General features: G+C 46.7%; 3 protein-coding genes across 3 annotated transcripts; all 3 read right to left on the bottom strand.

Annotated features, from left to right (window-relative positions):
* Nucleotides 1-35,392: 35,392 nt before the first annotated feature.
* On the bottom strand, nt 35,393-56,992 carry LOC136633426 (ETS translocation variant 3-like). The gene is made up of 5 exons (XM_066609152.1): nt 56,841-56,992; nt 49,061-49,124; nt 46,298-46,535; nt 41,482-41,597; nt 35,393-36,987 (listed from the first exon to the last, which is right to left on the bottom strand). The coding sequence occupies exons 2-5, from the start codon at nt 49,104-49,106 to the stop codon at nt 35,807-35,809; spliced, it is 1,581 nt and encodes a 526-aa protein (XP_066465249.1). The 5' UTR covers nt 49,107-49,124; nt 56,841-56,992; the 3' UTR covers nt 35,393-35,806.
* Nucleotides 56,993-67,123: 10,131 nt separating this feature from the next.
* Nucleotides 67,124-88,113, bottom strand: LRRC71 (leucine rich repeat containing 71). Its single transcript, XM_066609150.1, is given in 17 exon segments — nt 67,124-67,415; nt 70,192-70,313; nt 70,655-70,763; nt 72,450-72,532; nt 72,648-72,762; nt 73,411-73,542; nt 73,617-73,706; nt 73,787-73,870; nt 75,043-75,202; nt 75,282-75,350; nt 77,308-77,382; nt 77,485-77,560; nt 79,439-79,582; nt 82,278-82,412; nt 84,041-84,076; nt 87,927-87,960; nt 87,962-88,113. Coding segments are annotated over 17 exon segments (1,611 nt in total). The 5' UTR covers nt 87,995-88,113; the 3' UTR covers nt 67,124-67,301.
* A 55,504-nt stretch (nt 88,114-143,617) lies between these two features.
* Nucleotides 143,618-262,506, bottom strand: PEAR1 (platelet endothelial aggregation receptor 1). Its single transcript, XM_066609149.1, has 25 exons — nt 262,348-262,506; nt 201,135-201,248; nt 199,757-199,861; nt 197,268-197,368; nt 188,140-188,232; nt 185,270-185,516; nt 185,025-185,148; nt 182,893-183,029; nt 166,521-166,733; nt 166,100-166,274; nt 164,763-164,883; nt 161,070-161,233; nt 159,080-159,182; nt 158,339-158,485; nt 158,133-158,261; nt 155,464-155,592; nt 154,311-154,439; nt 152,907-153,035; nt 152,011-152,139; nt 149,812-150,021; nt 149,615-149,730; nt 148,924-149,038; nt 146,732-146,785; nt 146,333-146,545; nt 143,618-145,181 (listed from the first exon to the last, which is right to left on the bottom strand). The coding sequence occupies exons 2-25, from the start codon at nt 201,245-201,247 to the stop codon at nt 145,015-145,017; spliced, it is 3,363 nt and encodes a 1,120-aa protein (XP_066465246.1). The 5' UTR covers nt 201,248; nt 262,348-262,506; the 3' UTR covers nt 143,618-145,014.
* Nucleotides 262,507-288,358: the final 25,852 nt, after the last annotated feature.

Here is a 288,358-nt window from a genome sequence, read left to right as displayed (position 1 = left end):
CTGCCCCCTATGTAGAAGACTATAACCACTATAATACTGCTCCCTATGTACAAGAATATAACTACTATAATACTGCCCCCTATGTACAAGAATATAACGACTATAATACTGCCCCTATGTACAAGAATATAACTACTATAATACTGCCCCTATGTACAAGAATATAACTACTATAATACTGCCCCTATGTACAAGAATATAACTACTATAATACTGCTCCCTATGTACAAGAATATAACTACTATAATACTGCCCCCTATGTACAAGAATATAACTACTATGATACTGCCTCCTATGTACAAGAATATAACCACTATAATACTGCCCCCTATGTACAAGAATATAACTACTATAATACTGCTCCCTATGTACAAGAATATAACGACTATAATACTGCCCCTATGTACAAGAATATAACTACTATAATACTGCCTCCTATGTACAAGAATATAACTACTATAATACTGCTCCCTATGTACAAGAATATAACGACTATAATACTGCCCCTATGTACAAGAATATAACTACTATAATACTGCCTCCTATGTACAAGAATATAACTACTATAATACTGCCCCTATGTACAAGAATATAACTACTATAATACTGCCCCTATGTACAAGAATATAACTACTATAATACTGCTCCCTATGTACAAGAATATAACTACTATAATACTGCCCCCTATGTACAAGAATATAACTACTATGATACTGCCTCCTATGTACAAGAATATAACTACTATAATACTGCCCCCTATGTACAAGAATATAACCACTATAATACTGCCCCCTATGTACAAGAATATAACCACTATAATACTGCCCCCTATGTACAAGAATATAACCACTATAATACTGCCCCCTATGTACAAGAATATAACTACTATAATACTGCCCCCTTATGTACAAGAATATAACTACTATAATAGTGCCTCCTATGTACAAGAATATAACTACTATAATACTGCCCCCTATGTAGAAGAATATAACTGCTATAATACTGCCCCTATGTACAAGAATATAACTACTATAATACTGCCCCCTATGTACAAGAATATAACTACTATAATACTGCCTCCTATGTACAAGAATATAACTGCTATAATACTGCCCCTATGTACAAGAATATAACTACTATAATACTGCCCCCTATGTACAAGAATATAACTACTATAATACTGCCTCCTATGTACAAGAATATAACTACTATAATACTGCCCCCTATGTACAAGAATATAACTACTATAATACTGCCCCCTATGTACAAGAATATAACTACTATAATACTGCCCCCTATGTACAAGAATATAACTACTATAATACTGCCCCTATGTACAAGAATATAACTACTATAATACTGCCCCCTATGTACAAGAATATAACTACTATAATACTACCCCCTATGTACAAGAATATAACTACTATAATACTGCCCCCGTATGTACAAGAATATAACTACTATAATACTGCCCCCTATGTACAAGAATATAACTACTATAATACTGCCCCAATACTATGAGAATATAACTACTCTTTTCTTGTGCCAACTAATCACACTACATCCTACGGGGAAGAAGACACTATTGTTGTTGGTGATTAGGGTTGGTTATGATTAGCTGGTGCATTCTTGTATTTTGTAGCTTCAGGAAAACACTGGTGACCCGGTAAGAAAGACATCATCCTGGGATATAAATAACCCTGAACTTCTATTCTTGTTGGCTGACGTCAGAGAATTAACGCTGTAATGTAGATATAAATAACCTCAGTTCGGAGCCAGGGCTGCACTTCAACACATACTGTACGTTATGCCGGGAATTACCAGGGCAGCCATGCCTCTGTGCTCTTGGCATGGCTCCTACTGCCCAACATCAGCAATTAACACATAGCTCCTGACTGCTTCCAGCAGGCCTGTGCTCCTTACCACCGACTCCCCTCCGCTTCCTTTCTTTGTATCACTAGGGGAAATAGGATTTTAATAAGCTTTTGTATTCCAGTCAAACAAGAAATCCTAAATGAGGTAAGAAAATATCAGGAAGGTTTTCTAAAGAAGGCCAAGACAGTGGCAATGCATGGGAGGACTAAATATAAAGTAGCAATAGTCTCCTGGGATGAGGACACCAAATGTGAGCTCTTGTGGTTAACACAGTGGACTCTATATCATTTATGGAAACACTTTACTGGCTGACCAAAGGATAAGCCACACCCACATGGCAATTGGCTTGCTTGTCACCATAAAGATAAATGATAACATTTTGTCTGGCTGCAGCCACCACTTGAAGAAGCTTATAGCTGCAGATGCCCTCAATGTCCCGTAGATAGGGTACCTATATCTAAGTCGATAATGGGAGTCTTCCAACTACCAACTCATATGAGGTGGCTGCGTTGTAGGCTGTTTCTATAACTCCCACAGAAGTGAATAAAGAGCCCTGCACATGCGTCACTACCATACCATTCATTGTGTGGCTGTTTGGAGTAGATGTCTCATCAGGCAGGTCAAGGGTTCAATTCCCCAGTTCTTAAAAGTGGGTTGTCCCATTAAATAGATTTAACCTGACTCTACGGACCCCAAACCTATCCCAGAAAGGGGATCCTGAGAGTTCCAAATGAGTGGAGTAGTGGTCAAGACGAGCACTGCTGGTCCATTGTATGTCCAACTACAGCTCCATTCATTTGGGAACTTTCGTGAGCCTCATTTCCTGGACCCCCTCGATCAGATAGTTAACAACCATCTTGTCAATAGGTGATAACTTTATTCCGCAGGACAATTCCTTTAAATTCAGGTTCCAGAAGTGGGACCTACATCTATCCGAAGTTTGGACGACTAGAAGCTGTCTGTCCAGGAAGGTGCCATTTTTCTATGCTGATCACATGCTGGAAGAACTTTCAAATATTATTTGCAGATGAAAACCAGACTAGACATTAGTTTCCATGCCACGCTTTGATGGGAGGGGACTGGTTTACTAGGCCATTATCATTTAGTGAATAGTTGATTATGGTACTGTATTACCAGAACAAGTCCCTATATACAGTAGCAATCAAAATTATTCAACCTCCACTGCAAATGAGGCTTTTTGCCAAATTTTGAAAGATTCAGCTGTATTACGGTAAAATAAAAAAGGAACAATTCAAACAGCTCAAGACAACTAATATATCAAGTGGTTTCTCCAAATTCACTATAATATGCCACTTTTACTGACTACTACAGTCTCAGAATTATGCAATCCCCTGAATAGTGCACACATTTGTAAATTAGGTGTTTTCTCAAGCACACCTGATGCAACTAATCTAGGGCTTCATTAGCTACATCAGGTGTGCTTGAGATAAAACACATCAAATATCTGGACTGGCTAGGGGTTAGTTAACCGTACAGTGATCCCTCGTCTATCGCGGGGATTACGTTCCAGAGACCCCCGCGATACGTGAAAATCAGCGAAGTAGCTGCATTATATTTACACAAATGAATCTGTCAGGTGAACTGCCAAACAATTGCAAAAGTGAACAAACAGACCGATGCAGTTGATAAATTCAAAGTTTGAGAAACCTGGAATGACAAAGTTGAAGCCATCGCTGGCTGCCACCAGATTCCTGAGGAGGCAGGGGGTCAAAAATTCTCTGGTGCCTTCAAAAGACTTGCAGCAAGATCTAAAGGCAGCAATCATTAAAGTTTCTGTATGCACAGTAGGGCGTGTACTAAATGCTGAAGGTCTTCATGCTGGAACTCCAAAACGTTCATCTCTACTAACCCAAAAGCACAAGAGAAGTTGCCTCCAGTATTCTTAAAACCACAAATAGAAGACAAAGAAATTTTGAGGTTCTGTTCTGTGGAGCGATGAAACAAAACATGGATTTTTTGAGGCTTCTGGATCACCAGTATGTCTGCAGGAGGAAGAATGAAGCAGACACTGTGAAGAACCCCTTGCCTTCAGTGAAGCATGGCAGGACCTCGGTAATGCTCTGGGGCTGCTTTGCTTCCTCTGGCGATGGAAACCTGCAGCGTGTGGAGGGCAAGATGGATTCAGTCATGAGTAAATGTCATGCCTTCTATGAGTCAGTTGAAGCTTAGGCTCCATTGGACTTTTCAATAGGACAATAATCCCAAGCAGACCTCAAAGTCCACCAAGTCTTAGTTTCAGAAGAAGTCCTGGAAGATTCCAGAGTGGTCATCCTAGTCATCTGACTTGAACCTCAATGAAAATCTTTGGTGGGATGTGAAGCACATAAACCCAAGAATATTAGTGACCTGTAGATCATTGCCCATGAGGAGTGGGATAGGACTCCTCAGGAACGCTCTCAGAAGCTGCTGTCTAGATATACATCATGTCTACAGTTGGGCATAACCGCAAAAGGTTCTCTACTAAGTACTGAAGACGCTCATCATGAAGGGGGTGAATAATTCTGAGAACGCAGCCGTCTGTAAAAGTGGCAGTTTGTGGTGTATTTGGAGAAACTGCTGTAGTCGAGTTGCGCTATTGAAATAGTTTTTTGTTTAGCTGTTTTTTTGAAATAGTCAATTTGTCAATTTGGCAAATAAGCATAATTTGAGATTCGATTGTTGGTAAGCCCCGCCCCCACTTAGCTGGGTATATCTTCCAAACTGACAGAAATGTTCATTTTTTTTCTTTTCAATGATTTTTACTGGTCTTTTCAATAATATAACATACAGGTGTAATTGTGGACATCAGCATTAATTACAAAGGCTAGATTATACATTGTTATGTAGCATATGGGCCGATTGTGCAGATCTTTACAGAAATCTAACTGTAGCCTGTAATATTCGGATTAATTTATTAATAACATTAACATATTCATGTTCATTTTTTAAGCAAAATTTGCATAATCCCGCCCTATTTGAGGACTCGGACTATGTGCAGGTATGATTCCAGTAGACCCCAGCATGCAAGAGGAAGTCAAGAGAAAACTAGATAAATGATGACTAACAGGTTAATATGAATGTGAGGGGTCTGCTGCTTCCCAATAATGTCTCTGATTGAGGTCTTGTCAGGGATTTGTCTTAAAGCAGGAATCCTACCTACATTTATGGTCTACCATAGCCAACTGCAGTATCTTCTAGTATTGCACAACCGTCACTACGCTAACTTACACCAAGTATGGACTTTAAAAAAAAAATAATAATAAAATTACCTTTTTCTATCATTTTGGTCAAAAATTGTAATAGATAACTATATATTATGTGCGTCAATGCAGAAAGTACAACTACAGGATTTCAAGACCAGAGTTAGGATTTCCAGATTTTATTGATGCACGTATAAATATATTAATTTTGCTGTTTTCTAATGTTTTTCCATTTTTCATTGCAGTTAAATTTAATAGTTTATACCTTGGTGATTTTAAATAAATTATAGAAAAACTTTCAGACATACCTGTGTTATATTATATGAGCACCACTGACCTAATAAAGTACATTCAATATAAAAACGTGGATATCAGATGGTAAAATCTATGCACAGGGATGTAATAACAACGTTATGGCTTATATATATTCTAATATTTTACGGGCATGTTATGAGCCAGTATATGTTACATCCTGTTTAATTTTGTTAATAAGCAAAAAAAAAAATACAAAAAAGAAAAAAAAAAGTTAACAGAACGTCTATTTCCTTTTTTTTGCAATTACAAAAACAGATTTTTCATTCTCAACCTTTAAGAAGGTTTATGAAATATTAAGAAAACCAGAAGAGAGAAGTAAGACAACCGTGAGCTAAATACCAATATACAAGGAGCAAACAAAGAAAGCTATAGAATCTATGCCATAATATCTATCTATCTATCTATCTATCTAGAGAGAGAGAGAGAGAGAAAGAAAGAGAGAGAGCGCGAGAGAGAGAGAGAGAGAGAGAGAGAGAGAGATATTATCTATATATAGATATATATCTATATATATATATAGATATATATCTATATATATATATATATATATATAGATATATATCTATATATATATATAGATATATATCTACCCTGTTTCCCTGAAAATAAGACATGCCCTGAAAATAAGACATAGCATGATTTTCCAGAATTTTTGAGGATGCATAATGATTTTTCAGGCTTTTTGAGGATGCTTGAAATATAAGCCCTACTCCAAAATTAAGCCCTGCTAACAGTTAATTAAAAAAGTCAATTTAAATAGTGTCCAGGCAGCTATACATGTAAAAAAGTTAAACCTTTTTGAACAAAAATTAATATAAGACACTGTCTTATTTTCGGGGAAACACGGTATATATAGTTATATATTCAATTAACGGTCTATGACCCTACACATGTACATGCAGCTAGTAACCAATAGCCTTAGCTTATGTCTGTCCTTTAAAAACAAAATAATGTCAAGAATGAATACAAAAATAGATTTGTAGTAGAATGAAGAAAAAGTATAGAATTATTGTAAAAGTAAAAAAAATCCCAAAATAGAAAAATACTAAAATTTAACTAAAATGTTTTACGAATTGGGTAGATGCAGGTAAAAAGAAGGTATGATTTCTTTATGTTGGTAACCAATCTCTGATATTATATGCTCTTTGGGTGTAGGCGGCGGTGCAGAGTCTTACCTTAGGAGGTGAGCGGTCCTGTCTCTCTCCTGGTCTGCGAGGATCTGTCTGTCACCAGCGAGTGGCACTTTCCATCACACGCCGCATTAGAGTTACTTAAAATGATAACCCAGTGTGCGGCCCCGGGGGACTGGCGGTGAGGTTCGGCGGCAGATACTTTAACCCTTTAGGTAAGGCAGCGGTGATACTGAGTTAATAAAGGATATAACGCCTGCATTATCAGATGGCCCTTTTGCCCTGAATCAGTATTGATCGGCGGCCTCATCATACTCTGCCGCTGTAATTCGTATTTCTTTGATTGTCATACTGCCTTCTCTCTGGGGGTGGGGGGGGGGGGGGGGGCTACATTTTAATTCTTCTTGACATTAAGTGCATTGAACTCTAAACTCGTTTCACTCTAAGGCGGCCAAATTGTTTTGGAGTGTTGCAGCTCTGGAAATTAGTTAGATGTCACCTGTGTGCTATACGACACTAATGCAGAGTGCCCAGAAATGAAATCCAGCTTGGGCCCATATTTGCTAAACATGATGACATTTGTTTTAACTACAGATACAGCAAAATTTAGACGGTTATTTCATACAATTAAGTACAGTATCTGTGGTTTTACATAGGACTGCAGAAGTAAAGTCAAAATCCCTCCCCTAGAAGAAGTTGTCATAATTGGTTCAAGCTTTCTCTGAGTGATTGTAGCATGGATATAAGTGATTAAAGTATCAGAGCAAAAGGAGAATTTATTGTGGAGAACCGACCCCTTGTAGGGAGGCTCTAGTACCCTGTTGTACCGCCTCTAGCTTGGATACAAGATGTGATACGGAGGGGCATGGAGGCTCAAGTACCCTGTTGTACCACTTCTAGCTTGGATACAAGATGTGATACGGGGGGCATGGAGGCTCTAGTACCCTGTTGTACCACCTATAGACCTTGGATACAAGATGTGATATGGGTGGGCATGGAGGCTCTAGTACCCTGGTGGGCCGCTAAGATCTTGGACACAAGATGTGATTTGGGTGGGCATGGAGGCTCCAGTAACCTGTTGTACCACCTCTAGTTTGGATACAAGATGTGATACAAGTGGGCATAGAGGCTCTAATACCCTTTTGGGGAACCTCCAGCTTGAATACAAGATGTGATACAGGGGTGGGGGTGGGGTGCATGGAGGCTCTAGTACCCTGTTGTACCACTTCTAGCTTAGATACAAGATGTGATACGGGTGGGCATGGAGACATACAATTTCCATATGGTATCCTGCAGCATATCACTACACATTTGCTGTAACTGAGCTTTTAGACTGTGCAAACTCACACACTGTTGGCATCCCAGATGGACCTATATATGATCTATAGGTGATAAATCTGGTGACCAGGCAGGACATGGAAGTGTGACATTGCTGTGGGGACATTCCTGTGATACCCTTGTGTGCGGCTGGGCATTATCCTGCCAGAAAATGTTTCTTTAAGGCCCCCTGTCCACGAGTGAGACGGAATATTGCTAGCGATATTCCTCCATCGAGGAGCATGGGGAAGAACTGCAAGTTCTCTGTGGTGAGCCTATCTGACAGATAGGCTCACCGCGAAGAATCTCGGCAAATCGCAGCATGCCGCGATTTGAGTCCTACGAGCGGAGAATCGCTATGATTCTCTGCTCGTGGACAGGGGCTGCATTTTCCATAGCAACACTATGGAAAGCGTGCACTGCGTTTATCGCGGCCGGATTATCCCCGCGAGTAATGCAATGACCCATGGACAGGAGCCCTTAGAGAGATGATAATGTGGCTGCAGGATGTCCTGAACATATCGATGAGCTGTGATTGTCCCTCCTACTACTACTACAAGGTGGCCCCCCAGACCCTCACACCAGCAGGGGGCAGTGTGCCACTCCCCAGCAAAGGCAGGATTGGGGTGCTCACCCCGAGGTCTCCAGACACAAACACAGCCATCATTAGCGCCCAAACTAAACCTGGATTCATCATTGAAGACAACCCGGTTTCCCTCCGTAGCGTTCAGTTTCATTGTTAATGACACCCACTGCAGGAGACGGTGGGTGTCAAAGACCATATATGTAATGAGCGCCATGAAACCAAATGTCCTTCAGCCAAGCGCCTAGAAATGATTCCAACAGCCACAGGGGTGTAACGATGGTGCCACCTGTCTCTGGATGAAGGATAACAAAACAGTTGGAGCTGCTGGTGCTTGTCAGATGACCAGATGCTCCTCCCTACTGGTGGTCTGTCAGGGGCGTCCTGAGCCCGGTCACCTTGTGTGCCCTCACACATCCACTGGTCCCAACACCCCCTAACAGTCTGGTCAGACGCTCCTCCCTACTGGTGGTCTGTCAGGGGCGTCCTGAGCCCGGTCACCTTGTGTGCCCTCACACATCCACTGGTCCCAACACCCCCTAACAGTCTGGTCAGACGCTCCTCCCTACTGGTGGTCTGTCAGGGGCGTCCTGAGCCCAGTCACCTTGTGTGCCCCCACCCACTGGTTCCAACACCTCCTAACAGTCTGGTCAGAACGGTCTCGGTGGCGGACAATTCATCAATACAACAATCCAGCATCTCGCATCCCAATAATGTGCCCCCTTCTGAAACTCTCTTTGATTGCGTCGTAGAGGCGTCTAGTGGTCAATAAGTTCTACACAAGTGGAAAAAGAGGTCACTACACACAAGTAACCTCTCAGAGCCTTTTTATAGGCCAATGGTGGAACCCCTTTTAGGATCTCAAGTGGCATGACACAACTCTAATAGTTTGCGTATCAACCTGAGATGTAACTGCATGCCACATTTAGCAGCTAAACAACAACACCTGCTGGCACTGGATTTTTTTTACAAGTGAATTGGTTACCAGACAACAAATAAGAAAAGGAGTCGTACCTACTTGTCCCTCTCTGCTGGGTACTCCCGTTGCTTGTTGTGGCAGATGATGCCACCAGAAGTCAGAAAACGACTGCAGCCTGCAGTTTCTATGCCCATTCTCCTGGCATCAGTGCTCACATCCTGGATATCATGATGCCAGGAGTTCGGATGGGTGACTCTGCAGCCTGTTGTCTGTAGTGGTCACCTGACATCATCTGCCACAGCAAACACTGGGACTACTGATTTCCGTTGACAGAGGATGGGTAAGTACTGCTCCTTTTCCTATTTTAGCAGAATGTGGGCACTCTAGGGGGCCTGTTGTTTGGTATCCAGACAACCCCTTTAAATATACATGTGTACAAATTAAGTAGAATGATTTTTCCTTTTCCTATATTATAATTAAACCAGATTTACAGCTTGCCTTTAAAGTGACCCCCCCCCCTCCCCTCCCAATTTCAGGACAAAATTTTGTCCCGGGACTGGAAGCAAAAAGGGGTATATGACATGCAGTTTTCTTCTGCCATATCTCTGTTCTCTCAGCTCCAAATCCTATTTTCAGCTGTCCAAGATGGCCAATGCAATCTTCAGACCAACTAATCCCCATATTACATTGATAGCATTAGACTAATGATGCACTATTCCTGCTCTACGATTGGCCACAGCTGCTCAAATGATCAGCACTGATCAGAAAGTTTTGAAACGTCTTATAAATATTTGTTCTTTTCATCTAAGCCCCCATTTATAAAAAAACTGATAATTAGGATGTAGAATATAGGATGTAGCTAGATTATTTTACCATAATGGGGATAAAAAGCCTGATATCACTATTTTAATAGAGTAAATTTATCACTTAAAAAACACTTGTCATATATGAAGGAGTCAGAGTCTAGGGAAATTGAGGAGTCGGAGTTAGAAGTTTGGCTTATTGACTCCACAGCCCTGCAGTAGAGAGCACATTCACTAACCCAGATGCACTAGGGGTTGGTCTTCAAGCTCCAAGATCTCCATCTTCCATGGTATGCCTGAGTGGCATTTAGTCTCCGCATTCAGACCCCAAGATTTATTCAGATTAAAGAGCATATCCCAAAAAAAGAAAGAGCTTCAGACTGTAGGTCAAACCCCTATGTACCTACTACTTCCAGGCCCAACCTCATGCTCCTGCCGGTCAGCACATTGAGAGCAAAGGCTTTGGAGAAAGGAATGAACATTATGATGTTCGATAAAACTGATCCATGAATAACGAGAAGGAGAAGCAACTGCTTCCACCAATCAGCTCTGTACAGTACCAAACCTAGCCACCAACACAGAGTAGGCTCTAGCTGAGAACGGGCAAATGCCTAACCCAGTCAACAGCTTCAGGGAGACTACAATGACCAATAGTTCAAAAATAAGCTGTAGAAAAAAAACACACTCACCCAAAAAGTCAGAATTTTAAGACTACGGTAACCATTTCTCACGCCATAAGTCAAGATACTTCTACAATGGCTGACAGAACATCTAAAATGATACTAAGAGGCCACCAACTGCGATTCGTTCCTTCATTTGGCAGATACAGGGAAGCCCGGAACTGATAGCAGATACACAACAAGACTTGGCATTATGGCTTTGGCACCTGTCAGCCATTGAATCAGCGCCCACAAGGACACCAACAAAACGGAGTTTTGATTGAACCAACTTGTAGAATATTATGCCAAGATTAGAAATGGGGAGCTGGTGGAAGGAGAAGACCAATCTTGCTAAAATCCTAAACTGGCCCACAGTCTTGTTTACATGGCTTTTTTGTTGTGTTTTGTGTTCCCTCCCTTTAAATATAGGAATAAAAGGAACTTTAAATTGCAAATTACATGCAGAAGGAACCGGAACTGGAAATATTTTGTAAACAAGACATTATAGGATTATGGTCTGGAGGCCATGGGTTCAATGCCCACAGGGGCACCATGAAATCTATCGGTGGGCTATACCAAGGGCCAAACATATACAAGCTGTAGTTCACTAGGATTAGGGATATTGTTGATGAAATGTTGTAATAGGTCTGCATCACATCCCAATAAGGTGATTGGGCTTAACGAAGTAGACTTGCATTCTGAAGACCACGATGCCAAGTCTTTGAGTCTGCCTGTAAATAGGCCAACGTTATCTCATCTCTATTCCGTGCTAGGCAGGCAGTTGCTTTTTGAAGCCATTATGGTGCTATAATTGCCATTAAGAAATGAGAGCAGTCAGGAGCAGCATCCAAAAATGACATCTCCAGCATAAAAATGAAGCAGAGGCGAGAGATTATATTGCAGGAGAGGGACGCGGCCGCTCTGGTTACTGAAGGCTTTTCATATCCCATTAGCACCAATGAAAAGTGACAGCTTAGGATCAATAACAATCCAGGCAAACAGACTTCGTAATGAACTCATTCCAGGCAGATTTAGGTGTTGGCTCTATGACTGCCCCCCCCCCCCCAACCAACCCCTCCTGAGTTGAGCAGGAAAAGACACTAAACTGAGTTTTCTAGGGAACTTTGAAAACTTTTTACACAGAATCAAACCCTCTGTGAGGACATATTACTGCGCCCTCCAAGGTACAGATTTTTCGAGCGCTGTCTCTTCTATTTTGCTACCTTTTCGTGCTTTTCAAACGCACCTCATCACCCATCACAATGATGGGGTGCGTTAAAAACCCCTGTCGAACGCACTAACCTCGGGGTTTGTACAGAGGGATGCCGGATGTTTTTTCACAGCTGATCGCGATTGTTAACCCTGTAAATGCTGTTGTCAGTTCTAACAGTGGCATTTAAACTCCCTGATCGGTTTTGCAGGGTCCCAAACAGTCCCCTGGCGATGCCTGGCAGATCGCTGTATAATACTATCATATTACATCATACTGCAGAAGCAAGTACAAGTCCTCTATGGGGACTACAAAAACATGTAAATAACGTTTTATTGATTATTAGAAAAATAAAAGTTATTAAAAGTTTAACTTTCCCTTTTTCAGTATTGATAAGAAAAAAAAAACATTTTTGGTATCGCTGCGTCCGTAAAAGTCTAATCTATCATAGTAACGCATTATTTATCCCACAGGGTGAACGTTATCCGGAAGAAAAGACACACAATGTCAGAATTGCCGTGCTTTGGTCACCCCGTCTCCAATAAAAAATGTTATAAAAAGCGATCAAAAAGTTGTATGCACTCCAAAAATGGTACCGATAGAAACTGCAGGAGGTCCCGCAAAAAAAAGACCCCGCACAACTATGTTGATGGAAAGATAAAATAGTTCTGTCAGTAGATGGCGGCAGATATAATTGAATGATTTTTTTTTAAGATACTGCAAATATATACATATATATATATATATATATATATATATATATATATATATATATATATATATATATATATATATACACACACACACACACACAGATACATACATACATATATACACACACACACACACAGATACATACATATATATATTGTAGTAATCATACTGGCCCATAGAATAAAGTTATCCTATCATTTCTGTCTCCATGCGTATGCAATAAAAACAAGACCCCTTCAAAGTTGGAAGAATTTCGTTTTTTTTCCCCCCATTTCACGCCACTTAGAAATTAGCTCTGCTAACCACCCACTGATTTGTATTGAGCCAGTCACACCGGCGAATAAAACATCGCTGCATGCTTTATCTTGGTGCATATTACACACACATACATGCCAAGATACTGCATGGGGATTGGTGGTACGCAGCAAGTATTTGCTGCATGTCGGCGCACAAGAGATTCGGGCTTTCGCAATGAGGTCGGTTTGTATATACTGTAGCTTCTATGCAGACTTGTGTGTTTCCATGGTTACAGACTACACACACAAATCCCTGTGTAGTCTGATCTTACAGTCCTCTCTTACTTTAACCCCTCTGCCCCTTTTTCTTTCTAACTTCGCGTTTTGAGTGGAATGAAACAAGTTGCGCCAGAATTTTGGCATTAAATAGATGCTTTTCTTTGCCCAAGTTGCACTTGTGCAAATTTTTGTGGCTTTTTTACATTGTTGCTCCTTTAGATAGCATTGTTCTTAAGGGGATAGGGTTTAACAAAGGAGGGTTTGGTCTGCTGCCCATTACATTGTCCATAATTTACACCAGAAACTGGCCTAGTGGAAAGCCATTGAAGTGAATGGGAGAAAAGCAGTAATACCAGCCACCACGCATGGACAAGTGTGGCGCTGTGTTTAGAAAAAAGCATTTATGTTTTTTTTAACCCTCGACAACCCCTTTAAGTACAGGATCAACGTGCGAAATTAAAAAAATTGATGTGAGTCCATCTAGTTCAGACTAAAGTCCAATGTCCATGGGAAAATTAGATTTATTAAATCCGTGCGGGTCTCCCACGCGTGTGATCCATGCCCATGGGGAATCATTGGGCACCCGTAGGTAATTAAATACCTGCGGATGTCATTTTCCCCCGGCGTGGGGATCACACGCGCGGGAAAACATCCGCAGCATGCTCCATTTTTGTGTGGTTTTCCCGCATGGACGGCTCCCACGGCTTCCAGTGAAGCCAATGAAAGCCATCCAGATCCACGGCACATCCACAGCGATCACTGTGTCCATGCTGCGGACCGCGGGAAAGCAGGAGTTTAAAAAAAAAAAAACGGCACATGTGCCCGGCACGCCGCCAGCATCCTCAACGCGTCTGCCGTGTAGAAGAAAGAAGATCCGGCCCCGACAGAGGAGAGCCCTGCTGCGTCCGGACAGGTGAGTATTTTATGTATTTTTTGGCCTCATGTCTGCGGGCCGATTGGAATCCGCTACAGAATTCTGCACGGGAAAACGGTACGCGCCCGTGGACACGAGGCCTGAAGGTGCTTTTAGACAAAACGATTATCGTTAAAAAAAATAGTTCAAACGAACAAAAGTGAATAATAATCGTTTGGTCTAAACCCGAGCCAACGGCTGAACGACAAACGAGCAATGTTAAATTTTCGTTCATCGTTAATTTTATGCTGTTGGTTAGTTCACTTATCGTTCAGTTTAATCCCTTCCTGCTATATATACGGTCTGCAGCGTCTGGGTATGTATGAAGAGAGATCGCAGGGCAACCTCTCTTCATACAGCGCGGGCGTCAGCTGTTAATTACAGCTGACGACCACGTGGAAAATAGCTGCAATTGGCCGCGCAGCCGATCGCGGGTATTAAGCCTTTAAATGCCACCGTCAGTTCTGACAGCAGCATTTAAATCCCCCGAATGATGTTCGGGGATCCCGTACGCCCTCCCCACGTGAGATCGCAGGGAGCCGTACAGGTGTCGTGGCAGCCGGGGTCCTTCTGAAAGGCCCCAGGGCTGCCTTAGTAGACTGCCTATCAAGCCATCCCTGTGGGGTGGCTTGATAGATTGCCTGTCAGATTGCAGTATGATGTAATGCTGCAGCATTACATCATACTGCAGGAGCGATCATATCTATATCTATAATTTAAAAAATCTAAATCATAAAAAAAAAAACATATTTGGTACCGCCGTGTCCGTAAAAGTCGGATCTATCAAAGATCTGCATTGTTTACACCGCACGGTGAACGTCATCCAAAAAAAAAAAAGAATACCAGAAATGCACTTTTTCAGTCACCTTGCCTCCCAGATAAAATGCAATAAAAATGCAATAAAAAGTCATGTGTATTCTGAAATGGTACCACTGTAAACTACATGAGCCCTCGCACAACCACGTTGATGGAGAAATAAAAAAGTTATTGCGCGCAGAAAATGGCGGCAGAAATGATTTTAAAAAAATGTAATATCTTTGAAAAGGAATAAAAGTAGTACAACAAAAACAAAACTATACAAGTTTGGTATCGTAGTAATCGCACTGACCCATAGAATAAAGTTATCAGGTCATTCTTGTTGCAGTGTGTGCACCGTAGAAACAAGATGCACTGAAAAATGGCGGATTGTCGTTTTTTTTTTTCATTTTACTCCACTTTAAAAGTTTTTCAGTACATTATATGGTACATTAAATAGCACCATTGAAAAATACAACTCGTTCCGCAAAAAACAACAAGCGCTCATACAGCGACGTCGATGGATAAATAAAGGAGTTACGATTTTTAAGGGGAGGGGGGGGGCAAAAACTGCAAATGGAAAAATAAAAAGAGGGGCCGCATCATTAAGGGTCTCGTTCAGTTGCTCAGTCACTTATACAGCGAATGCGAAAGACCGAACGATTCTAAACAATTTTCGCTTTAGTGAGCCAACAATGGATTTGCCTGTCTAAACAGGCTGCACGAGAGTGAACTAACTTACGGTGACGTCACTCGCTCATTCACTTGTTCAAACCGATAATTGGCTCGTCTAAAAGGACCTTTAGGTCCTGCAAGGTTAAAGGAGTTGTCCAGGTTTAGAAAAACATGGCTGCTTTCTTCCAAATCCAGCACCACCCTTCTCTACAGGGTTCTTTGTGGTCCTGCAGCTCAGCTCCGAGTCACTTTAATGGATCTGAACTGCAATACCACACACAACCCTATAGACAAGGGTGGCGCTGTGCTTGGAAGAAAGCAGCCATATTTTTCAAATCCCGGGCAACTCTTTTTTAATCAATGCTTTTATTAAAGTTTTGCAAAAACAACAAGAACGTCCCTCAAAGAGAACAGTACTAAACATAGGGAAAGCCGGAGAGAAAAAGGGAACAAAAAAGTGAAGGGTGGGGGTGCGGGGATGGTAAGGAGATCTAATTGGTAATAAATGGACAACCTCTTTAATCAATAAGGCATCAAAAGTCAAATTCTCTTCAACTCAGGGGGAGGGAATCACTTCCTGACTCCAAAAACAACAATCACCCCCATCTCCAGTAATCGAGTACCCAAATTTTTTAGATTTAGACCAAAAAAGGAATCCCACCCTCTTTTGAACTCTTGTTAAAGTCACCATGATATCTTGCCCTTACAGGGAGGTCCACAGCCTTGCGGCTCTTCCCATCTATTATTCTTCCCCTTGGATGTGGAGGATGCCCCCTCGTTATCGTTACTGTCCTGGGTATAAATAGATCAGACAATCCAAATAGAACGCGGTTAAAAACAAACACTATTTACGTTTCAGGGAACAAATCCTGTTTTAAGCTTCTACAAGATGCCTTCAGTTGTCCTTAATGTGGTTCCATTATACCGAAGGCAAGCTTAGTCACTTACCCAGCATGCCCAGAATAGTAACACGCCATCACAGAATAAATATTACTCATGGATTGGGGGCGAGGAGGCAAATCTTTAAATACATATTTGTTAGACCTGTGATGCCAACCTCGTAGAATCCACTAAAATAAATAAAAGGTCACTTGGTGGTGACTCAAAAGGAGGATTCCAAGAGGATTGAAAGAATTATCCAATTTCTTACTAAATCAGCCAGTCGACAAACAAATGTTCTAGATCAGTTCCACCTCCCGGCTAGAATCTGTCGTCTTATCCATTTAGATAGTAATGGGATGACTCAAGAGTTGGCCAGTGTTCTAGGATCAAGTATAAAAATAGCTGCAGTGTCGTCATGGATAGAGAAGGTTACATGTTCCATGTTTACAGACCTTAAGAATGTTGAACTGAACAAGAGGAAGGAAGATGTAACCAAGAAGGTATTACATTTTCTTTAAGTATAAACATCAGATTGTAGAAACATAGAATGGTAGAGTTGGAGGGACCTCCAGGGTCTCCGGGTCCAATCCCCTACTCAATGCAGGTTTCACTAAATCACCCCAGACAGATGTCTGTCCAGTCTGTGTTTGAACACTTCCATTAAAGTAGAACCCACCACCTCCTGTGGCAAGCTGTTTCACTCACTGATCCCCCACCTCACTGTCTAATATCTAATCTGTGTCTCCTGTCTTTCAGTTTCATCCCATTGCTTCTAGTCTTTCCTTGTGCAAATGAGAATTAAGTCTCCTCACAGGACACGGTCTGCAGACTGCTCACCATCCTGGTAGCTCTACTCTGAACTTGCTTGTTTGTCGATGTCTTTTTTTTTTTTAAATTGGGGTGCCCAGAGCTGGATACAGTATTCTAGATGAGGGCCGACCAAGGAAGAGTAAAGAGGATAATTACCTCACGTGATCTAGACCTGCTTTTCTTAATACATCCTAGAATTGTGTTGCTGCATCACATTGTTGACCCATGTTCAGTCTATGATCTATTAGTATACCCAAGTCTTTTTCACATGTGCTGCTGCTTACCCCAATTCCTCCCATTCTGTATGTGCTTTTTTTCATTTTTCTGACGCAGGACTTTGCATTTCTCCCTGTTTAATACCATTCTGTAAGTCACTGCCCACTGTGCAAGATTTTCTAGATCTTTTAGAATCTCCTCTCTTTGTCTTCTCTAGCATTAGATATACCTCCTAGCTTTGTGTTGTTAGCAAATTTGATCAATTCCCTCATCTAGATTGGAGGCAATTTGCTTCCATTTTGGATTCCAGTTCGAGCAAATAGCATGAGTCTATATTACCAAAAACATTTGTCAAAATGTTGGCCTAAAATGTTTGATTTTGGCTACTTGCCCTCTAGGCCAAGGAGGAGAACCAGAGTCATGTGAGTGATCCAATCTCCACTTACCTTAAAGGGGTTGTCCCGCGGCAGCAAGTGGGTCTATACACTTCTGTATGGCCATATTAATGCACTTTGTAATGTACATTGTGCATTAATTATGAGCCATACAGAAGTTATAAAAAGTTTTATACTTACCTGCTCCGTTGCTAGCGTCCTCGTTCCCATGGAGCCGACTAATTTTCGCCCTCCGATGGCCAAATTAGCCGCGCTTGCGCAGTCCGGGTCTTCTGCAGTCTTCTATGGGGCCGCTCGTGTAGAATGCCGGCTCTGTGTAGCTCCGCCCCGTCACGTGCCGATTCCAGCCAATCAGGAGGCTGGAATCGGCAATGGACCGCACAGAAGCCCTGCGGTCCACGGAGACAGAGGATCCCGGCGGCCATCTTCAGCAGGTAAGTATGAAGACGCCGGACCGCCGGGATTCAGGTAAGCGCTGTGCGGGTTGTTTTTTTAACCCCTGCATCGGGGTTGTCTCGCGCCGAACGGGGGGGGGGGGGGGGGTTAAAAAAAAAAAAAAACCGTTTCGGCGCGGGACAACCCCTTTAATATCTGACTGTTTGAGGAGACATGAGAGATGTATAATCAAGAAGGCACAATTGTAGACATGAATGATCTGGTTAAGCCAAGGATACATAGTACAGTTAGTCAAGTCATGTCCTATGTAACTTGAGTTACATGCTGCAACTATGTATATTTCATGATGCAAGACCATCACCCAACTGAGGTGCTCAATAATATTTAAACCTCAGGCATCAGGAACATCCTCTTTGGTTACATCCAGTAAACAAGTAACTTACTCCTGACAGAAAGCAAACATGTTCATAAGGAGTCAACCTGGAAAATTACATATTTTTTGTGACAGGTCTTTAAAAAGTTACTAGAATAGCAATAGTATTGACCTACTATATAGTCAACGACTGCAGGGATCGTCAGCAATGAAAAGGCCGTGGATCTAATAGGCAAGTACAGTCCCTTATTATTTTATTGGGTTGTCCACCGTTGCCCCATTTTTGTTGATACGAGACAACCCCTTTAATGCTTTCTGCCATTTGGGCTACAGTAGCACTTCTGTAGGACTGGACAAAACTAACTAGCCTTCGCTGCACAAGGACATCAGTGAGCCTTGGGTAATCTTGACCCTGTCACTGGTTGTCCTTCCTTAGACCACCTTTGGTAACTACTACATACTGGGAGCACCTGACAATACCTGCCATTTTGGATATGCTCTGACCCAGTCATCTTCTGATCACAATTTGGCCCTTATACTTGCCCATTTCCTGCTTTCAACACATCAACCTCAAGAACTTACTGGTCACTTACTGCCTAATACTCTGGTGGTAATTGAAAAGTGTTACACCCAGACAGAGTTGCAGGAAATTTAAGAAACTTGGATCAAAGTTCCTCCGTCCCTTGGATGCAAATTGTGCCCTTTGTTATTCAAAATGCTACATTGTTTTGGTTTATAAAAGGCCCATTTACATGGAGCGATGATCGCTAAAAAAAAAAACGCTAAAAAGCGCTCATTTGAGTGATCATCGTTGCGTCTAAACGCAGGGCCATCGTGCACTTTTCGTGCACTGCTAGCTGATCGTTAAATTCAGGCCAAACTAAAAATCATCCTTCAGCCTTATCAGCAGTTCTCCACGGGTAGTGTTGATAGCATTGTTTCTCGTCGGAGAACAAAGGAACTGAAAACAGATAAGAGCCCTCGGCTATTAACTGCTTTCAGCTGAAGGCTTCATTTGCACACTTAATTGCTATTAAGTAGCTGAGTAGCTACTTAATAGTTTATGCAAAATGATCGCTCAAAGCTGTCACTCAAACTGTCGTTTGAGCGATCATTGCTTCGTGTAAATGGCCCTTTAGTCGTAGTGCGTGTTATACAAGAAGGTCTTACATGGTCCACAACTATGTATGCCAAATCAGAGTTCGAACTCCCTACCCCCAAACGTCTTACAAAGAGATTGGATAATTGGCATGTTGGAAATGGGAGCATCATAGCGCGATATCCCCTGAAGGACTGGCCGTAATGCAGCGTTAGTATAGAGAGCGGTTACCCAGTGGACACAGGAGGGCTTCAGTACTTGTTGACCTGGCACAGGTCCACGCAGAAGGACAGTGCCCCCGTGAAGACCACCAAACTGTGTGGATGGCAGTTGCTGATGGACGGGTGACTGCAGCTCAGATCTGTGCAGAGGTTGGAGAGTCACCCTACTAATTGTATAGGATTGCTTGAAGTTGGGTTGCATTCTCAGACCCCCAGTGAGTTCCATTAACCTGATTTCATTATAAACGATGACTAACCTGGTGTACTGCCTGACACCTGAATGGAGAACATGTTGTGTTTAGTGAGGAGTCCCAATTCAGTCTGGGGCAAAATGATAATCACCACATCCATCAGTGTTTTGGAGAAAGCACCCTCCCCGCTGTGGTTTCAGAGCGCCACACCCATCCAACCCCTGGGGTCATGGTATGGGGGGATAATAAGTTATGAGAGCAGGATGGAATTGGTGGTTGTTGAAGGCACAATGACTGACCACCCTGTTATACCATTTTGGATGGTGGTCATGAGGGGTATCTTCCAACAGGATCATGCCCCTCCGTGTACTGCAGCCATCACAAGACACGCCTTACAAGGTGTCACAATTATGGATTGGCCCACATGATTTATCCCCAGTAGAGCATGTCTATGATGCCATAGGTAGATGCATTGTGTCATGTAGCCACCCACCACAAACTGCAACAACTGACTGCATAAGTTATGCCGGCATGGAGAGACCCCCAACAAGATAGCCCAACACATTGATTCAATGCCTGCAAGGATCCAAGAGTGTATAGGTGCTCATGGTGGGCACACTTATTACTGACACCTAGACTGAGGCTCATGGTGGGCACACTTGTTACTGACATCTCTACCAGCGCTAAGGGTGGGCACACTTATTGATTCAATGCCTGCAAGGATCCAAGAGTGTATAGGTGCTCATGGTGGGCACACTTATTACTGACCTCTCTACCGGGGCTCATGGTGGGCACACTTATTACTGACACCTAGACTGAGGCTCGTGGTGGGCACACTTGTTACTGACATCTCTACCAGCGTTCATGGTGGGCACACTTGTTACTGACACCTGGACCCGACAGTGATTAACAGTGACTGATCAATTCCAATATGCTATCTCTGGATATGACTCTAAACACAGCTACAATGTTTCATTAAATGTCACCAACTCCTTCTTGGTGTAACACTTTCAAAATTCCAGCAGTGTATACCCCACCCCGACAGGTGCCATTCGCACCGGATATTATGCATTTCACGTGGAAGGGTTTTTAATGTTATGGCTGGTCGGTATATATATATTCTATATAGAAATACAACCAAACCAGGCAGCAGTTAAAAAATAGCCAATTTCTTAAAACAGCACAATCTTAAACTTTGTAATGAATACACCTGAAAGGATACCAAGGCACGCCGCCAGGACCTCCCCTCCCCCGCCACATTATTGAATGGGTTACAACGTTGGTGCAGCAAAAGTAACAGAGAAAATGAAAAGCAATAGGGAAGGAACGCAACATCTAAATGAGATTTGAGATCAAGCAATTACATGATCAATACGGATGAAATAGAGTAATCCTGCAGATCAATAGCCAGGCACGTGCAGAGCTTCTGATGGGGTCCCTGACCAAACTGAGAATGAAAGATGGGAGCTCTCAGAAGCCATTACCACGGCTCTGGATCAGGTGGAGGAAAAAAGCAGAGCATTACAGATTTCAAGCATTCCCGTTATGCAATTAAAAATCCTAACCTAGCCCCTTGTGAGGTGCAGAGGAATCGGTGAGCGTATTTATACCAAACCCACGCACTTCAATAACTAATGCAGAACTATCGCTCTCCAACACAATGGACCCGAGACCACCTAGGCTATCTTGAAGATGTAACATGTTATATCAAGAGGTATCATAATCACTTGGATGGATTGCTCTGTTGGGTCAGTTGTGCAAGAACAATACCAAGTTAGAACAGCTACAGGGTCATTCCATGCCAACACCCCTCCCGACCCACGCCATAGACCTCTCACTAGCCAAGTCAGAAGCCTACTGTACACTGATGAGGGACAAGAACCCCCAAACAGCTGTCTGTGGATGGATTCTGGCTTGGTTTTCAATTCCCAATCATGGTTATAAAGACCTGTATAAAAGCGTCTGACATAGATTTGCCGAAATGCTGCCCTCCAATAGGTGGCGCTGCAGAGGTATTGTTCCATCTTCCTTATTTGTACGTAAGTCATCACAAAAAAAAAAAAAAAAATTTTCAACCAAACGTTCTCAGATTTTCATGACATTTGGTAGGCTGGTAGAGGGCCTTAAAGGGGTTGTCCCGCGAAAGCAAGTGGGTCTATACACTTCTGTATGGCCATATTAATGCACTTTGTAATGTACATTGTGCATTAATTATGAGCCATACAGAAGTTATTCACTTACCTGCTCCGTTGCTGGCGTCCCCGTCTCCATGGTGCCGTCTAATTTTCAGCGTCTAATCGCCAGATTAGACGCGCTTGCGCAGTCCGGTCTTCTCCCTTCCGAACGGGGCCGCTCGTGCCGGAGAGCTGCTCCTTGTAGCTCCGCCCCGTCACGTGTGCCGATTCCAGCCAATCGGGAGGCTGGAATCGGCAATGGAACGCACAGAGCCCATGGTGCACCATGGGAGAAGACCTGCGGTCCACCGTGGGTGAAGATCCTGGCGGCCATATTAGCAAGGTAAGTAAGAAGTGGCGGGAGCGCGGGGATTCGGGTAAGTACTGGACGTTTTTGGTTTTTTTAACACATGCATCGGGTTTGTCTCGCGCCGAACGGGGGGGCTATTGAATTAAAAAAAAAAACCTGTTTCGGCGCGGGACAACCCCTTTAAGTAACGTTTAGCCCTCAGCAATAAGCGGTATTCATACAGTAGAGTTGCAAACAAGAGAAGAAAATAAAAAAGTGAGATTTATGCTAACCAGGTAAAAATAAAAATTAATAACTTTGCTTCTAATTAGGTTAGAATTTTTATATCTTGGGCTCGGTTTGAAGCTAACGGAGCACACTTTTAGAATTAAAAGTTTAATAAAGTTACATTCATTTCAAGGTCAAATGATGTAATCTTTGACCTTGAATATCTAAATAAGCATGTGTTCATTTTTTAGTTTTAGAATAAGGTATGTACTACTCCTCTACGAGGAGATAAAACCGAGCAGAGACACAGGAGCCCAATAGCCAATCATCCAGTTTCCACTGCTAGCCATTAAGCCCACGTCTTCATAAAGAGGGAGATTTTCTCGACATCTCAATAGAAGGAAAACTAGGGGGTGGGGAGGAGGAGGACGATGAATGAGTAGACCCAAATCGGAAGTTCATCAATCTTGTAACGGAAGTTCTAGGGTGGTCGAATAGTTCCAAGTCTAGATTAACAGGGATAATGTGAAGACGCAATGGGTACACAGGGTGCTGGAGTCCAGCGGGTCCCATACTTCAATCCAATAAAACCATATTTTCAGATATTTGTCATGTGTTCCCTTAAGTGAAGCTGTGAGGGTCTTCCAGCTCCATGATCTCCTGTATTGTATTAACCCCTAAAGGGGTTGTCCTGTGAAATCAAGTGAGGTTATACACTTCTGTATGGCCATATTAATGCACTTTGTAATATACATACACTTACCCACTCCGTTGCTGGCGTCCCCGTCTCCATGGCTCCGACTAATTTCTGCATCTTTTGGCTTCTTTAGACGCGCTTGCGCTGTCCGGTCTTCTGCTCTGTTGAATGGGGCCACTCCGGCGTGCTCGCGCCGGAGAGTTGGTCTTCTCCGCGTCATCGTAGCTCCGCCTCCGTCACGTGGTGCCGATCAGCCAATTAGGTGGCTGTAATCGGCAGTGGAACGCAAGACATCCACGGTGCACCATGGGAAAAAGACCCGCGGTGCATCATTGGGAAAGGACCGGCGGCCATCTTTAAAAGAAGAAACTCCCCAAACGGGGATGCAGGTAAGCGATTTTTAAAAAACAAACAAAAAAACAAAGGGATTGTTTTTAACGGGGCACAATGTGGGGGTAGGTAGAAAAAATTTTTTGATTTCGCTGCGGGACAACCCCTTTAAGGACCAGGCGGTTTTGTAACAAAAGGACCAGACACATTTTAGGGATTTTACCCATGTGGTAGTTTTACGGCCCTATTTTTTTTCCCTTCAACTACCAAAATTATTTTTGCTGCATTTTCCCCCAACCCATATAGGGCTATTTTTTGTATCTTTTTTTTCCTGGACTTCGTGTTTTTTTGGGTAAAAGGCTTAAAAAAAAAAAAAAAAAAAAATTATATTAGAGTTGCGCGAACATACTCTGTCGAGCTTGATACTCGTTCGAGTATTAGCATACCCATTGGTGCTTGCTACTCGAGCGAGCATCATGCCGCGTTTGACCCCTCCCCGCTGCGCACGTCGAGAGAGACAGAGAGACTCGGCAACCGGCGGGTCACATACAAAAATGCTCGAGTCTACCATTAAAGTCAATAGAGTTCGTTACTCAAATAGAGCTCTGGAATTTTACGAAAAGCTCGACTCGTATAACGAGGACCCGAGCACTTTGGTGCTCGCTCATCTCTAATATATATATATATATATATTTATTTATTTTATTTTTTTAATTACATTCACACTAAAACAAAGTATGGAAAAAGGTTCCTCATTTTGTTTGAGGTTTTGATATATAATATGTATGGTTTTGGATTATAGGGGAGCATACAGCGATGGTTTTGGTTGGCGTCGGCTTTTGGTCATTTTGTTTGTATGTACATTTTTATTTTATTTTTTACTCTTTTTTAAAACTTTTTTTTTTAACTTCTATGACCCCCATGACTTGATATAATACCTATGGGGGTCATTCACATTCAAATAAAAAGAAAAAAGGGCACACTTTTCCACTGTAGCTGGGGCATCCATAGAAGCCCCAATTACAGGGAAAAACATCCCTCTGTAGTGACAATAGTCACTGGCAGAGCTGATCAGGATCTGCTAGGACCCTGCAGCTCTGCTGTAACAGGGGGCACACGGCGGTCACGTGATCACCAGGTCGCATAGTGGAAGAAACTTCCAGTTTAGTACATAGCGCTCATTGGGAAAGGAGAAGCGGTAAAAAAAAAAACGCCTCTTCCTTCTCCAGGTTCTCAGCTGTGACTAACAACTGATGACCTGACCTTCTTAATTGCAGCAGCAGAGGCTTTAATCGCGCTCCATATTTTTTTTTTGCTATTGGCGGGGTTTAAAGCCCAAGACTATGGAGAAAACAAGTGAACAAATATTCTATATGGAGCCTGGTCTTTAGGTGATAAAGGGTTTGTGACTTTCATGCATAATGATGTTAGGCGGTCAGATTGCTTCATGAATGTGACTCCAGATACAACGGCATCTACTCCAACCCAACCGACAGAGGAACATTTATACAATCTCAAAATGACATTTTTAAATCAGGGCTACCAGCCCACCTGAATTGATGACCAAATCACCAAAACCACCAGGATGCCCAGGAATCAACTACTCCAACACACAGAGAAGGAAGAAAACAATTGTGTACCTCCAGTAGTGACCTACAGTTCACAGCTAGAGGTACTAAGGAAGACTGCAAAGAAACTCCAGCATACCCTACACAAGGATGACCGTCTGAGAACCATATTCCCAGACCCTCCCCTCCTATGTTACAGGTAACCTCCAAATTTGAAGAACTTTATAATCAGGAGTGCATTACCATCTGACATACAAAAAGTAACTTCTCCCTGTAAGGTAAGGCGTTGTGGACAGGATACAACTCCCCAACACACAGCAGGACTAGAAGATCCCGGGGACATTCACGTGTTCCAGGTCTGGTGTTGTGTACCTGATCAGATGCAGTGAATGTCCTGTTGGGGGCTTTTTATCAGGGAAATAGGACAAAAATGGAGAGCCAGGATGAACTCTCATCGCCAGTCAATTGGAGAGAAGACAACAGAATTACCCGTTGCGAAACATTTTTGTGGTCACGGACACAACATAGAGCAGATAGGAGTTATCATACTTAAGGGCAACTTCAAATCGCAGCGTTACAGAAGAATTTATGAGTATACACTTATGGCCATGTTTGATTCTCTCAAGAATGGAATGAACCTCAGCCCGGGAATCTTGGCTAAGTGGAGAATATGAAAGGTCTGAAGGAGGTCAAGACAGGTGTCCTCTTCCCAACCATTGTTTTGCTCATAAAAATTGATTGTAAGAATGTTGCCATCCAATAGGTGTTACTGCAAAGGGAGGGTTTCCATCTCCTTCCACTGCAGTTCAAGTAGACATAACAGACATCATAAAACTGTCATTCCTCAGCTCAGTGGACGGATTAAGCATCTCCTTGCTCAGATTGTCTGGTGTTAAGTCTCAAATTTCTGTGTGTGAACATTTATTTAGATCAAGAGGAGAGTTCCCCTTCCCCTCTGCAGCTGTATGATATAATCGTGTGCCATCCAAACCAGTTTAATTTTAGCCTGATGAAGGGTTGATAAGAAAGAACCTGAAAGCTTGCTGTAACATCATGTATTTTTTGTTAACCATTAAAAAGGTATATAACCTACAACATTACCTGTTTTTTCGTACCGAGAACAATCACACTTTACTGTCATATGACTGACTGAAACATTACAGGAGGCTTTAATCGGTTTTCTACACCCCAGTGGTCCATCTCCATCGTATGTGTATCCTCAGCCGCCAAACATATGGCACATTCCAAGAAAACAAGTTCTTACTAAAGGTTGATCGATGTACAGCAACTGGCAAACCTATATACCACGACTGATACAGAGATAAAGCACGGCTGAGAACATAGGATGAAGGGAGGCAATGTCCATCTAGTTCAGCCTGTTTCCACCCCCACCTTCTTGATCCAGAGGAAGGCAAAAAAAATCCCCAATAAGGCAGAAGCCAATTCAGCATATTTGGGGGAAGAAAAGTCCTTCCTAACTCCATAATGGCAGTCAGAATAATCCCTGGATCAACATTTGAAAGTTCCTACCTGACTTCAAGACCCGGATCGACAACCCCACTGGTTAGTAATGTCTATATCCTGTAATATAGCTCCCATCTATTTTGTCATCACCACATCCTCAGGCAGCGTGTTTCACAGCCTCACTGCTCTTACAGTAAAGAACCCCTTCTGTATTGGTGATGAAACCTTTCTTCTATACATAGGGGATACCCTTTTTATACCCAGGACGGCAACGGTAACAGATCACGGGAGAAATCCATGTTTTATACCTCAATGTATTTATACAGTTATTTGATCGCCCCTTAATTGTCTTTTTTCCAGGGTGAATGCCAATTTTGATGCCTCTCTGGGTATTCCAGGCCTCCCATTTCCACTTTTTTTTAAAAATTGCCCTTTTTTGAACCCCCTCAAGCACTAACATCTTTCCTGAGTGACCAGAACTGTGCGCAGTATTCCATGTGGGGCCTGACTAGTGCCTTATATAGTGGGAGGATAAATGTTCTCGTCCCTCGCCCCTATACCTCTTAATGCACCTCCAAGACTTTGTTTCTGCAGCCGCTGACTGGCATGATTTGCTCTAGAAATATGCTATAAAAGTAACTTCCTGAATAGTTTTTTTTTTTTTAAAAAAACACTGTTCCCAAAGCCATCTCACTTTACACCAGTTTTATTATACACTTTATTCCCCAAAAAACGGAACACACTTTCTAGATATCCAAGCTCCACGTTTACATCATGTAACCTTGAAATAAAAAAAACTACTAAAAAACCCGACTTGTTTTACAATACATTATTCTTTATGAAGCGTGCTCCATTAGCTTCAAAACGAGCACTAGATGAAAGTTCTACCACATGTAGAAAATGAAAGTTTTTTGTTGACCTGGTAAGCATAGACATCACATTTTTTTCCTGTTCGACCCCCTGCTGTACGAGTTCCATGTATCACGTAAGGCCACAGTCTTACAACTGTTAGGTTACTTTACGCTCTCCAGCATCCTACCAAGTTTCACGAAGGCCTGAGATGGTCAGGTTAGAGCTGCGATAATTTGGCATGGAATGACGCCTACAGGCTTTTCTGATGTCGAGGACCTCACGTGGGACGGCCTACAAATCTTCAAGTATTCAGGAGGAATAGTGGCCATGAGTCACCCAAGAATCATATGGGTAGCCAAAATCTTAAAGTCCGATTCAATTAAATATTTTGAGAACTGACCCAGAGTTTGTGAACCATTCATGTGATTTAAGGGTCATTGCGTCATGCAAGAAGAAGTTTGGCTCATCAGCGCTCAATACTTTTCCCTTGTAAAATAGAGGTCCTTAGCCCCCAAAATGTAAAGTATAGAAAAAAGAAATGACCCTCCAGAGCCAAAATTGAATGGGCAAAAGAAATAAAACCCAACTTCTCTTTATTCGTATGAAAACTTGCAAGAACACGTTTCAGAGTACAAGACCCCTTCTTAAAGGGAATGTCAAGTTTTTACAATGCAAATCAACAATCAGGAAGTCTCATTAGCAGCAGGTAAAAGGTTTGTGGATTGCATTGCAAAAACGTGACAGTTTGCCTTTACGTCTGAGAGACTTCCACCTCTCCATGCGACCACTTGGCGCTCCACACCATGCTGATCCTTCGTGTACAGCCAAGCCTGATCACAACTCTATCCCAGCACAACTGAAGGGGCCTTGTGCTCAAAAACAGGGTTTACTGCTGGCGTGTATATAAAAGAGTTGGATCGTATTCCTTTTGTCAATATAACTCCAGCTCTGGAAGGTCAGGCCCTTGTACCAGTATGTGTTACACAATCCTGGTCTCTCCACGCCTATATCTGTGTGGGGTATAACGGGTAGGTCGCACCTCCAACATCATAGTGCACCTTCAGTCCCTGACACCATTTTCAGCCTTTGACCTCAGCGTTGTTCCACCAGTTTTTTGCACCGCGTCCACCCAAATCGTAAGTGGACCATTTGAGCCTGTTAATGAACACCTCAAAAAGGGGGCCAAACAAAAAAAACAAAAAAGCACAAAAAAAAATAAAATAAATATCAAGACCAGAAGGAAAACCAAACAGTTTCAACATTTTAATGAAAAGGGAAATTTTTATTTAACTTTTCCAAAATCTTAAAATTTGAGGTAAAATACTTTTACTTTCAAATTTTATACAAAATACAGAGCTATCACATACCCCTGGGAAAATATGTATATTATACATATATTTCTATATAACATTACATCATATATATAATATATATGCCAAAAAAGTTGTGTTTTTAAAGAGAAATTGGAACGTCTAAAGGCACTGCACAGATTAGCTAGTATACATTTATGTACAGAAACTCCCCCACTTCAGTCTAAGGGGGCGCATACATTAATTGCCACCTCAGCATAAAATGCTAAATATCTAGGAGGATGGGGGAGGGGCATATTATAAAATACCTATAAAAAGTCCAAAGGGAAAAAAAATAATCCAACACTGTAATCAAAAGCAATGCTGGAATTAAGAAACCAGACAATCAACCAAGTGTTAAGAGGCTTCAGTGAGGAGTGGTGCCTCCAGATGGCGCTATGACAAAACAGTGAGGCTGGTTATTATGTTGTAAACCAAAGAGGCAGACATTTTGTCTTCAAAGGCAGATGATCAAAAATTAATCATTCAAAAATCATTCAAAACTCCCCTCGTCCCCCCGTCAATGCAAGTCAACTGTTTATAACCCTACGTTCCATCCCAATAGTCACAGACACCAATGAGACCTTTTGAAGAATAAAAAGGGAACCAATTTACCAAGGTCTAAGGTTTCATAAATTCTGTGGCATGTCACCATAAAATAGTGCCTTCTATTAACCTTCCACAGAAGTAACCTTGAAGAGGTTCCAGTACGTATTTGAGCACATAATGGGAGAGTCCAGCCTTCTAATGTGTCAGATGACTGCATTGGTCGAGTCCTAGGGCTTAAACCCATTAATTGGTTAGTGAAAGTATTGGATACTGCTTAGAATCTTCCACAACTGAAGCTCTGAGCGATGTCAAAAGGGATCAGGCATTAAACAGAGCACCACAGTACATCGTACAGAAAATCAGTGATGGCCCAATCCAATGATCTGTTGAGGTGGTCATCTGACTTGCGGAAACCCAAGACATAGAATCTTAGAATGGTTGGAAAGGACCTCCAGGGCTATCGGGGCCAACCCCCTGCTCAGTGCAGGATTCACCAAGTCATCCCAGACAGATGTCTGTCCAGCCTCTGAAGACTTCCATTGAAGGAGAACTCACCCACCTCCAATGGTAACCTGTTCCACTCATTGATCACCCTCACTGTCTAATATCTAATCTGTGACTCATCCGTTTGTTTCATCCCATTGCTTCTAGTTCTTCCTAATCCCTCTGCACTGTGACAGCCCTTCAGATATTTGCAGACCACTATTAAGTCTCCTCTCAGCCTTCTCTTCTGCAAGCTAAACATTCCCAGATCCTTTAACCGTTCCTCATAGGACATGATTTACAGACCGCTCACCACCTTGGTAACTCTTCTCTGCACTTGCTTCAGTTTGTAGAGGTCTTTTTTTCGAGTGTGGTGCCCAGAATTGGACCCAGTATTCCAGATGAGGTCTGACTAAGGAAGAGTAGAGGGGGATAATGACCTCACGTGACCTAGACTCTATGCTTCTCTTAATACATGCCAGAATTGGGTTTGCCTTTTTGGCTGCTGCATCACATTTTTGACTCATGTTCAGTCTATGACTTAATATACCAAAGTCTTATACACATGTGCTTTGAACACAGTTTAATGCTTTGTACACCATTACTCCATACTACTTGGTTGATTGTCCATTTAGTGTTCATATATACAACACACCAATGTGCATTGCATCACTCTTACTTAAATATTTGGCACTTATCAAAAAGTTTGGAAAAAAAAATTTACATCCAACCCCAACTTTTAAATGGACTGTCAGATCCTTATAGGACAGGGAGCATCCTATAAGCACCATAACTTAGTTTAGGATGTGTCTAGGATGTGACAGGTTCCCTTTAATAAGGGGTTAAGAGGATATTGTTCACCCGCTTTTTTTTTTTAAACCTGTTGCAATTGCAACTTAACACTAGAGGGGGCTCTTTGTTCTAGACAATGTTTAAGTTCAGAGCCTTTGCATGCATGCATTTAGAAAACAAAATGCAACCTGGCCGCTACCGGCAGGTCCAGTGTCAGAGGCCCTGAGAAATCCCTGAAATAGGAGGAAGTTTTCATTGGGAGGATGTGCAAATCCCACTGCGAAAAAGGCTACTTTTCTTAATTCTCACCCATTTTTTTTTACAAAGTAAAATGATAACTTATTAATATCAACTAACACACTGTATAATACAATATAGCAAGCCTACATCGGTCATAAAAAGCAGCATCTAGATTAACCTGGCACTTGGGATAGGGTTGGGGGGGGGGGGGGGGGGTAAATATTGTGTGTAATTCAGTTTACAAGTAGGTGGATACTATCTTGCCGTGAACTTTTCAAGAGAAAGTGGAAGTCACTTCCTAGCAGATATAAAGTGATGGTTTTCCCCTGTCCTGGCAGAACCAGTCACCTTGTAATACTGAGAAAATAACCAAACCCACCATTTTTTCCTGCTTATAGACAAAAACAAGGTGGACCTGTGAAGATTAAGGCAGCAGTACTACTAATGCATTGGTAGAAGTGTACAAATGTATAAGCCCAGCATTCCATTAAACCTATAAGCAGATTGTTAAACGATAGTCATGTAGGATCAAATGGGTTTTCCGATTCAGCACCCAGCTACAAACAAGCATCTGACTCTGCACACACACGTGAATTAGATGGACAGTTAATTCTACAATTTTTTTTTTGAATTGTGTGCACTTTGCATATTATCCAAAAATTGTACAGCACGCATCGTAGAGTTAAAATATTAACAGTGTAATACCTAGTTTCTCCTGTGGGGGCAGAGCAGGGAAATTGAACACTTGCCGCTTTCGATTCCTCACAGATCACAGCTGATCACTGGGAACCCTTCGCTCTTTACAATGCCTTTTTTTTTTTTTATAGAACTGGCCCTTATTTTGTACAGCCGGTACACTTGCAGGGGTGCAGTTCTCATTGGGGAGGGGCAAAGGATGAATGCCATTTAGGTGGGAAATAAAAAAAAAAAATGCAGTCTAAGAATGAATGGAATATGATGGATGCAATTACCATCCAGGAGGCACTGTGATTTTTTTTGTTTCATTTTTTGGAAAAATGGAAACAGAAAAGGGAAGCGTAAAGGAGAACAAGCTTAAACAGGAGAAAACCGCAAGTCATGCAGCATTCTGAGAAGTCCTAGAGGAAAGAATCGATTGCAGGCAATCAGTCGACACAGAAGAGACGGTGGGGCACATTCTTACCAGGACAGGTTAGACTACATTCTTGGATGTGGCAGTGGAAACTAATGCTTTGTAGAGTTGCGCACAACAAAAGAAATAAACACGCACCCGGAAGGTAATCCATTTCTCTAGGTCTAATTAGCGGCGGAAATCACACAAATAGAGATCAGATTTATAGCCGCATTGGTTGAGGAAAGTCTTAAATGAATCACAAGCGCACACGCCTTTAAGTAGGAACAAGAACATTAACCCTTTCCAATCCACTGTCTGACGTCTAAAGACATTCTGATTGAAGGCTGTACAGCTCCGATGTATACCACAGTACTGGCTCTAGCCAGCAGATGGCGCCATTGTATAATGGCAGAAAGACAAAGCCCCCTAGGAAACCCTGAATCTAGAATTGGAGTGCAAAGGGTTAATATAGACGCAAGTAGATCCTTTGGTGAACTAGCCTGACCAGTAAAGGCAGTCCCCGTACTGCAAGCTCTGGAGATGGAGGGGCACCAAGTTGTCAAGCTCAGGTCTACAAACTTTACGCAGAAAGATTGGAAAGCGTTCGTTACATACGAACCAAGGTGGGCAGAAACCTAAAGAAATGCCCAAGTGTGGCAGAAGTGCGCTGGGACAAAGTGCATGTTCAGTGAAGTATAACCCATCATTCGAGGGGAAACCTATGAAGGACAAAATACTCTCAGAAGTTCTCCAACAAGCGTCTACTATAAAATAAGGCTGGGACATCGAAAACAGATACATCGAAATATCGCTAATGCTTTGGCGATCTCTTTCATCGATATTACGTCCAATATATCGGTAACCGATAGTTTAAGGCAATATATCGATTTTTGTAAAGGAACGTGTCTTGTGATCTAGTGACCAGATTTCCTTTGTGTTGGGTCAGGATGTAGTTTTGCTCGAGGCACTAATGAACTTATTAACAAGTTCTAGATACTTTTGGAAAGTGTGAGGTGACCCTTTGTCACCAATATGGTTTGCTCCAGGCAAAACGACTCAGAAAAAGTGCGGTCTTCGGCCCCTTTTCCACATGTGTTTGTTCATCGCATTAGACGAGGCTCTGAGCGCTTGCATCCAACGCGATGGCTGTGGGCAATGCTTTCTAAATGGCAGAAACGCTTAAAATCGAATATATTATATATATATATATATATATATATATATATATATATATATATATATATAAAGAAATGGCGAAACGTTTTGGGAAACTAGAGTATGCATCAATATTGGCGTTGGGTACTATTCTTGACCCAAGGTTCAAAGATGCATACTTCAGGGATTCTGCTGCGAAGACTAGCACTGTCGGAATATTAAACATGTTAGCTGTGGACCTCAGTGATCTTCGGATTCTGAGGAGCGCTCAGAGGATGTAGAGGAGACCTGGCACTTCAAAAAAACGAAGAACGTTAGATGAAACACCATCAGAACTTTCTTTGTACTTAAAAATGACCCCCAGGTCGTTTAGGAGACAATCCTTTTAAGATATGGAGGGAAACATGTCCACCCCACTCCAATCTGTACCAGCTTGGTAGAAGATATCTTTCTGTAGTTGCTAATGTTTTCAAAAGTTGGTGAAATTATGCCTGCTCGAAGGGAGAGCGTGCAAGCGAATTAATATTTCTTGGCTCATTAGATGGGGGCCAATGATAAAAAAAAAAACAAAAAAAAAAACTTTTCATATACCTCATTTTAATTGTGTCATCTGTCATTTTTTATTTTCATTTGTAACTTTAATATATTTTCATTATATTAATAGTTAAGAAATTCAACAGTTTAAAGTTTTAAAACAAAAGCTATTTTTTTTCTTGATTGTGTTGCTTAATTAACCCTAGACCAGTTTTTATTTTTATACAGCATTTAAAAAAGTCGATATATCGATAGTTTTCCACTGATATTTTACAATAATCAATAGTATCAACTATCGCTGAACGATATTTGTGTCAATGTCCCAACGTTACTGTAAAAACAGCCTCAACCCCTGAGGTTGCGGATCACACAATAGGCTGGGGTGGAGAATCCCTTTAAATGGAGGGAGGGGAGTTTCTAGTATGTTCTTTTGGGGGGGAATGGAAGAGCCAGGAGCAGGAACTGAGCTCCCGCCCCCTCTCTGCCTCCTCTCCACCCCTCTGCACTATTTGCAATGAGAGGCGGGGCTAAGTTTTGAGAATTAGCCCCACCCCTGTCCCGCCTCTCCCCATTACAAATAGTGCAGAGGGGTGGAGAGGAGGCAGAGAGGGGGCGGGAGCTCAGTTCCTGCTCCTGGCTCTTCCATCCCCCCCTCCCCCTGCACACGAGGACAACGTATATCGGCTCGGCGTGAATACGTGAGCTGGGCGATCAGGTGATCGCCAGGGACCCATCTTCTGGGTGACCGCATTGAAATAGGATTCCTGAGATGGGAAATACCCCTTGAAATGCCAAGTCTTCTAATTGTCAGGAATGCACGAACGTCACAAAAAGGAAATTAAGGAAATGCTATCAGACGACAAAGTGAGAAGAGCTGAAGCTGCTGAACATGTGCAGATTGTGTGTTTTAATTTCCCCAAACTTCCTGCGTTCTCAAGTCTGCTTCCTGTAGGTCATGAAACCACAAGTTCCACATCCTGCTGTTACTATGCAGGGATAGATTTGTCTATTCCTGATTGTTTGACCATGCATATAATGTTTACGGAACGGGGATTGCTGGTGCAGAAGCCATACAGACCATCATTAACCTTCTATAGCAAGAGCTACTCGTCCGCGAGAAACAGTACTGCCGCTTTAAGCTTCGCCCTGTAAAATAGTGACTTTCCGTGTATAAAAATAAGTCTTCTTACCCATGACATCACAAGAGGGTCGGGGGCGAAAATATAGTCTGAAGACAACTTCATTCACTCCCACTCGTAATCTCACACCGTGCTCTAGTCCCTACAACCTATGTTGTAGCGTCAGGTTTTCCAATTTAAAAAAAAAACAAAAAAAAAAACAAACACCTGCCCTTGTTTAATCCCCCCCCCCGCCCCCCCACTTTATGAAAAAACAAAAAACACTTTGTTAGGAGTGCAGAAACCCTGAATACAATAGCGACCCGTATGCCAAACCTTTGGGGCAATTTCATAGAATGCAACACCTCTCCTCTCTTTAGTGGGTGTTGGGTGGAGGTCAAAAATTAGCTATGGATGTCACCATATAGGGGGGGCAAAAATTAATATATAAAAAAAAAACCAGGAAGATAAAGCACCCCTTTGACATATAAGAGGTAATGTTTTCCCTGAAACCTCACAAGCAATAAAAAAGTATATATATATTTTTTTTAGTAAATCACCTGCAATGTAAAAAGGAAGTCTGGGAATTGATGAAACAAAACTTACTACCTCTCCCCTTTCTGCAGCAATGCCACATAAATAGGATAATACATAAAAAAAAAAATTGCAGTATCGCGTTCCAGTACTAGGAGTCGGCTGCCGCGGCGACAGCGTTTGTTTCTACCGTCAGCTCGGAGGAGCGGCAGCCGTTGATGATGCAGCTAACTTTTCTGCACTCTCTATCCTCAACCATTTCCGCCTGCCGATCCCCGTTCCAGAGACGCTTAAGACGCAGCTTTGGTGGCAGAGAGTCCTCCTTCTTTTCGACCACAGCGGTTTCGATTGGAGAGTCTTTCACCGCTTTCTCACCGGCGTTGGCCGGACCTTCTGTACACTCTTTAGGGAAATTAAACTTAGCTGAGGAGGTGGAGAACTGTGGCCAGGAAGGAGCTGCGGGTCTGACAAAAGTGTGGCCCTTCTCGGTGTCCAGATTTGGAGAAAGGGTTTCTGGCTCAGATTCGGAGGTGACTTTTTCGGTGTTTGGGCAATCTAGCTCCTCGTCAGAAAGGAGGTCATCTTCATCAGACACCGGTTCAACTTTCACAGGCGGGAGAGGAAGTTGGAGGGGAGCTGGGCGCTTCTCCTCAGAGCTCTGCGGACGATCTTTATTCTTGCGTCCCATCGGAGGTGGCTGCAGCTTAATGGCGAAAGATTGCTGCTCTTCAGGTGGGTAGGGACGATGAGGTGGCGGCATCATGAAATTGGGAAATCTTGGTACAGTCCGTGGACTTAGGTGGTAGTTAAAGACGGAGCAGGCTTGGGCCTGCAGGTAGTGTTTCATTTCTTCTGGGTTGAAGTTAAAGCAGCTGCCGCTTTGGAAAGCTGGGCTGAGTCCAGGTGAAGGACTGTAAGAGAAGACTGTTGGAGTCAGGGACAAGGCAGGTGAGATGGGCATGCTCATTAGTCCTCCACGCCCAGGGAGCGGAGAGACAGCAAAGGGACTGTGGGCATCTGGGTACATGCCAGGCATTGAAAAAACTGGAAGCATGAGATCAGATTTATGCTTTTGGAGGCCATGAGGAGCTGAGCCGACAGTATTTCGGGAAGACATGTGGTCTGCGCCCCGACGCCACTCTGTGTGAAGATCTTCAGGCTCTGAAGGAATTGGTTTCCGCTCATTGATGTCATTTAAGGATTCCCTGCTGGACTGTGCAGAGGAGCTTCCAGTAAAAGGATTCCCGTGCCCATCTTCATTGGGGGAATCTAATGAGAAGTGGAAGTGCGATGAGGCTGAAGGGACCGGCGGGGCACTCTGAGGAACGGCACCTGTAAGAAAGATGGAGAGGATGTAAACCAGAACTTCAGAAGAAGGTAAGGAAAGTCCTAGAGCCAAGGAGGAATTCACACAGGTCATATATATAAGAAAAGCCATTCAGTTTCATCCCATTCTAGTCCCAGTCAATGATACAAGGCTTGTTAACAAGTCCGACATTGGCTTGCAGGAATGCTGCCTTCCAGCATGGTTTCATCTTCCTAGTCGAACCTGGGACAGGTAAGCACATTGCTGCCATGTAGGTTTTTCGCTGCAGCAGATCATAAAACCCTTTGAAGATCTACTTGAAGCAGAGCTTGGAATCATCTGGGTGGTGCGGCTGCGGCCTCTTCCTGCCCGGATTATCAGGAATGACCGCTTGGCTTGCATATTGGGAGATGACGGTCAGGCTAGATGATGCAGGCGGGACAAGGCTGGCGCAACTCCAGCCCATGACTGAGATTTGTCTGGAGTGGATCTTCAAAGTAGGTTTATTCTGTAACACTGCGGTACAAGACCCAGCAATGTACATACATGCCCCCGGTTCATGTAGCCCGCAATTCGCACAGTGGGAACCTGGTGACATGCTCCCTTTAAAATTTGACTACGAAAACCTACAAAAATGCCAAAAGAGAACCTTCAAAATATATAGCCTTTAATAAGGCAACCAAAGCCTCTAGTCTACAGCACATAATAGGACGTCCGCCTCCAATGACTCTCCTATGTAAATATTGAACTGCACCTTGAACCCCGTTGGCACCACAGAGTCCAAGATGAAGAAAGCTAGCAGCAGATATAAAATAATGCAATGCATCAAAACTGGTCCAAGGAGCTATAAAAGTTTGTGCAGGGAGGTATACCAATAGAAACAGAACCAAGAGCGTTATATACCACCTGTGAGCTAGGGTCCGGCATACTTAACAGGTTTCGGCAAAGCTTTTTTCTGAGCTGGACTGCAGGTAAACTGTTGACGCCGTTATATTGGTATACCTTACTACATGTAGTTCTAGGCCAATAGAACCTATTTTTTATGCAATTTATTAGTTTCTATGAGTCGCTTTATGGAGAGGTATATACTCCCAACCTATACCCCTATACAGATATACAGAAATGCATTACCCGTAGGATCTCCATCACAAAAACACAAAGGGTGGAGAACCCCAAAACACAGGATTCGAATGCATGCAGCTCAATGAGGCCCATAGGCCACTCTGCCCATGTTGGGTGAATGCAGCCCTCTGGACACTAACATATACACAGTCCGCTATACATATATTAAAGGCAGGAGACTTTTCTGTGGATTTTCACACTTCTGTAATGCCGGTGTCGTCTGCTCATTCTTCTGCAGAATTGAAGTCTATGTGTTTTCCTGCAAACCCTGTATTGCAGACCACCAGCGATCCCCCACATCTCAACACTAACCCCCCCGCTCGGAGCCTAAATTTGCTACCGCACTAAATGAAACCTGACACAGGAATCTGGGTGCTTCTCTAAGCCCTGTTAATAGAACCATTTTCCAGGGGAAGCCACTTGTAGCCAGACGAATGTCTGTCTGTGGAGAGGGGGTGGTATGGGACAGATCTGCTAAATTCCCTGTCCAATCATGTAATAGAGAATCCCGAGGACAGACCTGCAATTTTTAAAGTCTTTGTATCCCCTTTAACATTCTAATGCTCAATTGTTACCCCCCTTAGGCTACCTACACATGGGCAAGCGCAGCTGTGAAACTCTGCCCGATATCAGCTTATGTGATTTTCCCACAGATACAAGGTGGTTTTCAGGCAAAACCAAAACCGCATTTGTGAAGCTCCAATCCTTTTGCGCGAGTTCTGAATGCAATAGCTGATCAGAAGGGTTGCCCATTGATTTCAAAGGGAAACCTTGCATCACACTTGTATGGCATGCGAGGCAGTAAAAGGTCCCATTGAAATCATTGGGCAATGTGCTTCAAGGAACGCGAAGAGAGAGGACATGTATAGAACTCCATTGAAGAGAATGGGACACGTAATCGTCGCCTCGTAACGCACAAATCTCACACGATTTTCTCGGCCGTGTGAAAGCGGCTCGAGCCTTGAAAAGTTCAGTAAAGATCACCAACAAGAAAAATTGTGATCCTGCTTTGAGAGCGTTGGTGACCTTTAAGCTGAAATACCCAAGTATGAACTTTCTTTTAAAGAGAATCCGTTGGCTCCTATGAGCCCATTTATTATAGGAGTATAATGGTTGGGGCACCAAGTCAACAGGTCCGATTTTTATGCACACTTGCCTCTGTTACCCTGCAAGGCTACTGCTTGCTGCACGCAGCAGACGCCTTGAAAACACGCACATAATGGCCTCTCATAACGTGCGTGCGCTCAAGGAGTTTGATGCACGCAACAAGCGGCGACATTGTGAAGGAACAGGAAGGATGGCAAAAAAAAATAAAAAAATTTATATATATATATATATATACACATACATACACATTTTGAACATTTCCTTCTTTAACAAAATTAAAGGGCTCATAGAAATTGACAGATTCCCTTTGGGCCACATTCAGACAGAGGTATGCAAGTTGCGTCCAAGTATACAGCATACGGACATCGACCCTGCACTTTGTATGTCCCATGTTAGCCTGTTAAGAGACAAGGATCACAAGGATCATTGGTTCACAAGTCATTATGGCTTTTATCAGTTGACTGCCTGGATGAGCCCTTAAAAATAAGTTCTGCGCACATAAAACACTTTTCTAACACTTGCAAAGCAGCATCAGGTTTTAGAACTTGCCTCAGGCCAATGGGACCACCAGTTTGACTGCTGCTGCAGTTGCATTACTTCCTACAGTTGGGGGCGCTGTGTAGTGGATAACGGGCCTATAAATATTTAACAGACCTCAATAAAAAAGGGCAAAAAGATGTAAAATAGGTAAAAGTACAGGGTTCAGATTACATTCTGTTCAGCAGCTGTTGCAGAGAGCAGAATTGAAACCGGAATTTTCGCTCCTTCCTTAAGGTTGTGTTTCCTGCGCGTTCTGCCCATGGCAGGAAAGCAGAAAGACCCACAAGAACATCTATATAAACCCTGGAGCTGCAGATCTACCCCAGTTAGAGAATTCATCTGATGATCACCGGAATAAAGCGATAGAATGCATTAAAAACCCCCTCTTGTCATCTGTAACCCCGCAGGCAGGTTTGCTGGTAACATTCACAATACTTAGAATCTGATCACAGGGAAATTCCGTCGTGATTCACGGAATTACAAAAGGAGAAGTCAATGGCTACCGGCACGCCAATAAGGAACGCGGTGTTTGATTTATGTAGCAAGAGGAGGATTGCACAATACCAGCAAAAAGTTTTGCTTTCACAAAAGCAGGCCGAGGCAGCGACAGTTCAGGACCCGTCCGACCTCGTCTGATGTCACGTCACCCGCGCTAGAAGCCACTTTCTTGCAGGAAATAAGATTGATTCAGTTTCTAGGAGCGGTGGGTGACAACGTACCTTGCGCAGCGCCGCATACATGTGGTAACAATGCCGCCTGCTACTACAAGTGCAACTCATTTCAAGTGAGCAAAACTCAGCTGCAGTAACAGGCATAGCCACTACCGGATGTATGGTGCTGTGCCCGGTATCCAATGAAAAGTCCGCAGCCTTCAGTCACCTAATTAGCAGTGGTGCCAAGACATATTCAAGGGGCTGTCCAGTTCTAAAATAGTGAAGGCCTATCCTTAGGACAAGCCATCGAATGTAGATTGGCAGGACTCCTAGGCAGTGGACCCCTGCCACTTGCCAGGTCAATGTCTGCAGGAAGCCCGGTTCTCACTGCCTGCAATACCAAGCCTTACCACTGTAAGTTCCTATTCACTTCAATGGGGTCTTTGCCTGCAATATCAGACCTGGCCACTGCTGTGTGAACGGAGACATATGCTTCCTGCAGAAAATAGCTTAGCACACAACTGGGGGGGCCGGTCTCACCACTGACAGCCCCATTGATCGAAAGAACAGTAGTCCGGTGTTCCCCTCGTCATTGCAAAGGAACTTCTCCCACCACCCACAGTGACGTCAGATTAAAAGGGACAGCCGCTCAAGGAGGTTGACAGAAATAACCGAGAACAAAGCGCTCAGCCATCTCAGTCAGCCCCATTGAAAGGAAGGCAATGGCAACACTTGTGCGTGGCCATAGCGTCATTCAAGTCTCCTCCTCACTGTGGGGTGCAGCAAGCCTGCATGGTGAAAGACTGGGTAACGGGATAGAGGACACAAGTCTATCTTGGTACAACCCCTATAATATGATAATGGGGGCGAACTATCAGCAGTACATCCCATTTACACGAGGAGATGTGCAGCTCTCAAACTATTTTTAAGCCTCCATAAAAGACGCGATGAATAAGTAAGGGGCGTTTGCTGGCGGCTCGCAGGGCAGGTTTACACAGGACAACGATCGGGAACCAGTGTTCGGGCCATGTAAATGGGACAACAGCAAAAAAGTTCTAAAAATCCCTTTTACTGCTAGCAGCTCTGCCATGATCTTACCGTTGGGCCTGATATTGATGAATGGGTAGTTGGGCATGACCAGCTTGTTGAAGTTAAACTTGTAGGTAAACCTCTTCCCCTTCGTTTTATGCAAGATCCTTTTGTTGTAGTAATATCTGTAATGGAGAACACACGTTAGTAAGACCTCCGCCGGCCCGTCTACACATTGGGCTGAAATATATTTTGCATATATTAAAGTTTATCACGTTTTCTAAACCCCCGCAGGTTCACCCTACCCTCTTCTCATTTGCTGCTGTTTGCACCCACTTTATGTCCAAGTTCTGATTGTCAGGTGGTCCTCTGCATGTTTCTGTTGCAATCCACTTTCATGCAGGGAGCAAGCCAATCATTCTGCCAGTAGTTCACTGTCCTGTACTCCTTTCCCCAACGTCCCATGCTGCATTGCTCTGTGTTTGGTCCTATTAGTGAGGCAGTATCAGAATGACCGCCCCTCTGATTTTTTAGGCTGACCAGGCATTTAGAGACATTCTGGTCAAATGGTGGGTAAGCCCAATATAATTTATACAGACACAAACAGCAGGGGTGGAAGAAATTGTGGAGACTGTAGACACTGTCTGCAGTTCTGTCAGTATCTGAGTGCAAGATACCTGGACCTGTCAAGATAAAAATCCCACACCACCTCCCCCCAGAGTACTAGCATCCAAGTAACTAGAGAATCTCAATACCTACTGTGTTTTCACTGAAAATAAGACTGTCTTATATTAATTTTTACCCCAAAATAGGCACGGGGGGGGGGCTCTGATGGGGTAGGGCTTATTTTCAGGGAAACACGGTAACATGCAGCGGATTGCGGGATTTGCTGGAAAGGAGGCCCCTAGAGGCAGCCACTTTAAAAATTGGTTTACTACTGCAACTACATTTTGATGAAAGAATACTGCAAGACTGATGAGTAACACAGGCTATTCGATGAGCATACATTGTCTAGGAAGTTAGTGCTCCAAGTGTCAAGTCTATTATACAATAGCCCCTCCCCCTTTTTTAATTATCTGAAAGAGGTATATAAGGAGCCATTTCTGCTGCATTCATTGCTTATAAACAGCGCCCAATGAACTCTGCCTCCACAAATCAGCTGTATGGGGCTGACAAAGTCCACACGCCCTGTGTGCGCAGGGCAGATACCAGGACGGGCCGGCCTGCACGGCAAGGAAGAACGAGAGGAAGCGGCTTGTCTGCACAGCAAGGACCCTGGATGCTATCAGCAGAAAACATGTGCGATTAGAAGAGCCCGGAGGGGTCTCAGACAACGCTCTGCACACAACTAAATCCGGTTTACGGCTCAGCTTCACTCTGGGAAAGGAGGAAGGGGGAGGCGCCCGCAGCAACATCACACTCTTAGTTAGAAGTTCTGTTAGTTCAGCAAACAGGCACATGAGAGCCGATACATTGTCCACGGGGCGAGTAAGAAACGGTGCAAGAGGAAAGCAGATTTCTGTATACATGAATTGACCTACAATAAGCCAAAATGTTAGATGTTCAATGTGGGCGGCAATGGTGACACCAGATCTCCGCTGCAGTGGAATGGATAACAGGATATGGTGGGAAGTCTCTGGCCACAACTGGACTACCGCTGGGTCACAACGGCACCCAAACTGAATATCTGTAAAGGGCAGAATAAGGTGGTGACAGTCTCACCGATTCCAGTGATGTCGTCTGATGTGGGAGAAATCTGCATTTTGTCCGTTGCAGCAGATGCTTAGGGGACTACTTAAAGTAGTCCGGGATATCCATACGCTGCAGGCTAGCAACCTCCAGCCTCTGATTGGCAGCTGCCTATTACTGTGCATAGAGAGCTATCATTGGCTTGAGGTTGGGATGGGCGTGGCCAGCCTGCAGATGCACTGATGGCAGTCATAGGTCTGCTGTGTGACAAGTACTACCTTATGGCGCAAGTATTTAAAGGGAATCTTCTCGCATCATTCTGGCTGTTGTACATCAACTGACGTATTAGTAAAAAGGTACCTTTATTGTTTATTAGCAGTTTTTCTGGAAATCGCTCTAAAATCAGCTTAACTTTTGCACCATCCTTTCTGAATCCTCCTGCATCAGATATTATGGATGGTTATAGGGGGGGGGGGGGGAAACAAAAAACTCACTGGTAGCGTAAAAAAAAAAAAAAAAAGAGTCAGGACAGGTTTTCTTAATATCCCTTATTCCAGTGCAGCTCTGGGCAGATTATCCAGACTGTTTGGATTATACCTAGTAATAAAACTAACCCCTAATGAATAGAACCCCTTAGGTGGCCAGTAGTGACTGCTTTTTGGCTTCTTTGGAACTGCTTATATTCTGCGGCCTCCTGAGGGTGCATTCACACAGGCGAGTGCAATATCTGCACAAGACACTCAGACCGATATCACTCAAGAACCTTTACGTTTGTGAAGGAAACGAACACAATTGTTCCTGTGAAGGATTTAAATGAATGTGTTTTCATGTGCAAGTTTGTCGATATTGCAATCTGGCAGAACTTGGAGAATGAAAACTCACCTGAGTGAATAAGCCCTATGTGGCAGTAGGATGCCAATAGGCTGGAGTCACATCGCTGTATGCATGCTGCACCTGAGCTCTGGCACAACATGCAGCGTGCAGAGACCGGCCTGTGCGCTGTCAGAGCTGCTTGGAGCCCACACATTGCAGCGGCTCCTAGCCATCAGTCTGCATGGATGGGAATAGGAAACACTACAATTTCTTTTTAGTTCAGTCTGTGGAAAAGCGTATTCGCCTCAATAGCTCCCATAGGCTACAGTGGCTCCCTGTGCCATTCGTGAAACACACAGCACATGGACCAATTACATGTGATCTGATTAACTCCTTAGTTTCCCACTCGTCACTTACTATTGGAGGCACTAAGGTGAGGGGAAAGCCAACACTACTGGGGCAACTGATACTTCTGCAGCCACTATTGAGGGTGTCTCTCATTATTAATATATACACTCTTAAAATTAGCCTTTTGAAGGCTACCATAAGGCTGATATGACCCTCTGTGAAACTGTCCAGCTGTAAAACTTGTGATTGCCTGTCAGAATCCTGTTGATCTACCATTGATGACCTAGCCTTCTGTTACCAGGGACTGCTGCCAATCAGCTGTTTGTTAGGGTTGTCTGCACTGATCAGATTTTCGCAGGAAGCAGACAACTCCATTCCCACTGCAGTGGCCAGGCTTGGTATTGCAGGCCCAGAACACATTAAAGTGAATGGGAACTTGGCCTGTAATACCAAGCCTGGCCACTACAGTGGGAATGGAGCCGTCTGCTGCTTGCAAAATTCAGCTTGTTTGAATACCTCGAACAAACAGCTGATGGGTGGAGTCCTAGGTGGCAGGCCCCCACAGATCTATTATTAATGGCCTATCCTGCTAATATTGGTTTAAAGGGGGCTTCCACTTGTAAATGACTGATGGCCTTTTTCTATAGCTACTTAAATGAAGGTTAAAGGATTTTAGTTAGAAAAAAAAAAAAATACACAAAAGTGCTTGTGTGTTAAACTTTGGATCGCATCATCATAGCGGCACGTCCCAAGTTGCCTGGAAGCATCAAACGTTTTTCCTCTGTTTTGTGCCAGACTTTCATACAATGTGCGGCTGTCACCATCTGTGGGAACCTGAACACCAGGAGGAAAAACAAAACAAAGACGATCTGAGCGGATTAACCGGTATCTGCAGTTTTATGGCCCCTGAAATACCAGGAAGTTACAGGATGCAGAACAACTTCTGGGATCTGATTAGGAAGAGGTGGATGTGCCGCATGAAAGTGCTGAGAAATCGGGTGGTTTACAGGAAGCGAAGCACCAACACCTGAGGCACAGAGCCCGTTCCTGTGTCTGCCAGCACCGACTAGTTTAGCACCAAGCACACAGAGAACAGCTGGGATCAGCCTACATCTCTTCAGGATCCACGAAGACTGTGGGAGGCGATGCATCAGGGAGTATTGGAAGACGGATTTGGATATTAGACATTAGCTGTGAATGCAAAGCAAACAACCCATTTTGTGCTCAAGTGGAGGTATGGAGAAAAAAAAACAAAAAACAGTATTCTATAGCATGCATCCCAGATGTTCCCAAACGTCTGGAATGGCAGATACAGATGGACAGGAATTCTCCTACTGGAAGGGCCTCTTTAATCTTTAAGGCCAAATTAATTTACAGCTGCAATTTTGAAGAAAGAGCGAGAAGAAGAAAAAAAAAGGTTTTGCCGTAATTTTGTGCTAATTGCAGATGATTTCCCCCGCATTATTCAGGGACTGTATGAACTCGGACACACATTTCTCTCGTGAGCAAGTATGCTAATCCTGAAGAAGTCACACCCAATGTCATTATGTGTAGTGTGACTAATAGCAAGCCATGTGATTTCCCAATCAGGTCGACTGTTCTGGTAATGACACTGGAAATGTCAGGCATCAATTAACGCTACATGTTCCTGGCCAGCAAGAGAACCAGAGCAGTCCGGCTGCAGCTTACAGTCCTTTTACACAGCGCCCGACAGTCACCTGAGAGTTAATTGCTCCTGTGAATGAAAATGTAGCGGGCTGGAGATCGCTCCGGTCGCCCGCCTCCATTCACAGTAAACAGGCTGATCGATTGATTTTTATCTTAGTAGAAACTGAACTAACGAATTATCGTTCCGTCACCGTTGGCATTTATACGGAACAATTATCGTTCAGATTCTAGCGAGAATCCGAATCATCATCGTTCAGTATAAAAGGGGCTCTAACTCCCTAAACACACATACGTGGTGGGAAATAATTGGCCGAACGATCATTCAACAGTTGCCGGTGTATGTGCATCTCCCAGCCGGGTCTTTTACCTGAGTGCCCGGCTCAGCTTGTCATAGTTCATCTGTGGTTTACATTTCCGGCGGCCCCACAGCCGGGCCACTTCATCTGGATCCTTGATGACAAACTCCCCGTATTCTCCCTGCTGCCAGGCAATGACGTGACGGAACTCCTCCTTCTGCAGCAGCTCCAGGATGAAGTGCCATAGCTGGATCTGCCGCGAGCCGGGGCTAGACTCTGCCTTGTAGGCCCAGTCCGGGAAGTGATAACCTGCAGATTGTTAAAGAAATCAAATAAATGATAAAAAAAAAAAAAAAAAGAAAAAAAAAGGGACAAGTGATCGCAAAAGAAAAGATCAGACGAAAACCATGGAAGAAACTAAAAAAAGACATTTAAGCAGAAGACGTACACAAAAATAGAGAAGAGCAGAGAGAGATTAGATTTGCCAGCATTAGACGGAAGCACAAACAGCAACCTAAACATACAAAAGGAATAAATGAAATAAGACACTGCAGGTTCTAGAGAGCACAGTAACAGCGAGAGCGATGACGAGTGCCAGAAATACACCGACAATTATGCAAGTCGATGGGTGGAATATATAAATACATCAGAGCGGGATGGACAGACAAGTAGGTGGCACAGCAAAGAGGTCCTGAATCATGTCCTGTAGTCATAGAACTGCACTCAACATTTGGGTCATTGTTTAGTAATGGAAGACATTGCCCCTGGGTTCACCCCCAAGACCCCATTTACACTTAAAGATAATCACTCAAAACTCACTAAACGATACTTTGAGTGACAGTTTTGAGCGATCATCTTTGCATACTTTATAGTATCCAATTAGCTACTATAGAGCTATGTAGCCTGAGCGGACACAGCAGCGGCCGCTAATAGAACAATACAGCTGTTTTGCATAAGCAAGCAGCTGTATTCTTCTCAGGGCTGACTGCTAGTGTCCCCGCTGTGAGTTTACAGCAGGACATAGGCACAGAGAATCTTATCAGCGAAGTCGGCTGATAACAGCCTGCTTCGCTGATCGCTCGATTCTAGCAAGCTAGAATTCAGCGATTAGCGACTTGTGCACAAAAACTGCACGATGTCAGTGCATTTAGACCCCACAGTCTAGACCCTAGCTGATTGACTCAAAGAAGCTGTTGGCAGCCAGGAAGCTCATAATGCTGCTTGTTCGGCGATGTCCCAGTATGGTCCTGAACTGAATGGGAGAGCTGCAATACTCAATTAGGCCACCACCAGTCAGCCGATCAGCAGCGGTCTGAACCGGCAGACCCTTTGTTAAATCTGATATTGCAGCTCTATCCTATGGATAGCTCATCGGTGGTATTCGCCCAGAAGACTCCTTCACCCAGAATTAAGGCGCTTGTACACATATGAACACGCCAAATTGTCACCCATGGGAGACATCTGTTGAAAACAATCGGTTTTCTTCCAAAAAAAAAAAAAAACTTCCTAAAATCCAGTTAGTTGCTACGGGTCCGACTCCTAGAACCACAGTCAATCAGCCACTATCAGAATGAAGGGAAACATTCACCCACCACTCGTGTACGACGACTTCGCTTCAGGGAATGGAGGCGCAGACTGCCGGCCATCATCCCTGCCAGTGCACCTCCATTCTCAGTAAAGAGGCAGTCGTTCATAGATTAAAAACCCATTTGCACAGGCTGATTGACGTTTGATTTTTCTGCCTGCCTAATCTGAATGATGAATGAATCATCAGTCGTCCAGATTAGGACATGGACCGGGGTGGTTTTCATGATACTACCCATTTACGGCTCTCATGGTGCCCGACTAACAAACAGAACAAAGGAGAAAAACGTAGTACAAGAAGGGAAAGCCAATTTAATAGAAGCAAAAGGAGACATGCAGAGATATCCAACAAGACAGTAGAGCAACGTACACAGACACCAACGATGTGTAATGTCCTGAACACTAACAGGAGTCTGAAGTCATTACAGTATGTGCAGGTCAGCCCGCATCAGATATCCGCTTGAGCCCAGGAAGAAGCCGCAGCCACTTCTGCAAGCCTGGGAGCCATCACTTAAAAGCCATTTACACGGCACGATTATTGCTCAAAATTAGTTCAAACGAACGAAAAATGAGCACTAGTAGTCCTGTGTAAATGAAAAAAATATCAATTTACTATTCATTCACTTCTCATTAGCGCTGACTTTCAGTCAGCATAAACAGCGGGCTTCTCGCTGCGTGTAAATGTTCCCTGCTCAGTACTTCACATAGAATGTAAAGCTCTGAGTGAGAAGCCTGTAAACAACCCAACGGTCGTCCCGTGTAAATGGGACATTAGTCAGAGTCACCAGGATTCATAGAAGTGTCTCGTCGCTGCTATTCACTCGTCAAGTACACATATGCCGTATATTATATCCCTCTAAACCAGCACTCGTCTGAGTTAAAGGGGCATTTCAGGGCTCAACACGGATGACAGATTCTCAGGTCATCAATTAAGGATCAGTGGGGATCTAGCGCTCTAGACTCCCATCGATCAGCTGTCTGAAGAGGCTGCAGTCTCTCTATTGCACACAAGGAACAACGCCTTGTATTTGACAGTGATGGCGCCTGGTATAGCAGCTCAATCCTATTCACCTAAATGGGACTGAGTTGCTCTTAGGCCATGTGATGCCAATGACCTCTTCAAACAGCTAACCCCCACCAATCGGGTATTGATGCCCTAACCTGGAGGATAAAGCATCAATATTTTAGTCCCAGAAACTCTACTTGTCCATTTCAGGTGACTCTGCACGATATGATGGTGGATGCCTTACCTCCCCCTCCTTTTGGCTTTTCTCCTATACTGCAACCAGTCTTCATCTTTCTTCTTCCTGCTGACTGTGAAAGACAAGAGATTAGCACAAGAGTCAGTAGCGTCCCAGCAAAGACTTCACATATCACAGAATCATCTACTACAGATCACCCAGTAAATGGGACATTACAATCAGCCCGTGTGCAGGCGTTACACGTGTCCTGCAGCAGAAAGTCCGCTCCGGTGACAAGAGTCCGATCAGTGGGGGGGGGGGGGGGGGGGTCCTCACTGCTTAGCCCACCACTGATCCCGAGAACAGAAGTCCCGTGACCACCACCACCGTGGGACCTCGCATCAATCACACCTTTATCATCCCATGGATAAGTGGGGATAAAACCAGCTGTAGTAGAACCCCCTTAAAAACAAGGAGAATTGGACAGGTTAAAATCCTCCTTTGCCTCACCCTGCACAAACAGGGGCGAGTGGGTCAGCCCCATTCACATCAGATGGGTGACTGGTCCTACAAAAATTGAGAAGTGAACAATCAGTCCACAGTGGGGGGAGGTGGGGGCTCTCATCTGAATACACCAATGCAAGTCAATGCCATTGTATATACTGTCCGTAAAACAATTACTAGGGCCGTAATAAGGCCAGAAGATCCAGCGGTGCGGCTGGACTCGTCCATCGACAACCCTCCACATTGTGCGGGGACCTAGAAGTGGTGTGCAGCAACAGGCACCATCTGTATACACACTAACAAAGTGTTCATGTTGCCCCAAACTGGATGCTTCTAACCCGATGACAGGATGTATGCAACGTCACCTGTTCTCCACACGAGGCGCTGCTGAAGCCTCCTGACAGGTGAGCAGCGATGACACTGCTCCGTGTGTGACCCCGTTTGTCTTACAAACAAAAGGAAACAACGGCTTACGCATTTCCTTCCTTGTGGTCAGAGCTGCCAAGAGTATTGTATGGTCCACCCTCGCAGCCCCACTTGTGGTGACACATCCAGCTGTGAGGTGACAGCCCTCGCTGGCTACAAGAGGGCCGGCGCCTGGAAGATGGCTCATCAGTCCGATCCATCAATGGGGGCGGCTCATTAGAAGCCTCATCACCAGCTCTGCTTACGGTGCCTTCATCCACCATGAATGCCGGCGCCCATAATGTAACCTCACATCAGAAAGCTTTAAAAGGGCTGCCAGGTTTTTTTTTTCCCCTACCAAAAACAAGTTCCCCGTGCAGAACATAACAGACAATGTATTTATCTGTCTATAAAGTGGCAGTTTTTAACAAGATAAATCATCCAAAAAGTGTCTGTGCCTTATCATCCAGAGTCAGGGTGGGGGAGGGGGTGTCTGACAGACGCAGACACCCCTGACAGATCATAAGGAAAACTCTGCAGCCACAGTGTCCACCCTCTCCTGCCCGATACCCTCCAGTTAATGACGTCACCCCTCCAGTTAATGACGTCACCCCTCCAGTTAATGACGTCACCCCTCCAATTTACGAGATCCCCGGAGAAGTTTAAAATTAGCATGAAACGTTTATCCCCGTTGTCTAAACCCAGGGGCATCTTATAGTCCGAAAGATACTGTAGTCCCCAGTCGCTTCAAAATTACACAGCTTTTTTTTCTTCACACCATTTTTATCCCCTGATCGAGGCTTGAAGATGTGATTGTCGATCACTTGGATAGTACACTGCATTACCCATGTAGTGCATTCTACTAAGCCCATTACTCTACCAGAGGTGGGGTCTAATTAGCAGTGTTACATGGTCAGGCTTTCCAGCTACCATGGGAACCTATTGGTACCTTGCAATTACAGTGTGGTATGCAGATGGATGGCAGAAAAAGCCCCCCCTGTCATCTGGTCACATGCTGCAGTTACGATTGTGACATGTAAGGGGTTAAACTGCCAAAATCGGAGGGTTCTCTGCTCTTGGCCGTTACAGCAGGAACCTGGCTGTTAGTACGCAGCCAAACGACCGCCTTAGAAGATGCATGCGCGGGTATAAAGCTAAATAGGGAGGTAAAAAAAAAAAAAGTAGTTAAAAAAGCCAATGCCATCTATGTAATTAGCACCAGTATCTGCTGGAGCAGTCATATAGGCAATGGATCTGCAGCAGAGTACAGGCTAGTTTCAGGTACACACGCAGAACGATTCATTGAATTCAGTCTGCAATTTTGCCAAGGCAGGACTGACTCCTCAGAGTCCCTGAAGCTGACATTAGGGTGTGTTTACACGGGCGAGTGAGACATCGGCCCGAGTTTCTTGGACTGAGACTCAAACCTGCGATTTTACCCACAATTGTAATGCATTTTGCTAGAAACATGTATTGTTGTACATACATTGTTAATGCATCTAGATCAGAGGTTCCTAAAGAGGTCTATGTGGACCCCCAGGGGGCCGATTTTAACTTGATCCATGTCAGTAAGAAAAAAAAAAAAAAAAGGGGGTACAGGAGATGTAAATAGGGGTCCACGTGAGCGGCAGGTCAGCAACACTTAGGCGTTCTGTAAATGACATAATAGACAGAAATTACTTACCTCTGTGATATTACATAAAATGGTTTATGCAGAGTTCACACAAAAACTTGTCCACTCTACAAAAAACCCATCTAAGTGAGCAGCGCCGCGTCAGCTGGGAAAACCAGTTTGATTTTAAGTAAGGAAAATTCAATATTAGGCTGGCAGGGGGTCTACGGGGCAAAAAAGTTTGGGAACATCTGATCTAGAGAACACAACATAGAAGGGGGTTCTTTACTGTAAGAGCAGTGAGACTGTGGAACTCTGAGGACGTGGTGATTGGCAACTTATCAGTGCATTATTCCAAATGCCAGATTTGAGTCAGGAAGGAATTTTTCCCTAAAATGAGGAAAGTTAGCTCCTACCTCTACTTCATTGGGGTATTTTTTTGCCTTCTTCTGGATCAACATTGGAGAGGAAGGGGTGGGGAGCAACCAATAGCCTGAACTGGATGTAGGGCTTAAAAAAAACAAAACCACCACAACACTATGTTCCCTGTATGAAAATCCTCCCCGTGACCCCAGATGCAGCATAAAATCACGTGACAAGTTTTCCGTGGATCAGTTTCAGTGTGAATCCACATTAGATGGGAAATCCAGCAATCTGAGTGACTTCCAGCGAGGCCGGGTCATCTTCGCGGGGATCGTGGGAGGTTCTCTTGTACAACAGTATATACCCTCCAGTGAAAAGGAGCCCGCGGCAGCATATACCGGTAGGTGCAGTAAAAGATTTCAAACCTTTGTTCCCATACGGATGGTTGCTACATGTCCACCTTTCAGTCAGGGCTTTTTCAAGCATTAAAATGATGTGGGTTCCCCTTTAATTTGCTGCTGTTTTGAGCTCCTATCTTTCCGTAGCTCTGCACACCTATGGAGGTCCTGCCCTAGGGGAGGATTGGGAGTGCTACTTGTAGGGAGCCCTGCGGACAGAAACAACTCATCACCTAAAGGGGTCAAAGGAGGATGTCAGGAATCGTTCTGACCATCAGGCACCGAATACAGCACTGTTGCTCCAATGTGTCCAAAACACACAACCTGCTATTCGTTGCCCATCTGTTATTACAGCAGCAGATGACCAGTGCCATTGTGTCTAACAGAAAGCCGAGACTCCGGGGGCAGGAGCATAACCAAAAAAAAAAAAAAAGGGATCACTGATCAGTGGAACATCACCTGGTCAGATAAACCCAGATTTGTGTTGCACCGTGTTGATAGGTGGTCAGAATTTGGGGCAAGCAGCATGACCCCTTCCCATGGTGTGGGGAGGGTTCCCTCTGGACACACTACAGTACATAAAACAACGACAACGCCAGCTCCCATCTAGCGGCACATCGATCAGCCCAAAAGTCAATAATGGTTCACTGGCAAGTACGGCTATATCGCATCAGAAAGCGCAAACTTGCGTTTGTGCGAAGTGAGGCGTTAACATCAAGAACGGCAAATTTGTGAAGAAAAAAAAAAAAAACAAGAAAATTGCGAATGGCAGAGATGTTTTTGCGAGAAACTGAAACATCTCATGAACAAAACTGCCACATTTCTGGGGCGACCCTTGTAATATCTCATAGGTGAAACCGTAACATTTCCTCTGATCCCAAAGTCAGTTGCACTGTCACATTTGCTTTGTGCAACAGCATTGACTGTCGTGTCAGTGTTTACTGCCACTTGACATTTCATTCATCTAAGTAAACTGTAGTTCAGTCAGACAAAAAAATAAATAAATAAAAATACACCCCCCCCCCCCCCCCAGCGGGAGACACTCGTATTATAATAAATCAGTTAGCAAACCACAGCGGCTGCAGGGGTCAATTACTTATCAAAGGGCACAAAACAATCATAAGAAGGCAAGACAGGAGGAAGTTGGCACAGACTGGCAGAGGAAGATTATGTAGTAAACGAGGGAGAAGACTCCTTCCGGAACAGAGCCTGCTGGCTGGTATCTGCCATGTCCGATATCTGGCTTATTACATATTCTGTATAAGAGTTTATTGTCCCCTAGGTAAACATGAATCCCATCTGTCCAACAGAAAAAAAAACAATGCAGATATAAGAGAGGAGGACAAGATCTGCATGGCAGATACATGGATCACACTGTTCCCCTGAAGAGGGATGAAGCCCTCCGTCCATCCTGAACACTTGCTGGTATTTAAGCCAACGGCCCCTTTCCAATATCCCTGTAAAGTGTTTGGCATTCAGGAGTGTGGGAAAGCAGGATGACCTCTACAGGACTATAACAGCCCATATGCCCAGATAGTCTGTGGGGTCGTGTTCTGTAACCCCAGCGATCTAGTAACTGGTATTCTATCAGTGACGATAGATGTGAGATTGGCCCATTGGCCGCCAATGCTGCAGTCTTCTCCAGCTGCACAATCTGACTATTCTAGTGCCAACCTGCTCGTTGAGGTGCCCGATCAGGAAGCTGCCAAGACCAGCGGCACCCACTTGGGAGCGAGCCGTGGAGATGTGCTCACATGGTGTAAGTATCGTACTCCCACTGCAAGTCTAGTGTGTTGTGAGCGCACCGCATCCCACCTCTGTAACATGTAATCACATTACAATAGGAAAACTGGCATCGCAGCGGCATAAAGGCCACATTACATACGGGTGCAATGAGGGTTTTTTTTGCTGCCATAGGAAATAGGCGATTCTGAAACTATCGCCCAAGAATAGGACATTTTTCTATTTCGGACTGCGGTCAGACACATCGCTCATGAGAGCGCACACTGAAAGCAATGGGCGATTTTCACGCACAATATCCGACCACCCCACAAGTGGTCAGGAGTCTCACGCGACAACCACCCATGTAAATGGACCCTCATCTAGGAGCCGGGCAAAGGGCAATGAAAACCATATAGAAACTTGGAAGGATGCAGCGCTTGTCCGCTTCTTGGGGTCTTCCCTATGACATCACAATTCCAGTTTTCTGTGTACACAGTTTGAAGGGGTCTACAAACTAATATACAAATAAGTCCTTCTGTAATAGGGTCTAGCTACTCTTATCTTCTATGTCACATGACCCGCCGCCTGAAAAACATCTCCACTTTCTCATATTTGCCACTTCCTCCCCTGTCTGTAGCCTCCAACATCCTGTGAGCAGTGCATGATGGGAGAGCAGGAGTAGCAGTACTGCGGTGTAATGCTCATCTGCAGTTCAGTGATTGGTGCTAGTAAGTTGTAGGACCTGTGAGCGGGGGGCGGAGCTACAGTGCTGCCCGGGATGAAGAAGAGGGTCCATAGTGGCAGATAAAGCTGCAGGCTGACGCTCCTTAGCCGGACCTCCTAGATTTCAGCGCCTTCACAAGTATTTTGTGCCTGGAAAACCCCTTTAATTGCTGTATGACGCCAGTTTCAGAGGAGTGTAATGCCGTCTCACCACTTCCTATAGCTCTGCTGGGGTCAGTGAATGGAAACACCGCTCACCAGCAGAGGGCAGTAAGACCTGCGTCACATCTGCATTTATATCACGGACGACAAAGCCAAACATCCCAGAAGGGCCGATACGATCGTCCCCATCAACCCTAATTGGGCCACTGAGATGTGAACAAGACATCCAGTCTAAGTCCTGTACAAGTCCCCCTCCTGTCAGTTCGTTACAGTGTATCAGTGCAGGTAAATAAGGGTGCTTTAAATCTGCACTGGGACCTTCATTCAGAGACCCCGACGCAGATCCGGCGCAAAATACCCGAAGAAAATGCAGAATGACGGATCTTTCCGGCCAGTAAAATGCCGGTCGGCTGAACGGACATTCTTAGTCGACGGGGCTCATCTGACGCCGGCACAAGACCGATCCGTTCGGCCAGAAGATTCCCCTTTCCTCCTCCCATAATGGAGCAGAAAAACGGAACCCCAACGCAGATATGGGAGCCGCCTCGGGCCGGGCCGACACGAATGGATTTGAATTGCGTATTCGCCGTCCATGTGGGAGATCCGCGGTAAAGAGCGGGCATTGAAAGGCATGTATTACCGAATTTACATTCACTTGTGAATCGCGTATTCTGTAGTCGCAACAAAATGCGCGACCTGCACCGTTTTAGCACAGAGGGCCGTGGATGCGAGCGACCCGCAGCCCATACGGGGTTAACAGGAGTATGAGCGGCCGCAACACTCGCAACGTCAGGTAGAAAAGCCGGCTGTGGGGGCCAAGACGCGCAAAAGCTGTTCGCATCCGCAATTACTCTCCACTAATAGTAGCAGGTCTTCGGCTGCAGGAATCCGACCCGCTGGGGTGATACAGAGTGCAGGAAGTTGGATACAATGTAACAAACCCTCAGCTGTGAGGCTACGTTTTTTAATGGATGTAAACAATGTTTCTATTCAGTGACAGCAAGATGACGCGGAACGTGAAAGAGGGCGATTTACCAACAAATGGCGTCACGTTATTCGGCGCGCTCGCACGTCGCGGCATCGGCACTAGTCTCCCCCCTGCAGACTTCACTCCTTCATATAAATGCGTGCGATCTGCTGCGGACGAAACAACGGACGCGCACCGAAATCCGCTGTGTGAGAACGCACCCCGACGCCTTTACACAAACAGATCCTTCACGCAACTCGCGAATACCCACGCAGAACCGCAAACATTGGCGCAAAGTATTCAGGTAACGCAAGGCAGGACGGAGCGCGGTGGGGGGGGGAAAGGTCGCCAACACGAGAAACCTCCCATCCGGCTCGCTTCCACAATATTCGAAGATCTATTAAAGTCGCAGAGGATACATTTCTGATTGGTCGCCGTACAGGCGCGTCACTAAATAGCCGCCTCCATTACCAGCAATCGCAGCCCGCCGACCACACGTGCGGATAAACGCATCCGCCATTGTAGGACGCCGCTACATGCCGCCATGGAAACCTGCGCCGCCAGCTGACATTTCTATCCGCGCGTTAAGTCACATGACCGGCTCGCCGATGAATACCGGTCCGCCCGTAATAACAGACGCCAAAACATCGCCGTCCCGTTTCTTACAACATGGCGGTTGCGCAAAAGCAGCATCCACTGAGATAAACACAGCAGAAACCGTAAACCGAGCAGCGGTGACGACCGTATACACCGCCGGGGTCAGCACGAGCCTGCTGGGACTTGTAGTTCTACACGGGGGTATAAACACTTGTGGTCCAGCACCCAAACCAGAAGGCTGGCAGGGATTTCCTGAAAGGAACAAGAGCCCAATAAGCGGCGGACCAGTGCGCTGAGCGGGGAGGGCCGGGCGGTGGACGGAGGTAAACATCGACGCTCCGTACTGAGGTAAACCCAAACAGTTCGCAGCGATACGGTAAGAGGCGGAGGACTCACCAGTGGCAGCCGCTCAGTCTAAGCTCCGCCGCTTCGTCTCCGTTCTCCTCCGCTCCCAGTCTCCTCATACAGCGAACAGGAAGTGCCAGCCGCCTTATTAATCCCACTTCCGGTTTACGTTTCCTCCCCCCTCCTCCTCCTCGGGCGGCTACGTGCGACGTCGAAGCGTGGTTCCGCAACGTCAGCGCGAAGCCCCGCCCAAACGCAGACTTTGAAAAGGGCAGCGCAACCCCGCCCACTCAGTGGCAGTTAGACACGCCCACCTACACCGTCTGCGGCTTTCCCGCCCAATTCTAGTCAGACCTGAACCGTTCGCGGTTCCCGCCCTTTTAGCGTCACCTGAGAATCCCCTCCTATGTGTGATGGTGTTTGACGGCGCCCACTTCTCCTCAGGAGGAGCTTTGGACGTCAGTCATACTCCCCCGCACACCATGTCTGCCCCACCGACGACGTAGTACTACGAGGAGGGATTATGAGGGGACGAAAACAACACGTGACTAAAAGGCGGGGTGACCCTTCTCCCTGCTGGCATGGGACTACAAGTCCCAGCATGGCTTAGGGCCGTCCACAGTGGCGCCTTCATGTACTTTTTACGAACGTGAGAAATGAACATGAAAATACGTGTAAAAGTGTTTTAAAATCTGCGTCCTTCACTGTACTCTTTTTTTTTTTTTTTAAATAAAGTTTTCTGCTTCAACACTTTTTTTTTTTTATCCCTGATCACAAAATCGCAACGTTCGCGTCCGTTTTTGGACAAGAAACGTATGAGCGTCACGCATGAACATATAGCGCTGTGGGTGCGGCTTACACGGGCGCCCCCATCAGGGCGGCTTTGAATCAGACAACTATCGTCCTAAGGCTGGGTTCACACGGGGCGGACGAGATTTGCAAAAATCGCGACATATCAATTATATCGCCGTATCTGCTCTGGGCTCTCTTCTCTCGTGAGAGAAATGGCTGCAGCGGAATAAAGGCGGACCAGCCGCTGCCTTCCTCCTGCGGGAATATTTTGGAGTTTCCATGTACCGTGGCGGAAATATTTTGCACGATTTCCGCCCCCCGTTTAAACCCAGCCTAATAGTTCAAAAACACCAGCGCCAACAGCAGGCCTGTGTAAACATGGCCGCCAACCGTGTGAAGCGTGATAATGCGCTCAGTAGTCTCTGGTCGTTTTGTTTCAGCTCACCTAAAAATAGTTGCGATACGATAATTGCTCGGTGTCTACAGAAGGCCCCGACACGACCGACCTCCGCGGTCACCCATGGGGTTAAAACCGCTGTTAAACATTTAAAAATGGCGTTCTAAAATGCTGCGTTTAAAAGAAACGCAACTTTTTTTACGTCTTTGTGCGACACCTCACCTCAGTCAGTAAGTGAGCCGTCCGTTCTTCAAACTGAGGTGTTGAAAACAGGAAGAATGGAGAAGTGTGAGGCTGGGTGCGCACAGGGCGGCATTGTCGCGGAAAAACCACTGCCGAGAGTCCGCTGCGGAAAGTGACATGCGGCGCAGAATTCAAATCTGCCACACGTCAACAGTATCGGCGTCTGCGCTGCGGACTCTCTTATCTCTATGGGCAGAGATGCAGGCTAAAAAGTCGCTTCAAAACCCGCGCCAAATGATCTCAGCGGGGCTTCGCAGACCAGCACTCGAACGCAGCGTCTGTAACGACGAGCAGCGGCGCTGTCTGCTCTATTTTCATGCGTTTTAACGCACCTCATCACCCGTCACAATGATGGGGGGTGTTCAAAAACACTGCGTGAAATTGCGGCAACACGCCGAGGTTTTGGACACGGCAATTTGTGAATTGCGGCTTCACATTGCAAAATATGCTCGATCCCGCACAACTTTTTGTGTGCGGTGAACGAGGATACTTTGCAATCGTTTCTGCGCGCAATACTGTGCTTATTTGCGCAGGTGCCGTTCGTTCGCATTTCAATGGCTGATTAAGCCTATTTAAATTAAGACAAATTTAGGCGCCAGTGAGCCTGCGGTGCGAAGAGTTGCGCATGTATCAGCGCCTTTTAATGTACGTTTTGTGCACGCTGAGCATGTTCATTTGCGCACAGGATACTACCAACGCCATTTAAAAGGCTATTAGGTTTAGTGAGACGAGCGCATGTGTATATATATGTTCGCCCGTACGGAACGTATATTCGCATGAATGCATTTTTAACGAGCTTGAGTCCCGCTTGTAATTGGCGTTTTTAAAGCCGTTCACACGAATATTTTGCGCAGAAAAGCCACGTTCGTCTGAATGGACCTATTGAAATCACGTACATAGCTCGGTCGCGTTATACGTGCGACTTTTAAGACGCGTCAATGCTTCTGCAGATAGGGGCCTCCGGGTGTATTTACACAGGTAATATTTCCATATAAGTCCCGTCTGACGGCGATATGGACGGAACTCGCGTGAGTAAATAACCCACCGGTTTTACGTACACTCGCTCTCGGACCCATAGAAATATTGCCACATGCCGTCGTTTTTGGTGATTCTTCTTCTTGATTTTTTTTTTTTTGATGCCATAGGAAATAAACACATTGCATTTGCGTAGTAGGTGATTTGCATGTGAGCGTGATCCGTTTTTTACCATTCCACCATACTGGTTGTCACCCAGCTTTCCCAGAGGCAGATACTCCTGCAGTTCTACATGGCGCCGACTCCATGCTGCATCGTCCTCTCCTGTGATACGGCTCCGAGGGGAAATCTTATCAGAGGCGTCTCCGGAGAGATCTGTGGGGACTCGTGCACAACGTCACTCACGCTGCCACCTACTGTCCCCAGCCTCACACGCAGGCAGGGGGAGCAGTGACATCACAGGCCAGCTGGCCAATCGCCTGGGGGCACAGCCGTGATGTGGAGGCAGCCAGCATTGTGCCCGCTGACAGCACCGCTGACTCACTTCTCTTACAGCTCACGGCATATTTTGGTTTTGCATTTTTTTGGAAGTTTCTAAAAAATGAAGAAATGGGAGGAATTTTTAAAACAACACAGTATTATACGAAGTGAAAGGGGTGAGAGGAGGGAGAGCAAAAGCTCCAGGCGGGCGGACAGATATAGGTGGAGGGGTGACATAGATGAGGGGGAGAAGCCACCATGCAAAAGTTCTCATTTAACTTTGAACCACCACAAGTGCCCGTCTCACCGCTGCAGCTTCCCGTTTATACCTGTGCAAACAGTTATGGGACTGGCAATATTGTGGGGGCATTTATAGGCTACTGCCATTATTATATAGGCCAGTGATGGCAAATCTTTTAGAGACCAAGTGCCCAAATTGCAACCCAAAGCCCACTTATTTATCACAAAGTGCCAACACTTCAGGGGGCGGGGCTTATCACGACGTATGATTTTTACCTCCGTCGTTCCTAAAAGGACAGGGCCGCTTTAACATAGACAGTTTGCAGAGTTTGACTGCTTTTTGAATGCGGAAATACTGTGGAATTTGCCACGGAAATTTCCGCTGAGGACATTCTGCAGCATTTTCACCACGTATAAACATACCCCAGCAGTAATAGTGACCCCCCCCCCCCCCAACCAAAGCAGCCCCAGTGGTAATAGGGATATCCCACAGTTGCCCCAGTAGCAACAGTAACATCCCACCGAAGCCCCAGTAGTAATAGTGACATCCCACAGAAGCCCCAGTAGTAATAGTGACATCCCGCAGAAGCCCCAGTAGTAATAGTGACATCCCACAGAGCAGCCTCAGTAGTAATAGTGACATCCCGCAGAAGCCCCAGTAGTAATAGTGACATCCCGCAGAAGCCCCAGTAGTAATAGTGACATCCCGCAGAAGCCCCAGTAGTAATAGTGACATCCCGCAGAGGCCCCAGTAGTAATAGTGACATCCCGCAGAGGCCCCAGTAGTAATAGTGACATCCCGCAGAGGCCCCAGTAGTAATAGTGACATCCCGCAGAGGCCCCAGTAGTAATAGTGACATCCCGCAGAGGCCCCAGTAGTAATAGTGACATCCCGCAGAGGCCCCAGTAGTAATAGTGACATCCCGCAGAGGCCCCAGTAGTAATAGTGACATCCCGCAGAGGCCCCAGTAGTAATAGTGACATCCCACAGAGGCCCCAGTAGTAATAGTGACATCCCACAGCGGCCTCTGTAGTAATAGTGACATCCCACAGCGGCCTCTGTAGTAATAGTGACATCCCACAGCGGTCCCAGTAGTAATAGTGACATCCCGCAGCGGTCCCAGTAGTAATAGTGACATCCCGCAGAGGCCCCAGTAGTAATAGTGACATCCCGCAGAGGCCCCAGTAGTAATAGTGACATCCCGCAGAGGCCCCAGTAGTAATAGTGACATCCCGCAGAGGCCCCAGTAGTAATAGTGACATCCCGCAGAGGCCCCAGTAGTAATAGTGACATCCCGCAGAGGCCCCAGTAGTAATAGTGACATCCCGCAGAGGCCCCAGTAGTAATAGTGACATCCCGCAGAGGCCCCAGTAGTAATAGTGACATCCCGCAGCGGCCCCAGTAGTAATAGTGACATCCCGCAGCGGCCCCAGTAGTAATAGTGACATCCCGCAGCGGCCCCAGTAGTAATAGTGACATCCCGCAGAGGCCCCAGTAGTAATAGTGACATCCCGCAGAGGCCCCAGTAGTAATAGTGACATCCCACAGAGGCCCCAGTAGTAATAGTGACATCCCACAGCAGCCTCAGTAGTAATAGTGACATCCCACAGAGGCCCCAGTAGTAATAGTGACATCCCGCAGAGGCCCCAGTAGTAATAGTGACATCCCGCAGCGGTCCCAGTAGTAATAGTGACATCCCGCAGAGGCCCCAGTAGTAATAGTGACATCCCGCAGAGGCCCCAGTAGTAATAGTGACATCCCGCAGAGGCCCCAGTAGTAATAGTGACATCCCACCGAGGCCCCAGTAGTAATAGTGACATCCCACCGAGGCCCCAGTAGTAATAGTGACATCCCACCGAGGCCCCAGTAGTAATAGTGACATCCCACCGAGGCCCCAGTAGTAATAGTGACATCCCACAGAGGCCCCAGTAGTAATAGTGACATCCCACAGCAGCCTCAGTAGTAATAGTGACATCCCACAGAGGCCCCAGTAGTAATAGTGACATCCCACAGCGGCCCCAGTAGTAATAGTGACATCCCGCAGCGGTCCCAGTAGTAATAGTGACATCCCGCAGAGGCCCCAGTAGTAATAGTGACATCCCGCAGAGGCCCCAGTAGTAATAGTGACATCCCGCAGAGGCCCCAGTAGTAATAGTGACATCCCACAGCAGCCTCAGTAGTAATAGTGACATCCCACCGAGGCCCCAGTAGTAATAGTGACATCCCACAGCAGCCTCAGTAGTAATAGTGACATCCCACAGAGGCCCCAGTAGTAATAGTGACATCCCACAGAGGCCCCAGTAGTAATAGTGACATCCCACAGAGGCCCCAGTAGTAATAGTGACATCCCACAGCGGTCCCAGTAGTAATAGTGACATCCCACAGCGGTCCCAGTAGTAATAGTGACATCCCACAGCAGCCTCAGTAGTAATAGTGACATCCCGCAGAGGCCCCAGTAGTAATAGTGACATCCCACAGAGGCCCCAGTAGTAATAGTGACATCCCACAGAGGCCCCAGTAGTAATAGTGACATCCCGCAGAGGCCCCAGTAGTAATAGTGACATCCCACCGAGGCCCCAGTAGTAATAGTGATATCCCACCGAGGCCCCAGTAGTAATAGTGACATCCCACAGAGGCCCCAGTAGTAATAGTGACATCCCACCGAGGCTCCAGTAGTAATAGTGACATCCCACCGAGGCCCCAGTAGTAATAGTGACATCCCACAGAGGCCCCAGTAGTAATAGTGACATCCCACAGCAGCCTCAGTAGTAATAGTGACATCCCGCAGAGGCCCCAGTAGTAATAGTGACATCCCACAGCAGCCTCAGTAGTAATAGTGACATCCCACAGCGGCCCCAGTAGTAATAGTGACATCCCACAGAGGCCCCAGTAGTAATAGTGACATCCCACAGAGGCCCCAGTAGTAATAGTGACATCCCACAGCAGCCTCAGTAGTAATAGTGACATCCCGCAGAGGCCCCAGTAGTAATAGTGACATCCCACAGCAGCCTCAGTAGTAATAGTGACATCCCACAGCGGCCCCAGTAGTAATAGTGACATCCCACAGAGGCCCCAGTAGTAATAGTGACATCCCACAGCGGGCCCCAGTAGTAATAGTGACATCCCACAGAAGCCCCAGTAGTAATAGTGACATCCCACCGAGGCCCCAGTAGTAACAGTGACATCCCAGAGTGACCTCCAGTAGTAATAGTGACATCCCACAGAGGCCCCAGTAGTAACAGTGACATCCCAGAGTGACCTCCAGTAGTAATAGTGACATCCCACAGAGGCCCCAGTAGTAATAGTGACATCGCGCAGTGACCTCCAGTAGTAACAGTGACATCCCACAGCGGCCCCAATAGTAGTAGTGACACTCCGCAGTGGCCTCTCTGCAGGATTATTTGACCCTCACTGCTATTTTCCCTTTAAAGAGTTAATGTTTATTACCGCATAGCAGTAGTGGGGGCGCTCCTGAAGGAGACCTGTTATCCTATATAGATTGTATGTTTAGTGTGTGGTCATTTGCTTTCATTGCTTGTTGCTGACCCAATAGAATATGTTGGTGCAATGGATACATTGTGGCCACGCTACACTGACTGATCCTTATGATATACTGCCACCATGTGGTGATTGTAGGAATCACTGCGCTTACTATGGAGCATTGCACGCAGCAGCCCAGGTAGAGTTGTCTCACCTATGTGACCCGACAGAAATGTAACGGGGCGTTGTAGTTTCATTACTACCCCACTGTAGGGAAATCACTGATGCTGCATCACCTACCCCACCAGAAATATCACATCATACAGAAACTTCCTTTTCCACCTGCATCAAAGTATAGCAAGAATAGTGGGATATAACCATTTCTATTGGAATTCCGCTTTTACCTTTTAAGGACGCAACCCTTTTTTAAAATTTTTGTTTTTTTTATCCCCACTTTCAAAAAAATCCGAACTCTTTTATGTATCCATCCACAGAGCTATCTGAGGGTTATTTTTTAGGGGTAGAGTTGTATTTTTGAGTGATTCTATGTAATCTACCATATAATGTACTGAAAAACTGAAAAAAAAAAAAGTTCCAAGTGGAGTAAATTAAAAAAAGAAATGCAATTCTGCCATCTTTGGGTCGGGAAGGGCGGGTGGGGGGGGTGGGGTTTATGGCACGCACAATGCAGCAAGAGTGACGTAATAACTTTCCTTTGTGGGTTGGTACGACTAATAATATCAAATTTATATAGTTCTTTGATATACTTCTTTAAAAAAAAAAAAAAAATCTTTTATATTTTCCCAAATCATTTTCTGCCGCCATCTTCTGACAGCAATCGCTTTTTTAATTTTTCCGTTAATGTAGTTGTGTGAGGGCCCTTTTCTGTTGGTTGTCCTGGAGTTTCTCTTTGTACTATTTTGGAGTTCATATGACTTTTTGATCACTTTTTATTAAACTTATTCTTGGAGACGGCAGGGGGGGGGGGGGGGGGGGGGACTAAAAAAAATGCGCAACTCTGGAGTTGTGTATTTTTTTTCCTGACAAACGTTCACTGCGCTGGATATATATATTTTCATTATTAATATGAGAAAAAGAGAATTTAAAAAATGGTTTAATACCTTATAAGGAATATAACTTTTATCACTCATTTTTATTTTTAGCCCCCATAGAGGACTCGAACCTGTAATCCTTTGATCGCTCATACAGTATAATACAATACCATTGTATACCATACTTTAGCATTGCATTACACTGCATTCTGACAAGTCTATCAAGGCGTGCTCCGGGCAATCGATCATGGCAGCTCTGGGAGCTCCAGGTTGCCATGGCAACCAAACAGCACCTCACAATCTCATTGCAGGGGGGGGCGTTCTGGATCCCCAAACACCGATCAGTACATTTTAAACCTTTGCAATCCAATTTTGGATTCAGGGTTACCTGGGGGTTTCTCTATTTATGACATTATCCAATGGCGCCATCTGCTGGCTAGAGCAGTATGTGACATGCCAGAGAGGTCCCTGACAACAGACTGACCCTGACGGACGTCTTCGAACATCGCAGCTGTACAGCCTTCAATCAGAATGTCTAAAGATGTCAGACAGTGGATTGGAAAAGGTTAATTGACATTGACATATAAAGGGTTAACAACTGCAATCAGCATTCATGCTTCTGTGTCTCAGGCTATCATCATCACGTACATGTATGGGACTGTGTGTTCAGTGGGGGTTCGGCTCAGTAACGCTTAGGGTTTCTGCTGGGATCTGTGGTACTACAGGGGTTTCCAGCCCCTCAGCCTCACAGGTGGGGGTTAATTGAGCAGACTGGGGATGGATTTCTCCAGCCAGTCCCCCGGGTCTTAGACACCTGTGTGTTGGGTGGCTGCAGCTCCGGAGGCCCTTCTTTAAGGGGAGGTACTGTTAGGGTTCACTGCTGGGATCTATTGTACTACATAGGCTTTCAGCAGCATAGCTTTACAGGTGGTGTTGATTAAGCTGGCTGGGTGTGGATCACTCCAGCCAGCCAATCCCCAGGGTCTGTTGCTCATCTATACCAGCTCCTCTGCTAGAGGCTCCTGGCCTTTTCTGTGGTTGTTCAGTGTAGGCAGTGTCATGCTCCTGCATGTCTGTGCATGTGGCTGGACATGAGGCGTCTGTGCAGCATTCAGGATGTTCAGTGTGAACAGTGTCATGCTCCTGCGTGTCTCTTGGTATGTGTGGTTTGAACTGTGTCTTGCTGTGGGTCCTTGATCATCTAGAACAAGGTAGGTACCTAGGTTCTAGCGCAGGGTCATCCCTAAAGGGGCTATTGCCCCACATTGCAGGAAGATTTCCTGGGGTTAGTTGTCTTGTTAGTGGAGGGACCAGCGAGACGAGGACCCGTGAAGTGGGCTCGCAGGCTTAAGTATCTTGGCCAAAATACAAACTAATACCTCGTATTGTATCTATTCCATCTGTTTATACATGCGGTGTATGCTTGGTGCGTGTTTTGAGCGTTTACCAGCCATTGGCTTATGTCTGTCCACAAGTATGAAGTCCATTCATGCTGGTCGGTCTGGTTTCACCAATTCAGAAGTGTGAATGGCGTAATGTTTATGTCCGTTTCTCAGTCAGGTCTGTAAGTTTCGTGTCCAGTCCGCAGTTCTGCGGGTAAGTCTGATTCGCCTGTGAGCGAGTTTTGTGTCCATTTCTCAGTTCAGGTGCCGGTAAGACTCTGCAGAGTGTTTATATCCCAGAATGACGTTACAGAATACAGAAAGACAATTACCTGTGGTCAAGCATAGAACACATGAAAAGTTATTACATACTTAAAGGCAATTTCAAATCACAAAGACAACTTTTGACACTTTCAACAGAGGATTAAATTCTTCAAGAGGATTCATGCGAAACTGGGAAGTATTAGAACTCTACAGCACAGATAACACTCTGGCCTGGTGACCCCCTAACACTAATTCAGGGATCATAAAACCTTCACTTCTTCACTAGTGGACTAAAGTATGATTTTATTCCTCTACCCATCCTGTTGTGGTATTCTTTTAAGTGCAAAGTAATCGCATCCATGACTGTGCCTTGTTATATGTATGTATCATACACACATACATACATACATACATACATACATACATACATAATAGACATATTCCATAAACCTGAGGAAAAACTCTGCATAGGTTGGAGAGCTCACTAGAACATCATGTATTTTTGTTAGCCATTAACAGGTATCATATCCACAAGATTACTTGGTTTCTCTTGCTGGGAACAATCACAGAATACACATACACACAGATAAGGAGATATTTGTTTAGGTCCCTGTTTGCCACTTTACAATAACACGGATCCACAAAATGGGCCAATGTCACAGCACTACCCAACAGAGCCATCATTATATATGTGGTTGTGTCTGGTACTGCAACACAGCTCCGTTCATGTAAATGGGGCTGAGCTGTACTACTAGAAACAGCCACATGGACTAGAGCAGCAAAGCAGTGCTAGACAAAACCACATCAGTGGGGATTCAGGGGTTGGACCCCCAAAGAGTTCACACCTGAAGAAGACACCTGACATTGGGGCAGACAACGCAGTGAACCAATCTCAGCCAGAGTGTAGTGCTTAGCAGGAACTATACAATTACCCTACGCTGAGCTACTGTGAGGTAGGAGTTGGAGGACGGTTCCCCAGTAAAGCACGTTAGGACTTCCCCATGGTGACAGTGAAGGAATCCCCACAGTACGGTGACAAAATTTATACATTTATTAATTTGCTTTAAAAAAAGCAAAATGGAAGAAAATACAATTTCAGTTTTTATCTCTACAGCCGGCAGTGACTGCGTCAACACAATCACATGATGATGTCACTTCCTCCGAGCGATGATGTCATCCATAGAAAACCGAAGTCCTCCAGACCGGTCACATCACCTGCTCATCTACAGAAGACCTGGGGGACTTGTAGATGGGGTCCCGCGAGACCATAATCTCCTGGATCTGCACAAAGGTGGAACATTCTGCCGGAAACTTGTTCTTCTAGAGATGCGGAGGAGAAATCCAGTATTATATAAACCAGACTGTAGACACTATTGGGGGACACATAAGCCTTCCTATCCCCTCAGAGTACCAGTTATATGCGATGGTGACCTATCCTCCGGATCATTAGTTCATTGTTGGGGGTCCACCACTTGGGACCCTGGTCGATCAGCTTTCTTCTGACGGCTGTCAGTGTGTACAGAGCAGGAAGCCGATCAACAGGGGTCCGACATGGCAGATTCCCAACGATCAACTATTGATGACCAATCTAGAGGATAGGTCAGCAATAGTATAGAGGTGCGTTTGATTGGAATGGCAGCCTTGGGCCTTTTGAAGGCCCCCAGTGCTGCCATGGATGATTGTCTATCAAGCCATGCATGTGGTGTGGCTTGATAGAATGTCTGTCACATCATGGTACAATCATGGCAAGTTAGAGTTCCCTAAGAGGACTAAACAAAAATGAGAAAACGAGTTCAAGGGGACTAAAAAAAATGTGAAAAGGAGAAAAAAAACAACGTCGTAGTTATTAGAAAAAAAACAAAAAAAACCTTTTTCCATAGGCATAATAAAAAAAAAAATTAAGCAATAAAAAGCAAAAAGATATTTGGTATAGCTGCATCCGCAAAAGTCTGATTTAGGAAAGTAATGCATTATGTGTCCCGCACGGTAAACGTCAGAACAAAAAAACATGCACAACACCAAAATTGCGCCTTTTCGGTCACGGCCATCTCCCCAAAAAACTTTTTAAAGTCAATAAGATCAAAAAATTGTTTGTACTCCAAAATGGTACCAATAGAAACAGGACATTCGGCAAAAAATGAGCCCTCGCACAACTATGCCGATGGAAAAATAAAAAAGTTGTGGCGGTCAGAAGAGGGTGGCAGAAAATAATTTTATTTTTTCCAAAATTCTGTTTTTTTAAAGTGACACATCAAAAAAAGAACAAAACATGAATTTGGTATCATCGGACTGACCCGTAGGTTAAAGTTATAATGTCATTTAAATAGCACCATTGAAAAATACAACTCGTCCCGCAAAAAATAATCCCTCAGACATCTACGTCGATGGATAAATAAAAGAGTTAGGATTTTTTGAAAGTGGGAAGAAAAAAACTGAAAATGAAAGATAAGGGGCGGTCCTTAAGGGGTTAATAAAAGGGGAAAGGGGTCTTCTGCTCAGGATTCTTAGCTCTTGGCCAGAGTGGGGAGCGGTTATAAATGGCGTCCAGTCAGCATTACACAGACAATCTATGCTATGTGCACAACTGCAATTCCCAAAAAGTTGGGCTGCAGTGTAAAATGTAAATAAATGCAAAGAAAGAGAATACAACGATTTGGAAATCTCATCTAGCCATATTTTATCCACAATAGAACATATATCAGAAGGGAAACTAATAGAACATATCAGAGGGGGAGGGGAAACATTGTTCTACTTCATTAAAAAAAAATTAACTGATTTAGAAATTGATGGCAGCAACACATCTCACAAAAGTGGGGGCGGGGCCATATCCACAATTATGTAGCTTCCCTTTTTTTTTTACAACACTCTGTAAACATCTGGGAAGTGGGGAGAACAATTACTGGAGATTTGGGAGAGGAATGTTGTCCCATTCTTGTGTGATGGAGGATTCCAGCTGCTCCGCAGTCCTCGGTCGTCTTTGATGGACTTTTCTTTTCACAATACACCAAATGTTTTCTGCTGGTGGACGGACTTGACCTCAGGCGGCCGGTTCAGCCCCGGACTCTACTTCTGTGAAGCCATGTTGTTGTGATGGATACAGTATGTGGTTAGTCATTGTCTTGCTGAAATATGCAAGGTCTTCCCTGTAAGAGACGTTGTCTGGATGGAGCATATGTTGTTCTAACACCTCTATATACTGCTCAGCATTAATAGTGCCTTTCAGGATGTGTAAGCTGCCCATGCCATAGGCACTAATGCCACCCCATACCATCAGAGCAGTTTCCCATTTTGCCTCAGCCCATTTAAAAAGAGCTTTGGCCCAGAGAAGACGCCAGCGTTTCTGGGTTGAGTTGATATATGGCTTCTTCTTTGAAGGACACAGCTATAACTTGTATTTGTGGATTGCACGGGGAACTGTGTTCAAAGACAATGAAGTATTTCTGGAAGTACCCCTGAGCCCGTGCAGTGATCTGCATTACAGAATCATGCCTGTTTGTAATGTAGTGCCGCCTGAGGGCTGCAGCTCTCGAGCATCAAATATTGACTGTCGGCTTTGTACCTTATTATCATGAAGTTCTCCAGATTCTCTGAACCTTCTGATGATATCATGTATTGTAGATGGTGGGATATTCAAAGTCTTTGCGATTTTACTTTGAGGAACATTTTACTGAAATTGTGCCACAATTTTTAGATGCAGTTTTGGTGACCTCTGACCACAAAATGACCTGGAAAAATGCCCCCCTTTCCCCTTCTGACATGTTCTGTATTCTGCTGTGAATAACATAAGGTTAGATGATTTTCAAATCATTGCATTCTTTTTTTCTTTAGATTTATTTACATTTTACACAGTGGCTCAACTGTTTTGGAATTGGGGTTGTAATAACCAGTTTCCCCTGTGGGGGTGCTGCCAGAAAACTAAACACTTACTGCCATGTTTTCTCATAGATTACAGGTGATCCCTGGAAGTACCAGCAAGGGGACACTTTGTGATCAGCTTATTGTCAAGAGACCCTTAAAAATTACAGAGTGTACAAAGTGGAGAACCCCTTTAATTTGGATGGACTTTGGACCCCTGGATTCCAAAAGTAATTCTCACCCCCAAAGACAGCCTCAGTAATCCTGTGTGAGTCCTGGCCCCAGATGTCACTTTAGTCTCCCGCACTTGAGTCTCCATAGCTGCCAGAAAACTTCTCAGTCCCTCCTCAGTGACCCTGTTTCCTGTGAATTGGAAATGGAACGTTGCCAAATAATACACCAAGCTATGAGATATTAGTATTTCAAGCAGGACATACTGCCTGCAGGGGCGCACTAGATCTCCCAGCATTATCTACTGGTGCTCTCGGTATGTATCCTGTTTTTATACAGTAGTCAGTATACAGCTCTGATGCTGCAATCAGTCATTATACAAGAGACTGGTCACAAATCGCTCTCTGACAATAGTGTAGTGGGGTTCGGTAGCACAAGGAATACCAGAAGGTTGTGTAGCTGAAGGTATACTTCTCCCCTGTGTATACCGTAATAGTCTGCGCCTCATACATAGCGCAGGATATTCTACTTACGGGAAAGATTTAAGTTGATCAGGACTTTGTTTCCAGGGAGAAAAACTTTCCCATCTCGGAATTCAGCTTGTTCCAGCAAAGGGTTGGAGACTTCAGGTGCCTCGGCCTGCTGAAGACGATAGAAAAGAATTCAGAATATAACACAAGGAAATACATTGTACTGCATTATGCAGCAATACAAGGCAGACAGAAAAACTACCGTCATGTGATCAAGTCCATTTTCATCCATCAGAGGCAGTATTATAGTAGTTATATTCTTGTACATAGGGGGCAGTATTATAGTAGTTATATTCTTGTACATAGGAGCAGTATTATAGTAGTTATATTCTTGTACATAGGAGCAGTATTATAGTAGTTATATTCTTGTACATAGGGGGCAGTATTATAGTAGTTATATTCTTGTACATAGGGGGCAGTATTATAGTAGTTATATTCTTGTACATAGGGGGCAGTATTATAGTAGTTATATTCTTGTACATAGGGGGCAGTATTATAGTAGTTATATTCTTGTACATAGGGGGCAGTATTATAGTAGTTATATTCTTGTACATAGGAGCAGTATTATAGTAGTTATATTCTTGTACATAGGGGCAGTACTATAGTAGTTATATTCTTGTACATAGTAGGCAGTATTATAGTAGTTATATTCTTGTACATAGGGGGCAGTATTATAGTAGTTATATTCTTCTACATAGGGGGCAGTATTATAGTAGTTATATTCTTGTACATAGGGGGCAGTATTATAGCAGTTATATTCTTGTACATAAGGGGCAGTATTATAGTAGTTATATTCTTGTACATAGGAGCAGTATTATAGCAGTTATATTCTTGTACATAGGGAGCAGTATTATAGCAGTTATATTCTTGTACATAGGAGCAGTATTATAGTAGTTATATTCTTGTATATAGGGGCAGTATTATAGTAGTTATATTCTTGTACATAGGGGGCAGTATTATAGTAGGTATATTCTTGTACATAGGGGGCAGTATTATAGTAGTTATATTCTTGTACATAGGGAGCAGTATTATAGTAGTTATATTCTTGTACATAGGAGCAGTATTATAGTAGTTATATTCTTGTACATAGGGGGCAGTATTATAGTAGTTATATTCTTGTACATAGGGGGCAGTATTATAGTAGTTATATTCTTGTACATAGGGGGCAGTATTATAGTAGTTATATTCTTGTACATAGGGAGCAGTATTATAGTAGTTATATTCTTGTACATAGGGAGCAGTATTATAGCAGTTATATTCTTGTACATAGGGGCAGTATTATAGTAGTTCTATTCTTGTACATAGGGGGCAGTATTATAGTAGTTATATTCTTGTACATAGGGGGCAGTATTATAGTAGTTATATTCTTGTACATAGGGGGCAGTATTATAGTAGTTCTATTCTTGTACATAAGAGCAGTATTATAGTAGTTATGTTCTTGTACATAGAGGGCAGTATTATAGTAGTTATATTCTTGGACATAGGAGGCAGTATTATAGTAGTTATATTCTTGGACATAGGAGGCAGTATTATAGTAGTTATATTCTTGGACATAGGAGGCAGTATTATAGTAGTTATATTCTTGTACATAGGAGGCAGTATTATAGTAGTTATATTCTTGTACATAGGAGGCAGTGTTATAGTATTCTCTTGTAGATAGAGCACGGTGTTCTTGTGCTGTTAAAATGAAATTATGTTCATTCTTCCCAGTCTTTGAAGACCTGGTGTCTGGAGATTTGCATTGACCATGTTTACATAACTTGGACGGGGCTGCAGGGCGGGCCATCTTGTCTCTTACCTCTTGCTCAGGTAATGGCACTCTCTTGGTAGCAGACTTAACTGTCTTTACCCGTGTGATTTTGTGATCAGAGTTGGACGTTTCTGTAAGATACAATAGTCACCATTACTACAGTTCCTGTTCACTTTTTGTATCACAAGTTATGAGCACATGCAAAGCCCAGTCTCTGATACTGCATTCCTAGACCACGAGACTTACGTTTTTTGGCTGTTTTAGGGTCTTCTTTCTTAGTTGGTCCGGTTTGTATTGTCACTGTAGAAGCTCCACTTGCCACATTGGTGATAGTAGTTTTGTCTTCCTTTTTGGGTGTTTCCTGAAAGTACATAACAATACAGAATTCAAACTAAAATTGGATTAAAAAAACAACAAGTGACAGAGCTCAATTTGTGACAGAGACAATTGCAGAGCTCAATTTGTTGAGTCAGTTCAGAGGAGTAAAGCTCAGGGATCGAACCGTGGACCTCCTGCACTCCAGTCAGTAGCTCCCACGACTGAGCTATCCAACCTGTGGACAGCTCCCTTACATGACTCTCAGCTGTGTTTCCTGATTCTAGTTACCTAGTTCCTGCCTCTCGGTCCTGACCCCGCCTCTGTCTTAATTACACTTTCTATAAAAGCCTGGCTCTGCCACTCCTTCAGTGCATGATTATTCTGCTCCACACCACCATTTAATCAAGTGCCACTTGCTTGTTGCTCTGTTGTTTCTGCAAGATCTCCCGTTACTGACTTCTAGCTTCCCTTCCGACTACGCTACTCGCCTCATCCATCTATACTGCAAACTGAGATCTTCTATTGCCGACTCCTAGCTCTTCCTTGACTACTTTCCAGACCTGCGGATATTATACCTGAGGCTCCAACCCAGTGTCTGAAATCGCTACACTGATGGGATTTGTGGTGGGATCTTCTATATATGAGTAACCGGATAGCTTCAATGTGTCAGTCTCAGGACCATCCAGCTCACCTTTTCCTTCTTCTTTGATAGGCTCGATTTAGACTTCTGCGCTTGTAATTTCTCTGCTTTCTCCGTAGCAGAGTTGCTGTGGTGGCTGAGAGGTCGTTCGCTCTTGACATCAGTGTGACGAGATGTGGCCTGCTTTAAAGCAAATGCAACCATTAACGGCAGGCGGCACACACAGACCCTTACCTGTAGGACACACAACTCCTCACCGATCTTGGCTGCTCCTGAGCTTCTTTGTCCAGTAATAGTAGTCTCCTCTGCACAATTTCTATATGCTTTAATGCAAAATGTCCCAGCACCTAGGTCAGAGCATGGCACAATGTCAAACTACATACGCATGATAGCATTGTACTATAGGGAAAGCAGATTCTTTACCAACCTCGGACAAAGCCAGCGCCCCTTGATCTCCGATCTGGTTACTAGATAGATTGAGGGAGAGCAGCGACCGGTTGAATCTTAAGGCCTAGAATAAAATCTGATTTACATTACTGTTTAAAAGTTTTATGACACCTCGAATTTTTGCAGTTATTTTTAGCATTAACGCAGTTCAAGTCCAGCAAATAGCATGAAATGGTTAAAAGGTTCAAAAGTTAACCCTTTCCAGTCCACTGTCTGACGTCTGAAGACATTCTGACTGAAGGCTGTGTAGCTCTGATGTCAGAAGACGTCCGGCAGGGTATTCTTACTGTATATTAATGGCCGCTCTGTTGTCGGGGGGCTCTTCAGCATGTCCCATATCGCAGTACTGGCTCAAGCCAGCAGATGGCGCCATTGTATAATGGCAGAAAGAGAAAGCCTCCTAGAAAACGTGGAAGGATCGTTCCTGAGTGTGTGACACCTACTGTCAAACATGGAGGAGGAAGCGTGAGGGTCTGGGGCTCTTTTGCTGGTTCCAGACTCGGCAGCTTGCACAGGTTAACTGACATACTGGACAAAAAGAGCTACCAAAGCATTTTGATACACCATGCAATACCCTCTGGTGTACACCTAGTTGGTCAGGGGGTCATATTACAGCACAATGAGCCAAAACATACTTCCAGGTTATGTCAGAACTACTTAAGAAGACAAGAAGTCAGTAGGCTTCAAAGAATGGACTGCATAGTTTCAAGGCTTAAACTCCACTGAGCTTCTTTGGGATGATCTGGACAGAAGGCTGAAAGCAAAGCAACCTACAAGTGCAGCACATTTGTGGGAACTTCTGCAACAATGGTGGAAAGAAATTTCTGAACAATAACTTGTTTATTTGTTCTTTGCTTTCACCTCAAAGTACATCTGAGACATTAAACTGTGTAAATAGCAATAAAAACTGGGAAAATTGAGAACTTTTAAAACTTTTGACCAGTAGTGTATATTGTATATAATGACCATTACACGGTTAAGGCTCATTTATACTGTACAAACGTCGGGCAAATGATGCCAGACACTCATCCCCGCACATACTCGCTCCTGTGCCGTTACACAGGAGTGAGTATATGCAAGGACGAGTGTCTGGCATCATTTGCCCAACATTCATCCAGTGTAAATGGACCTTAAGGTGCAACTCTAATTGCACATCTGGCTCTCTCTTTCATCATGCAAATCTGATAACACTGATTGAGCAAGAAGAAGATAAAGCAACAAAGGATCGTTTCTGACCTGGGCAATATACCCCGCTCCCAGGTCTGTGATGTGATTGTAGCTGAGGACAAGTGTGGCCAGGTGTTTGTTGGTTATCTTCAGGCTTTGCAGAGCTTGGCTGATGAGTCTAGCACCTTCGTCATTGATTTGGTTATTTCTGAGTGATATATGGACCAGCCTGTATAGATGGACAGAAGGATGTGAATTATTCAGTAGGATTGTAGCAGAAGGGGATATGTAATCATCCCTTTACTTACCCCAAATCATCTGAAATTAACTTGTGATATGATTGGTCAGGCAGCGGGTTTCCTTCTAGTGAAATAACTCTACAGAGAACAGAAAAGTATGCGTTTATATATGTATATTATTATGTACACTGAATGGACACTTTATCAGAGCCCCAGGCCCTTTCACAATTGGAGCTTCCCTGTATGAATATTGTCCCTGTGACCCCCGAGTGCAGCATATAATCATGTGACAAGTTTTCCGTGGATCAGTTTCAGTTTGAGTCCACATTAAATGGGAAAATCCAGCGATCGGAGTGACTTCCCACGAGGCTGAGTCATCGGTGCTAGACTAGCTGGGGCCGGGATGTCACTGCCAACCACGTGTGGTGTTTTCATACACTGGTGCGGAGAGTATACAGAGAATGGCGTGATCGAGGAAAAATATCCAGTGAAACGGGATCTTGTGGACGAAAGCAACTCATCACCAAAAGTGGTCAGAAGAGAATCGTTCTGATGAACCAGTACTGCACAGTCAAGAACAACTAAATAAAATGCTGGTGCCCCACCTAATTTGTCTGAATGCACGACTAGCCATTCCTTAGCACGGATGGGCTGTAAGAACAGATGACCAGCTCCAGCGCCGTTGTGTCTAAGAGAAGCAGAAGGACGAGACTCCAGCAGGCAAAAGAGTGCAAAAATTGTATCACCGAGCAGCGGAAAAACATGTCCTGGTCGAATGGATCCAGATTTCTGTTGCACCGTGCTGATGGGAGGAGAGAATTTGGCACAAATAGCATGAATCGATGACCCCTGCATCCTGCAGAATGATTTAATCGCCTAGTGGAATCTGCACCATAACGAATTGCTGCAGTTCTAAAGACCAAAGGAGTCCAACGCGTTTCTAGAAGGAAGGGGATCTAATAAAGGGGCCATTCAGGGTATAGCATATTATATACATGAACTAAAGCATAGACAGCTTTAAGTCATCCAGGCATTCTTTCTACAATTACATTCAGATATAGTTCAAAAAATTTCTTCCCAACATTGTTGCAGGAGTTCCCACAAATGTGCCGCACTTGTAGGTTGCTTTGCTTTGACCCTTCTGTCCAGATCAGCCCAAACAAGCTCAATGGGGTTTAAGTCTGAAGATTGTGCAGGCCACCCAATCTTTGAAGCTTACCAGTTTCCTCTTGTTTTCTTAAGTAGCTTCAGACTAGGTCTTAAACTTTCAGGTTAAAAGTCCATAATATTTTTAGGTTTGTAACTTAAGTCTTGAACCATCTCACGTTATTTGCTGGACTTGAACAGCGTTAATGTAAAAAACTGGAAAAATTGAGGTGTTCTGAAACCTTTGACCGGTAGTGTACATCTTGGTGAGGACCATGTACTTTCCCTGCAGCTTGTGGTTTTCCATAACATGTAGATGAGATGATTTAGTTATTGTGGCTTTGACAGCTTTACGTACAACAGCGAAAGAGAATGTGGTAAAATACCGGTGGGGAAGGCGCAACAAAGCTAATTAAAAAGCTAAAAGGTCTAAGATGCGATAGTGAAAGTACTTCTTTCCTTTCTCTCTCCCTGCCACATACAGGGCTCCTTGCACATCCAAAAACCTTTTAAATTGTGTCCCCTCTCCCCTCCCCCCCCAGACATCCTGTCGTGTTTAATCCAGCCGAACTGCCGAAGGGGCTCGACCCCGAAACGCGTATTCACTTGCTGGTTCTCTATGTTGTTAAATTTTTAAAAAGTGCTTTCACTATCGCATCTTAGACCTTTAGCCTTCAACTAGCTTAGTATTGTGCCTTCACCACCAGTATTTTACCACATTCTCTTTCTCTTTACTCATGCCCACCATCGTGGAGCGTTATCTGGTTGGCAGCACCTCCATCATTCGAAACACTTTTTACTCTAGAATCATTTCCCCACTCACTGGGTCTTGCTCCACCCATTTTTAAAAAAAAAATCTTTGTTACTTACGTATAAGAGGACCATCTAAAAGCATGTAAAGAAGCACCCGACCCACCATAATACCATTGTTGAGGTCCCCCTTCCTTACTTGACACTTGGACAATGCTGTAGAACGTTCATGAATGAGGAGAAGGTTCCATCCGTGAGGCCGACATTCCACAAACTGCCAGAAGACAAACAGGTCTCAGCATGACGACACAATCCCTACCGGGCAGTACAATAGTGCAGGCGGGGAGAGCGTCACTAATACTTATGGTTTCCTCACGTGATCTTCTGGAGGTTGGGGAGAGCTGGCAGACACTTAGCAAAGATTCCCATCATTTTCTCATCGATCTTCCAACCTGTCACATACGAGATGAAACATCAGATCTATAGGGTCAAATGATTTACCCCCAAAATTGGAAAAAAAAAATCCCAAAAATGTCACTTTTTTTACTGTAGATTTTGAGATGAGGTCTCATGTATTTAATGTGGAACTCAGTTGCCTTAGAGAGCTTTTACATGCAACAATTATCTTCACCCGAGGGATGATGAAAAAATGCTATTTCACCGTTGTTTTTTTAGGTTTATGGCGTTCACAGTGAGGCATAAATATTATGTTGCCTTCAGGCCTCTTTCACATGGACGCTGTCCGCCCGCAGTGTAGCGCGTTCATAGCTCACGGCTACACTGCTCTAAATATTGCATGAACGGGCCATTTCCAGCTCTGAGGAATAGCCCGTTCACACGAGCCGAGGTGCGAGCTGTGCGCTTTCTAGCTTTCACGTTGACGGCGGCAGCTGCATAGATCCCTATGGGAGCCTATGGTAGCTGCCAGGAAAGGGTGACTGCTAAACTCCCTCCCCATTCTCTTCTCCTCTCTGCCCCTTGCCTCTGTTTGCAATGGAAGGGGGGGGGACTGGGGAGAGGAAGCCGGAGGGGCCGGAGGAGGTGAGCTGGTGAGGTGGAGGGAAGGGGGAATGTCTCCCCAGGCCCCACAGCATTGCGGCCTCGGCATATATGCGCCGGGCCCTTTGCTGTTCAGGCATTTTTACGGCATGGGTGGGCGCACGTAAAATACCTACGGCCGTGTAAATGGATGCTTAGGGAAAGCAAGTTGATTAGAAACAGCTATTTTGGATTTTTAAAATTTTTTAGTTTTTTTTAAATGGAATTTTCTGCGCTTGGTAAATAATGTAATATTTTATAGTACGGAGTGCTATAATCTGTACTATAAGTAATGACTGCTGCATCTACAGGGTTAAACCGTGTAGGGGAGTTATTAGGATAAGCTAATCATTTCATTCCTTTTGTTGGAAAAGCCCCATATGTGACAATCAGAGAGCAAATAAGCTCTGTGATTAATGGGGGAGGGGTGGGTAATATGAACAAAAATACATGTCAGCCCTCCCTGGGACAGGAAGATATACAGAAGACTCACAGATCTCTGGTGCTGATGCCCCCCCCCCCCCCCCTAAACAATGACAGTTGTAAATTGTTGTATCTAAGGTGTACAGTGCAGCAAAAATGAAATAACTTTATTGTGGGGGTCGGTACGATTACAGAGATACCAAATTTATAGAGATTTTTTTTTTTTTGCTGTACTACTTTTAAAATATCTTTGGAAGAAAATAACATTATTTTTTGCCGCCACCGTCTAACCCCAGAACTACTTTACTTTCCCGCCAACATAGATGTGCGAGGGCTCGTTTTTTCGCGGAACGTCCTGTAGTTCCTACTGGAACTGTATTGGAGTACATACGTCTTTTTGATAGCTTTTTATTACATATTTTCTTGAAGACAGGTTGACCAAAAAAGCGTTTTGTTTTTTTTCTGATGACGTTCACCATGTGGGATAAATAATGCGTTACTTTGATAGATCGGACTTTGATGGACACAGCCAAATATTGACCCGTCTCTACCACACCGGACGGGTCGATATTTTGGTTTTTGCTTCAAGGCCCCATCTGACCTTGGTCAGTCGCTATCTAGATCCCTCAACAGACAGGTCCATCTATGCATCACATCTTCAGGCTGCTTCAGTCATCTACTTGGCGGCTCCTATATCTCGTGTCTCTCCCAAGCAGATAATACCTTACACGGATCAGTATACCGATGTGTTGGTTGCACAATGCGGGGAGTCTCAGGTGGTCTTCACAAAAAGAGCAAAAGCAAGCAAGGGCCAAGACATGGGGATCAGACGACCCAACGGGAGGAGGACTAAGGATCGTATCCATCACCTCTGATGGAGATTTCTCGGACGGATCGTCCATCTTCACTCTCCAGCTCCACCCGGATACTTGGTCTGAAGTAGGAGTAGCGGTCTTTGGTTGGGCCCGCACCGTTCTGGCTATCCTTATCAGATGTGAAGTCGGCTTCATCTGCTGGAAATCAAAGCAGGAACATTGTGCAATAATTGAAAAACCTGTAATGCAGAGCTCCGCCCATAACTAGAATGTATGGTGTTAGGAGTAGGTCGTATCCCGAGGAGAGGGATTTATGCCGCATCCGTAGCCCTGGTATCACACATTTATGGCGCATCCCTTATCTTTTGTGAAAATACCGCTAACCTGTCTAAGTCCAGAGTTTTTTCATTTTTTTGTTTTTGTTTCTTCCTCCCCGCCTTCCAAGAGCCACAACTTTTTTAACTTTCTATCAACACAGCTGTATAAATGACATATGACGTTTGTTCTGCGGGTCGGTCCGATTACCAGATTTATTTGCTCTTTTATCTCTTACTGCCTTTAAAACAAATATACGCCCGTAACCAGCTGCCCGCCGTGCACGAACACGTAGGAAGTACTCAATGACACGTGTACTCGCTGCGTGCCACCAATGCCCATACACTATCTTGGCTTGTGTCATAATAGGCGCTAAGATAGGACATGCCACAATCACAGGTGGCCCAACAGAAAATCAGCGGACTATAGGTGACGCGCAATAACGGTATCCGAATGTGAGACCGGTCTTTTTCTGAGACCCAGTACTTTTCTGTTTTTTCCATGGACCAGGCTGTGTGAGGGCTTGTGTTCTGCGGGGTGAGATGTAGTTTTTAGTGGTACCATTTCAGGATATACACATCTTTTTGATTACTTTATTTACTTTTTTGTGAGCTGGGGTAACGAGAGAAAGGTAATTCTGTCATCCTGCACTTTTACGGTGTTCATTGTACAGCATACATACCCTGTTTCCCCGAAAATAAGACGCGTCTTATATTACTTTTTTCTCCCAAATATGCGCTACGTCTTATTTTCAGGGGGTGTCTTATTTCACCGCGGCAAATCCGTCTGTGGCCGCTAGTCCCTCAATTGGCCAGCTTTGTGGACGAAATTTCTCAGAAATCTCGTCCCCATGAGACAGCAAATCTGTCACGGCAAAGCTGGGAGAAGCCGGTGTTGTGGTGCGGATTCACTGGCCACAGAAACGGAAAAGCGTGCAGCCAGGTCGCTTCAAAACAAGCGGCTGAGTGCCGTGGGTTTTGAAGCAGCGCTTTCCCGGCGGAAATCTCGCTGTTAATCGCTGTGGCCAAATTGCGAGATTTCCGCTGGAAATACGCTCTGTGAGAACCCAGGCTTAAGAATCACACAGGGTGCCTGACTCACACACAGAGCCATAAAAAATAAGGGCTGTAAAGTAACGTACCTGTCTGCAGACAGAAGTTCCTGTACCACTTGTAAGCAGGGATGGTATTGCAGTTCCGGCCACCAGTGGGAGCTCATCACAGCAGACGTATACAGCAGGAACAGAACGTACAGTATGGACTTTTCCACCCAGCAAGGGGAGCTCACAACAGCACACTCGTACAGCACAGCAGGGACAGGATAACAGCAGACTGTCTGCAGATCTACTTATACATCTGGAGATAGGAGACAACGGGGATGGCAGCAGGGACAGGCCTCTTGACTTGCCTGCACACTTTACTATGCCTTACTATCGGGGGGTGCCTTATATTTGGGACCTCTGCAAATTTCAGGGGGTGCCTTATTTTCGGGGAAACGCGGTATTATGGTATTTTAATAGTTTGGACTTTATGAACACAACGATACCAAATGTGTGGTTTTTTTTTATAGTAAAAATGGGAAATTGATTTTTTTTTCACATTTGAGGCTATATTCACATGAGCACGAATATTGCGCTTTTTGTGCATTGCGAGATGCACAAAACTCACGCAAATATGAACTCCATAGAGTAGAGTCATACATATGAGCGTATGAGGTTTCCCATTGAAATCAATGGGAAACACTTGCCGATCCTCCGATGTACGTGAAACAAGCGCAGAAGGATAGTAATTTCCAAGAAGTGATGCGAGGCGGTTTGCATTAAAAAGACCTCGTATCAGCGGGTAAACGTATGTTGACAGGCGCGATATCGGAATGGGTTTCTCAACCAGATATCGCACTCGCCCCGGTGAATTTAGCCTAAACCTTTCCAATCCGTTATCAGAAGTATTTCGACATTCTGATTGAAGCCCGCGCAGCTCCGATGTCGGAGTCTTCCTGTAGATTCCCGGCCGCGCTGCTGTCGGCATCTCTCATGCACGTCACATACTGCAGTACTGGCACTAGCCATTAACTATTCCCACCAGTCCCATGAAATGAACGGAGTACTAGCGTGCATGCCTGGCCAGCTGTCCATTCGCAGTGATGTCCAGTGACCCAAGCAATGACAGACAGAGAAGGACACAGGAGTCCCCTACTCGAGATCGACAGGGGCGTCAGTGGTGAGACCCCCACGGATCAGCAAGTTATCTCATATCCTGTGGATAGCTGATAACGTGTAATTGCAGTACAACCCATTTAAAGTCCCCGTGTGGCAAGGCTTAATAGGCACCCATGCCTGGCTGTAGGCTCTGGGCTGCCATGCTACTCCATCGGCAACCCTGCCATCGCATCGCAGGGAGGAGAGTAGATGGAGTGCCAGAGGACCCCCACCCCCCCAACCCCGTATGCTGACTACATGTTGTTACATGGTCTGGAAGGAGTTAAAGTAGACAGATTTCTGTAAGAAATTGCCCATCATGCAATGCACTGATTGTTTTTGTGAACATACCTTCAAAAGTTAGAAAAGAATGGCGCTTACCGAAGACATTTTTCTCGGAGGCGGGCGTGCTCGGAGGCCGCGGTCTTGGCATTACTTTCGGTATCTCCGTGTAGCCCAGGCGGGTGCAGAGCTCGGTGAAGTCCTGCTCCAGGTTCCCCGTGCAATGGTAGTCCTCTGTGGGGTGGAGACGGGTGTTATATCACTACGCAGTACTAGGCCCGTGCACACAGCTGTATATGCAGGCCGTGTGCTGTCCGTGTACTCCCCAGCAGCATGCCTGAGGTGAAACACATGTATGGCCTTAAATGGACTGTCCAGTTGTAGACTACTGATGGCCAGATACATCAACAATAGTAGATCAGTGGGGGTCTGCCTCACAGGACTCCTACCGATCAGCTGTTTCCAGGCCAGTGTGCTCACCACTGAGCTGATGTGTGCAGGTGGCAGACAGCTCCGTTCTCACTGCAGTGGTCATGCTTGGTAGTACAGGCAAAGTTCCCATTGAAATGAATGGCCTGCAGTACTGATCTGGGCCACAGTAGTGAGAATGGAGCAGTTTGCTTATTGCACACATGTATATTACCTGCAATTGTTAATCTCTGCTGCCTTTTCGACCCACCAGTTCTCGGTCCCATTTTTGGCCATTCAATTTTCAGCAATTTGCTAACTACCTAATGCACATTGCGCCCTGTTCTCTCATTGGCCAGTGCTGATCATGTGAGCAGGTCTGGCCAATCAGAGGGCAAGTATAATGCACTGGTAGTCTAAGGGCCCATTTACACACAAAGATGATTGCTCAAAAGATGGCTTTTGAGTGATCATTTTGCATAAACTACTACTTGGTACTAATGCCAATTAATGTGTGTGACCCGCTGGGAGCTGTATTCAGAGGACAGCGGGTGGTCTGTTCTCTGAATACCTTCTTTGTTCTGCCATGGGGCTAACAGCTGAGGCAATGTTATCAGCGCTCCCCACAGAGAACACAACGGGAAGTCCCTGCTATCAGCTCTTCTGCAGAACAATGGATTTTATGCCGAACACGAAACATGGGTACATTTACACGCAACGATTATCGGCAAAAGGTGGCTTTTGAGTGAATTTTGAGTGATAATCGTTGTGTGGGAAAGGGCCTTAACACCATCGATGCACTGTGGTTATTAGGTGGTCTGAAGATTGCGTCGGCCATCTTGGATGACTGAAAACCGGGCCTGGAGTCAGCAGATTTGAGGGACGGCGGGAATAAGAGCCGATAATATGCCCCTCCACCTCCTCGGCTCGCTTTAGGCCGCCTGCACACAGCAGAGCTGGATTCCGCATGTGGGAGCCCGCAGCGAAATCCGAACCCGGCAGCAGCGGCATCCGCCCGCACATGTACTTTTTCTTTTTTTCTGCAGATGGTCCGCACGACTCGCCGTCAGACATGCGCAGTACAGAATTTTTTTTTTTAACTGCCTGTTTTTCCTGCCGCGTCATCGCCCAGCGTGGAATCAGAGATCTTTCTGCGGGTCGGACGGCTTCCATTGATGGTAATAGAAGCCGTCTGCGTGGAATCCGCGCAAAAATGGAGCATACTGTGATTTTTTTTCCCACTTTCAGTTGCTTTCCTGCTTGTGTGAGCGGACATGCGGATGCTCCATTGGTTCGAATCAGTGTGGAATGCCACGCGAAAACTGATCGTGGATTTCGCGATTCAAATCCTCCGGTGTGCAGGTGGCCTTAGGGTGGCGACTTTTGATATTCCGATATCATTTCCGTATGGGTTTCCAATAACTGGAGCCTGTCTGGTAAATAAGACGACTTACCGGCCGTCAGCGGTGGCTTGTCCTGGCTACCAAAACCTACAGGTAGAAGAAGAACACAGAAAGGTAAAACAGCCGGGACGCGGGCAAGTATACCAGGGTAACGGGGTCCACGGGGCCGACAGTCACGGTGCTCAGGGGTAAGACCGCAGGGGCGGCTGATACTGTGATAGACATGATGATTAGTCAGTGTAAAATGTCTATCGATTTGTACTAAACTAGACGTATTATGTGTGTTTTGTGACTTCAGCCTAATGTGGAACTCTGCTGCATAAGGAAAGAGTTAAATCACAGTGTTATGTTATTGCTTGAGTTCATCTTGAGTGTTCTCCCAGTCCTCCCCATCCCCCACACAGAATCTTCTTCAACAAAGAGATATCTACTTTGAGTTTCAGGTTTGAGCACATGTTTGTAAGACAAAGACTTGCTTATACATTGGAGTTGAGAGAAGGTGGGCAGGAAGGAGGGGGGATTCTATATGATCCGACAAATGAGAATCCTATATGTTACTGATGTAATCTGTTGCACGCCCATAAAAGGGCAGGTGTTATGCTTTACAATAAAAGGGGCCGTCTGGGTGTTCCTCTCCAGAGCCATTTTGGATATGAGACTGATAGCTTGTGTCTGATCTGCTTGATGATGTGTGCACACTATACAATTTGGAAGCTACAAAATACCCCGAAACCTGCTGGAGAAAACCATAATCCAGATCAATACCAGCTTCTGCAAGGGTGCAAGATGGAGCCCAGATCGCACCTCGCTGCCACCGCTGACAGGTTACGATGTGCTCAGATGGTGGATTTTGGCGTGAAATCTGCACCCATATCCACGTTCAATAGTAATATGTAATTTCGTAATGTGCATTTGCGCCAAACATTCCACACACGGATTTTGCTGATTGACAAGGGCTGGATCCGCAGCAGGAATCCACCACGCAGCCGCGGTTCTGGAGGCGGAGTCTGCCGTGTGACCATAGCTTTAGGTCGCAGTCACTCGGGCGGATTTAGTGCCTGTATTATGTCCATATTTTTGCAGACATTATATGGACCGCGCCCGTCACCGCCGGTGTATTCAGACAAACGCTTTTTATGCGGATTGCTTGTTTGTGTTAAAAAAAAAAAAAAAAAAAAGAGAAGAATGCAGCTCGGACTTTTTTGGTCCGCATTTACGGACCGAAATCGCTCATTAAAGTCTATGGGATCATGTAAGAAGTGCGCTGTTTCAGGAGACAGTGGAAAAATCAGTCACATCGATTGGGCCGTCTTCATTTTTATTTTTTTTACGCGCATAACACAGTGAATACGTACAAAACACGGACAAAAAAACCCCAAAAACATACATGCTCATGCAGGTTGAGGGCGTATACAGACGGGCGCATGTGCAAATACACTCACGCCTACGGAAGGTATGTGCGCATAAACCAGTGAAAAGTCTTTTGTTTATCGCTTATATTTTGCGCTGCTGTGCGTGGTAAAAAAAGAAAGCGGATGCCCACAGTATCGCACACGGTAGGCTCGGATACACCAACATCCTCCCCGCAGAATCACAGAAGGTAGGCTCGGATACACCCCCCCCCCCCCACACAGTATCACACAATAGACTCGGACACACCAAACCCCACCCCAAAAACAGTATCGCACACGGCAGGCTCGAACACAACCCCCCCCCCCACACACACACACACAGGCCAGATACATCCCCCCCCCCCCTACAGTATCGCGCACGGTAGGCTCGGATACACCAAACACCCCACACAGTAATGGCACACAATAGGCTTGGATACACCATCACCCCCAAAGTATCGCACATGGTAGGCTCGGATACACCAACCTTCCCCCCCATCACAGTATCACAAACGGCTCAGATACAGCAACCGCCCACCCACAGTATCACACACACAAGAGGCTTGGATACACCAACCCCTCCCCCCTTATATCGCACAGGGTAGGCTCAGATACACAAACACCCCTCACCCACAGTATTGCACACAGTGGGCTCAGATGCACCACTGCCCCCACCCACAGTATCGTACACGGTAGGCTTGGATACACTAACCCAAGTATCGCATATGCTAGTCTCGGATACACCACCCCCCCCCCTCACAGTATCGCATACAATAGGCTTGGATACACCAACCTCAACCAAAGTATCGCACACGGTAGGCTCGGATACACCAACTCACTGGGGGGGGGGGGGGGGGGGTAATCGCACACAGTAGGCTCGGATACACCAATCCCCCCACCCACAGTATCGCACACGGTAGGCTCGAATACACCATCACCTCTCTCAGTATCGCACATGGTAGGCTCAGATACACCAACCCTCCCCTAAAGTATCGCACACGGTAGGCTCAGATACCCCCCCCCCCATATCGCGCATGATAGGATTGGATACACAAAACCCCACAATATCACACAAGGTAGGCTCGAATACACCCTCCCTACAGTATCATGCACGGTAGGCTCGGATACACCAACACCCCCCCCCCCCTATAGTATCACAGACAGTAGGCTTGAATACACTACCACCCCCCACAGTATCGCACACTGTAGGCTCAGATACACCAACCCCCTCCCCCATCACCACCACAGCATCGCACAAGGTAGGCTCAAATACACCCCCCCCCATCGCACACTGTAGGCTCGGATTCACAAACCTTCCCCCCACCCACAGTATCGCACACGGTAGGCTTGGATACACCATCACCACTCACAGTATCGCACACAGTAGGCTCAGATACACCAACCCCAACCAAAGTATCGCATACGGTAGGTTCGGATACACCAACCACCCCTTACAGTATCGCACACAGTAGGCTCAGATACACCAACCTTCTGCCCTCCCCCCCCATAGTATCGCGCACAATAAGCTTGGATACATCAACCCCCTCCCTCCCCCAAAGTATCGCACACGGTAGGCTCGGATACACCAACCCTCCCCCAAAGTATCGCACAAGGTAGGCTCAGATACACCAACCCCCCCCCCCCCCCCCCCAGTATCGCACACGGTAGGCTCGGATACACCAACCCTCCCCCAAAGTATCGCACAAGGTAGGCTCAGATACACCAACCCCCCCCCAGTATCGCACACGGTAGGTTCAGATACACTCCCCCACACACACAGTATCGCACACTGTAGGCTCGGATACACCAACACCCCTCACCCACAGTATCGCACACGGTAGGCTCGGATACACCAACACCCCTCACCCACAGTATCGCACATGGCAGGCTTGGATACACCAACACCCCTCACCCACAGCATCGCACATGGTAGGCTCGGATACACCAATCCCCACCCACACCCAGTAGACTCGGATACACCAATCCCCCCAGTATCGCACACGGTAGACTTAGATACCCCCTCCACAATATCGCACATGGTAGGCGTGGATACACCAACATCCTCCCTGCAGTTTCACAGACGGTAGGCTTGAATACACCATCACCCCTCACAGTATCGCACATGGTAGGCTCGGATACACCAACCCCAACCAAAGTATCGCATACGGTAGGCTCGGATACACCAACCACCCCTCACAGTATCGCACATTATAGGCTCGGATACACCAACCGCCCCAGTATCGCACACAGTAGGCTTGGATACACCAACATCTTCCCCGCAGTATCACAGACGGTAGGCTTGAATACACCATCACCCCTCACAGTATCGCACAGTAGGCTTAGATACACCAACCTTCTTCCCCCCCAATCGCGCACGGTAGGCTCGACTACACCAACCTCCCCCCCAAAGTATCGCACTCAGTAGGCTCGGATACACCAACTCCCCCCTGTAGTATACATGAAGCAGTTACCCCCCACTACACCCTCTGGTGACCCCCGGGAGTAACTACAGGCCGCCATGTACATCAGGCGGTTCGCTGCGTTACCTGCCGTCTTGGCATCATCTTCGTTGTCTTTCCCCCGTCTTCTCCTTCCTCTCCGCCTTCTTCCCCATAGTGACAACCTGCAAGGAAGTGAAGAAGCGTCTTATGTCTGCGTGAAAGGCTTATGTCCCCGCTGGGACTTGTAGTTCCCCGAGATTACAGTCTATAGTAAGTGCTGCAGAATGCACTATACGCATATGTACCTGCCTGCAGTCCCTCAGCGTCCCGTCACCATGGTAACCACGGGAGGCCAGACTCTTTCCTGAGGCGCCATCACAATCAGCCAATCAGCTGCTAAAGGCGGGACTAGTTACCGGAAGTAGCGTGGAGAAAGAAATATGGCGGCGGCGGCTTCATGATGGCAGCTTATATAGTGCCGGAAATGATAATGCAGCGGTGAGCGCCCGGCTGGACGTTGTATGCGGGCTGCTGATGTGCCTGACCCTGACTGAGGAGGGAAGCAGAATGGCGCCTTCTATACTGTACACTGACGGCTGTAGGGGCGCTGACTCCATTACAGGGGGCCGTTATGGATGTTCTTTCTCATTTTTCATGGCGCGCAGCAGGTTTTGGCGCCTATATACCTGAGATAGAGACCATTGTTTTCTGTGCGCTTGGCACCGGCGCAGGAGATATAAACAAAACAATCCGCGTGTACCGCGTGACAGCGTGCGCGAGATACACGTCACGACCAGTACATACCGCGTGACAGCGTGCGCGAGATACACGTCACGACCAGTACATACCGCGTGACAGCGTGCGCGAGATACACGCCACGACCAGTACATACCGCATGACAGCGTGCGTGAGATACACGCCACGACCAGTACATACCGCGTGACAGCGTGCGCGAGATACACGCCACGACCAGTACATACCGCATGACAACGTGCGTGAGATACACGTCACGACCAGTACATACCGCATGACAGCGTGCGCGAAATACACGCCACGACCAGTACATACCGCGTGACAGCGTGCGCGAGATACACGTCACGACCAGTACATACCGCGTGACAGCGTGCGCGAGATACACGCCACGACCAGTACATACCGCATGACAGCGTGCGTGAGATACACGCCACGACCAGTACATACCGCGTGACAGCGTGCGCGAGATACACGCCACGACCAGTACATACCGCATGACAGCGTGCGTGAGATACACGCCACGACCAGTACATACCGCATGACAGCGTGCGTGAGATACACGTCACGACCAGTACATACCGCATGACAGCGTGCGCGAAATACACGCCACGACCAGTACATACCGCGTGACAGCGTGCGCGAGATACACGTCACGACCAGTACATACCGCGTGACAGCGTGCGCGAGATACACGCCACGACCAGTACATACCGCATGACAGCGTGCGTGAGATACACGTCACGACCAGTACATACCGCATGACAGCGTGCGCGAGATACACGTCACGACCAGTACAATCCGCGTGTACCGCGCATGACAGCGTGCGTGAGATACACGTCACGACCAGTACAATCCGCGTGTACCGCGCATGACAGCGTGCGTGAGATACATGTCAGGACCAGTACAATCCGCGTGTACCGCGCATGACAGCATGCGCGAGATACACGTCACGACCAGTACAATCCGCGTGTACCGCATGACAGCGTGCGCGAGATACACGTCACGACCAGTACAATCCGCGTGTACCGCATGACAGCGTGCGTGAGATACACGTCACGACCAGTACAATCCGCGTGTACCGCGCATGACAGCGTGCGCGAGATACACGTCACGACCAGTACAATCCGCGTGTACCGCGCATGACAGCGTGCGCGAGATACACGTCACGACCAGTACAATCCGCGTGTACCGCGCATGACAGCGTGCGTGAGATACACGTCAGGACCAGTACAATCCGCGTGTACCGCGCATGACAGCGTGCGCGAGATACACGCCACGACCAGTACAATCCGCGTGTACCGCGCATGACAGCGTGCGCGAGATACACGTCACGACCAGTACAATCCGCGTGTACCGCATGACAGCGTGCGCGAGATACACGTCACGACCGGTACAATCCGCGTGTACCGCATGACAGCGTGAGCGAGATACACGTCACGACCAGTACAATCCGCGTGTACCGCGCATGACAGCGTGCGCGAGATACACGTCACGACCAGTACAATCCGCGTGTACCGCATGACAGCGTGCGCGAGATACACGCCACGACCAGTACAATCCGCGTGTACCGCATGACAGCGTGCGCGAGATACACGCCACGACCAGTACAATCCGCGTGTACGGCGCATGACAGCGTGCGCGAGATACACGTCACGACCAGTACAATCCGCGTGTACCGTGCATGACAGCGTGCGTGAGATACACGCCACGACCAGTACAATCCGCGCGTACCGCGCATGACAGCGTGCGCGAGATACACGTCACGACCAGTACAATCCGCGTGTACCGCATGACAGCGTGCGCGAGATACACGCCACGACCAGTACAATCCGCGTGTACCGCGCATGACAGCGTGTGAGATACACGTCACGACCAGTACAATCCGCGTGTACCGTGCATGACAGCGTGCGTGAGATACACGTCACGACCAGTACAATCCGCGTGTACAGCGCATGACAGCGTGCGCGAGATACACGTCACGACCAGTACAATCCGCGTGTACCGCATGACAGCGTGCGTGAGATACACGTCACGACCAGTACAATCCGCGTGTACCGTGCATGACAGCGTGCGTGAGATACACGTCACGACCAGTACAATCCGCGTGTACCGCATGACAGCGTGCGTGAGATACACGCCACGACCAGTACAATCCGCGTGTACGGCGCATGACAGCGTGCGCGAGATACACGTCACGACCAGTACAATCCGCGTGTACCGCGCGCGAGATACACGTCACGACCAGTACAATCCGCGCGTACCGCGCATGACAGCGTGCGCGAGATACACGTCACGACCAGTACAATCCGCGTGTACCGCATGACAGCGTGCGTGAGATACACGCCACGACCAGTACAATCCGCGTGTACCGCGCATGACAGCGTGCGTGAGATACACGTCACGACCAGTATAATCCGCGTATACACGTCACGACCAGTACAATCCGCGTGTACCGCATGACAGCGTGCGCGAGATACACGTCACGACCAGTACAATCCGCGTGTACCGCATGACAGCGTGCGTGAGATACACGTCACGACCGGTACAATCAGCGTGTACCGCGCATGACAGCGTGCGCGAGATACACGCCACGACCAGTACAATCCGCGTGTACCGCGCATGACAGCGTGCGCGAGATACACGTCACGACCAGTACAATCCGCGTGTACCGCGCATGACAGCGAGCGCGGGATACACGTCATGACCAGTACAATCCGCGTGTACCCCGCATGACAGCGTGCGCGAGATACACGTCACGACCAGCACAATCCGCGTGTACCACGCATGACAGAGTGCGCGAGATACACGTCACGACCAGCACAATCCGCGTGTACCACGCATGACAGCGTGCGCGAGATACACGTCACGACCAGTACAATCCGCGTGTACCGCGCGTGACAGCGTGCGCGAGATACACGTCACGACCAGTACAATCCGCGTGTACCGCGCGTGACAGCGTGCGCGAGATACACGTCACGCCCGGTACAATCCGCGTGTACCGCGCGTGACAGCGTGCGCGAGATACACGTCACGACCGGTACAATCCGCGTGTACCACGCATGACAGCGTGCGCGAGATACACGTCACGACCAGTACAATCCGCGTGTACCGCGCATGACAGCGAGCGCGGGATACACGTCACGACCAGTACAATCCGCGTGTACCCCGCATGACAGCGTGCGCGAGATACACGTCACGACCAGCACAATCCGCGTGTACCACGCATGACAGAGTGCGCGAGATACACGTCACGACCAGCACAATCCGCGTGTACCACGCATGACAGCGTGCGCGAGATACACGTCACGACCAGTACAATCCGCGTGTACCGCGCGTGACAGCGTGCGCGAGATACACGTCACGACCAGTACAATCCGCGTGTACCGCGCGTGACAGCGTGCGCGAGATACACGTCACGACCGGTACAATCCGCGTGTACCGCGCATGACAGCGTGCGCGAGATACACGTCACGACCAGTACAATCCGCGTGTACCGCGCATGACAGCGTGCGCGAGATACACGTCACGACCAGTACAATCCGCGTGTACCGCGCATGACAGCGTGCGCGAGATACACGTCACGACCAGTACAATCCGCGTGTACCGCGCATGACAGCGTGCGCGAGATACACGTCACGACCAGTACAATCCGCGTGTACCGCGCATGACAGCGTGCGTGAGATACACGCCACGACCGGTACAATCCGCGTGTACCGCGCATGACAGCGTGCGCGAGATACACGTCACGACCAGTACAATCCGCGTGTACCGCGCATGACAGCGTGCGCGAGATACACGTCACGACCAGTACAATCCGCGTGTACCGCGCATGACAGCGTGCGCGAGATACACGTCACGACCAGCACAATCCGCGTGTACCGCGCATGACAGCGTGCGCGAGATACACGCCACGACCAGTACAATCCGCGTGTACCGCGCATGACAGCGTGTGAGATACACGTCACGACCAGCACAATCCGCGTGTACCGCGCATGACAGCGTGCGCGAGATACACGTCACGACCAGTACAATCCGCGTGTACCGCATGACAGCGTGCGCGAGATACACGCCACGACCAGTACAATCCGCGTGTACCGTGCATGACAGCGTGCGCGAGATACACGTCACGACCAGTACAATCCGCGTGTACCGCGCATGACAGCGTGCGCGAGATACACGTCACGACCAGTACAATCCGCGTGTACCGCGCATGACAGCGAGCGCGGGATACACGTCACGACCAGTACAATCCGCGTGTACCCCGCATGACAGCGTGCGCGAGATACACGTCACGACCAGCACAATCCGCGTGTACCACGCATGACAGAGTGCGCGAGATACACGTCACGACCAGCACAATCCGCGTGTACCACGCATGACAGCGTGCGCGAGATACACGTCACGACCAGTACAATCCGCGTGTACCGCGCGTGACAGCGTGCGCGAGATACACGTCACGACCAGTACAATCCGCGTGTACCGCGCGTGACAGCGTGCGCGAGATACACGTCACGACCGGTACAATCCGCGTGTACCGCGCATGACAGCGTGCGCGAGATACACGTCACGACCAGTACAATCCGCGTGTACCGCGCATGACAGCGTGCGCGAGATACACGTCACGACCAGTACAATCCGCGTGTACCGCGCATGACAGCGTGCGTGAGATACACGCCACGACCGGTACAATCCGCGTGTACCGCGCATGACAGCGTGCGCGAGATACACGTCACGACCAGTACAATCCGCGTGTACCGCGCATGACAGCGTGCGCGAGATACACGTCACGACCAGTACAATCCGCGTGTACCGCGCATGACAGCGTGCGCGAGATACACGTCACGACCAGTACAATCCGCGTGTACCGCGCATGACAGCGTGCGCGAGATACACGTCACGACCAGCACAATCCGCGTGTACCGCGCATGACAGCGTGCGCGAGATACACGCCACGACCAGTACAATCCGCGTGTACCGCGCATGACAGCGTGTGAGATACACGTCACGACCAGCACAATCCGCGTGTACCGCGCATGACAGCGTGCGCGAGATACACGTCACGACCAGTACAATCCGCGTGTACCGCATGACAGCGTGCGCGAGATACACGCCACGACCAGTACAATCCGCGTGTACCGTGCATGACAGCGTGCGCGAGATACACGTCACGACCAGTACAATCCGCGTGTACCCCGCATGACAGCGTGCGCGAGATACACGTCACGACCAGTACAATCCGCGTGTACCGTGCATGACAGCGTGCGCGAGATACACGCCACGACCAGTACAATCCGCGTGTACCGTGCATGACAGCGTGCGCGAGATACACGTCACGACCAGTACAATCCGCGTGTACCGTGCATGACAGCGTGCGCGAGATACACGTCACGACCAGTACAATCCGCGTGTACCGCGCATGACAGCGTGCGCGAGATACACGTCACGACCGGTACAATCCGCGTGTACCGCGCATGACAGCGTGTGAGATACACGTCACGACCAGTACAATCCGCGTGTACCGTGCATGACAGCGTGTGAGATACACGTCACGACCAGTACAATCCGCGTGTACCGCATGACAGCGTGCGCGAGATACACGTCACGACCAGTACAATCCGCGTGTACCGCGCATGACAGCGTGCGCGAGATACACGTCACGACCAGTACAATCCGCGTGTACCGCATGACAGCGTGCGCGAGATACACGTCACGACCAGTACAATCCGCGTGTACCGTGCATGACAGCGTGCGTGAGATACACGTCAGGACCAGTACAATCCGCGTGTACCGCATGACAGCGTGCGCGAGATACACGTCACGACCAGTACAATCCACGTGTACCGCGCATGACAGCGTGTGAGATACACGTCACGACCAGTACAATCCGCGTGTACCGCATGACAGCGTGCGCGAGATACACGTCACGACCAGTACAATCCGCGTGTACCGTGCATGACAGCGTGCGTGAGATACACGTCAGGACCAGTACAATCCGCGTGTACCGCATGACAGCGTGCGCGAGATACACGCCACGACCAGTACAATCCGCGTGTACCGCATTACAGCGTGCGCGAGATACACGTCACGACCAGTACAATCCGCGTGTACCGCATGACAGCGTGCGCGAGATACACGTCACGACCAGTACAATCCGCGTGTACCGCGCATGACAGCGTGCGTGAGATACACGTCACGACCAGTACAATCCGCGTGTACCCCGCATGACAGCGTGCGTGAGATACACGCCACGACCAGTACAATCCGCGTGTGCCGCGCATGACAGCGTGCGTGAGATACACGCCACGACCAGTACAATCCGCGTGTACCGCATGACAGCGTGCGTGAGATACACGCCACGACCAGTACAATCCGCGTGTACCGCGCATGACAGCGTGTGCGAGATACACGTCACGACCAGTACAATCCGCGTGTACCCCGCATGACAGCGTGCGTGAGATACACGTCACGACCAGTACAATCCGCGTGTACCGCATGACAGCGTGCGTGAGATACACGCCACGACCAGTACAATCCGCGTGTACCGCGCATGACAGCGTGCGTGAGATACACGTCACGACCAGTATAATCCGCGTATACACGCCACGACCAGTACAATCCGCGTGTACGGCGCATGACAGCGTGCGCGAGATACACGTCACGACCAGTACAATCCGCGTGTACGGCGCATGACAGCGTGCGTGAGATACACGTCACGACCAGTACAATCCGCGTGTACCGCATGACAGCGTGCGTGAGATACACGTCACGACCGGTACAATCCGCGTGTACCGCGCATGACAGCGTGCGTGAGATACACGCCACGACCGGTACAATCCGCGTGTACCGCGCATGACAGCGTGCGCGAGATACACGCCACGACCAGTACAATCCGCGTGTACCGCGCATGACAGCGTGCGCGAGATACACGTCACGACCAGTACAATCCGCGTGTACCGCGCATGACAGCGTGCGCGAGATACACGTCAAGACCAGTACAATCCGCGTGTACCCCGCATGACAGCGTGCGCGAGATACACGTCACGACCAGCACAATCCGCGTGTACCACGCATGACAGCGTGCGCGAGATACACGTCACGACCAGCACAATCCGCGTGTACCACGCATGACAGCGTGCGCGAGATACACGTCACGACCAGTACAATCCGCGTGTACCGCGCATGACAGCGTGCGCGAGATACACGTCACGACCAGTACAATCCGCGTGTACCGCGCATGACAGCGTGCGCGAGATACACGTCACGACCAGTACAATCCGCGTGTACCCCGCATGCCAGCGTGCGCGAGATACACGTCACGACCAGTACAATCCGCGTGTACCGCGCATGACAGCGTGCGCGAGATACACGTCACGACCAGTACAATCCGCGTGTACCGCGCATGACAGCGTGCGTGAGATACACGCCACGACCGGTACAATCCGCGTGTACCGCGCATGACAGCGTGCGCGAGATACACGTCACGACCAGTACAATCCGCGTGTACCGCGCATGACAGCGTGTGCGAGATACACGTCACGACCAGCACAATCCGCGTGTACCACGCATGACAGCGTGCGCGAGATACACGCCACGACCAGTACAATCCGCGTGTACCGTGCATGACAGCGTGCGCGAGATACACGTCACGACCAGTACAATCCGCGTGTACCGCATGACAGCGTGCGCGAGATACACGTCACGACCAGTACAATCCGCGTGTACGGCGCATGACAGCGTGCGCGAGATACACGCCACGACCAGTACAATCCGCGTGTACCGTGCATGACAGCGTGCGCGAGATACACGTCACGACCAGTACAATCCGCGTGTACCCCGCATGACAGCGTGCGCGAGATACACGTCACGACCAGTACAATCCGCGTGTACCGTGCATGACAGCGTGCGCGAGATACACGCCACGACCAGTACAATCCGCGTGTACCGTGCATGACAGCGTGCGCGAGATACACGTCACGACCAGTACAATCCGCGTGTACCGTGCATGACAGCGTGCGCGAGATACACGTCACGACCGGTACAATCCGCGTGTACCGCGCATGACAGCGTGCGCGAGATACACGTCACGACCGGTACAATCCGCGTGTACCGCGCATGACAGCGTGTGAGATACACGTCACGACCAGTACAATCCGCGTGTACCGTGCATGACAGCGTGTGAGATACACGTCACGACCAGTACAATCCGCGTGTACCGCATGACAGCGTGCGCGAGATACACGTCACGACCAGTACAATCCGCGTGTACCGCGCATGACAGCGTGTGAGATACACGTCACGACCAGTACAATCCGCGTGTACCGCATGACAGCGTGCGCGAGATACACGTCACGACCAGTACAATCCGCGTGTACCGTGCATGACAGCGTGCGTGAGATACACGTCAGGACCAGTACAATCCGCGTGTACCGCATGACAGCGTGCGCGAGATACACGTCACGACCAGTACAATCCGCGTGTACCCCGCATGACAGCGTGCGCGAGATACACGTCACGACCAGTACAATCAGCGTGTACCGCGCATGACAGCGTGCGCGAGATACACGTCACGACCAGTACAATCCGCGTGTACCGCATGACAGCGTGCGCGAGATACACGTCACGACCAGTACAATCCGCGTGTACCGCATATGACAGCGTGCGCGAGATACACGTCACGACCAGTACAATCCGCGTGTACCGCGCATGACAGCGTGCGCGAGATACACGTCACGACTAGAACAATCCGCGTGTACCGCGCATGACAGCGTGCGCGAGATACACGTCACGACCAGTACAATCCGCGTGTACCGCGCATGACAGCGTGCGCGAGATACACGTCACGACCGGTACAATCCGCGTGTACCACGCATGACAGCGTGCGCGAGATACACGTCACGACCAGTACAATCCGCGTGTACCGCGCATGACAGCGTGCGCGAGATACACGTCACGACCAGTACAATCCGCGTGTACCGCGCATGACAGCGTGCGCGAGATACACGTCACGACCAGTACAATCCGCGTGTACCCCGCATGCCAGCGTGCGCGAGATACACGTCACGACCAGTACAATCCGCGTGTACCGCGCATGACAGCGTGCGCGAGATACACGTCACGACCAGTACAATCCGCGTGTACCGCGCATGACAGCGTGCGTGAGATACACGCCACGACCGGTACAATCCGCGTGTACCGCGCATGACAGCGTGCGCGAGATACACGTCACGACCAGTACAATCCGCGTGTACCGCGCATGACAGCGTGTGCGAGATACACGTCACGACCAGCACAATCCGCGTGTACCACGCATGACAGCGTGCGCGAGATACACGCCACGACCAGTACAATCCGCGTGTACCGTGCATGACAGCGTGCGCGAGATACACGTCACGACCAGTACAATCCGCGTGTACCGCATGACAGCGTGCGCGAGATACACGTCACGACCAGTACAATCCGCGTGTACGGCGCATGACAGCGTGCGCGAGATACACGCCACGACCAGTACAATCCGCGTGTACCGTGCATGACAGCGTGCGCGAGATACACGTCACGACCAGTACAATCCGCGTGTACCCCGCATGACAGCGTGCGCGAGATACACGTCACGACCAGTACAATCCGCGTGTACCGTGCATGACAGCGTGCGCGAGATACACGCCACGACCAGTACAATCCGCGTGTACCGTGCATGACAGCGTGCGCGAGATACACATCACGACCAGTACAATCCGCGTGTACCGTGCATGACAGCGTGCGCGAGATACACGTCACGACCGGTACAATCCGCGTGTACCGCGCATGACAGCGTGCGCGAGATACACGTCACGACCGGTACAATCCGCGTGTACCGCGCATGACAGCGTGTGAGATACACGTCACGACCAGTACAATCCGCGTGTACCGTGCATGACAGCGTGTGAGATACACGTCACGACCAGTACAATCCGCGTGTACCGCATGACAGCGTGCGCGAGATACACGTCACGACCAGTACAATCCGCGTGTACCGCGCATGACAGCGTGTGAGATACACGTCACGACCAGTACAATCCGCGTGTACCGCATGACAGCGTGCGCGAGATACACGTCACGACCAGTACAATCCGCGTGTACCGTGCATGACAGCGTGCGTGAGATACACGTCAGGACCAGTACAATCCGCGTGTACCGCATGACAGCGTGCGCGAGATACACGTCACGACCAGTACAATCCGCGTGTACCCCGCATGACAGCGTGCGCGAGATACACGTCACGACCAGTACAATCAGCGTGTACCGCGCATGACAGCGTGCGCGAGATACACGTCACGACCAGTACAATCCGCGTGTACCGCATGACAGCGTGCGCGAGATACACGTCACGACCAGTACAATCCGCGTGTACCGCATATGACAGCGTGCGCGAGATACACGTCACGACCAGTACAATCCGCGTGTACCGCGCATGACAGCGTGCGCGAGATACACGTCACGACTAGAACAATCCGCGTGTACCGCGCATGACAGCGTGCGCGAGATACACGTCACGACCAGTACAATCCGCGTGTACCGCGCATGACAGCGTGCGCGAGATACACGTCACGACCGGTACAATCCGCGTGTACGGCGCATGACCGTGCGCGAGATACACGTCACGACCAGTACAATCCGCGTGTACCGCGCATGACAGCGTGCGTGAGATACACGTCACGACCAGTACAATCCGCGTGTACCGCGCATGACAGCGTGCGTGAGATACATGTCAGGACCAGTACAATCCGCGTGTACCGCGCATGACAGCATGCGCGAGATACACGTCACGACCAGTACAATCCGCGTGTACCGCATGACAGCGTGCGCGAGATACACGTCACGACCAGTACAATCCGCGTGTACCGCATGACAGCGTGCGTGAGATACACGTCACGACCAGTACAATCCGCGTGTACCGCGCATGACAGCGTGCGCGAGATACACGTCACGACCAGTACAATCCGCGTGTACCGCATGACAGCGTGCGCGAGATACACGCCACGACCAGTACAATCCGCGTGTACCGTGCATGACAGCGTGCGCGAGATACACGTCACGACCAGTACAATCCGCGTGTACCCCGCATGACAGCGTGCGCGAGATACACGTCACGACCAGTACAATCCGCGTGTACCGTGCATGACAGCGTGCGCGAGATACACGCCACGACCAGTACAATCCGCGTGTACCGTGCATGACAGCGTGCGCGAGATACACGTCACGACCAGTACAATCCGCGTGTACCGTGCATGACAGCGTGCGCGAGATACACGTCACGACCAGTACAATCCGCGTGTACCGCGCATGACAGCGTGCGCGAGATACACGTCACGACCGGTACAATCCGCGTGTACCGCGCATGACAGCGTGTGAGATACACGTCACGACCAGTACAATCCGCGTGTACCGTGCATGACAGCGTGTGAGATACACGTCACGACCAGTACAATCCGCGTGTACCGCATGACAGCGTGCGCGAGATACACGTCACGACCAGTACAATCCGCGTGTACCGCGCATGACAGCGTGCGCGAGATACACGTCACGACCAGTACAATCCGCGTATACCGCATGACAGCGTGCGCGAGATACACGTCACGACCAGTACAATCCGCGTGTACCGTGCATGACAGCGTGCGTGAGATACACGTCAGGACCAGTACAATCCGCGTGTACCGCATGACAGCGTGCGCGAGATACACGTCACGACCAGTACAATCCACGTGTACCGCGCATGACAGCGTGTGAGATACACGTCACGACCAGTACAATCCGCGTGTACCGCATGACAGCGTGCGCGAGATACACGTCACGACCAGTACAATCCGCGTGTACCGTGCATGACAGCGTGCGTGAGATACACGTCAGGACCAGTACAATCCGCGTGTACCGCATGACAGCGTGCGCGAGATACACGCCACGACCAGTACAATCCGCGTGTACCGCATTACAGCGTGCGCGAGATACACGTCACGACCAGTACAATCCGCGTGTACCGCATGACAGCGTGCGCGAGATACACGTCACGACCAGTACAATCCGCGTGTACCGCGCATGACAGCGTGCGTGAGATACACGTCACGACCAGTACAATCCGCGTGTACCCCGCATGACAGCGTGCGTGAGATACACGCCACGACCAGTACAATCCGCGTGTGCCGCGCATGACAGCGTGCGTGAGATACACGCCACGACCAGTACAATCCGCGTGTACCGCATGACAGCGTGCGTGAGATACACGCCACGACCAGTACAATCCGCGTGTACCGCGCATGACAGCGTGTGCGAGATACACGCCACGACCAGTACAATCCGCGTGTACCGCGCATGACAGCGTGTGCGAGATACACGTCACGACCAGTACAATCCGCGTGTACCCCGCATGATAGCGTGCGCGAGATACACGTCACGACCAGTACAATCCGCGTGTACCGCGCATGACAGCGTGCGTGAGATACACGTCACGACCAGTACAATCCGCGTGTACCGCATGACAGCGTGCGTGAGATACACGCCACGACCAGTACAATCCGCGTGTACCGCGCATGACAGCGTGCGTGAGATACACGTCACGACCAGTATAATCCGCGTATACACGCCACGACCAGTACAATCCGCGTGTACGGCGCATGACACCGTGCGCGAGATACACGTCACGACCAGTACAATCCGCGTGTACGGCGCATGACAGCGTGCGTGAGATACACGTCACGACCAGTACAATCCGCGTGTACCGCATGACAGCGTGCGTGAGATACACGTCACGACCGGTACAATCCGCGTGTACCGCGCATGACAGCGTGCGTGAGATACACGCCACGACCGGTACAATCCGCGTGTACCGCGCATGACAGCGTGCGCGAGATACACGCCACGACCAGTACAATCCGCGTGTACCGCGCATGACAGCGTGCGCGAGATACACGTCACGACCAGTACAATCCGCGTGTACCGCGCATGACAGCGTGCGCGAGATACACGTCAAGACCAGTACAATCCGCGTGTACCCCGCATGACAGCGTGCGCGAGATACACGTCACGACCAGCACAATCCGCGTGTACCACGCATGACAGCGTGCGCGAGATACACGTCACGACCAGCACAATCCGCGTGTACCACGCATGACAGCGTGCGCGAGATACACGTCACGACCAGTACAATCCGCGTGTACCGCGCATGACAGCGTGCGCGAGATACACGTCACGACCAGTACAATCCGCGTGTACCGCGCATGACAGCGTGCGCGAGATACACGTCACGACCAGTACAATCCGCGTGTACCCCGCATGCCAGCGTGCGCGAGATACACGTCACGACCAGTACAATCCGCGTGTACCGCGCATGACAGCGTGCGCGAGATACACGTCACGACCAGTACAATCCGCGTGTACCGCGCATGACAGCGTGCGTGAGATACACGCCACGACCGGTACAATCCGCGTGTACCGCGCATGACAGCGTGCGCGAGATACACGTCACGACCAGTACAATCCGCGTGTACCGCGCATGACAGCGTGTGCGAGATACACGTCACGACCAGCACAATCCGCGTGTACCACGCATGACAGCGTGCGCGAGATACACGCCACGACCAGTACAATCCGCGTGTACCGTGCATGACAGCGTGCGCGAGATACACGTCACGACCAGTACAATCCGCGTGTACCGCATGACAGCGTGCGCGAGATACACGTCACGACCAGTACAATCCGCGTGTACGGCGCATGACAGCGTGCGCGAGATACACGCCACGACCAGTACAATCCGCGTGTACCGTGCATGACAGCGTGCGCGAGATACACGTCACGACCAGTACAATCCGCGTGTACCCCGCATGACAGCGTGCGCGAGATACACGTCACGACCAGTACAATCCGCGTGTACCGTGCATGACAGCGTGCGCGAGATACACGCCACGACCAGTACAATCCGCGTGTACCGTGCATGACAGCGTGCGCGAGATACACGTCACGACCAGTACAATCCGCGTGTACCGTGCATGACAGCGTGCGCGAGATACACGTCACGACCGGTACAATCCGCGTGTACCGCGCATGACAGCGTGCGCGAGATACACGTCACGACCGGTACAATCCGCGTGTACCGCGCATGACAGCGTGTGAGATACACGTCACGACCAGTACAATCCGCGTGTACCGTGCATGACAGCGTGTGAGATACACGTCACGACCAGTACAATCCGCGTGTACCGCATGACAGCGTGCGCGAGATACACGTCACGACCAGTACAATCCGCGTGTACCGCGCATGACAGCGTGTGAGATACACGTCACGACCAGTACAATCCGCGTGTACCGCATGACAGCGTGCGCGAGATACACGTCACGACCAGTACAATCCGCGTGTACCGTGCATGACAGCGTGCGTGAGATACACGTCAGGACCAGTACAATCCGCGTGTACCGCATGACAGCGTGCGCGAGATACACGTCACGACCAGTACAATCCGCGTGTACCCCGCATGACAGCGTGCGCGAGATACACGTCACGACCAGTACAATCAGCGTGTACCGCGCATGACAGCGTGCGCGAGATACACGTCACGACCAGTACAATCCGCGTGTACCGCATGACAGCGTGCGCGAGATACACGTCACGACCAGTACAATCCGCGTGTACCGCATATGACAGCGTGCGCGAGATACACGTCACGACCAGTACAATCCGCGTGTACCGCGCATGACAGCGTGCGCGAGATACACGTCACGACTAGAACAATCCGCGTGTACCGCGCATGACAGCGTGCGCGAGATACACGTCACGACCAGTACAATCCGCGTGTACCGCGCATGACAGCGTGCGCGAGATACACGTCACGACCGGTACAATCCGCGTGTACGGCGCATGACCGTGCGCGAGATACACGTCACGACCAGTACAATCCGCGTGTACCGCGCATGACAGCGTGCGTGAGATACACGTCACGACCAGTACAATCCGCGTGTACCGCGCATGACAGCGTGCGTGAGATACATGTCAGGACCAGTACAATCCGCGTGTACCGCGCATGACAGCATGCGCGAGATACACGTCACGACCAGTACAATCCGCGTGTACCGCATGACAGCGTGCGCGAGATACACGTCACGACCAGTACAATCCGCGTGTACCGCATGACAGCGTGCGTGAGATACACGTCACGACCAGTACAATCCGCGTGTACCGCGCATGACAGCGTGCGCGAGATACACGTCACGACCAGTACAATCCGCGTGTACCGCGCATGACAGCGTGCGCGAGATACACGTCACGACCAGTACAATCCGCGTGTACCGCGCATGACAGCGTGCGTGAGATACACGCCACGACCAGTACAATCCGCGTGTACGGCGCATGACAGCGTGCGCGAGATACACGTCACGACCAGTACAATCCGCGTGTACCGTGCATGACAGCGTGCGTGAGATACACGCCACGACCAGTACAATCCGCGTGTACCGCATGACAGCGTGCGCGAGATACACGTCACGACCAGTACAATCCGCGTGTACCGCGCGTGACAGCGTGCGCGAGATACACGTCACGACCAGTACAATCCGCGTGTACCGTGCATGACAGCGTGCGTGAGATACACGCCACGACCAGTACAATCCGCGTGTACCGCATGACAGCGTGCGCGAGATACACGTCACGACCAGTACAATCCGCGTGTACCGCGCGTGACAGCGTGCGCGAGATACACGTCACGACCAGTACAATCCGCGCGTACCGCGCATGACAGCGTGCGCGAGATACACGTCACGACCAGTACAATCCGCGTGTACCGCATGACAGCGTGCGCGAGATACACGCCACGACCAGTACAATCCGCGTGTACCGTGCATGACAGCGTGCGTGAGATACACGTCACGACCAGTACAATCCGCGTGTACAGCGCATGACAGCGTGCGCGAGATACACGTCACGACCAGTACAATCCGCGTGTACCGCATGACAGCGTGCGTGAGATACACGCCACAACCAGTACAATCCGCGTGTACGGCGCATGACAGCGTGCGCGAGATACACGTCACGACCAGTACAATCCGCGTGTACCGCGCGCGAGATACACGTCACGACCAGTACAATCCGCGCGTACCGCGCATGACAGCGTGCGCGAGATACACGTCACGACCAGTACAATCCGCGTGTACCGCATGACAGCGTGCGTGAGATACACGCCACGACCAGTACAATCCGCGTGTACCGCGCATGACAGCGTGCGTGAGATACACTTCACGACCAGTATAATCCGCGTATACACGTCACGACCAGTACAATCCGCGTGTACCGCATGACAGCGTGCGCGAGATACACGTCACGACCAGTACAATCCGCGTGTACCGCATGACAGCGTGCGTGAGATACACGTCACGACCGGTACAATCAGCGTGTACCGCGCATGACAGCGTGCGCGAGATACACGCCACGACCAGTACAATCCGCGTGTACCGCGCATGACAGCGTGCGCGAGATACACGTCACGACCAGTACAATCCGCGTGTACCGCGCGTGACAGCGTGCGCGAGATACACGTCACGACCGGTACAATCCGCGTGTACGGCGCATGACAGCGTGCGCGAGATACACGTCACGACCAGTACAATCCGCGTGTACCGCGCATGACAGCGTGCGCGAGATACACGTCACGACCAGTACAATCCGCGTGTACCGCGCATGACAGCGTGCGCGAGATACACGTCACGACCAGTACAATCCGCGTGTACCGCGCATGACAGCGTGCGTGAGATACACGCCACGACCGGTACAATCCGCGTGTACCGCGCATGACAGCGTGCGCGAGATACACGTCACGACCAGTACAATCCGCGTGTACCGCGCATGACAGCGTGCGCGAGATACACGTCACGACCAGTACAATCCGCGTGTACCGCGCATGACAGCGTGCGCGAGATACACGTCACGACCAGCACAATCCGCGTGTACCGCGCATGACAGCGTGCGCGAGATACACGCCACGACCAGTACAATCCGCGTGTACCGCGCATGACAGCGTGTGAGATACACGTCACGACCAGCACAATCCGCGTGTACCGCGCATGACAGCGTGCGCGAGATACACGTCACGACCAGTACAATCCGCGTGTACCGCATGACAGCGTGCGCGAGATACACGCCACGACCAGTACAATCCGCGTGTACCGTGCATGACAGCGTGCGCGAGATACACGTCACGACCAGTACAATCCGCGTGTACCCCGCATGACAGCGTGCGCGAGATACACGTCACGACCAGTACAATCCGCGTGTACCGTGCATGACAGCGTGCGCGAGATACACGCCACGACCAGTACAATCCGCGTGTACCGTGCATGACAGCGTGCGCGAGATACACGTCACGACCAGTACAATCCGCGTGTACCGTGCATGACAGCGTGCGCGAGATACACGTCACGACCAGTACAATCCGCGTGTACCGCGCATGACAGCGTGCGCGAGATACACGTCACGACCAGTACAATCCGCGTGTACCGCGCATGACAGCGTGTGAGATACACGTCACGACCAGTACAATCCGCGTGTACCGTGCATGACAGCGTGTGAGATACACGTCACGACCAGTACAATCCGCGTGTACCGCATGACAGCGTGCGCGAGATACACGTCACGACCAGTACAATCCGCGTGTACCGCGCATGACAGCGTGCGCGAGATACACGTCACGACCAGTACAATCCGCGTGTACCGCATGACAGCGTGCGCGAGATACACGTCACGACCAGTACAATCCGCGTGTACCGTGCATGACAGCGTGCGTGAGATACACGTCAGGACCAGTACAATCCGCGTGTACCGCATGACAGCGTGCGCGAGATACACGTCACGACCAGTACAATCCGCGTGTACCGCGCATGACAGCGTGTGAGATACACGTCACGACCAGTACAATCCGCGTGTACCGCATGACAGCGTGCGCGAGATACACGTCACGACCAGTACAATCCGCGTGTACCGTGCATGACAGCGTGCGTGAGATACACGTCAGGACCAGTACAATCCGCGTGTACCGCATGACAGCGTGCGCGAGATACACGCCACGACCAGTACAATCCGCGTGTACCGCATTACAGCGTGCGCGAGATACACGTCACGACCAGTACAATCCGCGTGTACCGCATGACAGCGTGCGCGAGATACACGTCACGACCAGTACAATCCGCGTGTACCGCGCATGACAGCGTGCGTGAGATACACGTCACGACCAGTACAATCCGCGTGTACCCCGCATGACAGCGTGCGTGAGATACACGCCACGACCAGTACAATCCGCGTGTGCCGCGCATGACAGCGTGCGTGAGATACACGCCACGACCAGTACAATCCGCGTGTACCGCATGACAGCGTGCGTGAGATACACGCCACGACCAGTACAATCCGCGTGTACCGCGCATGACAGCGTGTGCGAGATACACGTCACGACCAGTACAATCCGCGTGTACCCCGCATGACAGCGTGCGCGAGATACACGTCACGACCAGTACAATCCGCGTGTACCGCGCATGACAGCGTGCGTGAGATACACGTCACGACCAGTACAATCCGCGTGTACCGCATGACAGCGTGCGTGAGATACACGCCACGACCAGTGTACCGCGCATGACAGCGTGCGTGAGATACACGTCACGACCAGTATAATCCGCGTATACACGCCACGACCAGTACAATCCGCGTGTACGGCGCATGACAGCGTGCGCGAGATACACGTCACGACCAGTACAATCCGCGTGTACCACGCATGACAGCGTGCGCGAGATACACGCCACGATAAGTACAATCCGCGTGTACCGTGCATGACAGCGTGCGCGAGATACACGTCACGACCAGTACAATCCGCGTGTACCGCATGACAGCGTGCGCGAGATACACGCCACGACCAGTACAATCCGCGTGTACCGTGCATGACAGCGTGCGCGAGATACACGTCACGACCAGTACAATCCGCGTGTACCCCGCATGACAGCGTGCGCGAGATACACGTCACGACCAGTACAATCCGCGTGTACCGTGCATGACAGCGTGCGCGAGATACACGCCACGACCAGTACAATCCGCGTGTACCGTGCATGACAGCGTGCGCGAGATACACGTCACGACCAGTACAATCCGCGTGTACCGTGCATGACAGCGTGCGCGAGATACACGTCACGACCGGTACAATCCGCGTGTACCGCGCATGACAGCGTGCGCGAGATACACGTCACGACCGGTACAATCCGCGTGTACCGCGCATGACAGCGTGTGAGATACACGTCACGACCAGTACAATCCGCGTGTACCGTGCATGACAGCGTGTGAGATACACGTCACGACCAGTACAATCCGCGTGTACCGCATGACAGCGTGCGCGAGATACACGTCACGACCAGTACAATCCGCGTGTACCGCGCATGACAGCGTGTGAGATACACGTCACGACCAGTACAATCCGCGTGTACCGCATGACAGCGTGCGCGAGATACACGTCACGACCAGTACAATCCGCGTGTACCGTGCATGACAGCGTGCGTGAGATACACGTCAGGACCAGTACAATCCGCGTGTACCGCATGACAGCGTGCGCGAGATACACGTCACGACCAGTACAATCCGCGTGTACCCCGCATGACAGCGTGCGCGAGATACACGTCACGACCAGTACAATCAGCGTGTACCGCGCATGACAGCGTGCGCGAGATACACGTCACGACCAGTACAATCCGCGTGTACCGCATGACAGCGTGCGCGAGATACACGTCAAGACCAGTACAATCCGCGTGTACCGCACATGACAGCGTGCGCGAGATACACGTCACGACCAGTACAATCCGCGTGTACCGCGCATGACAGCGTGCGCGAGATACACGTCACGACTAGAACAATCCGCGTGTACCGCGCATGACAGCGTGCGCGAGATACACGTCACGACCAGTACAATCCGCGTGTACCGCGCATGACAGCGTGCGCGAGATACACGTCACGACCGGTACAATCCGCGTGTACGGCGCATGACCGTGCGCGAGATACACGTCACGACCAGTACAATCCGCGTGTACCGCGCATGACAGCGTGCGTGAGATACACGTCACGACCAGTACAATCCGCGTGTACCGCGCATGACAGCGTGCGTGAGATACATGTCAGGACCAGTACAATCCGCGTGTACCGCGCATGACAGCATGCGCGAGATACACGTCACGACCAGTACAATCCGCGTGTACCGCATGACAGCGTGCGCGAGATACACGTCACGACCAGTACAATCCGCGTGTACCGCATGACAGCGTGCGTGAGATACACGTCACGACCAGTACAATCCGCGTGTACCGCGCATGACAGCGTGCGCGAGATACACGTCACGACCAGTACAATCCGCGTGTACCGCGCATGACAGCGTGCGCGAGATACACGTCACGACCAGTACAATCCGCGTGTACCGCGCATGACAGCGTGCGTGAGATACACGCCACGACCAGTACAATCCGCGTGTACGGCGCATGACAGCGTGCGCGAGATACACGTCACGACCAGTACAATCCGCGTGTACTGTGCATGACAGCGTGCGTGAGATACACGCCACGACCAGTACAATCCGCGTGTACCGCGCGTGACAGCGTGCGCGAGATACACGTCACGACCAGTACAATCCGCGCGTACCGCGCATGACAGCGTGCGCGAGATACACGTCACGACCAGTACAATCCGCGTGTACCGCATGACAGCGTGCGCGAGATACACGCCACGACCAGTACAATCCGCGTGTACCGTGCATGACAGCGTGCGTGAGATACACGTCACGACCAGTACAATCCGCGTGTACAGCGCATGACAGCGTGCGCGAGATACACGTCACGACCAGTACAATCCGCGTGTACCGCATGACAGCGTGCGTGAGATACACGCCACGACCAGTACAATCCGCGTGTACGGCGCATGACAGCGTGCGCGAGATACACGTCACGACCAGTACAATCCGCGTGTACCGCGCGCGAGATACACGTCACGACCAGTACAATCCGCGCGTACCGCGCATGACAGCGTGCGCGAGATACACGTCACGACCAGTACAATCCGCGTGTACCGCATGACAGCGTGCGTGAGATACACGCCACGACCAGTACAATCCGCGTGTACCGCGCATGACAGCGTGCGTGAGATACACGTCACGACCAGTATAATCCGCGTATACACGTCACGACCAGTACAATCCGCGTGTACCGCATGACAGCGTGCGCGAGATACACGTCACGACCAGTACAATCCGCGTGTACCGCATGACAGCGTGCGTGAGATACACGTCACGACGGGTACAATCAGCGTGTACCGCGCATGACAGCGTGCGCGAGATACACGCCACGACCAGTACAATCCGCGTGTACCGCGCATGACAGCGTGCGCGAGATACACGTCACGACCAGTACAATCCGCGTGTACCGCGCATGACAGCGAGCGCGGGATACACGTCACGACCAGTACAATCCGCGTGTACCCCGCATGACAGCGTGCGCGAGATACACGTCACGACCAGCACAATCCGCGTGTACCACGCATGACAGAGTGCGCGAGATACACGTCACGACCAGCACAATCCGCGTGTACCACGCATGACAGCGTGCGCGAGATACACGTCACGACCAGTACAATCCGCGTGTACCGCGCGTGACAGCGTGCGCGAGATACACGCCACGACCAGTACAATCCGCGTGTACCGCGCGTGACAGCGTGCGCGAGATACACGTCACGACCAGTACAATCCGCGTGTACCGCGCGTGACAGCGTGCGCGAGATACACGTCACGACCGGTACAATCCGCGTGTACGGCGCATGACAGCGTGCGCGAGATACACGTCACGACCAGTACAATCCGCGTGTACCGCGCATGACAGCGTGCGCGAGATACACGTCACGACCAGTACAATCCGCGTGTACCGCGCATGACAGCGTGCGCGAGATACACGTCACGACCAGTACAATCCGCGTGTACCGCGCATGACAGCGTGCGTGAGATACACGCCACGACCGGTACAATCCGCGTGTACCGCGCATGACAGCGTGCGCGAGATACACGTCACGACCAGTACAATCCGCGTGTACCGCGCATGACAGCGTGCGCGAGATACACGTCACGACCAGTACAATCCGCGTGTACCGCGCATGACAGCGTGCGCGAGATACACGTCACGACCAGCACAATCCGCGTGTACCGCGCATGACAGCGTGCGCGAGATACACGCCACGACCAGTACAATCCGCGTGTACCGCGCATGACAGCGTGTGAGATACACGTCACGACCAGCACAATCCGCGTGTACCGCGCATGACAGCGTGCGCGAGATACACGTCACGACCAGTACAATCCGCGTGTACCGCATGACAGCGTGCGCGAGATACACGCCACGACCAGTACAATCCGCGTGTACCGTGCATGACAGCGTGCGCGAGATACACGTCACGACCAGTACAATCCGCGTGTACCGTGCATGACAGCGTGCGCGAGATACACGCCACGACCAGTACAATCCGCGTGTACCGTGCATGACAGCGTGCGCGAGATACACGTCACGACCAGTACAATCCGCGTGTACCGTGCATGACAGCGTGCGCGAGATACACGTCACGACCAGTACAATCCGCGTGTACCGCGCATGACAGCGTGCGCGAGATACACGTCACGACCGGTACAATCCGCGTGTACCGCGCATGACAGCGTGTGAGATACACGTCACGACCAGTACAATCCGCGTGTACCGTGCATGACAGCGTGTGAGATACACGTCACGACCAGTACAATCCGCGTGTACCGCATGACAGCGTGCGCGAGATACACGTCACGACCAGTACAATCCGCGTGTACCGCGCATGACAGCGTGCGCGAGATACACGTCACGACCAGTACAATCCGCGTGTACCGCATGACAGCGTGCGCGAGATACACGTCACGACCAGTACAATCCGCGTGTACCGTGCATGACAGCGTGCGTGAGATACACGTCAGGACCAGTACAATCCGCGTGTACCGCATGACAGCGTGCGCGAGATACACGTCACGACCAGTACAATCCGCGTGTACCGCGCATGACAGCGTGTGAGATACACGTCACGACCAGTACAATCCGCGTGTACCGCATGACAGCGTGCGCGAGATACACGTCACGACCAGTACAATCCGCGTGTACCGTGCATGACAGCGTGCGTGAGATACACGTCAGGACCAGTACAATCCGCGTGTACCGCATGACAGCGTGCGCGAGATACACGCCACGACCAGTACAATCCGCGTGTACCGCATTACAGCGTGCGCGAGATACACGTCACGACCAGTACAATCCGCGTGTACCGCATGACAGCGTGCGCGAGATACACGTCACGACCAGTACAATCCGCGTGTACCGCGCATGACAGCGTGCGTGAGATACACGTCACGACCAGTACAATCCGCGTGTACCCCGCATGACAGCGTGCGTGAGATAAACGCCACGACCAGTACAATCCGCGTGTGCCGCGCATGACAGCGTGCGTGAGATACACGCCACGACCAGTACAATCCGCGTGTACCGCATGACAGCGTGCGTGAGATACACGCCACGACCAGTACAATCCGCGTGTACCGCGCATGACAGCGTGTGCGAGATACACGTCACGACCAGTACAATCCGCGTGTACCCCGCATGACAGCGTGCGCGAGATACACGTCACGACCAGTACAATCCGCGTGTACCGCGCATGACAGCGTGCGTGAGATACACGTCACGACCAGTACAATCCGCGTGTACCGCATGACAGCGTGCGTGAGATACACGCCACGACCAGTGTACCGCGCATGACAGCGTGCGCGAGATACACGCCACGACCGGTACAATCCGCGTGTACCGCGCATGACAGCGTGCGCGAGATGCACGTCACGACCAGTACAATCCGCGTGTACCGCGCATGACAGCGTGCGCGAGATACACGTCACGACCAGTACAATCCGCGTGTACCCCGCATGACAGCGTGCGCGAGAAACACGTCACGACCAGTACAATCCGCATGTACCGCGCATGACAGCGTGCGCGAGTTACACGTCACGACCAGTACAATCCGCGTGTATTCCGTGCATGACAGCGTGCGCGAGATACACGTCACGACCAGTACAATCCGCGTGTACCGTGCATGACAGCGTGCGCGAGATACACGCCACGACCAGTACTATCCGCGTGTACCGCATGACAGCGTGCGCGAGATACACGTCACGACCAGTACAATCCGCGTGTACCGTGCATGACAGCGGGCGCGAGATACACGCCACGACCAGTACAATCCGCGTGTACCGCATGACAGCGTGCGCGAGATACACGTCACGACCAGTACAATCCGCGTGTACCCCGCATGACAGCGTGCGCGACATACACGTCACGACCAGTACAATCCGCGTGTACCGCATGACAGCGTGCGCGAGATACACGTCACGACCAGTACAATCCGCGTGTACCGCGCATGACAGCGTGCATGAGATACACGTCACGACCAGTACAATCCGCGTGTACGGCGCATGACAGCGTGCGCGAGATACACGTCACGACCAGTACAATCCGCGTGTACCGTGCATGACAGCGTGCGCGAGATACACGCCACGACCAGTACAATCCGCGTGTACGGCGCATGACAGCGTGCGCGAGATACACGTCACGACCAGTACAATCCGCGTGTACCGCGCATGACAGCGTGCGCGAGATACACGTCACGACCAGTACAATCCGCTTGTACGGCGCATGACAGCGTGCGCGAGATACACGTCACGACCAGTACAATCCGCGTGTACCGCGCATGACAGCGTGCGCGAGATACATGTCAGGACCAGTACAATCCGCGTGTACCGCGCATGACAGCGTGCGTGAGATACATGTCTGGACCAGTACAATCCGCGTGTACCACGCATGACAGCGTGCGTGAGATACATGTCAGGACCAGTACAATCCGCGTGTACCGCGCATGACAGCATGCGCGAGATACACGTCACGACCAGTACAATCCGCGTGTACCGCGCATGACAGCGTGCGTGAGATGCACGCCACGACCAGTACAAACCGCGTGTACCGCGCATGACAGCGTGCGTGAGATACACGTCACGACCATAATCCGCGTATACACGTCACGACCAGTACAATCCGCGTGTACCGCGCGTGACAGCGTGCGCGAGATACACGTCATGACCAGTACAATCCGCGTGTACCGTGCATGACAGCGTGCGTGAGATACACGCCACGACCAGTACAATCCGCGTGTACCCGCATGACAGCGTGCGCGAGATACACGCCACGACCAGTACAATCCGCGTGTACTGCGCATGACAGCGTGCGCGAGATACACGTCACGACCAGTACAATCCGCGTGTACCGCGCATGACAGCGTGCACGAGATACACGTCACGACCAGTACAATCCGCGTGTACCGCGCATGACAGCGTGCGTGAGATACACGTCACGACCAGTACAATCCGCGTGTACGGCGCATGACAGCGTGCGCGAGATACACGTCACGACCAGTACAATCCGCGTGTACCGCATGACAGCGTGCGTGAGATACACGTCACGACCAGTACAATCCGCGTGTACCGCATGACAGCGTGCGCGAGATACACGTCATGACCAGTACAATCCGCGTGTACCGCGCCTGACAGCGTGCGCGAGATACACGTCACGACCAGTACAATCCGCGTGTACGGCGCATGACAGCGTGCGCGAGATACACGTCACGACCAGTACAATCCGCGTCTACCGCATGACAGCGTGCGCGAGATACACGTCACGACTAGTACAATCCGCGTGTACCGCGCATGACAGCGTGCATGAGATACACGTCACGACCAGTACAATCCGCATGTACCACATGACAGCGTGCGCGAGATACACGTCACGACCAGTACAATCCGCGTGTACCCCGCATGACAGCGTGCGCGAGATACACGTCACGACCAGTACAATCCGCGTGTACCGCACGAAAGCGTGCGCGAGATACACGTCACGACCAGTACAATCCGCGTGTACCGCATGACAGCGTGCGTGAGATACACGCCACGACCAGTACAATCCGCGTGTACGATGCATGACAGCGTGCGCGAGATACACGTCACGACCAGTACAATCCGCGTGTACCGCGCATGACAGCGTGCGCGAGATACACGTCACGACCAGTACAATCCGCGTGTACCGCACGTGACAGCGTGCGCGAGATACACGTCACGACCAGTACAATCCGCGTGTACGGCGCATGACAGCGTGCGCGAGATACACGTCACGACCAGTACAATCCGCGTGTACCGCGCATGACAGCGTGCGCGAGATACACGTCACGACCAGTACAATCCGCGTGTACGGTGCATGACAGCGTGCGCGAGATACACGTCACGACCAGTACAATCCGCGTGTACCGCATGACAGCGTGCGCGAGATACACGTCACGACCGGTAAATCCGCGTGTACCGCGCATGACAGCGTGCGTGAGATACACGTCACGACCGGTACAATCCGCGTGTACCGTGCATGACAGCGTGCGCGAGATACACGCCACGACCGGTACAATCCGCGTGTACCGCGCATGACAGCGTGCGCGAGATGCACGTCACGACCAGCACAATCCGCGTGTACCGCGCATGACAGCGTGCGCGAGATACACGTCACGACCGGTACAATCCGCGTGTACGGCGCATGACAGCGTGCGCGAGATACACGTCACGACCAGTACAATCCGCGTGTACCGTGCATGACAGCGTGCGCGAGATACACGCCACGACCAGTACAATACGCGTGTACGGTGCATGACAGCGTGCGCGAGATACACGTCACGACCAGTACAATCCGCGTGTACGGCGCATGACAGCGTGCGCGAGATACACGTCACGACCAGTACAATCCGCGTGTACCGTGCAAGACAGCGTGCGCGAGATACACGCCACGACCGGTACAATCCGCGTGTACCGCATGACAGCGTGCGCGAGATACACGCCACGACCGGTACAATCCGCGTGTACCGCGCATGACAGCGTGCGCGAGATACACGTCCCGACCAGTACAATCCGCGTGTACCGCATGACAGCGTGCGCGAGATACATGTCACGACCAGTACAATCCGCGTGTACGGCGCATGACAGCGTGCGCGAGATACACGTCACGACCAGTACAATCCGCGTGTACCGTGCATGACAGCGTGCGCGAGATACACGCCACGACCGGTACAATCCGCGTGTACCGCGCATGACAGCGTGCGCGAGATACACGTCACGACCAGTACAATCCGCGTGTACCGCATGACAGCGTGCGCGAGATACACGTCACGACCAGTACCATCCGCGTGTACCGCGCATGACAGCGTGCGCGAGATACACGTCACGACCAGTACAATCCGCGTGTACCCCGCATGACAGCGTGCGCGAGATACACGTCACGACCAGTACAATCCGCGTGTACCGTGCATGACAGCGTGCGCGAGATACACGTCACGACCAGTACAATCCGCGTGTACCGCGCATGACAGCGTGCGCGAGATACACGTCACGACCAGTACAATCCGCGTGTACCGTGCATGACAGCGTGCGCGAGATACACGTCACGACCAGTACAATCCGCGTGTACCGTGCATGACAGCGTGCGCGAGATACACGCCACGACCAGTACAATCCGCGTGTACCGCATGACAGCGTGCGCGAGATACACGTCACGACCAGTACAATCCGCGTGTACCCCGCATGACAGCGTGCGCGACATACACGTCACGACCAGTACAATCCGCGTGTACCGCATGACAGCGTGCGCGAGATACACGTCACGACCAGTACAATCCGCGTGTACCGCGCATGACAGCGTGCATGAGATACACGTCACGACCAGTACAATCCGCGTGTACGGCGCATGACAGCGTGCGCGAGATACACGTCACGACCAGTACAATCCGCGTGTACCGTGCATGACAGCGTGCGCGAGATACACGCCACGACCAGTACAATCCGCGTGTACCGCGCATGACAGCGTGCGCGAGATACACGTCACGACCAGTACAATCCGCATGTACGGCGCATGACAGCGTGCGCGAGATACACGTCACGACCAGTACAATCCGCGTGTACCGCGCATGACAGCGTGCGCGAGATACATGTCAGGACCAGTACAATCCGCGTGTACCGCGCATGACAGCGTGCGCGAGATACACGTCACGACCAGTACAATCCGCATGTACCGCGCATGACAGCGTGCGCGAGATACACGTCACGACCAGTACAATCCGCATGTACGGCGCATGACAGCGTGCGCGAGATACACGTCACGACCAGTACAATCCGCGTGTACCGCGCATGACAGCGTGCGCGAGATACATGTCAGGACCAGTACAATCCGCGTGTACCGCGCATGACAGCGTGCGTGAGATACATGTCAGGACCAGTACAATCCGCGTGTACCGCGCATGACAGCATGCGCGAGATACACGTCACGACCAGTACAATCCGCGTGTACCGTGCATGACAGCGTGCGCGAGATACACGTCACGACCAGTACAATCCGCGTGTACCGTGCATGACAGCGTGCGCGAGATACACGTCACGACCAGTACAATCCGCGTGTACGGCGCATGACAGCGTGCGTGAGATACACGCCACGACCAGTACAAACCGCGTGTACCGCGCATGACAGCGTGCGTGAGATACACGTCACGACCAGTACAATCCGCGTGTACGGCGCATGACAGCGTGCGCGAGATACACGTCACGACCAGTACAATCCGCGTGTACGGCGCATGACAGCGTGCGTGAGATACACGTCACGACCAGTACAATCCGCGTGTACGGCGCATGACAGCGTGCGCGAGATACACGTCACGACCAGTACAATCCGCGTGTACGGCGCATGACAGCGTGCGCGAGATACACGTCACGACCGGTACAATCCGCGTGTACCGCGCATGACAGCGTGCGCGAGATACACGCCACGACCGGTACAATCCGCGTGTACCGCGCATGACAGCGTGCGCGAGATACACGTCACGACCAGTACAATCCGTGTGTACGGCGCATGACAGCGTGCGCGAGATACACGCCACGACCGGTACAATCCGCGTGTACCGCGCATGACAGCGTGCGCGAGATACACGTCACGACCAGTACAATCCGTGTGTACGGCGCATGACAGCGTGCGCGAGATACACGCCACGACCGGTACAATCCGCGTGTACCGCGCATGACAGCGTGCGCGAGATACACGTCACGACCAGTACAATCCGCGTGTACCGCATGACAGCGTGCGCGAGATACACGTCACGACCGGTACAATCCGCGTGTACCGCGCATGACAGCGTGCGCGAGATACACGTCACGACCAGTACAATCCGCGTGTACCCGCATGACAGCGTGCGCGAGATACACGTCACGACCAGTACAATCCGCGTGTACCGCGCGTGACAGCGTGCGCGAGATACACGTCACGACCAGTACAATCCGCGTGTACCGCGCGTGACAGCGTGCGCGAGATACACGTCACGACCAGTACAATCCGCGTGTACCGCGCGTGACAGCGTGAGCGAGATACACGTCACGACCAGTACAATCCGCGTGTACCGCGCGTGACAGCGTGCGCGAGATACACGTCACGACCAGTACAATCCGCGTGTACCGCGCGTGACAGCGTGCGCGAGATACACGTCACGACCAGTACAATCCGCGTGTACCGCGCCTGACAGCGTGCGCGAGATACACGTCACGACCAGTACAATCCGCGTGTACCGCGCATGACAGCGTGCGCGAGATACACGTCACGACCAGTACAATCCGCGTGTACCGCGCATGACAGCGTGCGCGAGATACACGTCACGACCAGTACAATCCGCGTGTACGGCGCCTGACAGCGTGCGCGAGATACACGTCACGACCAGTACAATCCGCGTGTACGGCGCCTGACAGCGTGCGCGAGATACACGTCACGACCAGTACAATCCGCGTGTACGGCGCATGACAGCGTGCGCGAGATACACGTCACGACCAGTACAATCCGCGTGTACGGCGCATGACAGCGTGCGCGAGATACACGTCACGACCAGTACAATCCGCGTGTACCGCGCATGACAGCGTGCGCGAGATACACGTCACGACCAGTACAATCCGCGTGTACGGCGCATGACAGCGTGCGCGAGATACACGTCACGACCAGTACAATCCGCGTGTACGGCGCATGACAGCGTGAGCGAGATACACGTCACGACCAGTACAATCCGCGTGTACCGCGCATGACAGCGTGCGCGAGATACACGTCACGACCAGTACAATCAGCGTGTACCGCGCATGACAGCGTGCGCGAGATACACGTCACGACCAGTACAATCCGCGTGTACCGCGCATGACAGCGTGCGTGAGATACACGTCACGACCAGCACAATCCGCGTGTACCGCGCATGACAGCGTGTGAGATACACGTCACGACCAGCACAATCCGCGTGTACGGCGCATGACAGCGTGCGTGAGATACACGCCACGACCAGTACAATCCGCGTGTACGGCGCATGACAGCGTGCGCGAGATACACGTCACGACTAGAACAATCCGCGTGTACCGCGCATGACAGCGTGCGCGAGATACACGTCACGACCAGTACAATCAGCGTGTACCGCGCATGACAGCGTGCGCGAGATACACGTCACGACCAGTACAATCCGCGTGTACGAGATACACGTCACGACCAGTACAATCCGCGTGTACCGCATGACAGCGTGCGTGAGATACACGTCACGACCGGTACAATCCGCGTGTACCGTGCATGACAGCGTGCGCGAGATACACGCCACGACCGGTACAATCCGCGTGTACCGCGCATGACAGCGTGCGCGAGATGCACGTCACGACCAGTACAATCCGCGTGTACCGCATGACAGCGTGCGCGAGATACACGTCACGACCAGTACAATCCGCGTGTACCGCGCATGACAGCGTGCGCGAGATACACGTCACGACCGGTACAATCCGCGTGTACGGCGCATGACAGCGTGCGCGAGATACACGTCACGACCAGTACAATCCGTGTGTACCGTGCATGACAGCGTGCGCGAGATACACGCCACGACCAGTACAATCCGCGTGTACGGTGCATGACAGCGTGCGCGAGATACACGTCACGACCAGTACAATCCGCGTGTACGGCGCATGACAGCGTGCGCGAGATACACGTCACGACCAGTACAATCCGCGTGTACCGTGCAAGACAGCGTGCGCGAGATACACGCCACGACCGGTACAATCCGCGTGTACCGCATGACAGCTTTTTGCGAGATACACGCCACGACCGGTACAATCCGCGTGTACCGCGCATGACAGCGTGCGCGAGATACACGTCCCGACCAGTACAATCCGCGTGTACCGTGCATGACAGCGTGCGCGAGATACACGCCACGACCGGTACAATCCGCGTGTACCGCGCATGACAGCGTGCGCGAGATACACGTCACGACCAGTACAATCCGCGTGTACCGTGCATGACAGCGTGCGCGAGATACACGCCACGACCGGTACAATCCGCGTGTACCGCGCATGACAGCGTGCGCGAGATACACGTCACGACCGGTACAATCCGCGTGTACCGCGCATGACAGCGTGCGCGAGATACACGTCACGACCAGTACAATCCGCGTGTACCGCATGACAGCGTGCGCGAGATACACGTCACGACCAGTACCATCCGCGTGTACCGCGCATGACAGCGTGCGCGAGATACACGTCACGACCAGTACAATCCGCGTGTACCCCGCATGACAGCGTGCGCGAGATACACGTCACGACCAGTACAATCCGCGTGTACCGCGCATGACAGCGTGCGCGAGATACACGTCACGACCAGTACAATCCGCGTGTACCGCGCATGACAGCGTGCGCGAGATACACGCCACGACCAGTACAATCCGCGTGTACCGCATGACAGCGTGCGCGAGATACACGTCACGACCAGTACAATCCGCGTGTACCGCATGACAGCGTGCGCGAGATACACGTCACGACCAGTACAATCCGCGTGTACCCCGCATGACAGCGTGCGCGACATACACGTCACGACCAGTACAATCCGCGTGTACCGCATGACAGCGTGCGCGAGATACACGTCACGACCAGTACAATCCGCGTGTACCGCGCATGACAGCGTGCATGAGATACACGTCACGACCAGTACAATCCGCGTGTACGGCGCATGACAGCGTGCGCGAGATACACGTCACGACCAGTACAATCCGCGTGTACCGTGCATGACAGCGTGCGCGAGATACACGCCACGACCAGTACAATCCGCGTGTACCGCGCATGACAGCGTGCGCGAGATACACGTCACGACCAGTACAATCCGCATGTACGGCGCATGACAGCGTGCGCGAGATACACGTCACGACCAGTACAATCCGCGTGTACCGCGCATGACAGCGTGCGCGAGATACATGTCAGGACCAGTACAATCCGCGTGTACCGCGCATGACAGCGTGCGCGAGATACACGTCACGACCAGTACAATCCGCATGTACCGCGCATGACAGCGTGCGCGAGATACACGTCACGACCAGTACAATCCGCATGTACGGCGCATGACAGCGTGCGCGAGATACACGTCACGACCAGTACAATCCGCGTGTACCGCGCATGACAGCGTGCGCGAGATACATGTCAGGACCAGTACAATCCGCGTGTACCGCGCATGACAGCGTGCGTGAGATACATGTCAGGACCAGTACAATCCGCGTGTACCGCGCATGACAGCATGCGCGAGATACACGTCACGACCAGTACAATCCGCGTGTACCGCGCATGACAGCGTGCGTGAGATACACGCCACGACCAGTACAAACCGCGTGTACCGCGCATGACAGCGTGCGTGAGATACACGTCACGACCAGTACAATCCGCGTGTACGGCGCATGACAGCGTGCGCGAGATACACGTCACGACCAGTACAATCCGCGTGTACGGCGCATGACAGCGTGCGTGAGATACACGTCACGACCAGTACAATCCGCGTGTACGGCGCATGACAGCGTGCGCGAGATACACGTCACGACCAGTACAATCCGCGTGTACGGCGCATGACAGCGTGCGCGAGATACACGTCACGACCGGTACAATCCGCGTGTACCGCGCATGACAGCGTGCGCGAGATACACGCCACGACCGGTACAATCCGCGTGTACCGCGCATGACAGCGTGTGAGATACACGTCACGACCAGTACAATCCGCGTGTACCGCGCATGACAGCGTGTGAGATACACGTCACGACCAGTACAATCCGCGTGTACCGCGCATGACAGCGTGCGCGAGATACACGTCACGACCAGTACAATCCGCGTGTACCGCGCATGACAGCGTGTGAGATACACGTCACGACCAGTACAATCCGCGTGTACCGCGCATGACAGCGTGCGCGAGATACACGTCACGACCAGTACAATCCGCGTGTACCGCGCATGACAGCGTGTGAGATACACGTCACGACCAGTACAATCCGCGTGTACCGCGCATGACAGCGTGCGCGAGATACACGTCACGACCAGTACAATCCGCGTGTACCACGCATGACAGCGTGCGCGAGATACACGTCACGACCAGTACAATCCGCGTGTACCGCATGACAGCGTGCGCGAGATACACGTCACGACCAGTACAATCCGCGTGTACCGCGCATGACAGCGTGTGAGATACACGTCACGACCAGTACAATCCGCGTGTACCGCGCATGACAGCGTGTGAGATACACGTCACGACCAGTACAATCCGCGTGTACCGCGCATGACAGCGTGTGAGATACACGTCACGACCAGTACAATCCGCGTGTACCACGCATGACAGCGTGTGAGATACACGTCACGACCAGTACAATCCGCGTGTACCGCGCATGACAGCGTGCGCGAGATACACGTCACGACCAGTACAATCCGCGTGTACCGTGCATGACAGCGTGTGAGATACACGTCACGACCAGTACAATCCGCGTGTACCGCATGACAGCGTGCGCGAGATACACGTCACGACCAGTACAATCCGCGTGTACCGCGCATGACAGCGAGCGCGAGATACACGTCACGACCAGCACAATCCGCGTGTACGGCGCATGACAGCGTGCGTGAGATACACGTCACGACCAGTACAATCCGCGTGTACCGCGCATGACAGCGTGCGCGAGATACACGTCACGACCAGTACAATCCGCGTGTACCGCGCATGACAGCGTGTGAGATACACGTCACGACCAGTACAATCCGCGTGTACCACGCATGACAGCGTGTGAGATACACGTCACGACCAGTACAATCCGCGTGTACCGCGCATGACAGCGTGTGAGATACACGTCACGACCAGTACAATTTGCGTGTACCACGCATGACAGCGTGCGTGAGATACACGTCACGACCAGTACAATCCGCGTGTACCGCGCATGACAGCGTGCGCGAGATACACGTCACGACCAGTACAATCCACGTGTACCGCGCATGACAGCGTGTGAGATACACATCACGACCAGTACAATCCGCGTGTACCGCGCATGACAGCGTGTGAGATACACGTAACGACCAGTACAATCCGCGTGTACCGCGCATGACAGCGTGTGAGATACACGTCACGACCAGTACAATCCGCGTGTACCGCGCATGAAAGCGTGTGAGATACACGTCACGACCAGTACAATCCGCGTGTACCGCGCATGACAGCGTGCGCGAGATACACGTCACGACCAGTACAATCCGCGTGTACCGCGCATGACAGCGTGCGCGAGATACACGTCACGACCAGTACAATCCGCGTGTACGGCGCATGACAGCGTGCGCGAGATACACGTCACGACCAGTACAATCCGCGTGTACCGCGCATGACAGCATGCGCGAGATACACGTCACGACCAGTACAATCCGCGTGTACCGCGCATGACAGCGTGTGAGATACACGTCACGACCAGTACAATCCGCGTGTACCGCGCATGACAGCGTGTGAGATACACGTCACGACCAGTACAATCCGCGTGTACCACGCATGACAGCGTGTGTGAGATACACGTCACGACCAGTACAATCCGCGTGTACCGCGCATGACAGCGTGCGCGAGATACATGTCAGGACCAGTACAATCCGCGTGTACGGCGCATGACAGCGTGTGAGATACACGTCACGACCAGTACAATCCGCGTGTACCACGCATGACAGCGTGCGCGAGATACACGTCACGACCAGTACAATCCGCGTGTACCGCGCATGACAGCGTGTGAGATACACGTCACGACCAGTACAATCCGCGTGTACCACGCATGACAGCGTGCGTAAGATACACGTCACGACCAGTACAATCCGCGTGTACCGCGCATGACAGCGTGCGCGAGATACACGTCACGACCAGTACAATCCGCGTGTACCGCGCATGACAGCGCGCGCGAGATACACGTCACGACCAGTACAATCCGCGTGTACCGCGCATGACAGCGCGCGCGAGATACACGTCACGACCAGAACAATCCGCGTGTACCGCGCATGCCAGCGTGCGCGAGATATACGTCACGACCAGTACAATCCGCGTGTACCGCATGACAGCGTGCGCGAGATACACGCCACGACCAGTACAATCCGCGTGTACCGCGCATGACAGCGTGTGAGATACACGTCACGACCAGTACAATCCGCGTGTACCGCGCATGACAGCGTGCGTGAGATACACGTCACGACCAGTACAATCCGCGTGTACCGCGCATGACAGCGTGCGTGAGATACACGTCACGACCAGTACAATCCGCGTGTACCGCGCATGACAGCGTGCACGAGATACTCGTCACGACCAGTACAATCCGCGTGTACCGCGCATGACAGCGTGCGTGAGATACACGTCACGACCAGTACAATCCGCGTGTACCGCGCATGACAGCGTGTGAGATACACGTCACGACCAGTACAATCCGCGTGTACCACGCATGACAGCGTGCGTGAGATACACGTCACGACCAGTACAATCCGCGTGTACCGCGCATGACAGCGTGCACGAGATACACGTCACGACCAGTACAATCCGCGTGTACCGCGCATGACAGCGTGTGAGATACACGTCACGACCAGTACAATCCGCGTGTACCGCGCATGACAGCGTGCGTGAGATACACGTCACGACCAGTACAATCCGCGTGTACCGCGCATGACAGCGTGTGAGATACACGTCACGACCAGTACAATCCGCGTGTATCACGCATGACAGCGTGCGTGAGATACACGTCACGACCAGTACAATCCGCGTGTACCGCGCATGACAGCGTGTGAGATACACGTCACGACCAGTACAATCCGCGTGTACCGCGCATGACAGCGTGCGCGAGATACACGTCACGACCAGTACAATCCGCGTGTACCACGCATGACAGCGTGCGCGAGATACACGTCACGACCAGTACAATCCGCGTGTACCGCATGACAGCGTGCGCGAGATACACGTCACGACCAGTACAATCCGCGTGTACCGCGCATGACAGCGTGTGAGATACACGTCACGACCAGTACAATCCGCGTGTACCGCGCATGACAGCGTGTGAGATACACGTCACGACCAGTACAATCCGCGTGTACCACGCATGACAGCGTGCGTGAGATACACGTCACGACCAGTACAATCCGCGTGTACCGCGCATGACAGCGTGCGCGAGATACACGTCACGACCAGTACAATCCGCGTGTACCGCGCATGACAGTGTGTGAGATACACGTCACGACCAGTACAATCCGCGTGTACCACGCATGACAGCGTGCGTGAGATACACGTCACGACCAGTACAATCCGCGTGTACCGCGCATGACAGCGTGCGCGAGATACACGTCACGACCAGTACAATCCGCGTGTACCGCGCATGACAGCGTGTGAGATACACGTCACGACCAGTACAATCCGCGTGTACCGCGCATGACAGCGTGTGAGATACACGTCACGACCAGTACAATCCGCGTGTACCGCGCATGACAGCGTGTGAGATACACGTCACGACCAGTACAATCCGCGTGTACCGCGCATGACAGCGTGCGCGAGATACACGTCACGACCAGTACAATCCGCGTGTACCGCGCATGACAGCGTGCGCGAGATACACGTCACGACCAGTACAATCCGCGTGTACGGCGCATGACAGCGTGCGCGAGATACACGTCACGACCAGTACAATCCGCGTGTACCGCGCATGACAGCATGCGCGAGATACACGTCACGACCAGTACAATCCGCGTGTACCGCGCATGACAGCGTGTGAGATACACGTCACGACCAGTACAATCCGCGTGTACCGCGCATGACAGCGTGTGAGATACACGTCACGACCAGTACAATCCGCGTGTACCACGCATGACAGCGTGTGTGAGATACACGTCACGACCAGTACAATCCGCGTGTACCGCGCATGACAGCGTGCGCGAGATACATGTCAGGACCAGTACAATCCGCGTGTACGGCGCATGACAGCGTGTGAGATACACGTCACGACCAGTACAATCCGCGTGTACCACGCATGACAGCGTGCGCGAGATACACGTCACGACCAGTACAATCCGCGTGTACCGCGCATGACAGCGTGTGAGATACACGTCACGACCAGTACAATCCGCGTGTACCACGCATGACAGCGTGCGTAAGATACACGTCACGACCAGTACAATCCGCGTGTACCGCGCATGACAGCGTGCGCGAGATACACGTCACGACCAGTACAATCCGCGTGTACCGCGCATGACAGCGCGCGCGAGATACACGTCACGACCAGTACAATCCGCGTGTACCGCGCATGACAGCGCGCGCGAGATACACGTCACGACCAGAACAATCCGCGTGTACCGCGCATGCCAGCGTGCGCGAGATATACGTCACGACCAGTACAATCCGCGTGTACCGCATGACAGCGTGCGCGAGATACACGCCACGACCAGTACAATCCGCGTGTACCGCGCATGACAGCGTGTGAGATACACGTCACGACCAGTACAATCCGCGTGTACCGCGCATGACAGCGTGCGTGAGATACACGTCACGACCAGTACAATCCGCGTGTACCGCGCATGACAGCGTGCGTGAGATACACGTCACGACCAGTACAATCCGCGTGTACCGCGCATGACAGCGTGCACGAGATACTCGTCACGACCAGTACAATCCGCGTGTACCGCGCATGACAGCGTGCGTGAGATACACGTCACGACCAGTACAATCCGCGTGTACCGCGCATGACAGCGTGTGAGATACACGTCACGACCAGTACAATCCGCGTGTACCACGCATGACAGCGTGCGTGAGATACACGTCACGACCAGTACAATCCGCGTGTACCGCGCATGACAGCGTGCACGAGATACACGTCACGACCAGTACAATCCGCGTGTACCGCGCATGACAGCGTGTGAGATACACGTCACGACCAGTACAATCCGCGTGTACCGCGCATGACAGCGTGCGTGAGATACACGTCACGACCAGTACAATCCGCGTGTACCGCGCATGACAGCGTGTGAGATACACGTCACGACCAGTACAATCCGCGTGTATCACGCATGACAGCGTGCGTGAGATACACGTCACGACCAGTACAATCCGCGTGTACCGCGCATGACAGCGTGTGAGATACACGTCACGACCAGTACAATCCGCGTGTACCGCGCATGACAGCGTGCGCGAGATACACGTCACGACCAGTACAATCCGCGTGTACCACGCATGACAGCGTGCGCGAGATACACGTCACGACCAGTACAATCCGCGTGTACCGCATGACAGCGTGCGCGAGATACACGTCACGACCAGTACAATCCGCGTGTACCGCGCATGACAGCGTGTGAGATACACGTCACGACCAGTACAATCCGCGTGTACCGCGCATGACAGCGTGTGAGATACACGTCACGACCAGTACAATCCGCGTGTACCACGCATGACAGCGTGCGTGAGATACACGTCACGACCAGTACAATCCGCGTGTACCGCGCATGACAGCGTGCGCGAGATACACGTCACGACCAGTACAATCCGCGTGTACCGCGCATGACAGTGTGTGAGATACACGTCACGACCAGTACAATCCGCGTGTACCACGCATGACAGCGTGCGTGAGATACACGTCACGACCAGTACAATCCGCGTGTACCGCGCATGACAGCGTGCGCGAGATACACGTCACGACCAGTACAATCCGCGTGTACCGCGCATGACAGCGTGTGAGATACACGTCACGACCAGTACAATCCGCGTGTACCGCGCATGACAGCGTGTGAGATACACGTCACGACCAGTACAATCCGCGTGTACCGCGCATGACAGCGTGCGCGAGATACACGTCACGACCAGTACAATCCGCGTGTACCGCGCATGACAGCGTGTGAGATACACGTCACGACCAGTACAATCCGCGTGTACCGCGCATGACAGCGTGTGAGATACACGTCACGACCAGTACAATCCGCGTGTACCGCGCATGACAGCGTGCGCGAGATACACGTCACGACCAGTACAATCCGCGTGTACCGCGCATGACAGCGTGTGAGATACACGTCACGACCAGTACAATCCGCGTGTACCGCGCATGACAGCGTGCGCGAGATACACGTCACGACCAGTACAATCCGCGTGTACCACGCATGACAGCGTGCGCGAGATACACGTCACGACCAGTACAATCCGCGTGTACCGCATGACAGCGTGCGCGAGATACACGTCACGACCAGTACAATCCGCGTGTACCGCGCATGACAGCGAGCGAGATACACGTCACGACCAGTACAATCCGCGTGTACCGCGCATGACAGCGTGTGAGATACACGTCACGACCAGTACAATCCGCGTGTACCGCGCATGACAGCGTGTGAGATACACGTCACGACCAGTACAATCCGCGTGTACGGCGCATGACAGCGTGCGTGAGATACACGTCACGACCAGTACAATCCGCGTGTACCGCGCATGACAGCGTGTGAGATACACGTCACGACCAGTACAATCCGCGTGTACCGCGCATGACAGCGTGCGTGAGATACACGTCACGACCAGTACAATCCGCGTGTACCGCGCATGACAGCGTGAACGAGATACTCGTCACGACCAGTACAATCCGCGTGTACCGCGCATGACAGCGTGCGTGAGATACACGTCACGACCAGTACAATCCGCGTGTACCGCGCATGACAGCGTGTGAGATACACGTCACGACCAGTACAATCCGCGTGTACCACGCATGACAGCGTGCGTGAGATACACGTCACGACCAGTACAATCCGCGTGTACCGCGCATGACAGCGTGCACGAGATACACGTCACAACCAGTACAATCCGCGTGTACCGCGCATGACAGCGTGTGAGATACACGTCACGACCAGTACAATCCGCGTGTACCGCGCATGACAGCGTGCGTGAGATACACGTCACGACCAGTACAATCCGCGTGTACCGCGCATGACAGCGTGTGAGATACACGTCACGACCAGTACAATCCGCGTGTATCACGCATGACAGCGTGCGTGAGATACACGTCACGACCAGTACAATCCGCGTGTACCGCGCATGACAGCGTGTGAGATACACGTCACGACCAGTACAATCCGCGTGTACCGCGCATGACAGCGTGCGCGAGATACACGTCACGACCAGTACAATCCGCGTGTACCACGCATGACAGCGTGCGCGAGATACACGTCACGACCAGTACAATCCGCGTGTACCGCATGACAGCGTGCGCGAGATATACGTCACGACCAGTACAATCCGCGTGTACCGCGCATGACAGCGTGCGCGAGATACACGTCACGACCAGTACAATCCGCGTGTACCGCGCATGACAGTGTGTGAGATACACGTCACGACCAGTACAATCCGCGTGTACCACGCATGACAGCGTGCGTGAGATACACGTCACGACCAGTACAATCCGCGTGTACCGCGCATGACAGCGTGCGCGAGATACACGTCACGACCAGTACAATCCGCGTGTACCGCGCATGACAGCGTGTGAGATACACGTCACGACCAGTACAATCCGCGTGTACCGCGCATGACAGCGTGTGAGATACACGTCACGACCAGTACAATCCGCGTGTACCGCGCATGACAGCGTGCGCGAGATACACGTCACGACCAGTACAATCCGCGTGTACCGCGCATGACAGCGTGTGAGATACACGTCACGACCAGTACAATCCGCGTGTACCGCGCATGACAGCGTGTGAGATACACGTCACGACCAGTACAATCCGCGTGTACCGCGCATGACAGCGTGCGCGAGATACACGTCACGACCAGTACAATCCGCGTGTACCGCGCATGACAGCGTGTGAGATACACGTCACGACCAGTACAATCCGCGTGTACCGCGCATGACAGCGTGCGCGAGATACACGTCACGACCAGTACAATCCGCGTGTACCACGCATGACAGCGTGCGCGAGATACACGTCACGACCAGTACAATCCGCGTGTACCGCATGACAGCGTGCGCGAGATACACGTCACGACCAGTACAATCCGCGTGTACCGCGCATGACAGCGTGTGAGATACACGTCACGACCAGTACAATCCGCGTGTACCGCGCATGACAGCGTGTGAGATACACGTCACGACCAGTACAATCCGCGTGTACCGCGCATGACAGCGTGTGAGATACACGTCACGACCAGTACAATCCGCGTGTACCGCGCATGACAGCGTGCGTGAGATACACGTCACGACCAGTACAATCCGCGTGTACCGCGCATGACAGCGTGCACGAGATACTCGTCACGACCAGTACAATCCGCGTGTACCGCGCATGACAGCGTGCGTGAGATACACGTCACGACCAGTACAATCCGCGTGTACCGCGCATGACAGCGTGTGAGATACACGTCACGACCAGTACAATCCGCGTGTACCACGCATGACAGCGTGCGTGAGATACACGTCACGACCAGTACAATCCGCGTGTACCGCATGACAGCGTGCGCGAGATACATGTCAGGACCAGTACAATCCGCGTGTACGGCGCATGACAGCGTGCGCGAGATACACGTCACGACCAGTACAATCCGTGTGTACCACGCATGACAGCGTGCGCGAGATACACGTCACGACCAGTACAATCCGCGTGTACCGCGCATGACAGCGTGCGTGAGATACACGTCACGACCAGTACAATCCGCGTGTACCGCGCATGACAGCGTGTGAGATACACGTCACGACCAGTACAATCCGCGTGTACCGCGCATGACAGCGTGCGTGAGATACACGTCACGACCAGTACAATCCGCGTGTACCGCGCATGACAGCGTGCACGAGATACTCGTCACGACCAGTACAATCCGCGTGTACCGCGCATGACAGCGTGCGTGAGATACACGTCACGACCAGTACAATCCGCGTGTACCGCGCATGACAGCGTGTGAGATACACGTCACGACCAGTACAATCCGCGTGTACCACGCATGACAGCGTGCGTGAGATACACGTCACGACCAGTACAATCCGCGTGTACCGCGCATGACAGCGTGTGAGATACACGTCACGACCAGTACAATCCGCGTGTACCGCGCATGACAGCGTGCGCGAGATACACGTCACGACCAGTACAATCCGCGTGTACCACGCATGACAGCGTGCGCGAGATACACGTCACGACCAGTACAATCCGCGTGTACCGCATGACAGCGTGCGCGAGATACACGTCACGACCAGTACAATCCGCGTGTACCGCGCATGACAGCGTGTGAGATACACGTCACGACCAGTACAATCCGCGTGTACCGCGCATGACAGCGTGTGAGATACACGTCACGACCAGTACAATCCGTGTGTACCACGCATGACAGCGTGCGTGAGATACACGTCACGACCAGTACAATCCGCGTGTACCGCGCATGACAGCGTGCGCGAGATACACGTCACGACCAGTACAATCCGCGTGTACCGCGCATGACAGCGTGTGTGAGATACACGTCACGACCAGTACAATCCGCGTGTACCGCGCATGACAGCGTGCGCGAGATACACGTCACGACCAGTACAATCTCACCGTCCTACACGGCAGTACACCGGGCTCATGGCTGTGAGAAGCTGCGGACCCCCGGCAGTTTAGGCTTGCGCCCGGCCTAAGGCCCAATGTCCGTGGATGGATTTTCTCTGCAGAATTCGCACCAGACGCCCGCCGCCAGTCCCGCAGCAACGTCCGCCCATAGACCCGCTGTGTTACCGATTCTCCCCTGACCATGAGCAGAAATCAACTGCGATTTTCCGCTCGCGGGGAAGAATCGCAACGTTCTATTTGGTGCGGAAAGATCGCATTGACACATTCTATTGCAGTCAAGGGAAGTTGTCCGTCCCGCAATACTCCGCTGCGAGCGCTGCTGAAGTACCGCGACAATCCACGTCACAGCCTAGCGCTGCTGCGCCCTGCCCTGAACTGCACATGCGTACTGACTTGCCGAGCGAGACGCGGAGGATCCGGAGAGGTAAGTATGGGGTCTCTGGGGAGTGCCGGGTGTACTACCAGCAGGGGGTGTCACCCATTCAGGATTCTGCATTATCATCTGCTACCAGCAGGGGGCACCACCAGTTCAGAATACTGCTTTATGAAGTGCTACCAGCAGGGGCGCCAATAATTCAGGATTCTGCATCACTATGCGCTGCCTGCAGGTGGCGTCACCAGTTCAGCATTCTGCATTATCATCTGCTACCAGCAGGGGGCGCCACTAGTTCATGATTCTGCATCACTATGCACTGCCTGCGGAGGGTGTCACCAGTTCAGGATTCTGCATCATTATGCGCTGCCTGCAGGGGGCGTCACCAGTTCAGGATTCTGCTTGATAATGCATTACCAGCAGGGGGTGGCACTAGTTCAGGATTCTGCATTATCATACACTACCAGCAGGGGGCGTCATCAGTTCAGGATTCTGAATTATTATGCGCTGCCAGCAGGGGGCTTCACCAGTTCAGGTTTCTGCATTATCATCTGCTATCAGCAGGCGGCGCCACTAGTTCAGGATTCTGCATTATCATGCACTGCCAGCACGGTGGTAGGGAGTGTCACCAGTTCAGTATTATGCATTGTCATGCTCTACCAGCAGGGGGCTTCACCAGTTCAGGATTCTGCATTATGATGCGCTACCAGCAGGGGGCTTCACCAGTTCAGGATTCTGCATTATCATGTGCTACCAGCAGGGGGCACCATTAGTTCAGGATTCTGCATTACTATCCTCTGCCTGCAGGGGGCATCACCAGTTCAGGATTCTGCTTCATAATGCATTACCAGCAGGGGGCGGCACTAGTTCATGATTCTGCATTATCATACACTACCAGCAGAGGGCGTCATCAGTTCAGGATTCTGAATTATTATGCGCTACCACCAGGGGGCGCTACTAGTTCAGGATTCTGCATTATAATGCACTGCCAGCAGGGGGGGGTGCCACTAGTTCAGGATTCTGCATCATTATGCTCTTCCAGTAGGGAGTGTCACCAGTTCAGTATTATGCATTACCATGCTCTACCAGCAGGGGGCTTCACCAGTTCAGGATTCTGCATTATGATGCGCTACCAGCAGGGGGCTTCGCCAGTTCAGAATTCTACATTGTCATGCACTACCAGCAGGGGGCGTAACCAGTACAGAATTCTGCATGATCATCAAGTACCAGCAGAGGGCGTCACCAGTTCAGGATTCTGAATTATCATGTGTTACCAGCAGGGGGCACCATTAGTTCAGGATTCTGCATTACTATGCGCTGCCTGCAGGGCGCGTCACCAGTTCAGGATTCTGCATTATCATCTGCTACCAGCACGGGGCGCCACTAGTTCAGGATTCTGCATTACTATGCGCTGTCTGCAGGGGGCGTCACCAGTTCAGGATTATGTATTACCATGCTCTACCAGCAAAGGGCGTCACAAGTTCAGGATACTGCTTTATGAAGTGCTACCAACAGGGGGCGCCATTAGTTCAGGATTCTGCATCACTATGCGCTGCCTGCAGGTGGCGTTGCCAGTACAGGTTTCTGCATTATCATGTGCTACCAGCAGGGGGCGTTACCAGTTCAGGTTACTGCATTATCATCTGCTACCAGCAGGGGGCGCCACTAGTTCATGATTCTGCATCACTATGCACTGCCTGCAGGGGGCATCACCAGTTCAGGATTCTGCATTATTAGGCGCTGTCTGCAGGGGGCGTCACCAGTTCAGGATTCTGCTTCATAATGCATTACCAGCAGGGGGCGGCACTAGTTCAGGATTCTACATTATCATACACTACCAGCAGGGGGCGTCATCAGTTCAGGATTCTGCATTATCATACACTGCCAGCAGGGGGCGTAACCAGTACAGGATTCTGGATTTTGAATCATTATGCACTACCAGTGAGGAGCATCACCAGTACAGGATTCTGCATTATCATCTTCTACCAGCAGAGGGCGTCACTAGTTCAGGATTCTGCATTATCATGTGTTATCAGCAGGTGGCGCCAAAGGTTGAGGATTCTGCTTTATCATGTTCTACCAGCAGGGGGCACGATTAGTTCATGATTCTGCATCACTATGCGCTGCCTGCAGGGGGCACGATTAGTTCAGGATTCTGCATCACTATGCGCTGCCTGCAGGGGGTGTCACCAGCTCAGGATTCTGCATTATCATCTGCTACCAGCAGGGGGCGCCACTAGTTCAGGATTCTGCATCACTATACACTGCCTGCGGGGGGTGTCACCAGTTCAGGATTATGTATTACCATGCTCTACCAGCAGGGGGTGTCAGCAGTTCAGGACTCTGCATTATCATGAGCTACCAGCAGGGGGCGTCACCAGTTCAGGATTCTGCATTATTATTTGCTACCAGCAGGGGGCGCAACTAGTTCAGGATTCTTCATCACTATATGCTGCCTGCAGGCGGCGTCAACAGTTTAGGATTATGTATTACCATGCTCTACCTGCAAGGGGCTTCACCAGTTCAGGATTCTCGATTATCATCTCCAACCAGCGGGGGGCACCACCAGTTCAGGACTGCATATTATCATCTGCTACCAGCAGGGGGCGTTAACAGTCCTGGATTCTGTATTATTATGCACTCCCCCAGGGGGCGTCACCAGTTAAGGATTTTGCATTATCATCTGCTACCAGCAGGTGGCGTCACCACTTCAGGATTTTGCATTATCATCTGCTACCAGCAAGGGGCGCTATTAGTTCAGAATTCTGCATTACTATGCGCTGCCTGCAGGGGACGTCACCAGTTCAGATTTATGTATATCCATGCTCTACCGGCAAAGGGCGTCACAAGTTCAGGATACTGCTTTATCAAGTGCTACCAGCAGGGGGCGCCATTAGTTCAGGATTCTGCATCACTATGCGCTGCCTGCAGGGGGCGTCACCAGATCAGCATTCTGCATTATCATGTGCTACCAGCAGGGGGCGTCACCAGTTCAGGATTCTGCTTTATCATTTGCTACCAGCAGGGGGCGATACTAGTTCAGGATTCTGCATTATCATGTACTGCCAGCAGGAGGGTGCCACCAGTTCAGGATTCTGCATTATTATGCGCTGCCAGCAGGTGGCGTTGCCAGTACAGGTTTCTGCATTATCATGTGCTACCAGCAGGGGGCGTTACCAGTTCAGGTTACTGCATTATCATCTGCTACCAGCAGGGGGCGCCACTAGTTCATGATTCTGCATCACTATGCACTGCCTGCAGGGGGCATCACCAGTTCAGGATTCTGCATTATTAGGCGCTGTCTGCAGGGGGCGTCACCAGTTCAGGATTCTGCTTCATAATGCATTACCAGCAGGGGGCGGCACTAGTTCAGGATTCTACATTATCATACACTACCAGCAGGGGGCGTCATCAGTTCAGGATTCTGCATTATCATACACTGCCAGCAGGGGGCGTAACCAGTACAGGATTCTGGATTTTGAATCATTATGCACTACCAGTGAGGAGCATCACCAGTACAGGATTCTGCATTATCATCTTCTACCAGCAGAGGGCGTCACTAGTTCAGGATTCTGCATTATCATGTGTTATCAGCAGGTGGCGCCAAAGGTTGAGGATTCTGCTTTATCATGTTCTACCAGCAGGGGGCACGATTAGTTCATGATTCTGCATCACTATGCGCTGCCTGCAGGGGGCACGATTAGTTCAGGATTCTGCATCACTATGCGCTGCCTGCAGGGGGTGTCACCAGCTCAGGATTCTGCATTATCATCTGCTACCAGCAGGGGGCGCCACTAGTTCAGGATTCTGCATCACTATACACTGCCTGCGGGGGGTGTCACCAGTTCAGGATTATGTATTACCATGCTCTACCAGCAGGGGGTGTCAGCAGTTCAGGACTCTGCATTATCATGAGCTACCAGCAGGGGGCGTCACCAGTTCAGGATTCTGCATTATTATTTGCTACCAGCAGGGGGCGCAACTAGTTCAGGATTCTTCATCACTATATGCTGCCTGCAGGCGGCGTCAACAGTTTAGGATTATGTATTACCATGCTCTACCTGCAAGGGGCTTCACCAGTTCAGGATTCTCGATTATCATCTCCAACCAGCGGGGGGCACCACCAGTTCAGGACTGCATATTATCATCTGCTACCAGCAGGGGGCGTTAACAGTCCTGGATTCTGTATTATTATGCACTCCCCCAGGGGGCGTCACCAGTTAAGGATTTTGCATTATCATCTGCTACCAGCAGGTGGCGTCACCACTTCAGGATTTTGCATTATCATCTGCTACCAGCAAGGGGCGCTATTAGTTCAGAATTCTGCATTACTATGCGCTGCCTGCAGGGGACGTCACCAGTTCAGATTTATGTATATCCATGCTCTACCGGCAAAGGGCGTCACAAGTTCAGGATACTGCTTTATCAAGTGCTACCAGCAGGGGGCGCCATTAGTTCAGGATTCTGCATCACTATGCGCTGCCTGCAGGGGGCGTCACCAGATCAGCATTCTGCATTATCATGTGCTACCAGCAGGGGGCGTCACCAGTTCAGGATTCTGCTTTATCATTTGCTACCAGCAGGGGGCGATACTAGTTCAGGATTCTGCATTATCATGTACTGCCAGCAGGAGGGTGCCACCAGTTCAGGATTCTGCATTATTATGCGCTGCCAGCAGGGGGTGTCACCAGTTCAGGATTCTGGATTTTGAATTATTACGCACTACCAGCGAGGAGCATCACCAGTACAGGATTCTGCATTATCATCTTCTACCAGCAGAGGGCGTCACTAGTTCAGGATTCTGCATTATCATGTGTTATCAGCAGGTGGCGCCAAAGGTTGAGGATTCTGCTTTATCATGTGCTACCAGCAGGGGGCACGAATAGTTCAGGATTCTGCATCACTATGCGTTACCAGCAGGTGTCGTCACCAGCACAGGATTCTGCATCATAATCTGCTATCATCAGAGGGCGTCACTAGTTCAGGATTTTGAATCATTATGCACTACCAGGGAGGAGCATTATCATGCAGTACCAGCAGGGGGCTTCACAGGTTAAGGATTCTGCATTATCATGCACTACCAGCAGGGGGCGTCAGCAGTTGAGGATTCTGCATTATAATGTGCTACCAGCAGGGGGCGTCAGGAGTTGAGGATTCTGCATTATTATGTGCTGCCAGCAGGGGGCGTCATCAGTTCAGGATTTTGCATCATTACGCACTACCAGTGAGGAGTGTCACCAGTACAGGATTTTGCATTATCATCTGCTACCAGCAAAGGGGGGTCACCAATTCAGGATTCTGCATTATTATATGCTATTAGCAGGGGGCACCACTAGTTTAGGATTCTGCATCACTATACGCTGCCTACAGGGGGAGTCACTAGTTCAGGATTATGTATTACTATGCTCTACCAGCAGGGGGCGTCACAAGTTCAGGATTCTTCACAATTATTTGCTCCCCGCAAAGGGCGTCACCAGTTTAGGATTCTCCATTATCATCTGCTACCAGCAGGGGGCGCCACTAGTTCAGGATTCGGCATTACTATGCGCTGTCTGCAGGGGGCGTCACCAGTTCAGGATTATGTATTACCATGCTCTACCAGCAGAGGGCGTCACAAGTTCAGGATACTGCTTTATGAAGTGCTACCAACAGGGGGCGCCATTAGTTCAGGATTCTGCATCACTATGCGCTGCCTGCAGGGGGCGTCACCAGCTCAGGATTCTGCGTTATCATGCGTTACCAGCAGGTGGCGTCACCCGTTCAGGATTCTGCATTATCATCTGCTACCAGCAGGGGGCGCCACTAGTTCAGGATTCTGCATCACTATACACTGCCTGCGGGGGGTGTCACCAGTTCAGGATTATGTATTACCATGCTCTACCAGCAGGGGGTGTCAGCAGTTCAGGACTCTGCATTATCATGCGCTACCAGCAGGGGGCGTCACTAGTTCAGGATTCTGCATTATTATTTGCTACCAGCAGGGTGCGCAACTAGTTCAGGATTCTGCATCACTATATTCTGCCTGCAGGCGGCGTCAGCAGTTTAGGATTATGTATTATCATGCTCTACCTGCAAGGGGCTTCACCAGTTCAGGATTCTCCATTATCATCTCCTACCAGCGGGGGGCGCCACCAGTTCAGGACTGCATATTATCATCTGCTACCAGCAGGGGGCATTAACAGTCCTGGATTCTGCATTATTATGCACTCCCCCAGGGGGCGTCACCAGTTCAGGATTTTGCATTATCATCTGCTACCAGCAGGTGGCGTCACCACTATAGGATTCTGCATTATCATCTGCTACCAGCAGGGGGCGCTACTAGTTCAGAATTCTGCATTACTATGCGCTGCCTGCAGGGGACGTCACCAGTTCAGATTTATGTATTTCCATGCTCTACCGGCAAAGGGCGTCACAAGTTCAGGATACTGCTTTATCAAGTGCTACCAGCAGGGAGCGCCATTAGTTCAGGATTCTGCATCACTATGCGCTGCCTGCAGGGGGCGTCACCAGATCAGCATTCTGCATTATCATGTGCTACCAGCAGGGGGCGTCACCAGTTCAGGATTCTGCTTTATCATTTGCTACCAGCAGGGGGCGATACTAGTTCAGGATTGTGCATTATCATGTACTGCCAGCAGGGGGTGTCACCAGTTCAGGATTCTGGATTTTGAATTATTACGCACTACCAGCGAGGAGCATCACCAGTACAGGATTCTGCATTATCATCTTCTACCAGCAGAGGGCGTCACTAGTTCAGGATTCTGCATTATCATGTGTTATCAGCAGGTGGCGCCAAAGGTTGAGGATTCTGCTTTATCATGTGCTACCAGCAGGGGGCACGAATAGTTCAGGATTCTGCATCACTATGCGTTACCAGCAGGTGTCGTCACCAGCACAGGATTCTGCATCATAATCTGCTATCATCAGAGGGCGTCACTAGTTCAGGATTTTGAATCATTATGCACTACCAGGGAGGAGCATTATCATGCAGTACCAGCAGGGGGCTTCACAGGTTAAGGATTCTGCATTATCATGCACTACCAGCAGGGGGCGTCAGCAGTTGAGGATTCTGCATTATTATGTGCTACCAGCAGGGGGCGTCAGGAGTTGAGGATTCTGCATTATTATGTGCTACCAGCAGGGGGCGTCGCTAGTTCAGGATTCTGCATTATCATGTGCTACCTGCAGAGGGCGTCATCAGTTCAGGATTTTGCATCATTACGCACTACCAGTGAGGAGTGTCACCAGTACAGGATTTTGCATTATCATCTGCTACCAGCAGAGGGCGTCACCAATTCAGGATTCTGCATTATTATATGCTATTAGCAGGGGGCGCCACTAGTTTAGGATTCTGCATCACTATACGCTGCCTACAGGGGGAGTCACTAGTTCAGGATTATGTATTACCATGCTCTACCAGCAGGGGGCGTCACAAGTTCAGGATTCTTCACAATTATTTGCTCCCCGCAAAGGGCGTCACCAGTTCAGGATTCTGCATTATCATGCGCTACCAGCAGTGGGTCTCATCAGTTCAGGATTCTCCATTATCATCTGCTACCAGCAGGGGGCGCCACCAGTACAGGATTCCACATTATCATCTGCTACCAGCAGGGGGTGCCATCAGTTCAGGATTCTGCATTATCATCTGCTACCAGCAGAGGCCATCACCAGTTCAGGATTCTGCATTATCAGGTGATGTCACCAGTTCAGGATTCTGCATTATCATGGGCCACCAGCAGATGGCGTCATCAATTCAGGATTTTGAATCATTATGCACTACCAGCGAGGAGCGTCACCAGTATAGGATTCTGCATTATCATCTGCTACCAGCAGGGGGCTTCACCAGTTCAAAATTCTGCATTATCATGCACTACCAGCAGGCGGCGTCAGCAGTTGAGAATTCTGCATTATTATGTGCTACCAGCAGGGGGCCGTCGCTAGCTCAGTATTCTGCATTATCATGTGCTACCAGCAGAGGGCGTCATCAGTTCAGGAGTTTGCATCATTATGCACTACCAGTGAGGAGTGTCACCAGTACAGAATTCTGCATTATCATCTGCTACCAGCAGATGGCGTCAGCAGTTCAGGATTTTGAATCAATATGCACTACCAGCGAGGAGGGTCACCAGTAAAGGATTCTGCATTATCATCTGCTACCAGCAGAGGGCTTCACCATTTCAGGATTCTGCATTATTATGTGCTACCAGCAGGTGGCGTCACTAGCTTAGGATTCTGCATTATCATGTGTTACCAGCAGGTGGCACCAAAGGTTGAAGATTCTGCTTTATCATGTGCTACCAGCAGGGGGCACCATTAGTTTAGGATTCTGCATCACTATCCACTGTCTGCAGGGGGCGTCACCAGTTCAGGATTCTGCATTATCATCTGCTACCAGCAGGGGGTGCCACTAGTTCAGGATTCTGCATCACTATACGCTGCCTGCAGGGGGCGCCACCAGTTCAGGATTATGTATTACCATGCTCTACCAGCAGGGGGCGTCACAAGTTCAGGATTCTTCATAATTATGTGCTCCTCGCAAAGGGCGTCACCAGTTCAGGATTCTGCATTATCATGTGCTACCAGCAGGGGGCACCACTATTTCAGGATTCCACATTATCATCTACTACTAGCAGGGGGCGTCACCTGTTCAGTATTATGCATTACCATGCTCTACCAGCATGGGGCACTACCAGTTCGAGATTCCACATTATCATCTGCTACCAGCAGTGGGCGCCACCAGTTCAGGATTCTTCATAGTCATGTGCTCCCTGCAAACAGTGTCACCAGTTTAGGATTCTACATTATCATCTGCTAGCAGCAGGGGGCTTTACCATTTCAAGACTCTGCATTATCATGTACTACCAGCAGATGGCGTCAGCAGTTCAGGATTTTGAATCAATATGCACTACCAGCAGGGGGCGTTACCAGTTGAGGATTCTGCATTATTATGTGCTACCAGCAGGGGGCGTCACCAGTTCAGGATTCTGCATTATCATCTGCTACCAGCAGGGGGCATCACCAGTTCAGGATTCTGCATTATCATGCGCTACCAGCAGGGGGGGTGTCTCCATTTAAGGATCCTGCATTATTATTTGCTACCAGCAGGGGGCGCCACCAGTTCAGGATTCTGCATTATTATTTGCTACCAGCAGGGGGCGTCAATAGTTCTGGATTCTGCATCACTATACACTGCCTGCAGGGGGCGTCACCAGTTCAGGATTATGTATTACCATGCTCTACCAGCAGGGGGTCACCAGTTCAGGATTCTGCATTATCATGCGCTATCAGCAGCGGGCGCCAACTGTTCAGGATTCCACATTAACATCTGCTACCAGCAAGGGGCGCCACCAGATCAGATTTCTGCATTATCATGTGCTACCAGCAGGGGGCGGAAACAGTTCTGGATTCTGCATTATCATGTGCTACCAGCAGGTGGCAGCACCAGTTCAGGATTCTGCATCATCATCTGCTACCAGCAGGGGGCGCCACGAGTTCAGGATTCTGCATTATCCTGTGCTACCAGCAGAGGGCATAATCAGTTCAGGATTTTTCATCATTATACACTACCAGCGAGGAGCGTCACCAGTACAGGATTCTGCATTATCATGCACTACCAGCAGGGGGCGTCAGCAGTTAAGCATTCTGCATTATCATCTGCTACCAGCAGAGGGCATCACCAGTTCAGGATTCTGCATTTTCATGCGCTACCAGCAGGGGGCGCCACCAGTTGAGGATACTGCTCTATTAAGTGCTACCAGCAGGGTGCGCTATTAGTTCGGGATTCTGCATCACTATGCGCTGCCTGCAGGTGGCGTCACCAGTTTAGGATTCTGTATTATCATCTGCTACCAGCAGGGGGTGTTAGCAGTACAGGATTCTGCATTATCATCTGCTAGACAGCAGGAAGTACTCGAAAATCGCGGTATTCGGGTGAAAAAGGGGCGGGGCCGAGCCCGTTCGCTCATCTCTATTCCTTACATATCAAAAAACATTTGGATGCTTTTATTGAAAATATGTCCGACGCGTTTCGTCGCATAACAGCGACTTTTACATTATCAGTGTGTGGGAACGGTGGCGTCACGAGTGATTTGTACTACTATTCCCCCATCGCATTTATTGGTGCTCCCTGCCTAAAGAGTGTCAAAGTTAGACTGCGATTCTGCTCTGGCCTTGGCTACGTGTCATCCCTCCGGGACCAGAGCCTGGCAAGTGCCACCATGACGAGACAGCACTTATCCCTGCCAGCTCTTCACATTAGCCAGGTGCCCAGGGTCATCCCTCTGGGGCGTTGCGACAGGACAGGAAAATGGCGCTGGAGACAGAACGGGGCATGCAAGGGAATTCACTATGTCTACATCCTGGCTGGGGGCCACAATGCAACAGGACTTCAACTTACATCCTGTGGATGGCATAGCTCAGAAGTCAGCGGCAGCCAGCTGTGACTGATAGCCGGTGCCCTGCTGCAGTGGCGGGGACGTCGATCTCCGCTTTCAACCCCATACATGCAAGAATCAATATACCTCACATGTAAAGGGTACACAGAGGGAGTGTGCTCCCTCTGCAACATCGTCAGGACAATGCCGTGTAATCGCGGAGGGCCGATGGGCTGCCATGAGAACTGGACGCCATACACTGCTGTGTGCCCTGTCAGGGCTTGTGAGGGATACTGCATTACAGTACAGAAGTCTTCAGTGCATTATCACAGCAATCAGAGCTTTTATGGTGCAAGGCTCCTACAGGACAAAAAAAGTGCAAAAAATTATTGGGTTAAAAAAATGATGTAAAGAACCCCCCCCCCCCCTTCTGCACACTTTCCCTTCTTTGTATAAAACATAACTGCATATAATCCAGCAGTATCAGAGCTTCATATATAAGGACAGTGCCCACCAGTGGGACCAGGAGGCATCACAACACGCGTTGTGGAACCCTGCAAAAATTGTTCTTAAGCAATCCATAGAGACGACCCCCATCATGGCGGCGGGATTCCCTAAGGGCCGCTCCCTTCATCGGCAGATAATACCCGGCCGCACTGCAGAAACCGTTCAGGAAGAGGAAAGGAAGTCAAATTTCCCAGAGTTCAGTTTGTTAAAGAGAAACAAGAGCGATCCGCACCGGCCGCACCCCACAACTTACAGGACATCAAGGCTCTGCTGCTGACATCTTGATGCCGATACCACAGGACTCTTCAGAGGCTTCATGGAGTCCGGGCCACAAGGGTTTCAATGTTATGACTGAATGTTGCATATCTTCATACCGCATATCCAAGTCATTACTGGGGTCCTTAGGGGGCTTTCACAGTTGCACCAAGGATTACTCTTTCCTGCTCCATTTGGGGATCCCCATGGCCGAACGGCTCCGTCTCTGGATGGAATCAAACAGCGCCGGACAGATCCCATTGACTATAACAGGATCCACCACTTTCCGCCCAGCTGCCCGGTTTGGGACAGAAGAAAAGCTGTGCAAGCAGCCCTTTTATTTTCGGGATCTGCGATGGAACCTCCGGAGGGGGTTCCAACACAGATGTAAACCACCCTCAGATAGATGTCAGGTAAGTGTATAGGAGAAAGAACGATCTGCACCTGAGATAAATATAATACAACATCTAGAAGACTCTGAGAATCTGGTTTGATTTCTTTGATACTGAAATATTTTAATAGCGCATCAGAATCATCACGTTATGTTCTACAACACGACGAGAACGCGATTATAACGGACACAACGTTCAGTAAAGTTCACATTGATGATCTTTGGCTTCACTTATCTTCTCCAGCTTATGAGTCTTTTCTATAGATGTTTAATTGGAGTTGAAGAAGGGCTGGATAATGTTTCTCCTTGTGGAGAGTACCACAAAGGTGTAAGGAGCCTTATAGGCCATGCATTGCTCCCTGGGAAAAAGCTATGCAAATGAGTGATGCAATCATGAGTCCACAATGCCACCTATTTGAATGGTAGCTACCCCACGAGTCCACATCCAACCTCTTAACAGGCCTGGTTTAATGAAGAAGTCCAACATCAATATTCGATAAAACAGATGCCTGGTATGTAGATATCAACAGAGCATTCAGACTCTTTCATGACCAGATGCAGTAGATGCCTTCAACAAGATTGTCTAGACCAGTGTTTCCCAACTCCAGTCCTCGGGGACCCCCAACAGGTCACATTTTCAGGATATCCTATAGAGAGAACACATGTGGCAATCTCTGAAGCACTGACAGTAGTTACATCACCTGTGGAGAGACCTGAACACACGACCTGTTGGGGGTCTTGAGGACTGGAGTTGGGCAACACTGGTCTAGATATTTGGCAGACCAGTCTATATCACCAAACAATGCAGTAATCATCTTCAAGTAGACTTTGTATGTATTTCAAGAGCCCAGTACTAATTGCTAGCACATGGAGTAGATGCCTTTAAGAATGAGGTCCATTTTCCATCAAGACAAAGTACATTAGAAGCCTTTGCAAAGACTAAAGTTTCAGCGGACCAGTCTACATAGTTAGAAGTTGTAGATGCCTTCCAGAAGATTCGTTAAAAATAACTGTATCTTCACAAGATGCTGTAGATGAAGCTGGTTTAGATGTGCAATGGTCAAGTCTATATCATCAGAAGATTGTTGGTGCCTTCAAAAACACGTATGATACTTGTAAGTCCCATCTCTATCATGGTCATATGTGGTAGATGCCTTTGAAGAGACTCATCGGAGAGTCCAGCCTCCATCATGACACGGTTGTCTTCTAGAGAACCATTGACATATTTTGTTAAAGAGAACCTAGTCTCCAAACTCAAAATGTACATAGACAACCATGTAGTTCATTCACAGTAAGGACAAACCTTCCATTCATCTTTATTGTACCCCCAAGCAAAGAGTAGGACCCTTATTCTGTAAACCAAGTAACGAGTCATTTCACAGATCAAGAAGGTAATGGCCACAAGAAGATCCCACAGGTTCCAGCTTGGGCCTCCACAGTGCTGCCTCATGAAGTCCAATTATGGATATTTGACAACAACAGTCCCCTGGTGTAATCATCGGGCTTTGCGCTTCGTTCCAGGTGATGGTGGGTACTGTCGGACTGGAGGCATGTCATAGTGGCTGGGAATGTGGCTGTTTTTGGGAGAGTCGTAATGGTTTGGCTGGAGGCTGTTTCGAGGAGAACTGGTGGAGGCGGCTGCTGCTCCTCGTACGAAGCTGTCTACAACCAAGAGATTAAACATATGTTAATTGTATCTTCTGCGTGTAAAAAATACATACATGATGCAGTGGTTTGAAAAACATCATATGGCCATAAGACTACCTCCAAAGGCTATCCAGATCTTGATCCTTGAGCCCAAAAAGTCATCCATTGAATAGGCCGTAACTTAACCAACAGTTCTGATCTAGAATAGACACTTAAAAGAGCCCAAACAAATATAGGCTGGGCCATGGAAAAGTAGTCCATCTCTGATCCCAATACCCATACTCTTCGGAGGAAGCCGTTTCATTTTACCTCAGCAGTATAAGAAATGAAAGCTGCGCTGTGATTGGTTGTTATAGGCAAAAAGGACAGGTATTCTTTTAGACAGCTCTCACAAATCTGTCCCATGGTGTTTTTCCTGCAAGAGTGACTAGTTATTATGGAAGGCTATGTGTGGAGCAGCAGCTTAATTAAAGAAATACAAGAGGCCTTCATCAACAAGTAACCAGGTACAAACCAACTGCTAAACATTGTGTTCAAAGCCTGGTTCAGAAATGGCGCCAAACTGGGCCTGTCACAAATATGAAGAAACCGAGGCCTCTGAAGTCGTCTGTGGCATTCAGTAGACGACTGCAAATAGCCCTTGAAAATCAACTTGGAAACAATTGTAAATGCTGCATTTTTTCTGCATGTTTGAATAGTTTTTTGACCAACCAACAGCAGACGAAAGAATGTACTGCTTTTTCCAACAAGATGGAACAACATGCCACACCTCCTGCGATTCACTGCTACAGTTTACTGGCCAAGGGGTTATGGTCACCATGTTCCCCAGACTAGTCCACGTGCAATTTGTATCTGTGGGGAATTTACAGCAGAAAGTGTGTGCTAATAATCTGCATACCATGGATAAACTCAAGGAAAACATCATGAACACTATCTGTAGAATCACTGTTGAAGAGCTGCAGGCAGTATCAGCCAACATGATGTGATGTGCCCAGAGATGCATAGAAGTGAATAGATCCCATTTCCAGCATCTATTCTAACATGTGGGTAAATCAATAAAGCTTTGGATAAATCAATCCACTTGCTCTTTCTTCCTGTCGGAGTAGTGTTGGAGGCAGGCTACTTTTCCATGGCCCAACCTGTATAAGGTCACCTATAGCTCTTACCTTGCTCCTGTGAGTCCACTTGGTACATGGCATCTTCATCAAAGAGTCCAATTTCTGCATATGACATTTCTCGGTGGACAGGAGACTTCATCTCCATGTAGTTTCCCTCTGAAGTTCTGGACATCAGCATGGGAAGATCTTTAATGGTGGCGTATGGATTCTCGCTGTTCAAGGAGCTGTTACTGATGCTGAGCGCAGAGTCTTTCACATAGTCTAGAAAAACAAAAAGTTGTTCTTTATGACGCCATCGTCTGTCTGTGAAGGTAATGGAGTTTGCTGGTGGTTGCGCAAAAATTAATGTTAATGTTGTCCAAAAATGTGGCTTTCCTTTACCATGAGGAGAAAAGCCTGTAGGGTATTAGATAGTATGGAGTGTATGACCCATCATCGTATACTCACCATTTCCCTTATAGTAAACCCCGGCGCTGTAACTTCTGTCTATGCCATGCCGCCCTGAAATTAAGACAGTAAAGTATTGGAATGGCTTATTCAAGCTCGTCGTTATTCTCCCAACCACGGGGATACACAATACTGAGCAGTGCTGACATCTCGATTTACGTGTAGCGATCTGCCGGAGTGACAAACCGAGGTCTTACACTTCAAGGATTCTGTCCCTCTCATTTTGCAACATGTTGCGATAACTGGCACGTCGACAACCACGAGGCATCTGAGCTTTCATGTGGCTAAAAAAAATTGCTTTCGATCTATTTTTTATACCATTGAAGCCCCTCCCACATGCCACAGATTGGAGCCAGGTGCTTGCACATTTGAACATTTGCATATCTCAGCCACGCCTTCTACTTCCTGAATTTGCATGCCCTTATGGCTTGTCCTTCTTGGTGTTGCAATTTCAAAGTTGAGGAGCGTATGTATGGCTTCTGGGAATACCCTATGTAATGTCCCATTTACTACCAGGCACCAAATATAGAACATAGCGCCGACCACCATCGATCCGGAAGGTAAGCTGTCTCTTATATAGCACAGCAAAGTCAGCAGATGTTATAAAAGTACAAATCTGAGCAATCCTTGGTTGCCAATAGTAAATGGCATGTGGGTAAGAAAGAAGAAAATCTGAGGTATCATGGATTATCGAACATGAAAAATGGGGCGGCAGTCAATGAGCACTTGGTCAATGAGTCTACCGGATGTTCCGAACATACAGTATGGGTCAGGGGGGGGGGGAAGTTGGACAATTCTTTTCAGATGTTAACAATTCTCTCCTGACACTCACTATGAAGAATGGAGATTCAGAACTCCATGAAGGACGCTGCGTCACAGACTGACTTGCCTTTGGGCTACTCCTGACAACCGCTGTAAGGGGTCACCTGGTTTTCACCATTTAGCCCCTTTTTGAGGGATCAGCTCTTTACTGGAGAGAACCCCCAAGTTGCTTTCACAAAAGTAGTCTCAATGCAGTGAGAGCTGCAGCGGAAAGAAACAGGCGAGGGCGAAGTCAGAATAACAGGCCGAGGTCGGAACAGGAGCATTTCAATCAATATGGTCAATAAGAGGAGTTCTGGGCAGGTGGTGTTCAGGCAAGAGAATATAATGAGCTGAGGCCAGGACAGGCAGAGTTCAGGAAAGCTGGGTAATCAGACGGAGGGTCAAAGCAGAGAATGGCATAGGTTACAGAGAGACCTTCACAGGACCACTATAAACTTCTTGCTCAAGCACCCGTCAGTTGGGAAGAGTGCCTTAAATAATCCAAGAGGCATGGGGAGGGAAAACTGTGGCGAGCATGCACATGCATCCTATGGGCAGAGGAGACAGCCAGAGGGTTAGCACAAGGTTGCTGCATAGAAGACCCAAAGGATGCTGATGCCCAGTACCAACTAGGGGCAGGTTAAGGGTGAGGAGAAACACCACTGGCCGCAACAGACACTTCTTATTCTGTTCGCACTAGCATATGTTCGTCTGTTAAACGCAGGCCATCCATGCTCCTCTGCAGCGCCACCTATTGGATGGCAGCATTCCTGCAAGTCAATGTCAGACTCTTTATACAAGTCTTATAGCAATGACTGGAAGCATGGATGGCCTTATAAGTCTCCTCACACACCTTGTAGGTATTCTCCTTAAAGAGCAATGATACCCTTCCCGACCCATGTCATAGGCTTCTTACTAGCCAAGCCAGAAAACTACTGTAGACTCTTTATACAAGCCTTATAACAATGACTGGAAATTGAAAGCCAAGTCAGAATCCATACACAGACATCTGTTTCAGGGTTTTTGCCCCCTCATCAGTTTGCAGTAGGTTTCTGGCTTGGTTTTTAATTCCCAGTCATTGTTATAAGGCTTGTATTAAGGGTCTAACATTGACTTGCAGAAATGCTGCCTTCCACTAGGTGGTGCAGCAGAGGTATTGTTCCATCTCACTTATTTGCATGCCTGAACCATATGTGATAGTGTGAAGAGGCCCTTAGCTAGACATATGTCAAATCCCCAAAGATATGTCATGAGAAGTGAGACCCCAAGATTGAAGGTGCTCATGAACAAGCCACGAGGCCACCATAGCCACTGCAGGCCTGTAATACCAGAGATTATCGACCTACTATGGACGACCCCTTGATGTTGTTCCCTTTACTATCACGTACCTTTAAGTGCAGCCTGATGTTTCCAGTCGGCTGGCAAGGTGGCATTGTGGTCCGGACAGTAGGCGTTCATTCTCTCTCTTTCGGCATTCATCACATTAGAGAAATGAGGGTTCATCTAAATAAAAAATACAATCAGCGAACAGCTTCTGAATACACAATGTGTTCTATGTACGAAAGTGGCAGGTTAAATTTATGATCTATATTTAAAGGGATTGTCCAGTTGTGAACTATCGATGGTGTATCCTTAGGATAGGTCATCAGTAGCTAATCGGTGGTGGTCAAATGTCAAGGATCCACACATATCAGCTGTTCTCTGGGCTGGTACTCTCATGCACTGAGCTGATTTATGCAGAAAGCAAACAGCTCTGTTCTCTCTGAAGTGGCCAGGCTTGGTATTACAGGCAAAGCTCAGACTGAAATGAATAGGAACTTGCAATACCAAATCTGGCCACTGCAGAGAGAACAGCGCTATCTGCTTCCTGCAGAAATCAGCTCACTGCACAAGCACACTGGCCCAGAGAACAGCTGATCAGTAAGGGTCTCTTGCTGACAGATTCACGCCAATCTACTACTGATGACTATTGATCGGATACACCATAAATAGTTAATCCATCACGGTTCTTAAAGAAGACTTCTCATGCATTACATCTGGTATTTCTGGAATGCACTATGCTCAAGAAAGACTATTTACCTTCTTGGAGCCTGGTCTGTCCTGGGTGCTTGGCACAGGCGGTGGGTTGGGGGCACATTGAGACAGAGTGTGATAGCTGGGGTTGGTGTAGTAGTGCATGTAACTTGGAGGTACATCTGTAGAGACAGATTGATAATTAGATCATGGAGTAATAGACACACTATAAATATCCTGTATGATTACATGTTCGTGTCTACCTGGGACTTCATACACCGAGCTGGCCGGTCTAGTAGACGTGTACGCCACCGCTAAGTTACGGCTCTCTTTGTCTTTCTGCCAGTGGCGGTAGACCAGAAATAAGGCGACCAGCGCGACCACCAAGATTACTAAAGCGATGATGCCAATCATGGGTCCAATGGAATCTGGGCTCACAGGAGTCTTCGGGACTATTGTAATCGGGACCGGTGCTGTGCAAAAAGGACATTAGACTTCGTTTAGTCATGAAGGGTATCAGTTATACGATAGACTGAATTACTGTGCAATTACTGGGCGGATGACCTAGCAGTGCCGATCAATGCACTGAGTGGCGGCTCCTGAGAGGTCACACTGATCACAGCAGCGGCGGCTCCTGAGGGGTCACACTGATCACAGCAGCGGCGGCTCCTGAGGGGTCACACTGATCACAGCAGCAGCGGCTCCTGAGGGGTCACACTGATCACAGCAGCGGCGGCTCCTGAGGGGTCACACTGATCACAGCAGCGGCGGCTCCTGCTGTCGCCAGACCAGAACTACAGAGCAAGTGAGTTAAATTCTTGTTGGGTTTCTGCCCGGCTGGGGGTTCCTATTACTACTGGAACCTCAAACAAGGGTCACTATTACTATTGGGGGCACTAACACGGTCACTTTTACTAGAAGAGCCATTAAGGGGACCACTATTAGTATTGGAGCCACTAAACAGGGCACTTACTACTGGAGGCGCAATTCTGTTACTTCACGCAATAACGGTACAACGCCTGTAAAGGCTTGAGGCTCCCCTGCATTAGATGTGACATTGCAGTGCAACACATGTTGTTCTATGTGATTGTTCTCAGTAAGAGAAACCAAGTGATCTTGTAGATATGAGACCTTTTAATGGCTAACAAAAATACATGATGTTACAGCAAGCTTTCAGACCTACACAGGGTTCTTCTTCAGACTAAAAAAAGAGTTGTTCCTTTAAAATAGCCTTATAGTCCTGTGGAGTTAAAATGGGAACCTCTATGGAAACCTGGAAGTTGTTGCTTTCCTTTCTCCACAAAGAAGTAAAGAGGAAGGAGGTCTATTCAACTGTTATTAGCAATGGATTGCGGAAGTCCGACTCTAACACTAGAGGAAAAGCCAAACACAAGTGACTCGTCCGCTCTCATCGTCTAATAGTACTCTCCAGCGGTGGTCAAGATATAAGGGGTGTAGAAGATGCAGCTGCTCCACGTACTATGGAGAAAAAGTTCCCCGTGACACATCCCTGTGCTGGTCCCTGGTGCTCAGGGCCTCAATCCACATCCTCGGTCTTCTGAAGAATTTTTGAGATTTTTCATCATCCCTCCTCCATGACATGGGAGAGATTAGACTAATGAAGGACATGGTGATGCTTGATCTGCAGATCTACTGACCTACACTGAATGGCCACCTTATTAGAGCCCCCAACTAGCAGCCCAATGGATTCCCATTGGCCTTTAGAACCAGAGCAATTAATCACAGTGTCCTTCTCAAGGTAACAATGTACCCCGGGTGCACCAAGAAAACCTTCCCCACACCATTACACCCCCTACACCAGCCTGGTAGGAAGGGGTCATCAATTCAGGCTGCTTGTGCCAAATTCTGATCTCCCATCAGTGCAGGACAACAGAAATCCGGATCCATCTGATCAGGTGATGTTTTCCCGATGCTCAGTGATACAAGTTTTGCGCTCGCCTTTCTGTTTCTTTTAGCAATGGCACTGGAATTGGTTAACTGCTGCTCATATGTATTATGTGTTAGTTGGAGCACCAGCGTTCTGGTGCTGCTCTTGACTTCTGCACCTCCCATTTGTCAGAATGATTCCTGACATCCTACTCTGACCCCTATCGTCTGTCCACAGGATACACTTTCGCTGGATGTTTTCCTCGATCACACCATTCTTGATATACTTTCCACACTACTACATGAAAATAAACCCACGTGGTTGGCAGTAAAGCCCTGGCTAGTCCAGCACGGAAGACCCGGCCTCGTTGGAAGCCGCTTAGATCGTGGGAATTTCCCATCTAATGTGGATTCACACTGAAACTGATCCACGGAAAACTTGCCACATGATTGTATGCGGCACTCCGGGGTCACGGCACTAATTTCCATACAGGGGAGCACCAATCGTGAGAGCGCTGGGTCTCTAATAATGGGGTTATTCAATGTATAGACAAATGACATCATCTACCTAATACCTTTTTCACATCGTGCCCCAGACCAACCATCCTCACATTGGCAATGACCGGTCACATGGTCACAGGTGGAATTGTGGAGACAGTCACAGACTTGGTAGCATTTGAGCCCGTAGGTCCTAGGAGGGCACCCTGTTGGTGAAGAATATAGAACATATTATTACATTACGTAGTTAATCCCTTAAGGACGTGTCCAGTTTTTTTTTTTTTACTTTTGCTCCCCACTTCCAAAAAGTTATAACTTTATTTTTCCGTTGACGTAGCCGTCAGGGGGCTTGTCTTTTGTGGGACAAGTTTTATTTTCAATGATACTATTTCATGTACCGTATAATGTACTGAAGTACTTAAAAAATTTTTTAAACTAAAGTGTAGCCTATTTTTAGTCCACATAGCGGACTTAAACTTGCGATTGTTTCATTGTTTATACCATAAACTGCAATACTTCAGTATTGCAGTATATGATATTTTTGCTAGAATTCTATTAGGTCAGGCCACAGGCATGTCTTAATAGGCAGAAATAGGCCACAGGCTGCCATGACACCCAAACAGCATCCCACGATCTTGTCGCATAGATTCATTTAAGACTTCCAATTGCTGACTGGGCCATTTAAAGGGTAAGCAGCCACAACTGGCATGAACTCCAATGTCGGCTGTTGTGACACGGTGTCGGTTGTCAAAGACAGCCAACACCAGCTGTGTATGGAGCAGGCTTGGCTTCCGAGTCCACACCGTATTAAATGTACATCCTCGGATGTGAAGGGGTTAAAGGGGTTGTCTGCTTTGAAAACCCATTTTCATACACTAATACTGTAGACTAAGACCAATACAATACACATATTTGAATAAATGAGTTAAGTAGTAATTGTTGACAATTACCCGACCCTGCCGCCAACACTTACGATTATCACAGTAGGGTCCGTTGTATCCCGGCAGACAGGAGCACTTCCCAGTCATGTGATCACATTCTGCTCCATTTTGGCATCTGCATCTGTTCATGCAGTTCTCTCCATACATCCCCAGGGGGCAGACTGCACATAGCAGAACACATTGTACATTACAAACCACATCGCAGAGATATTACGTATAGTTAAATGACACATTAGTACAGTTTTATGCGTTCCCACGTCGGCGGTCTTACTATATTTAATCATAAAGGGTATAAATGGAACGTCCAGATATTATTGTGAGATCAGCGTGAGAAACACTGTGAAGCCACCGCCTGCCATCCCATTATATTTTGGTGCCAATTTCTTAAAGGAGAACTGCAGACCAAATGGATACTCTGTGTTATGCCTATTTAAGTGTCCATGGGGCGGAGCATGGTGCTCTTTGAATCTCTATGCCATGCTCCGCCCCCTCAGTCCCTGAACCTGGCGCAATACAGTGTTTTATTCAGAGTGATCTGCTGAAAAACGACACCATCTACTAATGGCAAACCTTACTATTTGTGGGCAGGTGACTAGGTCCTCGAGAGTGCGGTCCCCTCCGACTACCCCATCAACATTCACATCCAGATCCAGCAAGGTATAAACTAGAGCTGGTCGAAAAGCAGTTGCTGGAGTCCCGCTGGCGCTGATTACCTCTTAGGGGGTAGACAAAGTATCGGACAGGTGAAAAATCTAATGTCTGGTATCTTTGAGTCTCCGGTTTCAGTTGTTGGAGACGGTGACGGATTGGGGTGGCTAGGGGTCACCAGTTATTAGCTGCCTAAGATGCTGTACTCTGCATATCAGTGTATACTGCAGTGAGTGTACAGCACCATACGCCATTTGTGTGGGGGGTTGGGGTTCGAGCTTGACTCAGGGCCCACCGGGGAAGTCACCGTTTATCTTCCTAGTTGGAGAACTCCTTGGTTGTCCCATATAGGAAATAGACTTATTAAAGCGACTCTCCAGTCCTGAGACAAAACCTGTTCAGGGACCAGAGAGAGGGGAGTTATAATATCTGCTGCCATCCTTTTCCTGGTTCTGCCACTGATCCACCTGTTCCTGGGGACCCTCTTCATTCTTCCAACATGGCCGTGGCAGTCCTCTCACTGCTTGATGCACATGGTGCATCATTAGTCAAATAGTGCATGCTGCTTCTTGATTGGCCAGCACTGCTCACATGAGCATCACTGGCCAATGAGAGCAGCATGTAATGTCTCACTATTACTCAGTGTGCATCGGGTAATCTAAGAATTGCTGAAGCCATCTTGGACATATGAAGAGTGGCCCAGGAACAGGTGGATCTGTGATGAAACCGAGAAGAGGACATCATCAGGTAAAACGAACAAAAAAAGTCCCACAAGTCATTGGTCTTACCTTCAGAACACGTTTTCCCGTACCACCCGGCCCGGCAGGTACAAGTCCCATCAATGGCGTTACATTGGCCTCCATTTTGGCAAGAACAGGTATTGGCGCAATCCTTACCCCACAGTCCTAGAGGACAAGCTGAAATACAAAGTACCATGAAAATGACTCAATGCAACATGTATTTACTATGCCTTAGGCCCCCCACACACACTAGAGTATTTTAGGCGGTATGTTGTCTGTGTTATTCCTGACCCATGCCTATAAGCCTCTTGCTTTCCTGTCCCACATCTATAGACCCCTTAAGCCAGAAACCTACTGCACACTGATGAGGGTAAAAAAAACCCCGAAACAGCTGTCTGTGTATGATATGCTGGCTTTATTTTCAATTCTCAATCATTGTTATAAAGCTTGTATAAAGAGTCTGACACTGACTTGCAGGAATGCCGCTGTAGAGGTATTTGATTGAAACAGGCTGAACTAGATGGACATTGTCTTCATTCATCCTAACATACTATGTTACTATGTATGTTATGTTCCACCTTCCTTATTTGCATATATTTCCCAGAGGAGCATGGACGGCCTTATAAGTCTCCCCACACATCATCTATTAGCTCTCCTTAAGGAGAGATGATACCCTTCCCGACCCACGTGACAGGCCTCTTACTAGCCAAGCCAGGATCCTACTGCACACTGATGAGGGTCAAAAACCTCAAAACAGCTGTCTGTGTATGGATTCTGGCTTGGCTTTTAATTCCCAGTCATTGTTATAAAGACTTGTATAAAGGGTTGAATATTGACCTGTAGGAATGCTGCCTTCCAATAGGTGGCGCTGCAGAGGTATTGTTCCATAGTCTATGAACAGCGCCCATTATGGCCTATGAGGATATGCACATTGATGTCTTTTTGCACAGATGGATGGTATGCATGAAAAAACTCATCACATGTCCTGTTCCTCTAAGAAATTCAGGCGGACTTGTGTCCCTGTGCCGTCGTATGCGAGTTGCGCCCAACTCGCCCATACAGGTAGTGCCCACCTAACCTTACATGCATTGAATATCTGCATCCTCGTAGCTAGTGGAGCTGACATTTCTCGATGTTCTTGACTATCACTTGTCAATAGTGTCCAATGGACACCCTATACATAAACATAGAGCTGCCTTACCATCAGAGCACGTCTTTCCGGTCCATCCTGGTAGGCAGTCACACTTCCCATCTATAGCGCTGCAGTGTCCTCCATATTGACAATAACAGGAACTGGCACAATCCTTCCCCCAAGATCCCGGAGAACAGGCTGAGAGGACAACAAAGTAGGACAACATTCAGTGTGTTTCTGTCCACATAGGGTATGATCGAGGTCTGCGGGGGACGTGGGCAACATATTGATGGGAGACACCAACAATAGGGATCCATACTCTCATAATACTACTGAAATAATACCACCATACAGTACCAAATAGTGCTCACAGAATACCAGTGTTATGGCCGCCGGCCACCTCTCTAATCTCCACCTACTGCCGGTCTTTGCATCTTCTGCTTGGCAGACACCACATACTTTCCCCAGCTCTCTCCTCTACCTCTAGGGTGCGCCTGCGTGCTTGGCCAGCCTCTTAAAGGGTTATCCAGGCAAGTGCTATAGATGACCTATTGAGAGGGCAGGTGATCAATAGCTGGCCGGCTGGAGTCTGCCACTCGGGACCCCGACCGATCAGCTGTTATGGCATCCACTGTCATTGGCAAAACACACAGGGTACAGAGCGGACGCAGATGGCTCCAACCCCTGTGTGGTGGCCGATGCTGGTTTTTACAGGCATAGCTGTTTTAAAATCAATGAGAGCTGTGCCTGCAATTACCAGCACCGGCCACTACACAGGGGTTGGAGCTATGTGCTTCCATTTAGTATCCTGCGTGTTATGGCACTGACAGCGGGTGCCGGAACAGCTAATTGGTCGGGGTCCTGAGGATAGGTCATCAGTATTAATTGCCTGAAAAAACCCTTTAAAAGACCAGTCTGCGCACTAAGCTTTCCTGTCCCCATCGTATCTAGATGTTTCCCAGTATATTTAAGCCACACCTCTCTTTCCCACTGGAGGGTGCCTGAGCAATGAGATTCCTAATGATCGAAATGAAGGTGTTCCAGTATTTACTGACACTCATTTGGCTCTTGGCTATACCCAGCTTTCCCAAATACTGCATGTCCCAACCTCAGCTTGATTCTTGACTACGTTTTGCCAGATTGCTCCCTGCCCTGACCTCCTGCCACATTACCATGCTGAATACCTGTCCTGACCTTACCTGTTGTACTATGCCCTTGCCTGTCCCTTTGATACAATGTGTCAGCTGTCACTGCAATGAGACTACTCCTGAAAAACGATCTGGAGATTTTCTGCAGCGAAGGCCAGATCCCTCAAAAAGAGGTTTAAGGGTGAAAACCAGGGGACCCTTTATAGCAGCCTTCAGGAGTAGCCCAAAGTCGAATAGGTCAGTGGCACAGGGGGTCCACACTTGCTGCATTTACAGTCCCCTATTAAGAAGCTTACCAGGTTATTTAAAGCACCCTCCCCCACTGGAGGGTGCACGAGTAATGCGTTTCTAGTGGTTTGTGATAGTGTATCTGTAACCAGCTTGACTCTCAGTTTTGACCCTCTGTTTGAATACCCAGCTTTCCCAAACTCTCTTCTTCTGTTGACCTCGACTTGTTATAATGACTATATCTTGCCTGAACCCCAGCTGCCCTAACCTCCTGCCTATTAACCATATTGACTGAAAATTGCTTGTCCTGACCACTGCTTGTTTTTCTGACTTTATCCTTGCCTGTCCCCCTGGTATCACCCTCTGGTGCCTTCGGCCCACCTGAGCCAGCTGTAGTGGTCCAGAGTTAGTAGGGCCCCTCCATAATTTTTTATGTCTGTCTCGTGTCAATGTCTTGTCAGTGTCTTGTCTGTGGCATGCATTTGATTTATGTGTATTGAATGGTTGCAAGGTTGAAAGGGTTAATCTCTGGGATGTTCTGTCCTGTCTGCAAAATGTATCCTATTCAGTGTATCATTTGTGACCATGTGATCATGCTTTGTATATGTATTTGCAAGAATGCAATGCAAGTCATTCTGGTCTAGTCTAGCCAAGAGTCAAGTCAGTGAGCCCCGCAGACACTGTGGAGATCAGTCTATGTATGGAGCATGGAGGAAGCCGAGCGATTGCCCGATGCTCAGCCTGGGCCCATTCAACCCAGGAATCCTCAGTACTTCTGCTGAGTACTGAGGGCAAGTGAGTGTTTGCCGGTGAAGACAGTTTGCCGGGAGAGAAACTTCACAGATAACTTGGACTGTGGATTATCCAAATCCCCCGAGAATCCTCCCGGTTACTACCCTGTGATCTCCCCCAGCGGTAATGTGGTTGGGTCAAGAGCTACCCCCAGGAGAGAGGAGATGGTAGAGCCCCGTGACAAGGACTTTCCCTACCCTGCTGTCTCCTCGGCTGTGGGCCAGCTCCTCGGATGCTGCACAGCTGTCACTGCACTCCTGAGGAAGCAACCTGGAGATTCCCTGCATCAAAGGCCAGACCCCTCAAAAAGAAGTTTAAGGTTGAAAACCAGGGGACCCCTTAATGATCCCCTCAAGAGGAGAGCAAATCTAAATCAGGAAGTGACACACTGTGGTACAGTCGCCATACACTGCCAATACATAAGGGCATCCATATCATACATGACTTATATAATACCTGTACGGTACTAATATTGCAAAACATCTCCACAGGGGCAGATTAGACAGTTTATGTGACGTGTGGGTCCCTAAATAGTGAAGGCCCAAAGTCGATTACCCCGTTTGAACTTACACTCAGAACAGTCGTTGCCTTTCCAGCCAGGAGAGCATTCACAGGATCCGTCCACCGGGTCACACGTGGAGTGGTTGGCACATTTACAATAGAAGGTACATTTCTTCCCATAGCGTCCAGGAGGGCAGCCTGAGACAGAAGGAAGGGTTATAAGTGAATTACTCAGCAGGGAAAGACACTGAGCATAGCGTAAGTGATTTTCTTACTGTTTTCGCAGTTGCTGCCATCGTACCCCGAGGCGCAGGTGCAGGATCCGTCCTCCGCAGAGCAGGATGCCCCATTTTTACAAGTACAAGACATATTACAGCTCCGCCCCCAGGAGCCTTCCTTACAGGTCTTTTCACAATGATCACCTAAAAAAATGAATAAATAAGCTGAAGAAAGTTTAGATAAGACCTCATGTGTATCTGTCAGGAATCGGGAACCTCCTGCTCTCCAGTCCGTGGCTCTCACTACTAAGCCATCCAGTCTGTGGGCAGTACACTTGCATTACTATCAGCCTTGTTGCATGATCCTGGTTATTTAGTTCCTGCCTCGTGGCCCTGACCCTGCCTCTGTCCCTGATGAGGCTCGTTATAAAAGCCTGACCCTACCACTGCACCAGTGTGGAATTAATCTGCGGCACAGCACTGTTTGGTCAAGCTCCATGTTGCCTGGTTCTCCGCTACTTCTGCAAGACCAACTGATACTGACTTCTGGCTTCCTCTCTGACTACGCTTCATCCATTTGTACTGCAAACTGAGACCTCCCGTTGCGGACTTCTGGTTCATTCTTGATTACTCTCCAGACTTGTGGCCATTACACTTGAGGCTTCAGCCTCATATCTATCTATCTATCTATCTATCTATCTATCTATCTATCTATCTATCTATCTATCTATCTATCTATCTATCTATCTATCTATCTATCTATCTATCTATCTATCTATCTATCATCCATACCCTCACCTTTCCATCCTGGTAGGCATTTGCACTTCCCGGTGACAGGATCACAGCCATCAGCATTTTTACACTCACACTTCTGGCTACATCCAGGACCGAAGTTTCCAGCCTGTGTGCAGAGGAGCAGATAATCGTGTATCAGTCTCACTTGGATGGACAATCCTTATTTTCGATTCTAATCCATCTGTTCCTCTTTGGGGTATTTTTAGAAGTCTGCTTTTTTAAGAATTGTTACTGTTTCTTATAGGGTCAGTATGTTTGGCACTGTTATGGTGGCACTGTTCCTATTACTATTATGGGTGTACTGTGTCTCATACTGTCATGGTGGCATTACTATTATGGGTGTACTGTGCCTGACATTGCTATGAAGGGGCACTACGCCTGACACTCTAGGGTGTATAGTGTCTATGTTACTATTATGGGGGCACTGTGTGTAACACTGTTATAGGTGTACTGCGCCTGACACAGGGTGCGTTCACACAAAGACAATTTGCTCCAGATTTTGATGCAGATCTGCCGAAGATTCCCCCATTTCAATTGAATTCAAACTGAAGGGGTGAAATCTGTCACAGATTTGCACAAAAATCTGCAACTAATCAACGATGTGTGAACGCAGCCTTCTAGGTGCTCAGTGCCTGACACCGTTATGGCTGTATTGTGTCTGACATGGTAATGGGGATGGTAACCTCCGCTCTTATGAAGCTACTGTGACACTTTTATAAAGGCGATCTGCCTGACAATGTTATGGAAGCACTGTGTCTGACACTATTATGAAGGGGCACTATGCCTGGCACTGTTACAGATGGGTGTACTGTTCCTGATACTACTATGAAGGGGCACTATGCTTGGCACTGTAACAGATGGGTGTACTGTTCCTGACAGTGCTATGGGGGCAATATGCCTGGCACCGTTACGGATGGGTGTACTGTTCCTGACAGTGCTATGGGGGCACTATGCCTGGCACTGTTATGGATGGGTGTACTGTTCCTGATACTACTATGAAGGGGCACTATGCCTGACACCGTTACGGATGGGTGTACTGTTCCTGATACTACTATGAAGGGGCACTATGCTTGGCACTGTAACAGATTGGGTGTACTGTTTCTGACAGTGCTATGGGGGCAATATGCCTGGCACTGTTATGGATGGGTGTACTGTTCCTGACACTGCTATGGGAGCACTATGCCTGGCACTGTTATAGATGGGTGTACTGTGATTGACACTACTATGAAGGAGCACTATGCCTGGCATTGTTATAGATGGGTGTACTGTTCCTGACACTGCTATGGGGGCACTATGCCTGGCACTGTTACGGATGTGTGTACTGTTCCTGATACTACTATGAAGGGGCACTATGCCTGACACTGTTATAGATGGGTGTACTGTTGCTGACACTGCTATGGGGGCACTATGCCTGGCACTGTTACGGATGTGTGTACTGCGTCTGACACTACTATGGGGGCACTATGCCTGGCACTGTTACGGATGTGTGTACTGTGTCTGACACTACTATGAAGGGGCACTTATGCCTGGCACTGTTATAGGTGGGTGTACTGTTCCTGACACTGCTATGGGGGCACTATGCCTGGCACTGTTACGGATGGGTGTACTGTTCCTGACACTGCTATGGGGGCACTGTGTATCCGTGTAGATTGTGTCAGGACACGGACAGGATGAGTACTGGATAATGCGAAAAAGCAGCACAGATAGAAATCTTCAGAAAGTTTCTTGTAGATCAAAGTAACATCTTTATTGGCAGTTCCACTGACACGACGTGCAGGACAAGCGACGTTTCGACCGCTATTACGGTCTTTGTCAAGCTTCTGACGATTCCAATCTGTGCTGCTTTTTCACATTATCCTGTATTCTACATTGGAGGATTTGAGGAAGTCCACATCCCGGACTAAGGGGGCACTAATACGGCCCCTCCATTTATTGGCTCTGAGGATGTGCTGCATAACGGACAGGATGAGTGGCGCTAGAATCTGATATGTACCTTGCAGGGCAGCTCACACTTCTCCCCGTACCACCCATGAGTACAGGTGCAGTGCCCGGTGACGGGGCTGCAGGACGCACTGTTGGTGCAGTCACAGCTCCTGTTACAGTTGAAGCCCCAGTTGCCCGCAGGACACGGCACGGAGCAGTCCCCTTTCTGCCAACCTGGAATAAAGAGCATTGACTTCAATAAGCAACAGATAATACTGTATTTCCCATACAACATGGTCTGAGCATCAGTTTTGGGGGAGCTACCTCAGTGAAGGGTGCTTCCCCAGGAGGACAACGCCTTTAACAACTACCCATCTGCACTGAAAACATTAGCGCCCTCCTTCCACTTTGTTATCAGAGACCTCTATGGCAGGCTTTATTCTCAGCGGTGTGGAGGGCGGGCCTGGCAGAACCAGTGTCAGGGAGGGGCAAACTGGGCATCTCAAGAGCGCCCCCTTTCTTCAGTTCCACTGCTACTACTGCTATGCAGCTGTATGCTGCCTGTCCTGAGTGGTTGGGCAGTCCGCTGCTAAAAGTAAGCATGCACAGACTATGTCAGTGGAAGCCAACAGCGGGCACGTACCCGCATAGATCAGCACAGGTGTGCGACGAGGGTGACGTCATTCAGTCACTGTCTGTGCCGACACCGCACGGCTCTGCCTCCTCCAGTCCAGCTGTGTGCCCCATGTCGCCACCTGACCAGTCTCAATACGCAGGGCGCACACAGCTGGGTGGCGTCACAGAGGGAACAGTGAACCAGCCTGCCAGGGGAATTGCACCCACAGCAGCCAGCAGGTATTTGTCACTGCAAGAAAGACCTGAGCAGTTTGCAGTAGACTGATTCGGGATCTGATCATGTTTTCTAACCCCTTCCTGCCACAGGATGTAAGTTTATGTCCTGGATGAGAAGGGGCTTCTGCATATGGACATAAACTTACCTAACCGATGTAATTACAGAACGCCGATGGGATGCCATGGCAACCAGATGCCAAACAATGGCGTCCAAGTCTGCCATGGCCTATATTTGCTAGAAATTGCAATAATGCATGGCAGTACAGAAGTACTGCAATGTATTATCAGTGCAATCATGCATCGCAGGTTCAAGTCCCCTACAGGGACATAAAAAATGTAGAAAACAAATAAAATAAAAGTAGAAAAAAAAAACAGGTAAAAAAATAGTAAGAAAAAGTTTTCTGTGCACTTTTCCCTTTTTGTTACAGAGAAAAAATGTAGAACAATGTTTTACCCCCCCCCCCCTCATGTTTGGTATTGTGGCATCCACAACAACCCGTACAATACATTTTATCCTGCTCGGCAAATGCTACAAAAAATAGTATAAGGGAGCTAAAAAGCTTTTTTGCTCATTTCGCCTCACAAAAAAACTGCAAAGAGGTGATAAAAGATAGTATTTATAAATAGTCATGCAAAAAGCAAGCCCTCACATGGAAGACTATAAAAATTATGAAACTTTGAATGCAGCAATGTAAAAAAATAAATTAAAAAAGGGGTTTTTATTATGTAAAAGTTGAAAAACCTAAAAAAGTATATATAATTTTTGTATTGTCCTAATCATAACAGCCAACAGAAAAAAATGTATCGTCATTAAGGCCTCCTTCCCGCGAACGGATTTCCGGCGCGTAATTCGCGGCGGAAATCCGCTATGTTGCCCGCAGCTATTAGGTTCTATTGAACCCAATAGCTCAGTGCTCACGGTGCGGAATTCCACTGCGGAATTCCGCCCCGTGAAATCTCCCGTTGTCACCCGCGGCATGCTCTATTTGCTGCGGGTGTACGCACGGACGGCTTCCATTGCAGTCAATGGAAGCTGTCCATTCACGCTATCTTCCGCTGTAGCACAGCGTAAGATAGCGTGAAAACGCTTCCCCGCCCACCGCTGCCGCGTCATGTGACATGGTGGGCGTGTCACATGACGCGGTGGAGGTGGGCAGGGAAGCGTCATGCGGGAGCGAGGACGCCGAATCCGCAGGTAAGTTTGGGGTCTCCTGGGGGGCGCCGTCGCAGCGGAGCCCGTCACGGCTGTGTGCAGCCGGCCTAATGCTACATGATTAACGCCTTAACAAACCTAAACAATGGCAGAATTGATGTGTTTTGTCTCTCTGCCCTGTAAATCATGTAATAGAAGTTGTACACTATATTCCAACAGTGTAAACAGGCAGTCATTGATCTATGATGGCGGGCGGCGGGAACAGATCTCCGACCTCCGCTTCCATTCTCTGTACGACTATTGCTCCAGTGTGAAATCTCAGAGGCGATAGTCTGCGGGGCGGCTGTCGGGCGCTTGTGCATCTGCCAGTCGTCCCATGTAAATATACCTTATCTATCACTGGCCGAAGGGTATATTCATACCGGCCGCCACATCAGGTCTTCGTGATGCAGATTTCAATGGGAAGCAGAAATCTGTGTTTTTGACAGATTTCACACTGGCGGTTTTTGTTTCCGTCTATCTGCTCCGTTGTGGCAGCAGCGAAACAGAAAGAAGACGGAGATATAAACGGAAGCAGATGTTTAGGCTGGGTTCACACAGGGCGGATTTGCCGCAGTTTTTTTGTTGCGGTTTTGCCGCAGAAGAACTGCTTCTGCGGCAAAACCGCTTCAAAGGTTAATTTTGGCTTGCGGATTTTCTTGCGGAAAAATCCGCAAGTGTTTTTTTCCACAGCGCTTTTTTACTTTTTGCAGCGTATTTTGGTACGGATTTTGCTGCGTCCATAGAGGTCTATGGACAAAAAAGCGCTGCGGAAGTGCGGCAGTGCAGAAAAAAACGTCCTGTGAGAACAGCTTTTTTCCAAAAGTCATTTGTGCTGCATTGCACTGGAAACACAGCGGTTTTGCCGAAGTGCGGATATGCAATGGCAAACCGTGGCACATCCGCACTGTGTGAACCCAGCCTTTAGCTTTCCATCTGCTTTTATTTGCATTGACAGCAATATTTAAAAATACGGATCCGCTTTGTTCCAGGTGCTCCCAAATTTACGACATAAATTCTCATTTAGGCCGGCTGCACACGGAATATTCCGCGGCGAAGCCCGTCACGGCGCACCCTAGAGACCCCATACTTACCAGCGGATCCGGCGTCCTGGGTCCCGCATGACGCTGCGGCGTGACGCGCCACAGCGTCATGTGACACGCCGGCCACGTCACAAGACACCACAGCGTCATATGACGCGGCAGCGGTAGGCGGAGGGGTGATTTCACGCTATCTTCTGCTGTGTTACAGCGGAAGATAACGTAAACGGATGGCTTCCATTGACTGCAATGGAAGCTGGCCGCGCGTACACCCGCGGCAAATAGAGCATGCCGCGGGTGAGGACGGGAGATTTCACGGTGCGGAATTCCGCGATAAAATTCCGCACCATGAGCATTGAGTTGTTAGGTTCAATAGAACCTAATAGCTGCGGGCAACGCGGCGGTTTTTCGCCGCGTATTACACGGCGGCAATCCATCCGTGGGAAGGAGGCCTTAACCTATTATGACGCAGATTCAAGGCGGAATCGGCCTGGGTGCCATACGGATTCTGCATCAAAGCCACGGCTAAATCCGCTGTGTGAACAGGGTCTAAGAACCCACAGTCAGAGCTTACATGGATGCTGACAGAATACGACTATTGGTAGAATAGCTTAGAATTTGGGGCCCCACTTTATAAATGTGCCGGACTTTGTCTACAACCCTCCTGGTGGGCACTTACCTTCTTTACACACACAGGTGCCATCTATAGGGGAGCATGCCAGGTGGTTTATACATGTGCAAGTCTGGGAACAGCCATCTCCGAAGCCTTCATCAGGACAGAAGTGCGAACAGTGACTCCCCTGATACAATGTAACGAAATAGCAGTCAGTATACAGATAAAAGGGGCACAGTTATTGTGCTAACAGTTCTAACCCCCGGCTCATACTCCAATCACAACCAGAGCTGCATTCAAGATTTTTGCTTTCATTCAGTTAGCTCTCAGGCTGCAGGAACTAACATGCTGGTTTAACCCCTTCCTACTCCAGGGTGCATATGTACATCTTGAGTGAGAATGGGTTGCCCTGAAAGGACGTAGAGCCCGCGCCATCCTCAGCAGGACGTGACTGTGACTGACAGCCAGCCTCCAACTACAACAGCAGGGATTGGTGAGAACACTGTTAATCCCTTACATGCCATAGTTACTTTTGATTGCGGTATTACCAGGTACACCAGGTAGGCCACCATGTAATGGCGGAGGGCGACAGTTTGCCGTGGCAGCTGGATGCCAGTCAATAGCATCTGTCATAACCTGTGATTGCAATGATAAGTGATAATGGATGTAGAGCAATCATAACATCGCAGGTTCAAGTCCCCTACAGGGAAATAAAAAATGTTAAAAAAAAAACCTTTTTTTTGTACACTTTTCCCTCTTTTTTTGTTAAAATTTTTCTTTAAGAGTCACATTTGGCATTGTCGCACCTATAATGACCTGTAGAATACATTGAACACACTATTTATTCCACACAGCAAATGCTGGTAAAAAAAAGCAAAAAGGAGCCAAAAAGCTATTTTTCCCTGTTCATTCTGCCTATAAAAAAGCAATAAAAAAAATCAAAAAGGTCATATGTATCCCAAGATGGAACGAATAAAAACTACAACTTCTCACGCAGAAAACAAGCCCCACCGATCCCACGGATTTTATTAGCTCACAGAAAAAAGTTATTATGTTATTTATACTGAATGCTGTTAAAAATAGGAAAAAAAACTGTCGCAAAATTGATGTTTTTTTCTCTCCGCCCTCGAAAAAATTCAGAAATTTTTTACAATACAATATATGTACCTAAAAGAGTGCTAATAAAAACTACAGCTCGCCACACAAAAAACAAGCCCTCATACGGATATATCAATGGAAAAATAAAAAAAAGTTATGACTTTTGAAAAGCGGAGATGAAAATCCCCCAAAAATTGTTGTGTCATTAGGTCCACTATAGGCCGCGTCACTCAGAGGTGGAGGAGGGTCCACACTTTGGACTACCCCTTCCGTGTGCCCTATAAGGTGCAGCAGATAAGACTTACCGTAAAGCCTGGGGCACAGTGGCATTGCCCGGTCTCGCTGTCGCAGGATCCACCATTGAGGCATAAACATGGCTCCTGACAGTTGGTTCCATAGTAGCCATGGGGGCAGGTCTCATTGCAGGTCAGGCCGGCCCAGCCGGTTTTACATGTGCATTCGCCGGTCATTGGGTGGCAGCTGTAGGACAGGAACAAGGTGACACGGATGGCATTGTTTTTAGCCATGTGATTGGCCAATGACCTGCATATGACCAGTAGAGGGCACTCCTGTCTCCCTATGACTACTGCAAGCATGCAGAAAGTTTTCCGGTGCACCCAGGGTAATATATAGAAGTAAACCCCCTCACCCCAGCACTATCTAAAGGAGTCGTACGCCTTGTTTACTCCATAGGGGCAAATATGGCATCAGATCCCTTTAACTTACCTCTTGGTGTGTTGGGCATCGCACTGACAAGCCAAGTGGCACTGTAGCCCGTAGCTGGTGTCTGAGCACATTCTTTCCTCACATGTGGAGCCAAAGTAGCCAGCCTCACATAAACAGGCCCCATCAACGTGGTAACAGCGGACGGCATTGACACAGTCGCACGTCTCCTTACAGTCCCGTCCGTACTTCCCAATGGCACATTCCTCCAGGCAGCTGAGGAGACACAGACGCAGATATATATATATATTACTCCATGACGGCCCATACGTTTTTGAACTGACCTCACTAACCGGCTTTAGTCCTGAACATACATCTTTCTAAGGCGGTGGCTTGGCTGACTACTGACAGCCGGGCTCCTGCTCTAACTCCTTAAATGCCACAATCAGTAGCAACTGCAGCATGTAAGCAGATGACTGAGGCAGGAGGCTCTTTCTGTTACCCCGCGGTAAGATCACAAGGTACCAACGGGTTCCCATGGCAGCCGGAAGCCTGACAAAGGCCTCAATGTCTGCTATGTAACTCAGCATATTAAACCCCGCCTCTGTTATAGGCTTAGTAGAATGCAATACATTAGTAATGCAGTGTACTATCCTAGGCTGAACGATCACCTCTGCAGGTTCCTTGAGAGACACATACTGGTGGCATGGATCGGCTGTGCCCGCTCCTCCATGTGGAAGGCACTTTGAACCTACTTGGTCATGAATCCACCCTTGCAGGTCACATATACCCAAACATGTCTCCCTGGGCAGATGGGATCTTCCAATGCAACATGTCACCTCCAAGTACTTCTCTGCCCCCTAATTACCTAGACTTGAACCCAATTGAGCATCTGTAGGACCACCTGGATTGTCGTGTTTACTCTATGGATCCCCCCACGCACCCTCCAGCAACTGTGGGATGCAGTCAGCATGGCTCCAGACATGTAAGACAACCTACCTGCAGCCTATTGAGTCACTGCCGGCCTGCCTAGCTGCTATCTGTGCGGCACATGGTGGGTACTCAGCATATGAGCTGGTGGTCAGAATAATGGCACAAGCCCTCATATGTGAATACCTTATGGCTTGGTCCTCAATGTAAAAATAGGTTGATCATTAAAGGGATACTTCATGTTTTAATTCTACACCTGTTTCAAGAATTCTGCTTGCTGTCAGTGAATGGAAACATCCATTATTTACACCCAGAGGTTAAAACAATCAGTGCTGGTCCTACAACTGCATGGCTAATTAGAAGAAACGGATCTGATAGACCGGGCAAGCCTGTGTCAGCAGGACACGATTAAGGATGGTTTTCAAGATGTGATGGATTCCGTTCACTGACAGGAAAAAAGAGAGAAAGTGAAATACCTGTTCTAGTTTAGCGGCTCCCCCAGTGATTACACCTTTATTACTTATCTTAAGGTAAGGTGATAAGTGCCCTGTAAGAACAGTGGCTGATAACTTTTATAGCTGCAGCTCTTGTTCCCTGTTAACAGCTGATTTGTGTAATTTGAGGTGTTGAGCCCTTTAAGAAATATTAACCATGTGGTCGGTGACTGCGCAGAATGAGCGGGGACGGCGGCCGCAAGGAATAGTCACCCCAAACCAAAGGTTATGATAGCCGCAAAGCTGACACTCCACTACCGGGTTACTGTTCAGTCTCCCAATGCCTGCGCCAAAGCGACAGACCGCAGCTGCTGACCCCTGACCTGCCGCCGAGCAGATTTTCCATCTTGGCATGAAAAGTGGAAATATTATTTTTTTTAATTTATTTCATCAATTCCTCCTAAAAATCCTAAAAAAACAAGCTGCCTTCATACGGAGGGAACAAGTGCGCAGATACAGGGGTCACGTATGAGAGCGAGCGCAGGGGGGAGCAGACAGCTGATTGGGGGATCTTGGCAATACTTTGCCAGATTACAGCAAGTACATAGCGGGGACTATGTATGTTATCTTCCTGCAGGGCTGTTATTGCACTGTATAGTTGGCAAAATATGTCTACTATGGCCTTTCTATGTAGAACTCTGAATGACATCCACTGCAGAGCTCTATTATATGAGCGCTGTTTGGCGGTATTATCTGGGCGCCGTTTGTTAGTATTATAGCAAGTAGTCTTCCCATAGCAGCAATAGTTATTACAGGAAAAGCAAGTTTACACTCATTGTCAAAAACAGTCCGTCCCCAGAAAGAGTTGTTGGGTGGAAGGACACTTTCTATGTGTGATTCTACCCTCTAGTACCCTGTTGTACTGCCTCTAGCTTGGATACAAGATGTGATACAGGTGGGCATGGGGGCTCTAGTACCCTGTTGTACCGCCTCTAGCTTGGGTACTGGATGTGATACGGTCGGGCATGAAGGCTCAAGTACCCCTTTGTACCGCCTCTAGCTTGGATAAAACATGTGATACGGCAGACATGGAGGCTCTAGTACCCTGTTGTACCGCCTCTAGCTTGGATACAAGATGTGATACAGGTGGGCATGGAGGCTCTAGTACCCTGTTGTACCACCTCTAACTTCGATGCAAGATGTGATATGGGGGCATAAAGGCCCTAGTACCATGTATTACTGCCTCTAGCTTGGATACAAGATGTGATACAGGCGGGCATGGATGCTCTAGTACCCTATTGTACCGCCTCTAGCTTGGATACAAGATGTGATACGGATGGACATGGAGGCTCTAGTACCCTGTTGTACCGCCTCTACCTTGGATACAAGATGTGATACATGCAGGCATGAGGCTCTAGTGCCTAGTTGTACCGCCTATAGCTTGGATACAAGATGTGATACGGGTGAGCATGGAGGCTCTAGTACCCTGTTGTACCGCCTCTAGCTTGGATACATGATGTGATACGGGTGGGCATGGAGGCTCTAGTACCCTGTTGTACCGCCTCTAGCTTGGATACAAGATGTGATATGGGGGCATGGAGGCTCTAGTACCCTGTTGTACCTCCTCTAGCTTGGATGCAAGATGTGATACGGGTGAGCATGGAGGCTCTAGTACCTTGTTGTACCACCTCTAGCTTGGGTACTAGATGTGATATGGGGGCATAAAGGCTTTGGTACCCTATGTTACTGCCTCTAGCTTGGATACAAGATGTGATACAGGCAGGCATGGAGGCTCTAGTACCCTGTTGTACCGCCTCTAGCTTGGATACAAGATGTGATACAGACGGGCATGGAGGCTCTAGTACCCTGTTGTACCTCCTCTAGCTTGGATGCAAGATGTGATATGGGGGCATAAAGGCTTTGGTACCCTATGTTACTGCCTCTAGCTTGGATACAAGATGTGATACAGGTGGGCATGGAGGCTCTAGTACCCTGTTGTACCGCCTCTAGCTTGGATACAAGATGTGACATGGGTGGGCATGGAGGCTCTAGTACCCTGTTGTACCTCCTCTAGCTTGGATGCAAGATGTGATACGGGTGAGCATGGAGGCTCTAGTACCTTGTTGTACCACCTCTAGCTTGGGTACTAGATGTGATATGGGGGCATAAAGGCTTTGGTACCCTATGTTACTGCCTCTAGCTTGGATACAAGATGTGATACAGGCAGGCATGGAGGCTCTAGTACCCTGTTGTACCGCCTCTAGCTTGGATACAAGATGTGATACAGATGGGCATGGAGGCTCTAGTACCCTGTTGTGCCGCCTCTAGCTTAGATACAAGATGTGATATGGGTTGGCATGGAGGCTCTAGTACCCTGTTGTACCGCCTCTAGCTTGGATACAAGATGTGATATTGGGGCATAAAGGCTTTAGTACCCTGTTGTGCCGCCTCTAGCTTAGATACAAGATGTGATATGGGTTGGCATGGAGGCTCTAGTACCCTGTTGTACCGCCTCTAGCTTGGATACAAGATGTGATATTGGGGCATAAAGGCTTTAGTACCCTGTTGTTCCACCTCTAGCTTGGATACAAGATGTGATACAGGCGGGCAAGGACGCTCTAGTACCCTGTTGTACCGCCTGTAGCTTGGGTACTAGATGTGATACAGGCGGGCATGGAGGCTCTAGTGTCCTGTTGTACTGCCTTTAGCTTGGATACAAGATGTGATACAGGTGGGCATGGAGGCTCTAGTACGTTGTTGTACCACCTCTAGCTTGGGTACTAGATGTGATACGGGAGGGCATGGAGGCTCTAGTACCCTGTTGTACTGCCTCTAGCTTAGATACAAGATGTGATACAGATTGGCATAGAGGCTCTAGTACCCTGTTGAACTGCCTCTAGCTTGGATACAAGATGTGATACAGGCGGGCATGGAGGCTCTTGTACCCTGTTGTACCGCCTCAAGCCTGGATACAAGATGTGATACAGGCGAGCATGGAGGCTCTTGTACCCTGTTGTACCGCCTCAAGCCTGGATACAAGATGTGATACAGGCGAGCATGGAGGCTCTTGTACTCTGTTGTACCACCTCTAGCTTGGATACAAGATTTGATACAGATGGGTATGCAGGTTCTAGTACAATGCTAGGGTGCCTCTAATTTGGATACAAGATGTGATACAGGTGTAGTGGCCCAGAGTTAGTGGGGCCCCTCCATGAATGCTATTTGTTTGTCTCGCACAATTGTATTTATCATGTTGTGTGTCATACATATATATGTGTGTTTGCAAGGATGCAATGTGAGGGAGTCTTGCAAGAGTCTTTGGAAGTCTAGTCTGAGGAGTTGTACATGTGAGTCACACAGACACGGATTGGTCTGTGTAGAGAATGGAAGAGGCTAAGCGATTGCCTCGGTGCTACTTCAAGGTGCTTCACAGCAAGTAGAGAAAAGTAGAGCAGTATTATAGTAGTTATATTCTTGTACATAGGGGGCAGTATTATAGTAGTTATATTCTTGTACATAGGAGCAGTATTATAGTAGTTATATTCTTGTACATAGGAGGCAGTATTATAGTAGTTATATTCTTGTACATAAGAGGCAGTATTATAGTAGTTATATTCTTGTACATAAGAGGCAGTATTATAGTAGTTATATTCTTGTACATAGGGGGCAGTATTATAGTAGTTATATTCTTGTACATAAGAGGCAGTATTATAGTAGTTATATTCTTGTACATAGGGGGCAGTATTATAGTAGTTATATTCTTGTACATAGGGGGCAGTATTATAGTAGTTATATTCTTTTACATAGGAGGCAGTATTATAGTAGTTATATTCTTGTACATAGAGGGCGGTATTATAGTAGTTATATTCTTGTACATAGGAGCAGTATTATAGTAGTTATATTCTTGTACATAGGAGCAGTATTATAGTAGTTATATTCTTGTACATAGGGGCAGTATTATAGTAGTTATATTCTTGTACATAGGAGCAGTATTATAGTAGTTATATTCTTGTACATAGGGGGCAGTATTATAGTAGTTATATTCTTGTACATAAGAGGCAGTATTATAGTAGTTATATTCTTGTACATAGGGGGCAGTATTATAGTAGTTATATTCTTGTACATAGGGGGCAGTATTATAGTAGTTATATTCTTTTACATAGGAGGCAGTATTATAGTAGTTATATTCTTGTACATAGAGGGCGGTATTATAGTAGTTATATTCTTGTACATAGGAGCAGTATTATAGTAGTTATATTCTTGTACATAGGAGCAGTATTATAGTAGTTATATTCTTGTACATAGGGGCAGTATTATAGTAGTTCTATTCTTGTACATAGGAGCAGTATTATAGTAGTTATATTCCTGTACACAGGAGGCAGTATTATAGTAGTTATATTCTTGTACATAGGAGGCAGTATTATAGTAGTTATATTCTTGTACATAGGGGGCAGTATTATAGTAGTTATATTCTTGTACATAGGAGGCAGTATTATAGTAGTTATATTCTTGTACATAGGGGGCAGTATTATAGTAGTTATATTCTTGTACATGGGGGCAGTATTATAGTAGTTATATTCTTGTACATAGGGGGCAGTATTATAGTAGTTATATTCTTGTACATAGGAGGCAGTATTATAGTAGTTATATTCTTGTACATAGAGGGCAGTATTATAGTAGTTATATTCTTGTACATAGGGGGCAGTATTATAGTAGTCATATTCTTGTACATAGGGGGCAGTATTATAGTAGTTATATTCTTGTACATAGGAGGCAGTATTATAGTAGTTATATTCTTGTACATAGGAGGCAGTATTATAGTAGTTATATTCTTGTACATAGGAGGCAGTATTATAGTAGTTATATTCTTGTACATAGAGAGCAGTATTATAGTAGTTATATTCTTGTACATAGGAGGCAGTATTATAGTAGTTATATTTTTGTACATAGGGGGCAGTATTATAGTAGTTATATTCTTGTACATAAGAGGCAGTATTATAGTAGTTATATTCTTTTACATAGGAGGCAGTATTATAGTAGTTATATTCTTGTACATAGAGGGCGGTATTATAGTAGTTATATTCTTGTACATAGGAGCAGTATTATAGTAGTTATATTCTTGTACATAGGAGCAGTATTATAGTAGTTATATTCTTGTACATAGGAGCAGTATTATAGTAGTTATATTCCTGTACACAGGAGGCAGTATTATAGTAGTTATATTCTTGTACATAGGAGGCAGTATTATAGTAGTTATATTCTTGTACATAGGGGGCAGTATTATAGTAGTTATATTCTTGTACATAGGAGGCAGTATTATAGTAGTTATATTTTTGTACATAGGGGGCAGTATTATAGTAGTTATATTCTTGTACATAAGAGGCAGTATTATAGTAGTTATATTCTTTTACATAGGAGGCAGTATTATAGTAGTTATATTCTTGTACATAGAGGGCGGTATTATAGTAGTTATATTCTTGTACATAGGAGCAGTATTATAGTAGTTATATTCTTGTACATAGGAGCAGTATTATAGTAGTTATATTCTTGTACATAGGAGCAGTATTATAGTAGTTATATTCCTGTACACAGGAGGCAGTATTATAGTAGTTATATTCTTGTACATAGGAGGCAGTATTATAGTAGTTATATTCTTGTACATAGGGGGCAGTATTATAGTAGTTATATTCTTGTACATAGGAGGCAGTATTATAGTAGTTATATTCTTGTACATAGGGGGCAGTATTATAGTAGTTATATTCTTGTACATAGGGGCAGTATTATAGTAGTTATATTCTTGTACATAGGGGGCAGTATTATAGTAGTTATATTCTTGTACACAGGAGGCAGTATTATAGTAGTTATATTCTTGTACATAGGAGGCAGTATTATAGTAGTTATATTCTGGTACATAGGAGGCAGTATTATAGTAGTTATAATCTTGTACATAGGGGGCAGTATTATAGTAGTTATATTCTTGTACATAGGAGCAGTATTATAGCAGTTATAGTCTTGTACATAGGAGCAGTATTATAGCAGTTATAGTCTTGTACATAGGGGGCAGTATTATAGTAGTTATATTCTTGTACATAGGAGGCAGTGTTATAGTAGTTATATTCTTGTACGCAGGGGCAGTATTATAGTAGTTATATTCTTGTACGCAGGGGCAGTATTATAGTAGTTATATTCTTGTACATAGGGGGCAGTATTATAGTAGTTATATTCTTGTACATAGGAGGCAGTATTATAGTAGTTATATTCTTGTACATAGGGGAAAGTATTATAGTAGTTATATTCTTGTACATAGGGGGCAGTATTATAGTAGTTATATTCTTGTACATAGGCGGCAGTATTATAGTAGTTATATTCTTGTACGCAGGGGCAGTATTATAGTAGTTATATTCTTGTACATAGGGGGCAGTATTATAGTAGTTATATTCTTGTACATAGGAGGCAGTATTATAGTAGTTATATTCTTGTACATAGGGGAAAGTATTATAGTAGTTATATTCTTGTACATAGGGGGCAGTATTATAGTAGTTATATTCTTGTACATAGGCGGCAGTATTATAGTAGTTATATTCTTGTACGCAGGGGCAGTATTATAGTAGTTATATTCTTGTACATAGGGGGCAGTATTATAGTAGTTATATTCTTGTACATAGGAGGCAGTATTATAGTAGTTATATTCTTGTACATTGGAGCAGTATTATAGTAGTTATATTCTTGTACATAGGGGGCAGTATTATAGTAGTTATATTCTTGTACATAGGGGGCAGTATTATAGTAGTTATTTTCTTGTACATAGGAGCAGTATTATAGTAGTTATTTTCTTGTACATAGGGGTCAGTATTATAGTAGTTATATTCTTGTACATAGGAGGCAGTATTATAGTAGTTATATTCTTGTACATTGGAGCAGTATTATAGTAGTTATATTCTTGTACATAGGAGCAGTATTATAGTAGTTATATTCTAGTACATAGGGGGCAGTATTATAGTAGTTATTTTCTTGTACATAGGAGCAGTATTATAGTAGTTATTTTCTTGTACATAGGGGTCAGTATTATAGTAGTTATATTCTTGTACATAGGGGGCAGTATTATAGTAGTTATAGTCTTGTACATAGGGGGCAGTATTATAGTAGTTATATTCTTGTACATAGGAGCAGTATTATAGTAGTTATATTCTTGCACATAGGGGCAGTATTATAGTAGTTATATTCTTGTACATAGGAGGCAGTATTGTAGTAATTATATTCTTGTACATAGGGGGCAGTATTATAGTAGTTATATTCTTGTACATAGGGGGCAGTATTATAGTAGTTATATTCTTGTACATAGGAGGCAGTATTATAGTAGTTATATTCTTGTACACAGGAGCAGTATTATAGTAGTTATATTCTTGTACATAGGGGGCAGTATTATAGTAGTTATATTCTTGTACATAGGGGGGCAGTATTATAGTAGTTATATTCTTGTATATAGGAGCAGTATTATAGTAGTTATATTCTTGTACATAGGAGCAGTATTATAGTAGTTATATTCTTGTACATAGGGGGGCAGTATTATAGTAGTTATATTCTTGTATATAGGGGCAGTATTATAGTAGTTATATTCTTGTACATAGGGGGCAGTATTATAGTAGTTATATTCTTGTACATAGGGGGCAGTATTATAGTAGTTATATTCTTGTATATAGGGGCAGTATTATAGTAGTTATATTCTTGTACATAGGGGGCAGTATTATAGTAGTTATATTCTTGTACATAGGGGGCAGTATTATAGTAGTTATATTCTTGTACATAGGAGGCAGTATTATAGTAGTTATATTCTTGTACATAGGCGGCAGTATTATAGTAGTTATATCCCTGTACATAGGGAGCAGTATTATAGTAGTTATATCCTTGTACATAGGGGCAGTATTATAGTAATTATATTCTTGTACATAGGAGCAGTATTATAGTAGTTATATTCTTGTACATAGGGGGCAGTATTATAGTAGTTATATTCTTGTACATAGAGGGCAGTATTATAGTAGTTATATTCTTGTACATAGAGGGCAGTATTATAGTAGTTATATTCTTGTACATAGGAGGCAGTATTATAGTAGTTATATTCTTGTACATAGGGGGCAGTATTATAGTAGTTATATTCTTGTACATAGGGGGCAGTATTATAGTAGTTATATTCTTGTACATAGGGGGCAGTATTATAGTAGTTATATTCTTGTACACAGGGGGCAGTATTATAGTAGTTATATTCTTGTACATAGGGGGGCAGTATTATAGTAGTTATATTCTTGTACATAGGAGCAGTATTATAGTAGTTATATTCTTGTACATAGGGGGCAGTATTATAGTAGTTATATTCTTGTACATAGGAGCAGTATTATAGTAGTTATATTCTTGTACACAGGAGGCAGTATTATAGTAGTTATATTCTTGTACATAGGAGGCAGTATTATAGTAGTTATATTCTTGTACATAGGGGGCAGTATTATAGTAGTTATATTCTGGTACATAGGAGGCAGTATTATAGTAGTTATTTTCTTGTACATAGGGGGCAGTATTATAGTAGTTATATTCTTGTACATAGGGGCAGTATTATAGTAGTTATATTCTTGTACATAGGGGGCAGTATTATAGTAGTTATATTCTTGTACATAGTAGGCAGTATTATAGTAGTTATATTCTTGTACATAGGGGGCAGTATTATAGTAGTTATATTCTTGTACATAGGGGGGCAGTATTATAGTAGTTATATTCTTGTACATAGGAGCAGTATTATAGTAGTTATATTCTTGTACATAGGGGGTAGTATTATAGTAGTTATATTCTTGTACATAGGAGCAGTATTATAGTAGTTATATTCTTGTACATAGGGGGCAGTATTATAGTAGTTATATTCTTGTACATAGGGGGGCAGTATTATAGTAGTTATATTCTTGTACATAGGAGCAGTATTATAGTAGTTATATTCTTGTACATAGGGGGTAGTATTATAGTAGTTATATTCTTGTACATAGGGGGCAGTATTATAGTAGCTATATTCTTGTACATAGGGGGCAGTATTATAGTAGTTATATTCTTGTACATAGGAGGCAGTATTATAGTAGTTATATTCTTGTACATAGGGGGCAGTATTATAGTAGCTATATTCTTGTACATAGGGGGCAGTATTATAGTAGTTATATTCTGGTACATAGGAGGCAGTATTATAGTAGTTATATTCTTGTACATAGGAGCAGTATTATAGCAGTTATAGTCTTGTACATAGGGGGCAGTATTATAGTAGTTATATTCTTGTACATAGGAGGCAGTATTATAGTAGTTATATTCTTGTACGCAGGGGCAGTATTATAGTAGTTATATTCTTGTACATAGGGGGCAGTATTATAGTAGTTATATTCTTGTACATAGGAGGCAGTATTATAGTAGTTATATTCTTGTACATTGGAGCAGTATTATAGTAGTTATATTCTTGTACATAGGGGGCAGTATTATAGTAGTTATATTCTTGTACATAGGGGGCAGTATTATAGTAGTTATTTTCTTGTACATAGGAGCAGTATTATAGTAGTTATTTTCTTGTACATAGGGGTCAGTATTATAGTAGTTATATTCTTGTACATAGGAGGCAGTATTATAGTAGTTATATTCTTGTACATTGGAGCAGTATTATAGTAGTTATATTCTTGTACATAGGAGCAGTATTATAGTAGTTATATTCTAGTACATAGGGGGCAGTATTATAGTAGTTATTTTCTTGTACATAGGAGCAGTATTATAGTAGTTATTTTCTTGTACATAGGGGTCAGTATTATAGTAGTTATATTCTTGTACATAGGGGGCAGTATTATAGTAGTTATAGTCTTGTACATAGGGGGCAGTATTATAGTAGTTATATTCTTGTACATAGGAGCAGTATTATAGTAGTTATATTCTTGCACATAGGGGCAGTATTATAGTAGTTATATTCTTGTACATAGGAGGCAGTATTGTAGTAATTATATTCTTGTACATAGGGGGCAGTATTATAGTAGTTATATTCTTGTACATAGGGGGCAGTATTATAGTAGTTATATTCTTGTACATAGGAGGCAGTATTATAGTAGTTATATTCTTGTACACAGGAGCAGTATTATAGTAGTTATATTCTTGTACATAGGGGGCAGTATTATAGTAGTTATATTCTTGTACATAGGGGGGCAGTATTATAGTAGTTATATTCTTGTATATAGGAGCAGTATTATAGTAGTTATATTCTTGTACATAGGAGCAGTATTATAGTAGTTATATTCTTGTACATAGGGGGGCAGTATTATAGTAGTTATATTCTTGTATATAGGGGCAGTATTATAGTAGTTATATTCTTGTACATAGGAGGCAGTATTATAGTAGTTATATTCTTTTACATAGGAGGCAGTATTATAGTAGTTATATTCTTGTACATAGAGGGCGGTATTATAGTAGTTATATTCTTGTACATAGGAGCAGTATTATAGTAGTTATATTCTTGTACATAGGAGCAGTATTATAGTAGTTATATTCTTGTACATAGGAGCAGTATTATAGTAGTTATATTCTTGTACACAGGAGGCAGTATTATAGTAGTTATATTCTTGTACATAGGAGGCAGTATTATAGTAGTTATATTCTTGTACATAGGAGGCAGTATTATAGTAGTTATTTTCTTGTACATAGGGGGCAGTATTATAGTAGTTATATTCTTGTACATAGGGGCAGTATTATAGTAGTTATATTCTTGTACATAGGGGCAGTATTATAGTAGTTATATTCTTGTACATAGTAGGCAGTATTATAGTAGTTATATTCTTGTACATAGGGGGCAGTATTATAGTAGTTATATTCTTGTACATAGGGGGGCAGTATTATAGTAGTTATATTCTTGTACATAGGAGCAGTATTATAGTAGTTATATTCTTGTACATAGGGGGTAGTATTATAGTAGTTATATTCTTGTACATAGGAGCAGTATTATAGTAGTTATATTCTTGTACATAGGGGGCAGTATTATAGTAGTTATATTCTTGTACATAGGGGGGCAGTATTATAGTAGTTATATTCTTGTACATAGGAGCAGTATTATAGTAGTTATATTCTTGTACATAGGGGGTAGTATTATAGTAGTTATATTCTTGTACATAGGAGCAGTATTATAGTAGTTATATTCTTGTACATAGGAGGCAGTATTATAGTAGTTATATTCTTGTACATAGGAGGTAGTATTATAGTAGTTATTTTCTTGTACATAGGGGTCAGTATTATAGTAGTTATATTCTTGTACATAGGGGGCAGTATTATAGTAGTTATAGTCTTGTACATAGGGGGCAGTATTATAGTAGTTATATTCTGGTACATAGGAGGCAGTATTATAGTAGTTATATTCTTGTACATAGGAGCAGTATTATAGTAGTTATATTCTTGTACATAGGGGGCAGTATTATAGTAGTTATATTCTTGTACATAGGGGGCAGTATTATAGTAGTTATATTCTTGTACATAGGAGGCAGTATTATAGTAGTTATATTCTTGTACATAGGAGGCAGTATTATAGTAGTTATAGTCTTGTACATAGGGGGCAGTATTATAGTAGTTATATTCTTGTACATAGGAGGCAGTATTATAGTAGTTATATTCTTGTACGCAGGGGCAGTATTATAGTAGTTATATTCTTGTACATAGGGGGCAGTATTATAGTAGTTATATTCTTGTACATAGGAGGCAGTATTATAGTAGTTATATTCTTGTACATAGGGGGCAGTATTATAGTAGTTATATTCTTGTACATAGGAGGCAGTATTATAGTAGTTATATTCTTGTACATAGGGGGCAGTATTATAGTAGTTATATTCTGGTACATAGGAGGCAGTATTATAGTAGTTATATTCTTGTACATAGGAGCAGTATTATAGTAGTTATATTCTTGTACATAGGAGCAGTATTATAGTAGTTATATTCTTGTACATAGGAGCAGTATTATAGTAGTTATATTCTTGTACATAGGAGCAGTATTATAGTAGTTATATTCTTGTACACAGGAGGCAGTATTATAGTAGTTATATTCTTGTACATAGGAGGCAGTATTATAGTAGTTATATTCTTGTACATAGGGGGCAGTATTATAGTAGTTATATTCTGGTACATAGGAGGCAGTATTATAGTAGTTATTTTCTTGTACATAGGGGGCAGTATTATAGTAGTTATATTCTTGTACATAGGGGCAGTATTATAGTAGTTATATTCTTGTACATAGGGGGCAGTATTATAGTAGTTATATTCTTGTACATAGTAGGCAGTATTATAGTAGTTATATTCTTGTACATAGGGGGCAGTATTATAGTAGTTATATTCTTGTACATAGGGGGGCAGTATTATAGTAGTTATATTCTTGTACATAGGAGCAGTATTATAGTAGTTATATTCTTGTACATAGGGGGTAGTATTATAGTAGTTATATTCTTGTACATAGGAGCAGTATTATAGTAGTTATATTCTTGTACATAGGGGGCAGTATTATAGTAGTTATATTCTTGTACATAGGGGGGCAGTATTATAGTAGTTATATTCTTGTACATAGGAGCAGTATTATAGTAGTTATATTCTTGTACATAGGGGGTAGTATTATAGTAGTTATATTCTTGTACATAGGAGCAGTATTATAGTAGTTATATTCTTGTACATAGGAGGCAGTATTATAGTAGTTATATTCTTGTACATAGGAGGTAGTATTATAGTAGTTATATTCTTGTACATAGGGGGCAGTATTATAGTAGTTATATTCTTGTACATAGGGGGCAGTATTATAGTAGTTATTTTCTTGTACATAGGAGCAGTATTATAGTAGTTATTTTCTTGTACATAGGGGTCAGTATTATAGTAGTTATATTCTTGTACATAGGGGGCAGTATTATAGTAGTTATAGTCTTGTACATAGGGGGCAGTATAATAGTAGTTATATTCTTGTACATAGGAGCAGTATTATAGTAGTTATATTCTTGCACATAGGGGCAGTATTATAGTAGTTATATTCTTGTACATAGGAGGCAGTATTGTAGTAATTATATTCTTGTACATAGGGGGCAGTATTATAGTAGTTATATTCTTGTACATAGGAGGCAGTATTATAGTAGTTATATTCTTGTACACAGGAGCAGTATTATAGTAGTTATATTCTTGTACATAGGGGGCAGTATTATAGTAGTTATATTCTTGTACATAGGGGGGCAGTATTATAGTAGTTATATTCTTGTATATAGGAGCAGTATTATAGTAGTTATATTCTTGTACATAGGAGCAGTATTATAGTAGTTATATTCTTGTACATAGGGGGCAGTATTATAGTAGTTATATTCTTGTACATAGGGGGGGCAGTATTATAGTAGTTATATTCTTGTACATAGGAGCAGTATTATAGTAGTTATATTCTTGTACATAGGGGGTAGTATTATAGTAGTTATATTCTTGTACATAGGAGCAGTATTATAGTAGTTATATTCTTGTACATAGGAGGCAGTATTATAGTAGTTATATTCTTGTACATAGGAGGTAGTATTATAGTAGTTATATTCTTGTACATAGGGGGCAGTATTATAGTAGTTATATTCTTGTACATAGGGGGCAGTATTATAGTAGTTATATTCTTGTACACAGGGGGCAGTATTATAGTAGTTATATTCTTGTACATAGGGGGCAGTATTATAGTAGTTATATTCTTGTACATAGGGGACAGTATTATAGTAGTTATATTCTTGTACATAGGGGGCAGTATTATAGTAGTTATATTCTTGTACATAGGAGCAGTATTATAGTAGTTATATTCTTTTACATAGGAGGCAGTATTATAGTAGTTATATTCTTGTACATAGGAGGTAGTATTATAGTAGTTATATTCTTGTACATAGGGGGCAGTATTATAGTAGTTATATTCTTGTACATAGGAGGCAGTATTGTAGTAATTATATTCTTGTACATAGGGGGCAGTATTATAGTAGTTATATTCTTGTACATAGGAGGCAGTATTATAGTAGTTATATTCTTGTACACAGGAGCAGTATTATAGTAGTTATATTCTTGTACATAGGGGGCAGTATTATAGTAGTTATATTCTTGTACATAGGGGGGCAGTATTATAGTAGTTATATTCTTGTATATAGGAGCAGTATTATAGTAGTTATATTCTTGTACATAGGAGCAGTATTATAGTAGTTATATTCTTGTACATAGGGGGCAGTATTATAGTAGTTATATTCTTGTACATAGGAGCAGTATTATAGTAGTTATATTCTTGTACATAGGGGGTAGTATTATAGTAGTTATATTCTTGTACATAGGAGCAGTATTATAGTAGTTATATTCTTGTACATAGGAGGCAGTATTATAGTAGTTATATTCTTGTACATAGGAGGTAGTATTATAGTAGTTATATTCTTGTACATAGGGGGCAGTATTATAGTAGTTATATTCTTGTACATAGGGGGCAGTATTATAGTAGTTATATTCTAGTACACAGTGGGCAGTATTATAGTAGTTATATTCTTGTACATAGGGGACAGTATTATAGTAGTTATATTCTTGTACATAGGGGGCAGTATTATAGTAGTTATATTCTTCTACATAGGAGCAGTATTATAGTAGTTATATTCTTTTACATAGGAGGCAGTATTATAGTAGTTATATTCTTGTACATAGGAGGTAGTATTATAGTAGTTATATTCTTGTACATAGGGGGCAGTATTATAGTAGTTATATTCTTGTACATAGGGGGCAGTATTATAGTAGTTTTATTTTTGTATGTAGTTGGCAGTGTTATAGTTGTTATATTTTCTACATAGCAGTGGTTTTATTGTAGTTATATTATGTAATACAGCGGTATTATAGCAATAATATTCGTACCTCTTGTGTAGGCTTATATTGAAGCTTAGGGAGCCTGGGAAGTTAGATCTGCTTTGATAAACCAGAAATGGTCTATAAACAGTTGTGATTTCCCTTCTCATTCCAAAGACATTACTACTGATTGTCATTGGAAAGCCACTTCCATTGGCACTTACCCATCCCCCGTGAACCCCAGGGAGCAGTGACATTGCCCATTTTCTGGATCACACTGCCCACCATTATGACAAGGGCATTTCTGCTTGCATCCAGATCCAAAGTATCCCGGTGGGCAGGGGATGGAGCACATAGGACCCTATGGAAAGAAAGATAATTACAGTCTCATCTGGGATGTGTTTTGGGGGCATCATAAATAATACATGATTATGTGAAAAGATTACGTGTTGGGGTTCACACTGCAGAGGCACACAGTTGGGGTGAAAGTAGGTTATTGGGATCCCAGACTGGCTGGCACATTGTGGCATCACTCTACGATTGTTATAGCACACTGAATGGCACTATATGGGAGCTCTCTGGCTTGCTTTGTACAGGAGTACTTTAGATAGCAGTATTATGGAGGCACTGCCTGTGGTAATGTTACAGGGGCCCTGAATGGTTGTCACTTTGTAGCTGGTCTTGTAGGTGATTAAGGTGATGGTATGGTAGTTGCTGACTTTTTTATTGTTCATTTGATGTTCTGCTGTGTCATTGATTTATAAACTATTATGACTTTTAAAGAGGGAGGAACAAGGAGCAGCTCTCTAGTCGGAAGAATCGACAGTAAGGCCTCGCTCACACAGGCTTTTGCAGAAACGCAGTTTTTCAACACTACGTTTACTGCGGTTTCAGCCCAGTTTCAGCAGCCAAGGAAGCTGAAAAAAAAGCAATACTCACCTAGGAGGTGCCATCCAGGTCCCTACCGCTGATCTCCGGCGCTGCTCCAGCCTTCCCGTGCACTGACAGATCATCTACTGCTGGTAGCGAAGTTTGAGAACTCCGCCTCCAGCAAGAGATTGCTGTGATTGATTCTCGGCACTGGCTCAGCCAATCAGAGCCGGCGAGCTCTGATTGTCTAAGGCAATCAATGAATGGCTGAGATTGGTGCAATGATGCTGTGTTTTGACGCTTGTGTGAACAGCCCCATTGAAATGAATGGGAGTGTTGTACAGCGTTTAGCTGTCTGTGTGAGGGAGGCCTAATGGGTCAGTCTTTGCAGCTATGCTGCAGTGTGAAGAGCTGGGGATGCTCTTCTGAGAATGTGCAGCTATGCTGCAGTGTGAAGAGCTGGGGATGCTCTTCTGTGAATATGCAGCTATGCTGCAGTGTGAAGAGCTGGGGATGCTCTTCTGCGAATGTGCAGCTATGCTGCAGTGTGAAGAGCTGGGGATGCTCTTCTGAGAATGTGCAGCTATGCTGCAGTGTGAAGAGCTGGGGATGCTTTCCTGTGTATGTGCAGCTGTGCTGCAGTGTGAAGAGCTGCGGATGCTCTTCTGTGAATGTGCAGCTATGTTGCAGTGTGAGGAGCTGGGGATGCTCCTCTGTGTATGTGCAGCTATGCTGTATTGTGAAGAGCTGGGGATGCTCCTGTGTATATGTACATCTATGCTGCAGTGTGAAGATCTGGAGATGCTCCTCTGTGTATGTACAGCTATGCTGCAGTGTGAAGAGCTGTAGATGCTCCTCTGTGTATGTGCAGCTATACTGCATTGTAGGGAGCTTGGAATATTCCTCTAAATCTGTGCAGCCATGCCGTGGAGTGAGAAGTTAGGGATATTCCCTGATGTGAGAGAAACTGAGGTGTGCAGGATTAGCCCTACTGGCACGAGCTCCTTAACGGGCAGACTTTTCTTTTAGATAAAGGCTGAGTTGAATTCGAGCATTGGAGAGACTTCTGCCTCCTCGCTCCCCTCCCCCCTACTGCTTGACAATGTTGATGTGATACAGAGCTGCCAGAGACTACATTACTGGTGGCCGGGTAAGAAATTTGAGAAGCCAGGTAAATGGGTACTGGACTTTTAACGCAATAGCACTTATGCAGATCCTCAGCAATAGCCGATAATTGCATGGTCGTGAGTGACCCCGGAAAAAGGCAAACTATTTAACTGTGTTTTTCAACATTTCATTAAAGTTTGTTGCTTAAACTATAGATGCCGGCTCCCAGACCTTAGGTGAGCTACACCCAGAGCCTCCAACACTATCCAAGATCACCAAGGAAGCCCCAAGTCAAGTACCAGGGACACCCCCCCACATGTGCACTTACTGACTATAGCTAGCAATGTCATGGAGGTAATGAGTGATCACAAGGCCTCACCATCCATCCCGGAGGGCAGCTGCACTCCCCACCGCTCTGGTTACAGATACCTCCACTCTGGCATGGGCAAAACTCTGGGCATTGGTACTGGGAAGGCTGAACTTCTTTACATCTGATCTCACAGCTGCAAAAAAAAGAGCAGAGACATAATTCCTTTTAATATGTTTAAAGACTCTTCAAACCTTTATATGGTAACCCTCCTGCTGGGCCTTGTAGTACTACTGCAGTCAGGAAGCAATACTCACTATGGTCCCGTGAATCCTTCCGGACAAATACATGTTCCGTTCTGAGGTTCACAGTTGGCTCCGTTCATACATTGACAGTCCAGTAAACAATTCAACCCATAGGTGCCAGGGTCACAGGGCTCTTCACACAATGAATCCTTGTACCCTGGAGGGCAGATGCAGGAGCCCGCGACGGGGTCACACACCCCATTGTTCAGGCAGTTACAGGAATTGTTGCATTTTGGACCCCATAAGTGAGGTTCACAGGCTGGAATTACAATAACAGCATTTAATGAATGATCCGATCCCACAACATACATGTACTCATCAATCTAACACATCATCACCTGCTCTGGGCCCTTTAAATACAAATTACACATCTGACCAAGAATGTACAGCATTCGCCAGGTATAATAAAGAATTCTGCTGGCTTCCAGTAATCAGAGCAGTGCATTGTGGGCGTTGAGGTGACAGTTACACACAGTTGAAAGGGTGATTTTTTTAATTCATTCATTATGTATCTATCCTCCCAGTATATATATACGTGAGCTAGTTGTAGCTTACTTATAACCTTGGTTAGTTATTCCTTCCTATCAAACTCCCAGCCTCTTTTTCCTCTGATGGTCATGTGACCTTAGTACTGACCAGCTCAGATCTACTTGGGATTATGTGTTTGTTTTCTAGTCAGTTTCTTAGTCTGTGTTGAGGCTGTTACACAGGACCTGTAACATCCTGTCACACAGGTATAATAGAGGAGATCACAGCTCATCCTGCTGATTGTATACCCATGGACTGTAGCTTATTTAGCTGAACTTAAGAGATATGAATGATAATTAATTTGTCCCACCCCAGAAGAAAGAAACGGTATAGCTGTGTTGATGCATCATGGCATAGACATGAAAGGGAAACCAAAATCTTTCAGCATCAAGATAGTGTCTGATAAGCATCAGACAGGGGCTTCACTGCAGGGAAGTGGCTAGAATACACAGAGGAGACCTCCAGAGCGTGACAAGCAATCAGGTGAGGGGGCAGTGGCCCTTTAAACTAAGCTGTTAGGTTACATGATAGAGAGGAACCAAACTGCTGACTGTTTCCAAGGGAAACCAGCAAAGTTATGAACAGCTCTCAAAATCAACTGTGTATATGAATAAAGGAAACACAGTATTACTTGGCAAGTAAATGATAGATATCAGAGAGATAGATAGACAGACATAGATATGAGTTAGATATATGGATAGATAGATAGATAGATAGATAGATAGATAGATAGATAGATAGATAGATAGATAGATAGATATGAGATAGATAGATAGATATGAGATAGATAGAGAGATAGATAGGAGATAGATAGATAGATATGAGATAGATAGATAGATAGATAGATAGATAGATATGAGATAGATAGATAGATAGATAGATAGATAGATAGATAGATAGATAGATAGATAAATATGAGATAGATAGATAGATAGATAGCTATGAGATAGATAGATAGATAGATAGATAGATAGATGGATATGAGATAGATAGATAGATAGATAGATGGATAGATAGATAGATGGATAGATAGATAGATAGATATGGGATAGATAGATAGATATGAGATAGATAGATAGATATGAGATAGATAGATAGATATGAGATAGATAGATAGATATGAGATAGATAGATAGATAGATATGAGAGATAGATAGATAGATAGATAGATAGATAGATAGATAGATAGATAGATAGATATGAGATAGATAGCTAGATAGATATGAGATAGATAGAGATATTAGATAGGTAGATAGATAGAGATATAAGATAGATAGATAGATAGATAGAGATATAAGATAGATAGATAGATAGATATGAGATAGATAGATAGATAGATAGGAGATAGATGATAGATAGATAGATATGAGATAGATAGATAGATAGACAGATAGATATGAGATACATAGATAGATAGATAGATAGATAGATAGATAGATAGATAGATATGAGATAGATAGATAGATAGATAGATATGAGATAGATAGATAGATAGATATGAGATAGATAGATAGATAGATAGATAGATAGATAGATATGAGATAGATAGATAGATAGATAGATAGATAGATAGGAGATAGATAGATAGATATTAGATAGATAGATAGATAGATAGGAGATAGATAGATAGATAGATATGAGATAGATAGATAGATAGAGATATAAGATAGATAGATAGATAGATGATAGATAGATAGATATTAGATAGATGGATATGAGAGAGAGAGATTGTTAGAGATAGATATGAGATAGGAGATAGATATAAGATGGATAGATAGATAAAAGATAGATAGAGAGATTGATAGATATAAGATAGATAGATGGATATGCGATAATGTAGAATTATCTCTCTATGAATCATCCGCTCTATATTCTGTATCTTGAGGGTCTTCTTTATATTGTGTTGTGATCCTAGTATATAATTATATTGTGACAGCCTTCCCCCTCACCGTATGTCACTCATAGCAGTTTATTTTCCATTACGGAGGGGGAGGGGTTATTCCACTACTTCCCATAATGCACTGTTACAGCTTATTATGAGGTTGTAGCTTCTTTCTCTGTCAGAGCAGTGCTTCTGCAAAATACAAAATATAAGGTCCCCCAGGGACTTCCCTGCCTGGGAATATTCGGGGCGGACATCTTTCCCTGGCTCAGTCCTCGCAGAGAACACGTAATGAACAGCTCAGTAGGGAATGTAAAAACCTCTAGTGATCTGGCATCCAATAGTATGGAGCGCCATTCCTGTGTTCCCACACCAACATACTCCGTTACACCAGGGGGAGATCTATAAACACCTGAATATGAGCTGCATACATAATGCCCCCTGTGGGCAACAACAAGCAATCATGGCTTACCGCTGGAGCAATCTTTTCCTCGCCAGCCTGGCGCACACTGGCACTGATTTGGGGCTTCACATCTGCCATGTACACATTCCCTGCTGCAGTGTGCTGCAAAGAGAACATATCATCAGACCAATCATTGTATGTGTAATAACATGTATAAGTAGAACCCCTGTATCACACTGCGCCCCCTGCAGGCCCTCACCAGACGTAACACACTGGGCCTCACAGTCAGACCTAGAACCAATCACAGCTCAGCTTTCATTTCTGAAACTGCTGTGGTAAAATGAAAGCTGCGCTGTGATTGGTTGCCTATTCTTACACTGCTGTGGTAAAATGAAAGCTGCGCTGTGATTGGTTGTTATGGGCAACAAGGCCTGTTTATCTGTTAGTTGGTTCCGCTAGATGACCTGTATGTAGTAAGGGCGCTCGGACAGTTTTTCTTATAGGGTGCGTTCACACATAGCAGAAATGGTACGGATTTTTGGCTGCGGCGAAAACCTGCACCACTAGGGAGCGCTCACATGGCACTGATTTGCTGCAGATTTTGTCACGCATTTTAGTGCAGACCTTCCACAGATTCGATTGAAAGGATAAAATCTGCAGCAAATCAGCAGTGTGCGAGCGCAGCCTTCGGGGATCTTCGCACGTAGTGGACAGGCAATGGCTCCGAATGTGAAGAAACACATTGAGATCAATGGCTTCTGTCGTCTGCGGTTTTCGCAAGCGATTTTTTTTGCGTGCGCAAAAACCCTCGTCTGCAGGAGACCTTACCCGCTTATTTTACCGCTCCCGTAGATTTTTGTGTGCGCAAAAACAGTGCGTATTTGCCCACATGAAAAAATACATAGAAGGGCCCAAATAAGGCGCAAATAAGTGTGAAAATGCAGGTTTCCTGCGTAATTACTGCGTATTTGCGCCAGCCCATCCACTGGTCTATTGTGGTGCGTAATACGCAGCAAAATAGGGCGTGTCGGGTATTTTTTCATGCGATCGACCATCACGTGAAAAGTATGCAGATGTGAACGAACCCATTTAGTGCGTAGACAAATATTACATGTGTAAGGCGAGGCACAAATACGCCCGCGTGAATAAGCCCTTGGCGGTGATTTGTATGCGTTTTTTGACGCAAATTGAGAATTATACACTGGGCACCTCCAAAAAAGTCTATGGAGAGGCGGCAACTTCTAGTCATAACGGGCGACACACCCTGAGATCAGCAGCGCCACAAGGGGCAGTGTAGCATTACCTGCCAACCACTTAGCAGCAGTTGGTTTCAGTGTAGAGATGAGCGAGCGTACTCGGCCACGCCCCTTTTTCGCCCGAGCGCCGCGATTTTCGAGTACCTCCATACTCGGGTGAAAAGATTCAGGGGGCGCCGTGGGTGAGTGGGGGGCTGCAGCGGGGAGTGGGGGGGAGAGGGAGAGAGAGAGGGCTCCCCCCTGTTCCCCGCTGCTACCCCTTGCTCTGCCACGCCTCCCCCCCACCCCCAGGCGCCCCCCGAATCTTTTCACCCGAGTACAGAAGTACTCGAAAATCGCGGTGCTCGATAGAGTAATTACTCGAAACGAGTAGGTTCGCTCATCTCTATTTCAGTGTCCTGGGGGTCCTCCAGGAGTCCATATTAATGGATGCCACATGAAGGACCGTCAACATTGGGAGCGGCCAATATGTAGGTTATCAGAAATCCCGAGCCTCAGGAGATGTGATGTTAACCTCTTAGTGACCGGCTCTGTGGGCTTGTTTTTTTTGCGGGAAGAGCTGGAGTGTTTATTTCTACCAGTTTGACTTTTGGATTGCTTTTTATTGCATTTTTTGGGAAACGAACAAAAGAAAAACAGCAATTCTGGCGTTGCAGTTTACCATTATTTTTATGGTTTTCAGCATGTGAGATAAATAATAGAATATTTTCACTGTCTGGGTTATTACGAACGCGCTACTACCTATAATGTGCTGCTTAAAAAAATCTTTTATCCATTTAAAATGTTTTTTTTTTGTGAGTAAACTGCATACATTTTTTTCACTGGATTTCTTTCTAAAAATTAAACATTATGGAACTTTTTTGCTGCAATTTTTTGAGTCCCTCAAGAGGACTTGAAGAGGCACTAATTCAATTGCTAGGATAGTACACTGCAATACTTATGTAGTGCGTTCTACAATTGTTCCGTGTAAACACGGCCACCAACCAAGTGAGAATACGTTCACTAGTCGCGTTCTTTCAGCTCACCTAAAAATAGTCGCCGTTTGATTAATCGTCTGGTGTAAATAGGCGATCGTATGTCTTTCACCGACCAGCCAACAACTTTGCAGGGAGGTGAGCGCTTTCGAGACCTCAAAGGTGAACAATGTGTAAAAAAAGCACACGAACATTAGTCGTTCATACACTGACCACTCGCTGTAGCGACTATTTCCAGTGACTATTCGAACAGTACCTGTCCTGTGTAAACCGAAGCTTAGGTCGCTCTCAGGCGAGCGTATTCTTGCAGGAATACCCATTCCCACAACACGTTTCGAGGTTCTCTACCTCTTCATCAGACCAGCTTCGTGTACAGCTATGGCTTTATGTATAGCGTCGCTGGCAAACACGTGGGGAACCTGTCACTGCCATTGCCAGAAGGTTCTACGCAGTCCCCGGTCTTCACACATTCTTCAAATTCCAAACCCATCCGTACAAAACCGCACACGGAACTCCGCGATTTCACATTGTTAATTGATAACACTTGGGACTAATTAGATTGCTCAGCCAGTTCAATCACGAGGCAGGTGTGTCCCGCGCCGATATGAACGGTTCGGCAGCGCAGGAAAGTACAATAAACAACACTGCTACGTGCGTAAAAGCGCTCCCTTCACAGCCTGATCACGTCACGCTCTCTCAAGCGTATCTACACCTACGCCCGTCCGCAGATGCCCTAATAGCGATATCAATCAGGGCCCATGTGAACTAGCGGTACCTGCGTAACTATGGCAGACGCGCAAAATACACTCGTGCAGAGAGCGTATTTGGGAATACGCTCGACTGAAGCCGCCCTAATACGAGATTATTCACTGCATATTTACGCAACAATACATGAGCCTTCCTGCGCCCAAAAACCCGCAGGCGCTGGCGACAGACGCAGGTGTAAGCAATTTTTGGTCCTGTGAGTATGCCGTGTATTTACGCAACCAAAATGCGCGTCTGCCCATGTGATTGAGCCCTTATACAGATGTGTACGACACATATGCCGTTCAGCAGGCTGGGAAAGCTGTGTGACCTCTCCGGCATACGAGAGGCTTCACAGGATCAGAAGACGATGGATGCAGAACGCTGATAATGTGGATCTTGGATTCAGAATATGTTATCTGACAAGAGCGGCATTGTCTCTCCGGCCCCCGCAGGACTCAGCCAAGAAGGCCTCCATGTTGGAGCTCCTGCTACCAGCAGTGACCTGTCTTGGTCAGCGGTGACCGAATACTACGCTCTTATCCACTGCCCAGAAAAACCAATCCCAACTGGGAGGACTGGAGTCAATCAGGAGGCCGAAGCCAAAGACAACATGGACGTCGTCTCCAAGGAAACGTCAGCAGCGAGGCGCGAAGCCAGAACACACAGTGCTGCCTCTGAAAGTTATCACCACGGAGATAAGGACAGGCAGAGGCCAGGGACAGCGGGCCGGAGAGCGAGCGGGTCTGATATCTGCTCCCACATCACATATCACCCCTGTGTAATAACACCAGCGGCTTTAGAACGTATCGACTAGTTTCCACGAAAGGCGAATGAAGTGGCGTTGACAATGATAACATCACTGTGCTTCATCTGTACCCCGAACATCAGCATGTCATCATCCTGTACCCCAAGTATCAGCGTGTCATTATCCTGTACCCCAAATATCAGTGTTATTATCCTGTCCCCCAAATATCAGCGTGTCATTATCCTGTACCCCAAGTATCAGCGGGTCATTATCCTGTCCCCCAAGTATCAGTGTGTCATTATCCTGTCCCCCAAGTATCAGTGTGTCATCATCCTCTACCCCAAGTGTTAGCGTGTCATTATCCTGTACCCCACGTGTCAGCTTGTCATTACCCCATACCCCAAGTATCAGTGTGCCATTATCCTGTCCCCCAAGTATCAGCATGTCATTATCCTGTACCCCAAGTATCAGCGTGTCATTATCCTGTACCCCAAGTGTCAGTGTGTCATTATCCTGTCCCACAAGTATCAGCGTGTCATTATCCTGTACCCCAAGTGTCAGCGTGTCATTATCCTGTACCCCACGTGTCAGCTTGTCATTACCCCATACCCCAAGTATCAGTGTGTCATCCTGTACCCTAAGTATTAGCGTGTCATTATCCCGTACCCCAAATGTCAGTGTGTCATTATCCTGTCTCCAAGTATCAGCGTGTCATTATCCTGCCCCCCAAGTATCAGCGTGTCATTATCCTGTACCCCAAGTATCAGCGTGTCATTATCCTGTACCCCAAGTATCAGCATGTCATTATCCTATCCCCCAAGTATCAGCGTGTCATTATCCTGTACCCCAAGTATCAGTGCATCATTATCCTGTACCCCAAGTGTCATTGTGTCATTATCCTGTCCCCCAAGTGTCAGTATGTTATTATCCTGTCCCCCAAGTGTCAGTATGTCATTATCCTGTCCCCCAAGTATCAGCGTGTCATTATCCTGTCCCCCAAGTATCAGCGTGTCATTATCCTGTCCCCCAAGTATCAGCATGTCATTATCCTATCCCCCAAGTATCAGCGTGTCATTATCCTGTACCCCAAGTATCAGTGCATCATTATCCTGTACCCCAAGTGTCAGCGTGTCATTATCCTGTACCCCACGTGTCAGCTTGTCATTACCCCATACCCCAAGTATCAGTGTGTCATCCTGTACCCCAAGTATTAGCGTGTCATTATCCCGTACCCCAAATGTCAGTGTGTCATTATCCTGTCTCCAAGTATCAGCGTGTCATTATCCTGCCCCCCAAGTATCAGTGTGTCATTATCCTGTACCCCAAGTGTCAGTGTGTCATTATCCTGTCCCCCAAGTGTCAGTATGTTATTATCCTGTCCCCCAAGTGTCAGTATGTCATTATCCTATCCCCCAAGTATCAGTGTGTCATTATCCTGTCCCCCAAGTATTAGCGTTTCATTATCCTGTACCCCAAGTATCAGCGTGTCATTATCCTGTACCCCAAGTGTCAGCGTGTCATTATCCTGTCCCCCCAAATATCAGTGTTATTATCCTGTCCCCCAAGTGTCAGCGTGTCATTATCCTGTACCTCAAGTATCAGAGTGTCATTATCCTGTCCCCCAAGTGTCAGTGTATCATTATCCTGTCCCCCAAGTATCAGTGTGTCATTATCCTGTACCCCAAGTATCAGTGTGTCATTATCCTGTACCCCAAGTGTCAGTGTGTCATTATCCTGTACCCCAAGTGTCAGCGTGTCATTATCCTGTCCCCCCAAATATCAGTGTTATTATCCTGTCCCCCAAGTGTCAGCGTGTCATTATCCTGTACCTGAAGTATCAGAGTGTCATTATCCTGTCCCCCAAGTGTCAGTGTATCATTATCCTGTCCCCCAAGTGTCAGTGTATCATTATCCTGTCCCCCAAGTATCAGCGTGTCATTATCCTGTCCCCCAAGTATCAGCGTGTCATTATCCTGTACCCCAAGTGTCAGTGTGTCATTATCCTGTCCCCCAAGTATCAGTGTGTCATTATCCTGTCCCCCAAGTGTCAGTGTGTCATTATCCTGTCCCGCAAGTATCAGCGTGTCATTATCCTGTCCCCCAAGTGTCAGTGTGTCATTATCCTGTCCCCCAAGTATCAGTGTGTCATTATCCTGTCCCCCAAGTGTCAGCGTGTCATTATCCCGTCCCCCAAGTGTCAGCGTGTCATTATCCCGTCCCCCAAGTGTCAGCGTGTCATTATCCTGTCCCCCAAGTATCAGTGTATCATTATCCTGTCCCCCAAGTATCAGTGTATCATTATCCTGTCCCCCAAGTATCAGTGTGTCATTATCCTGTCCCCGAAGTATCAGTGTGTCATTATCCTGTCCCCCAAGTATCAGTGTGTCATTATCCTGTCCCCCAAGTATCAGTGTGTCATTATCCTGTCCCCAAGTGTCAGCGTGTCATTATCCTGTCCCCCCAAGTATCTGCGTGTCATTATCCTGTCCCCCAAGTGTCAGCGTGTCATTATCCCGTCCCCCAAGTATCAGCATGTCATTATCCTGTACCCCAAGTATCAGCATGTCATTATCCTGTACCCCAAGTGTCAGTGTGTCATTATCCTGTACCCCAAGTATCAGCGTGTCATTATCCTGTACCCCAAGTATCAGCGTCATTATCCTGTACCCCAAGTGTCAGCGTGTCATTATCCTGCACCCCAAGTATCAGTGTGTCATTATCCTGTCCCCCAAGTATCAGCGTGTCATTATCCTGTACCCCAAGTATCAGTGTGTCATTATCCTGTCCCCCAAGTGTCAGTGTGTCATTATCCTGTACCCCAAGTATCAGTGTGTCATTATCCTGTCCCCCAAGTTTCAGCGTGTCATTATCCTGTCCCCCAAGTATCATCCTGTCATTATCCTGTCCCCCAAATATCAGTGTTATTATCCTTTCCCCTAAGTATCAGCGTGTTACCTAAGCCTCCTCCTCGCTCGGTACGTGACAATATACCCCAAGTGTCATCATTGAGACATTGATATAACAGTTCACGTTCTGCATTCTGCACACTAACAGCACTACATCAATCTTTCCACGGACTGTGAAGGTTCACCCTGGACTAGCAGTGCTCTTGCACCTCATGTACAGTCCTTACATAGATATAGTTGGATAAAGTAAGGGTTAATGTCTCCATCTGGAATCATTTAGTTGGCGATTGTAATCCCTTTACTTCTCAGGAGACTCGTTCCTTCACATCCAGATGTATCAGAGTGGAAACATAATCAATATATGAAGAAACATGGATTTCATGTCCTCGCTGGACCATACTCGGGACAATGCAGATGGCACCAGAGAATCTTGGCAGGGTCCCTGCTCACACATCCAAGCAGTGGGGTGGAGCTGCGCTAGGAGTCTCTGCCACATTGAGACGCATCCAAGATAAAATGAAAAACGTGGAGTTATTGCAAGTTGCAGAACGCTGTTTGCAGATTCGTGAAGCTCCCAGCAGAGCTGGAAAGGGGTTTTAATATAAATACTGGAGCAAAGAACCTCATGTATATCCAACTAGAGGCCCTGTAGGGTCTACAAGTCAGTCTTGAGGAGCCTTCAAGAAGAGCAGCTGCTTGAATATTCTGGGTCCTGATGGAAGCACTAGAACTGGACCTTCTTCCATTACATCTATACAACATGTATTCATTGAGCCAGAGACGACTCCATCCAAGGTAGTCAGAAGACGTAGCACCACTTTATCGTATTGCTTTGGTTTGGTGGACTATGGACCTCTGAGATATTATGGCTTGGTTGGCTTGGTTGCAATTGCCACCTTTGCAATAACAATAACTATACAATCTGGAAGGAACAGTCCGGGGCATCATACGATGACCTGGTGGTGACCATGTATGATTCCCTATAGCAGTAGCATTGTAGGAAGGCCATGTTGTCTTCAGCACTTGTATTAGTATGAAATTTCCAGTGCAGTTGAAAACCAAGGGAAAGGTTTCGATTCCAGCTATGAAGTTGGATATGAGTGTAGACCCAAAACAGGCATCAGTACCAAGCAAAGCAGCGAAGAACCTGTTACCGATCCAACTAGAGGCCATGCAGAATCTAGAAGTCAGTCTTGAGATATCTTCAGGAAGAGGAACTACATGGATGTTCTGGGCCCTGGTGGAAACAAAAGTCCTTGACCTTTCACCATCACATCTATACAACATATATTCATTGTATCCAGTGATGACGCCATCCAGTGTAGTCAGAAGACATAGAACCACTTTATCATATTGCTTCCTCGTGTGGTTGGATGGACTCTGAGCCTCCATGGTGTTGGGACATGGTTGCAATTACTACCTCTGCAACACCAGTTACTATGCCATTCAGGAGGAACAGTCCAGGGTTTCATACTATGACCTGGTGACCATGTATGATACCCTGTAGGAGTAGCATTGTGAGGAGAGCATGGTTGGCTTCAGCACTTGGATGAGTGTTCATTCTCCAGTGCAAATCAAGCTGGAAACTGAGGGAAAGTCTTGTTTTTTAGCTATGAAGTTGGATTTGAGTGTAGGACCAGAGCTGGCATCAGTACCAGGCAAAGCAGCAAAGCTCCTATTACAGATCCAAGTACAGGCCCTGCAAGGTCTATGAGTCAGTCTTGAGTAACCTTCGGGAAGAGGAACTGCTTTGATGTTCTGGGCCATGGTGGAAGTACTAGACATGGACTTCTATCATCACATCAATACATCATGTATTTACTGTATCCATGGATGACTTCATGGATCCAATGTAGTCAGAAGACACAGTGCACTTTATCATATTACTTCCTCTTGTGGTTGCATGGACTATGGGCCTCCAGGATGTTGGGGTGTGGTTGCAATTACTACCTCTGCAACACCAGTAACTATGCCATCCAGTAAGGAACAATCCAGTGCTAATCAGAGCTGAAAGCCAAGGGGATACCTTAGTTACTCGGTATATAATTGGATATCAGTGCAGGACCAGGGTTGACGTCAGTACCAGGCAAAACCCATCAGATGCCAGGGCCCATTGGACTTAGGTAGCAATTGCAATCTGAGTAAGCATGTTAAGTAGGAATAAGATAGAGAGGTGGCCAGTGTGTCTATCACCTAACGAACCCAAGCAATGTTTCTATGTAGCAACCAGTGTGAGGCTGGTTCACCATCCTGTGCCAGGACAGCATGGCACCTGTAGCGCAGGGTGGTAGGACTACTCTCTGGCCGTTTATGTTGCAGCAACTGAAGATCGGGGAGTCTTCTACAAGTTGAAAAAATGGGCGTTCTAACCGGAGCCTCCTGCCTCCCTGCCTGACTGCAGGCCATAAATATCCCTCTCTATGGACACTGTTTGGCGGTGCCTCTAGCAACGGGAACACTATGGTGCAAGTTGGATGTAGGAAGTGTCACATAACCCTTGGTTGGAGAACCGTAACATATGGCATTAACTATAGATTGTGTATGTTCTTTGGCATAAAGCTCAACTTACGGACACATTCATTATTGCTTTCATAATATCCCTGGCAGCAGCGGTGCCTCTTCCTATAGTCGATCTTTACCCCGTGCCGGTAAGCTGTCCGGTACATGATCCTATAGGGTGACATAAGGATACTCAATGTAAGTCCATACACATAATGTATACAGAATTCCAATACACACTTCTACTGAGATCCTCTGTGCTGCCTAAGATCATGGCTCTTCCATCACTTCTCTGCGGTCCACCTTCATGTCATGTATCCGCCATATACTCTATAACATAATCCTATCATGTGTTATATTCTCTTCTGAGCTGGGGTATCTAATCCTACCATGTGTGATACTTTCTCCTGAGCTGGTATATCTAATCCTATCATGTGTGATACTGTCTGTTGAGTTGATGTATCTGATCCTATTATTTATGATACCATCTATTGGGCTGCTGTAGCTAAGCCTATCATGTGATACCGTGTGCTGAATTACTGTATCTAATCCTATCATGTGTGATGCTGTCAGATGAGTTGTGTATCTAATCCTTTAGTGTGATACAGTATACTGAATTGATGTAGCTAAGCATATCATGTATCATATTGTCCACTAATCTATTGTATCTAATCCTACCATGTATGATACTGTCTGCTGAGTTAGTGTATCTAATCGTTTCCTGTATGATACTTCCTACTGAGCTAATGCATATGAGCCTATCATGTGTGATGCTGACTGTATCTAAGCACATCATGTCGTGATAATGACCGTCCATCCAATTTATCTAATCATATGTGTGATATTCTATAAAACACCATTGTATCTAAGCTTGGCATGTGTGATACTAATTGAATGACACAGGGCCTCATTCTGCGGTAAAGTGTCTCCTTTGCTGGTTCTATCTCTGCTCCACTTCCTCTCGCTGTCGGGGTACCCCAGGGCTCGGTCCTTGGTCCCCTTCTCTTCTCTATCTATACTGCCCCAATTGGACAAACAATCCACAGATTCGGCCTCCAATACCATCTCTACGCTGATGACACCCAACTCTACACCTCCTCTCGTGAGATCTCTGGACCATTCCTCCAAAATATCACCGACTGTCTGTCCGCTGTCTCCAATACTATGTCCTCTCTTTTTCTCAAACTAAACCTCTCTAAAACTGACCTCCTTGTCTTTCCACCTTCTAACCGACCTCCCCTCAACATCTCCATTCCAGTGTCTGGCACCATCATAACCCCCCGACGGCATGCCCGATGCCTTGGGGTCACACTGGACTCTGACCTCTCCTTTGCCCCCCATATCCAATCTCTGGCCCAAACATGCCACATGCACCTCAGAAATATTGCTCAAATCCGTCCGTTCCTCACCACGGACCCGCTAAAGACGCTAGTGGTTGCCCTCATCCACTCCCGACTAGACTACTGCAACTCACTACTCATTGGCGTCCCCCGCACCAGACTCGCTCCACTCCAATCCATACTAAATGCAGCAGCTAGACTCATTTTTCTATCCAGTCGTTATTCAGACGCCTCTGCATTATGCCAGTCGCTGCATTGGCTGCCCATCCACTGCAGAACTAAATGTAAACTCCTCTACCTCACCCACAAAGCTCTGCATGGCGCTGCGCCACCATACATCGCCTCCCTCCTGTCAGTACCCCACCCAGCCCGCTCACTCCGATCGGCTAACACACTCAGACTAAACACCCCTGTAATACGAACCTCTCATGCTCGCCTACAGGACTTCACCAGAGCAGCACCCATCCTCTGGAACGCTCTACCCCAAGGCATCCCGACAATTCCCGATGCACGCAATTTCATAGGTGCCTTAAAAACGCAGTTCTTCAGGGAAGCATACCAAATCCCCTGACCCAGTCCCTCACCCCTCCCTATGGCTCCCCACACCTGCCACCCTGCCTATCACATACGACCTCTACCCCTGCACCCCCTTACCACCCCATCCCATTTGCTTTCTAATAACTGATTTGCACATGAAATCCCCTACTGCCTGTGTTCCCCATGCCTCGCTCCCCCCCCCCTTGTACCTTCTGTATCACCCCCACCCCAATTGTTTCAAACCGAATGTACCTCACATTGTAATTGTTGTATTGTTTGCATTTACCCCGTGCTTGAAAGCGCTTTGGAAAGGGTTGGCGCCATACAAATAAAGATGATTATTATTAAAGGTGACATGTAAGGACAGTGTGACTGGTGGGGATCATTTTCTGGAGCCCCCAACCATTCCCAAAAGGAGGGGTCCGCGCCGTGTTCTCCGTACAGGTATGAGTAGATGTTCTAGATACTTCGGAGCAACTTCTGTACATGTTAGTTGGAGAGCGACTGGTCATGTCTGACCGGCCAATACACGGAGACTGGGGAGCGGAATCCCACATTCTCCTGATCGGCAGGGGTCCCGCCCCCCCAGCAATTACATAGTCCGTTAGTTGAAAATTAACATTATTTTGCAGACACCTCATAAGTTAGTCGCAGTGTTACCGGCTGCCATGGAGTTACTTACTTTGGAGGGGTGCACGTCTTGAAGTAATTCCACGTACTGTCACACGTGTCAGGAGCTGATTGGCTGTAAGGGTGGGCGTACGATTCCTTCACTGCTGTCGTATAGCTGTTAAAGACAATGGCGGTCACATAAGGCAGGCTGACGGGTGAGTTGTCTATATCTAGACACACTTACATTGGTAAATCTGAACTCATTTAAAGGGAAGGTGCAGCTGATTTTCCCATTATTCGCATTCTATAGACATTTTTGTGTTAATTATCAAAATGTATTTATCATTAATGGCAACAGTTTCGTTGTAAATTGATAGCATTTCAAAGATCAAAGTTTCGCCAGCCATATTCTTTATTGGTGGTGGCGCTGTTGCATTGATGTCTATGGCAAAATGAGTCAAAGCTACAGTGGTGATTGGTGGTATTGCAAGTGAATAAAAAATGATTTAAAGGGGTTGTACCATGATTACAAATTATGCCATATCCACAAGATATTCACAGGATAACATGCTGACTGGTGGGGCTCTCACCGCAGAGACTACTGATGATCTCAAGAACCACCGTTTTCCCTTTTCCCCTGTGTCTAACACTGCAAGGGTTGCTTCTGCCTCCTGTAATAAAGTCAGAATGGAGCGCTGGCTGAGCATGCATGGCCGGCGCTCTATTAATTTCAATGGGGCTGACGGAAATACCTGAGTGGGTGCCACTTGGGTATTTCGGCAGCCCCATTGAAAGTGAATAGAGCGTTAGTTTGCTTGTCCGACCAGCTTCCCATTCCATCTCCTCCTTAGTGCAGAAGATGCAGTAACCCCGCCAGGAGGAAGACAGAAGACTTGAGAGTCCTATTGATAATGAATGGTGCGCTTCCATTACTAGCAGTACATTCAGTCTCCACCTCACTGCGGGGGGTGCAGTAAGCTCACAGTGAGAAGTATGGGGGTCATGGGACCCCTGTTCTCAGGATCGGTGGAGGTTAGACCCCACCAATCAGCAGGTTATTCCCTATCTTGTGGATGTCCTGTGGATGAGAGATAATGTATAATTTTTGAACAACTGCTTTAAGGGGATTGAATGAGATTATATAAGAAAAAGTCTACTTTTTGTAGACACAGCGCCACTACGGCCCATGGGTTGTGCCTGGTATTGCAACTCATCTCATTCAGCCTCATGCCGCATTCCTGGTGCATTTAAGATGCAACATTCTAGTTCTGTACGTGACCACTAATTACTGGGTATGTAGACAGTTTCTGAAGCTAAGTGCCGGATACAGGAAGATGACAGCCGCCAGCTGTTTCCCCTCTGGGCACTGATAGCCCTGAGCGTATAGGATCGGTACACAGTGCAAAACACATACGCAGAATGGGAGGAGATGAGTATTCTTACGCTACCTTTCCCAGTAGCTGCAGACATTGGGCCCATTGGCTTTCAGAGATGTGCCAGTCTGGATGTTCACCAACCACAAGAGAGCTGGTATCATGGAGGGCACCCACAGCGGGCTCATCCTGTAAGATACAGAAGAACAGATCACACATTGGCGCCTCGTAAGATCGTTCATCGTCAAGTAGGAGTTTCCATATTTTCCATAGTCCTTACAAATACACAACATTTAAGTGCGGACGACCACCAATCAGCTCCGAGCCGTTCCGTAAACACAGGAAATCAGCCAATGGAAACAGGAACTGGATCGCACAGAGGATGTTTTGTCGCAGAAGACAGCCGTGTTTGGGCAGATGGAACAATTGGCATGTAGTCAGAGATATATGAAGGAAAGCCATGCCGAAGCTGAAAGTAGCAAGATAGTAGCATACTCACAACAGAACAGCTCTGTGAATAAATACTGTACCAGAAACAAGCTCATAACATAAATACAGCACCAACAGCAACTTCAGGAGATAAATACAGCCCCAGAACCAAGCTCAGTACATAGATATAATACCAAACCCAAGCTTGTAACCTAAATATAACAGCAGTACCAGAACCAAGCACAGTACAAAAAAACAGCACCAGAACCAAGCTGACTTCTCCCCTCGACATCTGCGCTGCGAATAGGTTAGTGCACACAGACGCTGGGGAAAAGAGGTCGGCGGTCAGACTGCACTGCCGCTGCTGGAGTGGACCTGTAAGTTGGGTGAGTAGAATGCTGCACGCCGGCGGGCCACATAAAATGAGGTGGTGGGTCGGATTCAGCCACAGGCCTTGTGTATATTTATTATTAATTTATTGTTGAGTGCTGCATCATTTAAGCATTGTGGTACGCAACGGACCTCGGTGGTGGTGGTGGTGGTGGTGGTCGGGGGGGGGGGGGGGGCGCGAGTCCAGCGAGAATGAATGATGGGACTTTTAGCAGTGCTATACCATGAGCTTCGGCTAGTTCTGGAAGTGATGTAGGGCGCCATTGTAGGGTGAAGAAAAATCTGGGACCTGCCTAGTGTGTGCAGGCTCAGAGACAATGCTCCGCCAGAGGTAAAGGCCAGCTCTGCTGACTGCAGTTGTCCATTCCTCTGGAGAGGATTGAAGGCCGCTGGTTCAGTGCAGCACTTGGGCAGCTCCTTGCTTTGGCCCTTGAGAGAGAAATTACAACGTTCTGTAGTTCCAATAAAGTTGAATGTCTGCATCAAACAAATGGAGTGGGTTCCCGTGATGCCAAGCAACAAGGCTGATAGCTGGGAAAGCTGTGTGATCGGTCATATACCTGTAGGCTTCTAGTAGTAGGGAATGCCATTCCAGCTCCCATTCAAAATAACCTCCCCACAAGAGAACTGGTGATGAACGCTGGGACGCTGCAATCCTCCCGTCCCTGAAAAAGGCTGAAAACAGTCCTGCCACCACAACCATCTGCCGGCCTCCCTGCTTCACTGCCACTCTGTGCAATCCGGGTGGGTAGAGGCTCAGGGAGAGAGCACACTGCAGGGTCCTAAGGGGCAGAGCATGATGCAAACATCCTAAGACCTCCTCTGTTATGCTCCGCCCCTGCAGAGCAAGCACTTAGCAGAACACAATGTATCAGTTTTTCTGCAGTCTCCTTTCAAAGGGTCCATCTACATCTATATAGTCTTCAATTAGGCATAAGAGTATACAGAAAGAAAGAAAGAGCATATGCCCAATAAACATATCACAGTTCATATAAACAGGAGAACGAGTGGAGGCGTCTTATTAAAGCAGCTTTCCCAGGATTCTCCAAGTTTCAAAGCCTGTGAATGGGTTTAATAAAATCCAGGGGGAATCTTGATTTACTTGGGGCCTGTTACACATTTTTTATTACTCTCTCAAACTGATCCCAGAATTAGGCCAAGGTTTTGCAGCTGATTAGGTTTGAGAGATTGTTTGTCTATGACCTGGAACGTATGAGGCTTGGAGGCTGTGACCACCCAGAGCAGCAATCACTTCTCCCCCCCAACTAAAGCAGTTACTTCAATCCCCAGGACAATAGAAGGTGGGAGGCAGTCAGGGGGTCTTTGGGTTGGGAAAAGAATTCTGGGCTTGGTGCATGCAACTAGTTTTCTTCATATGTGTTGGATCTGTGCCTACAGCTTCCAGAGGTACAGAAAGGAGTGGCAGGCGGGACACAGTGTGGGCGGACAGCGAGTCTGTCAAATGCACCGCTATCCAGAGCTGCTGAGCCTGCAATTTTCTGTATTGTTCTAGAATTATAACCCTTGTCTGACTTCCTCTGCTTGTTTACTGATGACATATGTCTGAATATGTACAGCATACACGAACACCATATTTATATCCACACACACACAAACACACACATTATATATATATATATATATATATATATATATATATATATATATACATACATACATATACACGTGCAATGTATATGCTCCGGTAATGTACAAAACCACTACAATACTGTCCCCTATATACCAGAATATAACTACTATAATACTGCCCCCAATGTACAAGAATATAACTACTATAATACTGCCCCCAATGTACAAGAATATAACTACTATAATACTGCCCCCTATGTACAAGAATATAACTATTATAATACTGCCCTCTATGTACAAGAATATAACTACTATAATACTGCCCCCTATGTACAAAAATATAACTACTATAATACTGCCCCCTAGTATAAGAATATAACTACTATAATACTGCTCCCTATGTACAAGAATATAACTACTATAATACTGCTCCCTATGTACAAGAATATAACTACTATAATACTGCCCCTTATGTACAAGAATATAACTACTATAATACTGCCTCCTATGTACAAGAATATAACTACTATAATGCTGCCCCTATGTACAAGAATATAACTACTATATTACTGCCCCCTATGTACAAGAATATACCTACTATAATACTGCCCCCTATGTACAAGAATATAACTACTATAATACTGCCCCCTATGTACAAGAATATAACTACTATAATACTGCCCCCTATGTACAAGAATATAACTACTATAATACCGCCCCCTATATACAAGAATATAACTACTATAATACTGCCTCCTATGTACAAGAATATAACTACTATAATACTGCCCCTATGTACAAGAATATAATTACTATAATACTGCCCCCTATGTACAAGAATATAACTAATATAATACTGCCCCCTATGTACAAGAATATAACTACTATAATACTGCCCCTATGTACAAGAATATAATTACTATAATACTGCCCCCTATGTACAAGAATATAACTACTATAATACTGCCCCTATGTACAAGAATATAACTACTATAATACTGCCCCTATATACAAGAATATAACTACTATAATACTGCCCCTATATACAAGAATACAATTACTATAATACTGCCCCCTATGTACAAGAATATAACTACTATAATACTACTCCTATGTACAAGAATATAACTACTATAATACTGCCACTATGTACAAGAATATAACTACTATAATACTGCTCCTATGTACAAGAATATAACTACTATAATACTGCTCCCTATGTACAAGAATATAACTACTATAATACTGCCACTATGTACAAGAATATAACTACTATAATACTGCTCCTATGTACAAGAATATAACTACTATAATACTGCTCCCTATGTACAAGAATATAACTACTATAATACTGCCACTATGTACAAGAATATAACTACTATAATACTGCTCCTATGTACAAGAATATAACTACTATAATACTGCTCCCTATGTACAAGAATATAACTACTATAATACTGCTCCCTATGTACAAGAATATAACTACTATAATACTGCCTCCTATGTACAAGAATATAACTACTATAATACTGCTCCTATGTACAAGAATATAACTACTATAATACTGTTCCCTATGTACAAGAATATAACTACTATAATACTGCTCCTATGCACAAGAATATAACTACTATAATACTGCCACTATGTACAAGAATATAACTACTATAATACTGCTCCTATGTACAAGAATATAATTACTATAATACTGTCCCCTATGTACAAGAATATAACTACTATAATACTGCCTCTTATGCACAAGAATATAACTACTATAATACTGCCCCCTATGTACCAGAATATAACTACTATAATACTGCCCCCTATGTACAAGAATATAACTACTATAATACTGCTCCCTATGTACAAGAATATAACTACTATAATACTGCCCCCTATGTACAAGAATATAACTACTATAATACTGCCCCCTATGTACTGGAATATAACTACTATAATACTGCCCCCTATGTACAAGAATATAACTACTATAATACTGCCCCCTATGTACAGGAATATAACTACTATAATACTGCCCCCTATGTACAGGAATATAACTACTATAATACTGCCTCCTATGTACAAGAATATAACATTGTATATAATATAATATTGTCCCCTAAGGGATTTTCCTATCGCGGGGGGAGAGGGCGGTGGGGTTACAGAGCTTCTCCCGAGACTGTAGGAGGAGGGGGATAGGCTAGACGAATCACCATTTAGCCCCGCCCCCTATAGTTTGCTTTAGGGATTCTCTGTGAGAATCCATATATCTCCATCCACTCTTTCAAGCCCCGCCCACTCACTCTCTGCTATGGTTATATCCCTCAGGATCTCACCATAGCAGGGAGATTTAACTGAGTTATGGGCTATTTCCCCAGAGCAGGGACAGAAAGCGAAGTAATGGGGGGATTAACCCTTAGCCCCGCTCCGTCTATCTGTGCTATGGGTAAACCTTTCATAGCTCCACTAACTCTCTCTACTTTGGGGAAATCCCGAAGCCCTGTGGGGCTTCTTCTCTCTCCTCCTGGAGCTGCTGCACCTCTCCAAGCGCAGCAGCTCCAGTGAACGGGCAATCTTTTGTGCGATGCGCATATGAAACAATGCCCGTTCACCCGTTTTCAACACACGCGAACGGCGCATTTTTTGCATGCCTATAGGTGCGCACGAAACACACTCTTCTAATCGAGGCCTAAGTGATTTCAGATTGTTTTTCAATGGGATTGTACAGATAACGGGTCACATTGAAGGGGAAAATACATGTGAAATGATTCACCTTTGTCGGATTTTTTTAACATGACCAAAACTTGGCATTTTACCAGCGGTGTGTAGACCTTTCATATCCACTGTAGATGGACAGAAGGGTATAAATGTTGACCTCAATCTCCCCCCCTCTGTACTTTAGGCTGACACTGAGTTTTAGCGCATTCTCCATCCCTCAGTAATCAAGGTACAAGCCTCATGAGTTCCTTCAGCATGTGCTGAGATTACAGCTCTGGCCTCTCCCAGAATGTGTCATTGTGCCTGTTACATGTGGGCCTTGATTTCTTTGTAACAGTCAATAAATGCGTCTACTTGGGTCACACCTCATTATAACACAGCAGATTATATAAAGACTTATCTGTTCCGAGGGGGCACTGGAAAGAACGAGTGTGAACGATTAAAATGGAGTCACGGAAACTTTTAATCCACGGCCGGATTCTTTCATGTAGTTTTGGCTCGCTCTCTTGCTTGTTCTGACAGATTGTTTTGGAAGAAAGTTGGACAATGAGTGAGAAAGAAAAAAATCAGAGGACAGGAGAGTGAATGGAAATAAATGTAGAGGAGAGCAGGTAGAGGGCAGCGTGTAAACTGTTTACACTACTGTGCTATATCTGAGGGCCACTCCACCAACCGTAAAGCCCATCAGAACCTTCCACTCCATGGACTCATCGTAGGTCTTCTTGCCAGATCCTGGACAGTAAGGGACATGTTTGTAGTCTACCTCATTTACTTCTAATTGGGGTTATATTATTGTTATAAAGTTATTAGGACCTTAATTTGCAATAACTTTGTTTAAGTGGCTCCAGAGTTGGTGTAGGAAGGAGGAATTTGGGTTCCTGGAGAACTGGGACAACTCTGCTGTTGGCTACAGGCTCTACCAAATGCATCTCAATGGGGAGGGTACAGCTGTGCTGGGGGAGAAGATGGCTGGAAGGTTTAAGGAGTGTTTAAACTAGGGACTGGGAGAGCAACGAGATTGATAGAGGGGAAGATAGTGTAGACAGAGATCTGAAACTAAGTAATAAGAATGGGGGTGGAGCAGTGGGAGGGGCTAGTACAGTTAGAACGGCAGGATATATAGTAAGGATAAACTTAAAATAAAACATGGCCAAAACCTTCTAAACTGCATAGTGACTAATGCTAGAAGTCTGACCAATAAGGTTGACGAACCGTAAGTAATAATGTCTGAGGAAAACTACGACATAGTGGGAATAACAGAGACCTGGTTGGATGAAAGCTGTAACTGGGCAGTGAACTTACAGGGTTACAGTCTGTTCAGAGGGGTTCATAAAAAGCAAAAAGGAAAGAGGTTTGTCTTTATATAAAATCCTGTTTAAAGCCCACATTACGGGAAGATATCTGGGAGGGAGATGAACATGTGGCGTCTCTATGGGTAGAAATACATGGAGGAAAAAACAATAAAATCCTCATAGGTGTTTTCTATGGACCGCCAAATATAACAGAAGCCACTAAAAATCTATTACTGATCTAAATAGATGAAGCAGCAAATCACAATGAGGTAATTATTATGGGGGACTGTTGCATGAACTATTAAGTAGCTACTGAGCTACTTTATAGCTAATTAGCGTTCAAATGAAGCCTTTAGTTGAATGCAGTTAGTAGGCGGAGGGCTCTTATCTGCTTTCAGTTCCTTTGTTCTCCGACAGGAAATAATGCTATCAGCACTACCCACAGAGAACTCCCAATAAGACAGAACACGCAGATTTTTAGGTTGGCCTGAATTTAAGGATCAGCTAGCAGTGCATGAAAAGTGCAAAATGGCTGCGCATTTAGACACAACGATCATCGCTCAAATGATCACTTTTTAGCGATTTTTGAGCAATCATTGCTCCATGTAAATGGGCCTTTAAACTAACCCTTAACTGTTCTTTAACTATATAAATAGTAAAAAGATTAATACTAAAAATATTGTCCCTTTATTAAATAATGTAGGAGAAAATGTAGAGGGTGATGAGGAGAAAGCAAATCTATTAAACAGTTTTTTCCCCCTTGTATTCCCAGAAGAAAATGAAATGTCAGATGAGACGCAGAGTGATAAAGTAAACTCTCCACTAAATTTCACCAGTCTAACCCAGAAGGAAGTGCAGAGCTACCTTAAAAAGATTAAAGTGTACAAATCACCGGATCCCAATGGCATACACCCCTGGGTTCTAAGGGAATTGATTTATGTGATAGACAGACCCTTGTTTCTTATATTTAAGGACTCTATAGTGACAAGTCATAGCAAATGTGGTGACAATATTCAAAAAGGGGCCAAAAGGTGGACGTGGAAACTACAGGCCGGTAAGAATATTGTTCTTCCTCTTTACAAGTCACTGGTCAAACCACACATGGAATATTGTGGACAGTTTTGGACACCAGTACTCAAGAAGGACATATCAGAGCTTCAGCGGGTACAAATGGGGCAACTAGAGTAACAAATGGAATGGGCGAACTACAATACCAAGAGAGGTCATCAAAATTGGTATTATTTACTTTTGAAAAAAAGACAACTGAGGGGCAATCTACTAACTGTGTATAAATATATCATGAGTCAATACAGAGATCTCTCCCTTCATCTATTTATACCCAGGACTGTAACAAGGGGGCGCTCTAATAACTCACCGGTCAGTACAGAGATCTTTCCCATCATCTATTTGTCAGGACTCTGACAGTAACAAGGGGGCACCCTCTGATCTAGAGGAAAGAAGGTTTCTACACAACATAGGGCTTTTTTTGGCCTTACATACTATGTTACTATATTTTAAAAACAGATGATGACATCACAGGTGTGGTGACATCACATGCACTGTGAGCTGGTGCGATGATGTCATATGTTCATCAACATTAAAGCGGTTGTACCAGGATCACAAATTGTCCTCTATCCACAGGTTAGGCAATAATTTGCTGATCAGTTGACTCCTGCCAATCTTGAAAACAGGGGTCCCATGTCCTTTTTCTGCCTGTCACTGCAGGGTCGCTTCTCCTCCATAGTGGTGTTAGAATGAATTGAGCAATACAGTTTTTGAATCCATCACTAATACATTCTTCCACAGAGGTTGATCGCTCTCATAGACGGGTGGGGCTGTGCTGGTGGAGTTGTTCTTTAAGACTTGCCTCTCCACTGGAACACATGGACTATCTCAACAATCCATCATTGATTATGGGACATCTGCCAAGTGTAAAGTTTGACATGAACGGTGGTTGTTAGAGAGAGTCGGATCCGCTTGGAGTGTGGAAGAGAATTTCTGGATTTCATTACCGTTCTGAATGAAGTTCCCCCTCGCTGCTCCCTTGTTCTGTGCAGGAAATCGACTCTTCCAGGATTTTTTTTTTACAAGGACTTCTAGTGTGGGAATCAACTCGGTGGTTTTAATCATGCTAAGTCATAATAATTCATCTCTATGTCTCCAGCAACAGATGGGCAACGTCTGCCCTTAACTGCAGCAGATATGAAGATATCGCACACGTTGGGGCTTATTTTTTAAGAAGTGATGCAGACAAAAAAAAATGGAGGTACTGGTCATAGTCAGGAATAGACTGGACTATTATCAGGGGCGGTGGTACGACGCAGGTTCAGGATGGCGCAGCAGCTGACTGACTTAGGCAAAGGCGGCATTTAAACCCCCCCCCCCAAAAAAAAACGAACTGAACGTTAGCATAATACATGTTATTTCTCTCCACTGGAGGGTTCTGGTACTTGAACATTTTGTCAAAACTTTTTTAAAGTGACAGTACTTTAAAAATCTACTTCGATTAACCATATACTTGTTTATCACTTGATGTCTCATCGCCGTGTTATCGGCTTTTTGTGGCCACAGCAAGGCACATGACTTCTCATCACCTGAATATGGCATAACCGTTATATATATCATACTCAGCCTTCGGCTCTAACCTCAAATTCTCCATAGGAGCAATGCCCTTATACACAAAACGTGTCACACGTCATCCATATCCTGAGGTCGTCACACAAGAATAGCGGTTTATATCCAACTCTACCTTAACTCTTCTACCGTGCTGTTATATATCCTGTATCATAGACACATCATATAGATTACACTCCAGCATAAACATTTCATATAACATCACATAATACTGCATCATAAGCATATAACATTACTACTACCTAGCCATTAACCCGCAAGGCCTTAAGGCCCTTTTACATGGGACGAGTGTTGGGAAAACGATGCCCGACACTCGTCCCCGCATATACTCACTCACAGTAGTGAGTATCGCTAGATCGCTCATAACGCGGCCAGCAGGGAGTTCTCTCCCCGCTCTCTCCCCGCCCCTCTCCATTTACTGTAAGCAGCGGATGTTCAGTACTGAACGGCTGCTGTTTACACTGAACGATCGTCGTTCAGGATTTTAAGCTGCATAAATCTGAACGATTCTCATCCAGTCATCCCGCTTCTGCATCCTTTTACGCTGGACGATTATTGTTCAAACGACCATAACTGTCCTGTGTAAGGGCCTTTACATTTAACCAATGGCGCCATAACTATATTATGCTAATATCATCACAGTTCAGTGAGATCTTATACCTCTTCCTTGCCAGGGATTTAACTTTATGCATTCCCAGATAATACAGTACATTCACACAAACTGTTTGTCAGTTTGCTCACACTTTGCTCTTAGTCTCCGCTGTTTCCGGCTGACAAACGTTTCAAAGATCTTATTGCATATATTCGGCAGCACCACCGTGGTATCTAGCACTGCGAGGAGGGAGACTCACTCTCCTCCCTGTGGGCGGCTTCACCCAAAGGGTCTAATTGGTCCATCTTCGGCCCCCAGGTCATCAGGGCCCTTTGGTCTCTCTCTCTCTCTGGGCAGCTCACCAGCATGGGGAAACTGCTCACTATGTAGCCCCACTTAATGGCCACCGCCACTTCCCCAGCTCTGCTCTCTTGCTGTTTTCCCTGGTTGCTCTCACATGTATGCTTACAGCACTGTAGCTGTGTCCAAGACGCAGCTTTTAATCTTTATATATGGCATCCGGTTGTGCCAAGAACTTCCTTGAAGGTCCGGAGAAGTAGGTGAGCCCTAGCCCCATACTTCCCATACTTCCCCATACTTCTTCTGGGCAGTGATGCCTAGTCATGTCATCACTTGCATCACCATGGAGATGGGACCCCCTTCCCACTTCTTGCCACTGCTCTCTGGTAGGGGAGCAGGGCTCCAACCGCCACTTCCATGCGCCTCTGTCAGCTGTTCCCAGCAGTGACTCTCTGGCCACTGGAGGGGCTTCTCTCTTGGAAATGGAAGTACCCTGCTTCCTCCTCTCTCCATCTCCTGTCCTGACAACATTTCATACCGGGAGGGGGATAGGGCTTAGCATGCCCGATCAGAGTGGCCATAAGTCACTGTGCTGTGTATGGGTGAATACCCACTTGCATTTTTCTTGGGGTTTTTTTTAACGCGATTGTCAATGGGACTTTCTAATGTTAAAAACACATCGCACAAAAATTGCAAAGCACCGACTTGTGATGACTCTTTAATATTAGAAAGTCCCGTTGACAATCGCATTAAAAAAACAGCGATATCGCGTTAAAAAAAATGCACAAGAAAAACGCAGGTAGTAGGTATTCACCCTAAAAGTGCGCCTTGCGATGCTATCCTCTTACACTATCATGGGATCCTCAGGTTACATTAGTCTTGACACAACAATTGGGCTCAACCACAGTAATGCGCATGGGATCCAGGAGAGGAACAAACCACTTTCTACTGGTGGTGTAGGTCATCGTATAATGAGATCTACCAGATCTGATCTCTCTTGGACCTACTTTACATTACATGGTGGTGGCAGTTTTGCATTTCTAAGCAAATCTAGATTTAGCTCCTAAAGAGGATTATGGCCTCACTGAAGAAGTTAAAGGACCGAAGCTTCTTCTCAGTCTACTTCATACCATGTAGATTTTGGTGTTCCATTACTTATCTATGGAGCACTTATCCTACATAGTCTAAGTGCTAAGGGGTCTGCTCTTGCATATGGCTCCAGTTAACTTCGATTAGTGGTGGGGTTCGTGGAAGATCGTTGGAAGAAAGATTTTCGTCTTGATGCTTGGTCTGAGCACTGGAGACACAGGGGAGGAGTCAGGCTCTACATTATGAGAACGGTGGTGACAGGAAGTTTGATCTAACAGCATCGCTGCTGGAGAGGAGTGCTATATTAGGGAAAGGAGATATACTTGGGAGGCACTATTACTAAATGGGCCATATGCACTATTACTATAAAGGACCAAATTTGGGAGCACTGTTACTAAAGGGTTATATTTGGGGGCACTATTACTATATGGTGCCACATTTTGGGGCATTATAAGAGCCACAATTGGGGACACTAATACTATGTAGGGGCACTATTATTACAATCAAAGGGATTGGGAACAAAGGGTCAGGCAATCCAAAGATGGAATCAAATTCCCCCGAACCCTTCAATATCGGGTATTTAATGTAGGGTTGCCACAACTCTCCCCCAATTGACTGTGTAGACATTGCATAGATTCCAATGCAATCAACAGGACTTTCCTCCAATGTGCCTGGGCACCTTTAGTTATCTTATCTGTCAGAAACCAAAGATAATCTGGACCGAGTCCTTCCAACATCTTCATTCAACTTCTAAGCACTTTTATAGTCATTCAAAAAGTTGAGAAACTCTCAACTAGACCGTGACTTCACTATTTCGAACTGACTTTTTTCCACCTAGCAAATCCCTTATGGCTTTCATGGCTGAAGTTTCGGAGTCCAATTGTCTCTGGTGTAGAGGGGTCACAAGAGTAAAGCATCCAGATGTTTGGTGTAGGAGGTGATGATTCTTCATATTTAGGGGTGAATTAATAGATGGTGGGCAGTTATTAAAATTATGAGACGCTCCAGGAAAAAAAAATATTTGGAGACCAGAAACACATGGAGGATGTTAGGGGTTTTCTGCAGTAATTCAGTCATCAGACCGAAGGGCTACAAGCATACAATAGAGGTCAAGGCCTTTGGGCTTGATTTTCTGGACTCCATGGGATTAGGATGATGAGATGACAACACTGTCTGACTTCTCGTAGAGTTGTCATACTTATTACTTTTCATTTTTCGTATCTCATAGTCATTGATGATTCTTTCAAGCTTGCTGACCCTGCCTATTCTGTAGAGTCATGATGAACTTTCTGAAACCACAGGAGACTGAAGCATCTGCTCCCGCTCCTCGAAGATTGCAAGTAGAGCAATAAATAATCATATTCAAGGCCATATTTCACGTGTTTGTGGTTAGGAACTTGTGTAAGGGCGATAATGAAACCACAACTTAGAAATAGGTTACCACATGGTCAGTGATGGTATTAATGGAGAATTCCTGTAATGCCCATACGAAAGTCCAGATGCTGTGACATACTACTGTCTATGTTCTCTGTAGACTCTGTGCTGGCATTAGTTTGTCATCAAGTCCTAAAGACTGCTTTTAAAGTCCATTAGAACAGGGATGCATGACTCAAAAAAACTCATGAAAACACTATACCACCAGGACACATGGATGAAAGTGTCATCTTTGGGAAATTGTGTAAAACATGGTGCTACCTCTGCAGCCCACATCAAAACGCTGGATATGTTGAGCTACAGTAAAACAGGGACTGGGGTACTAAACCACTTCCCACCAGGGAATAGGAAATAGATATTTTGGGTCACCATGGCATAATACATCACAGACTAGAAAGGTAAACCACTTGACTTGGGCTTTCTGAGGTTGCAGCACCTGGGGAATCCCGGTTTTCACGCTTAACCTCCGAGAGGGATACTGGCTTTGCCACGGGGTCCCCAAACAGTTACACATACAGATAGTCCCGTTTGTGCGGCTGCTGACGCTGCACTGGGCCGAGGTGCGGTACCTGAGGGTCTGAACAGCTGCTTAGTAAAACGATAGGCTTGAGTTAGAGGTGGCAGCACGGGTGCATAGAAGAGGAACAGGCTGTAGGTTAGGGCAGGCAGAGGGCAAATAGCAGAATCCAGAATGCCGAACTGCAGTCCGATTAGTCAATACACAGACAAGGATTACCTTGAAACCCCTGAAAAACAGACTAGGGCACTGAGCCACCAGACACCAGGGACTAAGGTAGTGAACCACCGGACACTGAATTACTAGACACATAGGACTTGAACACCAAGGACTGAAGAGCAAAATAACAAGATTACAAGGGGTGTTAAACCAGTGTAACCTCACGGCTGAGACACTAAACCCCTAGACACCAGGGAATAAGGTACTTAACCATTAGACATCAGGGGCTATGACACTGTACCACTAGACACATAGGACTGAACACCAAGGACTGAAGAGCTAAGTAACAAGATTACAAGGAGTGTTACACCAGTGTAACCTCATGGCTGAGACACTAAACCCCTAGACACCAGGGAATAAGGTACTGAACTATCGGACATCAGGGGCTATGACACTGTACCACTAGACACATAGGACTGAACACCAAGGAATGAAGAACTGAATAACAAGATATCAAGGGCGTTAAACCACTTTAACCTCATGTCAGAGACTCTAAACCACTAGACACCAGGAAATAAGGTACTGAACCACCAGGGACTATGACAATGTATCACTAGACACATAGGACTGAACATCAACGACTGAAGAGCTAAATAACAAGATATCAGGGGCATTAAACCACTGTAACCTCGTGGCTGAAAATCTACATCACTAGACACCAGGGAATAAGGTACTGAACCACCAGACACCGGGGAATAAGGTACTGAACCACAGGACACCAGGGAATAAGGTACTGAACCACCGGACACCAGCGAATAAGGTACTGAACCAACGGACACCAGGGACTATGATACTGAACCACAGGACACCAGGGAATAAGGTACTGAACCACAGGACACCAGGGAATAAGGTACTGAACCACCAGACACCAGGGAATAAGGTACTGAACCACCAGACACCAGGGAATAAGGTACTGAACCACCAGACACCAGGGAATAAGGTACTGAACCAACGGACACCAGGGACTATGATACTGAACCACAGGACACCAGGGAATAAGGTACTGAACCACAGGACACCAGGGAATAAGGTACTGAACCAACGGACACCAGGGACTATGACACTGAACCACTAGACCCATAGAATTGAACTCTCAGGACTAAAGAGCATTTAAATCTAATGGGCGTTAAACCAATGTAACCTCATGGCTGAGACTCTAATCCACTAGACACCAGGGACTAAGGCCTTTTCAAAGTGACGAAGTGCCAGGGTTTTACCAGCTTTACCCTAGGTACTGAAACTGCTTGTCCCCCAACTGGATGGAGAAATCCCTCCTTGATGTACAAGATAACTTTTTTTTAATTTCCTTTGTTATAAAGTTTAGGAACGGACTACAACACTCGCAGGACCCGAATGATGTGAAGAGGCGCACACGAGGGTCGGGCTTATATCATGAGTAAGGGATGTGTCAGATTCCTATGAGAAGGTTTTGGGGCCTCGTACATTTTTCCCTGTGACCCCTCTTCCTCGGAGAGAAGCAGCTCTCAGTATATCGCTCTCTAGCTGTGTGTTCTCCTTCCATAATCTCCAGTAAAGCAGACTGCGGCGTCCCCGGCTGCCTGACGTACTTACTAAGAAATGGACCAGAAGCTACTCTAATCTCCGGCTAATTAGAAGGATCCACTTTGGGAAATACACGAAAAACGTGAGACAGGATATGCTTTCTATCGGTTGCATGTAAAGAAAGTTCAATCACTGGAGGATGAAAAGTTCTTCAACTTTTGCTTGCTGTCAGTGAATGGAAACCTGCCATGGCATAGTCCCGCTCACACCCACCAGGGGGAACGCTCTATGGGTGTAACGCTGTAGGACGTCTCCAACACTATTAAAAGCAGATTTTGTGTAATGATCAGCCGCACGGCTGGCTCCACTTTCGTCCCACTCATTGGCTCGCGCACTTGGCCACGAACTGCATTTGGTTCCCATCCGAATGATACAAAAAGGAAACAGAATAAATATTAATCCTGATCATCTCTGTATGGAACCGGTCTGGTGGACGGCACGAGAGACAACGCGATGAGCGTGATGGGGCGATGACTGGTTTAAAAAGCGGGTACTCCCGTTTTTAGGTATTTCCATATTGTAAAATAAGAAGCTCGCCCCCTGCTGTCTGCATTTATCACACAGTGTATTGACTACTGACAGAGGGCACCTCTTGATTTCTTTTATTGCTCAGGACATACTGCCTGAATCACATACCCCAGATGTTCAAATTAGCCTTATAACTGCTTATGTCCAATTACCCCAGAGCTGCATTCACAATTCTGCAGAGCTGAAATCTCCCACCACCCCCTGCCTGTTCAGTGTGTGCACAGAGTTTCCTTTGGCATTCTTTAGTGATGTAATCTTCTTATCAGATTTTGCAGAGCAATTTGATGTAGGTAAAACTAATTGCCCCCTAAAAAACAGCTGCTACAATCATCTAACATTTCAGCTTGGCTGTTAGAGGTGTGTCTGTTGGCCAGCTTGTTGGTTGTTGTCAATAACAACCAGCAGAATAGTGAATGCAGCTCTGGAGTATAATACAGGATGACCGTTAGGATCAGCAGGACCAGCACTGGGCAAACTAAGCAAATGTTGAGGACCCCATCTCCATTTTAACTACTGATGATGTGTCCTCAGGCCGCTCTCACAGGCGATAGTGTAAACGCAGTGTTGTTACTGGGGTGGAGCTGCTTTGTGCAGTGTTCAGTGTGAGCATTCGCCTGCTTTCAGCGCAGTAACAACGCCGGCGAATGGATAGCGCCGGTCGCAATAAAGTGAAAAAAAAAGTAAATAAAGTTAGATATTCAGCTGCCCTGATGGATCGGATCCATCAGGGCAGCTGAGATTACTCACCTGCCTTGTCGGAGCTGTCCCGCGGTGCATTGGTCCTCCGGGACCCGTCGCCGCTCTTCTGCACATGCGCGCCAGATGTATGACGTCACGCGCATGCGCAGAAGGTCGGGAGCCCCGGCAAATTCAAAATCTCCTTGCCCCCGGCTCCTGAATGTAGCGGGGAACCAGGAGATGTCACCGGGGACCGCGGTGAGCGGTCCCTGGGCCCGCGATCGCCGCTATCCACTGGATAGCGGCGATTGCGAAAAAGTTTAAAAAAGTAAAAAATAAGTGCCAGTGTCACCTCCCCTCATGGATCGAATCCATGAGGGGAGGTGAAAATACTCACCTGGGGTCCTCCGCGATGTCCTGGTCTTCCTGGACCCGAAGTCCCTCTCTGCGCATGCGCGCCCAATGTCAATCATCGGGCGCATGCAGAGGGGCTCGAGCCCCGGGAAATTCAAAATCCCTCTGCTCCATGTGTAGCCAGGAGCAGAGGGATGTCACCCAGGATGTGATCACTGTTATCCAATGGATAACAGTAATCATTTAAAGTAAAAAAAGTTAAAAAAGCTTACGTTTCATCTTCCCCCATGGATCATATCCGTGAGGGAGGATGAAATGACATACCTAAGGCCCCAGATTTATCCGCGGACCTTGCCCCAGCTTCGCCAAGATAGTGGACGCATGCGCAAAAGCCGTGGATTGCCAGGGTAATTTAAAATCTCCCTGCTCCTGGTTACAAAACTTAGCCGAGAGCCTGCAGATTTCACGGGGAGAGAAGCGCGGTGAGCGGTTCCTGATCACATGTTCACCGTTATCCAATGGATAATGGCGATCACGTAAAAGTAAAAAAAGGTGAAGCTTCATCTCCCCTCACCGATGCGATCGGTGAGATGAGATGAAACTTTTTAGCGGAGGCCTCCGTATTTGAACCCCGACTCGATCTTCCTTCGTGAACTTTCCCGGATTCTGCACATGCGACCACCAGCAAAACACCGGACACATGCGCAGGAGTCGGGGAGCCCAGGAAATTAAAATCTCCTTGCTCCCAGAAACCAACGGTCACAGAGAGCTTGGAGCAGTGACCTTGTTGAGCGGTCGCCGGTCACATGATAAAAAGGTAGCGATCTAACATAGGCCGGTCTCACATGACCGGATAGGAATTATGGATTCCACATGCGTCTGATCCGCGGTAATACGCAGATCAATCGCATTGGATTACACAATTCCGCTCACATTAGAGGGTCGGAATTGCGTAATCCACTTGCAGAAAAGAGAACACAGCAGGTTCTATTTTACTGCGGATATCCACAACATAGAGCCCATTGTGCTCCATGGTCGCGGATATACCCGCAGCCCATACGCATCTACATTGTATACGGGCTGCGGGTACCCGCGTCATCACTAAGTGATGGTGCGGGAAATACAAACAAAAAAAAAGGTGTACTGCGCATGACCGCCTGTGTGAGTAGGCAGTTATGCGCAGTACATTACGCGGCCGTACGCAGGGTCACAGCCGGCCTCACAGATGGGATCCGCTGCGGGCCTCCACAAGCAGATTCCACATACGGCTGCTTGAGCCCGGCGTTATTCAGACTGCTACCTGTAATACGTAATTAACAAGAAGCCCCGGGAACGCTCGCCTTCATGCAGTTCCAGGAGCAGCTTGTTGAGCGTCTTCTGTGTGAGACCGCCGCACCTCATCAAGCTTACGGAGACTCACAGAGCGCCACTTTTTACACCCCATACCCGCTACTGAGGTCAAAAAATGACCCCCAAAAAGCATGAGAGGAGGGGGGATACACGGTTTTATTGCCCCATGTACACATCACAACCAGCCTCTGCAATTACTCCTGTCTTCGGAAATACCACACAGTTCACATTAATACTTTTATCTAAGATTTGGAGAACACCGAAAAGGGTGCGGGGGGGGGGGGGGATATTATTAGGGAGTCAATTTTTATTCCGTACAAGTCAGCAATGGGGCCTGGAATTTATTCAGTTGTGCCCTGCAATCCAACGGGTATTCCTTCCATTATGGGCCTAGCCATGTGTCCTGTAGGTAGATTAGGGCCACAATGGGTATGTTTCTGAACACAGGACAAATGGGGGTATCTATTTTGGGGTGAACGTCTTCATTCCTATGTACACTGTACAAAAAAACTGTTTTTAAATTGACAAAATTGCCCAAAAAAATGAAAATCATAATTTTTTCCTTCTGCTTTGCTTAGATTCATTTAAATACTGTGGGGTCAAAATACGCAGTACACCCCTAGATGAATATGCTAAGGGGTCTAGTTTTCAAAGTGGGGTCATTTCTTTATCGTTTTGGACGCTCAATGGCTCTATAACTGGGCAATGGGGCCTGAAATGTATTAGGTAGATTAGGGCCACAATGGGTATGTTTCTGAACACAGGACAACCAGGGGGTATCCATTTTGGGGTGAACGTCTTCATCCCTATGTGTGCTGTACAAAAAAAACCCTGTTTTTAAATTGATACAACTGCCAAAAAAAATGAAAATTGTAATTTTTTCCTTCTGCTTTGCTTAGATTTATTCAAAAATTGTAGAGTAAAAATACACAGTACACCCCTAGATGAACGCGTTAAGGGGTCTAGTTTTCAAAATGGGATCATTTGTGGGGGTTCTCTATGGTTTTGGCCGCTCAAGAGCTCTACAGGTGTGCTATGGGGCCTAAAAGGACTTCAAGCAAAATCTATGTTCTGAAAGACACCGACTACTCCTTTCGTTTTGGGCCCCGTTGTGCATACAGACATAAGATTAGGGCCACAATGGGTATGTCTCTGAACACGGGAGAAACAGGGGTATCTATTTTGGGGTGTCAATGCTCATTTTCATGGGCACTGTAGGAAAAAATAATGTCTTTAAAATGGCATATTTGCAAAAATATGAAATTTTATTTTTTCTCCTCTAAATTGAATTAATTCCTGAAAAAAACCTGTGGGGTCAAAATACTCCTGACCCCCCTCACTGAATATATTAAGGGGTGTAGTTCTTAAAATGGGGTCATTTGTGGGGGTATCTATCATTCTGACACCCATGAGCCTTTGCAAACTTGGCTTGCTGTAAGAAAACAAAGTGTTCCTCAAAATGCTGAAAAGTAATGTTAAATTTGTACGTCATCTAAATGGTTAAAAAAAACACGAGAGTTTTTCAAATGTGCATTCAGAATAAAGTAAACAGATGGAAATATTTATCCTATCAAAAATTTTTACATTATGTTTGCACATATTTGAGATATTGCAGTTGGAAATGTGAAAAAATGACAAGTTTTAATTTTTTTTCCCAATATTGGTACTTTTGATAAATATACACAAATTATATCGGACTATTTTCACCACCTGAATGAACTACAACATGTGGCGAAAAAACATTGTCAAAATCACTTGGATATGCAAAACCTTTACGGAATTATGCTATGTTGAACGACACATGTCAGATTTCCAAAATTTGGCTCGGTCACTAAGGCGCAAACAGGCTTTGTCATTAAGGGGTTAAGCTGTCCGTGTTACACGCATAAAAAATATACAGGTACTACAGGGCGCAAATCTGCTGTTTAAGTGAGGCTTACAAGCGGCCCTTTGAAGGTGACCATAATGCTGATGTGGCCCTCGGGGACAACGAGTCTGACCCCCTGCTGTAGACTCTTCTGGCAGCGCCGCCCTGCTGTATGAGACATCTACGTCTCCATTAATAGCTGCTGCATGGCGATCCGGCACTGACTGATAGGTCTCAGATGAGAACTGTCCGAAGGATCTGCCAAAAGGCGTGGAACGTGTGGGAGTAGACTGACCGCTCCCCCAAGTCTGGTGCTAACGGTACAATCTGGTTCTAATTGGGATGAATCCCTTGACTGCTGACTGCACGTTATTACGCCCCCAGGACACTGCATGTGGAATGTGCTATATCAGGGCTATAGGGTGATGGCTGGGGGTGTCACATGTGTGCCCCCCGCTTCACTCTAGAGGCCAGTGCTGGTATTTCTTTTTAACCGGCCACATTGATAGCATCTGGTGTGAGCACTGTTATCATTGGGACCACTAAAGGGGGTGCTATTATCACTGGAGCCACCAAGGAGGGCACTATTATTTCTGGGGCCACTGAGAGAGGGCACCATTACTACAGAGGCCAGCATAGGGAGCTCTGTTACAATTGGGACCACTGTGATGGGGCAGTATTACTACTAGGGCTATTGAAAGGGGGCAGTATTATTACCAGAGGCACTGAGAGAGGGCGCTATTAATACTGAGGCCACTAAGAGGGGGCAATATTACTATTGGGGTCACTGAGAGGGGCCTCTATTACTGCTGAGGCCATTAAAGGGAGCTCTGTTACTATTGGGGCCACTGTAATGGGGCAGTATTACTACTGGGGCCATTGAGAGAGGGCGCTATTACTACTGAGGACACAGAGGGGGCACAGAGAGGGCAGTATTATTACTGGGGTCATTGAGAGAGGGCGCTATTACTACTGAGGACACAGAGGGGGCAATATTACTACTGGGGCCACTGAGAGGGGGCACAGAGAGGGCAGTATTATTACTGGGGTCATTGAGAGGGGGAATTTTAGAGTGCTCACCCCTAGTGCAATCTATCTGTAACTAACTAGTCAACCACTTATTTGCACGCGCATCAGATTATAAGTTACCATTATCAGTGATTCACTTGAACGAATCCATTGGAATCAATGTGTTCTATTGACTGCGTATTGCGCACGTAAATACGCCTGCATGAAGCCGGCCTCAGGGGGCATTCACATGGGCATATTCTGGGTTTGGGTCAAGTAAATGCATTGCACAAAAACAGAGCGTTTATACGCAATTGTGTGAGTTTTTGCACAGCGTATTTACATGCTCCATGTACCTGAAGGCTTCTTCGCACGCAGAAAAATCACGCATGCAATACAGAGAATAGAACCCATTGACTTCAATGGGTTCATTGCACAGTTGTGGCATCAGGCATGTAGAGCGGCGCCCCCCGCGGCAGCACTTGTGAGCGGCATTCCCGGGGACTAGGAGGATGCGATAATCCTCATAAGAAAAGCAGGAAACCGTCTGAGCAGTTATTGAAGGGGGGGGGGGGCAGAAAGTCTCAGGCTCTGAGATGCGGGAAGGAAAAGGAAGCCATCAGGTGGCACTACACGCGGCACAGCATAATGACCGGAAGGGTAGAATGGCACCAGCACCCCCATCAGTGATATGAAGGAGGTCACTGCGCAGCAAACATGTCTCTGCTAGTAGTGATGTGTATTAGGGACCGTGTGCTACTGACTCCTAATCAAGTTACTTCATAACTACTATTATGGACTGTTACTTTACAGGGTCCATTATTTTACATTTTATATATATCTACATACAAAGAGGAGTCACTGTGTACATACAATACTGATCCGGAGTTACATCCTGTATTATACTCCAGAGCTGCACTCACTATTCTGCTGGTGGAGTCACTGTATACATACATTACTTATCCTGTACAGATCCCGAGTTACATCCTGTATTATACTCCAGAGCTGCACTCACTATTCTGCTGGTGGAATCACTGTGTACATACATTACTTATCCTGTACTGCTCCTGAGTTACATCCTATATTATACCCCAGAGCTGCACTCACTATTCTGCTGGTGGAGTCACTGTGTACATACATTACTTATTCTGTACTGCTCCTGAGTTACATCCTGTATTATACTCCAGAGCTGCACTCACTATTCTGCTGGTGGAGTCACTGTGTACATACATTACTTATCCTGTACTGACCCTGAGTTACATCCTGTATTATACTCCAGAGCTGCACTCACTATTCTGCTGGTGGAGTCACTGTGTTCATACATTACTTAGCCTGTACTGCTCCTGAGTTACATCCTGTATTATACTCCAGAGCTGCACTCACTATTCTGCTGGTGGAGTCACTGTGTACATACATTACTTATCCTGCACTGATCCTGAGTTACGTCCTGTATTTTACTCCAGAGCTGCACTCACTATTCTGCTGGTGGAGTCACTGTGTACATACATTACTTATCCTGTACTGGTCCTGAGTTACATCCTGTAGATCTTTTATTATAAAAGTATAAAACATAACAATAAAAGCAAACTGTAACAATAGTAAATAATAATAATACAACCGTATACAGAGATAAGGCCCTTCACCCAGAGTCCATGGTCCACAAACAAAAGAAACCCCATGTCTGGACTCCCCTCCCCCCTGCCGCACACTCGCACACACACTCAACACATAACACAATATACCTAAAAGAAGAGCATCCAGCTATCCAGAAGATAAAACTAAAACTAAAACTACAGGTCCAGCCGTACCGCACTGAAACCCCATCATAAACAAAATTAGGCAATAACGTAAACATAACATATATATATATACCAATAATTAACTAAATATGAAAATAAAGACCAAGCCAACCGGCATACAAAAATAACTAAAGAAAAAATTTTTTTTTTTTTTTTGGGGTCCCCAGTGCAGCTCGGGGGCCATGCCTGCTCCATCAGTCCGTGCCCAGAGTTCTAAAGTTCAGGACGTGCCAAGCCACACCAGGGTTTTTGTTTTTTTTTAATATATATAAACTGTACAACACTCTGCCTGCCGCAGCCTGGGGGCCATGCCCGCTCCACCAGTCCGTGCCCAGAGTTCAATGTTCGGGACGTGCCAGGCTACGGCTCAAGGCGTGAAACCACTCCCCCCCAACCCCCCACCCAACCTAACTACCACCCAGAACGTGAATATATACATATAAAACATACATTAACCAATATACATGACATACACGATATATATTAACATAACCCGAAAGCCTAAGGTCGGCTCACCTGCAGCCCTACTTCACTCCATTTTGCCCAAATCAAAACAAAAAGCTTTATGGTGCACTCACAGCCCCCCACCGGGATTGGAGATGATAAGCCGGGCACAGATATCTTAATGTACTATCCCTTGCATTTTCTCCCTATTCTTTCCCTAATTTGCCCTAGACTGTCCTTAGTCTGCCCCTCAGTCTGACCCTTCATGGAAACCTGTCCCTGCCCTATCCCTCCTCTCTCCCTATCCTGTCCCTATTCTCTCCCTACTCTGCCCCTAGAAAATTAAGAAAAACAAACTGTCCCTAACGAAATACAAGCCCTCTCCATAGGAGAGAAGCTTTAGATGTGCCCAGCTTCTCATACTCCAAAGAACGCACCTTCACCAGGTCACCCAGGATGTTCCTACATACCGTGTCCACGGGGAGGACTTTCAGTTCCGTCGAGATTAAACACCGTGCACTCCAGATGTGGAACCTGACCACTAGGCTAACTAGAAATAAAGTGCAGCGGTCCCTGCCACCAAGGCCTCTGAAGGCTCCATAAGCCCACTCCGCATAGGAGAGGTGTGCCAGCTGAGGCCAGCCTATGGAGACCCCTACCCGTTGGTATACCTCTGTATTAAAGGGGCACTGAAGCAGGAAATGCTCCATGCTTTCCAGCACGTCGCTGCACTCCTGACGGGGGCAACCCCTGTCAATCAGAGGCCTGCTCTTCAAGTTACCCCTTACATACAGTCTCCTGTGAAAGCAGCGCCAAGCCAAGTCCCAAAACTTCAAGGGGACCCGGGTTGAATTCAGTAAACGTAACCCTCCCTCCAGGTCCCGACTTGGGCAGTCCTTGAGCGCCAGGGGCTTCTGGAAATGGGTCAACAGGACTCTTTCGTCGAGGAGCCTCCTCGTCAGAGTCCTGATCTCCCACATCCCCAGACCCCACCGGCGTATCACCTTCAGAACCAAGGTAGCGTAAGCCGGGAGATGTCCGTGCTGCGTGCGAAGGTCCTTCACTCGCCCTCCTGTCTCCCATTCCTGGAAGAAGGGCCGAAACCATCCCCTGCAGGAGTAGACCCACGGAGGAGCCCTTTCTTGCCAGAGGTTGCCTATGTTGATCTTAAAAAAAGTGTTTACAAGAAACACCACGGGGTTGACCATAGACAACCCCCCTAGTCTCCTCGTGCGGTATGTAACATCTCTCCTGATCAGGTTCAACCTGTTCCCCCACAACATTAGGAAGAACAGGTTGTAGACCCGAGTCCAGAGAGGTTCTGGCAAAATGCATACGCTGCCCAGGTAGATGAATAACGGGAGCAGGTATGTTTTGATCAGGCTAATTCTTTCCCGAAGGGTCAAAGACCAACCCTTCCACTGATTTACCTTGTGAGTTGCACCATCCAGCCTGTCCACCCAATTTTGCATGGGGTAATCCCCCTGGCCGAATTTGATGCCAAGTACTTTTGCTGAAGTTTGGGGCACCGGAAGGGTGTCTGGGAGATCAAACGTAGGATCCCCCCTTCCTAACCAGAGACTTTCACACTTATCCCAGTTGACCATAGACCCGGAAGCTTCCGAGTAGCGGTCCACCTCCGACACCACAAACTCCGCCTCCTCTCTCTCGGACACGAAGAGCGTGACATCATCGGCGTATGCCACTGCCCTCAGGGTAGCCTCCGGCACCGCCCGGTCCATCCCGACCCCTGCTATAGGTCCACAATCAACCCTCCTAAGGAAGGGATCTATCGCAAACGCATACAACAGGGGACTTAGAGGACAGCCCTGGCGGACGCCGGACCCCACCTCAAAAGGGCGGCCGGGCCAACCGTTCACCAGCGGGAAAGTCTCAGCCCCTGCATACAAAGTTCGCAGCCAATCAACAAACCCCACTGGCAGGCCGTATCTCAGAAGGACGGACCAGAGGTACTCGTGATTAACCCGATCAAACGCTTTGGCCTGATCCAAGGACAGCAGGTACCCCTCCCAGTGACCAGCCCTACCCTGCTCCACTGCCTCCCGGACACCGAGAACAGCGCTAAAGGTGCTATGGCCTGGAACAGAGCAATGCTGCGCCCCCGAGAGGAGCCGGGGTGCAAACTTGACCAGCCGATTAAACAGCACTTTTGCCAGAACCTTCCTGTCCGTATTGAGAAGCGCTATGGGACGCCAGTTCTCAATACGGCTCGAGTCTTTACCTTTTGACAGAATGATCAAGGCCGACCTCCTCATTGACTTTGGCAGAGTGCCCGAGGAAAGACACTCATTTAATACCTCCGTCAAGAGGGGACTCAAGAGGTCCTTGAAGGTCTTATAATACTCAGATGTTAATCCATCCGGACCTGGCGACTTTTTGGGCCGGAGCCCATCAATCGCCAGTCTAACTTCCTCTTCTCTGATCTCTTCTGTCAAAACGCCAAGAGAGGTGTCTACCCCTGGCCCAGGGACAGCTTCAGCCAGGAAAGCCGACATCACTTCCGAATCTAGATCCCTCTTTCCCAAGAGTTGCGAGTAGTAGGATCTGACGACCTCCAGAATCCCTGATCTGGATCGATTCAGGGACCCCGTACTGTCAATCAGTCCAGTGACCACTTTACTATTCACTGACATCCTACAGTTTCTGTAAGGGTCGGGCGAGCGGTACTTCCCGAAATCCCTCTCAAAAACCAAGGATGCGTGTCTGTCATACTGGCACGTCTTGAGTAAAGATTTCACTCTGGAGATCTCCTCGCGGCTACCTCCAGTCGAAACGAGATGTTCGAGTTTCCTCCTCAGGCCATTGTACAGGCGGTACCTGTCCAGGCATCTGAGGTTGGAGAGCTCACGGAAGAACCTCGCCGCCCTCCTCTTGAACATCTCCCACCACTCTGACTTACTGCTACAGAGATCCAGTAATGGTACCTGGCTCTGCAGAAAATCCTCAAAGGACTGTCTTATCTCTGCTTCCTCCAGGAGTGATGAATTCAGTCTCCACAAACCTCTACCCATCCGGGGGGTCTCTGCAACATTCAGAGAAAACAAAATCAGACAGTGGTCGGAGAATTCCACCTCAACAACGGACACTGGTGAAGAGATGGCTTCCTCCTTCAAATAAAACCTGTCTATTCTAGACCTGCTCTGACCCCTATAAAAGGTGAATCCCTCGTGGCCTGGGGTGTGCCGGATGTGGACATCCACCAGGCGAGCCTCGCTAGCTACACTATTAAGTGCGACGCCATCAAAAGTCAACCGCCTGTCTCCAGAGCCTCCCCTATCGCGGGCTCTTGTGACTGTATTAAAGTCACCTCCAAAGACAACTTGGCGGCTGGTAAAAAGGTAGGGCTTGATCCTCATAAAGAGACTCTTCCTGTCCTTTTTTGACTGGGGACCATAGATGTTTACAAGTCTCAATTCTTGTCCCTTCATGAGGACATCTAAGATCAGGCACCTTCCCATTTCTAATTCAATTACTCGTCGGCATTCGACCGCTGCGGTAAAAAGGACCGCCACTCCGCTATACGGCTCGGCCGCAAGAGACCAGTAGGAAGGGCCTGACCTCCACTCCCTTTTTGCCTTATGTATGGCTGCCAAATCAGACAGCCTGGTCTCCTGCAAAAATAAAATGTCGGCTTCAACGCGGCCGAGAAAATCAAAGGCCGCAAATCTAGCCGTATCTGACTTAATGCTGGCAACGTTAATTGATGCCAGAGTCAGCGGAGTGGGTGCCGCCATCATGAGTGATTAAATTAGATGGCTTTCTTCCTCACACCCGCTTCTTCGGGGTCAGAGGAAAGCCCCTTGCTTCTTTTTTTGGACACAGATGTGTCCATAGCAGGGGATCCCCCGACCCCATCGTTCTTGTTTCCAGGCTCCAGAGTAGCCCCCTCCCCGGAAGGAACTAGGCCTCCACGAGGAGGAGACTCAGTGCCCCCTGTTGACCCTTTCTTTGCCCCAGGCACCTTGCCCTTCGCTTCCCCCTCAGAGGAGGAAGAGATGTCTTGAAGGGCCTGGTACCTATTGGAGAGTCCAACTGGAGGCGAGCAGGCTTCTCCTTCCAGTACTTGGCCAGGGGTGGGAGAAGATCTTGAATCCCCCCTTCGCTTTCTCCTAGTGGCACCTAGCTTACGCCGTTTCTCTAACCACCTCTTTCCTTCCTCATCCACACTCTCATAGTGGGAGGAATCTGAAGAGTTGGTCTTTCCCTCCTCCCTCTGGATCCTCCTGTCCTCTTCATCCACTTCGCTGTCCCTCAAAGCCTCAGCCGCGAGATTTGCTTCAGGAACAGGGGCCACCATTGATCCACCTGCTGTGGGCGCTCCTGTCAGCTCCCTGCTCCGTCTGCGCTTGTCCTGACGCCTCTGCTCAGCAGGCGTCTTTTGCCGGTTCTTCCCTGGCTCCTGAGCTCCTCCACCTCTGCTAGTCCCCTCACCCCCAGAGGCCGCACCGTGGCCCCCATCCGTAGGTGCTGAGACCGCATTGGCAAAGGAGCGTGGACAGCGACTGAATGGGTGACCAAGGTCACCACACAGGTTACACCTAATCTCTGCACAGGAGGCGGCTAGATGACCCACACCCCCACACAGAGCGCACTTCAAGGTCTTACAAGCGGCGCTCAAGTGTGAGGGGTCGCCGCACCTGTGGCAGAGCTTCAGCTGCCCCTGGTAAAAGGCCAAGATACGATCCCTGCCGAGGAAGGCTGCAGAAGGTATGTGTGCCACTGAGTTTCCTGAACGCTTCAGCTTGACCAAGAATGTCCAGGCCCCGGACCAGATGCCGTGCTCATCCCGGTTCTTTCTGGGCATGTCTGTCACCTCTCCGTATCGACCGAGCCACGTCATAATATCAAAACAAGAAAGCGACTTGTTACGAGTCAAAACGGTCACCTTCTTGACTTCGTTCTGGCGAGACACCACCTGGACGGCAAAGTCTCGCCAGCCGGGCTCGCTTTTCATCAGCTCGTAATTCCCCCAGAAGAGTTCTAGCCCCTCTGGGCGAACGAAGCTGATGTCAAACTCAGACGTGCCGAAGGGATGGATCAGGGCAAAGATGTCAACCGCCCTGAAGCCCATCTTCAGTAGGAGCTCCACTACTCTCGCCCTCGGGGGGCATGTATCATTGCCCCTCCAACGAAGACGGACCACATTCCTACGACCTGCGTCCTGCCCGGGTGTTGGTAGGGACCATACGGTCTCCCCCCTTTGCTCTCGGAAGGCTCCTAAGCCGTGTCTCTCTGTCCAAAGAGATAGGTTCACCTCTCTTCCTCCAACTGTGATTGAACTCTCCCCCTTCCGTAGAGCCCCCAGGAGGCGCTGTTGCAATACGCCCTCTCTAGAGCCTGGAGACAAGGAGGACCCCTCCCCTCCAGCGGCGACACTGGCATAACTCCTACCAGCTGTGGTCGCCACCGGAGGGGCGACTGGAACCTGTGATGTGCCCTGACCATCCCTAGAACCTGTGCCTATATTTACAGTAGGTGCCCCTGTGCCGGGAACAGTAGCTGCAGCCCGTGCCTCCGAGCGCGTCGGAGCATCAGACACACGGGCCGCACCAGACATATCCACACCTTTCATACCAAGACCTTTCATACCAAGACCCTCTGGACCAGACTTTGGGTTGGAAGCAGCTTTTTTATTTTGGGCCTTGGTAGACCTTGGGGGTGGCACTGCTGCCCCATCTTGCGCAGCTGCAACCACCGTAATGACCCCCCCATGGTCGGCACTCTGCATTCCAGCACTTTTAGTCTTTTTATTTTTGCTTTTTTCCTTACTTTTGCCAGCAGCCTCCACATCACTGGGTGCCTGGGACCTAGACTGAGGGACCCCTGCAGACCGACCTGTCGCACGGGGGACCCCCGATCCCGACCCCGCAGCACCCTCCGCATCACTGGCCTTACTGGTGCTGGCAGTTCCGCCACTGCCAAATTCTTTTGCCACCTTGCCTTGTCCTGTGCTGGCCGCCCTGCTGGCTGTTTCTGTCACTGCACTAACTGAAACAGGGACAGAGGACCCGGCCAGTTTAACTCCTTTATCCCTGTTCCCATGTTCAAAACCCACTGCAGAGTCAGAAACCGGGGTTCTCAGGGTGGGGGTGCCCTGATCCGACTTTGCAGCCAAACCAGCGCCCCCCGTCACATACACAAATTTCTCCTGCACCAAATTCTTTTTTTTCCCTTTTTTTGTCTTGATTTTCACATCCTCTTCTGGTAAATCATCACCAAACTGAAGGCCGCTCATATTGGGGGGGGATTCCAACAGCCTTATCTGCTGCATTATTAAAGCGCCCCCATCGCTTTTATCTTCCTCTGGATCTGAATCCCCGGAGGTTGCAGGCAGCGCAACCTGCTCCGGCCGGAGGCTGCTGGTGGTTGTAGTGCCACTCTGGGTCTGCTCTCCTGAGCAGACAGGCTGCTCCCTCAGGCTATCCTCAAAGGCATCCTCGTCAGTACAGTCACCACCGCTGTCTCCATCGCTGGAGTGATCAGCCTCCTTGTGACCGCTGTGTCCTGATGCCATTTTGGAAAATCTATCACCGTTAAGTAACTTTTCCCTAAAGGGACCACTTTGCTCCAGAATCCTGTCCCTCTCTTCCTTGCAGCTCTGTATGCAATCTTTACAGTCCTGTATAGTCTTGCTTATTACATCTTTCTTGCCTTTAGCAGCGGTCTGGTCCTTCAGCGACCTGGCCGACCGCAGCTTCTCCTTCTGCAGGAGGATTTCTCTCCCCGCACGCTCATAGTCCGCCATGCTGGTGGCCAGACGGGAGGCCAGCTCTACCACCGACTCCACTTTCCTGCGATCACTCCACTGCGGCTTACCTCCTTTGCTGAGCGTTTGGCTGCGAGTTTGACTGCGGGTCATCATTTCGCTTCCGGCGCTGTCAGATGCAGCTGCACCAACCTGCTGGGCCATGTCACTGCGCCTGCGACCCGGACCCTCTCTCTTCGCAGCTTTACTAGCTGCTCCGGCTTTCCTGGTTGTTGCTGCTGAAACCACGTATGCCGCCAGCGCCGCTGATGGTGTTGTCGCTGCCTTCTCAGCATTCCCCCCCTCCGACCGAAGCCGGGGGGGGGAATTGCGTGGCTCCATAGAACAAGAAGCCCAGATGAGTGCACTGATCCTGGGATCCAAAACAGGCTTCCAGCTGGGACTGCAGCCACACCCTGGTTCTCTGAGGAGCTCCAACAAACCACACCTTACTCCAGAGCTGCACTCACTATTCTGCTGGTGGAGTCACTATGTACATACATTACTTATCCCGTACTGATCCTGAGTTACATCCTGTATTATACCCCAGAGCTGCACTCACTATTCTGCTGGTGGAGTCACTGTGTACATACATTACTTATCCTGTCCTGATCCTGAGTTACATCCTGTATTATACTCCAAAGCTGCACTCACTATTCTGCTGGTGGAGTCACTGCGTACATACATTACTTATCCTGTCCTGATCCTGAGTTACATCCTGTATTATACTCCAAAGCTGCACTCACTATTCTGCTGGTGGAGTCACTGCGTACATACATTACTTATCCTGTACTGATCCGGTGTTACATCCTGTATTATACTCCAGAGCTGCACTCACTATTCTGCTGGTGGAGTCACTGTGTACATACATTACTTATCCTGTACTGCTCCTGAGTTACATCCTGTATTATACCCCAGAGCTGCACTCACTATTCTGCTGGTGGAGTCACTGTGTACATACATTACTTATCCTGTACTGACCCTGAGTTACATCCTGTATTATACTCCAGAGCTGCACTCACTATTCTGCTGGTGGAGTCACTGTGTACATACATTACTTATCCTGTACTGCTCCTGAGTTACATCCTGTATTATACTGCAGAGCTGCACTCACTATTCTGCTGGTGGAGTCACTGTGTACATACATTACTTATCCTGTACTGATCCTGGGTCACATCCTGTATTATACTCCAGAGCTGCACTCACTATTCTGCTGGTGGAGTCACTGTGTACATACATTACTTATCCTGTACTGATCCTGAGTTACATCCTGTATTATACCCCAGAGCTGCACTCACTATTCTGCTGGTGGAGTCACTGTGTACATACATTACTTATCCTGTACTGATCCTGAGTTACATCCTGTATTATACTCCAGAGCTGCACTCACAATTCTGCTGGTTGCTACTGCGGACAGTCAGCATGCTTGTTTCTTCAAGCTTAGCTATCCCGTTTGAGGAACAATCAAACGCTGCACTTCCCAGAATATGATACAGTAGTGTGAGCTTTGTGTAGACTCTGAACAACTTCCAAACGGAAAATGCAGGGAGATTTCAGCTCTGAAGCCTACAGAATTATGCTTCCATCTACACACAACAGATTTGCACTGCGTAATCCGCGGTCGGCGTCCGCCCGGCGGATCCGCAGCAGGTGCCTTTCGTTACACACTATAGAAAAGTGATCAGGAACGGATTCCGTTGCGGGCTCCCGCATGTGGAATCCGTCTCTGCTGTGTGCAGGCGGCCTTACTGAGACCTCGTATACAGCATGTGATAGTTGAGGGACCCTATGACAGATTTTGGATTGGGGCCCCGAGGAGCTTCAGGCTATAGCCCTGGTCTGCAGAGCCTGTGATATGCCTATAGGTGTCTGTACTCCCAGTATACATTATATACCCGCTTAGATCAGGTTGCCATATATTGCTATCAGTAAATTGGATGCTGACCACCCCTCTCTGTAGACAGGCTGATAGGGACCTCACATTACAGCGGGGGTCTACACTGTGTTACATGAGGGTCCGTAACACGGAACAACATGCTTGGAATTCCTCTTGGCTGAGTAACAATGTCACTGGGGCCTGAGCGGACTACACCCAGCGCTCATTTCCTACTGCACATCCTAGCATGGGTTAATCTACAAAGAAATGCACAGTATGGTAGAACATTTCTATTGTGAGACTACAACTCCCAGCATGCACTGACAGCATATAAAGCAAAATCAGGGTCTGTCTACACATAACAATACTGTGACTACTGCAGAAACTAGGCAGATTTGTCATTGCAGAGGCTAGGAAAGTTGGGTGACTGTCATATTGGGCCGTATAGGGGTGACCGTTCCCTCCTGTCAAGACAGACTTATAGGCTGAACCAAAAGCGGGGGCTGCGGCTCTATTATTTAGAGTTTTCTTCTCATTTCACATCCAAGGCTCAATTTAGGATCCAAGCTCAATACATAAATACAAAGGTAGAACCAAGCTCATAATATAAATACTGCCCCAGAACCAAGCGTATAACATAAATACAGCACCAGAACCAACCTTAGTACATAGATATAATACCAAATTGAAGCTCATAACATAAATACAGCACTAGAACCAAGCTTATAAAATAAATACAACCCCAGAATCAAGCTCATTACATAAATAAAGCACCAGAACCAAGCTCATAGCAGAACTACAGTATCAAAACCAAGCTCGGCACATGAATACAGTTCCAGAACCAAGCTCATAACAAACATACTGCATGAACCAAATACTTAGATGCAATACCAAAACCAAGCTCAGTACATAAATACGGACCCAAAACAAGCTCAGTGTGAAAATACAACAGCAGAACATGCTCAGTACAGAAATACAGCACCAATGGACTGACACCAGCAGTTTGGAAAATTGGAGGGGAGACGACAGACATAGGAAGAGGATGATTCATGTAGCTCTACAAGATGCTGCATGGAGCAAAAAACCATCACGTGGCCAGGCAGTCCTAAAGGGGGGTGATCGACCCCAAAGCTACACCCTCTCTATGCCCTCCCTACAAGCTGGTGGCAGATGCCCTGTGTGTCCACATAACCAACCCCGGCCATGCTCGACGTTTTAGGTGCATCTCAACTGTGAAGCTCTGTCAAAGGTGGAATCACCCTTTAATTATACCACAAATACCAAAACCAAACTTATCACATAAATGCAGCAGAAACCAACCTCAGTACATAGATACAGTACCAGAACCAAGCTGATAACATAGATACAAAACCAGAACCAAGCTCAGAAAATTTATAAAGGGACTTGTGTGAAAAACTAGACCGAAGTAGCTGTCAACAGAGCCCAATCTGATGATTTTATATTGTGTGGCTACATTCAAGCTTGATTCTGATTGGCTGGAATTTGGTTGTTGTGATTAGTGCACTTGATTGGTTATAACATCTGCGCCATTGTTTTCTGTCTAGTTGTCTATTGTGTGTAAAAGAGCATATGGTGAATGGTTTATCTCGTTTCCCACTGAATATTTGGAAGGCTGGGTGAGCAGATGTGGACTGAGTAGTGCTGTGAGTATAAGACCAGTATCCACCAAGGGACCTGTTACCATGTATCTGCTCTTTATAATGGTGACACCCACTGCAAGACGCTGCCGAAACTGAAAGGGAGAAATTCAGTATACTAGTCATGTAGAAGGAGAAGATTATATAATACATAGAATACCACAAGCCTACGGTGGTCACTGGGGTCTAGAGCCAACCACTGTATCTAAAACGCGTTTCAGGGTCAGACTCATCCCTTCATCAGTGGTCCAACACCATGACCCAGAGCAGGTTCCCCGACCCGTCACCAGAGCCGTATTGTGGTATTGTAGGTAGGTTATAGTTATCAGGGTCAGAACTGAGGTCCTACAGCCATTAGATATCATGTAGCACAGGCGGGTGACAGACTCTAAGGACGTCAGGCCGGGCGTCCGTGTAGGAGGTCTCCAGAAGATCCCTCAATGCTGTCAGATTCAATGACTCAGTGTCACACTCCTGTCCCTGATGAAACGCGTCTCCGTGACTTTCTCAGACGTCGTTTTCATCATGTCAGGGGTTATGGGAAAAAATGTAAAGTTGCCCTTCATCTATGAAATGATGATGGGAACCGCGGTCATATTTTTCCACATTAACTTTAATTTTATGAGAACGCTAAGAGCTTGAAAAAGATGCCAGCGAACATACCGCAAAAACTTAAAGGGAAACTCCTGTCATATACGAAGTTTCATTCCATTGCAGAGAGTTTTTTTGTCCACAGGGGGCAATATTTTTTAATTATATTCTTGTACTTAGGAGCAGTTTTATAGTAGTTATATTCTTGTATATAGGGGGCAGTATTATAGTAGTTATATTCTTGTACATAGGGGCAGTATTATAGTAGTTATATTCTTGTACATAGGGGGCAGTATTATAGTAGTTATATTCTTGTACATAGGGGGCAGTATTATAGTAGTTATATTCTTGTACACAGGGGGCAGTACTATAGTAGTTATATTCTTGTACATAGGGGCAGTATTATAGTAGTTATATTCTTGTACATAGGGGGCAGTATTATAGTAGTTATATTTTTGTACATAGGGAGCAGTATTATAGCAGTTATATTCTTGTACATAGGGGCAGTATTATAGTAGTTATATTCTTGTACATAGGGAGCAGTATTATAGTAATTATATTCTTGTACATAGGGGGCAGTATTATACTAGTTATATTCTTGTACATAGGGGGCAGTATTATAGTAGTTATATTCTTGTACATAGGGGCAGTATTATAGTAGTTATATTCTTGTACATAGGGGGCAGTATTATAGTAGTTATATTCTTGTACATAAGAGCAGTATTAGAGTAGTTATATTCTTGTACATAGGGGGCAGTATTATAGTAGTTATACTCTTGTACATAGGAGGCAGTATTATAGTAGTTATATTCTTGTACATAGGGGGCAGTATTATAGAAGTTATATTCTTGTACATAAGGGCAGTATTATAGTAGTTATATTCTTGTACATAGGGGGCAGTATTATAGTAGTTATATTCTTGGACATAAGGGCAGTATTATAGTAGTTATATTCTTGTACATAGGGAGCAGTATTATACTAGTTATATTCTTGTACATAGGGAGCAGTATTATAGTAGTTATATTCTTGTACATAGGGGGCCGTATTATAGTAGTTATATTCTTGTACATAGGGGGCAGTATTATACTAGTTATATTCTTGTACATAGGGGGCAATATTATAGTAGTTATATTCTTGTACATAGGGGGCAGTATTATAGTAGTTATATTCTTGTACATAGGGAGCAGTATTATAGTAGTTATAGTCTTGTACATAGAGGGCAGTATTATAGTAGTTATATTCTTGTACATAGAAGGCAGTATTATAGTAGTTATATTCTTGTACATAGGGGGCAGTATTATAGTAGTTATATTCTTGTACACAGGGAGCAGTATTATAGTAGTTATATTCTTGTACATAGGGGCAGTATTATAGTAGTTATATTCTTGTACATAGGGAGCAGTATTATAGTAGTTATATTCTTGTACATAGGGGCAGTATTATACTAGTTATATTCTTGTACATAGGGGGCAGTATTATAGTAGTTATATTCTTGTACATAGGGGCAGTATTATAGTAGTTATATTCTTGTACATAGGGGGCAGTATTATAGTAGTTATATTCTTGTACATAGGGGGCAGTATTATAGTAGTTATATTCTTGTACATAGGGGCAGTATTATAGTAGTTATATTCTTGTTCATAGGGGCAGTATTATAGTAGTTATATTCTTGTACATAGGAGGCAGTATTATAGTAGTTATATTCTTGTACATAGGGGGCAGTATTATAGTAGTTATATTCTTGTACATAGGAGCAGTATTATAGTAGTTATATTCTTGTACATAGGGGCAGTATTATAGTAGTTATATTCTTGTTCATAGGGGCAGTATTATAGTAGTTATATTCTTGTACATAGGAGGCAGTATTATAGTAGTTATATTCTTGTACATAGGGGGCAGTATTATAGTAGTTATATTCTTGTACATAGGGAGCAGTATTATAGTAGTTATATTCTTGTACATAGGGGGCAGTATTATAGTAGTTATATTCTTGTACATAGGGGGCAGTATTATAGTAGTTATATTTTTGTACATAGGGAGCAGTATTATAGCAGTTATATTCTTGTACATAGGGGCAGTATTATAGTAGTTATATTCTTGTACATAGGGAGCAGTATTATAGTAATTATATTCTTGTACATAGGGGGCAGTATTATACTAGTTATATTCTTGTACATAGGGGGCAGTATTATAGTAGTTATATTCTTGTACATAGGGGCAGTATTATAGTAGTTATATTCTTGTACATAGGGGGCAGTATTATAGTAGTTATATTCTTGTACATAAGAGCAGTATTATAGTAGTTATATTCTTGTACATAGGGGGCAGTATTATAGTAGTTATACTCTTGTACATAGGAGGCAGTATTATAGTAGTTATATTCTTGTACATAGGGGGCAGTATTATAGTAGTTATATTCTTGTACATAAGGGCAGTATTATAGTAGTTATATTCTTGTACATAGGGGGCAGTATTATAGTAGTTATATTCTTGTACATAGGAGCAGTATTATAGTAGTTGTATTCTTGTACATAGGGGGCAGTATTATAGTAGTTATATTCTTGGACATAAGGGCAGTATTATAGTAGTTATATTCTTGTACATAGGGAGCAGTATTATACTAGTTATATTCTTGTACATAGGGAGCAGTATTATAGTAGTTATATTCTTGTACATAGGGGGCCGTATTATAGTAGTTATATTCTTGTACATAGGGGGCAGTATTATACTAGTTATATTCTTGTACATAGGGGGCAATATTATAGTAGTTATATTCTTGTACATAGGGGGCAGTATTATAGTAGTTATATTCTTGTACATAGGGAGCAGTATTATAGTAGTTATAGTCTTGTACATAGAGGGCAGTATTATAGTAGTTATATTCTTGTACATAGAAGGCAGTATTATAGTAGTTATATTCTTGTACATAGGGGGCAGTATTATAGTAGTTATATTCTTGTACATAGGGAGCAGTATTATAGTAGTTATATTCTTGTACATAGGGGCAGTATTATAGTAGTTATATTCTTGTACATAGGGAGCAGTATTATAGTAGTTATATTCTTGTACATAGGGGCAGTATTATAGTAGTTATATTCTTGTACATAGGGGGCAGTATTATAGTAGTTATATTCTTGTACATAGGGGCAGTATTATAGTAGTTATATTCTTGTACATAGGGGGCAGTATTATAGTAGTTATATTCTTGTACATAGGGGGCAGTATTATAGTAGTTATATTCTTGTACATAGGGGCAGTATTATAGTAGTTATATTCTTGTTCATAGGGGCAGTATTATAGTAGTTATATTCTTGTACATAGGAGGCAGTATTATAGTAGTTATATTCTTGTACATAGGGGGCAGTATTATAGTAGTTATATTCTTGTACATAGGAGCAGTATTATAGTAGTTATATTCTTGTACATAGGGGCAGTATTATAGTAGTTATATTCTTGTTCATAGGGGCAGTATTATAGTAGTTATATTCTTGTACATAGGAGGCAGTATTATAGTAGTTATATTCTTGTACATAGGGGGCAGTATTATAGTAGTTATATTCTTGTACATAGGGAGCAGTATTATAGTAGTTATATTCTTGTACATAGGGGGCAGTATTATAGTAGTTATATTCTTGTACATAGGGGGCAGTACTATAGTTGTTATATTCTTGTACATAGAGGGCATTATTATAGTAGTTATATTCTTGTACATAGGGGGCAGCATTATAGTAGTTATATTTTTGTACATAGGGGGCAGTATTATAGAAGTTATATTCTTGCACATAGGAGGTAGTATTATAGTAGTTATATTCTTGTACACAGGGGGCAGTATTATAGTAGTTATATTCTTGTACATAGGAGGTAGTATTATAGTAGTTATATTCTTGTACACAGGGGGCAGTATTATAGTGGTTATATTCTTGTACATAGGAGGTAGTATTATAGTAGTTATATTCTTGTACATAGGAGCAGTATTATAGTAGTTATATTGTTGTACATAGGAGGTAGTATTACAGTAGTTATATTCTTGTACATAGGAAGCAGTATTATAGTAGTTATATTCTTGTACATAGGGAGCAGTATAATAATAGTTATATTCTTGTACATAGGGGGCAGTATTATAGTAGTTATATTCTTATACATAGGAGGCAGTATTATAGTAGTTATATTCTTGTACATAGGGGGCAGTATTATAGTAGTTATATTCTTGTACTTAGGAGCAGTTTTACAGTAGATATATTCTTGTACATAGCGGGCAGTATTATAGTAGTTATATTCTTGTACATAGGGGGCAGTATTATAGTAGTTATATTCTTGTACATAGGAGCAGTATTATAGTAGTTATATTCTTGTACATAGGGGGCAGTATTATACTAGTTATATTCTTGTACATAGGGGGCAGTATTATAGTAGTTATATTCTTGTACATAGGGAGCAGAATAATAATAGTTATATTCTTGTACATAGGGGGCAGTATTATAGTAGTTATATTCTTGCACGTAGGAAGCAGTATTATAGTAGCTATATTCTTGTACATATGAGGCAGTATTATAGTAGTTATATTCTTGTACATAGGGGGCAGTATTATAGTAGTTATATTCTTGTACATAGGGGCAGTATTATAGGAGTTATATTCTTGTACATAGGGGGCAGTATTACAGGAGTTATATTCTTGTACATAGGGGGCAGTAATATAGGAGTTATATTCTTGTACATAGGAGGCAGTATTATAGCAGTTATATTCTTGTACATAAGAGCAGTATTATAGTAGTTATATTCTTGTACATAGGGGCAGTATTATAGTAGTTATATTCTTGTATGTAGGGGCAGTATTATAGTAGTTATATTCTTGTACATAGGGGGCAGTAATATAGTAGTTGTATTTTTGTACATATGAGGCAGTATTATAGTAGTTATATTCTTGTACATAGGGGGCAGTATTATAGTAGATATATTCTTGTACATAGGGGGCAGTATTATAGTAGATATATTCTTGTACATCGGGGCAGTATTATAGTAGTTATATTCTTGTACATAGGGGGCAGTATTATAGTAGTTATATTCTTGTACATAGGAGGCAGTATTATAGTAGTTATATTCTTGTACATAGGAGGCAGTATTATAGTAGTTATATTCTTGTACATAGGGGGCAGTATTATAGTAGTTATATTCTTGTACATCAGAGGCAGTATTATAGTAGTTATATTCTTGTACATAGGGAGCAGTATTATAGTAGTTATATTGTTGTACATAGGGGCAGTATTATAGTAGTTATATTCTTGTACATAGGGGGCAATATTATAGTAGTTATATTCTTGTACATAGGGGGCAGTATTATAGTAGTTATATTCTTGTACATAGGGAGCAGTATTATAGTAGTTATAGTCTTGTACATAGAGGGCAGTATTATAGTAGTTATATTCTTGTACATAGAAGGCAGTATTATAGTAGTTATATTCTTGTACATAGGGGGCAGTATTATAGTAGTTATATTCTTGTACATAGGGAGCAGTATTATAGTAGTTATATTCTTGTACATAGGGGCAGTATTATAGTAGTTATATTCTTGTACATAGGGAGCAGTATTATAGTAGTTATATTCTTGTACATAGGGGCAGTATTATAGTAGTTATATTCTTGTACATAGGGGGCAGTATTATAGTAGTTATATTCTTGTACATAGGGGCAGTATTATAGTAGTTATATTCTTGTACATAGGGGGCAGTATTATAGTAGTTATATTCTTGTACATAGGGGGCAGTATTATAGTAGTTATATTCTTGTACATAGGGGCAGTATTATAGTAGTTATATTCTTGTTCATAGGGGCAGTATTATAGTAGTTATATTCTTGTACATAGGAGGCAGTATTATAGTAGTTATATTCTTGTACATAGGGGGCAGTATTATAGTAGTTATATTCTTGTACATAGGAGCAGTATTATAGTAGTTATATTCTTGTACATAGGGGCAGTATTATAGTAGTTATATTCTTGTTCATAGGGGCAGTATTATAGTAGTTATATTCTTGTACATAGGAGGCAGTATTATAGTAGTTATATTCTTGTACATAGGGGGCAGTATTATAGTAGTTATATTCTTGTACATAGGGAGCAGTATTATAGTAGTTATATTCTTGTACATAGGGGGCAGTATTATAGTAGTTATATTCTTGTACATAGGGGGCAGTACTATAGTTGTTATATTCTTGTACATAGAGGGCATTATTATAGTAGTTATATTCTTGTACATAGGGGGCAGCATTATAGTAGTTATATTTTTGTACATAGGGGGCAGTATTATAGAAGTTATATTCTTGCACATAGGAGGTAGTATTATAGTAGTTATATTCTTGTACACAGGGGGCAGTATTATAGTAGTTATATTCTTGTACATAGGAGGTAGTATTATAGTAGTTATATTCTTGTACACAGGGGGCAGTATTATAGTGGTTATATTCTTGTACATAGGAGGTAGTATTATAGTAGTTATATTCTTGTACATAGGAGCAGTATTATAGTAGTTATATTGTTGTACATAGGAGGTAGTATTACAGTAGTTATATTCTTGTACATAGGAAGCAGTATTATAGTAGTTATATTCTTGTACATAGGGAGCAGTATAATAATAGTTATATTCTTGTACATAGGGGGCAGTATTATAGTAGTTATATTCTTATACATAGGAGGCAGTATTATAGTAGTTATATTCTTGTACATAGGGGGCAGTATTATAGTAGTTATATTCTTGTACTTAGGAGCAGTTTTACAGTAGATATATTCTTGTACATAGCGGGCAGTATTATAGTAGTTATATTCTTGTACATAGGGGGCAGTATTATAGTAGTTATATTCTTGTACATAGGAGCAGTATTATAGTAGTTATATTCTTGTACATAGGGGGCAGTATTATACTAGTTATATTCTTGTACATAGGGGGCAGTATTATAGTAGTTATATTCTTGTACATAGGGAGCAGAATAATAATAGTTATATTCTTGTACATAGGGGGCAGTATTATAGTAGTTATATTCTTGCACGTAGGAAGCAGTATTATAGTAGCTATATTCTTGTACATATGAGGCAGTATTATAGTAGTTATATTCTTGTACATAGGGGGCAGTATTATAGTAGTTATATTCTTGTACATAGGGGCAGTATTATAGGAGTTATATTCTTGTACATAGGGGGCAGTATTACAGGAGTTATATTCTTGTACATAGGGGGCAGTAATATAGGAGTTATATTCTTGTACATAGGAGGCAGTATTATAGCAGTTATATTCTTGTACATAAGAGCAGTATTATAGTAGTTATATTCTTGTACATAGGGGCAGTATTATAGTAGTTATATTCTTGTATGTAGGGGCAGTATTATAGTAGTTATATTCTTGTACATAGGGGGCAGTAATATAGTAGTTGTATTTTTGTACATATGAGGCAGTATTATAGTAGTTATATTCTTGTACATAGGGGGCAGTATTATAGTAGATATATTCTTGTACATAGGGGGCAGTATTATAGTAGATATATTCTTGTACATCGGGGCAGTATTATTGTAGTTATATTCTTGTACATAGGGGGCAGTATTATAGTAGTTATATTCTTGTACATAGGGGGCAGTATTATAGTAGTTATATTCTTGTACATAGGAGCAGTATTATAGTAGTTATATTCTTGTACATAGGGGCAGTATTATAGTAGTTATATTCTTGTACATTTGGAGCAGTATTATAGTAGATATATTCTTGTACATCGGGGCAGTATTATAGTAGTTATATTCTTGTACATAGGAGCAGTATTATAGTAGTTATATTCTTGTACATAGGGGGCAGTATTATAGTAGTTATATTCTTGTACATAGAAGCAGTATTATAGTAGTTATATTCTTGTACATAGGGAGCAGTATAATAATAGTTATATTCTTGTACATAGGGGGCAGTATTATAGTAGTTATATTCTTGTACATAGGGAGCAGTATTATAGTAGTTATATTCTTGTACATAGGGGGCAGTATTATAGTAGTTATATTCTTGTACATAGGGGCAGTATTATACTAGTTATATTCTTGTACATACGGGGTGTCAGGACTCGGGGTCCGGGAAACTGGAGGTTCCTGAAAATACCCGCAACCCCTGTCTCTTCCTACTTGCCCCCCTGGGCTAAGCCCCAGGGCGACAACTGGGCGACAGTCCCTACACTCACTAAGGAAGGGGGACGCGGGGACTAACGAACAGACAGACACTGGAACAAACAACAGCAAGGCGAGTCAGGCAATCCGGTTCAGCAACAAGAGGGTACGCGGTACAAGAGGGTCAGGCAAAGGCAACGTCAGGTCCACAGGCAGAGGGTCAGTAACAGGAGTCAGGAGTCAGAACTATGCAGTACGCTGGTGTAGCAGGAAATCCAAAACTAACACTGGCACTGGTCAGGAGACACCACCAGGTTTAAATGCTGTCAGAGCTCCCGCCCCAGCAGCTGATTGGGGCGGGGAGCCTGACAGCAGCTGAGTGCACCCAGCAGCACTGGGGAACCCGCCCCCAGCCCTGCAGGGGGCAGGACAGGAGACACACATCTGGTTGCCAGGATACCTAGGACGCGACGCGGGGCAACACCCACCGCGTCCCTAGCAACCAGGCGGTGAGGCGGAGCCCGGCGGCCAGGGGTGGTGACGAGGACCAGGGCTCCCCTGCGCCGCACAGCGGCCGCACGTGTGATCGGACCGGCGGTGCGGGCACGACGGACCCGCGAACCGCCAGTCCTTACAGGGGGTCAGTATTATAGTAGTTATATCCTTGTACATAGGAGCAGTATTATAGTAGTTATATTCTTGTACATAGGGAGCAGTATTATAGTAGTTATATTCCTGTACATAGGAGGCAGTATTATAGTAGTTATATACTTGTACATAGGGGGCAGTAATATAGTAGTTGTATTCTTGCACATAGGGGGCAGTATTATAGTAGTTATATTCTTGTATATAGGGGGCAGTATTATAGTAGTTATATTCTTGTACATAGGGGGCAGTAATATAGTAGTTGTATTCTTGTACATAGGGGGCAGTATTATAGTAGATATATTCTTGTAAATAGGAGCAGTATTATAGTAGTTATATTCTTGTACATAGGGGGCAGTATTATACTAGTTATATTCTTGTACATAGGGGGCAGTATTATACTAGTTATATTCTTGTACATAGGGGGTCAGTATTGTAGTAGCTATATCCTTGTACATAGGAAGCAGTATTATAGTAGTTATATTCTTGTACATAGGGGGCAGTATTATAGTAGTTAAATTCTTGTACATAGGAGGCAGTATTATAGTAGTTATATTCTTGTACATAGGAAGCAGTATTATAGTAGTTATATTGTTGTACATAGGGGCAGTATTATAGTAGTTATATTCTTGTACATAGGGGGCAATATTATAGTAGTTATATTCTTGTACATAGGGGGCAGTATTATAGTAGTTATATTCTTGTACATAGGGGGCAGTATTATAGTAGATATATTCTTGTAAATAGGAGCAGTATTATAGTAGTTATATTCTTGTACATAGGGGGCAGTATTATACTAGTTATATTCTTGTACATAGGGGGCAGTATTATACTAGTTATATTCTTGTACATAGGGGGTCAGTATTGTAGTAGCTATATCCTTGTACATAGGAAGCAGTATTATAGTAGTTATATTCTTGTACATAGGGGGCAGTATTATAGTAGTTAAATTCTTGTACATAGGAGGCAGTATTATAGTAGTTATATTCTTGTACATAGGAAGCAGTATTATAGTAGTTATATTGTTGTACATAGGGGCAGTATTATAGTAGTTATATTCTTGTACATAGGGGGCAATATTATAGTAGTTATATTCTTGTACATAGGGGGCAGTATTATAGTAGTTATATTCTTGTACATAGGGAGCAGTATTATAGTAGTTATAGTCTTGTACATAGAGGGCAGTATTATAGTAGTTATATTCTTGTACATAGAAGGCAGTATTATAGTAGTTATATTCTTGTACATAGGGGGCAGTATTATAGTAGTTATATTCTTGTACATAGGGAGCAGTATTATAGTAGTTATATTCTTGTATGTAGGGGCAGTATTATAGTAGTTATATTCTTGTACATAGGGGGCAGTATTATAGTAGATATATTCTTGTACATAGGGGGCAGTATTATAGTAGATATATTCTTGTACATAGGGGGCAGTATTATAGTAGTTATATTTTTGTACATAGGGGGCAGTATTATAGAAGTTATATTCTTGCACATAGGAGGTAGTATTATAGTAGTTATATTCTTGTACACAGGGGGCAGTATTATAGTAGTTATATTCTTGTACATAGGAGGTAGTATTATAGTAGTTATATTCTTGTACACAGGGGGCAGTATTATAGTAGTTGTATTCTTGTACATAGGGGGCAGTATTATAGTAGATATATTCTTGTAAATAGGAGCAGTATTATAGTAGTTATATTCTTGTACATAGGGGGCAGTATTATACTAGTTATATTCTTGTACATAGGGGGCAGTATTATACTAGTTATATTCTTGTACATAGGGGGTCAGTATTGTAGTAGCTATATCCTTGTACATAGGAAGCAGTATTATAGTAGTTATATTCTTGTACATAGGGGGCGGTATTATAGTAGTTATATTCTTGTACATAGGGGGCAGTATTATAGTAGTTAAATTCTTGTACATAGGAGGCAGTATTATAGTAGTTATATTCTTGTACATAGGAAGCAGTATTATAGTAGTTATATTGTTGTACATAGGGGCAGTATTATAGTAGTTATATTCTTGTACATAGGGGGCAATATTATAGTAGTTATATTCTTGTACATAGGGGGCAGTATTATAGTAGTTATATTCTTGTACATAGGGAGCAGTATTATAGTAGTTATAGTCTTGTACATAGAGGGCATTATTATAGTAGTTATATTCTTGTACATAGAAGGCAGTATTATAGTAGTTATATTCTTGTACATAGGGGGCAGTATTATAGTAGTTATATTCTTGTACATAGGGAGCAGTATTATAGTAGTTATATTCTTGTATGTAGGGGCAGTATTATAGTAGTTATATTCTTGTACATAGGGGGCAGTATTATAGTAGATATATTCTTGTACATAGGGGGCAGTATTATAGTAGATATATTCTTGTACATAGGGGGCAGTATTATAGTAGATATATTCTTGTACATCGGGGCAGTATTATAGTAGTTATATTCTCGTACATAGGAGCAGTATTATAGTAGTTATATTCTTGTACATAGGGGCAGTATTATAGTAGTTATATTCTTGTACATTTGGAGCAGTATTATAGTAGTTATATTCTTGTACATAGGGGGCAGTATTATAGTAGTTATATTCTTGTACATAGGGGGTCAGTATTATAGTAGCTATATCCTTGTACATAGGAGCAGTATTATAGTAGTTATATTCTTGTACATAGGGGGCAGTATTATAGTAGTTATATTCTTGTGCATAGGGGGTCAGTATTATAGTAGTTATATCCTTGTACATAGGAGCAGTATTATAGTAGTTATATTCTTGTACATAGGGGGCAGGGGGCAGTAGTATAGTAGTTGTAGTTTTGTACATATGAGGCAGTATTATAGTAGTTATATTCTTGTAAATAGGGGGCAGTATTATAGTAGTTATATTCTTGTACATAGGGGCAGTAATATAGTAGTTGTATTTTTGTACATAGGGGGCAGTATTACAGTAGATATATTCTTGTACATAGGAGCAGTATTATAGTAGTTATATTCTTGTACATAGGGGGCAGTATTATACTAGTTATATTCTTGTACATAGGGGGTCAGTATTATAGTATTTATATCCTTGTACATAGGAGCAGTATTATAGTAGTTAAATTCGTGTACATAGGGGGTAGTATTATAGTAGTTATATTCTTGTACATAGGGGGCAGTATTATAGTAGTTATATTCTTGTACATAGGGGCAGTATTATAGTAGTTATATTCTTGTACATAGGGGGCAGTATTATAGTAGTTATATTCTTGGCCATGTAGGGCAGTATTATAGTAGTTATATTCTTGTACATAGGGGGCAGTAATATAGTAGTTTTTATTCTTGTACATAGGGGGCAGTATTATAGTAGATATATTCTTGTAAATAGGAGCAGTATTATAGTAGTTATATTCTTGTACATAGGGGGCAGTATTATACTAGTTATATTCTTGTACATAGGGGGCAGTATTATACTAGTTATATTCTTGTACATAGGGGGTCAGTATTGTAGTAGCTATATCCTTGTACATAGGAAGCAGTATTATAGTAGTTATATTCTTGTACATAGGGGGCAGTATTATAGTAGTTAAATTCTTGTACATAGGAGGCAGTATTATAGTAGTTATATTCTTGTACATAGGAAGCAGTATTATAGTAGTTATATTGTTGTACATAGGGGCAGCATTATAGTAGTTATATTCTTGTACATAGGGGGCAATATTATAGTAGTTATAGTCTTGTACATAGAGGGCAGTATTATAGTAGTTATATTCTTGTACATAGAAGGCAGTATTATAGTAGTTATATTCTTGTACATAGGGGGCAGTATTATAGTAGTTATATTCTTGTACATAGGGAGCAGTATTATAGTAGTTATATTCTTGTATGTAGGGGCAGTATTATAGTAGTTATATTCTTGTACATAGGGGGCAGTATTATAGTAGATATATTCTTGTACATAGGGGGCAGTATTATAGTAGATATATTCTTGTACATAGGGGGCAGTATTATAGTAGTTATATTTTTGTACATAGGGGGCAGTATTATAGAAGTTATATTCTTGCACATAGGAGGTAGTATTATAGTAGTTATATTCTTGTACACAGGGGGCAGTATTATAGTAGTTATATTCTTGTACATAGGAGGTAGTATTATAGTAGTTATATTCTTGTACACAGGGGGCAGTATTATAGTAGTTGTATTCTTGTACATAGGGGGCAGTATTATAGTAGATATATTCTTGTAAATAGGAGCAGTATTATAGTAGTTATATTCTTGTACATAGGGGGCAGTATTATACTAGTTATATTCTTGTACATAGGGGGCAGTATTATACTAGTTATATTCTTGTACATAGGGGGTCAGTATTGTAGTAGCTATATCCTTGTACATAGGAAGCAGTATTATAGTAGTTATATTCTTGTACATAGGGGGCGGTATTATAGTAGTTATATTCTTGTACATAGGGGGCAGTATTATAGTAGTTAAATTCTTGTACATAGGAGGCAGTATTATAGTAGTTATATTCTTGTACATAGGAAGCAGTATTATAGTAGTTATATTGTTGTACATAGGGGCAGTATTATAGTAGTTATATTCTTGTACATAGGGGGCAATATTATAGTAGTTATAGTCTTGTACATAGAGGGCATTATTATAGTAGTTATATTCTTGTACATAGAAGGCAGTATTATAGTAGTTATATTCTTGTACATAGGGGGCAGTATTATAGTAGTTATATTCTTGTACATAGGGAGCAGTATTATAGTAGTTATATTCTTGTATGTAGGGGCAGTATTATAGTAGTTATATTCTTGTACATAGGGGGCAGTATTATAGTAGATATATTCTTGTACATAGGGGGCAGTATTATAGTAGATATATTCTTGTACATAGGGGGCAGTATTATAGTAGATATATTCTTGTACATCGGGGCAGTATTATAGTAGTTATATTCTCGTACATAGGAGCAGTATTATAGTAGTTATATTCTTGTACATAGGGGCAGTATTATAGTAGTTATATTCTTGTACATTTGGAGCAGTATTATAGTAGTTATATTCTTGTACATAGGGGGCAGTATTATAGTAGTTATATTCTTGTACATAGGGGGTCAGTATTATAGTAGCTATATCCTTGTACATAGGAGCAGTATTATAGTAGTTATATTCTTGTACATAGGGGGCAGTATTATAGTAGTTATATTCTTGTGCATAGGGGGTCAGTATTATAGTAGTTATATCCTTGTACATAGGAGCAGTATTATAGTAGTTATATTCTTGTACATAGGGGGCAGGGGGCAGTAGTATAGTAGTTGTAGTTTTGTACATATGAGGCAGTATTATAGTAGTTATATTCTTGTAAATAGGGGGCAGTATTATAGTAGTTATATTCTTGTACATAGGGGCAGTAATATAGTAGTTGTATTTTTGTACATAGGGGGCAGTATTACAGTAGATATATTCTTGTACATAGGAGCAGTATTATAGTAGTTATATTCTTGTACATAGGGGGCAGTATTATACTAGTTATATTCTTGTACATAGGGGGTCAGTATTATAGTATTTATATCCTTGTACATAGGAGCAGTATTATAGTAGTTAAATTCGTGTACATAGGGGGTAGTATTATAGTAGTTATATTCTTGTACATAGGGGGCAGTATTATAGTAGTTATATTCTTGTACATAGGGGCAGTATTATAGTAGTTATATTCTTGTACATAGGGGGCAGCATTATAGTAGTTATATTCTTGGCCATGTAGGGCAGTATTATAGTAGTTATATTCTTGTACATAGGGGGCAGTATTATAGTAGTTATATTCTTATAGGAGGCAGTATTATAGTAGTTATATTCTTGTACATAGGAGGCAGTATTATAGTAGTTACATTCTTGTACATAGGGGGCAGTATTATAGGAGTTATTTTCTTGTACATAGGGGGCAGCATTATAGGTGTTATATTCTTGTACATAGGAGGCAGTATTATAGTAGTTATATTCTTGTACATAGGAGCAGTATTATAGTAGTTATATTCTTGTACATAAAGGCAGTATTATAGTAGTTATATTCTTGTATGTAGGGGCAGTATTATAGTAGTTATATTCTTGTACATAGGGGGCAGTAATATAGTAGTTGTATTTTTGTACATATGTGGCAGAATTATAGTAGTTATATTCTTGTACATAGGGGGCAGTATTATAGTAGATATATTCTTGTACATAGGGGGCAGTATTATAGTAGATATATTCTTGTACATCGGGGCAGTATTATAGTAGTTATATTCTCGTACATAGGAGCAGTATTATAGTAGTTATATTCTTGTACATAGGGGCAGTATTATAGTAGTTATATTCTTGTACATTTGGAGCAGTATTATAGTAGTTATATTCTTGTACATAGGGAGCAGTATTATAGTAGTTATATTCTTGTACATAGGGGGTCAGTATTATAGTAGCTATATCCTTGTACATAGGAGCAGTATTATAGTAGTTATATTCTTGTACATAGGGGGCAGTATTATACTAGTTATATTCTTGTACATAGGGGGTCAGTATTATAGTAGTTATATCCTTGTACATAGGAGCAGTATTATAGTAGTTATATTCTTGTACATAGGGGGCAGGGGGCAGTAGTATAGTAGTTGTAGTTTTGTACATATGAGGCAGTATTATAGTAGTTATATTCTTGTAAATAGGGGGCAGTATTATAGTAGTTATATTCTTGTACATAGGGGCAGTAATATAGTAGTTGTATTTTTGTACATAGGGGGCAGTATTATAGTAGATATATTCTTGTACATAGAGAGCAGTATTATAGTAGTTATATTCTTGTAAATAGGGGGCAGTATTATAGTAGTTATATTCTTGTACATAGGGGCAGTAATATAGTAGTTGTATTTTTGTACATAGGGGGCAGTATTATAGTAGTTATATTCTTGTACATAGGGGGCAGTATTATACTAGTTATATTCTTGTACATAGGGGGTCAGTATTATAGTATTTATATCCTTGTACATAGGAGCAGTATTATAGTAGTTAAATTCTTGTACATAGGGGGTAGTATTATAGTAGCTATATTCTTATACATAGGGGGCAGTATTATAGTAGTTATATTCTTGTACATAGGGGCAGTATTATAGTAGTTATATTCTTGTACATAGGGGTCAGTATTATAGTAGTTATATTCTTGTACATAGGAGCAGTATTATAGTAGTTACATTCTTGTACATAGGGGGCAGTATTATAGTAGCTATATTCTTATACATAGGGGGCAGTATTATAGTAGTTATATTCTTGTACATAGGGGCAGTATTATAGTAGTTATATTCTTGTACATAGGGGGCAGTATTATAGTAGTTATATTCTTGGCCATGTAGGGCAGTATTATAGTAGTTACATTCTTGTACATAGGGGGCAGTATTATAGTAGTTATCTTCTTATAGGAGGCAGTATTATAGTAGTTATATTCTTGTACATAGGAGGCAGTATTATAGTAGTGACATTCTTGTACACAGGGGCAGTAATATAATAGTTGTATTTTTGTACATATGAGGCAGTATTATAGTAGTTATATTCTTGTACATAGGGGGCAGTATTATAGTAGTTATATTCTGGTATATAGGGGACAGTATTATAGTAGTTATATTCTTGTACATAGGGAGCAGTATTATAGTAGTTATATTCTTGTACATAGAAGGCAGTATTATAGTAGTTATATTCTTGTACATAGGGGGCAGTATTATAGTAGTTATATTCATGTACATAGGGGTCAGTATTATAGTAGTTATATTCTTGTACATAGGAGCAGTATTATAGTAGTTATATTCTTGTACATAGGAGCAGTATTATAGTAGTTATATTCTTGTACATAGGTGGCATTATTATAGTAGTTATATTCTTCTACATAGGGAGCAGTATTATAGTAGGTATATTCTTGTACATAGGAGGCAGTATTATAGTAGTTATATTCTTGTACATAGGGGGCAGTATTATAGTAGTTATATTCTTGTACATAGGGAGCAGTATTATAGTAGTTATATTCTTGTACATAGAAGGCAGTATTATAGTAGTTATATTCTTGTACATAGGGGGCAGTATTATAGTAGTTATATTCTTGTACATAGGGGGGCAGTATTATAGTAGTTATATTCTTGTACATAGGGGGCAGTATTATAGTTGTTATATTCTTGGAGCTAGGGAGAGCATGTGTGGCTGCTTCCCCATTTTTATTCTACCTGAATGTGGTGATTGACAATTACTATGTTAGGCAACATTGATTCCTATGTATCTGCCAGAAATATTTGAAATGGAAGTATGCTTATGGGATGGATTGGAGCCGCAGGTGGAGTAGCCGAGCCGGTCACTGGAGAGTAGTCAGATTAGCCGGCAGTCATTATCTGGAAGTCACGGTATGCAGTACAAATGGATGAGATGGAAGCCTAGTCAATGAAAGCCAAAAGGTCAGCAGCAGTAGGTATCAGTATGCTTGTAGAGGAGCTGGAGGAAGAGGAGCTTGCTGAAGGTGGTAGAACACAATAATCACACACTGAAGAAGTGACAGGGCTAGCCTTATATAGGAATTGCAATCAGTAACAGGGTAAGGGTCTGGACCAGGAGGCAGGAACTAGGTAACTGAGAAACACAGAACACGGCTAGGTTTCAGCAAAGGTACTGTCAAAGCCATGGATAGCTTAGTAGAGAGGGCTGCTGTCTGCAACATAAGTGGTCATGAGTTTGAGCCCTCACAGTAGCCCCCCTCTTTGAGGATGGCCTCCAAACATCCCAGGTGCCGGTTTCCCTAGGTAACTCCTGTGTAAATCTTTTGTGAGCCTTGGAGCATGCACATTTTTCTCTGTCTCACAGGAGTTCTCCTCTGGCCCATACCCTTGCCACTTCACAAGGTACTGTATTTTCTGAAGTCTGGAGTCAAGAATCTTCTTTACCATGAACTTGTCCTGGCCCCGAGCTTTCACAGGAGGGGGAAGGAGTTGATGTCTTCCCACAAAAGTATTCTCATGAAATGGCTTTAGTAGGGAAATGTGAAAGACAGGGTGAATCCTCAGGCTTCCCGGGAGCTTCAGTCAGAATACTACCTTGCTGACCCTTGCTGCATTTGGGAAAGGTCCTAAGAATCTTAGTCCAGGCTTGGGAGAGGGTACTTGCGCCTTCAGGTTCTTGCAGGCTAACAACACCTTTTCTGCAACTTGGAAATATGTCATTAATGAAGTGCTGGAAGGTAGTGGGAGCATTGCAGAGACCGAACAGCATTACTAGAGATTCAAAGTGTCCATATCTTGTTCATCTACGGGGCAGCTCCGTACCAGATTATATGCTCCTCTGAGGTCTAGTTTAGAAAAGACCTTGGCTGCCCTAAGCCTCTCCAGCAGTTCTGGAATTAACTGGAGAGGATAACGATTCTTAATAGTAATCTTGTTTAACTTCCGGTAGCCAATGCACGGCCGAAGAGTAGAGTCCTTCTTTTTAACAAAGAAAATGGGTGCTACTGCCAGGAAGGAAGATGGTCAGATGAAGCCCTTCTTTAAATTCCAAACCAAATGTTCCCAAAGGGACCCTAACTCTGGTTCTGCGAGGTTGTAGATACGCCCAACTGGTATAGAAGATCCAGGGAGCAGCTCAATAGGACAGTCATATGGCCAATGAGGTGGCAGATGGCCAGCTTTCTTCTTGCTGCAGACATCCTTCAACATGTGGTAATGAACCGTTAACTTCCCAAAGTCCTGCTGATCATCCACAGGGCCTTGCACTGGTTCAGGGGTGGATGGTGCTACCTGGCAATTCTCTTTACAAAATTTTGAAGGGAAAGCAATGGTCCTTGATTCCCAGTTGAGAGAGGGTTTGTGGGCAGAAAACCAAGAAATCCTGAGAATCACCAGAAATTTAGGGGACGAGATGAGCTGGAAGCTGACCATTTCTTGATGTTCCAGTTTCATGTGGAGCTCCAGTTTGACTGTCTCCTGTGTGACAGGTTTCGAGGACAAGGGTGAACCCATTCACGGTTTCCATTTCAATTGGTATGGGTTTAAGTCTGGTGGCAATGTCTTTGTCAAGAGTAAATTTCAAATCCATAAAGTTTCCTCCTACTCCCAGATCCAGCATCGCTGAACACAGTGTCATCTGATCTCTATTTGAAGGACCAAATAGTGGAGCGGGGAAAGAGTTGAAGTCTTGAATTATTGGTGCAAAGGTGTATTTCATGACATCTCCTCGTTCCATGATGGCTAGATTGGTTGTGGCCTTGACGTTGGCTAGGGTGAGGGTCCTTTGGAACTTGTTTGGACAGTTTAAAGCATAATGTCCTGAGTTTCCACAATAAAGGCACAGATTATCAACATGGCATCTTTCCTTTTCAGCGGTAGAAAGGGGTCTGTGAATGACATCAATCTGCATCGGTTCTGGTACTGCTTCAGTCCATGGTGGAGGACTCAATGTGGATTGGCTAAAGGAATAAGGGGTGTTAGTGCCCCAACCCCGCAGTCTCTCTTTTTGCTGTTCGGAAAGTCTCTGGTCAATCCGGAGGCACAGTTGAATGAAGTCTTCCAGGTTGTCAGGTGTCTCCACTTTGGCAAGTTCATCCATTACCAACTCTGATAATCCCCAACGAAATTGTCTCTGTTTTGCAGCTGGATTCCATGTGGTATCAATCGCCCAACAACGAAATTCTGTTGTATACACTGCAACGGAGCGTCATTCTTGTCGTAGGCTATGTAACCTCCCTTTGGAGCACAGCGGCATAGTGGTACGGATCATCAAAAATTTGACACATAGCGAGCGTGAAGCGATCAAGTCTATAAAGCAGATTACTATTAGTCTGTATGTACGGTGAAGCCCATGTGAGGACCTCATGTGAGGAGGTTAATCATGAAAAACATCTTCTTCCTGTCACTGGTAAACAAGTTAGGCTGCACCTGGAAATATATCCGGCATTGATTTAGGAAACCTCTGTATTGGTGACGATCTCCAGCAAATTTTAATGGCAATGGCATGTGGACGTCTGGACCTCTGTAACCCCTTGATCTCATGTTGCATAGCAGCAGCCCTTTCCTGGTAGCAGGCACAGAACTCTGGGAGCTCTGTGAATTATTTCCTGAGTGTGGCTACTACTGACTCCATTTTAGGGGGCGTAATTATCTTGACGCAGCTTACTGATGCTGGATTGGAGCCGCAGGTGTAGTAGTCGAGCCAGTCACTAGAGAGTAGTCAGAATAGTCGGGAGTCGTTAGCGGGATGTCACGGTATGCAGTACAAATGGATGAGACGAAAATGTAGTCAATGGAAACCAAAGGTCAGTAGCAATAGGTATCGATATGCAGTACAAATGGGATGACATGGAAGCGTAGTCACTAGAAGCCAAAGATCAGCAGCAGGAGGTATCAATATGCAGTACAAATGGGATGAGACGGAAGCATAATCAATGGAAGCTAAGTTCAGCAGCAGTAGGTATTGGTATGCAATATAAATGGATGAGACAGAAGCATAGTCAATGGAAGCCAAAGGTCAGCAGGAGGTATCGGTATGCTTGTAGAGGAGCCGGAGGAAGAGGAGCTTGATGAAGGTGGTAGAACACAATAATCACGCACTGAAGGAGTGGCAGGGCTAGGCTTATATAGGAAATACAATCAGGAACAGCTTGTCGTGTCTCACCAATGCTGGATTGGAGACGCAGGTGTAGTAGCCCATGCCGATCACTGGAGAGTAGTCAGAATAGGCAGGAGTCATTATCAGGAAGTCATGGTATGTAGCATAAATGAATGAGCCAGAGGCATAGTCAATGGAAGCCAAATGTCAGCAGCAGGAGGTATCAATATGCAGTACAAATTGGATGAGTCAGAAGTATAGTCAATGGAAGCCAAAGGTCAGCAGCAGGAGGTATCGGTATGCTTCTAGAGGGTCCGGAAGAAGAGGAGCTTGATCAAGGTGGTGGAACACAATAATCACACACTGAAAGAGTGGCAGGACTAGGCTTATATAGGAAGGGCAATCAGGTATAGTGGCAGGGTCAGGACCAGGAGGCTGGAACTAGGTGACTGAGAAATACAGAACAAGGCTAGGTTTCAGCAAAGGAACTGTCCAAGTCCTAAATAGCCTAGTGGATAATGATGTCAACTGGAACACAAGAGGCTGTGGGTTCAAGCCCTGACAGCTTAACACTTAAAAATCCATATCTCCTCTGTGTTCATGGGACCTCCAAAAGTGGTGCAGTTGTGACTTTTGTCAAATTAGAAATAATTAGCCAGTTAACCGTGCTGCTATTTGGCAAAGCTTTAGCCTTCCCCAGCTCAGTAATTTCAGGCTCGTAAGCCAGGAAAGTTGTTGATTTCCTCATTTCCTATTCGAGTGATGTCACTGCCACGCACTCCTGGCCAGCCAGTTTCTAAAAGGTGTTGGTTTCCTAATATATGTGTGTTTAAATTATAAGGGTTGTCCAGCTGCAAAGTGTTCATGGCCGGAGTTTAGGATAGAGCAACATTAGTAGCTGAATTGGATCTTCAGCCAAGGATGCCCGCTGATCAGACATTCTCTAGGCTGGTGCATTCATGCACTGAACTGATTTCTGCAGCAAGCAGACAGTTCCATTCTTACTACAGTGGCCAGGATTGTATCCAAGCTAGAGGTGGTACAGCAGGGTACTAGAACCTCCATGCCTGCCCGTATCACATCTTGTATCCAAGCTAGAGGCGGTATAACAGGGTACGAGAGGCTCCATATCTGCCCATATTACATCTTCTATCTAAGCTAGAGGCGTTACAACAGGGTACTAGAGCCTCCATGCCTGCCTGTATCACTTCTTGTATCCAAGCTAGAGGTGGTACAACAGGTTACTAGAGCCTCCATGCCCCCCATATCACATCTTGTATCCAAGCTAGAGGCGGTACAACAGGGTACTAGAGCCCTCATGCCCGCCTGTATCACATCTTGTATCTAAGCTAGAGGCGGTCCAACAGGGTACTAGAGCCTCCATGTCCCCCATATCACATCTTGTATCCAAGCTAGAGGCAGTACAACAGAGTACTAGAGCCTCCATGCCCACCCGTATCACATCTTGTATCCAAGCTATAGGAGGTACAACAGGGTACTAGAGCCTCCATGCCCGCCCGTATCACATCTTGTATCTAAGCTAGAGGTGGTACAACAGGGTACTAGAGCCTCCATGCTCCCATATCACATCTTGTATCCCAGCTAAAGGCAGTACAACAGGGTACTAGAGACTTCATGCCTGCCTGTATCACATCTTGTATCCAAGCTAGAGGTGGTACAACAGGGTACTAGAGCCTCCATGTCCTCCTGTATCACATCTTGTATCCAAGCTATAGGCGGTACAACAGGGTACTAGAGCCTCCATGCCAGCCTGTATCACATCTTGTATCCAAGCTAGAGGCGGTACAACAGGGTACTAGAGCCTCCATGCCCGCCCGTATCACATCATGTATCCAAGCTAGAGGTGGTATAACAGGGTACTAGAGCCTCCATGCCCCCTGTATCACATCTTGTATCCAAGCTAGAGGTGGTACAACAGGGTACTAGAGCCTCCATGTCCTCCTGTATCACATCTTGTATCCAAGCTATAGGCGGTACAACAGGGTACTAGAGCCTCCATGCCAGCCTGTATCACATCTTGTATCCAAGCTAGAGGCGGTACAACAGGGTACTAGAGCCTCCATGCCCGCCCGTATCACATCATGTATCCAAGCTAGAGGCGGTATAACAGGGTACTAGAGCCTCCATGCCCCCTGTATCACATCTTGTATCCAAGCTAGAGGCGGTACAACAGGGTACTAGAGCCTCCATGCCCGCCCGTATCACATCATGTATCCAAGCTAGAGGCGGTATAACAGGGTACTAGAGCCTCCATGCCCGCCCGTATCACATCTTGTATCCAAGCTAGAGGCGGTACAACAGGGTACTAGAGCCTCCATGCCCGCCCGTATCACATCATGTATCCAAGCTAGAGGTGGTACAACAGGGTACTAGAGCCTCCATGCCCCCTGTATCACATCTTGTATCCAAGCTAGAGGCGGTACAACAGGGTACTAGAGCCTCCATGCCCCCTGTATCACATCTTGTATCCAAGCTAGAGGCGGTACAACAGGGTACTAGAGCCTCCATGCCCGCCCGTATCACATCATGTATCCAAGCTAGAGGCGGTATAACAGGGTACTAGAGCCTCCATGCCCCCTGTATCACATCTTGTATCCAAGCTAGAGGCGGCACAACAGGGTACTAGAGCCTCCATGCCCCCTGTATCACATCTTGTATCCAAGCTAGAGGCGGTCCAACAGGGTACTAGAGCCTCCATGTCCCCCATATCACATCTTGTATCCAAGCTAGAGGCAGTACAACAGGGTACTAGAGCCTCCATGCCCACCCGTATCACATCTTGTATCCAAGCTATAGGAGGTACAACAGGGTACTAGAGCCTCCATGCCCGCCCGTATCACATCTTGTATCTAAGCTAGAGGTGGTACAACAGGGTACTAGAGCCTCCATGCTCCCATATCACATCTTGTATCCCAGCTAAAGGCAGTACAACAGGGTACTAGAGACTTCATGCCTGCCTGTATCACATCTTGTATCCAAGCTAGAGGTGGTACAACAGGGTACTAGAGCCTCCATGTCCTCCTGTATCACATCTTGTATCCAAGCTATAGGCGGTACAACAGGGTACTAGAGCCTCCATGCCAGCCTGTATCACATCTTGTATCCAAGCTAGAGGCGGTACAACAGGGTACTAGAGCCTCCATGCCCGCCCGTATCACATCATGTATCCAAGCTAGAGGCGGTATAACAGGGTACTAGAGCCTCCATGCCCCCTGTATCACATCTTGTATCCAAGCTAGAGGCGGTACAACAGGGTACTAGAGCCTCCATGCCCGCCCGTATCACATCATGTATCCAAGCTAGAGGCGGTATAACAGGGTACTAGAGCCTCCATGCCCGCCCGTATCACATCTTGTATCCAAGCTAGAGGCGGTACAACAGGGTACTAGAGCCTCCATGCCCGCCCGTATCACATCATGTATCCAAGCTAGAGGTGGTACAACAGGGTACTAGAGCCTCCATGCCCCCTGTATCACATCTTGTATCCAAGCTAGAGGCGGTACAACAGGGTACTAGAGCCTCCATGCCCCCTGTATCACATCTTGTATCCAAGCTAGAGGCGGTACAACAGGGTACTAGAGCCTCCATGCCCGCCCGTATCACATCATGTATCCAAGCTAGAGGCGGTATAACAGGGTACTAGAGCCTCCATGCCCCCTGTATCACATCTTGTATCCAAGCTAGAGGCGGCACAACAGGGTACTAGAGCCTCCATGCCCCCTGTATCACATCTTGTATCCAAGCTAGAGGCGGTACAACAGGGTACTAGAGCCTCCATGCCCGCCCGTATCACATCATGTATCCAAGCTAGAGGCGGTATAACGGTACTAGAGCCTCCATGCCCGCCCGTATCACATCTTGCATCCAAGCTAGAGGCGGTACAACAGGGTACTAGAGCCTCCATGCCCGCCCGTATCACATCATGTATCCAAGCTAGAGGTGGTACAACAGGGTACTAGAGCCTCCATGGCCACCTGTATCACATCTTGTATCCAAGCTAGAGGCGGTACAACAGGGTACTAGAGCCTTCATGCCTGCCGGTATCACATCTTGTATCCAAGCTAGAGGCGGTACAACAGGGTACTAGAGCCTCCATGCCCACCTGTATCACATCTTGTATCCAAGCTAGAGGCGGTACAACAGGGTACTAGAGCCTTCATGCCTGCCGGTATCACATCTTGTATCCAAGCTAGAGGCGGTACAACAAGGTACGAGAGGCTCCATATCTGCCCATATTACATCTTTTATATCCAAGCTAGAGGCGGTATAACAGGGTACTAGAACCTCCATGCCCACCTGTATCACATCTTGTATCCAAGCTAGAGGTGGTACAACAGGGTACTAGAGCCTCCATGGCCACCTGTATCACATCTTGTATCCAAGCTAGAGGTGGTACAACAGGGTACTAGAGCCTCCATGGCCACCTGTATCACATCTTGTATCCAAGCTAGAGGCAGTACAGCAGGGTACTGGAGCCTCCCTACAAGGGGTCGGTTCTCTACTATAAATGATGCTTTTGCTCTGATATTGTAATCACTTATATCAATGTTACAATCACACAGAGAAAGTTTCATCCCGACAACTTCTAGGGGAAGAATGTTACTGACAATGAGTGTATATATATATATACTTCTTCTACGGGGTAATAGTGCTGACAATGAGTGTATATATATCTACTCCCTCTACGGGGTAATGGTGCTGACAATGAGGGTATGTTACTGTATGTAGTCCATACATCGCAGCACAGTGCTATACCGGACATCTGCCCCCTACTCTGGCAGTTTGCCCCCCTCGTTCTGCTCGGTGTTGATGAGAGCCTCTGGCAGAGTCCCAGGAATAGGGTTAATGGGGACGAGGCTGTCACATCTCACAGCGCTCAGGAAGTCACAAGGCACAGAGTCCGGAGAGATAAGTCCAACCTGTCACCTCCCAACCACTTCTGTATGTGGATGTGACAGAGACGGGTATATACAGTATGTACACAGATGGTATGGGGGGGATCTGCTGGTATCGAGCTAGTTATCTTCAGTCTTTACTAGATTTTACACATGAATCTCTTAAGATGCCCATAATGACCAGAGCACAGTGACCATGCCAATCAGAGTGCCCCATACACACTCCCAGAGTGGCAGATTGCAAACAGTACCAGGCAGATTGCCCTATTAATCGTGCTATCCAGAGCGCCCCCATGAGCAGTGCCAGCCAGAGACCCCATAGAGACTGTGCCTGAGTGCCCCCATAAACAGTGCCAGCCAGAGGTCCCATATAGACTTGCCAGAGTGCTCCCATAAACAGTGTCAGAGATCCCACATAAAGAGTGCCAGAGTGTCCAATAAATAGTGCCAGGGTGCCCCCATAAGCAGTGCCAGTCACTGTTCCAGATAAAAAGTGCGAGTTAGAGTGCCCCATAAACAATACCAGACAGGTTTCCCACATAAACAGTGCCAGGGTGCCCCCATAAGCAGAGCCAGTCACATTTGCCAGATGTACAGTGCCAGAGTTCTCCTATAAACTGTGCCAGACAGAGTGTCTACAGAAATTTTCAAAATAAATAGTGCCAGTCAGAGTGCCCTCATAAACGCTTTCAGGGTGCCCCTATAAGCAGAGCAGCCAGAATTCGTAGATAAACAGTGCCAGTCAGAGTGCCCTCATAAACACTAGGTCAGACATTAGTGCCAGTTAGAGTGCCCTCATAAACAGTATGTTAGATATAAGTGCCAGTCAGAGTGCCGTCATAAACAGTATGTCAGAGATCAGTGCCAGTCAGAGTGCCCTCATAAACAGTATGTCAGATATGAGTGCCAGTCAGAGTGCCCTCATAAACAGTATGTCAGAGATTAGTGCCAGTCAGAGTGCCCTCATAAACAGTATGCCAGAGATCAGTGCCAGTCAGAGTGCCCTCATAAACAGTATGTCAGATCAGTGCCAGTCAGAGTGCGCTCATAAACAGTATGTCAGAGATTAGTGCCAGTCAGAGTGCCCTCATAAACAGTATTCAGGGATCGGTGCCAGTCAGAGTGCGCTCATAAATAGTATGTCAGATCAGTGTCAGTCAGAGTGCCCCTATAAATAATGTCAAAGATCAGTGCCAGTCAGAGTGCCCCCATAAATATGTCAGAGATCAGTGTGAGAGTGCCTCATAAACAGTATGTCGGAGATCAGTGCCAGTTAGAGTGCACTCATAAACAGTATGTCAGACATCAGTGCCAGTTAGAGTGCCCTCATAAACAGTATGTCAGATATCAGTGCCAGTCAGAGTGCCCTCATAAACAGTATGTCAGACATCAGTGCCAGTCAGAGTGCCCTCATAAACAGTATGTCGGAGATCAGTGCCAGTTAGAGTGCCCTCATAAACAGTATGTCAGACATCAGTGCCAGTCAGAGTGCCCTCATAAACAGTATGTCAGACGTCAGTGCCAGTTAGAGTGCCCTCATAACCAGTATGTCAGATATCAGTTCTAGTCAGAGTGCCCCCATAAATGTCAGAGATCAGTGCCAGTTAGAGTGCCCTCATAAATAATATGTCAGACATCAGTGCCAGTTAGAGTGCCCTCATAAACAGTATGTCAGAGATCAGTGCCAGTTAGTGCCCTCATAAACAGTATGTCAGAGATCAGTGCCAGTCAGAGTGCCCTCATAAACAGTATGTCAGACAGAAGTGCCAGTTAGTGCCTCATAAACAGTATGTCAGACATCAGTGCCAGTCAGAGTGCCCCCATAAATGTCAGAGATCAGTGCCAGTCAGAGCGCCCTTCTAAACAATGCCAACTTTGCAAAAAAACCCTGGCCTAGACCTTCTTCTTCGGTGACTCCCGACAATTGGGCAGAGCAGCCCCATCCTCACTGCAGCCACAAGCCCTGACAGGTCAGCAGCTCTCTTCTCCTGAAGTCCTCTGTGCTTCTGTGATACTTTGCTCTATCCAGCAAGCTTCCACTATGTAATATATGGCTGTAATAAGAGGGGGTCACCCTTGCTGAGACCCCACTATCAGCCGGGAAGTATTACAAGGGACATCCATTGATTTGGTCCAGAGATAGCGAGCAGTTGTTTAGTGGGGATCAGCTGATGGACTGGGGGGTCAATATCTATCGGGATCCTCTTTCACATCCATTGACCCCTAATTCGATTCGCCATCTACATCTGATAATCAATAGTGACAAACCTCAATGGGTTCCAAAAATTTAGCACACAGGTTACTTTGAGGGTCTGCAGCCAGCAGGTAGGTACTCACCTGTATCAGGGTGGTACCCTTCTTATCAGAGAAGAAGTCCCCGGAGATAAGGGAGGGTTCTGGGGGTCCCTGTGTGGAGACGAGGGGTGCAGGTCCGTTGTGTAGTGAGGACTGGAGGCAGTGGCGTTATCTGGGAGGAGGGGGGGCAGGAAAGTGCTGGGAAGCAGAACTTACAGGAAGTTTTCACAAGGAAGCTCCACAGAGGATGCGATTTGGCAAAAACTTTCATGTACTTCATGCCGGCTGGGAGGGGAGGGGATCGGGATGAGAAGCCGGGGAGGGGTGGGGGCACAAGGACCTAATTACATACAGCAGGGACCTCATTACCAAGCTGCCAAATGTCTCATATGATCAATTACACCCAATGTGCCGCTCGGATACACCAGTATCACACAGGATGGGCTCAGCTGACAGTGTCATACATAGGAGGCTTGGATACGCAGCTTAATAAACATTATCATACATAACAAGTTTAGATACACAGCTCAATAGACAGTATCACATATAGGACAGGTAAATACACCAGCAATAAACATGAAAGCCTTAGATACACAACTACTAAACAATACACCCAGCTCAGTAGACAGTATCACAAATTGGAGGCTTAGATACATTAACTCAGCAGAGAGTATCACGCACAAGAGGCTTAGATACAAAAGCTCAGCAGACAGTATTGCATATAACAGTATCAAATATGAAAGCCTTAGATACACAACTCAGTAGACAGCAATATTACAGAATAGGCTGAGCTACACAAGTTGAGCAGACAGTATTACAGGTAGGAAGCTTAGATACACCATCTCAGCAGATATTACATATAGGAGGCTTAGATACACTGCTCAGCAGATATAATCTATATATATTAAGGTGAAAGCCCTAACTGACTCACTGACTGACTCGCCACTAATTCTCTAACTTCCCGATGTCGTACAAACATTAAATTTGGCAGGGACATTCTTTAGGTCCTAAATAGGAAAAGTAAAGGGGTCACAACTCGAAAATTCATTGCTAAGTGCAAAAGTATTAGCACCCCTGTGTAATGTACCTAATCTAATTCTATAACTTCCCGGTGTCGTGCAAACATGAAATTTGGCAGCAGCATTCTCTAGGTCCTAAATAGGAGAAGTAAATGGGTCACAACTCAATTATCCAATGCTAAGTGCAAAAATAAGTGCACCCCTATGTAATGTAACTTCTCGGTGTCGTGCAAACGTGAAATTTTGCGTGAGCATTCTTTAGGTCCTAAATGAGGAGAGTGGGAGGGGTGGCACATTCTGCAGAGGGACATCGGTACATGCAGCCTGAGGAGAATGTAACACTCTTCTATGTGTATACATATTTTATTGCTCGGTTACTCTAAAGTAACCTTGACTTCAAACAACACAATAAACACCTGTATCAAAAATTACCTGGGCGAGGCCGGGTATATCAGCTAGTATTACATATAGGAGGCTTGGACACACAGCCCAGTAGATGATTTCACACATAGAAAGCTTAGATACACCCGCTCAGCAGACAGTATCATACATGAAAGCCTTAGATAAAGCAGTTAGTATCACACATGATAGGTTTAGAATTCACTGAAGAATGTACCTAAATCCAGAGCCATGTTCCTAATCTCATCTAGTTGGGGTGTTCTGTCCCATAATAGCTCTGGGGGGCTTTGATGCAAACCAAATACGAGTATATTCTGTATTTGGACCACTTACTGCTCATTTGCTGCCCTCTGGTGGCTGTGTTTTACAACTATCACTGTGGCTTACAATCCATATATATATATATGTCCGTTTCCTGCAAATCCTGAAAACATGACTCGATGGGGGTCCGTGAGGACGGGAGTTTGGGAGATACTGAGCTAGACAATGAAAACATAATGCATCCTTGAGGAGATCTGAGCCAGAGCCGCATGCCAATACCGGGGAGTGGGAGAATGTATCGCCCCCACCCATGGCTTCATCAGGGGTGTGATGGCACTGGAGGTTAAGCCGGTCTATAGATGTCCCAGAAGAGGCTGGCCCACCCAGGGATGCCTCGACAAGCGCGACCTCTGAGCGGAAGTGACCACGGGCCTAGTGATGGCGAAAACCAGCATTATGCTAATGCTCTGCCCAGTTCCAATATGGAGCCAACGGAATATCCGCTTACTAAAAAGACGAATAATAAGTCAAGTAAGCGTCTGAATCACCACAGGGGCAAGTGTAACGTCCTGCCAAGTACTGGCAGGAACTAAGATCCTGCTGGTATAACGCCCAATTTAAATATAAAGCGCAAGACCATATGATCGCTGCGGAACAAAAGAAAGCGAAGAAGTGCGTACAATCCACAGGCGTCAGACAGCTGAACATGGAGGACATCAGTAAACACTGACCATAGTACAAGACCCCCGGCACTGAGAAATATCTCCAGCAAATGCTGCATACATCCCCCTCATATGGCTGCAACAATGTCACATACAGAAAAGCTACCGGACAGGAAAGGCTGCTAGTTAATGGGGATGTAGCACATAACATGGGAAACAGACAGTATTGGACATTGATGATACAATGACTATACGGAATATTATGATCAGCCCCATAGATGTGTAGCACAAAGTTGTAATACAATACACAGCCATAGCAGTACCCCCTGCCCAGTACGAGGTACCAGTACAGAGACCCCCAAGCCAGACTGCGTCCTTGACTGCAATAGGTACCTGGGAGGGGTTGACCTGTCTGATCAAGTACTCAGCCATAGAATGACATGCGGAAAACAAGGGTGTCGTATAAAAAAAACAGCGGGGCCCATCATACAGATGACACTGTATAATTCCTCCATTTTTGGAACACCCCAGTGAACTTACTGTATGTATGGCCGGAGGCCTAGACTTTGTCACGGCGATGCCACACTCTAATTGGACACTCCGGATAATATGTTACAGAAATAACGGAGACAAGTCCAGTTTAGTTTAGTAATCTGAGAGTGAGCAGATTTACTAACTTTGGTATTTGCAACAACAGGTTAACTTTAGAATGCATTGAAAATGTACTGATAGCAGGTATTAACCCCTTAATGACATGGCCTATTTTGGCGTTGAGGACCAAGCGATTTTTGGTATTTTTCCATCTCCATTTTTCAAAAGCCATAACTTTTTTATTTTTCCGTCGACGCTGCCGTATAAGCACTTGTTTTTTGCGTGGTGAGCTGTAGTTTTTATCGGTGCCACTTTTGGGTACATAGACTATATAGTAAAACTTTTATTATTTTTTTTATGATAACAGGGAGAGAAAACGCATCAATTCTGACATAGATTTTTTTTTTTACAGCGTTAATCATGCAGCATAAATGACACACAAATTTTTTTCTGCGGGTCGGTACGGTTACAACGATACCAAAATTCTTATATTTTTTTAAGGTTTTTACACTTTTTTGCAATAAAAAGCCATTTTTTTTTGGAAATCTTTTTTTTTCTCTATAGCTGCATTCAAAGTCCTGTAACTTTTTTATTTTTTTATGTACGGAGATCTACAAGCGTTTATTTTTTGTGAGACGAGCTGTAGTTTTTATTGGTACCATTTTGGGGAATGTACGGCTTTTTTGATCACTTTTATTGCATTTTTGTGAGGCAAAATGCTAAAAATTAGCATTTTGCCTCTGTTTTTTAGCGTTTTTTTTAACGCTTTTTGCCGTACAAAATAAAAAGTGTGTTCAACTATTTCTACACATCGTTACGGATGCGTCAATACCCAATATGTGGGGTTTTAATTTTTTTTTACCTTTTTTTATGCTAATATTAGAAAAAGCATAAAAAAAGGGTTTTTTTTTACATTTTTCTTTTTTTTACATTTTTCTTTTCTTTTTTTTATACATAATTTGAGTCCCTCTGAGGGACTTACAACACTGTGCCTATGATCGCTGTCATAAGGCATGGCAGAGCTACTGCTCTGCCATGCCTTATCGCTTATACAGCGAGCATAGGCATAGGCAATACAGGACGCCAGTGTCTGGCGTCCTGTTGCCATGGTGACAGGTCGGGCTCTCGCGATGTCATCGCGAGAGCCGGCCGGAGACACAGAGGGAGCGCGCTCCCTCTGTGAACTCTTTCCCTGCCGCGATCTACTTAGATCGCGGCAGGGAAGGGGTTAACAGTGGGGGGCGCATCTCCGATGTCCCCCCGCTGTTGCAGCGGGATGCCGGCTGTGACTGACAGCCGGCTCCCGCTGCGGGATAGCGCGGGATCATATGTGATCTCGCGCTATCCCCAGGACGTACCGGTACGTCCTAGAGCGGGAAGGGGTTAAAGAGTGCAGTAATAAACAAGCAAGATACAGTAATGTTGAATTGATGATACTCTCACTTTAACGCTCTCTCTCTTATTTTTTTGAAGATTGATTTACTAGACAATTTCCCCACTATTGAACTTAGAGGAAACAATTTACGTTAAATTGACTGTAGGATTTGATGAAGCAGAGGGACAAGTGGCTGTATGGCTAATCCTGGCTTGAACTTCACTGGGTAGCTCTAACTCACTGTTAGATGAATGTGAACCCCTGAAGGGATCTTTTGTCTTCTCTCCTGTGGGATGCCAAGGGAGTGGGTTGATCACCACACTCTACCTTGGGAGACGATAACTTGCTGAACTACTCCTCCTCTCCGACCACAGAACTGCTACCTCTCCTTGCTTACACCTGGCTGAGCCTGATTAACTGCTCTGCATCACTTCTTTTTATAACCTCTATCTCTTCTGCACTCTTGCATAGGGATTTGAATCTTTGCTTCTCGCCCTTGGGCTCTGCGCCAGTAAGATTAAACCTGACTGTCAGCCAATGAGAGACCTTCTGACATCAGGGTTGAGCTCTATGCTTAGAGCAGAAGGGTAGACACAGGTTCTCTGCCACAGACGGCACCTTCTGGATCCAGGGACGGCATCCAGACAGGTAAGACAGGACAAGTACACACTAGTGTTCTGTAGGACCCGCTAGGCCACTATACATTGATGTGCATGCCAGAGGTAGACCTTTCTTGAATTCCAGGGGGAGATCATCAAGGCCCTAATATTTGGGGAACAGGGAGAGGGGGAGCTCAGTACTTCTGGAAGCAAGGCCACATATATTGTACCAGAGCAACACTTTCCTCCACTTGTAAGAAGGGAAGGACCCAAAAAAGGTGAAGAGTCTGTCACATACAAGGGATAAGGAAGGACACTATGCGTTACTGTGTGTGCACCACACAACCTGCCTGTGCATAAAAGATTGTGTCAAGCACTGGTGTAAACATAGGGGGCGCAGAGGGTGCCCTAGGGGGCCTATAAAGTCTCTCTTTCCCATATTGCAAATGTATACTATCAATGAAGATTTATAGTTGGGGGCCCAGTTCCAGATTTTGCATTGGGGCCCCGCAGCTTCAAGTTATGCCTATGGCATCAAGGTATACCACGCGTCCCTGGAATTGTAAAACTATTATTGCATTGAGCCGCCGTTATATGATTTACCCAGCAGCTAGAACCCTACATCAGACAAGAATGGGACGACATTCCTCTCCCAAAACTCCAGCAATTATTCTCCCCACTTCCCAGATGTTTACAGACTGTTGTAATAAGAAAAGGGATTGCTATACAGCCTGGTCCTTAAGGGGTTAAAAAAATTAACTCATTTAGGAATTGATGGCAGCAACACATCTCACAAAAAAGTTGGGGCAGGGTCATGTCTACCCAGCGCCGGTTTCTAATTGGCTGACGCCGGCGCTGGTTAGCCAATCAGTGCATTATTCTTGCTGGAGGCGAAGAATTCAAGCCATGCTTCCAGAAAGAAATGCTCTGCTGGCACGAGGGACATCGCGGCAGCCTACAGGAGCGACCGGGACCTGCAAGCGCATCGGAACTCCGGCGGTAGGTATTAGACTCCCCCCCCCAGTATGATTACCAGTGGGGAGCTGCAGCACCCCGGTTGGGAATTACTGAGAATACCAGCTTCGGTGTCAGTTGGGCGGTCAGGGTTGGTATTCAAAAATACCGGCCTGTAACATGGCCGGTAAAAAAAAACACTGGCACCGGCCTGGCGGGCAAAATACCGGCGTGGTGTACTTGGGGAAGAAAAAGGCAGAAAGGGTTAAAAACCCCTCCTGCTTCCTCCTCTGGGTTATCAGCTATCACTAACAGCTGACAACATGTCCTTCCTCTGATTGCAGAGCAGGAGGCTTAACCCCTTAGTGACGAAGCCTGTTTGCGCCTTAGTGACGGAGCCAAATTTTGGAAATCTGACATGCGTCGTTCAACGTGGCATAACTCCGTAAAGGCTTTACATATCCCAGTGATTCTGACATTGTTTTTTTGCCACATGTTGTACTTCATTTAGATTGTAAAAAGAGACCGATATAATTTGTGTATATTTATTAAAAGTACCAATATTGGAAAAATTTTGAAAAAATTGTCATTTTTTCACATTTTCAACCGTAATATCTCAAATATGTCCAAACATACTGTACAAATTTTTGATAAGATATGTATTTCCATCTGTTTACTTTATTCTGAATGCACACTTGAAAAACTTTTGTGTTTTTTTTAACCATTTAGAGGACGTACAAATTTAACATTACTTTTCAGCATTTTGAGGAGCACTTTGTTTTCCTGCACCAAGCCAAGTTTGCAGAGGCTCATAAGTGTCAGAATAATAGATACACCCACAAATGACCCCATTTTAAAAACTACACCCCTTAGTGTATTCACTGAGGGGTGTCATGAGTATTTTGACCCCACCAGTTCTTTTCAGGAATTAGTTCAATTTAGGGGCCAAAAAATAAAATTTCATATTTTTGCAAATATGTCATTTTAAAGACATATTTTTTTCCTATAGAGCCCATGAAAATGAGGATTTACGCACCAAAATGGATACCCCCGTTTCTCCCGTGTTCAGAAACATACCCATTATGGCCCTAATCTTATGTCTGGATGCATAACGGGAGTCAAAATGAAAGGAGTAGTCGGTGTCTTTCAGAACATAAATTTTGCTTGAAGGCGTTTTAGGCCCCATAGCACTTTTGTAGAGCTCTTGAGTGGCCAAAACCAAAGAGAACCCCCACAAGTGACCCCATTTTGAAAACTAGACCCCTTAACGAATTTATCTAGGGGTGTACTGACCATTTTGACCCCACAGTTTTTGAATGAATTCAAGCCAAGCAAAAGGAAAAAATTGTGATTTTCATTTTTTTGTCAATTCTGTCATTTTAAAAACAGCTTTTTTTGTACAGCACACGCATGAATGAAGCCTTTCATCCCAAAATGGATACCCCTGTTTCTCCCGTGTTCAGAGACATACCCATTGTGGCCCTAATCTTATGTCTGGATGCACAATGGGGCCCAAAACGAAAGGAGTAGTCGGTGGCTTTAAGAACATAGATTTTCCTTGAAGGAGTTTTAGGCCCATAGCACTTTTGTAGAGCTCTTGAGCGGCCAAAATCAAAGAGAACCCTCACAAATGACCCCATTTTGAAAACTAGACCCCTTAATGAATTTATCTAGGGGTGTACTGCCCATTTTGAGCCCACAGTTTTTGAATGAATTGAAGCAAAGCAAAAGGAAAAAATTGTGATTTTCGTTTTTTTGGCAATTCTGTCGTTTTAAAAACTGCTTTTTTGGTACAGCACACACATGAATGAAGACTTGCACCCCAAAGTGGATACCCCTGTTTGTCCCGTGTTCAGAGACATACCCATTGTGGCCCTAATCTTTTGTCTGGATGCACAACGGGGCCCAAAATGAAAGGAGTAGTCGGTGGCTTTCAGAACAGAAATTTAGCATGAAGGTGATTTAGACCCCATTGCACACTTGTAGAGCCCTTGAGCGGCCAAAACGACAGAGAACCCCCACAAATGATCCCATTTTGAAAACTAGACCCCCTAACGAATTTACCTAGGGGTGTACTGTGTATTTTTACCCTACAATTTTTGAATAAATCTAAGCAAAGCAGTAGGAAAAAAATTACAATTTTCATTTTTTTGGCAGTTGTATCAATTTAAAAACTGTTTTTTTTTGTACAGCACACATAGGAATGAAGACTTTCACCCCAAAATGGATACCCCTGTTTGTCCCGTGTTCAGAACCATACCCCTTGTGGCCCTAATCTACTTAAAGGACGCATGGCTAGGCCTATAATGGAAGGAGCACCCGTTGGATTTTAGGGTACAACGGAATAAATTCCAGGCCCTATTGCCCACTTATAGAGTCATTGAGCGTCCAAAACTATAAAGACCCCCACAAATATCCCCATTTTAAAAACTAGACCCCTTAACGAATTCATTTAGGGGTGTACTGCGTATTTTGACCACACAGTATTTGAATAAATTTCAGCAAAGCAGAAGAAAAAAATTACAATTTTCATTTTTTTGGCAATTTTGTCAATTTAAAAACTTTTTTTTTTGTACAGTTTACATAGGAATGAAGACGTTCACCCCAAAATGGATACCCCCGTTTGTCCCGTGTTCAAAAACATACCCATTGTGGCCCTAATCTACTTACAGGAAACATGGCAAGGCCTGTAATGGAGGGAACACCGGTTGGATTGCAGGGCATAACTGAATAAATTCCAGGCCCCATTGCTCATTTGTACGGAATAAAAATTGACTCCCTAAAATCCCCCCCCCCCCTCCACGCCCTTTTCGGCGTTCCCCAAATCTTAGATAAAAGTAATAATGTGAACTGTGTAGTATTTCCAAAGACGGGTAATTATGGAGGCTGGTTGGGATGGGCACATGGGGCAATAAAACCGGGTATCCCCCCTCCTCTCATGCTTTTTGGGAGTCATTTTTTGACCTCAGTGGCGGGGATGGGGTGTAAAAAGTGGCGCTCTGTGAGCCTTTGTAAGCTTGATGAGGTGCGGCGGTCTCACACAGAAGACGCTCAACAAGCTGCTCCTGGAACTGCATGAAGGCGAGCGTTCCCGGGGCTTCTTGTAAATTGCGTATTACAGGTAGCGGTCTGAATAACGCCGGGCTCACACAGCCGTAGGTGGATCCCGGCTGTGAGCCCGGCTGTGACCCTGCGTACGGCCGCGTAATGTACTGCGCATAACTGCGTACTTACACGGGCGGTCATGTGCAGTACACTTTTTTTTTGTTGTTTGTATTTCCCGCACCGTCGCTTAGCGATGACGCGGGTACCCGCAGCCCGTATACAACGTAGTTGCGTATGGGCTGCGGGTATATCCGCGACCATGGAGCACAATGGGCTCTATGTTGCGGATATCCGCGGTAAAATAGAACCTGCTGCGTTCTCTTTTCTGCGAGTGGATTACGCAATTCCAACCCACTAATGTGAGCGGAATTGTGTAATCCAATGCTATTGATCTGCGTATTACCGCGGATCAGACGCATGCGGAATCCGTAATTCCTATCCGGTCATGTGAGACCGGCCAAAGGTAGATCGCTACCATTTTTTCACGTGACCGGGGACCGCTCAACGAGGCCACCCGTCACTGCTCCAGGCTCTCGGCGACCGTTGGTCGCCGAGAGCAAGGAGATATTAAGTTTCCTATGCTCCCCGACTCCTGCGCATGTGTCCGGTGTTTTGCCAGCGGTCGCATGCGCAGAATACGGGAAATTTCACGGAAGAAGATTGCGTCGGGGTGCAAATATGGAGGCCTCCGGTAAAAAATTTTATCTCCTCTCACCGATCGCATCGGTGAGGGGAGATGAACCTTCCCCTTTTTTTAACTTTTACGTGATCGCCATTATTCTTTGGATAACGGCGAACACGTGATCAGGAACCGCTCACCGCGGCCCTCCGTGAAATCTCCAGGCTCTCGGCTAAGTTTTGTAGCCAGGAGCAGGGAGATTTTAAAAAACCACGGCTTTTGCGCATGCGCCTGCCACATTGGCGACGGGCGCGTGCGCAGAAGCTGGGGTGAGGTCCGCGGATAAATCCGCAGGCCTTAGGTACGTCATTTCATCCTCCCTCACGGATATGATCCGTGGGGGGAGATGAAACGCAAGCTTTTTTTTAACTTTTTAAAACTTTTTTTTTACTTTTTGCACTTTTTTTTTTTTACCTTTTACCCCTTTTTTTATTTATTTTTTTTTTACTTTTTGCACTTTTTTTTTTACTTTACATGATCACTGTCATCCATTGGATGACAGTGATCATGTCCCTGGTGACATCCCTCTGCTCTTGGCTACACATGGCAGCCAGGAGCAGAGCAATTTTGAATTTCCCGGGGCTCGAGCCCCTCTGTGCACGCGCCCGATGTCAATCATCGGGCGCGCATGCGCAGACGGGGATTTCGGGTCCCGGGACATCGGGACATCGCAGAGGACCGGGGGTGAGTATCTTCACCTCCCCTCATGGATCCGATCCATGAGGGGAGGTGAAACTTTACTTTTGTTTAACTTTTTAAACTTTTTCGCGATCACCGCTATCGCAATGGATAGCGGTGATCGCGGGCCCGGGGACCGCTCGCAGTGGTCCCCGGTAACACCTCCTGGTTCCCGGCTACCTTCAGGAGCCGGGAGCCAGGAGATTTTAAATTTGCCGGGGACACCCGGGCTTCTGCGCGTGCGCGTGACGTCATCGTCAGGCGCGCATGCGCAGAAGGCCGCCGGCGGGTCCGGGAGGACCAGATCTCCGGGGGACACCGCCGACAAGCCGTGTGAGTATTTTCAGCTGCCGTGATGGATCCGATCCATCATAGCAGCTGAATTACTACTTTTTTACACCGTTTTATTTACTTTTTTGCGATCGGCGCTATTCATTTTATAGCGCCGATCGCAATACCGGGGGGGACTGCCCGCATCCTGGGATGACAGCTCCATGCTGTCGGCTACCTGCGGGCACCGACAGCATGGAGCTGTCACGTCCTCAGGCCAGTGGGCATCAATCCAAAGAGGATGCATAAAACTACGTCCTCTAGGATTTAGGCCCACTTTCTGAGGACGTAGTTTCCCGATGGGGCCGTCGTTAAGGGGTTAAATCCCCGCCGTAATTTTATATACGGCTGGGCTATAGGGCTTATTCAGACAGGCGTATATCGGTCGGGTTTTTATACGCTGTCCCTCTCCGCAAAGGGGAGGAGGCGGGCCTGGCCGGGAGCTAGTGCACTGAGCTCCCACCCCCTCTCCGCCCTCGACCCGCCCCTCTCCACTGCTTGCAATGTTAGGGGCAGGACGGAGGCGGAGCTACGTTCCCCCCTCTCCCATTACAAACAGTGGCGAGGGGAGGAGAGGGGGCTGGAGCTCAGTGCACTGCTCCCAACTCTTCCAGCCTCCTCCCCTTGCAGAGAGGGACAGCGTATATCAGCCGGGCGTGAAAACCCGACCAATATACGCCCGTCTGAATAAGCCCTTAAGGCTGGGATAGATAAAATATGTTTAGATGAGATTTCCAAATCCTTGCATTCTCTCCAACTTTACATTTACTTATATTTTTCACAACAGCCCAACATTTTTATAATTGGGTTTGTATTGCCATCAGATATGAAACATTATGCTGTAGGTAAAAATACTGTATCGGTCAGTAGCACACCCCTGTACCCTTTAGAAGAGATGGTGAACACTCTTTATTAATCCCCACGGCACACAGCAATTCACAGTATTTGCTCACCTACAGTTTTAAAGGGGTTGTCCCGTTGTGAGAAGTGTGTGTCTGCACTTCTTTATGGCCATTACAAAACACTTAGTAATATACTTTGTGTATTGTACATGAGCCATACAGAAGTTATATACTTACCTACAGGGGTGACCCCCCCCCCCCCATGACTCCTCCCCTCCCCCCCGTGTTGACGATCCCGTTGTTCATGGATGTGACAAAAGCTTGCGGCCCGCTTCACCACTCGTCAGGCATGCGCAGAAGAGATCGTCGGTCCGTGGACAAGCCTGGTATAGTTTGCGCATGCGCAGTATCGCGCTTCATTCCTGGACGGGGGGTGCTGCCAGTGTACTTGGTCGGAGGGGGGTTGCTGTCACTGTGCACTTGTCAGGGATCAGGGGGTATAACTTGTCATACGGGGGTGGGGGAGGGTGGAAGTATTCCTGCCGCTGCCACTGACCAGCCCAGTCAGCCACCCACCCACTGTAATCCTGTCTGTGCAGGAGGGGAGGAGGTGAGCTGTGACTATTATGAATGGTGGTTTCTGTGTTCTCTACATATAGGTGTCACCTTGCAGTGTAATCCTGCCTGTGCAGGAAGGGGAGAAGGTGAGCTGTGACTATTGTGAATGGTGGCTCCTGTGTTCTATACATAGAGGTGTCACCTCTCAGTGTAATCCTGCCTGTGAACGGACAGGAGGAGGTAAGCTGTGACTATTGTGAATGGTGGCTCCTGTGCTCCCTATATATAGGTGTCACCTCTCAGTGTAATCCTGTCTGTGCAGGGAGGGGAGGAGGTGAGCTGTGACTATTGTGAATGGTGGATTCTGTGTTATCTATATATGTGTCTCATCTCCATACTCATTTGTGATTTTTACTTCTAATTATCGCAACATAGAGAAAAAATCGGCAATATCGCTCAGTGTTTTCAATGGGGCCGGCAGCAGCAGAGCCAGCCCATTAAAACATGGGGAATAAATAGCGGACTTCTGCCACATCCCGCAAGTGCTGCCTGTTGCACAATATTCTGTCCCGTGTGAAGGTAACCCAAGGTATTTGATTAGTACGTATCTCTTAAGGTCAGACCCTATGTAGTGGCCCAGTACATGCTTTCCTGGCCCTCTTATAACGTCATACATGTATGTCTTATATAGATGCACTGTGCAAAATGGTCTTGTCATTCTCTTATGTGTATTGCACAGCTGCAGCAAGTGAGAGGTTAATGTCTGCACAGTATGAGCTGACTGTCTGCAAATGTATCAACTTATGTCCTGTCACGTGTTATGAGTGAGGCTATAAAAGTGAGTGCCTGAAAGCAAGAAAAGGAGAGAGTTTACGGTCTTCCATCTTGAGTTCCACCAGAAAGAAAACACAGAGGCACATGGGGGCGCCTTCAGCCCTCATGTGTTGAAGATGGAAGAGGAGAAGAGATTTCCCGAGTGCAAGGATCAGCATGAATTGTAAGTGAGCCCACCCCAGAGAGAGAAGTACACTTATCTTCTCAATTGTTCACCCCCAAATGTCCTGAAGTCTGTGACTGCTGGTTGGAAGTATGCGATTACAATTGTCACACACACAGGCGTCCTGAAGTCTGGGATCGCTGTGTAGAGGTACTCATCTTCAAGTCTGTCCGAATATAATTCTAATCTCCCCTGCACTTGGAATACTGATTGTTTTTGCCTTGTACCATTGAAGTTATTACCCAGTAAAGTTATTCCAGGCCCTGACCGTTGAGGTAGTGTAAATACTCCTGTATGTGGCTCATTTATTTCCCCGCCAATGCTCATGCCAGTGAGTCCTGGAATGGTGGCATCATCCGTGACAACCCTTCACCTATCCTAATGTTTATTGGGCATCCCCATGCCGGGGGTGTCCAGAAGAGGCCCAACGCTGCCCTGGCATTGGGTGCATGCATCCTTCTGGGAGGGAGCGTGGTAAGTGCCGCTGCGACAAGCCAGCAACTGGCCCTCCCAGCTCCTCAGCATATGCCACATGTCTGGGGTCACCCTACGGAATGCTGCACCTCAATGCGCGATTTCCGCAGCGGAGTTTGACCTGATGCCTGGTCGGTAACCCCTGTCCAGTGGCATCTTTCTTCACTGCAGATTTGTCGTCCGGCACTCTGTCGCGCTTGCGCAGTAGGCGCCAGCACACGGCGATGACACGGATGGCTTTTTATCGCGATTGCCGCTTCAGGCAATGTGGCCTTAGTCATGCTGACCCAGCTCTGCTCTTCAACACAGAGCAGGGTGCTGCCTGGGAAGGGCCTTTGTGGTGGCCCAATGGGCACCTGCAGCTGGGTCCCTGAAGTTACTGAGGTCAAGGGCGCCTTGAATGCCAAGCACTTGCAGCTGCTGCTTAATGTTACTGGCTTGCCAGGACCTCCAGGCAAGCCAGCTGTGCAGCCAATCAGGTGCAGCGGACGTCACCCCCTGTCAATCTTGACTCCACCAGGACTTCCTAGTTGCAATAATACCGGTGGTATTAGACCCCCCTGAGCCTCAGCTTGCAAGCTTCTTGACTTGCGAGCAGGCTCGTAACCGAAATTTTTGCTCTTAAATCAGAGCAAAAATTCGGAAGACAGCCTGCTCACAAGTCAAGAAGCTCGCAAGCTGAGGCACTCATAACTCGAGGTACCCCTGTAGTTCCATTGTTCAAGGGCTCCCTCACACATGCGCTTTTTTCCACGATTACCGCGGCATTTTCAGCTACGTGGTAATTGCTGGTATAATGCTCCCATTGTTTTTAATGGAGCCTCTCAGACAGGCACGCGATTTTAGAGCGGAGCCTGTTCTATTTTTCAGGGTCAATGAGGGGCAGTGCTAAAAGCCGGTGTCAGACGCAAAAAGCGAAAGTAAATCGCAGCGCTTTGCTGAATGGCTGTGTGACGGGGCCTAACTGTGCAAGTGCAAGCCGATAGAAGTCCCTGACCCGTTCTGCCTAGTTGATGAGCAGTGATTGGCGGCGGATGTATTGAAACATACATTTAGGGAATTACCCTGGTGGGAGCACCGATTTGGCCTGAAGACATGTTGAGGAGTTTTTCCTGTTGTGACAATAAAGGGTTTACTGACCAACATCCTGTGCTGTGAGTGTGCTGTCAGCTCTGTTCCTCCTGAAGAAAATTGTTGGATCCAGTGTAGTGGGTGTTAGGGGTTAATCTTGATTCACTTGCTGTGTGTATAGTGGATGCTTATGGTTTTCCCGGTACTCGTTATAATTTTCCTTTTTAATTTGGACTCAGGCAACATCCGCACTGGTCTCTGTTGAAGACCCCCTACATGAGGTACGCCCGCAACCCCCTAGAACAGCAACTCTTTGTTTTTATATAAGGAATGTTCTTGGCACCCATGAAACTGCACCTACTCAAAGTGGCTCCTTCTGCTGCTATAGGGGAAGATCATCTATGGTCGTCTGTGATTCAGCTACCGGTCCGCATTGAGAGTCCCTGGAATGAACACAGGTCCAATGAAGCGATCGCGCCAAATTTCAACCCACAAATTCATGTTAAAATATGCATTGTCTTCTGATTGGGTCGTACTTTTACTAGTAATCTGCAATGCATCTGCACTAAAACGGAGCATTGCCATTTACTAACACGGTTCTGCAATGATGGCATCGACCCTGGACCGTACTGTCTGTCGGGCGGCTCCAAGCATGTATCGTAGCAGATGGAGGCCACTTCCGGTATGTTTTCCTTACGTCAGTCATAGCTCGTTCGAGTAATGTGCCTTAGCCGAGTATCTCCCTGCTCGACCTTAAAGATTCGGGTGCCGCCGCGGAGCGGGGAGCTGCGGGGGAGAGCGGGGAGGAACGGAGGGGAGATCTCTCTCTCCCTCTCTCCCCCCTGCTCTCCCCTGCTCCCCGCCGCAACTCACCTGTCAGCTGTGGCGGCCCCCGAATCTTTATGGATGAGCAGGGAGATACTCGTCTAAAGCACATTACTCGGACGAGTAGTGCCTTAGCGAGTATACTCGCTCATCCTTAGTCATAGCAGTGGCCCCACGGCACTTAGAGAGACTCTTCTCACATGCTACTCTTCCACTTTTGGACCGCACCCTCTATACTGGCACACGTGATGATGTCCATTCAAAAGCAGAGGGAATTTGTGGAATGAAAGAAGGTAATTCTTGATGTAACCTCTTGCTGGATCACTTGGATATCTAGGAATTAGAGATGAGCGAATCTACTCGTTTCGAGTAATTACTCGATCGAGCACCACGATTTTCGAGTACTTCAGTACTCGGATGAAAAGATTCGGGGGGCGCCGGGGGGCGGGGGGAGGCGCGGCGGAGCGGGGGGTAGCAGCGGGGAACAGGGGGGAGCCCTCTCTCTCTCCCTCTCCCCCCCACTGCCCGCTACAACCCCCCACTCACCCATGGCGCCCCCCGAATCTTTTCGCCCGAGTACGGAAGTACTCGAAAATCGCGGTACTCGGGCGAAAAAGGGGCGTGGCCGAGTAGGCTTGCTCATCTCTACTAGGAATCTATTTCCTTTTATAACAGGACGAAGGGAATTAATGTCCCAGTTATTCTATTTTAAATGGTCCCAAAACTCTTTCCCCGATGCCGGACGAGGAGGAGGTCGTCGATGTACCTGCACAGTTGCACTCTATTTGTTCTGTGCTAATAGCTGGAACAGATATGGCTGTCCTCACATCCCCCCATGAAGACACTGGTGTATTCAGATGCCACCTCAGTACCCATTTCCGGTGCCACACCTGTCCTTATTGTTATTTGTTAAAGTATCCTAAAATCGCCTGGAAGGGGCCTCCTAATGCACCCGTGGCCATGTTTTTGTCAAAAAGGTCCATTGTAAGTAGCGAATAGTCCTCCTCCCACCACAAGGATTGTAATTCTCTAATTAGATGGCAGGAGCTTTTGAAGGAAGCAAGAAGTCTAACCCGGGTGGCATTATATTACAGTGCTGCCGCTTCTTATTCTTTCCTTCTTACATTACGTTATGCATTATGTCTGTAATAATATCATAAAGATGACAATGCCTGGCCTAAAAACATTGTATCACACTTATGTTTGGAAATTAAAGGGCTCCGATTCTCCAGAAACAGCGCCACTCTCGTGTAAAGGTTGTGTCTGGTATTGCAGCTAACTGCCGAATGAATGTTGCAGTGCCAGACATAGCAATGATGCTGTTTCTGAAAGCCAGAAGACCCTTTTGTAAATCCTGGACAACCGTTTTAACCTCTTCCTGTAACCTGCTGTAAAGGATAACTCCCTTCCCAAGTGTTGAACTCCTTAGACACTATGAATAGGAACTGTAGCATCTAAGTGGCTAGACAGAGGGAGGGTACATCCCCGTGGCCACCTATGACCATCACAGGGTACCAATTGATTGTCATGACAGCTAGAGTCTAATAAAGGCCACAAAATCTGCCATCTTAGAACACGTATTAGGATAGGATGCCTGTCAGCATCATGACAGGTATAATGCAAACCAATACTAAAGTACTGCAGTGTATTATACCAGTGATCAGACGATTGTATATTCAAATCCCTTACTAGGACTTAAAAAGTTTTTAAAAAGCTTTATAAAATGTTTAGAAATATAAAAAATATACAATGTACCCTATAGTAAGTTTTTAAGCTTTGCTTTCCACTTAAAGGGGTTTGCCAGGACTTAACTATTGATGATCTATTCTCAGAATAGGTCATCAATAATTGATCTGTGGAGGTCTGCGGCTGTAGACCCCCAACAATCAACTGTGATCTGGCTCACTGTCCAATGAAGCTGAAAGCTGAGTGCCAGGTTTATTATTATTACTGCGTGAAGCCATAAAGGGGCATTATTGAGTGGGGTAATTATAAACAAGAGGGAGCATAAAGGAGCCAATATTAATGAGCAGGGGTATAAAGGGGGCATCATTAATCAGTGGAGCCAAAAAGGGGGCATTAATAACGAGCAGGGGCATAGAAACAACAATACTAATGAGTAGGGCCATAAAGTGGGCATTAATAATGAGTGGGAACATAAGGGATATTATTATTATTACACAGTAGGGGTATAAAAGGGGGCACTAAAGACATTTGCTCTGTAGGGCCAACAGGGGGCGCAAGAGGAACGCTGACTACACTACCTGGATGTGACAGAAAGAGGAAGTTATCACCGGATGTCACCCGATTGCTGAGGAGAAGGTGGTCACAAACCCTCCAGTGACTGCAAAAGACTTGCAGCAAGATCTGGTGGCAGCAGCACTGAGGTTTTGGTTTGCACACTAAATAATGAGAGTCTTCATGCCCGAACTCCAAGACATTCACATCTACTGACCCCAAAGAACAAGAAAAGTCACTCAGTCTGCTTAAATCCATATAAATAAGCAACAGAAGTTTCGGGACTCGGTTCTGTGGAGCGATTAAACAAAACTGGAACGTTTCGGGATTTTGGATCATAGGTATGTCTGCAGGAGAAAGAATGAAGCAGACGCTGAAAATAACCCTCTGCCTACAGTACAGCATGGCAGTGGCTCGGTGATGCTACAGTGAAGCATGGCGGTGGCTCGGTGATGCTACAGTGAAGCATGGCGGTGGCTCACGGATGCTACACAGGGTATTATTGTATCTTGATGCCACCAGGAAGTCTTGCTGGAGTCAAGATTGACAGGGGGGTGACGCTCCCTGTACCTGATGCAGGTCCTGCCAGCACACTAAGGAAGGCATTTTTTGTAGCACACCTGCATACAGCGGTCCCCAGCTGCAGACACGCCGCTCCAGGTCTTCCCCATTGGCCTGAAAGAAGTGTGAGCAGGCTACCCCACGTCATTTTTAAATTGCTGGCGGCAGATGCAGAAGCAAGGTCCCCCCCTCCGGCCGAAGTCATCTTCACCTTGAGCTGGGAGACCAGAGCGCCGGGGCCACACACAGTGAAAGCCATCCCCCTGTAGTGTGCAGAAGCAGATCAGCAAAGGCACTGCACAGCCACGGGAGAATAGGAGCAGGAGCCTCTGTGGCGGCACATGTGCATTAAATGTGCGCAAGGGATCGCCCGTCAGGAATCTTTCTGGCACCGGGCTGCAGGAAGCTGGCAGCTGCCGGCCGCAACACTACAGACAGCCGTCGGGAGTGAGTGAGGCGTCATCCTTTGGCCTGACGCATTGCTGAGAAGCGGCGGCGGAGCCACCGGTGAGAGTGACAGCTGCTGCATCTACATTGGTTTTTGCCGCCCAATCTGCTTTAGGGTGAGGGTCAGTTTCCTTCTTACGCTTTGATGATACACTATAAAGCTCATAATATAAGCCTAAATGGTAAATGGAACCACACCCTAAATCAATAGGGTCGGCTAAAAACAATGGAGAGGCTGCTAGGATGCCTTGAGCCAATCGGGAGCTAGGGGTGTGAGAGGAGAGTTCCTCCTGTCAAACCCCTAGCTTCCAGTGGCGTCAAGATGCAATAATACTGCTACAGTGAAGCATGGCGGTGGCTCGGTAATGCCACAGTACAGCATGGTGGTGGCTCAGTGATGCTACAGTGAGGCATGGTGATGGCTCGGTGATGCTACAGTGAACCATGGTGATAGCTCGGTGATGCTACAGTGAAGCATGGCGGTGGCTCGGTGATGCTACAGTGAAGCATGGCGGTGGCTCAGTGATGCTACAGTGAAGCATGGTGATGGCTCAGTGATGCTACAGTGAGGCATGGTGATGGCTCGGTGATGCTACAGTGAACCATGGTGATGGCTCAGTGATGCTACAGTGAACTATGGTGATGGCTCGGTGATGCTACAGTGAACCATGGTGATGGCTCGGTGATGCTACAGTGAACCATGGTGATGGCTCGGTGATGCTACAGTGAAGCATGGTGATGGCTCGGTGATGCTACAGTGAAGCATGGCGGTGGCTCGGTGATGCTACAGTGAGGCATGGTGGTGGCTGGGTGATGATATGGGCCTGATTTGCTTTCTCTGGAAACCTGCAGCTTATGGAGGACATAAGGATGGATTCAGTCAAGTATCAGGAAATACTGAGAAAACATCATGTCTTCTGTGAGGAAGCTGAAGCTTGGATGTTCTTGGACCTTCCAACAGGCCAATAATCCCAAGCAGACCTCAAAGTCCACCAAGGCCTGGTGTCAGAACTAGTCTTGGAAGATTCTGGACTGGCCATCACAGGCGATTGACTTGAACCCCATAGATATCTTTAGTGGGATGTAAAGGCGATGGCTGAATATTAGTGACTGGGAGGCCATTGTCCATGAGGAGTGGGATAGGATTCCTCAGGAACGCTCTCAGAAGTGGTTATACATCACATCTGCAGCCGGTCAGAACAGCAAAATCTGCTCTACTAAGTACTGAAGACGCCGGTCATGAAGGGGGGAATAATTCTGACACAAATCTGTCGGAAACACATTCATAAATATGGTGCGCTGATTTCCGCTGCCCACAGTAATATATATGAAGGCAGCGGGACGTGAGCAGTGAATTGTGGCAGCTGGCATCAATCTGGGCTGATGGATTTAGAGCGAGTTGAAGAAAATTAGTAGAAGTGGAACAAATGTTCTCCTATTCATCATCCAACATCAGTGCAGCAGGACCCCACAAGTGCTCTGAGGTGGGCAGAAGCCTCTACTGCTTTTCCACAGTTGGACACTAGATGGCAGCACTCGCCTTTGTTAGTAAGCGCTCACCATAGTAATAGCAGAACAACATAAAAAGTAATAAGGGTGAAAGAACCAGAGGTGTCTGTCCCCTGTGACAACCAATCCAACATGGTGTCAATAATTTCAAGTATATAGTAAAAGTGAAACTTCCCTTAGTTCCTAAGTATTTATCATGAGCATATAGGACGGGACAATCATTACTGAGGGGAACCAGATACTGCAACAGAAAAAACAGTGGCAATAGATTTACCAGTTATTGCATACAGCGGTCAGTAGGTGGCGCCTTTTTCTCAAATAGCATTTCTACTACCGTATATGTTTGCAATGTATACGCTGAGTGGACACTTTATTAGAGACACCCCCCCTGCATCACATTGGACATTCGTTGACCTTCGGAATTGCAGCGATTCATCATGGTGTAGATTCCACTCGGTGATGAGATCGTTCTGCAGGAATATCGGCCCCCGCGGACAGGAAGCTTCTTGTAGTTGCTGCAGATTAGATGGCGGTACTGATATGTTCTGACCAGCTGACAGGAAGGGGTCAGCGATTCATGCTGCTTGTGCCAAATTCTGACCTCCCATCAGCACGGGGCAACAGAAATCTGGATCCATCTGACCAGGAGATGTTTTTCCGCTGCTCATTGATACAAGTTTTGCGCTCTTTTGCCCGCAGGAGTTTCGTCTTTTTGACACAACAGCGCTGCAACTGGTCGTCTGCTGGCATGTACATCGCCTTCACATTACTCCTTGGCAGTGGCAAGGCATCTGACGACCCGTAACTATTCACCTGCGCCACAACCGTTACATGCGTGTTCTCATCTGTAGGCCCCAACCTCTCACGGTCTTTAGGAACTGTGTCCTTCCATGTCACAGAGGTCACACAATCCTCGCAGCTCTATCTCTGCATCACATATCTCTCCTAATTCTTCTCTTCTCACCAAGTGCGGCACCATTACAATCCCAATAACACCATAAACATCAAATATCACATCATACCTTATTTTCCTAATAAACAATTATGCCAAAAATGTACTCCTACACAAGGCCTAGCTTTAACCTATGACGCCAAACTTAATCTGACTATAATGCAGTCCCCATGAGTCCGTGACCCCCACCCTGACCAGGAATTTACATAATACAATCCTGAGGGCTTCTAATCCAATTACAGAGGATTCTGTCATCATGCTGCACTGCATTGGCATCTTCAACATTGCCTCCACAATGTCAGGCACTTAGGGGAGAGAGACTCCCTCTCCTCCCATGTGCTGCAGGGTCCTTCAGCCTGGTAGTCTGGCCAGTCCATATCTGGCATTGCCTTTTTGGCCCTCAGTTCATCAGAGCCCTTGCGATCCTGCATCTTCAGCCCCCCAGTCATCAGGCCCTTCTGGTGTTCGACTACTTGGCACTCTGGCAACCCCCAGTATGGGGAAACCGCCTGCTGCACTGGCCTGCGTTTGGCCTCTGCCACTTAAAGAGACTACTTGCCACTGCACCCTGTGATGCTGAATCCACACTCTGCTACTGTGACGTAGCTTAAATTCCTTTATATACTGGGCACCTGAGGCTCTGAGAACTTTGCCCATACTTTGGGGGAATGGGCCCAGTCTAGTCCTCCTCACAGTCTCTACTACCGGGGCTGATAGTCTGGCCGGTGACATGCTAGCTACATCACTGCTTGTGTCACTCCTCTGCCTATGGTGCCTACTGGTAATTTAATTATGGCACTTGTGGGCACCTGTTTTACTTATCGTCATGCCTCTCTACAAAGTGGACTGTGCCCGTGACATCAAAACGCAACCACTAAACAGGCATTTGACTCAGAGTGAAACAAACTAAGTTGAACATAGGGTTGTCACCTTTGTCAAAAAAAAATACCAGGGTAAAAGGGGTGGGATTTGGTGGTGTCGTTGGGGGCGTGGCTTAGTAAAATGTATGTTTTTAACTCTATCTGGATGCATTTACATGGACAATTTTTCCGCTTGATTTTTGTGCATTGAGAGATGCAAGGGAGAGAACCCATTATGTTCAATCGATGCATGGACATGTGCGATTCTGCACTTGCAGCGCTGCGAGAAGCAACGATGTGAGGGACAAATTGCAGCATATCTTATTTGTGGGTGATTCTATTGAAAAATCACTGAGTCTTCCCTATAGGAGCTAGGAAATAAATCTCACTGCACTCACATGTACATGCGCGTTTCACGCGACTCTGATGCGGTTCTGTTCCAGACACCGCCCATTACACTCACAAATGTCCCTGGACTCCTCCCCCAGGCGTGGTAGCCGCCCGTTATACTCACACGTTGCCCTGGACTCCTCCCCTGGTGTCTATGTTTGTATATCTACGGTGGTGTAGAATGTGTCTATCCAAATGGAGTCGACTTTCGGTGACTCAGGAAAGGAGTGGTTGCGTACCAGAGCAGCGGTAGATATCTTCATTGGTAACACGGTCATTGTAATCGACGAAGGCATGTTTGTTGGAAAACATCGAGTCGGCGGTTGATACGTGTGGCCCCTTTCCATATTTTAAGATGCCCATAGTACAATCAGGATGTAATGGGAGAGAGGTGGTAGTCCATATAGGATGTAGATGTTGGAAAGTGCCCGCGCCTTCCAGATACAATGCAGTGGACATCAAGTTCGTCATCCTCATCATTGGTGATTGTTCTGCCTATGTAGACAACATGGTCAACTTCTTGCAACCTCTCTTGTTGGTTGACCGTGATTGAGGCATTTGTGGATGTAGCGTATCCAACTCGCATGATCGGTGTCTTCTCACGGTTAATCCTTAAACCAACCGGAGCTAATACTTTGCGTTGGAGTTTGGGGAGCGACGTTGCAAGGAGAGCTCTATCATCCACAAAGTCCAAGTCAGTCAACCATTGTGGTGGATTACGTCCCACAACGCCAACTGTATTCCGCCCCATTGATTGTTTCATGATGTGGAGAAGCACTAGGTTAAAAAGGAATGGCGGCAGGATACAGCCTCGTCGGACACCAGTGTCAGTGTTGAAGAAATCTGTAGCTCCTGCATTGGTTCGAATGTAGCAACTGGAGTTGGAGTACAATATGCGACAAATGTCAATGAGCTGATGCATATGCCATAGGTGGGATGGTCTTCCCAATGGTGTCTCTGACCACATTTGATTGGATTCTTCTGTCATCTCCGTAGCACATCAAGTTTTTTGCGGAGTGAGGGTACTACTGGCCCCGTGCCCAACCCTCCTCCTTTCTTATCTGGGCCTGGGACTGGCAATGGCCGACATAATATCAGTTAACAGTTAACAGAAGGTTCTTTGAACAAGATGGTGCAATGTGTCTCATGCATGGGCGTAGCTATAGAGGATGCAGGGGATGCGGTTGCACCCGGGCCCAGGAGCCTTAGGGGGCCCATAAGGCCTCTCTTCTCCATATAGGGAGCCCAGTACTATGAATAAAGCATTATAGTTGGGGGCCCTGTTACAGGTTTTGCATTCGGGCCCAGAAGCTTCAAGTTACGCCTCTGTGCAGCATGGTTTAGGTATAGGTACGGGTACAAATACAGATAGAGGGGGGGGGGGGGCAGCTCACCTTTTGCATCAGGGCCCCTGAGCCTTTAGTTACGCCCCCGGTCTCATGTCTAATTTCGGTTATTTGGGTGACCAATTCATTTTGAAAAATCTGCAGCCACCAAGATCACCGGATGTGATGCCACCGGATCTCCTCTTGTGGGGTTTACTGAAGGGCCTTCTATACAGGAGTAAGCCACCAACAATTAATGTCCTCAAAGGCACGATTTGGCAGAAGGTTGTTGCCGTTAATGATATCACGGTAATAGAGGCCTTCGCCATTATGCACACTCGCATACAAAAGTGATTAGATGCTGGGGGTGCCGTTTTCAGTAGATGCTCCAGGCAACATACAAGCTGAATACAAAACAATGTTCATGGAGAACTAGACAAAAATCATTCTGTATAGTTAGGAACCCCAAATCTATTGTTCTTAAAGGGGTTGTCCCACTTCTAGGTATTTTGCTCCAAGATGCAGACAGCTCCAAGATGCATAGTGGCTCGGGTTGGTACTGCAGGCTGATTTCTATAGAAGTCAATGGGACTAAGTCTGCAGTACCAACCTGAACCACTGCACAATGTACGGAGCTGCCTACTAGAAATGGGACAAACCCACCTTTTTTACCCATTTGGATGTGAATGTACAGCAAAAGCAGAAGTGATTGACCCAACACAACTACAGTACAAACAACAACTTAAGGGCTTCTACCCACTAGCGTTTTTTTTTTACGCTGCGATATTGCTGTGTTTTTTTCAATGGGACTTTTTTATGTTAAATTCGCATTGCACAAAAATCGCAAGTATGTGCATTTGCGATTTTTGTGCGATGCGATTTAAACATTAGAAAGTCACATTGAAAAAAACGCAGCGATAAAAAACCGCTAGTGGGTAGAAGGCTGGATTCACAGGGGCAAGCGTGATGTCAGCCTAGGAAACTGATACTCCACGTGTAGAAATACGATTTGCACTGCCATTTCCACACTGTGAAAATTAGATAGTTTTTCAATAGAAAAGTGTAAAAAAACAAAAATCGCTTTGCACAAAACTTGCATGTGAATGCGATTTTTAAAGTCGCCAATAGCAAATAATAGGCGGGTTTTGTGTGATACAAGCCATATTATACCCCAGAGCGGCTGGTTGGTATTGGAAACTGTCAGCAAGCTTGTCCGACAGACCTCTAACAACCTACAACCAGAGTGGACAGCTTTTGCTACATGAGAAAACTGTAGAGTGTCTGGTGTAAAGAAATTAGAGCAAGATCAGTGCAGACATAGAACATGAAGGAGAGATTCCACTTATAAAGCCTACAGAACTGTGAACGTAGCTCTGAAGGATAATACAAGATGTGACTCTATCTGCAGAATAGTGAGTGCAGCTCTGGAGTATAATACAGGATGTAACTCAGGATCAGTACAGGATAAGTAATGTATGTACACAGTGACTCCACCAGCAGAATAGTGAGTGCAGCTCTGGGGTATAATACAGGATGTAACTCAGGAGCAGTACAGGATAAGTAATGTATGTACACAGTGACTCCACCAGCAGAATAGTGAGTGCAGCTCTGGGGTATAATACAGGATGTAACTCAGGAGCAGTACAGGATAAGTAATGTATGTACACAGTGACTCCACCAGCAGAATAGTGAGTGCAGCTCTGGAGTATAATACAGGATGTAACTCAGGATCAGTACAGGATAAGCAATGTATGTACACAGTGACTCCACCAGCAGAATAGTGAGTGCAGCTCTGGAGTATAATACGGGATGTAACTCAGGAGCAGTACAGGATAAGTAATGTATGTACACAATGACTCCACCAGCAGAATAGTGAGTGCAGCTCTGGACTATGATGCAGGATGTAGCTCAGGATCAGTAGAGGATAAGTAATGTATGTACACAGTGACTCCACCAGCAGAATAGTGAGTGCAGCTCTGGAGTATAATACAGGATGTAACTCAGGATCAGTACAGGATAAGTAATGTATGTATACAGTGACCCCACCAGCAGAATAGTGAGTGCAGCTCTGGAGTATATTACAGGATATAACTCCGGATCAGTACAAGATAAGTACACAGTGACTCCACCAGCAGAATAGTGAGTACAGCTCTGGAGTATAATATAGGATGTAACTCAGGATCAGTACAGGATAAGTAATGTATGTACACAGTGACTCCACCAGCAGAATAGTGAGTGCAGCTCTGGAGTATAATACAGGATGTAACTCAGGAGCAGTACAGGATAAGTAATGTATGTACACAGTGACTCCACCAGCAGAATAGTGAGTGCAGCTCTGGAGTACAATACAGG

Source organism: Eleutherodactylus coqui, chromosome 6 (assembly GCF_035609145.1).
Source record: "Eleutherodactylus coqui strain aEleCoq1 chromosome 6, aEleCoq1.hap1, whole genome shotgun sequence".
Taxonomy (NCBI): Eukaryota; Metazoa; Chordata; class Amphibia; order Anura; family Eleutherodactylidae; genus Eleutherodactylus; species Eleutherodactylus coqui.
The sequence above is the reverse complement of the archived record's forward strand: the minus strand, read 5'-3'. Positions and strand labels throughout refer to the sequence as shown.

Coding starts and splice junctions, on each gene's coding strand:
- LOC136633426 (XM_066609152.1), bottom strand. CDS start 49,106: ATGAAGACTGGTTGCAGTATAGGAGAAAAGCCAAAAGGAGGGGGAG. Junction 46,536..49,060: donor AAAGCCAAAAGGAGGGGGAG/GTAAGGCATCCA, acceptor AACAATCTGCAG/GTTATCACTTCCCGGACTGG. Junction 36,988..41,481: donor CATCAATATCAGGCCCAACG/GTAAGATCATGG, acceptor TCTTTCTTACAG/GTGCCGTTCCTCAGAGTGCC.
- PEAR1 (XM_066609149.1), bottom strand. CDS start 201,247: ATGAGCCCGCTGTGGGTGCCCTCCATGATACCAGCTCTCTTGTGGTTG. Junction 197,369..199,756: donor AAGACGTGCACCCCTCCAAA/GTAAGTAACTCC, acceptor GTCACCCTATAG/GATCATGTACCGGACAGCTT. Junction 164,884..166,099: donor ACTGTGCCCCAGGCTTTACG/GTAAGTCTTATC, acceptor ACATTGTATCAG/GGGAGTCACTGTTCGCACTT.